Source organism: Mustela erminea, chromosome 4, assembly GCF_009829155.1.
Source record: "Mustela erminea isolate mMusErm1 chromosome 4, mMusErm1.Pri, whole genome shotgun sequence".
In the NCBI taxonomy this organism is placed as follows: Eukaryota; Metazoa; Chordata; class Mammalia; order Carnivora; family Mustelidae; genus Mustela; species Mustela erminea.
In genome coordinates this window covers 75,548,964-75,818,392 of record NC_045617.1, presented here as the reverse complement: position 1 = coordinate 75,818,392, position 269,429 = coordinate 75,548,964, and the positions used below count along the sequence as shown (strand labels likewise).

Sequence of the window (269,429 nt, the reverse complement as noted above, 5' to 3'; positions counted from 1 at the left end):
AAATCAGAATGAACCATGACCAGGAAGACCCTAAGACAGTATAAAATTATGAAATGTGTCCGAATTATTGTGTATTAAGTTCAATATAGTCTCAATGTGAAATATATTTAAATATGTTTTATTATCTTCTAATTCTTTAAAAAAACAATAACTCATACCCATATGTAAGCATAGTCAACCAATTATGTTTGTTTTCAGGGTTAGAATTTTTTCTGTTATTTCTTTTTTTTCCTAAGATTTTATTTATTCATTTGACAGACAGAGAGAGAGAGAGAGATCACAAGCAGGCAGAGAGGCAGGCAGAGAGAGAGGGAAAGCAGGCTCTCTGCTGAGCAGGGAGCCCGATGTGGGGCTCCATCCCAGGACCTTGGGATCATGACCTGAGCCGAAGGCAGAGGCTTAACCCACTGAGCCACCTAGGCGCCCCCTGTTATTTCTTTTATAATACATTTATGAATAGTTAATATTAGAGAGACTGAGATTACTTCAACCGTTCCATCATGAAAATACTTACTGTGATTGTCAAGATAATCTTCCTTCAGACTTTCTATCTGTCTTCGGTAAAATTTTAGCACTAAACGCTTGTACTCAGAAAGCTTTGATATCGAGATCCTCACATTGTAAAAATGAAGCCTCAGCTATCCTCATCACGTGTGACTCTTTGCTCAGGATGCATAGTCAATCCTCTTTTCATTCTACTGCATCTTCCCTCCTCCCACTCCCAAGACAGGAGAGAACAAAATCTGTGATTGATATATTATGTCCAATTTAAAACATGCTAGTATCTTGAAACAATAACTTCTGATAACTGTAAGAGCTAAATCTCTAAGACATTCATGTACTCTCTGCCGTTTAATTCAGCAAAAACTTGAGCTAGGTACATTCAAGGGCCTCATTTGGCACTGGAATCTGCACAGGTATCATGAGTTATGCCTGCCGCTGACAACAAAGAAAATGAAGGGGCTTCCTCTGAAAAAGGAATAGAGGCACCTCTTTTTACATTGTTTAGAATTATAATGAAGGTTATTTTTTAAAATCCTCAAACACGGATTTAGAAGCAAAGGAGCCTGAAATTTTAATAGGGATTGGAAGTTTTTTCTATAAGACAAGTCCAGATGAAAAAATCCTTTTACGAGCCACATGCTGATGTTCTGACACAGTCCAAACCTTTATTAAAATTAATGTAAGCCTTCTCCATAATGAGAGCACAGAATTGCGGTGCCTTAATAATAAAACAGTTATATTTTTTAACCTCTCATTCTACCCTCATATGAATTGAAGCTGTAACAGCAATGGAATAAAACAACTCCCAAAAAAAGATTGCAAATTGATGCTGTCACCCCAAGGATGATGGATTGATTCAATTAATCAGTAAGTCTTTTCTAAGAGTCCTTCAGGGAGTTATTTACCAGAGGCATACCCTGTTTATTCCCCTCCCCTGTGCCTGTCATTTTTCTTCATTATTCTTCTAGTTTTACTCATTATATCCTTTGGGGATATGTTGATCTCCGCGTGCAGAGGGGTTTTGCACACTGCTGTCTAGACATAAATCTTCCGAGCCTCAGACTAGAGGCTACCAGAGCACCTGAGCCTCTTGCTGTCCTTATCTCGGGCTGACCAAGACTCTCAAGATGAAGTCAAGCAAAGGGACCCTGAACTCTAAATGAGAAGTCACGCGAACCTATTAAATTCAGTGAAGACTCTGAGAACTTCTCCGTTGGCAATGATGTAACAACTCAGTGCTGCAGACACACCCATGGCACTAGTCTTCGCATCTGCAAAAGCAGATAGATAGGGCAGAGCTGGAGGGTTGAGAGGCTGAGGCTTATGCTAATTCATAGGAAAATGCACCGGATTCATGGTTTGTATTGTTTTGAGTGCTGAAAGGCAAATATGTCTAGACATGAAACATTGCCATTTCTAATGAGCCAGATATCTGTCTAAATCTTGCTGCTATCAGGGGTGGCTACACAGTTTGTGAGACCCAGTGAAAAAGGAAAATGTGAGGCCCTTGTTCAGAGAGTAGGAAAAAAAGTGTCACTAAAGCACTAAAAGAGGGACACCTGGGTAACTCAGTTGGTTAAGCGTCTGCCTTTGGCTCCACTGGGAGTCTGCTTCTCCATGTCCTCGTGCTCCTCCCTACTCCTTGTGCTCTCTCTCTCTCTCTCTCTCAAATAAATAAATAAAATATTTTAAAAATAAAAATAAAAATAAATAAAGATACTGAAATATAATAATTTTGCCTTGGGGCCTCTGGGTGGCTCAATCAGTTAAGTTGTCTGAATCTTTTTTATTTTTTCTTTTAAGATTTTATTTATTTACTTGAGACAGACAGAGAGAGAGAGCAGGAGAGGTGGGGAGGGACGGAGGAAAAGGGAGAAGCAGAGCTCAGTGTGGGGCTCAATGCTAGGACCCTGAGATTATGACCTGAGCCAAAGGATCGAGCTACCCAGGTGGCCCAAGTGACTGACTCTTGATCTCTGCTCAGGTCTTGATCTCAGGGTTGTGAGTTCAAGCCCCCCTAAAACAAAGAGTTTATTTATTTAGTTATTTATTTAGTTATTTAAAGATTTTATTTTTTTAAAGTAATCTCTACACATAGTACAGGGCTCAAACTCATAACCCCAAGACCAAGAGTCACATGCTCTGCCAACTAACTAAACCAGCCAGCCAGGCATCCCAAAGACTTTTCCTGTAAAAGTATTTTATTACTTATAAAATATAATAAAGGTAAATAATAACATTTAAATAACAATATAGACTATAAATAATAAAAAATACTTTGGTGTCATCACCAAATAATACAATGAATATACATTATTAACGGGACATCTTGGATCATAAAATCTTTCCCCCAGCTTTCTACAACTTATCATGAAGTCATCAAAATGTATTTTCAATCAATAAAACGAATGTGATGTCAGTCACTCTGGGCAAATGCATCACAACTTTTGATAACTTTTGATCTTGAGAAGAATGTTGCTACTGCTTCTCTATTACTAGAAGCAGGAAGAACATTTTTTTAACAGTGACAACATTGAGATAAATTTCTGATTGATTGATTTGATTTGATTTGATTGTTTTTAAAGATTTTATTTATTTGTTTGATAGACAGAGATCACAATTAGGTGGAGAGGCAGGCAGAGAGAGAAAGGAGGAAACAGGCTCCCTGCTGAGCAGAGAGCCCAATTCTGGGCTCCCAGGACCAGGACCCTGGGATCATGACCTGAGCTGAAGGCAGAGGCTTTAACCCACTGAGCCACCGAGGCGCCCCAATTACTTTTAAATATAACTTTTAAACATTTGAGTTAACGTTACACAGGACAACTTTTCTAAAAAGATTTAACTTCATAAAAATGACTTTCATGTAAGTCTGAGTCTAAATTTAAAGAAAAAATATACAGTAACCTCTTAATATTTTCTCTGACATTTCCTGTAACTTGCTGTTCAAGAAACTGAAAATAGCTCCATGGTTTCCGTGTACTTGAAAACACCCACTTAAATAATCTATTGCTACTTATTCAATTACAAGGAAAATAATTTTAAAATTGCCTTTCTCGTTAGTAATTTGTTCATCTGAAGCATCATGCGAAAAGAGAGTTATTTTATGTATACTACTACGGCAACAGTCTTTACTTTTTAAGGGTAAGCCTGCGGATTTGTTTTACAATATTACAGCAGTTCTCAAAACCAGAGCCTCCAATCTCTTTGAATAATTCTAATAAGTCTCTGATCTGCTTTATTACATGTCGATGTGTACACTTTCGTCTCACAGTAATTCACTGACAATGCTCGCTGTCTGAGCAAGCCGTCGCTGTCCCAGCACAGCCAGAGTAAACATGTGTGCACAAGCCACGGGGAGGGAGGGGCAAGCGCTTTTGGGGAATTAAAAGGTAAGTTGGCCTCACCCAGTTCCTAGGTCCGCCCAGGACCCCTGCTTTCCCCCAGGGGTAGAGCTGCCACTGTTGTTCCACGGCTGTTGCTGCCACTGTCACCAGTGCCAGTCTGGTCCCAGGTCACTCCCCAGCCCAGCCACTCTCTCCACTGCCCGGAGGCAGGCCAGGCCAATTGCTGTGCACACTGCACGCTGCACCCAGGGACCTGAGCCCGTACCCTCCAGTACTGCTGCCAGATCACAAACAGTCACGCAAGCTGTCACCCCAGGGTATCTTGTCTGCTCACCACATGCTCAAGAAAAATATATTACGAATTTCACGAAGAGGAGAGTAGGACATTAAGCTGAATGCCAGACTCCTCTGAGTGCAATGAGACATGTCACATGTCCACACATCCTTAAAGCTAGGTAGCCTTGCTAGCTACGGAAGCCAAGAGTAAAAAAATCTACATCTACCCCCAATGCAAACTTACCCCCATTTTGTTACTGGAATAAATGGAACTAGGATATTTCATTTATTATTAAAAATAGGCCTGGGATGTTTTCACCGAGAATGAAAGGATGATTATGCCTCCAAAAAAGAACAAAACACAAAAAGGATAGATTGGACGTCTTGGACACCAAGGCTGGTGAATAGTTTCACACTCTCCAGTGAATCAGATCAAACATCTAGTTATGGGCATAATTAGTCAGGTTTTTATTACAGCTCTATTCAAGGAAAGGTATCATCGTGATCATTGAAATCCATTATGGTGCACGGGCACTAACATTTCATGGCAATAATTCAATCTGGTTCTGCAAGTTAAAGAATAAATCTCAAGTGTAACTAAAAAGGTTTCTGAATCCTTCCCACTAAAATTCTGAACAAAGAATTATTGAGGTTAGTGATAGTATATATCTAATATATTAAAATAAGATGGAATTATTGTTGAAATGCATTTAGAAACTGAAAATAGGGGTGCCTGGGTGGCTCACTCCATGAAACCTCCTGTGTTTCAGTTCAGGTCATGATCTCACGGGTCCTGAGGCGGTACCCTGAGCCCTGCCTCAGGCTTCTCGCTCAGTGAGGAGTCTGCTTGAGATTCTCTCCCTCTGCTCCTCCCCCATTCATTGGAGCATGTGTGCACACGCTCTCTCTCTCTCTAAAATAAATAAATTTTTTAAAAAGAAACTAAAAATATACCTAATTATAATGCATTGTGAATCAGGACACCATGTGCCAAAAGAATAAATTGAAATAACTACGTTTTATGTAATTGGGAGTTTTTTCCTTCATACTTCTCTGTGTGGGCATATGTTAAAAGCACTGCAGTAGCACAGTCCCCTCCTTTACTCCTTTTTTCTATTTTTCAACATTCTTCAGTAAAAGATTATATTAAAGCTAGGAGCACCACACAGTACTCGACACGGTCATAACATCTAAGTGACAGATCCAAATCTCAAACACAATCTGTCAGCGGAGCCCATCGTTCTAACCTCTACTAAACAAAATTTCCAGAGAGCAGGATGCAGATGTGAGTAGCCAGGTTTCCCTTCGATATCAAAGAAGATCTGTCTCCGATCATAACCATTTTTATCCATTCATCCACAGAACATGTAGTTCTCCCCTAACTCAGACAACTTCCTTCTTTCCATCCACCACACCTCCCCAAACACTTTACACTGAGACATGCAATGAGATTTCTTGACAAGGAAGGCTGTTAGACAGAGGGTAGACTTCAGGGGAAAAGTCTGGAATTATCCCTCCCTCAGGGGCACCCTGGATTACATGGCATCCATTTAAGCCCTCGTGACCATACACCCCCCCCAACACTGTTTTCCTGTCTGTACAGGGAGAAATAAAAGCACAGTAAATCTTGGTAAACATGGTCAACTCTGAAGGAAAACAAGACACTTGTAATATATTGTGTTTATAAATTCCCTTCTCCATAAGTCCCACTTTGGTTGTGCTTGACATTTAGAATTGAAACTCAACAGAGAAGTGCTGAGCTAGAGTGAAAAGGGATATGGATGGGCAGTAAACCAGAACTTGTTGCCAGTGTCATTCATTCTTACAGACAGAATTTAATATCACTACAAAAAGTCACATCTTCCTAAAGGACTATTTATATTAAAAGGCTAGACAAAAACTGAAGCAAGTCCCTACAGTTTTCCACCAATCATGCCAAGCATAATGGTATTCCCTCATCCCTAGTCTCATCAAATGTCTATGGCAATTTCTCCTTCTTAAGTAGTGTACATTTGCAACTTAAAGCCAGGTATGTGAACAAAAAGAAAAAACCTATTTCCTAAAAAAAATTGACCTACTGACTCATCTTTTCTTGTATTTTATCCATAAATGTCAACAACATTTTATATGTATTATTGATTGTTAGTGGGTGGTCACAAATTCTCTTCAGTCTTACTCTGGTTGACAATTTCTATTTTTATTAAAGGAGAGGAAAACACATACAACTGCTATGACCCTCAAATTTTAATTCTAGGTATAAATCACTGAACTAGTTTCCCACTGCTGAAGAAGCCAGTTATCACAAGTTGGTCATTTAAAACAGCATAAACTTACCAAGATATTAAGATACACTTCCAGAGATCAGAAGTCCTGAATGAGTTTCAATTGAGCTAAAATCAAGGTGTCAACAGCACTTCGCTCCTCCCTGAGGCTCGAGAGAAGAATCCATTTCTTTCCCTTTTCCAAATTCTAAAAGCTGCCTGCATTCCTTGGCTGGAGTCCCTTTGGTCCATCTTCAAAATCAGAAGCGCAGCATCGTCTTCTCTCCCTCACTCTGTGACCTGTGACTTCACCGTCACATCTCTTTCTGACACTGACCCACCCACCCCCCTCTTCTAAAGGACCCTTTTGATTATATTGGATAATCCAGGAAAATCTTCCCATCTCAAAATTCTTAATCACATCTGTAGAAGGAACTACAAAAGTCCTTTTGTTGTATGAAGTAACAAAGTCATGGGTTTCAGGGATTAAGCCACAGACATCTTTGGAAAGCCGTGATTCCAACTACCATAATCGCCTGTGTCTCTGCTTAGCTGCGACACACAGGCCCTAACGTAAGGTGTTCTTGCTGAGGGTTAGCCTTTCTCATTGCTGCTTAAAACTCTTTAAAGAATTCACAGAACTACTTAAAGAAGCTCAAATCCTTCACTTTCTGGCAATAAGAGTTAGAATCCCAGAACTGTGAAGCAGGACAGAAGATGAACCAGTCAACCTCCTTTTGTAACACAGGCTGGCAACACCCGAGCGAACGAGCTCAGTGAGACTTTCAGAGCACTTGAGACCGCTATTCCTACTACAACGTGTTGTTGTTAATAATCTGTAAAATCCAACTCATTTTTAATAAGCCACTTCTAAAGGCTAAGTGTGACCTAAAGAAAAAGTCTCTAGAGTAAATTAGCTGCCATCTGTCCTCTTATGAAGTTTTTATAGGCATTTTCTAGAATATTATGTAACATATTCATTTGGGTTCACATTGACTTAAGAAAATTTTCCTAATGACATGGAACTTCTTTTCACAGAAGCATAATAAAACTGACTTTTAAGTACTCATTAAATAAAAATAATATTTTAAATGAGCATATTAAAAATACAAATACTAAAGAAATTTGTAAAATGACAAATAAAGTCATACTCCCCATACAGTCATCCTATCTCCTCTCTGTCAAAGTAATACTTATTCCTCTTTTCATGTGTGTCTGTCCAAAAGACACAATGGTTTACAGAATGGCGTATGTGCAGAATGTTCTGGCGTGCTTTCTAAAAATGTACAGATGTGAAACTTTGCACATACTGCACTTTATTTTGTTTGCTTATGAATTTATTGATGCCAACCTACCTCATGATTTCTAATAGATGCAGAGTATATTCTAGTATATGGAACATCGTAATTTACCTAACTGCTCCCTTAATGATTAACGGAAGAAGGATTCGAAGGTTCTGCTTTGTTTTGTCTCAGTAACAAAGAGCCTTTGCAAATGTATTATTTTTATTTATTTCAGGGAAGGAAACATATGTACTTGGTTCAAAACTAAAAAGGTCTAACCGAGATGTGAACTCCTCTTCTTTAAACCCGACTTCTCTTTTTGAAGGCAGCCATAGATATACGTTTTGTGGGGCATCTTACTTTTATTCACTAAAAAAAAAAAAAAAAAAAGCAGGCACTTCCTGTTTTTATTGCACTCCCTTATTGCGATTTGCAGGTACTGTATGTTTTACAGGTTTGTGACAACCCTGCATCAAGCAAGTCTATCAGCGCCATTTTTCCAACAGCTTTTTCCTCCCTTCAGGTCTCTGTCACATTTTGGTAATTCTTGAAATGTTTCAAACTTTTTCATCATTATTATATTTGCTATGGTCACCTATGATCTTCACTGTTACTATTATCATCCTTCCGGGGTGCCACAAACTGCTCCCATAGACGAGGGCGAATTTGATCAATGTTGTGTGTTATGACTGCTTCACCAACCATCTGTTCCCTGTCCCTCACTCATCTGCTCCTCAGGTCTCCCTGTTCCCTGAGACATAATATTAGGGTGAGGCCAATTAATAACCTCTCAATGGCCTCTGAGTGTCCAGGTGAAAGGAAGTGTTGCTAGCCTCTCAATTTAAATCAGAAGCTAGAGGGGCACCTGGATGGTTCAGTGGGTTAAGCCTCTGCCTTTGGCTCATGTCATGATCTCAAGCCCCACATCGGTCTCTCTGCTCAGCAGGGAGTCTGCGTCCCCCCTCTCTCTCTGCCTGCCTCTCTGCCTACTTGTGATCTCTCTCTAATAAATAAATAAAATCTTAAAAAAATAAATCAGAAGCTAGAAACAATGAAGCTTAGTGAGGAATCTATATGGAAAGACAAGATAAGCTGAAAGTCAGGCCTCTTGCATGAAGCCGTGTGCTGAGTTGTGAATGCAAAGGGAAAGTTCTTGAAGGAAATCACAAGTGCACCTCCAATGACTACACAAATGAAAAGAAACTGAAACAGCCTTAGTGCTGAGATGGAGAAAGTTTGAATGGTCTGGATAGAGCAAACCGGCCACAGCATTCCCTTACACCGAAGCCTAACCTAGTACTTGGCCCTAACTTTATTCAGTTCTATAAAGGTTGAGAGAGGTATGAAATCTGCATAAGGCAAGTTGGAAGCTAGCAGGGGTTGGTTCCTGAGATATAAGGAAGTCATCTCCACGACATGAAAGTGCAAAGTGAAGCAGCAGGTGCTGATAAAGAAATGGCAGTAAGTCATCCCGAAAATCTAGTGGAGGTAATGAATGAAGGTGGCTACACTCAACCACAGATTTCCAGTGTGGTTGAAACAGCCTTACATTTGAAGAAAATTCCAGTTATAACTCCCATAGCTAGAAAGGAGAAGACAGTGCCTGGCTTCAAAGCTTCCAAAAACATGCTGACCATTAGGGGTTCCTACAGCTGATAACTGTAAGTTGAAGCCAGTGCTCACTTACTTTGTGAGTACTTCCTAAGAGCTCTGAAATCCCAGAGCCCTTAGGAAGAAATCTACTCTGCCTATGCTTTGTAAATGGGACGAAAATCCTGGATGACAGCACACCTCTTTACCACATGGTTTACTGAATATTTTGATCCTTCTGCTGGAAGCGATAGCTCAGGGGGGAAAAGAATCCTTTCAAAATATTACTGTTCTCAATGCATTTGTTCACCCAAGAGCTCTAATGGAGATGTAATCAAAATTCATAATGTTTTCATGACTGATAACACAATATCCATTCCACAGCCCACAGATCAAGGAGTAGGTTCAGTTTTCAAGTCTTGCTAATTTAAGAAGCAAATTTCAGGGGTGCCTGGGTGGCTCAGTTTTTGGGCATCTGCGTTCAGCTCAGGTCATGACCGTGGGGTCCTGGGGTCAAGCCCCACATTGGGCTTCCTGATCAGCAGGAAGCCTGCTTCTCCCTTTCCCTCTCCCCCTGTTTGTGTTCCCTCTCTCGCTGTGTCTATCTCTGTCGAATAAATAAATAAAATCTAAAAAAAAAAAGTAAATTTCATAAGTGTCTAGTTGCAATAGATTGTGAATCCTCTGATGAATCTGGGCAGAGTACATTGAAAACCTTCTGAAAAGAATTCACAGTTCTAGAAAGAATTCAGCATGCCATTAATCTAGAAAGAATTCACCATGCCATTAAGGGCATTTGTAATTCATGGGAAGAGGTCACAACATCAACATGAACAGGAGTTTGTAGAGGCTGATTACACCCTCATGGATGACTCTGAGGGGTTCAGAACTTCAGTGGAAGAAGCAACCTCAGATGTGGTAGGAACAGCAACAAAACTAGAACTAGAAGTGGAGCCCAAAGGAGTTTTAAGACAGATGCCTGCCTCAGTGAACAAAGAATTAGTAGTGCACGGTTAAATATGCAGTGAGTGCTGTAGATAGTAAGAGTGCTGATGGGAACCACTTATGGCTAAAACAAATAGTTGAAATTTCAATGATTTCTGTCTTATGCATGTTTTTGAGATTTCACTAAACAAATGGGATTGAATGGTCTTAGTGAGGAAAAACAAAATACTTCTGATGATAAGTACTTATATTATGAAAAAAACTTACAAATTGTTGATCGTCTGGTATTGTCAAGTAGTAGAACAAAGCAACTACAGAAAATGTAAAACTCATTTTGCTCTCATTGTTTTCTTCTATCCCAACTTGTCTCTCTCTAAGCCAACCCACAGAGAGAGAGGCACAGACCAAAATAACTTGCAATTATGCAAAGATTTTCTCCCTGTTTGTATTGCATCATCTCACTTTCAAAATAATGGCATGTATTGCATGGAGCACTGGGTGTGGTGCATAAACAATTAATTTTGGAACACTGAAAAAAATAAAATTAAAAAAATGAATATAGATGCAAAAAATTCAAACCAAAAAGAAAAAAAAAAAAAACCTAAAAAATAAAAAATAAATAGTTGAAGAATGAGAAATCCCGGTCCTTGTTCTAGTTGTATCGTGCCCAAACACTTTGACCTAAACATGTGTTAACTAACTAGTCTTAAAGGATTTAGACCAAGGGGGCTCAAAATTAAAAGTAAAAAGAAATATTGCCTATTCCAAGTATTAAGAAAAATACATAGTTTTCATATTAGGCACACCTGAAAAATAAAACCCTGAGAACCTAAATCGCGTGTTTTCCTTCAGGTAGTAAAAGCAGTGACTTCAATTTGGTGTTACTGCGATTAGACCCCAGTGGACTTGAGTAGATCTACAATTATGACTGGATCTTGAATAAAGTGTGTTTTTCACAGCTGAGTGCCATGTTATTGTCCTTTGAATTCTTTCAGACACGTCGCCTCTAATCATGGTTACTAAGATTCTTCTCATGTACCTCAGCCCAAGTCTACCTCCCAGAGCCACCTCAGAATGCAGACGCTGCCCATCTGATGTCCTGCCCATCACTCAATCCAATCTCAAATCCTGCCTCTCCTCCACCTTCCTCATTGAGTCCCCTTTATGGCTTGGAGTCCACTGGTCTATTCACAAGCCAACTCTCCCACATCCTTTCAAGTCTGTCAATGTGCTCCTCACCCTCTTTCTTGACTCACAGTTTTCAAATGTTGTTGTCATCAACATCCCTTGGGGTGCTAGAGAAGCTGCAACAACCACTTTTCCTGCCACCCCTTTGTCTATGGAATTCTTGAGGGCCAGCAGCTACTCAATCAAGGGCACTGGGACCATGGGCTCAGCCACCTACCATGGGCTCTGTCCATCCAGCAGAGTGCAGGGGGCAGCACCAACGAAAGTGCTGGAGGACGTGGGCCTGGTGCTGAGGAGTCACAGTTGTAGACACTGCCAGCATCTGCAAGTGGTCATGTGGGCCTGGGGTTGTCTTCCTTGCCATGACCCTCAGGGCGAGGTTCGCACAAGACCCTTAAGTGGATGCCTTTATGCCCCTGAGTCAACTGTTCAGGGTGGGCTTCCAGAGTCTGAAGGAAGGGGTGGCCGTGGAGTTGGCCTTTAAGAAGTCCCTGTGGGCTCAGAAGCTCTTCAGGTCATGGCTCTGGTGGGGTATTCTGTGTTGAGAGCAAGAGAGCAAGAAGGGTTACCAAAGGAAGTCAGTGGTATGACTATGGAGGGCTAGACTATCAGGCCAAGGGGCACAGGATGCCATCCCACCCAGAAATGCCCCTTCTATCTGAGCGTTCCAGCCCCATGATGGTCCGGTGTCAACTGAAGGGTCCATAGGACCCTGGCAAAGCCAGCCTACTTTCAGGAGGAGAAGAGATCCACAGGCAGACTCTGCTCCCAGAAGGGCAGAACTGAGCCACAGCAGGTGGGGGCTGTCTTTTTGTCATCAGGAAATTTCTAGAAGCAGTCCCCAACCACCATACTGGAGAAGGTGGGGGTAAGGTAGGTAGCTGGCACTCCCAGCTTTTCAGGCCAAGTCCACATCAATCACGGCTTCTTCCTTTTGGGGGTCAGGAGGCTGAGGCAAAGGAACTCCAATTAAGCTCTGTGCAGATGCACAGGAGGGCTTTGGGGGAAATACCTCTAGAGCCTGAGTGTTTTAGTAGAGTCAACACCCCAGAATCTCCACATTTTTGAAGTTACTTGGATAAGAAAGTTGTTTTCTTTCTAAAGAAAAATATGTAACAATATTTCTCATGCCAAAATGGGATGATTAAGCATGAGACCAGATTAATGGGTCCACCCACATGCCCCTACATTCTGTTGGAGGGAAACGCTCAGGTATAAAGCAGGGTTTTTTCATTTCTTATCTTCTCTCTTTTTTTTTTTTAAGATTATTTATTTATTTATTTGACAGAGAGAGATCACAAGTAGGCAGAGAGGCAGACAGAGAGAGGAGGAAGCAGGGTCCCTGCAGAGCAGAGAGCCCGATGTAGGGCTCAATCCCAAGACCCTGGGATCATGAACTAAGCCAAAGGCGGAAGCTTAACCCACTGAGCCACCCAGGCACCCCCGTGTCTTATCTCCTCTTAACCTACTCCTGGGAAAGGGTGCCAGGACCTTTCCCAAGAAATAGGTTGTAATGATAGGCAAAAGGAGCTGTTGGGGGACCAGCTACAGACCTACTCCCCCCAGCTGCCTCTTACTCATATTGCCCATTCTGGGCCAACACGAATTTATTTATTTGCTCCCTTGGATAATGATACCTTGGGTCAATGCCAACTACACCAGCTGTGTCCAAATGGTATATAGCACTTTTTTTTTCTTAATATAAATATTCTGGGTTTGTATCTTTGTGCATGTTAATCTAATGCCCTCGTTCCTACACTGTGTTCCCAGGTAGCTGAGCAAGCCCAGGGGTAAGTGGGCAGCAGCTCTGGGCCTATAGAGCAGGAATACTTTCTGTTGTGTTACCATCACAGAGAAGAACTATTTGGAGTGTGTAGCTTATTGAGCCATCTCACTTTTGCCAATTACAGCTGGCTCTTCTGCCACTGTGTCTGCTTGAAATCACACCCTCCAACCTAAAATGATTCATAGGAGCCTAGGTTTTAACAGGTTTGTCCTATGGCTTGATTTCCTTCTACTGCAAGATTGGAAATTGGTCCAAACAGGAAAGGGTGGTACAGAGACTTTAGGAGAGGCTTGGCCAGCTGAAAGGCATCTGGAGGAATGTCCAAATCTATGATAAATGTTTCCTATCCCAGACCTCTAATCCCAGGGCATGGCCCTGGCATTACATACTGGATGTATCCTCCATGGGATTGGACCAGGCCTCCCTGCACAACAAGGTATAGATGTTTGTCATTATATAAAATGCGAATTGATAAAGATAGGTCTTAAGAAGAGGACTTCTCCACCCATCTTGGGCTGCCCAGGGATGCATATATGAAGGAAGGACTAGAATCCTTAACCTTCAAAATTTCTGGGCTCTTCTTCTATAGCTTCCAGAGAAACCATTAATAATGTCTCCTTTTGGGGCCCAGAGCCAGGGTCCTGTCCTGCAGCAGTGATTAATAGTGTTGTGGTAGCTAAAGGAGAAAAGGGGGTTTCATTTGCACACTGTGAGACCACTCCAAACCGAACTCACTGGGTCAAAGTGGGGCAAACGCAATAGAACGCATCAGGTGACCTATGTCTGATCCTGGGTCCTTGTTTTGTCCAGCCGCTGCCCCCGTCGTCATTGTATTTGTCGGGGCTTTGTAGGACTTCACAAGTTACTGATTTGTAATTGCGAGTTGGTCTGCTTTGTGTAAATACAGTGTGTTTGTCTTTCCTCATGTTTCTTTGGAGGTTTACTGTTGAACAACTTCTTTTTGTATTGAGAGCAAAATACCTCAAGCATCTTCGGCAAAAGTTTTGGCACCAGGCAAAAGGATCTAAAACATAAACTTAGGGTCTCCTCTTCTTGAAGTGGGGGTCCTGAGCCATATTTTCTTTGTGTTCCTCTTCCCCTATTTCCTCTTCTTAACCAGGACTTTGAACCTAAAAACTTGACTCCTACCCTACTCCTTTCTCTCCCTTCCCGAGAAAAGCCCACATACCCATTGCCATAATCATTTAATTTGTGGGATGTCTTCATGGCTCTTAAAGGATTTGTGTAAAAATGTTGAAGAAGCTAGAAACACTCTATCCCTTATTCCTACCCACCTGAGTCAAGACCATCCCTTGCTGTGGTTAATGACAAACACTTACACTGCTGTATTTGGATGGATAGATCCTCCTTTAATCTCTAATCCTTGAGTAGAGAGAAGCAATGAGAGGGTCTTCCAAGTACAAAGTAGAGTCAGAAGACCAAGGAACTTGTATATCCAAGTTGTTCAGAACTTTTATGCAAGTGCAAGAAATGTGTCAATGTGGCCAAAAGATTGTTTAATAGGAGACAAAGAAATATAACTTCATGTTACTGCTGGAAACCAAAGCTTTGTGTGAAACCTTGAATTTATGGGGAGGGAGGGAGAGAGAAAAGGTGGGAGAGAGTGTGCCTCTCTGTTCCTTTTTTTTTTTTTCTGTATTTTATTTTGTTATGTTATGTTAGTCAAATACCCATCACTGGGCTCACCCCTACCCCCACTCTTCCTCCCCTCTGAAACTCTCAGTTTGTTTCCCAGAGTCCATCATCTCTCATAGTTCATCTCCCCTTCTGATTTCCCCACCTTCATTTTCCCTTCCTTTTCCTAATGCCCTCTGTGTTATTCCTTATGTTCCACATACAAATGAAACCATATGATAATTATCTTTCTCTGCTGTGCCTCTCTGTTCTTTCCCCAATCTCTTTCTTTCATTACTGAACTGTAGGAGACAGAGCCCCCATGGGTTTTGGTGATCCCGTCACTGGGGAGTGTTTATTTGATGGTTGATTTTATCATTCCAAGTACTTCCTTTCCTGTTTGCTATTATTTTGTAACACAAATGATTCTTTTCCTTTTTCTTTCCCTGGCAAAAGACAATGAATAAATGAAGATTGTTGGTGGAAAAAAAAATCATCCAGATTGCCTGTAATTAAAATAGAGTCCTAGGCTCCAACCCCAGAGATTCTGATTCAGTAGGTGAAGATGGAACCCATGTGTTTTCATAGATGATGTCAAAACTATTTACCCAAAGACCACATTTTAAGAACTACTCTTTTATGAACATCTCGGAAGGCTCTCTCTCCCTTCACATTCTTTTTTTTTTTTTTTTTTAAGATTTTATTTATTTATTTGACAGAGAGAAATCACAAGTAGATGGAGAGGCAGGCAGAGAGAGAGAGGGAAGCAGGCTCCCTGCTGAGCAGAGAGCCTGATGCGGGACTCGATCCCAGGACCCTGAGATCATGACCCGAGCCGAAGGCAGCGGCTTAACCCACTGAGCCACCCAGGCGCCCTCCCTTCACATTCTTAATAGGAGGTGGTTACACAAGGATAAATGCAACCAGGGTAAAGGAACAATCAACATTAGGTGAATGTTGTCAGTCATGCCTTCTTGGAGAAGGCAAACCCAAATAAAGTGTTGTCCATGGGTTGGCAAAGATACAAGGAGAGCAAAGGCCTCCAAGTTAACCCATCCACTTCCCTAAATTTCATGACAAAATGAAGCTTACCCAAAAAATTCAGTTAAGCCAGTAGTCCCCTAGAGGTTAAATTCAACTCCAACAATTATATAAAAAAAAAAAAATGTGCAGAAATCATAAAAACATAAAATTGGAATCCCCAGAAAGCACTGGGTTCCTTGTGTCCCTATTCCATACCCTTCTTCAAGCTTATAGTTTTGGAAGATACCAGAGAAACAAGAAGATCAGCTCTGGGGATAAAAATAAAACTTTGTGCCATCCAGAAGTATATCTCCCAAAGGAGATAAAAATTATATTACAAGAAACAACTTTTAAGTGGCTCTGAAATTTCTATAATGAAATGTTAAATTGAAGTTATATTAAATTTTCAAGAGTTGTAAAGAACAGAGCAACCAATTCAATAGCCTTTTTAAAGACTTCATCTCTTAAAATATGAAGAGGGATTAGCTTCCAGATTAGTTCCTAGTTTTCTTGGGACAGAGACCTTTCACCCCCAAACTGCACACCTTCTTCTCTACAAGTCTCAGGGAAGTCCTGGCAGTGAGCAACCAATCATAACTGTGGATGCATCCATCACTGGAAGAGATGGCTCCACCCTGAGGAGAGCTGTCACTCCCATTTCACCCCCATTTCTATTCGAGCTCTTCTCAAGCAACCTTCTAGATTTCTTTATAACGATGGTCTGCTCCATCTCAGAAATACTGAATTTCAATTGTCCATTCTGACTACACTCTTGTCATTACTGTCCTCTCATACCCAAGACTATTAGACAGCCGTTGATCTCAGAGAGATGTCTAGCCCACTGACCCTTCTATTTTCTCTCAGTCTGTTAAGTACTTATTGAGCTCTCTTGATTCCCTTCTCATGGGCTCCCAGATCATCAGCTGTATCTGGAATTATTTAGTATGCTTAGCTTCCACTGCTGTAGAGAAAAACCTTATCTCTACTACTTTTTGTTAAATACTGCTGAAGACATAAAAAAAAAAAAGGAAAAAGAAGAAAAACTCAAGAGCTTGCCATTAAAAATTCACATTCTTTAATCTCAGATGGCTCCATATCACTGTCCATCAGTTGTTTTTTTTTTAAAGATGTTATTTATTTATTTGACAGAGAGAGATCACAAGTAGGCAGAGAGGCAGACAGAGCGAGAGGAGGAAGTAGGCTCCCTGCTGAGCAGAGAGACTGACGCGGGGCTCGATCCCAGGATCCTCAGATCATGACCTGAGCCAAAGGCAGAGGCTTTAACCCACTGAGCTACCCAGGCACCCCCATCAATTGTTTTGAATACTTATGTCACTCTTGCTTCTATATGGCCATGATCATTTGGGTAGCTAAGTAGAGTGGGAATTGGAAATGAGGTGATCAAAGAAGTACTAGGTTATTTGACAGGATGCTCACATGGAAGTTTAAGTTATTGAGGATGCCCAGAGGGCTGTGTGTTAAAGAAGATCATGGTCCAGAGGCCCAAGGTTGAGCTGAGGTCATCAGTGATGAGGAGTTGCTGTGAGCCCATCAGGTTAGCACAAAACTGGAGCTGGAGCTGGAGGAATCAAGGTCTGTGAAGCAACACTTCCTGGGAAATAGGGAGACATGTGACCATATCCCAGCCCTGAGGTAAATGTGATATGGAGGAATAATTATTATTCCCTCAAAGTCAGGAAACCAATGAGGAACACTGGCACCTAACTCCTAGTCTTCCTCCTGACATTTCCTTCTTCCTGACATCATCTTTAATGAAAATAAACATCAGTATGAATAACCAGTCCAATCTACTGGCCTCTTGGGTTTGTAGGAGTGGAAAACTTTTCCAATCTTCCCTTCTAGATTCTTCAGCTGGCTTAACAATTAAGTTGACAGGGCACCTAGCTCGCTTGGTCAGTGGAATGTGTGACTCTTGATCTCAGGGTTGTGGGTTCAAACCCTGTGTTAAGTGTAGAGATTACTTAAAAATAAAATCTTTAAAAAATAAGACAAATTAACAGGATAAAAATATAGTTTCATATATACTGGAGACCCACAAAAACAAAAGGACTCAAAGAAACAGCTAAAACAACAGCTTTTATACCTTTTAGGCAAGGAAATAACAAATATGTGAAGAATTGGCAAGATAAAGGGGTTTGGGCATGGGGTAGTAAATTAGTGAAGAAGTAACAAGGTTTGTTTATATAGCTTTCTTGGCCCTAAATTTCGTCTCCCTGGTGATAAACATGACTTCTACCTTCTTGGTACGGGGAGGGAATCTTCCACATAAAAGATTTATTCTCTGCTTTCAGAGGGACAGAGTAGGGCCAGAGTGTCCTTGCACTGGCTATTTCTTAAGTAACTTTAATTCAAAATAATCAATATGCCAAAATGGCATATCTGGGGATGGCATATTCTGCTGTCCTCCAGTTCCCAGATTGCTTCGTCTTTGGGGATGTTTCCCATAATTCTCTTTAGTTCTTTGGCCCATGGTCAATCCTAGAATATATATGAACTTACAAGGATGCAGTGGTACACTATCCAGAATCCCTATTTAGGACTGAAACCCTCATCCCTTGATTGCCTAAAAGCCCTAGTGGCTGACAGCTTTCTACCAAGACCTATCCTGGGAATATCTCCTTGGCTTGACCTACACAAATTGCACCATCTTCCCATCACAAAGTCCATAGTAAGTGACTACTCAGTGTGGAGATTCTTTCAGTATATATATATTTTAACCTGATGTCAGCTCTCTCTGCATTGCATTTCATGACACAGAATAAAGGAAACCTCTTTTAAAATGGAGTCACAGGCCAGCAAGGGGAGCTTCCAAACTGTACCACTAGTTGAAACCCTTGACCAACCCATGAGGAAGAGATGTACTATACTCTGCATTTCCATTAGGAAGAAGCCTTCTAGCCAGAGAAAGGAAGATTTTCTCTTTGCCCAGCAGTAACCCAGACAATGAGAGATTGCCACAACTAAGCCAATGAAAAGTCACTATACTTGGAATTCCCAATTAATGCCAGTGGACTTTTTGCTTATTAACAGCCGCTCTCAACAACCCCTTTCCCTTTCTTCTATAAAAGACATTTCTCCCCTTTGTTCTCCAGACCTGCCTATAGATTTTGCTGTAGCTTTCTTTTCCCGAATTGCAATCCCTCCACTATTCCTGAATAAACCCGTTTTGTTAGTAAAATAACCGGTTGTTTTACCCTTAAGTTTGACAATTTACAAATACACCTAAGTTTATAACACACTAGTTCATTAACATTGTAGAAAATTGTATATTTTATGTTAATTGTACTAATGGTTTGGTTATTTATACATCACCTACTTTAAAGGAGATGATGCAACTTTATTCCTTTGCAGTAGGCCTAACGAAAAACCACTGAATTATTTCAAATCAAGTTTGAGCAAAGAGAAACAAAAATGCTAACATACACTTCCTTCCTTCTTTCTTCTCTGTTGAATAATTTCTGCTATCCAATAAAGTTTATATGTACCAACTGAAAATGTTATATGTAAAACTGAAATTTTAGTAGTTCTCTGATTCCTACTCGTTTTCTAAAAGAGAAGTTTTCTCCTTTCCAGTCATCTGGCTACCTAGCTGCCAATAAGATTTAGACCAGGGTTCGGCAAAACTTTTTTTATTGAAAGGCCAAACAGTAAAAATTTTAGGTTTTCTCACTCTACAGCCTCTCTTGCAACAACTTAACTCTGCTACTGTGGCCTGAAAGCAATCATAGATGCGATAAAAAGTGAGGGGTTGTAGCTATGTTTCAATTAAACTATTTACCAAAACAGGCAGCTGGCTAGATGCGATATTGTGATTTGTAAGAATTATTTATATTTGGTGATTCAGATATATTTATAGTTGGCCATGCAGATATATATTTCTTACATGTATTTGGTCTTTATTCACAGTTCCTGATTTATCATTTCCAAAACCTTTGGAATTTCCTAAGTGATGAAGGCCATGGAAACACCTTTTATTATTATAATATGTGGGCTCTTGTCCTCAGCTCCTGAAAATGCTTTCAGAGCCACAAAAGTAGGTTGCCTTTTTATTCAGAACAAGCTCTTTAAACTACAACTGGGTTAATGTTAGTGAAGTGACTTCTGGAAAGCATCTGTGGATGTGGGGTAGATTGTCAGGGGAACCAACTAATAGTAGAGAGTTGGAGCTTTCAGTCCAGGCCCTGATTTCTGAGGAGGGGAGAGGGGCTGAAAGTCAAATCAGCCACCAAAGGCCAACAATTCAATCTATCCCACCTATATAATGAAGACTCTGTAAAAACCCGAAGAGAAGGGGTTGAACGTGCTTATGGGTTAAGGAATCAGAACTCTTCCAGATGACACTGTGTGGGGCCCCAAGCTCTATGAGGATAGGAATTCTTTTGTTCAATATCTCACTCTAAACACCTCTTCATCTGGCTGTTGACTCATATCTTCTAATACCTTTGTAATGAATTGATAATCTAGTGAGTAAATGGGTTTCCTGAGTTCTGTGAACCATTCTACCAAATTAACCAAACCCAAGGAAGGGGTCATGGGAACCTCTAATTTATAGCCAGTTGGTCAGAAGTACAGGTAACAAGCTGGGCTTCGGCTTGGCATGTAAAGTGGAGGGCAGTCTCGCAGGACCAAGCCTTTCACCTGTGGAATCTGATTTTCTCCTCAGATATGGATTCTCTTCAGAATGGATTTGCATTTTCGACACCCTATGGGTGTCCAAGAATTGCTGGTTGGTGTGGGGAAGCCTTCACATATTCTCTCTAGAATTGTGTCCAAGAACATAATTTATTGCATCTAGCCCAAGGGCTGTAGTTTGATGGCTCCTGTTATAGATTTAAAATATGCTGGAAGGGGAAACTATAGTCTTTTACTATTGTCTATTTCACGACAGAACCATGATTTCTTATAGACATAGAAGAAAACAACTTGTTTTATTTTCTCCAGTAATCCCTCGTTGTTTCATATTTTATTTTAAATATAAGGATACACATAAGGCCAAAATATTAAGAGTTAAAATAAACAGGCAGAGAAAAACATGTTCTGTGACCCTCAGATCAAACAACGTTCATATATTCATTAATTTATTTTACACATATTTGTAAGTTGCCTATGATATATATTACTGTGATAGGTACCATAAGGGATGCAAATATGGGTGAGATTTAGACTCTTTCATCAGGAAGTTAATAGCCCAATGGGGAAAATAACACATATTCATAAATATGCATAGTACAAAGTATGCAAGGAAGTGAATCACAAAAGAAATAAAGATACATTTTTCTAGAGGAAGGAAAAATTACTCTTGACTGGCTTAAGGATATGTGGAGGAGGCTTGAGAGAGAAATCAGAGCCTTTTTCATGAAGAAAATGAACTTGGTCTTATAGACCTAGGCAAGTAGAAATTCCAAAGGTAATACTAAGAGAAAGGGCATTAAAAAAAAAAAAAAATCAACAGGACAGCATAAACAAAGTCCAGTAGTGAGAGAAAGAAAGGAAGGAAGGAAGGAAGGAAGGAAGGAAGAAAGAACAAACAAACTCTCTGTAATAACAACCAACAATTACTTTTTATAGGAACACAAGGTAAAGGGCTGGCTTTATGGAAGGCCAGAAAGTTAAGTAAGAGCAAGACATTGGTGGGATTTAAAAGGGGTTGGAGCGGGCGCCTGGGTGGCTCAGTGGGTTAAGCCGCTGCCTTCGGCTCAGGTCATGATCTCAGGGTCCTGGGATCGAGTCCCGCATCGGGTTCTCTGCTCCGCGGGGAGCCTGCTTCCTCCTCTCTCTCTCTCTGCCTGCCTCTCTGCCTACTGGTGATCTCTCTGTGTCAAACGAATAAATAAAATCTTAAAAAAATAAAAAAATAAAAGGGGTTGGAGCAAAGACAGTTTTTTGAACCACATTTAAGAATAAGAATAGAAAATTATACATAAATTGAGTATATATTTGAAATGAGAAAAGAAGTCACAACAAATCAGAAAATTTTAAAGCAGGTAAATACTACAAATATTACAAGATCCAGAAACTATGGAACCCTTGAGCTACTTTACTCTCTAACATACCCACCTTCCCCGTTGACTGGCTACCCTCTCTCTTCCTATCTCCATCTTCCAAGGAAGGTAACTCAGATTTTCCTCCAGCACAACTGATCAAAATTGCTTATTTATCAATAGTATATATAAGTTTCTTTCGGCGTCACAAAATATTACTCACAATGAGTAAGTGTTGAGGACCTTTGTCAAATTCAAAAAACCCTTTAAATTGTGAGATTTCAAGTTACTTCAAAGTATTCTAAGCAGTGACAAATTGTAAATATTCCTTGGACTGATAGCAAGTCAGTCATGAATCACTGATGTCCTAATGTAGTGGCATATCATCAGGTATACATTATCTTTGTTGGAGGAAGAATTAGGTGTCAAGAATTTAAATCTTGGGGTACCTGGGTAGCTCAGGGGGTTAAAGCCTCTGCCTTCAGCTCAGGTCATGATCCCAGGGTCCTGGGATCGAGCCCCACATAGGACTCTCTGCTTCCCCCTCTCTTTCTATGCTTGCATCTGCCTACTTGTGATCTCTGTCAAATAAATAAATAAATAAAATCTTAAAAAAAAATTTGCTCTAAAAAGAATTTAAATCTTTCGTCAATGTGTTCACACGATTCATGTCTCATCGTTAATTGGTCTATCAAACTGTTCAAGAGCCTAGTCATTATTTCCATTTACAAAGTATTTCTTCCTCTTCATGAACTTAGCAGGAGAAAATTCATTTGATGAAAAAGTGTGCGGGAAAGCAAAATCTGTGGACCACTGAAATAGCATTTTTAAATAATTTTAACTACAAATTATGTATTTCTATTGTTTGGTAATTTTTTTACCCATTTCAATAATAAGTGCACTAGTAGCATTACTTGTTTTAAATGTTTTTAAAAAATACAAACAGGGGCGCCTGGGTGGCTTAGTAGGTTGGGCCTCTGCCTTCGGCTCAGGCCATGATCTCAGGGTCCTAGGATCGAGCACCGCACCCTGCAGAGCAGAGAGCCTGCTTCCCCCCTAAACCTGCTCTCTCTGTCTTCCTCTCTACTTGTGATCTCTCTCTCTCTCTGTCTGTCAAATAAATAAAATAAAATCTTTTAAAAAAATAAGAAAAAAAATACAAATAATGCACCACCTTATGAGATCATGAAATTGCTTATATTTCCTCCTGATGAAACAGAACCCATCATGCTATATTTTTAGTGCCATCTAGTGTTTGAAAGATTTCATCTGAGATATAAATAAGCAAATAATTTTTTAATTTTTTTGTCAACACATATTCTTTGGTTTTACATCCCAGAGATTCCATCCAAGATTTGATATTAGATATTGACAATAAAATAATTGATTATAAGGCCAATCAGAGTTTCTAGAAATTAAATCAATTATTATGTAAGGAGAGGAATTAAATCATTCCTTTACTATTCTAATAGAAGGTGTCAGGACCTCAACTACCATAAGACAGAGACTAGTTCTTATCGAAATGCCCCATCAGATACACTTTTGTCATGGACTCTTAGGTACAGAAGGAGATGTTTGATTCAAATCAAGCTGAATTTAAACTGCATATGATATCTTCTTAAATAAGAATTTTTTACCACTAACTTTATAGTTCTATCAAAAGCAAAAATTTTATTTAGCAAATCAGTACATTTCTTATTATCACCATCACCAAAAAGAGATGTTTAAGTTCTTTCATTTTATCAAAACAACATAGCTTACTTGATTTTACTATTTTTGTCCTGTAGCAAACAATACTAGGGTTAACAATACAAAGGTTTACTTAGACGGTTTTAATGTTATGTATGAAACATATAACCAAAGACTTAAAAATTTCTGCAAATCTCACGGGAGCGATAACAAGAGGTAGGCAGCAGATTTGTTCTTCCTCCTGTTTTCACTGTTAATTCGTTGTTCATATGAAACGGCTGAACTTATATGCCAGTAAATTCATACTGCTCTTACATTCCAAGAATTTAGATGGAAAAACAAAGTCAAAGGGAATTACAAATATTTAAAAGTGATACATACTACAAATGCCACAGTATCATAATGATCTTACCCTAAGCCGATTTTTTAAACTAAGAGTCACGACCTGCACTCCCTTCGACGCACAAAGGCATTTGTACAGACGCAGCGATGGGACACAGTGATGACTCGCTGCAGACGCGGGTCGATGTTCCCGCTTCAGTGCGTGGGAGGCTCAGTCACCGTCATACTCTCATTCACCTCTCAGTCGGCCTGACTCCGCAGGGGCAACAACCCCCAGATGTTCAGTCTAATCCAGGCTTGCACAAGCCAGGAGCCTCTACTGTGAAATACAGGATCAGATCTTTATGGTCTCCCAGGAAGTTACGAAAATAGTGGATAAGTTATTTCGGGACATTATCCATCAACAGTGCGGGTACCGAACACTCCCCAGTCAATCCCAGCGGGAGGCCAACAGGGGGCGCTAGGCAAATGAGTAGCGCCTGGCGGAAATACCCTTGATTGAAACGGAATCTTGGATAGTAACAGTAGCAATAGGGGAGTATGGGTGCACGTGAGAATCTGTATATTAAGTGACAAGCGACATACATAAGTCTCTCTGTCTAGAAGCCCAACTGAGTACATTTCGCTGTAAATTCTCTCTGATCCACAAACATTTATCGTTTCTGTCATGTGGGATGCTCTCTGCTACCTTGTTACAGAGTCTAGGTTTTCAATAAATATACTCTGAATGATTTTCCCCTTTCCTTTAAAAAGAGCTAGTGAAAATGAGGGAAAAAAAAATTGGATGTAGAGAGGAAGCAATTTTTACTTCATCAGTTTCTGCTTAATCCAGTTGCTTTTAAATTCCACTCGCTGATTAAAGTTGCAATGGTTTAAAAAAAAAAAAAGCCTACCCAAAATATTTCCTGAGTTATTCATCTTTAACCCTAAAATGTATTGTGGCTTTAGTGGATGGTTGAATCTGTGCTGGCAATTCTTATAATTAATTAGGAAACTAGTCCTCAAGCTGAACATAGAGATAATCAACAAGAAAAAATCATAAATTTGACTTGCTGTTATGTTGTGCTCATAATTCATAACATCCTTCTTTTAAGCATCCCATTAAAAACTGCTTTCAAGTGTTATATAGTGCTATTATATAACCAAAATTTTTATCATTGGATAAAAAACATTTTAAAACTTCATGTTATTCTTTTCCAAAAATGAGTTTATTGGAAAGTCACATATTAATTATACCTTCTGTTTATAAAAATTACTTTTATTTAAGCCATCTATTTTACTTTTCCATGTAAAATTGCAATGAAGTGGTCTCAGGCAGAAGAAAACAAATTATTCTAAAGAATGATCTATAGAAACCCAATCACAACTTTTACTAAACCTTTCCAAGAGTTCACATTTCTCTCTGTATAGAATTTTTCCTAATAAATACTTATTCTACTCTTAGATATCTAAGAAAAATGAGGTGCTAATTATCATTACCATGACAATCATATTACATATATAAATATATCAAACTAGCATATTATAAACCTAAAATTTACACTACGTTATATGTTAAATATAATTCAATTAAAAAATACCCAAGATCATTTTTTGAGGTACTGCAGTCAAAGGAAATCGATATTAGTATATGACTCCCTTTCATACACATAAAAACAAGTTTTATAATGCCTCCTGAAGCTTTCCTCTGCAAATAAATGTTTCTTTTTTTCCAGGTCTTTGCTACAAACCCTCTGAAGCAAAGTAGTTTATTTACTTAACCTAAGCTCACTTGTTTGTTCACTCATTTAATATTGAAATCCTTTCTTGCAATTCATTTAATATTGAAATCCTTTCTTGATTCCAAAAAAAGCTCCAGGCATTTTACTGATTTAAAGGACAATTTTTAGAATTAAAGCACAAAGGAAGTCAAAGGCAAGTAAAATATTTAAATGCTAAATTAATGAGTGTCTTTAGAAGAGGAGGAGCAGATGCCTTCAAATGTGAGACAGCAAATCTTTTATTTATCTTTTATCTTCATGATAAGCCAGTTTTAGTTTCTAAAGTTCGAAGATTCCTAAAATGGTGAAAATCATGAACTGACGTACTTGAACTTGAAGATAACCTTACTACACAAGATTCTCAACCTTCTCTTACCTGCAGTACAACCTCAGCCAGCTCTCGGGGAGCAGGCTGCCTTTTGGTAGGGCTGCAAGAGGACACATCCAGGGTGCCTGGAGAGCAGAAGCATGGTGTCAACAGAGCCTTTTTACCTAAGTGACCAAGGAGCATCCTGAGGGGAAAAAGTCACTCTGAAGAAATAGAGTGGGACCAAGCCCCATGGGTCATGCCAGAGGGACAGGGAGAGTGTTGTCCCCACTTCAGTAGAGCAACGTATGAAGTGACAGGAGGTGGCATTTTATGGACGAGGCAAGCAGCGGGTGATCAGCACAAGAGCGTGAGAAGCAAATCAAACCAGCTCATTTGGGGAGGTGACCGAGTACGCAGAGACAGAAACAACAATACCACACTAGAACCTAGAGGAGAACCTGATATATGGGCTTCACCTCCAAACTGTGTATCCTGGATCTGTTTCCAGGATCTCTGCCTCCACCACCTTGACCAAAGTCAGTCTTCTTCTGGATCACCACCGTAACATCCTTACTAGTTTCCCTGTTCCTTCTCTCCTCAGTCCCTTCCAAACTGTGCTCACACAGCAGCCAGATGGACCCACTGAAAATATAATTTGGATCAAGTCACTCTACTACTTAAATCTTTTTGAAATCTTCGTATTACAGTTAAAATAAAATCAACCCTTGGTTACCAGGACTTAAAACGTCTTCTATGAGCTAGCTCTCGAATACATCTGCAACCTCATTTCCCACCACTTTATCTATAGTCATACTGGCTCCCAGATCTTTCTCAGTAGATCAGGAACACACCTAACTTGGGCCTTGACAACTGTTTTTCCCTTTGCCTCGAACATTCTTCCCACTGACATTTGCATGTTGGCACTCACTTTCATCAAGTCCTCAGACATTTGGTATCTATGCTTGGCTAAGGAGCCAATGGGACAAAGATACTGTCCGTGGGATGTCAGAGTCCTGCCTAGGCAGACGGATGGGTGCTCGTTGGTCTTGGAGAGCTGGTCCCCCATCATCCCCACCAGTGGGCTGCATTCAAGATCATCTCATTAAAGATGTCTTTCCTTTAAAAATCTAAAATGACTGCCACCTGTCACTCTCCAGCACTTTTTCTCTACATAGCACTTCCAACTATAATCCATGTTTCCTTGTCTGTGGATTGACTGTCTCCGTCACCGGAATATAAGTTCCATGTGGACAAGGATTTTGATTTCTTCCCAACAGTGTCCTTTGTACTTAGAACAGTGACTAGTACTTACAGTATTCAGTGTATACTTATGGGTTAAACACATGATTGAAGAGGAATTCTTAATGTGACAGAGAAGAATCTGTAGAAGACTAGAATCTCCAGTTTCTAGGTGGGGGCTGAGCCAGAGGAAAATCTATTTAATATGTTTTGAGACATATTAAAGTCCCAGCACTGCAAACTGATGTTTCCATTTGAATGTCTGAAAGGCACCTCAAACCCAAAATGTACACTCAATCTTCCCCCACTAAAACTAGCATTCCTTGTTAAATGGTATCATTTCTTTCTCCAAGTATGCAAGTCAAAAACTGGAGCCATTCCTGAGGGCTCTTGCTACCCCTACCCCATAAAATAAGTTAATAATCTGACCATATTCAAGTTAGTCTATTTATCTCCGTTTCTCTTATTACTTCTCAGGTCCGCGTTACCAGTAGACCTGTCATACCTCCCTATTCACACGTCATCTGTCCTTACTGCCTCCAATCCACACTCCCCTATAACCAAAATGGCATCTTGAAAATGCAAATCAGATCAACCACATTACCCCCTTCTCCACCACAACATCCCACACATACATGTACTCACTTCCATTTAAAATGCTTCCAGTCTTCATAATTCTTTTATAATGAAGACAAAATCCTTAATAGGGGCTTCCAGACCCTACTTGGCCTGACCCTGCCTGCCTAGAAATCCCCGCCTTGTCTCCCATAGTGCTTCTCTGCTTTGAAGCTGAACGGCCCTTCCCTCACCTCACACAGAGCCTGTCATCTTGTCTCTTTCATTAGAATGTTCTGCCTCCTTATCCCATCTCATCCCCTCCTTCTCAGCTCAGTTCATTTCTACCTGTTCTTCGGATCTGTGATGAGCTGTCTGTTACAGAAATGGCCATAACAATTCCTCCTTTCCCATATGAGTTTCCCCAGAACTTGGCGTTTCTCCCATAAAGAGGTACAATCTACTTCCCCTCGCCCCGCACCTGGGCCGGCCTCTGTGACAGCCTTGAAAACACACTGTAATAGAAACAACACCACAATACAGCATCTGGCTCGCTCTTTCTTGGGATGCTGATGCCTAGAACCCAGCTGTTAGGCACCAAGGAAGCCCAGTCTTCTCGGCGAGCCTGCCTGTGGGTGCTCTAATCAAGTCCCAGCAGAAGTTCTAGCCTACAGCCATCTGGGTAGCCCTAAAGATTCCAGTTCTGGGCTTTAGAATCCACCCGTACTCCCGGCACCCTGAAAGTGCAAAGATACATATTACCTTCTCAGCTGCCTGCAGACGTTGAGTTTCAGCTCCTAAAGAACTGCTCGCCTCAGCAATGCGTAGACTCAGAGGTGGACCCAGGAAATGGGGTCACGGGCAACCAGGGCGTAGTGTCACACACCCCTCGCAGCCCTCAGATCTGCTCATGCCCACGTTGCATCCGCTCTATCCTAGATGTCTTGAGGGGCTGCTGATCATAATCAGGCTGTAATTTGTTTTCATCATCTCCTAACTCTGCGTGTTCTAGATGTGCCTCGCTTCTGCCTCATCTTCAGCCGGTCCACAGTGCTTACGTGGTGGGAGGCTTCAGGCCCTCAGCACTGACGAGTCTCTGCCTGGCCTCGGTTGCTACACTAGTCCATCAACATGATCATCATCCCCCGCAGTACCAAGAAGCCCTCCAGTGAATCTGTTACGTTCAAGACATAATTCTCCCTGTTCCCATAGGGAACAGCAATTCTAAAAATAAATAAAAAATAAATAAAACAGATCCTCCACCCTTGCCTTTCTGTGCCTGCTGATCCCTTGGCATGAGAACTACTAAGTGAATAGGTAGTGATGCACAGTTCCAGGTTCTCTGGGCCACTTACTGTATCCATTGTAGGGATCGGGACCTGCAACCGAGCAGAGCCTACAGGGGTGAGAAGCATGAAGTCTGCAAGCGAGTCACAGACAGTGATGAGGAAAACATCACCTGAGAAGCCAGGAATCCAGATAAAATGTTTCTTGGTTTATCTAGACCTACAAGAGCCCTGGAATTCTTATTTTTAATTAAAATGACCACAGAGTCACAAAAAGAAAAATGCTACATAATTCTACTTGCATGAGGTACCTCAAATTCATAGAAACAGGAAGCAGAGTGGTGGTTGCCAGGAGCCCGGGAAGAGGGCACAGGGGAGTTCATGTTTAATGGGTACAGAGTTGTAGTTTTGGAAGCTGAAGAGATTTCTGGAGATCGAGACTGGTGTTGACTGCACAGCAGTAAGAATGTACTTCATACCACTGAACGGTACAATTAAAAATGGTTAAGAGGTAAATTTGAGGTCATGTATATTTTACCACAGTTGTTTCAAAAACTAGGGGAGGGGAAGGAACTATATGCTCATCCTTCCCTAGTGCCCTTCTAGGGGCCACGGAGATCTTGAAAGAAAACAGATCCCATGGTCGTGCTGGGAAGCATGAACACTGAGCCTCATCCTTACCACTTCTAAAGGAGTGGCCATTGGCAAATGACGTAATTATGTGAGTCTTGGATCCTTTTCATTTGTAACATGGAAATAATGATATCTACCTCACAGTGCTCTTGTGAGAAGTAAGGTTTTGTAAGTGAGAATTTCTAAATGAATTCTAAAGCTCTCTACCTTCATGAAAGATTTTTAGTATCATAAATGATAATGACAAGAAATCCAGCTACAGGAAATGATTGACTTTCTTCTAAGCTGTCCATTCTCATATCACACATTGATATCTTTGAATCACATTTCACATGTCAAGTGTGAACTTTCATTACCCCAGAAGGATCATTTCCAGCATGGGAGTCTACTTTCCCACATGACCAGCTTAGCCTTCACAGTGTGATATTCCAACCGGCTGTTTTGCAAATATCTTCTACTCCCAAAATCGCTCCTCTGGCTTGTCTGGAAAAAACTCCTCTCCCTAAACCTGAGTTGCTGAATACGCTGAAGAGAACACACAACCAAGGAAGATTAGTTTCTAAAGAGTTCCTAAGGAAGAAGCCCCCACTAAGTTCTTAAAAGATGTGGCTCTCACCGTCTGGTCCATTTTATGTCCTGCTTAAACGCATCATGTCCTTCTATCATGAGCTGTCTTTATTAAGGGATACATTTGGTTTGGGAGGATGTCATCTATTATATGGTATTAAAGTTGAGCTGGGCACTTTACCTGTTGGATATCAACTCATGAAGAGGAGGAAACCAGTTAAGGATAGACGTTGGGCACTAATGACACTAACCTTGACCTCGACCTAGACTTCCATCCTTCTCACAGGTTCATTGTTACCTTCTCAATCACCTCCATGGTGTTTTGCAAAAGCAAGGAAGCACTATGTTAAAAAACAACCCTATTTCTAAGACAGGTTCTACTTTTTCTTTGTCTTTATTCACATTTGCTTTGGCCTAAGAGCAGAATATAAGGGTCTTTGGTGAAGAAACAAATTAAATGTTTCTTCCCCCATTCCCCAAATAATTTTGGTCACACTCCCAACCAACTCAGCCTATTTCATCCCTTGAAATGTCCTGGGGGAAGAAGGGATGACAATGAACAAGAAAAAAGAGAGTAAGAGAGGAATGAGCATCTGAGGCAGGCAAGGGGAGAAAATGACCCTAAAAATGGAAGAATGCTTCTCTTTCTCCCACTCCCTCTGATCGCAAGTGTGTAACAAAAAATAATCAATTAAGGATACCAATAAGGGAGCAAGAGAGCAATAAGGGATCCGTGAACAAGGCACAGGGAAAGAAAAAGAAAAAGAAAGACATCGTTGGTCATTCCTTAGTGCCTGCATGAATTTTCTGTTGTGGCCATAGCCAGTGACCAAAAATTTCGCTATTTGATACAATGCCAGTTTATTATCACAAAGTACCAAGGGTCAGGTAGTTTCTCTGGATCCACAATGCTGTAATCAAGGGGTTAACAGAGCTGAGTTCCCTGCTGGAGGCCCCAGAGTTGAACGTGCTTCAAAAGTTCATTTGGTTGTTGGCGGAATTAGGTTCCATGCAGTGGTAGGGCGGGAGGACCCGTTTCCACACCAGCTGTAGCACAGGGCTTTCCCTCCACTTCTAGAGGCTCCCCTTGTTCCTTGGCTCACAGTGACACTGGATTCAGTCTTTCTTGTGCTTCAAAAGTCTCTGACGTCTGCTCTGTCTCTGACTGAGGTTTCTGCCTTCCTCCTAGGCTTCTGAGGGCTTCTGTGATGACGGGGGGACATCCAGATGATCCGGGACAAGTTCTTCAGGGTCAGCTGGTTAGTACCCTTAATTGCACCTGTAGAGTCTCTTCCCAGCAATGTCTACATTAGCCTTTGGTTGAATAATCAGGGATGGGAATCTTCCAGGGCCAGCTTTAGCCATCTGCCTACTATCATTTTTTTAAAGAATTTATTTATTTATTTGACAGAGAAAGATCACAAGTAGGCAGAGAGGCAGGCAGAGAGATAGAGAGAGAGAGAGAGAGAGAGGAGGAGGAAGCAGGTTCCCCACTGAGCAGAGAGCCCGATGAGGGACTCGATCCCAGGACCCTGAGATCATGACCTGAGCCAAAGGCAGAGGCTTAACCCACTGTGCCACGCAGGTGCCCCTGCCTACTACATTTTAAAAACCATGCTGAATGATTTCCGTACATGATGGCATTTAACTATTTAAGGCAATCTAACCAGGAGATAATTACCATTATCCCTAACAAAAAGAGCAAAAACAAGAAATCTCTATATTCTTTGTTTCCAGGCTAGCCACCTATAGCTGTCAGACTACTTTCATGTATCTATAACTGGATTTCATTTTTAAAAGTTAAACACAAAAATGAAAGTCTTTAAAGGACACACCTGATATATAAACAAGGGTTGAGTATGGCTGAGGTTATTTTGGATACTGGGCTTTTTTGTTTTTTTTTTTCTTTCTTTCTTTCTTCCAAATCTCAACTTGCCTTTTCTCTGTGCTCATTCCCACAATGTGACCAAAAATCCTGATGCTGAATCAGTGATCATGGCATTTCCATGGCAACACACCAGGGACCCTCCAGCATAAGGCCGTTTTCACTTAACAGCATAAACAATTCACCTGATTATGGGCTATTAAGGAGCTAGACATGAGGACGTGTGAGTAGAAAAAGAAAGGGAGGGTATTCTTTAAATGTACATTGGAATAAATTTTGGCAATTCCTAATAAGTCAAGATAAGGACAACGATGCTGATAGAACGGTAAAGAATTCTTCCAATTGGATTTTGCAAAAACTGGACAGCTTCTCAGCTAGCTGACTTTGTAGTGTGCCCTTGCAAGATTCAGGATGGTTTTTCTCTGTACAAAGTGCAGAGTATGAAATATTTCTCTCTCCTTCTTTCTCATTATCCACCAAAATATTCTTTTCTCACCACATAAAACACAAAAGTGGTTCTCACACAAAAGTGAGAAAGTTTATGATATACTCGTATTATGTGCATGTTATTTTAAGCCAAGACCGGGGAGAAGAAAAAGAGTCTCTCATTTGGAATTTTATGTCAGGACCAAAGCCCAGAAAGAGAACAGCTTTTTAAAAATCCTCATTCACAGTGTTTCTCTACGTCCACGTAAATGCAGGTGCTGCCCTGAGAGGCACCCTACGGACTGTCAGAGCCAGGAGCCTCTGCCTCTGCCTCAGGATTTTCCAAGCAGACCCTTCACTGACATCCAGCTGGGCTACCCACCCCTGCTGAGGTTTCTGTCTGCCTTATCACCTCTTAAAATTCAAATACTCTTGGGGAAAGACGTGTGTCAAGTCACATTAGAGTTAATGAGTTTTATCAAATATAGTATCTTATTATCTGGTTCTTCGGGGCCTCCACTTCTACTATCTTAAAAAAAAAAAAAAAAAGGAGGGGTGGCGGGGGGATGAACCGGGTTCCCTTTAGGTAGACGCTTTCCATACGCCCCCAAGGCTGCCGTTTTGCAGGTTTTCCCCGCAGGGGGGCGCTTTGCTGAAGCTTTGGCTTCATCCTGCTCCCAACTTCCACCTCTGACCCTACATTCATACAGCATGGGTTTGTTTTTGTTTTTTTTTAATCTGTGGACAAATATCCTAAAGATGAATTTCAAGGACCTATGCATTTGATAACCCCAGTACTGAAGGTTTTAACACAGAGGAATGTCTTCTTTCTGGCAATGACACGCTTTTCCCAGGAACTAATTAATAAAATTATTATTCAACAAGGCGAACTCTTTGATCTGACAGAGAGCTACCGGAAAGACCAAATACTCAATAAAGATAACACTGCCTTTCAATATCCTGAGAAACTTTGGATTCAACCCGGTAAAGGACTGCTTGGCAATCACTCTGCAAAGCAACCAAATGCAGCCATCAGAAAGGCTGCTAGCGCTCGCTGGTGAGTGGTCACGTCAGCAAGACCCGGGTTTCATTTTGAAATGGAATTCTATTTTATGTGCAAAGTTTAATCACCGTTCCGACTTAGTCTATAAAGGCTACAAGATGAGCAATAAATTACATGCCTCAGTAGGCAGGGGAGGGTCCAAGAGGCCCTGGAGAAATCCTGAATATGTGACAGCCTGGGCACAGTGAAATCTTAGGGTCAGGCAGAAACTTCTCTCAGCGCTAACCTGGCAGTTTACAGTCTGGCCACCTTGGGCTAGTTGCTTCACTTCTCTGGGCCCTGGGTTTCCGTAAGAACAAAAGATAGATAATTAGAAGGACATATACACATTGTCCAAATATGAATGTTTGGAACAGTGAGAGGAGTCCTATTAAAAACTAGCCCAGGATAAGGTGAGAAAAGCAAGACTAATCAAGAAGTCAGGATGTATGGTTATCTCAGCAGGGTAATTGAAATTCATTGCCTTTCACCACAGAGTTGTTGTAACAATTAATAAAAACAAACAAAGAAACGTTCAGCATGTAGTTAACACTAGGCAAAAATCTCTGTTCTTTTTCCCCCTCTCCTTTGGGGAATAAGAAACAATACAATTTTGGGGTGTCTGGGTAGTTCAGTCAATTAAGCCTCTGACTCTCGGTTTCAGAGCAGGTCATGATCTCATGGGTGGTGAAATGGAGCACCCCATGGGGCTATGAGTTCAATCGGAGTCTGCTTAAAAATTCTCTCCCTCCCCTGACTCTGATGCAATCTCTCTCTCTCTCTCAAATTAATAAATAAATCTTTCAAAAAATCGGGGGTTGGGGCACCTAGGTGGCTCAGTCTATTGAGCATCTGACTCTTGGTTTTGGCTCAGATCATGATCTCAAGGTCATGAGATCAAGCTCCTTGTCGGACTCAGGGCTCAGAAGGGAGTCTGCTTAGGATTCTCTCTCTCTTCCTCTCCTTCTGCTTCTCTCCCAGCTCGCATGCACGTTCTTTCTCTCTAAAACAAATAAATGAAACTTTTAAAAAATACAATTTAAAAAATAAATAAGTAAAAAATTAAAAAATACAATTTTTGTGTTAAAAAAGGAAAAGAATTTGTCAGTACTTATTATTATGTAATGAAAAGATCACCTGACATCTAACAATATTTATAGTTAAATCTATTTGCCTATTAAAATATTTTAAGTTAAAATATATTTAACAGCTTTTAACCATATATAGTCTCCAATCCACAAATCTAATCATGCTTGTTAAATGAGTAATTGAATGAGTAAGTCACAAACTCTGTCCATACATGACTCTTCTGCTTCTCTCCCTACTTTCTATCACGTATTAACGGAGAGAGGACAAGATTTGCAGTCAAGAAGGCCCAGATGCCTGGCTCTATTAATTACATGATCTTAGGAAAGTCGTTCAAAAAAGTCACTTAGGAAAGAGCTCAAAAATGCCATCTATTTTCTTTGTCAAACTAGCAACCGTTGAACTCTTTAAGATGATGGCTGGGGAATATCTAGTGCTTCATCTGATATGCAGTAACTAATGAATTATATCAGCTTTCTTCCATCTTCCTTTTTTTCCTTTTTTTCCTTTGTGGCATTCCCATTTGTGCCCTAAGTATCTTGGCTCTCAGATATAAGCTTCTTAGGGATTTCTGGTGCATATAAATGATTCCTGTTCATCACACACTGTAGTTCAGGTAAACTTGTCTCTCACTAACAATCAACACTAATGATTTTCAGTCACATTTCAGAAATTTAATTACAAAAATATAGAAATACAGATTTTAGCACAAATTTTAGTGTCCATTGATAAAATTCAGAATTTCTCATGCTTACCAATAACCAGAAGAGGGCACCCTAAGATTGAATTACAGACTACACCTTCTTAAAGCTACTGCCATCAAATTTTCAATAGGAGCAAACTTTAAGCCAAAAATAACTAAGTAATATTTTTAAAAATGCAGAAAGACAACAAAAAATATATTTGAGTCTTTATTCAAAGATTTTTTAATTTTATTTTTTAATTTTAAGTACAATCTACCCCCCGAACGTGGAGCTTGAACTCACATTGCCAAGACCAAGAGTCCTATCCTCTACTGATTAAACATGGAATAATTTATTTTTTATTCCAAATGCAATATGAATTCTATTTTTATTACTATGAAACACTTTATTTCAATGTGTGTTTATAATACAACACTTCACTCATATATCTGACTATATATAAATATTTAAAAGGTTTCCCAAATGTACTGTCATATGTCATTTTTTTAAACCATTGAGGTTTTAATTCAGATTGCTGTGAATCTCTACATAAATTTGACTTTTACCGTATTGACTCTTTAAAACCTTGGTTATAGTTTGTTACCTCTCCTTCTCATTTACTACATTTTTAAAAATTCCTCTCAAGAATGTTTTGTTTCCAATTAGTTAACATACAATGTAATATTAGTTTCAGGTATATAATACACTGATTCAACATTCCATAATTCTGATGTTTTAAAATGTTGGAGAGTTATGGAAGGTGGGGTCATTGTCCCATGTTATATCCTTCTAGTTTCATTTTTCCTGGTTGCTAAATTTAGGTCCACATTCCTCTGACTTTAAAAATGCCCAAGTCCTGTGACACTTCACCAAAAAATTAGTCTTTTATTCATTATGGACAAGACTGACTGGTTCTTACTTTCTTGATAGCTAGCTCTCTCTCTCTCCCTCCATCTACCTACCTACCTACCTATCTACCTAACTATAATTTCATCCACCAGAATTTATAACTTACACATTGACAACTTATCAGAGACCAACCAGAAACTATGAAAATTATAATTATTTCATGACTTATTTCCAGCAAAGTTATATAAACAACAGCTGGTATACAAGATCAAGCTGTGAACTGCTTCAATTAGTTAAACTAGATGAAGCATCAAAAGGAAGAAAAGTCATCTCCATTCAATCAATTTTGGCTTGTTAAATTTGCTACAAGAAAGTAAAAATAGGGGCTCCAGGGTGGCTTAGTTGCTGAACTTTCTGCCTTCAGCTTAGGTCATGATCCCTGGGTCCTGGGATGGAACCCTGCCCACCAGGGAGTCTCCTTCTCCCGTTACCTTGGCCCCTCCCCCTGCTTGTGCGAGCTTGCTGGCACTCTCTCTCTCTCCCACTCTCTCTTAAATAAACAAAATCTTTTTTTTTTTTTTTTTTAAGAAAAAGAAAGTAAAAATAGGGACTTGGGGAATTTGAACATAGTTCTGCCACTAACTATCCAGAAACAGAATTTCTTATATCCCAATTCTGAATGAGAAGAATAATTGCTATTCTACATGGTTGTTGTGCAGACGAAATGAGATACTACGTGCTAAGTTTTCTCACAGCGCACCTATAACACAGAGGTCAATAGAAACAGCTTCCTGCTTTTCTCATTCTATAAGACCATTGCCATCAAAATCTGCATTCCTGTCCCAACCCCATACTCTATGAGTTAGATTTCCACACAAATCTTTCTCACTTATGGACTTGATAGTTGATTATCTAACGACACCACTGAGGCAATACAAAATTCTAATAAAGCTGAATATTTTTTGAGCAGTTTATTAGACATTGTATGTCACAAAGTGGAATTTATTCAGTGGCTGAGATCTTGTGAGATAGGTCCTTGCTGTCATCCTTTTACCTTAGAAGGCATGAAAGAGGCTCCTTCCTTGACTCCAAACCACAACCAGTGATCAACAGAGCAGAAGTGTTTGACCACAAAAGCCAGAATTCTTAACCATTACCCTTTACTGCTCAAGGATATTCTGAAACAGAAAGTTTGCTTCAAAGTCACTTGCAGTAGAGTTTCAACTAGCATATTTTAACAGATTGGTAAACAAATTGATTATATATGTGTGTGTAGCTAATTCTGCTATTTGGATGAGTTGGACTTGTTCAGTTTTTTCCAAACTACCAAATCTATGAGAATCATATCGTTTGTAATATTCTCTTATCATCCTTTTAATGGCTGTAGTAGGAGGGATGCCACCTAGTCCATTCTTGATATTGTTGATTTCATTTTTCACTTTTTATTTTAATCACTCTTGCTAGCTGTTTATTAATTCTGTTTTCTTTGTTTTGAAAAATAGCCTTGTTTCATTCATTCTCCTTACAGTTTTTCCTATTTTCAATTTCACTGATTTCTGTTTTTTACTCTTTTCTTTCTTCTGCAAATTTGGATTTATTTTGCTCTTCCTTTTCTAGTAAGATAAAATAGAAACTTAAATACTGATTTGAAAACTTGCTTCATTTTTCATGTAAGTATTTGATGCCATACATCTCTCTCTCTCTCAGAACTGCTTTAGCTACATCCCACATATTTTGATACGCTATGTTTTCATTTCCATTGTAGATATTTTTGTTGCTGTTGTTTCCTTTCAGACTTACTTTGGCCCATGGATTTCTTAGAGTGTGTTGTTTAATTTACATGTGTTTGATGATGTCCCTATTTTCTTTCTGTTATTGGTTTCTGGTGTGATTTCATTATGATCAGAGAATATACTTTATATGACTTCAGTTCTTTGTGTTAGTGCTCAGGGTATCTTGGTTACCCTTTCGTGGGGATCTATAAACTAGCGTAATCTGCTGCTCTTGAATGAAATGCCCTGGATCCACCAACTAGGTCGGTTGGTTGATCACATCGTTCAGATCTTTTACATCCTAGGTGACTATAATTTTGGATATGTCTACTTCCTTTCTCAGTTCTATCCATTTTTGTTCCACTTCTTCTTTTTTCCCCTTCACATATGTTTGGTGTGTACACCATTAAGTTTATTATGTCCTCAGTCTAAAATTTAACATCACAGGGGCACCTGGCTGGCTCAGTCACTCAAGCATGGGACTTCTGATATTGGGGTTGTGAGTTCAAGCCCCTTGTTGGAAGTAGAGCTTATTAAAAAAAAAAAAAAAGGAAAAGTATTTTTAAAACTTTGATCATTATGTAATGTCCTTCCTTATCTCTAGGAATTTTTATTGCTCCAAAGTCTACTTTATCATTTTTTAAAAATATTTTATTTATTTATTTGACACAGAGAGAGAGATCACAAGTAGGCAGAGAGACAGGCAGAGGGAGGGGGAGAGCAGGCTCCCCGCTGAGTAGGGAGCCTGACACAGGGGCCCGATCCCAGGACCCCGAGACCATGACCTGAACTGAAGCAGAGGCTTAACCCACTAAGCCGCCCAGGGGTCCCTTACTTCATCATTTTTAATTTTTTTTTAATTTTCAAAGATTTTATTTATTTATTTGACATGGAGAGCATGAGAGAGAGAGAGAGAAAGAAATGAGCACGCATGCATGGGATGATGGACAGAGGGAGAGGGAGAAGCAGATTCCTTGCTGAGCTGGGAGCCTGGGATTATGGCCCAAGATGAAGGCAGCAGCTCAACCAACTGAGCCCCTTCATCGTTCTTTTTAAATTAATATTGGCACGTATACCTTTTTCCATCTTTTTTTCTACTCACTCATGTCATTGAATTTGAACGGTGTTTCTTATACAGCACATACTTGGGTTGTTCGGGAAGAGTTTATATTCACTTCATTGGCTTAAAATCTCCATACATTATAAGTAATAGTCATTAGAACCCCAGAGCTGCTTTGCCTACCTATATTTATGCAGGTGACACTTTTTCCATTTACGGAAGTACAGAGAATAAAATGTTTCTGTCACATTCCATGGCCAATAGATAAAGATCTTTCTGGTCCCAACTTCATAGCTTATGCAGCTCTTGGATGCTTCTAGCTTTATATGGATAGCTTCTTTTCAGGGCTTCATATGCATGCACATATCTTTTATTATTATTATTATTATTATTATTAAGTAAGCTCTATACCCAACATGGGGATTGAACTCAGGACCCTGAGATCAAGAGTCACATGTTCTACCAACTGAGTCAGCCAGGCACCCCAAGATGAACATGTCTTCAAACATGGCTTCTCCAAGTCTTGCTAGTCCCAGACCCAGCAATAGGTCTTGGGTCTGGTGTGAATACTATTATGTATTTTTGTCTACTTGTTCTTATTCGCTGATGATTCAAGCTCACCTGTGTTTTAAGAAAACTTGCTATTTTATTCAGATTCTTCTATGTTTGGGACCTGAGAATTTTCCTTCTGCATTACCATAGTCCACTAAAATGACTGTAAGGCTTAGAACTGATTCTTACCTGGTCCCTAAGAAAACCACCATCTAGGTTTTGCCTCCACATTATCCACATTCTATTTTATATGATTATTTAAACCAACGCTTATTTTTCCTTATTATTAATTTACTATGATTATTTGATGAACATTTATTTATAACACTAATTAGGTGCCCAGTACTATTCTAATTATAGGTTAACTCATTTAGACCTCACAATAACTTTTCCCCATTTTACAGCTGGGAAAACCAAGGAGGCACAGGAAGTAGGAGTAACTTATCCTAATTTCATCAACTAGTGAAATAGCAGAGGGAAGATTTTAATCCAAGCAGTCTAGCTCTAGACTCCATCCTTTAACCACTCTGCTATCATTCATACTATCTTCCAAACTAGTTTCTTAAAACACAGACTGAATCACAGAAAATCAGATTCCTTGCCTTACCATGTGAGTTCCTCCACAATCTGCCTCCAGTGTACTTTCCCCCTGCTTCCCCACCTCTGCTTTGTCTAAACCCTCATTGAAAATTCTGGTCACTGTGGACTTCTATTTCATGAACATCCCACATATCGAATCTTTGCAAATACTTTTTTTTTTTTTTTAGATTTTATTTGTTTGAGAAAGGAAGAGAGCTTGAGCACAGAAGGAACAGAGGGAGAGGGAGAAGCGTACTCCTGGCTGAGGAGAAAGCCAAATATGGGGCTTGAGATCACCAGGACCCTGGGATCATGACCTGAGCCAAAGGCAGACGCTTACCAGACTAAGCCACCCAGATGCCTCTGCAAATTCCTTTCTACTGCTTACAGTGACCCTTTTTATTTTCTTTGCCTGACACATTTATACTAATTCTTCCAGTCTGGAGCCAAGTTCCCATTTTCCGGCAAGTTTTCCTGGAGGATCCTTGATAAAGTTAATCACTGTGTTCCTAATCTCTATTCATTTATTATTATTACACAGTTGTTTTATGACTCATTTATTCAAGTGCTGAAACTGCTGCTGCTTGAGAGTAAAGTCAGAGTACTTCTCATTTTAGTGTCTTCATAACCTATCTCACATATCGATCCCATACAATACTTTCAATGGGCAGCTTCGAGCCGAGGATTTACAATGTGCTAGAATTTTGGTGTACGGGCTCTCTTGAAAAGATAACTAAATCTTCAAAAAGTAAATATATATTTTATACACGAGAAAACTGACAGTCGGAAAAAATCACATGACACATAAGGGGGAAAGACAAATGTCCATGTAGAAGAAGTTCAGTCCTAAGGAACTTTTCACAGTGCTCTCAGCCTCCCTCTTTAGCAGAAAGTAATTGAAGAACTATTTACACTCAGTGAAAATATTATTGTAATTGTATCTGAAAATATGCTTTTGAAATTTATTAATTCAGTTCCACAGCTATACCAGCAGAACACCAAGTATGTGTTGGGAATTAGAGATGAGAAACAATGATGCAAACCACCAAGTCCAGGTTCCCTGAATCTTAGCATCCGACTAAGAGAACACTTTGCAGGGAAAAAAATGGTGTGATTCTGACGCTTGAAGTCCCCACGGTCTGAAGCCAGCCATCAGAATTGGAAGCTCTTACCAAAAATGACTGGAAGGCAGAGACCTTACTTAGCTCCTGGAATGCATGCAACATACACTTATGTTATTAAAGTTAAGGGGGGGGGAAAATGGCCAAGAGGGTGAAAACAGTTGCCTTCCTTTTTCTTCCCAAAATAACATGGAGAGTTCCTTCTGAAAACCTGCCACTTACTAATGTGCTTACGCACTCACTCATGCTTTCCGTCAATAAACATTAGTCGTCCCTCCTGCTTGCCCGGCACTGTGCTATGTGCCTGAGATACAGGTAGAACAAGTCAAACAACGTCCTTGTTTATGCAACATGCTCCTGGCCTTGTCCTTAGCACTAAAAATCTCCTGGAGCGGAAGTTCATCACATGATGACTTCCATTTCTCCTGCTTTTGCTCTGGCTTAATAAAAATCTCTACTAGCTGATTAAAGAATCCAGGTGAGTTTCAAAAGTGTCAAATGCCACTTCGGTTGAGGGCCAAGAGACTCCATCCATCGAACAAGGAAGAAGGATGGCCTTTAAATCTTAAACTCTGTGACATAAGCTTAAGGTGTCACGTTTACACTTTCGAAAGTGACAAAAACAGCCAATTTTGGGAAAGAGCTATAGGAAGAGAGAACCCAATCAGAGGAATGCAAAATCTGCCTTCCTTACAGAGAAAAGGAATAGGGGAGTGCGTCCCATCTGAATATCCAATAGCCACCATGGACAAATAGAGATAATATAGAAGGCATGAGTTTCTGTCTCTGAATTTCAGTAACAGTGCTTCCTTCCCAATAAAATTAACTGTTTCCAGAACAATTGAGTTAGCTTCCTAAGTTTTCATTCCCAGGTGGTGAACAAGGTCCCCATTCTTCTCAAAGATAGAATACATTATAGGTAGAACAAAAAAGGCTCCAAGTTATTGGAGAATACATGTGCCACCGGATTACCGTTTATAGTTCTGACTCACCATGTATTCTTAGACATTCTGGGGAGTATCCTTATTTAAAACCTAGGGTCCATAGAACTTGTCAGCAAGAATGTGTGAACCCCCAAGTAAAATTTAGTCCATGGGGCCTAGTGCTCAGAGTTATCATATCATTCCCCCCATTGGAACTGGCTGTGTGACAGATTTCAAATCCCAGAATCCTGCAAAGCAACTGCAGCAAGTCTGTACATTCCTAGCAAACCTGAAAGCACGTTCAAAATATTGGTGCATCTGGTTTCCCCTAAGGGCCAGCTGCAGCTGCTCCACGGGCTGTGGGCTCTGAAGTGACAGCCCCCTCCTGGCTGGCAGGGTCACTGTCATTCAGGAGAGAGATCACAGAGCCTATATCCTTTCTGTTCGGGACACAGGGCTCCCAGATGTCAGCGGGAGAGCTGATGGCATGTCCGGCCAGAGATGAGAAGTTCCAGAGCAGGAATGCCTTCGTCACATGGCGATTCACCTGTCCCTAGTGGGACTGGGTGGCCCCTGGAGGGAGAGAAAAATACATCAGAATCTCCACTGCTTTAGGTTCTCATCAGCAAAGACGAGCAAACTGAAATATGAGCCTCAGTGCTGACATCCGTAGTTTAAAAAAAAAAAAAAAAAAGTGATGCCTTATTTTAAATGGCTCTGGGGGTGGGGCAAGGGAAGTTTAAGAAAACATAAGCAGGCAACCTGTTTTTCCCTCCTTTTTCTGCAGTTTTTTTTTTCTACACAGGATTTCCTGGTCACATCATGAGGAACTATGTAAATATGCTCCCTTTGACTTAGCGGCAAAAATCATTTCCTCTCAGGTTCTTTCAAGAAGGAAAAAAGAAACCCCCACCAGCCCAAACCAAAAAGGTGTGAATTGCGATATAAAATTTGGTCAGAAAAAAATTTGCAGACAGACAAAACATTATTTTATAATCCATTCTTGGTCGCCTTTGTTTTGCTTTGTATTGTTATTTGGGTCTAGCATATCATTTGCCTTGTGAAAATACCTTGCCTGGTATTTTCATCTTGTGAACATTGTTCAAAATTAATTTCATTTCTTGAAAGGTTTCAGCCTTATTCCAAGTCCAGGGTGCTTCGCTGTTAAGAACACTTTCTCTTTCTCCCCACTCTCCTTCCCACCTTGTTTTATTTATTGTGGAAGTAGGAAATCTTCAGCGGACACAGATGTGGGTGTTTAATTTAAGAAAGGAAAATGTTCTAAAATGTTTTTCCACACTAGAGCAGGAAAAAAAAAAAAAATCCATGGAACTAAATGGACCATTTGCTGCCTTCTCCATATGATTCCCTTTCTGATTCTGTCCCTCTCTAACTTTAACATTTAATACTTCCACGTCAGTGCAATTCAAATCCTCTGAGGGTAGCCTGCATGTCTCAGCTATTTCTGCCTACTTGAAGTGTCCTTGGCATTACCCTAGCTCAAAGATTCCTTACAATTATTCAGTTGTTCACTGCTTCTTTGGGCAATGGTCTCTCTCTCCCTCTCTCTATCTCTCTCTCCCTTTTTCTCTTTCACTCTTTCATACCTAGGAGACACTACTGTTTAGAGAAATATTCTTTGGGAAATGTTGTTTTCAATTAAGAGTTTTATAAGAAGTGAGTTCTCTGGAACTATATCACACAGTATACCAGCTGTAACATTTTGTGTTGAACAAGCATGGGAATAAACATTAAGTATCCAGCCTCCTAGAAACTCCCTTTTGCCAGTCAGGCCAACACTGTCATTCAAAGGATGGCTCTTCAAAATCTCACAGCATCAGGTAACATCAGCTTGCTTATGTTTTTTTGTTTTTCTTTTTCCTTTTAAATTAGGAGAAGACAGAAGAGTAAATGCCTCTACCGTTTATATCCAGATGAACACTAGCATAGGAGACAGTTTTCTGGGGTGCTCAAAAGCTGTGGTCTTAATGCCTGTGTTTCCCTCAAAGTTGATATGTTGAAATCCTAATTCTCAAAGATGATGGTATTAGAAAGTGGGGACTTGGGAGGTGCTTAATTTGTGAGGGTGAAGCCCTCAGGAATGGGATTGGTGCCCTTATAAAAGAGGTTTCAGAGAGTCACCCAGCCCCTTCTGTCATGTGAGGACAAGCCATGAATAAGAAGGAGCAAACCATGAACCAGGAAGCTCTTCCCAGAGCACAACCATGTTAGCAACTAGATCTTAGACTTCTTAGCCTCCAAACTGTGAGAAATGAATTTCTGTTGTTATAAACTACCTAGTCTGTAATATTTTGTTATAGCAGCCAAATAGACTAGGACGGCAAGTCAAAGCTAAAGAAAGTGAGAGAGAGATGAACGGACAGGCAGACAGGGACAGATAACTGCTGTGAAGAAAATTTAAAACTACTCCATACCACATACATCTCTTGGAGATGTGTAATTCACCTTCAGTTATTAAAAACAATAGTAAAGGTGTAGAGCTCAGTAATCCATCAGTTTCATTAATACCCAGTGCTCATCACATCGCATGTGCTCCTTACTGCTAATGATATAATATATGTTGGCTAATTGAATTTAAATTTTAAAAAAATAGTAAAGAAAGCACTCTCATCCTTTTTACCATAATGTTTCCCAAAGTTTATTGTGAAACTTAAACATATATGTATATAATATTTATTAGTACTCTACAAAGCCTACTTTACAGAGTTCTTCATTATTTTTTTAAAGATTTTGTTTTTAAGTGACCTGTACACTCAATGTGGGGCTTAAATCTACAATCCCTGAGATCAAGAGTCACATGTTTTACCTATTGAACCAGCCAGATGCCCCGAGACTGTGTGCTTTAGAACACCCTTTAGAAGGTGCCTACCTGAGTGGCTCAGTTGTTAAGCGTCTGGTTTCAGCACAGGTCACGATCAACAGTGTCCTGGGATCGAGCCCCCACATCCGGCTCCATGCTCTGCAGGAAGCCTGCTTCTCCCTCTGCCACTTGTGTTCTCCCTCTGCTTGTGTTCCCTCTCTCGCTGTGTCTCTCTCTGTCAGATAAATAAATAAAATCTTTTTAAAAATACCCTTAGAAATCGCAGATTTAGAACATAGCTAAACTGCACTAAAAGAAAAATGTTTATCAGGTTAAAAACATTTGACTTTAATTTTCAAGATCAAAAATTATGTAGATTTTCCTTAATTAGCCCACCACATTGGGCTGCTATGTTACTGTTGCCATGGCACTTGCCACCACTTCAAATTATATTTTCAAGTCCAACCCTAAAGACATTATGGTTTTTCTGTACATGCTCTTCCACCAAAGTGACAGAATGATGCCAGATCACAAATAGATCCTTCAAGTCATCCAACACACAAGGCGCTTTTTTTCCTTCTCAGAGAATGAGACACCAATTGATATCCCACCCAAATTCAACTGTCCATTAAACCAACTGTATGTCTACACACGGAAATACTAGAACCAATTTTTCAGAGACATCAAAACATGCTAGTTCACTTTCTACTCCTTAACTGAATAACCTCCTACCCGTTCCTATTCACTCAACTCCTGTCATACGGTGGTATCTTGCATTGGTGAACATTTAGTTTATAAAATAAATGATGTTTGGTACTGAAATATTTGGGGGTTGTCACTTAACCACAAAGATTACTTAAGGCAGGATCCTTTGTGTCAATGAGCTCAAAAACTGGAGATGGGGAAAATGCAGGGACAAATAACCACTGAGCAGAGGGCTGAACATTGAAGGAAGGTTTATAGAAAGCTTTGTTAAGCTCTGGGGAGAGTGACTGAGGCTCAGGGAATTCTGGAAGGTTCACACAGGGGATGAAGGGTGAGGTGGATCTTGAAGACAAGTTTGAAACAGTATTTGAACTTGAGGGTTTCTGTGTGGTTGAGATTGGAGAATAGAGGTGAAGGTTGATAGGAGATGGACCCGGAAATAGAAGAGTGGGTCAGGATTAACAGATGAGAACATGTCTCCACTTCCTTGAAAGATCTAGATTCTTCCCAAGAAAACACAAGAGCCTCAGGAAGGTTTTAACCAGAAAAGTGACATAATGAGGTCTGTTCATCTTCTTTAAACCGTTTGCTAGAGATAATTAAAGGTTTGGCCATAGTCTTAAAAAGCTTAAATCAGACTTATTGTCTCTGACTCTTTCTTACATTATTTTACATGCACAGCAAAAATAGAAATAAAAACAAGTTCCTAATCCCTGTCTCCAATAAGAGTGAATTGCTTTTAATCAAAGCTCTCAAATAAAAATTCTGTCCCTATTTTGCTCTTACAGAAATACACTTTGGTCAGTAGTTTTGTTTTATAGCTCCATCTACATATAACCTTCCTCTATTACTCCAAGTCTGTTTCTAGCAATAGAAGCTCAAACTCTGTTTCTCCTCCCTGTGAGAAAATAGCCTCATGAACAGACTGGCTCAGTCTCTAGGTCATGTGACTCTTGATCTTGGGTTGTGAATTTCAAGCCCCATGTTGGGTGTAGAGATCACTTAAAAATAAAAAATTAAAAAAACTTTTAAAAAGAAAGACAAAAGCTACACTAGGCATATGGCATTTCCCATAGATTTGCGCCAAAACATAAGCCAATTCTGACACAGGAACATAATTATGAAAGCACCTTTGAAAACTCTTGTATTTATTTCCTGACCAAGGTGAACTTTTAAAGCATTACATAGTCCTAGAGCAATTAGATTCAATTCAACAAGATCTGATGGCTAGTTCAAAAAACAAACAGGTGGAATCTGTTTATTTTTGCAAGAGAAACATGTTACCAAACCCTTAAGTGCATCCTTAGGAATGTGGAATGAAGAACTAACACAGGCACACGAGACGGAATGGAGAGTCCCAGAGAAATAATCTTCTTCTTGTCTCAGTTACTTCATTATCCATGCATGAAATGAGAGAGTGTGTCTTCTTTACAGGATGCAAGTTGGCACTTAAATGTTCAAGAAAAGAACTCTGGAAACAATACAGTATTTCACAAGTTTTGGTTGTTCTCACTGAATGACTGTGAACATATGACTCAGATCTTTTAAACCTCCCCTCTGCTGTCACCCCATGAATCAGTATGCATATCCTCCTTGCAATAAAATTCCTGATTCCAGAATTTTCTACGTGGTCTGCCATGCCCTGGTGGTGTCAAGGCATTTCCTTACCCTCTTATATTCAAGTAGTATGAGAAAGATTTTTAGTGATGTAGTAATAGGTGTAGGTCTATTCATTTTCTAATCTCAAAGTTTTTCTCTGTGTCATTTTTTTCTCCCTAAGATCTCCCTACTGGATTTCAGAACCGTTCCTCTTCTGGACTCATCACCCTTACCAACCCTTTCTTATGCATTCCTTTTGGTGTTGCTCTTCCTTCCTCTTCAGGAGCAAGTGCCCTCAAACAAGGAATGCTGGTTATTTTCTTTCTTCCTCAAGAAAGCCCATCTGTTTCAGGCCCGAGCCATGGTTTTTTTTGGTGTGTGTGTGAATCATTTACCTACTGACCCTTGACCCCATCGCGTCCCACATCTCTTCCTGTTTTCTCAGGGTGGTGCCCTCTGACCATCCTCTTCAGTGACGGCTCCATTTCCTCACAAACAGGACACTTCCCAGTGGCCCCGACTCTGAAGGACCATCTCTCCATTCTCTTTGGTCTCCTGGCAGCTTCTGTTTCCCCCTCACACCTCATCAGCTGCCAGATTGAGCCGCTACTTCCTCTGCATGATCTCAGAGATCTATTTCTTCCTCTCAGGGTGGCAGGCAGATACCTGAATTAGATCCTCTTTTCTTTGGCTAAGCTGGCACTCGATTTCCTTATGTGCCACAAGTTCTCATTTCCAAAGTCTTGAAATTCTTGTTATCTGTTGATATCACTGGTTCCGCCTATTTATTTTTCACACTTTCCTCCAGCCTCTTGGCTCTGGGCTCCATCCTAGGTCATTTGTATTTGGTTTGGAAACTTGACTCCAAAGCATTCTGCAAACCTTATCTGTCATCTTCACACTCCTTTCTTTCACAATCCAGGGAGAGACCCTCTCCCAGTACTTCATAACTGACTTGATTTGTAGTCTGCACACAACATCAATGTCTATACTTTCAGGCTAATGTTGGTACAGATCAGCTTTGTCCAGTAAAAACTTCTATGATGATATAAAGATTCTATACCTGCATTTTTCTATAGGGTAGTCATTAAATGCACGTGGCTATTGGATACCTGAAATGTAGCAAGGGCCTCTGAGGAACTGAATTTTTAATTTTACTTAATTTTAATTCAAATAGCCACATGAGTCTAGTGGCTAGTAGTGTAAGCTAGGCCCTAGGCTATCAAATGAAACTGTGAGATTTGGACCCATTAAACACAATAAGCTTTTCAAGGTTGTAGGGAAATGTATGAGAACTGAAAAATATTATTACAAACAAGCAACAGATTTCAAAATCAAAGTTGATAAATGATTAAGTACTACAAAACATATTTTGTCAGTTTTAAAAAGTTATTTAAGAACTGAAGAAACTTGCATCATTTCCAAATAATTTGTTTGTATTTTTCCTCTTTTTTACAAGAATTCTAAGTATACTGATAATTGCCAAGAAATCAAATCATAGCCAATTGTAAATTAAGTGAGTTTCTTCTGGCCAAATTCTATCAAAAACAACACTATACATACTCCTAAAATTTTTACAGTAAAAATTAATATTCAACAAGTACATTTTTGATGTGTTTGATATGATACAATGTGTGGGCTTGGCAAGAGTGCCTTATCTATATTCAAGCATAACCTTCTAATCTACCAAACTAAAAGTAAGTTTCAAACTAAGTACCCAAACTTTCTACCCATTCACTCAGACCTATCTTTAAAATTTACAGGACAGAGCAGAGTATAAATGGAACCTCTTGCCTCACGCTCACTATTCTTCCCTTTTCACTTCATTTTGTGCTGAGAAAGAGGTCTTTCATGCCCTTGCTTATGGGCAGCCCAGTCCAGCCTCCTTGCTTTCAGAAGTCATCCTAGGAATGTACACACATGCAGCTCTTTTTTCCCTTTAGAATACAAACACCATTAGAAGGACCTAGAAGTGGAGGGGCACCTGGGTGGCTCAGTCACCTGGGTATTGGACTCTTAATTTCTACTCAAGCCATGGTCTCTCATGGCCATTGGATTGTGCCCCAGGTCGGATACTGTGCTCAGTGGGGAGTCTGCTTAAGAATCTCTCCCTCTCCCTCTGCCCCATCCCTGTTGTGCTCTCTTTCTCTCTCTTAAATAAATAAATCCTGGGGGGAGGGGGGAAGGAAGGACCTGGAAGTGGGGGGTTCTGAAATTGCTGACTCAGAGTGACCATGACTCTTTTATTTTTCTTTTCAGCGTAACAGAATTCATTGTTTATGCACCACACCCAGTGCTCCATGCAATACGTGCCCTCCATAGTACCCACCACCTGGCTCCCACAACTTCCCACCCCCACCCCTTCAAAACCCTCAGGTTGTTTTTCAGAGTCCATAGTCTCTCATGGCTCACCTCCCCTTCCAATTTCCCTCAACTCCCTTCTCCTCTCCATCTCCCCTTGTCCTCCATGCTATTTGTTATGCTCCACAAATAAGTGAAACCATATGATAATTGACTCTCTCTGCTTGACTTATTTCACTCAGCATAATCTCTTCCAGTCCCATCCATGTTGCTACAAAAGTTGGGTATTCGTCCTTTCTGATGGAGACATAATACTCCATAGTGTATATGGACCACATCTTCCTTATCCATTCGTCCGTTGAAGGGCATCTTGGTTCTTTCCACAGTTTGGTGACTGTGGCCATTGCTGTCATAAACATTGGGGTACAGATGGCCCTTCTCCAGAGATTCTTTGTTTTGTGAGTAGAAGTAAAACAGGAGGGTCATAGTGGAGTCCTTTAAAGTATGGAGCTTGGGTAGTACTACTTTTACCTTTCTATATTTCTATCAGAGATTGGATACTATCCAGAATACTATTTTGTTTGTTTTTTATCTACATTTAAGAAAATATTGCTACTGAGGTGCCCGGGTGGCTCAGTCAATTAAGCAACTGACTCTTGATTTCCCCTCAGGTCATGATCTTAGGGTTGTAAGATCAAGCCCCACATTAGGCTCCATGCTGTTGTGGAGCTTCCTTAAGATTTTCTTTCTCTCTCTCTTTCCCTGCCTCCCTCTGTAAAAATAAATAAATATACAAATAAGTTAATTAATTAATTAATTAAAATGAAAATATTGCTACCGCTGGACTAAAAGTAGACTTTGCCTGTTATGATAATGGAATAATAGGAATCTTGATGATAGAATAGCATGTGGTTTATAGCAGATACTAAGTAAATATTTGTTCAAATAGAATTGATCATTTTTTGCAGCATATTTTTATAAAAAGATGGCATTTATATTGGAAAGAATGTTTTTTAAAATATTTTATTTATTTACTTGACAGACAGAGATCACAAGTAGGCAGAGAGGCAAGCAGAGAGAGAGAAGAAAGCAGGCTCCCCGCGGAGCAGAGAGCCGAGCCGGATACAGGGCTTGGTCCCAGGACCCTGGGATCATGACCTGAGCTGAAGGCAGAGGCTTTAAACCATTGAGCCATCCAGGTGCCCCAAGAATATGGTATTCGAAATTGGATAAACTTAAATTGCTTTCTCTCCCATTCAGTTATGATCATGACCTCGGCTGGTGAGGATAAAATTAAAATCTAGACTTTTTTTCATTTCCTCCAGATCAATTTTCGTTTGTTTGTTTATTTGTTTCTTGACTTAATGTGTTCTCTATGTTAAACTGTGGCTGGCCACCTGTTCGTGACTTCCCAATCTAATTTAGCATCGTAGTTCCCAAAGTGCAGTCGATGGGAACCTGGGCAGGGAGAGGGGGGAGACAGGTCCATTAGGCCAAAACTATTTTCATAATGATACTAAGATGTTATTTGCTTTCCCCACTGTGTTAACATTTGCAACATAGTGTATGATATTCCACAATCATGGTGCAAAAGGAATAGTGGGTAAAACTGTGAGCCTTTAGCAAAAATCAAAGCAATAGCACCAAACTATACTAGTAGACACTTTATTCTTCATTGCATTGCACCCACAGTTAAAAAAAAAAATTATCAATTTCACTTAGGAATGTCCTTGATGAAACAGTGAGAGTATTAATTACATTAAATCTCAACTTAAGTATACACCTTTCCAATCTTCTCGGTGACAGTGGGGGAATAGTGAAGTCAAATGTTGTCTCAAGGAAAATTCTTGTACGATTAAGTTACCAGAGGAACTACATACTTTTTAAAATGACATACCATTTCAGTTTTAACTAAGAATCTATTATTATTTAGTCTCGGGTATTTGGCCACCACTTTGGTGAATATGAACAAAATGAGTGTATATCAATGTTGCCATTATAAAATTCAAAATTTCTAGCAAAAATGGGAATTTTTGAAATATTCCATATCCACCACTGTGAGTCATATTTAATGATTTTTCTGATGAGATGAATGGTGATATTAACAAATATAATTTTTTGATATTATATAATGCAGTTTACAAACATTTAGAAAATCTTCATAATTCTATGGACCAGTATTTTCCAAGTGACCAGTGTGTGATTTGCCCAACTCATGAGTGGGTAAAAGATCCATTCAAAGTGCAAGACAGGCCAACAAATTCTTTTAAAAAAATTCTAAAATTTCATTGACACAGTTTCAGATTTCATTATATGGTAGCCTTTAAGAAACTACTACTCGTTGGACGCCTGCATGACTCAGAGAGTTAAGCCTCTGCCTCCAGCTCAGGTCATCTTCCCAAGGTCCTGGGATCACACCCAGCATCAGCATCAGGCCAGCAGTGAGCCTGCTTCTTCCTCTCCCTTTGCTTGTGCGCTCGCTCTCGCTCTCTCTCTCTGTGTGTGTGTGTTAAGTAAATAAATAAAATCTTTAAAAAAAAAAAAAAAGAAGGAAGAAAGAAAGAAAGAAAAGGAAACTACTACTCATTGAATTTGGTGTAGTCAGATGCTTTTCTTTTTCCTAATTACACATCCATGTAAAGCCAGGCTTCTTTATCTACCTCGATTTAAATAGCATATCTCAACCAAGTGAATACAAAAGCAGATATAAGAATCTAGTTGCTTTACACCTTAAAGGGATTTACAAAAATGTAAAGCAAGGTCCTCTTATACTAATTTTTGTGTGGGTTACCTTAAGGACATTTTCAGTAAAATTAAGTTAACATATAATGGTTTCGTTGTTGCCATTTTTAGATATATATCTTTTAGTTATCCATTTTAATTTAAAATATGGTAAACCTCAATTTGTATAACCCACATAAATGAAAAGCCTTTTAGGATCCTTAATAATTAAGAGTATAAGAGCTCCTAAAGCCAAAATGTTTAAGAATCATTGATTTAATGGATTTTGACCAGCATTTTCTAAATGAAATAAAATATAAAACAACACTGTATTTTTATATTACTGAAATATTTTACAGTAATTTTTTATGTCTTATATTTTATGGATAAATATCATTTTTATGGATAAATAACTGTAACATATGTTACAGTTATACAAATATGTATAAGTGCATCCTGGGTTACAGACAAAATCTATTTTTTACTATGGAGTCAAAAAGTTTAGGGAAAAAAAATATACTAGGTCAACTGCTCCTTAAAAGCAGGGGCTGTGCTTTTTTATCTTTCTAGGCCAAGATACTTAGCACGATGCCTGACTCAGTAAATACAGAACGGATCCTCTCATTCTCTCAATCCTATGTATCAGCAAATCTTGTTGGCTCTGTCTTCAAAGCCCACTGAGTATCTGACTACTTGCCATGTAATCTGTGCCACTCTCATTTCTACCCTGGATCAGTGTAATGTTTGTACTGTAATGTTAACTCTTCATTCAACCTTTCTGCCTATATAGTCCGATCTTAACACAGATGCTAGGATGATAGCGATACCTATGTCTGACGTCAACTCCTATTACTCTCCCCTTTTGCTTGTTCCCTTCAACTCCTTTATCTTCTCCTTTGTCCCTTGAACATCCAGGGCTTCTCACCTGGACTTAGATTTCAGCATTATAAATATTCCATTTGTATTAAGGACAATGAATGAACACTTTCTTCCATTGTTGCCTTTTGTCACCTGCTTTCCTACATCACATTTTCTGTATCTTTGGATGAGCTTTTCTACGACTCCGTGAATTGTCAATTGCCCTTATCTTTGTCCTGAGTATCTTTGTCCTGAGTATCCTTTGTCACTGAATGACCTTAACCAATACTAATGAAAGTTTGGCAGAAAGCAGTTGAGAAATTAGCAGCCCCTACATCTGCATATTGCTTATAAATCAGGTATCAACATATATTAAAAGGGAAGATTAACTGAAGTAATGTAAAATGTAATAACATTTTCTGGAATAAAAAATAAAAGCCTTCAGATGGACCAGTTCTAAAGTAGTCACAGGAAATTTAGAAAACAGAAATATGAGGGCACCCAGGTGGCTCAGTTGGTTATTAAGCCTCTGACTCTTGATTTTGGCTCAGGTCATGATCTCAGGGTCCTGGGATCAAGCCCTGCAGCAGGCTATGTGTTCAATGGGAATTGAGGATTCTCTCCCCTCTCCTTTGAACTTACTCCCACTTATGCTCTCTCTTTCTATAAAATAAATAAATCAATTTTTAAAAAAGAAAAAATGTGAACTTATATTTTAAGGAAATAATTTCAATAAATTAGCCCATGTCTGAATTAAGAGAGGGCTATGAGCTTACTGATAAAGTGGTCGTAGAGAAGCACATATGACTAGGTTCACAGTGATGCTGGCTCTCTCCCTTTTCCTTTACAAGAACAGAATTCTTAAATTTCCTCTTATTTGAAAAGGAACTTAGAATTTAAATGTTAAAATGTTTGACCAACCAAGCTTTAGAAGGTTTTTTTTTAATTTAATTATGTTTCTATATTTTCTGAATATTTATACATCTACTTCTGTTCAATGGAGATGATACCTCTTCAATGGAGATAATACTTGTTCCTAGAAGAGATGTATGACCATAAATTTAACTTCTGTGGTCATTTTAATTCCTTTTTGGAGAAAAAGCAAGAGAATCATAGGGTAGAGTTGACTTAGCAGTTATTTCCCAGACAGCAGCAAACAGGAAAAAAAAAAAAAAAATTCTGTCCATGACTAAATACTGGTCCTGCTCCAGCAACAAAATGATTATAAATCATATGAGATTTCTGTAATATTTCTTCTCACAGTAATTATACTTTGTGGATATTCTTACAGGCTCTGAGGGACAGATAATAATACTAGAAAAAACTTTTGTTTATGATAAAGGAAATGACCAAAGCCAAAAATAATGTATAGAAGAAAAAAAATCAACAACTGGACAAATATAAATTAATGTAAAAAATGTGTCACCTAAGATGGTTAAATTTAAAAAGAAAGCAAGTTTATGATAGAAAGAAAACTTATTGGGGTGCCTGGGTGGCTCATCTGCCTTCAGCTCAAGTCATGATCTCAGGGTCCTGGGATTGAGCCCAGCATCGGGCTCTCTGCTCAGCAGGGAGCCTGCTTCCTCCTCTCTCTCTCTCTCTGCCTGTCTCTCTGCCTACTTGTGATCTCTGTCTGTCAAATAAATAAATAAAATCTTTTTTAAAGAAAGAAAGAAAGAAAGAAAGAAAGAAAGAAAGAAAGAAAGAAAGAAAGGGAACTCATTGGCATCTTTGTAAGACCAGTCCCCACTGGAGTCTAATGCTCACTGATGTCACCATAAGCCTGACACCTAGTCCTGCATACTTAGTAAATTCATTGTTTCAATCACTCTGGGATGTCCCCAAGCTGCTCCTTTCCAATTTCAATCCCTGACATGACCCAGAAAGTTCTTGATCAATGATAAATGACTGTGGCTAAGATTAATCTGTTCCCACAGAACAGAGATAATGAACTGGGGGCTAACAAATGCCCAGCATTGTGGCATTACTATCTTAAATAATTTTTTTAAAGGAAAGAACTCAATCAAAATGATAGTACAGGGGCACCTGGGTAGCTCAACTGGTTAAGAGACTGCCTTCAGTCCAGGTCATGATCCTGGAGTCCTGGGATCAAGCACTACATCAGGCTCCTAGCTCAGCAGGGAGCCTGCTTCTCCCTCTGACCCTGTCCCCTCTCACACTGTTTTTTTCTCTCTCTCAAACAAACAAATAAAATCTTTTTAAAAAATGATAGTACATAATAGATGAATTGGAAATACACAATGGAAAGAGTAATCAAAGCTATTACTGAGCAAGGCAGTTCATTATTTCTCTATTAATTCTTTTATTTATTTGACCATTCAACAATCATCTGTTCTATGACTACAACTACTGTTAGAAATGTGGGGAAGAGATAATGTTTCTCTTCAAGATCTTACAGTCTACTATCTGGGTGTACATACAAACCTCAAGTTACTGAATTACCTAACAAATAAGTTTCTAGTAGACATAAATAATTATAGATAAGTTTACTTTTTGATACTTTTTTCATTCTTTCAAAATCTGTAAAGAGTATCTTAGAATAATAACTCTAAGCACAATTTCCCGACATTTAAGGCAGCAATTTGGTCAACAAAGTCCATAAAGAAATTTAAAAAAAAACAGATTACAGCACAATAATTTTATAATTTTGGAGTTGTGATAGCTGTTCTATGCATTTGGGTTGCTCCAATTTTAGGATAAAAGAATCAGAAATAACAATAATAGATTATTCCAGAGGGCCATCTAAAAGTAGAAATTGACTCTGCAGATGGCAAATTAAAGCCCATTTGTAAAATGTTTAGCATATCCAAGGGCTTGACCACTGAGAGCCTTTTGACATTTCCTTTACTCCTCTTCAACATTTAGTTCGCTTTTCTGTGGTGAATACAATGAAATCCTTATGATGAGTAGGCCCTGTAGACTTGTAGTGACCATCTGAGAAATGATATCCTCTTGCATGGCTCTCCCTGGGTCTCTTTCTGGGGAGAAAGAAGCCACAGGATGCTTAGGACAGTGGTGAGGGAAAGAAGCCACAATGTCCTAAGGTTGGCCAGAGGAAAAGAAAGGTGTGGAGTCAGTTTAGAGGAGGTCCTTAGATCTTTACTCAAACTTGAAGTTCCTGTACTCCTGCCTATTTCCCTTTAACAGCATCTCTGCCTGGTCACACAGGGGAAATAATTTTTCCTCTTCAAGAATGTGTTTCAGGGCCATATCCACCCCAGAGTTCATAGCAGCAATGTCCACAATAACCAAACTGTGGAAGAAGCCGAGATGCCCTTCAACAGACTAATGGATAAAGAAGATGAGGTGCATATATACAACGGAATATTACTCAGCCATCAGAAAGGATGAACACTCAACATTTGCATCACCGTGGATGGAACTGGAGGAGATTATGCTGAATGAAATACGTCAAACAGAGAAAGAAAATTATCATATAGTTTCACTTATTTGTGGAATAACATGGAGGAATTAGGAGAAGAAAGGGAAAAATGAAGGGGGGAATCAGAGTGGGAGATGAACCAAGAGAGACTGCGGACTCTGAGAATCAAACTGAGGGTTTCAGACAGGAAGAGGGTGGCAGGATGGGTGAGCCCTGTGATGGGTATTAAGGAGGGCACATTTTGCTTGGAGCACTATGTGTTATATGCAAACAATGAATCATGGAACCCTACATCAAAAACTAATGATGTATTATATGGTGACTAACATAACATAATAAAAAATAATTTTAAAAAAGAATAGGTTTCGGGGCGCCTGGGTGGCTCAGTGGGTTAAATCCTCTGCTTCAGCTCAGGTCATGATCCCAGAGTCCTGAGATCAAGTCCCTCATCGGGCTCTCTGCTCGGCGGGGAGCCTGCTTCTCTCTCTCTCTGCCTGCCTCTCTGCTTACTTGTGATCTCTGTCTGTCAAATAAATAAATAAAATCTTTTAAAAAATAAAAAATTTAAAAATTAAAAAAATTAAAAAAGAATATGTTTCTATTAAACATTTCCCTTATGTTCTGATAAATTTATGAAAAGCAAGCAAATAATAAATAAAACAAACTCATTCTTTCTTAATGGAATAGATAACTTCAGATTATGTACAGCAAAGATTAATACTGAAAAAGACTGTGTGTTGCCTGCCAGACAAGTGATAGGTGCTCTCTCATTTAACTTCTTTTTTTAAAGATAGATTTATTTATTTATTTATTTGTTTGTTTATTTGTTTATTTTACAGAGGGAGAGAGAGAAAGAAAGAGAACACAAGCAGGGAGAGTGGGAGAGGGAGAAGCAGGCTTGCCGCCAAGCTCCCGCCAAGGGAGCCCAATGTGGGGCTTGATCCCAGGACCCCGAATCATGACCTGAGTTGAAGGGAGAACCACCTTTCATTTAATTTCACAGGAGCTCTAGAATGGATCCCCTGCAATCAAATTCAATTTGCATCAGAGAGAAGTGAGCAGTTGAGTGCCCTTGACTATGAATGTTGTGACTGGGGATCAAAAGCACGGAAATCTTCAAAGCCTTGAAGCTTCTTTGAGCCCCTTCCTAATCCTGTTTTTCTAATAGCTGTTTTGTTTACTGAATTTATCAGAACTTTTCTTTCCTAGCTAATATGATTTGCACCACAAGTAGCACACAGCCTGTAAACCTTCTGGCTTCTTAAAGCAGTAACGCCAGTGGACCTACCACATCAGAGAGCAGCTGTGTTATCTCCTCAAGTCACGAAATCCCCGTGGGTCTCCGCATCTCTGTCTGTAAAACTCAGGAGTCAGATTTGATTATCTTTGAGCTCAAGGATTTTGTGGTTGATTTTCCATTCTGGGAAAAATTATAGCTGTCACAGATGTTTCCAGAGTATAATTGATCAAATCTCACTAGATCATTTTTGTTCATGAGCAAGGTCCAGAAAAATATTAGTAAACAAAGAAAAGGAGAAAAAATGTCTCATTATTTCTCATCAGATCTATTTTTAGGAAATCTAGGAAAATAAGGAAATTAAGGAAAGGATTTAGGGTCTAGGAAAATAAGGAATAAAGACCGAACTGCAGAAGTCAACTCTTTGTGGTAAAATATACATAATAAAATACACATTTTTACCCTCTTTAAGTGCACAGTTCCGGGGCATTAGGTACATTCACACATTGCGCAATCATCCCCACCACCCACCTTCTTCCATCTTCTCCATGTGAAGCTCTTTGCCACTAAGCATGAGCTCCTCATTCCTCCCTCTCCCAGACCCTGGCAATCATCCTTCTTTCTGTCTCTATGAATCTGACTACTCTAGGATCCTCATATAAGTGAAATCATACACTGTACATGTTTTTGTGATAGAATTTATTACTTATATTTTCAAGGTTCACCCATACTGATGATATTTCAGAATTTCCTTCCATGTGAAGATTGAATGATATTTTACTGTATATATACACCACATTTTACCTTTGTCCTTCCATCTGTATATAAACACTTGTGTTGCTTCCAGATTCGGGGTATTGTGAATAATGCTGCTATGAATATCAGTGTACAAATACCACTTTGACTTCCTACCTTGACTTTTTGGGGGTATATACCCAGAGGTGAAAATGCCTAGATCCTAACTAATTTTATGATTAATTTGTTGAGGGACTACCATACTCTTTTCCATAGCAGCTGCTGGGTTCTAATTTCTCCACATCCTCCCCAACACTTGCTATTTTCATGATACCTATACCTATTCTAATAGGTGTGAAGTGGTACCTTACTGTGGTTTTGATTTGCATACTCCTAATGACTAGCGATGTTAAACATCTTCTGATGGGCTTGTTGGCTATTTGATACCTTCTTTGGAGAAATACCTATTCAAGTCCTTTGCCCATTTTTAATTGGGTTGTTTCTGTGTTTTTTTTTTTTAAGTTGTAGGAGTTCTTTATATATTCTGATATCAATTCCTTATCAAAGATGGGATTTGCAATTTTTCTCTACAATTCTGTGGGTTGTTTTTATTCTGCTGCCAGTGTCCTTTGAAAATTAAAATGTGTTAAATTTTGATGAGGTCTAACATTATATTTTTGCATCTATATATCCAGTTTTTTCACATCATTTGTTAAAAAGATTGTCCCTTTCTCATTGAAAATCTTGTCCAAAATATGTGACCATGTACATGAGGGTTTATTTCTGCACTGTGTATTTTATCCTGTTGGTCTGTATGTCCATCTTTATGCTAGTACCAGACTGCTTTGATTACCTGTGGCTTTGTAGTATAAAATTTGACATCAGGAAATGTGAGACTTCTAACCTTCTTCTTTTTAAAGATTGTCTTGGTTATTCAGGAAAAACTAATTATCTTTTTTTAGAAAGAGAGAAAGAGTATGTGTATACAATGGTGAGGGGGACAGGAGAGGGAGACGGAGTGGAGAATCTCAAGCAGGCTCCACACTCAGCACAGAGCCCCACACAGGGCTCTATCTCATACTCCTGAAATTGTGACCTGAGCTGAAATCAAGAGTCAGACTCTTAACTGACTGAACCACCCTGGTGCCCCAGGAAAAAGTAATTTTTCCTACAGAAGCAAATAGACTTAAAAGTATGTTTAAGACAAGAATCTTATCATCGGCATACAATAAAATATTCTATTCATGAATGAATAGGAACTTGTTCTCAAGGAGCTAGTTCTCTGGTCAGAGAGATGTGTTCTAAATGAGACACAAGGTAAAACCACAATGAAGGAAACTAAAACTAAGCAGATTTCAAGAAAATGAGAAACTTTTTCTGATGAAGGTTAACAAAGAAGACTTCCTTGAGGAAGTACAAGTTGAACTAGGGCTAAAAAAATAGAAGAACAAGTTGAGGAAAGGTATATTTATTGATCAATTAGTTCTCCTACCTTCTATTTCAACCTTGGTTCTATATGCAAAGTAGGATATTTCCAACCTGCTTTTACATTTTTTTAAATGCTCGGTTAAAGAGGAAAATATCAATAACTGCTTAGACAATATCCTATATGTTGTTTCATCATGTACTTTCCCAACTTTGAGGAAGAACTGCATAAATTTTTTTCAACATGCTTTCTGAATTAATGATGTTTTTAAAAATCTTATTAAAAAGATCTATTTTAACATTTCATCAAGAAAGTTATAGAGCTATCAAACAAGCATAGGAAAAGATGCTCAGTGTCACATGTCATCAAGTAAATGCAAATTTAAACAATGAAATATTACTATGTAGCTATTACAATGGCCAAAACACCAAACACTGATAGCACCAAGTGCCAAGAAGTATATAAGCCACAGAAAGTCTCATTTATTTCCAGTAGGAATGTAAATAAACCTCTGAAAATAAATTAAAAGAAATATATTTGAATAAAATAAATTTTTAAAAAATTTTAAGATTTTTATTTTTAAATAATTTCTACACCCAACATCTGCTCAGACTCACAACCCCAAGATCAAGGGCTGCATATTCTACCCACTGAGCCAGGTAGGTGTCCCAAACAAATTAAAAATTTTTAAAGAATTTACTCCTTCTGAGACCTTCCCACTGAAGTAAAGATTAGCTCTGTCTGGTCTTCACTAAATTAGGAACATGCCAAAATGTTCAGCAAGTATTTAAGACCCCACTTTGTGACCTGAAGGGAAGAAAATGAGTAGGACATAATGTCCTGTTTTAAGGAGTTTTCAGCGTGAAAGGAACTTTGTGAAGAAGATCATGTGTATTAGCCTTGGGGTGTATTCATTCACTCCACGATCACTGATCAAGAGCCTTCCCTGAGCTGTGACCATTTATAGGATTTGGGACAATATGGATGAGTGACATGTGTTTGTGTGGTCATGGAGCCCTGAACATGAAGGACCACCAGAGATGAGAGCACAAGTCAGACCTGCAGGGAACACCCAGCATTTTCTGCACCCTTCCTGTATTCCAGTCTCTCTGCTAAGCCCTGGGCTTTCGTTAACTCATCAAATTTTCATCAAACTTCTTTGAAATAAGAATTAATGACCCCAGATGGAACTAGAAGGTATTATGCTGGATGAAATAACTCAATCAGGGAAAGATAATTATCATATGATGTTACTCATCTGTGAAATTTAAGAAACGTAACAGAGGACCATAGGGGAACGGAGGGAAAAATAAAATAAGATGAAATCCAAGAGGGAGACATACCATAAGAGACTCTTTTTTTTTTTTTTTTTAAAGATTTTATTTATTTATTTGGGAGAAAGGCAGTGAGAGAGAGCTTGAGCGAGGAGAAAGTCAGTGGGAGAAGCAGACTCCCCATGGAGCTGGGAGCAAGATGCAGGACTCGATCCCGGGACTCCGGGATCATGACCTGAGCCAAAAGCAGTCGTCCAACAAACTGAGCCACCCAGTCGTCCCACCATAAGAGACTCTTAACTATAGGAAACACACTGAGGGTTGATGGAGAGGAGGCAAGTGAAGAGATGGGTAACTAGGTGATGGGCATTAAGGTGGGCACTTGAAGTAATGAGCACTGGGTGTTAGTTACAACTGATGAATCACTAAACTTTACCTCTGAAACTAATGGTACACTATATGTTAATTAATTGAATTTAAATAAAATTTAAAAGAAGGAATTAATGACCCCATTTTAAAGTTGAGAACACTATTCATCCATATAATTACATAATTCCAGTAGAAGTATCTCTGTCAAATAAAATAAAAGAAATCCCCCTTTTTTTGCTAATAAAAAACATCTACATGACAGAAAAAGGATATGTATAGAAAAATGTCCCTATGGGCATACTGTGAATATGATTTCCTCTGAGCAGTAAGAATGAAAGGGAAAAAGAGATCATTCATTTTTACTATATGTTTGTTAGATAGGATTTGACTATTTTTATTACAACTATCTTACACTGTTTTGTAGCAAAAATGTGTTTGCCAAAAAAAAAAAAAAAAAAAAGGAGGTCTCTAAGGTCACACAGCAAGAATAACTCAAACACTGAGTTCTCTACTACACATGTGATACCCTGAGGCATCATATTGTTTTGTATCCCAGCTTCAGGCTCAAACATGTAGAAGTCTTTACTCCCATACCCTTTTTGACTAATTCATCAGAAAGAGGTCTTGAGCCCCTGTTTGCCACCATGAAAGAAAAGTAAAACATCCTAGCTGTATTAAAATATATTTAAATTCTCCTGGTGAGCCTTCTGAGACCGATGCTAGCAGTTCCTCAGGAGGGCCAAGTTGCCTGGGAAGAGCTTGCCTCATGACAGACAAGGGGCAGAAATTATGCTCTGAGAGGGCACAAGCAAACATCTGCATCATTCTTTCCTTGTTGGTTTGGTCTGGGTTTTATTGTCTTGACAGTTAAAGCAGTTCATCTACATAATTCTCTGAGAAGTATTTGCTACCACCACAGTAATAAAAGAGGCCTACAAAAGAAGAAAACAAACATGGCAAATCTTTACATTTGCAGAATTATTTTCTCCACACAAAAACAGAAGGCTATTTCTTTGGTTTCCTCCTTGAAGCTAGGTTAGAGTTATCCTCCCATATAAATAAAAATACTGGAAAAAATAAAACAACTGCCATGTAATTGAAGAGAAAACAAAATACATGAATATTATATGTGGGAAGCGTTTCCACTGGTTCCAAACATAAAGTCATTCTTTTTCTATATTTTGCTGTCAGAAGAGGGATTTTCATTGGATACACATAAAAAAGGATTTTTAGCAGAAAAAAAAACAAACTATAATTTTCAGAAAATTGGGATGTGAGCCCCCCCAAAGAACAGTAATAATAGTTCTTAAAAGGTAAACTTTTTAATTTATTAATAAGTTGAGAATTAGAATACTGTAGACTCACTTCCCTTGAGTGTCCTTGCTCGGCTTAAGTAAAAGCCAGCATCACCGGATCCATTTTCCTTTTCCCTCGAGCTTGCCTTTCCTAATTAAGAGAGATAGTAAGGGCACTTAGATTTCATCTAATCTGGCTTTAGGTAATTATGGTTCATTGTAGCAATTACAAGTTACATTTATAATGAACAATAAAGGGAAAAAACTTTCAAATTCAGTTTATTAAGCTTTGAAAACCTGCTACGAAATGGGCAGTCAAGATATATTTACCGGGCAATCAAATTCTTTTGTGAGAATGTCGAATTAAGTCTAAGCAATTTATGCCAAAGGCTTTCTTTACACTGTAAATCTGAGCCCATTTCCTCCACAATCCTCCCATAATTTACCCCAAAATGGCACCACAGTTCTAATGCTTCCTTAGTTTTGTATAGAGATAGCCACAATATTAATTTGCACTGCCCATGAAATATGACCTTAAAAAATATTTCATGGTTTTTTTTTTTTTTCTGTGTATATAATCCTTCATTTATATGGTTGTTTTATGAAGACCGAAACCACCATCTCCATTTCTTTTATTTCTTTTTGCAGTTCCTATCCACAGGTCTCTCTTAAATCCTTCACTACGAGGCCCCCTCAATTACCTTGATATCCAACTGGAACCTCAGTTTCTTTCAGAAACTCTTCTAACTACTCTAAGACTAGATCCTTCCCTTACCAATCCCCCATAATTTTTCCCACATCTAACATAGTTGGTCCCTCTTATATATTGTCTCATTCTAGTCAGTATTGTTAGTTCCTTAAGAAGAAAATAAAATGGATCATTTATCTGTCATATATTATTAAATCTTGCCTATGCATTTAGAATATATATTAATTTTGTTAGAAAATCATAACAGAATAACTGTTACAACTGTATTTGCCTAAACATTGCCACTTTTTAGTTAATTTATACACTTTCTCAAATTTTCTATCTATACAAGATGGATTGCATGTGAGTGTTTTTTCACTAAGTTACCTCTAAGTCCTGGTATTTTAAATAAATTTTTGTCATGATTGTTAACTCCAAGCAAAATTCCTTTGAATGTTTCTCTATTATTTTTCAGATTTCTCTTAAAATTGATGTGGTAAACTTTCAAGTTTGTTCTATTAAACTTATTCTTCAATATATTTAAGTCATTGTGCTATCATAAGAAAGTATAATTTAGTAAATTCTGCCTCTGTTATATATTCTCTTGCCAGCATAATCTGTTTGCCTGTTTTTAACAGTATGTACCTTTTAAGGAACAGTGTATTAGGTCCCATCTGTTTTGGAAAACATATCTGGCTATGATCTTAAAATTTGAAAATAAGAAAATTATTATCTTTTTGTACTCTTACATGCCAAGAACTTACTAAAATCTTCTTTTGGTATTAAGATTCTCACCACTTTTCAAAAACATTAAATTAATACTGCAAATATAGTCTTATTATAGCAGCTGGTCATAGAGCTAAATTGTACATTCCCAAATAGAAAAATAAAATAGTACACTCCTAATCATGCTGACCTTTAAATCCTTACAATGTGTCAGCCTTCTAGGAGAAATCATTTAAAAACAAAATTTGCTACATCTACATAGTTCTTTCTTGGGTAAGACCCAATACTAATCAGAGTGAGACAAAAATCTATTCTGTAGGAGGCAGTGTAATCAAAATGTCCTAATGCTTCTTTTAGAAATACAGTGCTAAGTTCAGGGAAGTCTTCATGTTGGCCATACTCATGGTCCTGCTAAAGGAATCTGCCTGGCTAGCTGCCCCTACTGTTAAGCAGCCTATAGCCAGCCATATTCTTGCTAGGTACACTCCAGGTACACCTTCAAATGTATTACATCCACTTTCATCTACACACATTCATTTATATGTTTAGAATCCTGTGGACACAATTCCAGAGACTTAACAAAAAGAAAAGTACTGGGATGCCTAGGTGGCTCAGTCAGTTAAACATCTGTCTTCGGCTCAGGTCATGATCCTAGGATCCTGGGATGGAGTCCTGCATAGGGCTCCTTGCTCAGTGGGGAGCCTGCTTCTCCCTCTGCTGGCCTCTCCCCATATTTATGCAAGCTCTCTCTCTCTCTCTTTCTGACAAAGAAAGAAAGAACGAAAAAAGAAAGAAAGAAAGAAGAAAGAGAGAAAGAAAAAAGTACCTTCATATATATTTGATTTTTAAGTCATCTGGGCTCTAAAGCAAGTTAATGGTATGAAGGCTTTTATAAACTGATTGGGGAGAAAATTTTTCTTTCCAGTTCTAGGTAGAGACTTCTGCTCCTTTCCTGTCTGAAAGGAAATAGCAATAAACAATTAAAAAAAAAAAAAAGATAACGTGTTCTTTTTATTTAGGTCTTTTTTATTTTATGAAATTAGTGCTTCAAGCACCAAGTATTTAGGTTTAAAACACCAAGTATTAGGTTTAAAAATAGCTTCCAGGGGCACCTGTGAGGCTTGGTTGGGTTAAGTGTCTGACTCTCAGGATTGTGAGATCAAGCCCCGAGTCAAGTATTACCTGCTTAAGAGTGTCTCTCCCCCTCTCCTTCTGATCCCCCAAATTAAATAAAAATAAATGAATAAATTGGTAAATAAGTAAATTAAATAGCTTGATGGTTCTGGTTCAAGAGGGCAACATAGGAAGATTCTGAATTCACCTCCTGCTATGAACACAGCAAATCTACAGGTATATGTGGAACAATTTCTTCTTAAAACAAAAAACCTTAAAAGCTGGCCAAAGGACCTCTTCACATTGACCAAATGAGAGAGAAAGCACATTAGAGAAGCTGCAGCCACCAGACAACCACTTCCCCAGGCTCTGATGACCTTGAGGGTTCATGCTCCTCCGTCCTATATGACAGTAACCAATGAAGAAAGAGTTCTTAAACAGCTACTGCCCCCAGTGCACAGCAAGAAACAATACCTAGAAGCTCAGCCTTTCTGTGAAAGAAGGCTATGACTTTGTCATCATAACTGCAACCTGAGGGGCAGACTACAGACCTTTCTAGAGACCTCAGAGGGTGGGCATGGTCTTTGTGCTCTGCCTCTGTCATACTCCAAAGCATGAGCATCTCTCAGAGGGCAACTCTTATACATGTCTGGTTCTCCAGTTTTTATGTCTGGTACCCTGGTTTTTTGTAGCTGCCACCTTGGTCACTTGGCTCTGGTGGGCAATGGAGCTTACATTCCTGGGTCTGATGGACCATAACAACTGTAGATACAATTCTTAGTCACTGCACAGATAGCAGACTGAAAAACTCCCCCTCCCAACCTTTCTGTGGAAAAGGCTTACTTGCTTGTCCTGTAGCATTAACCTGAGCAGCAGGCTTCAAGTTTAGCACACATCTAAAGACTGCTGAGCTGCTCTCAGGGAACTTAGGTCAGAACATGCTGTCTTTGTGCTTTTCCTCTCCTTCATTACAGCTCACTACATTCTTCTAGAAAGGAGCTATTTGCTCATTTGGCATCCAGATTTTTGTTCCTGACACTTGGGGAACACCTCCAGGTTGCCTGGCTCCAGGGCCAGGAGGGATTATGTTTGTGGTCCCATAGGACTGTATATATTTGGATTCTTTAAAAGCTGCTGCCTGAGGGTCTGGCTTCCAATCAGTCTGAAGCAAAGTGATGACTGTGATCCTTCCCTCTGAGACACTGACTGGTCTTGGCACAGCCTCAACAACTGGGATCTATTAAAAGTAAAATAAGCTGTTTGGACAATCACAAAAGTTTGAAAAACAACCAAGAACTAGGGCATGGGTGAGTACTAAGGTTTATTCCCTACATGAGGCCAACCCTTCAAGACTAGGAGAGGTGGCTGTTTCATCTAACGCATAGAAACCAACACAAAAAATAAAGCAATATACAGACACAAAGAAATATGTTCCAAATGAAAGAACAAAATAAAACTCTAAGAAAAAAAAACTTCAGGAAATGGAGATAAGTAATTTATCTGATAAAGAGTTCAAAGTAATGGTCATAAATGTGCTCACTGAACTTCGGAGAAGAGCGGATGAACACAGAGCTTCAACAAAGAGATAGAAAATATAAGAAAGTTCCAGGCAGAAGTTACAGAACTGAAAAATATAACTGAACTGGAAAATACAACAGAAGACTAGACAGAGCAGAAGAGAGGATCACCGTATAGACAACAGGGTAGAAGAACTCACACAACCAGATCAGAAAAGAAGAGAAGGAAAAAATGGGGCAATAACTTAAGGGACTTACCAAACAACATCAAACAGACCAATCTTAGCATTATAGGGGTCCTAGAAGAGAGAGAGGAAGGGGCAGAAAATATATTTGAAGAAATAATCACTGAAAACTTCCCTAACCTAGAGAAGGAAATAGACATACAGACCCAGGAAGCCCATAAAGTTCTAATAAAATAAACTCAAAGAGACCCACACCAAGACACATTATAATTGAAGTGTCAAAGTTTAAAGACAAGGGGAAAATCTTCAAATCAGCAAGAGAAAAACACCTTGTTACATACAAAGGAACTTCCATAAGAAGATAAGCACATTTTTCAGCAAGAACATTGCAGGCCCAAAGGGAACGGCACAACATAATCAAAATGTTGAAAGAGGGGCACCTGGGTGGGTCAGTGGGTTAAAGCCTCTGCCTTCAGCTTAGGTCATGATCCCAGAGTCCTGGGATCAAGGCTTGCATCGGGCTCTCTGCTTGGTGGGGAGCCTGCTTCCTCCTCTCTCTCTGCCTGCCTCTCTGCCTACTTGTGATCTGTCTGTCAAATAAGTAAATAAATAATTCTTTAAAAAAAAAAAAAAAAAGTGTTGAAAGAAAAAAACTCCCAACCAAAAATATCTTACCCTGAAAAGTTGTTATTCAGAATTGAAAGAGAAATAAGTTTCCAGGCAAACTAAAACTAAAATTCATCACCATTAAGCCAAACTTAGAAGAAATGTTAAAGGCATTTCTTTAAACTGAAGAAGAGGCACTAATTAGTATCAAGAAAACATCCAAAAGTTTAAATCTCTTTGGTAAAGGTAAATATATTGTAAAGGCAGTGGATTGATCACTTACAAAGCTAGTGTGAAGGTTAAAAGACAAAAATATTAAGAATTACTAATTACAATTATTAGTTAAGGGATATAACAAGATGTTAAATGTGACATCAAATACAGAAAATGGGGGGAAGGATTTTAAAATGTAGAGCTTTATAATATGTTCAAATTAAGTTGTTACTAACTGAAAATAGACTGTTACAAATATATGGTGTTATGGTAACCACAAAGCAAAAACCTATAGTGGATTCACAAGAGATATCAATAAAGGAATTTAAGCATAATACTAAATAGTCATCAAACAAAAGAAGAGAGCAAAGAAGAAAGGAACAGAGGAACTACAAAACAGCTGGAAAACAATGAATAAAATTACACTATCAATAATTACTTTAAATGTAAATGGACTAAATTATCCAAACAAAAGATTAGGTGGCTGAATGAATAAAAAACAAGACCCATTCATATGCTTTCTCCAAGAGACTCACTTCATATGTAAGAACCCATACAGACTAAAAGCAAAAGGATAGAAAATGACAATATGTGCAAATGGAAATGAAAATAAAGATGTGGTAGCAATACTTACATCAGATGAAATTGACTTAAAAGTAAAGACTACAATTAAACAAAGAAGGGTATTACATAATTGTAAACAGGTCGATCTAACAAGATGATATAACATTTATTAATTTTTATCTACCTAACATAGGAGCATCTAAATATATAAAGCAAATATTAACAGACCTAAAGAAAGTAATAGCAATACAGAAATTGTAGGGGAATTTAATACCTTATTACTTCAATGGAGAGGTCATCCAGTCTCAAACAACATCAGTCTTAAAGAACACATTAGACCAGATTAAAAAGTAGCTTAATTAGTAGTAGTAAAGGAGTAGAAGCAAAATTAAACGTGAGGGTATTACTTAACACGGAGCTTCTGAAGAGCAACATGAACATGTCTTATCCCCATTAAGCTCCAACAATGCAATCATTGTGGTAATGGTTGGGAACTGCAGTGGTGATATGACTCTAAGAGGACTCACTTGACAAACAAATTACATTAAAGGACACAAATCCATGACTTCAATAAATGATGTATTCTTTAAACTTTTTTTTTTTAAGAGGAAAATGCACAGACAATTTTATTTGTAACTTTTGGACATATGTTTACATTGTTCTTTTATCCCTCATTTTTTGGCTATTTTTAAAAATTTTTATTTATTTATTTTTTTTTTAATAAATATATAATATATTTTTACCCCCAGGAGTACAGGTCTGTGAATTGCCAGGTTTATATACTTCACAGCACTCACCATAGCACATAACCTCCCCAATGTCAATAACTCCACCCTCCTTCTCCCAGCCTCCCTCCCCCCAGCAACCCTCCATTTGTTTTGTGAGATTAAGAGTCACTTATGGTTTGTCTCCCTCCCAATCCCGTCTTGATTCATTTATTCTTCTCCTACCCCCTTAACCCCCCATGTTGCATCTCCACTTCCTCATATCAGGGAGATCATATGATAGTTGTCTTTCTCCGCTTGATTTATTTTGCTAAGCATGATACCCTCTAGTTCCATCCATGTCGTCGCAAATCACAAGATTTCATTTCTTTTGATGGCTGCACAGTATTCCATTGTGTATATATACCACATCTTCTTGATCCATTCATCTGTTGATGGACATCTAGGTTCTTTTCATAGTTTGGCTATTGTAGACATTGCTGCTATAAACATTCGGGTGCACGTACCCCTTAGGATCACTACGTTTGTATCTTTAGGGTAAATACTCAGTAGTGCAATTGCTGGGTCGTAGGGTAGTTCTATTTTCAACATTTTGAGGAACCTCCATGCTGTTTTCCAGAGTGGTTGCACCAGCTTGCATTCCCACCAACAGTGGAGGAGGATTCCCCTTTCTCCACATCGCTTGCCAGCATCTGTCATTTCCTGACTTGTTAATTTTAGCCATTCTGACTGGTGTGAGGTGATATCTCATTGTGGTTTTGATTTTGATCACCCTGATGCCAAGTGATGTGGAGCACATTTTCATGTGTCTGTTGGCCATCCGGATGTCTTCTTTGCAGAAATGTCTGTTCATGTCTTCTGCCCATTTCTTGATTGGATTATTTGTTCTTTGGATATTGAGTTTGCTAAGTTCTTTATAGATTTTGGACACTAGCCCTTTATTTGATATATTGTTTGCAAATATGTTCTCCCATTCTGTCAGTTGTCTTTTGGTTTTGTTCACTGTTTCCTTTGCTGTGCGAAAGCTTCTGATCTTGATAAAACCCCAATAGTTCATTTTTGCCCTTGCTTCCCCTGCCTTTGGCGATGTTCCTAGGAAGAAGTTGCTGCAGCTGAGGTCAAAGAGGTTGCTGCCTGTGTTCTCGTCAAGGACTTTGATGGATTCCTTTCTCACATTGAGGTGCTTCATACATTTTGAGTCTATTTTGTGTGTGGTTTAAGAAAATGGTCCAATTTCATTTTTCTGCATGTGGCTGTCCAATTTTCCCAACACCATTTATTGAAGAGGCTGTCTTTTTTCCATTGGACATTTTTTCCTTCTTTGTCAAAGATTAGTTGACCATAGAGTTGAGGGTCTATTTTTGGGCTCTCTATTCTGTTCCATTGATCTATGTGTGTGTTTTTGTGCCAGTACCATGCTGTCTTGATGATGACAGCTTTGTACTAGAGCTTGAAGTCCGGAATTGTGATGCCACCAACTTTGGCTTTCTTTTTCAATATTCCTTTGGCTATTCGAGGTCTTTCTCATTCCATATAAATTTTAGGATTATTTGTTCCATTTCTTTGAAAAAAAAAAGGATGGTATTTTGATAGGAATTGCATTAAATGTGTAGATTACTTTACGTAGCATAGACATTTTCACAATATTTATTCTTCCAATCTAGGAGCATGGAACATTTTTCCATTGCTTTGTGTCTTCCTCAATTTCTTTCATGAGTACTTTATAGTTTTCTGAGTATAGATTCTTGGCCTCTTTGGTTAGGTTTATTCCTAGGTATCTTATAGTTTTGGGTGCAATTGTAAATGGGATTGACTCCTTAATTTCTCTTTCTCTGTCTTGTTGTTGGTGTAGAGAAATGCAACTGATTTCTGCGCATTGATTTTATATCCTGACACTTTACTGAATTCCTGTACAAGTTCTAGCAGTTTTGGAGTGGAGTCTTTTGGGTTTTCCACATATAGTATCATGTCATCTGCGAAGAGTGATAGTTTGACTTCTTCTTTGCCTATTTGGATGCCTTTAATTTCCTTTTGTTGTCTGATTGCTGAGGCTAGGACTTCTAGTATTATATTGATCAGCAGTGGTGATAATGGACATCCCTGTCGTGTTCCTGACCTTAGCGGAAAAGCTTTCAGTTCTTCTCCATTGAGAATGATATTTGTGGTGGGTTTTTCATAGATGGCTTTGATAATATTGAGGTATGTGCCCTCTATCACTACACTTTGAAGAGTTTTGATCAGGAAGGGATGCTGTACTTTGTCAAATGCTTTTTCAGCATCTATTGAGAGTATCATATGGTTCTTGTTCTTTCTTTTATTAATATGTTGTATCACACTGATTGATTTGCGGATGTTGAACCAACCTTGCAGCTCTGGAATAAATCCCACTCGGTCGTGGTGAATAATTCTTTTAATGTACTGTTGAATCCTATTGGCTAGTATTTTGGTAAGAATTTTTGCATTTGTGTTCATCAAGGATATTGGTCTGTAGTTCTCTTTTTTAATGGGATCTTTGTCTGGTTTTGGGATCAAAGTGATGCTGGCCTCATAAAATGAGTTTGGAAGTTTTCCTTACATTTCTAATTTTTGAAACAGTTTCAGGAGAATAGGAATTAGTTCTTCTTTAAATGTTTGGTAGAATTCCCCCGGAAAGCCGTCTGGCCCTGGGCTTTTGTTTGTTTGGAGACTTTTAATGACTATTTCAATCTCCTTACTGGTTATGGGTCTGTTCAAGTTTTCTATTTCTTCCTGGTTCAGTTGTGGTGATTTATATGTCTCTAGGAATGAATCCATTTCTTCCAGATTGTCAAATTTATTGGCATAGAGTTGCTCATAGTATGTTCTTATAATTATCTGTATTTCTTTGGTATTAGTTGTGATCTCTCCTCTTCCATTCATGATTTTATTTATTTGGGTCATTTCTCTTTTCTTTTTGATAAATCTGGCCAGGGGTTTATCAATCTTATTTATTCTCTCAAAGAACCAGCTCCTAGTTTCATTGATTTGTTCTATTTTTTTTTGGTTTCTATTTCATTGTTTTCTGCTCTGATCTTTATGATTTCTCTTCTCCTGCTGGGTTTAGGGTTTCTTTCTTGTTCTTTTTCCAGCTCCTTTAGGTGTAGGGTTAGGTTGTGTACCTGAGACCTTTCTTGTTTCTTGTGAAAGGCTTGTACCGCTATATATTTTCCTCTCAGGACTGCCTTTGCTGTGTCCCACAGATTTTGAACTGCTGTGTTTTCATTACCATTTGTTTCCATGAATTTTTTCAATTCTTCTTTAATTTCCCGGTTGACCCATTCCTTCTTTAGTAGGATGCTGTTTAGTCTCCATGTATTTGGGTTCTTTCCAAATTTCCTCTTGTGATTGAGTTCTAGCTTCAGAGCATTGTGGTCTGAAAATATGCAGGGAATGATCCCAATATTTTGATACTGGTTGAGACCTGATTTAGGACCGAGGATGTGATCTATTCTGGAGAATGTTCCATGTGCACTAGAGAAGAATGTGTATTCTGTTGCTTTGGGATGAAATATTCTAAATATATCTGTGATGTCCATCTGGTCCAGTGTATCATTTAAGGCCTTTATTTCCTTGTTGATCTTTTGCTTGGATGATCTGTCCATTTCAATGAGGGGAGTGTTAAAGTCCCCTACTATTATCATATTAGTGCTGGTGTGTTTCTTTGATTTTGTTATTAATTGGTTTATATAGTTGGCTACTCCCATGTTAGGGGCATAGATATTTAAAATTGTTAGATCTTCTTGTTGGACAGTTCCTTTGAGTATGATATAGTGTCCTTCTTCATCTCTTATTATAGTCTTTGGCTTAAAATCTAATTGATCTGATATAAGGATTGCCACTCCTGCTTTCTTCTGATGTCCATTAGCATGGTAATTTGCTTTCCACCCCCTCACTTTAAATCTGGAGGTGTCTTCGGGTTTAAAATGAATTTCTTGTAGGCAACATATAGATGGTTTTTGGTTTTTTATCCGTTCCTATACCCTGTGTCTTTTGATTGGGGCGTTTAGCCCATTAACATTCAGGTTAACTATTGAAAGATAGGAATTTAGTGCTATTGTATTGCCTGTAAGGTGACTGTTACTGTATATTGTCTCTGTTCCTTTCTGATCTACTACTTTTAGGCTCTCTCTTTGCTTTCAATATTTCCTCTTAGAGCTGGTTTGGTGTTTGCAAATTCTTTCAGTTTTTGTTTGTCCTGGAAGCTTTTAATCTCTCCTTCTATTTTCAATGATAGCCTAACTGGATATAGTATTCTTGGCTGTATGTTTTTCTCGTTTAGTGCTCTGAATATATCATGCCAGCTCTTTCTGGCCTGCCAGGTCTCTGTGGATAAGTCTGCTGCCAATCTAATATTTTTACCATGTATGTTACAGACTTCTTTTCCTGGGCTGCTTTCAGGATTTTCTCTTTGTCACTAAGATGTGTAAACTTTACTATTAGGTGACGGGGTGTGGACCTATTCTTATTGATTTTGAGGGGGGTTCTCTGTGCCTCCTGGATTTTGATACTTGTTCCCTTTGCCATATTAGGGAAATTCTCCCCAATAATTCTCTCCAGTATACCTTCTGCTCCCCTCTCTCTTTCTTCTTCTTCTGGAATCCCAATTATTCTAATGTTGTTTCGTCTTATGGTGTCACTTATCTCTCAAATTCTCCCCTCGTGGTCCAGTAGCTGTTTGTCCCTCTTTTGCTCAGCTTCTTTATTCTCTGACATTTGGTCTTCTATATCGCTAATTCTTTCTTCTGCCTTATTTATCCTAGGAGTGAGAGCCTCCATTTTTGATTGTACCTTATTAATAGTTTTTTTTTTATTTCAACTTGGTTAGATTTTAGTTCTTTTATTTCTCCAGAAAGGGCTTTTATATCTCCTGAGAGGGTTTCTCTAATATCTTCCATGCCTTTTTTGATCCTGGCTAGAACCTTGAGAATTGTCATTCTGAACTCTAGATCTGACATATTACCAATGTCTGTATTGATTAGGTCCCTAGCCTTCAGTACTGCCTCTTGTTCTTTTTTTTTGTGGTGAATTTTTCCACCTTGTCACTTTGTCCAGATAAGAGTATATGAAGGAGCAAGTAAAATACTAAAAGGATGGCAACAACCCCAGGAAAATATGCTTTAACCAAATCAGAAGAAAGACCAAATTGTTGGGGGGAGAAAGGAGATAAAAAGAGGTTCAGAAAAAAAAAGAAAGAAAGAAACAATTTAAAAAAGAAAATGAATAAAGAAAAAATATAAAAAGGAAAGAAAATATATATATATTATATAAACTAGTTAAAAAAGGGTAAAAGTTTAAAAAAATTTAGCAGAAGAAGAAAAAAAAATTAAATTAATTGCGAGACTAAAGAATCATGGGGAGAAAGCCATGAGTTCCGTGCTTTGCTTTCTCCTCCTCTGGAATTCTGCTGCTCTCCTTGGTATTGAAACTGTACTCCTTGGTAGGTGAATTTGGTCCTGGCTGGATTTCTTGTTGATCTTCTGGGTGAGGGGCCTGTTGTAGTGATTCGCAAGTGTCTTTGCCCCAGGCGGAATTGTACTGCCCCTACCAGAGGCCAGGCTGAGTAATCTGCTCAGGTTTGCTTTCGGGAGCTTTTGTTCCCTGAGTGCTTTCCGTAGAGTTCCAGAGGATGGGAATGAAAATGGCGGCCTCCCTGTCTCCAGCCCAGAGGAGCCGAGAACCCCACTCCTCAGTGCGCCCTCAGAGAATAGCGCCAAATTACTCCCATCTCCCTGGCCTCTGGCAGCGCTCCGAGCTCACCCAGCCTGCGACTGGTTCAAAGTAACCCCAAGCTGAGAGCTCACTCCTCGGCTCTGTCTCTGTAGCCGGTTTCCCCGTTCTAATACCTGCAAGCTCTGCGACACTCAGACATCCCTGATCCTTCTGTGATCCGGGCAGGACCTGATGCCACGCTGACCCCACGTAGGCTTCACCCCAGTTTAGCCTCTGGAGCGATGTCCCTCAGCAGAACAGACTTTTAAAAGTCCTGATTTTGTGCTCCGTTGCTCCGCTGCTTGCCGGGAGCCGGCCCCTCCCCCCAGGGTCTATCTTCCTGTCGCTTTGGATTCACTTCTCCGCCAGTCCTACCTTTCAGAAAGTGGTTGACTTTCTGTTTCTAGAATTGCTGTTCTTTTTCTCTTTGATCTCCCATTGGATTTGTAGGTGTTTGCAATCTTTAGATAAGCTATCTAGTTGATCTCCTGCTACCTGAAGTAGTCTCAGCCTGCTACTTCTCCCCCATCTTGACTCTGTTCCTTCTTTAAACTTTTTAACTATAAAATTTAAATCTTGAAATGGTAAAATAATAACAAAAAATACATGGTAATTTTACTCACCCTTCTGCTTTCAAAAAATAAAATAGTTGAAACATACTTACTTCACAGAACACTGGTTTCCATTCATCATCTTTCAACCTAAAATCCTTCAGTTTTAGGGTTACAATTATTCCAAAAGAACTGAAGATCTCTGCCAGTCACCCCCGTGTTACTTAGAACAGAGGTAGTAGTATTGAGAATCATTTCCTATAGGCCTGGTTCTGTTCTTCCATTTAGGGTCACTAAATTGAAGGGTGTGGCTCAATCCTGTTCATACCCATTACTCCCTATGAATGAAGGTCTCCAGGTAGTCATCAGTCACCCTGACCTCTCACACACACCTTGCTGGACATTGGCACACACTCTACTCTGGAAGATACTCCAGTTTCTATAAAACCCTACCTTATCTAACCTAGGTTACATGTATATAATACACCTACATATGTATGTCAATCCTCTAGTTTTATATAATTCCACTGAAAAGAAACAGTGGAGACCCATTAAACAAAGTGTGCCTGCAGTAAAAGCTGTAGAAGTAAAATAAATGGGTCACACACTTAATTGCCTGCATTCTACAATGTAGAACAGTGGAAGAGAGCATTCCTGGCTGTGCTGAGGTATAGCAAAGCTCACAATAGGGTTTCTTTTGAAAGTGTGTGGGTTGCCTTTTGCTCTGCACTCTAAGTACCCTGCAGAAGGTCAGGATTTAATTTGCCAGCCTTCCATTTCAGGGTAATTTGAGGCATGCTTCTTATAGTTCGCTCCTCCCCCAATATGATGAAATTTAGCCCATGGAGCATATTTCCATGAGAATGAGACATCTGTAGTGCCATTACACAGGCGTCACCTCAGCATTCCTTTCTACCTACCAAAAACTTTTTGAAAAAGGGATTCATTTAATCTCCTTTTTAATGTGACCCAATATGTTTTCACAAATGGGAAATTTTTCTCAAATGTGGCATTCATAACAGTCTGAGTGGGTTTATGTGGCATGAGTAAATCAAACAGGGAACCTCACCATTTTGACAGTCTGATTTAACTGGACCATTTTAAAGCACTATGAGCAGCAAGAGCAAATACAGACAAGCCAACCCAGGAATTTTTAAGCCAGTCCAATTGAACCACATATTTATTCACACAGACAACCTCAATCACCTGAAAAACTCTGATTTTAATTATATTCCATGCTTTTAGGGATTTCGCTAGAGATTTTAAAGACAGGAATCATCCTGTGCCCTACAAAAAGAAATATTTGTGGTTAGTAGAGATGTGCCTACATGGTCTAGCTCCATTGCTCCCATTCTTAATCATTACATCATCTACTCAAAAATCCCTGAAAGCATGTTTGGGCCAGTACTAGATATAATTGGTTAATTCCATAGGAAGCCTGATTCACTGAGGTGAATTTGAGCCAGTCTACACTATTGGTTTTCTATTTAAGCATCAAAAGGCAAATGAGACAGTTGTGTTTCATGTAGAATAATTAGCTTATAAACTGTGCTTTTAAACAGAAGGCTGAATTGGAGGGACTAGCTTTGACTAGACTTATTCAACTAAAACCTATTCAGTCTTCCATTCCAGTCCTATAATTTGCTGGCTTTGGTAGTTGAAACTGCAGTCTTGTGTTTCCAGGACTCAGTCTTCTGAAAAAGATGTACTTCAGGATACTTGGAGATCCCAAGGGGAAAACCAAGAAAACATGCTTACTCCAGAAACCAGTTAGCTATTTCCAAGCTGCTTCAGAGATGAGAGAAATTCTCTCACATCTTGCATACAGCTCTTAAGCTCCATGGTTCAGGTAAAGGGAGAAAGTGATTGCAGAGCAATCAAGGTTGTCTTTACAGTCAGTAGAACTAGATAGAAGTTCTACTGGTTAGGAGGACATCTATAACCAAGATGAGTTCCAATGATAAAACACAGATCTATTATTCTCCCAAGTACACAAAAAACTTGCCAAAAGAAAGAAAATTTTTCAGAAAAATTACATACAGGTAAAAAGAGAAAAGACTATATTTGAAGAAAAAAGAATAAAAGAAAAATCCACTCCAGGAATATTTATATATGAAGAGACAGTCTCTCCATTATTTTAGGTACTAGCTTCAATGAAGCCAGGGCATGAGATCTTAAAACAATGTCCACTTCAAAGTATCTGTAATTCTATATTCAAACATGATGGTATAATTGACTTGATAATAGTATGACTAATTTTTTGCATCAAGTAAGCAAATATTTTTTAAGCATTTACTGTTTACTATTTACTAATTTACTATTTACTAATATTTTATATATATATATGTATATATATATATATATATATTTAGTGGTCTGTGTAAAGTTCTCTGTGATTCTATTCTCTGACATCACTAGGCCTATATTCTGCTTTGGCTGTATCACTTTGTATATATAAGAATAATAATGCCTCCTACCTCCTTTGAAACTCCATTTCTCTTACTATTTCTAGCTCAATATAAAGCCAAAAAGTCCTAAGCCTGAATTCTGTCCCAAATATTGAATTCAAGGCAAATATTTTAATGTCTGCAAACTTCAGTCTCCCCACCTGCAAATGATGATGATAATAAAGTTTTTCTAATAAGATTATTATAAAATAAAACGAAGAAATAAATGTAAAGGACTTATAATGCAGTCACTATGATAAATGCAAAAGAAATCTTACAATTCTTATAAAAGCAAAAGCATGTATGTTCTTATGAAGGATTCATTTTGCCCTTACGGAGGTTATAATCGCACGGCAAAGAAAGGCAATAGTTGTGGGAGAAGGATGTTCTAGATCAGGAAGTCCATTCTGCCCCAGCTAGACCTTAGAGACCTAAATGGAGTGCAAGGGTCAGCCATACTGAATCTGGGAACAAAGCATAAAAGGCAACCCAGGAGAAGTGCATAGGTCCTAAGGAGGAAATGCCTTTGGGGAAACATAGCCACCGTGTTCCCAGTGGAGTAGAAGGAGAGAAGGGTCATCTTAGAGAAAGTCAGCTGACCTTATAGCCAGGGTAAGGACTTTTTGTTTGACTTAACTTTAAAAACCAATGAACAACTTTAAGCAAGAGCAAGATGCAACGTGATTTGTTTTTAAAAATCACTCTAATGGCTTCCTTCCTACTTAGCTATAAAGGATAGCTATATGTCTGTTGCTGGTTTTTTGTTTTGTTTTCTTTCTCTTTCCTATGTCTTTACCCAAACACCTATTTTCTTCCCCAAACACTCCTGTTTCTGTCTTGAAACACTTTCAAGCAAAAATAAACTCATTATTTTTGACAGGTAAATAGTCTTGGCTTCTGTATGTCTTGGAGTGAAATGGCATTTTTTGCTAGTGAATGTGCTACATTAACATTTTTAAATGAAACTGATTATTTTAATTATGCCAATAAAGTTTTTTGTGTTTTCTTCATGTTAGTATCAATAACTACAAGTCCACCCAAATACTCATATGACTGTGTAGATGAAGATGTTATTGGAAGTTAATCACTCTACAATCATATATGTAAAAAGTATGTTCTTTGATTAGAATGCTCCAAATTTATAACAACTTTTAATGTTATTGGTAAAAGATGTTTAATATATAATTTTGTATTATTTGGTCTACTTATCAGTAGATCAGGAGCCAAGAAATCAGTTTAACTGCTCCAGCCAGCCGTGTGGCAGCAAGTGACTCTCTTACCCTTTTACGACCTGGGTTCCTCATCTACAGTATGAGGATACTGGACAGAAAATGATAGGTTTCTTCCTATGAATGTTATATCTAGATAAGTTGCAAACATTCAGCTTTACAGTTGTACAGCATATCACTTAGTCTTTTCATTTAGTCTGACTTTCCAAAGTGTGTCTGTTCCTTAACTTATTATTCTTTAACCTGTTTATACAGGGTCTTCTTTCACAGGTAACAACTTACTAGATCCATGTATAGTACAAATGAATTTTGAAAATTAATATTATTTGCTTATTAATCTTTATTTATTTCCACTACAATGAACTTTTCTTGGTTTTTCTATGTACAATATATTGATTTTAAATTCTCAATAAAAAATTACTTCTTGAACAAGTCCCTGGGAAATGATGTAATGGTATTATATCATCATTGAATAAACAAATTGTGCCTGAACTTAAAAATTTCTTTCTATGCTAACTTATATACCCCTACCAAAGTATTTCTTATTTCAAACTGCAAAAGGGGTTGTATTTTTAAAAGTTAAAACTTATTTCAACTCGTTATACTATAAGCACATATTGAACAGCTAAATAGTGTGTCTTGAAATCTTGTGCCTGGAAAATGCTTACTGCTGAATTGCTTCTCCTGGAAATCTGGCCTTAATTTGCATTGAATTTCAATGACTTCCTTAAGCAAACACCTGGAGTTCCTCCAGTCTAATGGAAATGAGGGTCCACAGACACAATTGTGCAAAAACAGTGAGCCCTTTGGCAGTTTTAGAAAGGTTGAATTTTGGCTATCGTCCCGACCACAAGCTGTTCACGCTGTTATTTCCAGACAGCCAGTGCAAGCAAGGTACAATATTGCTTTTGCTTGAGCAAAAGGATTAGGGCCCCGATACTGCTACAAACTGGTATTTGTATGGTGAAGCAGTTTCATTGTCATGATGAGTCATGCTAATGACTCGGAGGTTTCTAAATAACTGTGGTTTTGGACTTCCACCAAGTCTCTCAGTCCCAAAATGGCACTCTCTCTAGAACAACTTTGGATGGTCTAGATTTTAGACCATGTCAAGAATGGTAGAAAAGAGCATAGTCCGAACACTGCTGTATTTCTCTCCTGCTACCCCAGGAGCCTAAATTCAAGGATTTCTTAATTTCCCTTCTACCTCCATTATGAACTAACTACAAAAATTGGAGTTAGTCCAAAGAAAAGCAGTCCTAGTGGATTTAGAAAAGGAGAATTAAAAAGGCCAACTTCTCAACAGCAACAAAAAAAAGGAAATGAAGCAAAGTTCATTACATGTCTGGAAAATATTAAATGATGCAGAACAATAGGAAATTTAGATAGAGTATAAAAGCATAAGTCAGAAGAAAAGGAAATGGACATATAAGTAGACCAGATTTCAGAAGAACATTTCTCAGTTATACATGCTGTGCTCCACAGTGTTATTGGAAACTTCAGTGTTTTGTATGGTACAGTGAAATTTTTTCTAGTGTGGAAAAATTTCTGTTAGGAATGAAGCTAAATAATATTGCAGCAGGTACAGTTAGATGACTATGTTGACAAAATGAGACAGAGACTAAGGAGAAGGTAAGAGACATATTGTAATGTCCAACTGGTGTCAAAAGAAAAGTCATGTATTGAGTCACAGCACCAAAGGGTCTGGCTGTCAAGGAGTTTTCCACCCATGTAACCATGGGGTTATTTAAATGCTTCTGAACTATGGGTACCCAGTGATAATTATGGAGTCTCCAGTATGGGTTACCCTACTCACATTCCATCTGAAGGCTGGCTAGGAAGGGGACATTTAAATTTCGTACAATTCCCCTAATTCTGTCTAATCAGCTTCTGGTGCTGACTTTTGAACTAATCTTGCCAATGGAGGGTAAAATTTTCAAACATTTATTGTTTATTCATCCAAAATTGAAAGTCAGTATGTAACATGTAAGTGCTGTGAAGTGAATTAAATAAACATAGGCTTGACACCCTGGAGTTTAGCCTCATACAGAAGACATAATCATCCCTACGGGAAAAAATGATGCAGGTACCAGTAGAAAAATAGGCAAGAGAAATAAATAGATAATTCACAAACAAAAGACAATTGGTCATAAAACAAACAAACAAAAAATCATGGATTTACAAGAAAGAATAATCATGAAATTTGCTCTATGAGTATATGACAGAGCTTAGAGCAGTAACAATTTTTTCTCAAAAGCATATTTCTAAAAGCCATCAAATAAATACTGTGGTTTCCATAGATGTTTTTCTGAACTCTGTGTGATGTTATTTTATGGAGGATGTTTCTATTGTAAATTTCACTAATTGTTTTGAGCTTTTTCATTGTTCAAATTTCCAAAACAAAAAGTTTGTGAAGCAGTGACTTACTTACTAAAATGATTTTAATTTGAGGTGGGAAAGATAACCCCAGCTTCAGTTTCTGATACATACCCCAGTGGATCAGACCACCAAGACCTTGCCCAGAATTGTTTATGTGTGCTAAAGAAAAAAAATTTGAGAAAAACCTATTCTAAAATTTATTTTTAACATTGTGATTAATCTTAAAGTCATTACCTGACCACAAAATGATGCTTTTAAAGACATTGACTTATCTAAAATGAAATGTAAAAGATATCATACACTATACATTCTGGGGATTAAGCTATTCATAAGAAATAGGAGTGAGTTCATCGAGTACAAGTTTTTTCCTTATTATTCATGAATTTCAGTTTTGGATTTAATTCATATGAAGAGCCAACTTTCAAAATGTAGTTGCTAATCCATTATTTGAAGATTCATACTATATTTAACAGAGAAGTTTTGCTGAATAAAGTGAATTTCCTTAGGAAACAAACAGAGTACATGAACTCAGGTGAGCAAAGGAGTTTTTTTTCACCTATTCGTATGAGCTGGGTTTGTGTTTTTTTTTTTTTTTAATCTAATTTTGAAATTTTTGCCTGGAGAAAAAAATATATATAATTAAATGGTAAATTTGACCCAACCCTTGTATCCATACCCATTGATCACATTTAATTGCTTAATTTGATCTTCTAGAATATTTTAAAAGTATTAATAATATAAACTCATATCCTGAATGATTAAATGGGATTTTGTAATATTACTTCTCTAAATGAAATTTTTATAAATGTTCAGTGCTTAATAAGACTTCAAGTAAGAAAAAAAGAAAAGAGAGATGATAAGCTTTCCTGTTAAGATCTAATTTGGATAATACAGTGACTTAATCTTAATTTATTTCAACATTCACTTGTATATTAGAATGAACAGCTGGTTAGTTAATTTAATAATGTGTTATAGTTCATTTGTTTCTTGAGTATAGTTTTAGTCTGCCTGTTTTTATGTAATACTATGGAAATATTAAATTGCTAATTTCAATCTAGCATAAAAAATATTACCCAGTGTTTTCTTCTTTATGAAACAAAGAATTATTTTTTAAATTTTTATTTATTTATTTGACAGAGAGAGACACAGCACAACACAGAGAGAGAGGAAACACAAGCAGGGAGAGTGGGAGAAGCAGGCTTCCCACTGAGCAGGGAGCCAGATATGGGGCTTGATCCCAGGGTCCTGAGATCAAGACTGAACAAAGGCAGTCACTTAATGACTGAGTCACCCAGGCGTCCCACAAAAAATTATTCCTATTATGTGGATTATACTATAAACTGGGTTCTCAGAAGCTCTCAGTAAATTAGGTTATCATTTCATATATCTCTAAAAGCTTTTGCAAAGAACATAAAATTGGGCAAAGCCTGTTCATTCTTTTTTTTTTTTTTTAAGATTTTATTTAGTTATTTGACAGAAAGAGATCACAAGTAGGCAGAGAGGCAGGCAGAGAGACAGAGGGAAGCAGGCTCCCTTCTGAGCAGAGAGCCTGATGTGGGGCTCAATCCCAGGACCCTGAGATCATGACCTGAGCTGAAGGCAGAGACTTAACCCACTGAGCCACCCAGGCACCCCAGTCTGTTCATTCTGATTCTACAATTCTGGTTCTAATACTATGCTTTCATTTTATTGGAAACTATTTTAATCATGACATAAAGTCAAGGTAACCCACCTATAATAGTCTCTTTCATTGCTTTGCCCTCATTGCCAACAACCGTTCCTCTATATCCTTTATTGTTTTCATTCCCTGCTGAAATTCTGTCACTTTTAAGCCTTTTAAATTCAAAGGTAAAGTTCTGCATGCTGGAAAACATTCACAGAGTAAGTATAACACATCAAACATGATTATTTGGGAAGGGGTCATGAAGTATACAGAAGCAGTAGAGGCCAACCTAATTGGATTTGTGGTGGAAACACTAATGGGAGACTGAAAACTATAGTTTGTTAGAAAGCACCTGTGAGACCGTAGAGATATTTCTTATGACTATTGACCTATAGATTGACATCTGATTTGTTTCACCAGTAAAATCATGGGTGTCTATAAGAAATCATTGTTGAATAAAAGAAAATGTGAGGGCCTGACTGGTTCAGTCCATAGAAGCATGTAACTCTTGATCTTGGGCCATAGTTCAAGCCCCACCTTGGACATAGAGCCTACTGTAAAAAGAATTTTTAAGGGGGGGGTGGGGCAAAAAGAGAGGGAGAGAGAGAATCTTAAGCAGGCTCCACACTCAGTATAGAGCCTGATGTGGGGCTTGATTTCACAAACCTAGATCATGACCTGAGCTGAAATCAAGTTAAGACACTTAGCTGACAGAGCCACCCAGGTGCCCCTGGTGTAAAGGCTACTTAAAAAAACCAAACAGAGGCGCCTGGGTGGCTCAGTGGGTTAAGCCGCTGCCTTCAGCTCAGGTCATGATCTCAGGGTCCTGGGATCGAGTCCCACATCAGGCTCTCTGCTCAGCAGGGGGCCTGCTTCCCTTCCTCTCTCTCTGTGATCTCTTCCCTTCCTCTCTCTTACTGTGATCTCTTTAAAAAAAAAAAAAAAAAACGAACAAACACAACAACATACAATTAAAATAAATGCATTTGGCTGTCATTAAATAACTGACCTAAAAATCAAATTCATATATCTATAGTATAAAACAAGTTCATATCCTTAATATACACAAATCAATAAATAGAAAAATGGCCAAATATTATGACAGGAGAACTACAAATAGTGAATAACAATATGTTAAAAACAATCAATGTTACTAGTAGTTGAAGAACTACCAGCTACTTGGGAAAGTGGAGGGGGATCTTAGTAAATTGAAAAGGCATTCTAATCTCTCATGGTTTGTGGGCGTACATAGAAGGAACATGTGTCTCTCTACACTATTTCACATCATTCATGGAAATTGTTTTTCCTCTTATCCTTACAGGAACCAAAATTATTACTTCAACTTTCCTTTTTGTTTTGACTATAAAGCTTTGGTCTTTAACAACAAGTGTAACAGGAAAGAACACAGTTGGAAACATTTTATTTGGCATTTGTATTCTTTTTTAGTTTGAGGGGATTTTTCTTAGTGTATTATGTGTTTTATTTATCCAACAATAAAGAGAAGAAATATAACATTTCTCAATGAAAATAACTGAGAAATTGAGAGATAGTTAAGGATCTAGAACTGTGGAAAAAAAAAAACACTTAAAAAAAAGTGTTCACTGTATCTACATGCAAAAACTAACAGCTGAGGGCACCTGGGTGGCTCTGTGGGTTAAAGCCTCTGCCTTCAGCTCAGGTCATGATCCCAGGGTCCTGGGATAGAGCCCCACATCGGGCTCTCTGCTCAGCGGATGTTGGGCCCCAAGAGGCTAAGATGGCGCCGGGTGGCCTTCTCTTTCAGGATCGGGAACCCACATGGCCGACCACAAAGGCGCCAAAGTGGCGGTTTCGGTTTCCCATCAGTTTCGTTTCCCGCGAGTCTCCACCCCCTGCAGGGCGTGTCTCTCCCAACTCCCGCCGACAGGGCACATCCCCATTGGCCCCCACTTTGCTGACCTGACTTCCCTTCCCTCACCCCATATAAGCCGCTGCCCTGCTCAATAAAGCGAGATCCTGCTTCGACAGACCTCCCGAGCCCGGTGTCTTCTGTGGGTGCGTTCCGGGTTCGTGACACTCGCCATCCCGCTCAGCCCCAAGGAGAGGCCTCCGGCTGGCCCGGGCGCCTCCTCCCCTCGGCGGGGAGCCCAACAGGCGGAGAGCCTGCTTCCCCTCCTTCTCTCTCAGCCTGCCTCTCTGTGTGCTTGTGATCTCTGTCTGTCAAACAAATAAATAAAAATCTTAAAAAAAAAAAAAACAACTAACAGCTCATTTTTCCATTTATTTTATTATTTATTTTGCCATATTTACGCTTTCTTCTTAGAAATCACATAAAACTGGATCTCAGTGAGACCTTAGACGTTACTGTATCCCACCCCTCTTCATTCAACATGGGAACAGAAGACATGAAAGCTAAATGTCTTGTCTATATCATATAACTAATTTGACACTAGAATACCATGGTCTTTCCACTAAACCCTATATTATTTGGATTGACAAATTAGTTGCTTCTGTGTATTTTTTCACACTCATATCAAGGTCTAATGTTCCTGAAAAATGATCCACTCCTCCCCCTCACTTTCTCAAGGACAGCTCAACATTCATTAGGGTAACTCTTCAGCAGACACATTCTTCTTCTCTTCTCTCTCTCTCTCTTTCTTTCTTTCTTTTTTTAAGAATTTCATTCATTTATTTCATAGAGAGAAAGGGTGAATGCATGATCTGGGTGGGGGCGACAGAGCAAGAGGGAGCAATGAAGGGGGAAAGAAAGCACAGAATATCCAGCATACTCCATGTAGGACTCCATCCCAGGACCTTGAGATCATGACCCAGGCTTGGGTCATTGAATGATGTGAAACCATGAATAATGTGAAACCAAGAGTTTAACTGACTGAGCCACCCAGCCCTCCCCCTTCTTCTCTTCTTAAGGTGAGAGTGAAGCTATGTTATCTACTGTATCTGACCTCTTTTTCTATGGTTATTACATGTCCTCTCTCCCATCTGTCCTATATTTCTCAGGAAACTATCAGCCTTACTGGCAATTTTAAAATTATTTTAGGAGTAATGTGAGTTAGGGATATAGCAAAAGGAAAGAATTTTAAAAAGTATAAAGTTATCAAGAAAAGAAATGAATGAAGTGCAGATTAATGGAGAACATCCAGATATAATTATATTTGAAATCAGTAAATTTAAGGCAATGGAAACACATTTGTGTGGATGCCCCTTTTGAAAAAATAGGTCAGACAACTTAGTCCATTCAATCATAATAATTTATTCCATACCTTGCTTGCTAAGGAAGTAAAGAAGAATTTTTAAATGTCAAATAATATGGCTAAATATCCTCTTCCAGAACACTTTGTAATTTTTTGATACCACAGCTTTAGTGAAACTATTTCTTCTAGCCAAATCCACTGCTATTAGTTACTCCTTAAAATTCTATCTTCTGTTATATTCTACTTCCCCACTCCCACCCTCTCTGCTCCACTGCATAGGTAGAGTATACTTTTATTTTTCTTCTTACTATTCTTACTTTATTTCCACCGAGTTCCTGGCTAGGATTCTCTGAACTTAACTGTTCATGGTAATTTTGCCCCAGAACTCCATTCCTTGGTGGAAAACTCCAAACTGAATGCTGTGTTCCTTATTGCAGACCAGCTCCATATATCTCACTATCTAGAGGGCCCCTCCCCTTGCTCAACACACATTCACTATTGAGAAGACAAAGGTGTCAAGTTACAAAGAAGAATAAAGAAAATAACTCTTACCTCAAAGTATTTACAATTACCCAGAGATCACAATGATTAGACTAGCAGAGGAGCTAAGAATTCATTGACGAGATCAGTGGGTGTTAAAACTTGAAAGGTAAGGAGGTGGTAGGCTGTGACTGTTCCTAGGACTCCAAAAATCAGTCTAAGTATCTAAGTATCAACAACTGATGGAAGGAAGCAGACTCTGTTTTATCTTTAGTCATCTTGTTACACTTTTTTTTTTTTTTTTTTTTTGGTCTACTATATGTCAGATACTCTTCTAAGCATTGGAGATGGTTTTATAGCAATGAAGAAAATATACAAAGTCCTAATTCTTCTGGAGTTTGTATTCAAATAGAAAAGTCAATGAATAAATTAGTGAAACAAATGAAAAAGATAATTTCATCTGGCAGTAAATGCTATGAAGAAAATGACTCTGGTGGATGTGACAGAGAATAACTGAGGATACATCTGGACTGACACTCAAACATGGAAAAGAGACAGGCATGCACAGGAGGGGTTTCAGGAAGTATATTCCAAGCAGAGGAATAGCAAGTGTAAAAACCTTGAGGTTGGAACTAGCTTGGCATATTTGTTGGGGCAATAGGCTTACAGGTGTGGAGTATGGTGTGGAAAGGAGAGAACATTGTGAAATGAAGTTGAGAAAGTGGACAAGAACCAGTCTTAGGGTCTTAGTCTGTCAAATTAAGAGATGTGACTATTTATTCTAACAGTTCACAACAATAAATTGACACTTCATTACACAACATCAACACTTTGACAGAACATGTCATTAGAAATTTAATAACTAGCAAAATCACAATATCTGTCAATGTTTAACTAGTATATTTAAAAAGACTCAGAGACAATGAATACAGGGACATGAATGTGGTCTCTAGAGAAATGTGTTCTTTGCAGATTAAGGATGTTTTCATAGAGGCTAAGTTAAGGATCTTTGCCTATGCTCAAGTCACAAAAACATTCTCCTATGATTTCCTTCAAAGCCTAGTGATTAAGGTTTTTAGAGTTAGGCTTAACAGCAATCTCCAGTAAATTATTACTGAAAGTAAGGGTCAAGGTTTATTTTTTTTCCAAACAAATATTTCAGTTATTCCAGCACCATTAATGAAAATACGTTCTATTCTTTTGGGCCTTTTATTAAAAAAACAAATGACTATAAACATTGGTTTATTTCTGAGGTATTTGTTCTGCTCCATTATTCTATTGGTTGATCCTTGTGTGAATGTCATACATTCTTGATTTATTAAAAATCATGTAGTTATTTGAGTCATTAAATCAGGTAATATGTGTTCTTCAGCTTTGTTTTTCTTTTCCAAGATTGCTTTGCATATTCAGGTGTTTCACATTGTTATGTGAAATTTTTAATCAATTTGTTAATTTTTACAAAAAACAAAGAATTCATTGGGCTATTTTTAAAATTGTATTAAATCTGTAGATGTATTAAGGAGAATTAAATTCTCAAAAGTACAGCATCTTAGAATCCATGAACATGGTATATCTCTCCATTTACTTAGTTTTTTCTTGTCTCAACAATATTTTGTCATTTTCAGTGTATCGATTTCTGAATATTTTGTTAAATTTACTGCCAAGCATTTTATTTTTTGACACTATTTAAAATTATTTTTGAATTTCATTTTCTATTTGCTGCTAATATATAAGAACATAATAGATTTTTACTAGTAATTTTGTACCCTGATATTGTTATATATGCTCATTACTTTAAAAGGTTCTTTGTAGGTTTTGTATGATTTTCTTTGTAAACTATTTTGTTACTTGTGAATAAAGACTAACTTCTTTTCCCCTGGGATTTCTTTATTTTGTTATTGAACTAGCTAAGATTTCCTATATAATAATGAATAGCAATGTTGAAGGTGGACACTCTTGTCTTAGAAGATAGGACACTTTAAAAATGAAAAAGAGAGTAAACTCAGAATAAAAGATATTTTCCAGAAAGTAATATTGTAATTTTGCTTTAGCACTCCTATGAGTTTAAAGAAATAAAAAGAAAAAAATATTTAAATAATTTAACACTTCACATTCCTGAAGTTCTTAATGTATTCATCAGTATAGGAATGATTTCTAGGATATTTCTCTCCAGCCTGAAGAACTTTCCTTATAGTATAATAGGTTTTAAAATATAGTGTAGTAGGTTTTCTGGCAGTAATTTATCTTTTTTTTTTTAATCTGAAATGTTCTGATTTAACCTTTATTTTTTTTTCTACAATTTTTTAAAATTTTGAGAAATCTTTCCACCCAAGATGGGGCTCAAACTCACAACCCCACAATCAAGAGTCACATGCTCCACTGACAAATCCAACCAGGTGCTCCTAAGCTTTATTCTTGAAGGATATTATCACTGGCTATACAATTCTGGATTGACAGTTTTGTATTAGCGTTTTAACATTTCAAAGATGTTCCAATATTTTTTGGCCTCCACTGTTTCAGATAAGTCAGTGATTATTTGAAAGAGTGTTTCCTTGTGTTTTTCTCTGATTACAATTTTTTCTCTTATATTTTATTTTCAGCAATTTTACTATAATGAGCATTGTTTCTTATTTATTCTTGCTGAAGTTTTGCTGAAACATTGGATTGCTAAGTTGGGGGAATTTTTAGACATATTTCCTTAAATATTTTTCATCTCCAAGACTTTCTCCTATCCTGAGACTTCAGTTACTTGCAAATTAGATATTTTGCTATTGTCTCACAGTACCTGAGGATTTTGTTATTCAAATTTTTTCCTCTTTTACAGATTAAATAAATTTTATTTATCTCTCTTCTAGTTTTACTGAATCTTTTCTCTGTCATCTCCATTCTGTTGTTATGCCAATATAGTGAACTTTAAAATTTCAGATATTGTATTTTTTTCAGCTACAATTTTCATTTGGCTCTGTTTTGTAGCTTCTGTACTCTTACTTAGTTTTCTAATTTCATTATGAGAAGATTTTCCTTTATCCCATCTTGTGCTTGATCTCTATTGATTGTTTCATCTTCTGAAATGGGTTATATTTTCCTTGTTGTTCATGTCAAGTAATTTTGTATTGTATCCTGAATATTGGGAATAATGCAGAAATTCTTAAATCTTTATATTATTTCAAATTGTTGGTAGTTAAAGATATTTGGATTTGTATGCTTATTAATTGCTTGTTGGTTTTGTTTTAACAAGTAATTAACTTGGATGGATTAAAACTATAAATGTAGCCCTTCGTAGTAGCTGCCATCTCAGTTTAATTATTTTATCCTTAGCATGGCTGCTTAGTGTCTGTCCCATGCACTGTGTTTCAGGGTCTTCTAGAAATTTTGGCAAAATGATTACACAGAATTTGTGGCTTCCCCTCCTGGCTCTCTCCTTATGGGATTTCCCCTTCACTTTCTGGCAACTGATGTTGCACTAACCAGTCCTCTGGTCATTCAAACCTCTGAGTTTTCTAACAGATTTTCTCTGCCTTGTACTGCATAAACAATGGTCCATCCTTAGGCTTAAGGCATAGAAACAGGAGATTCATCCTGAGCCAGTTCCTTCTTTCAATGTCAACTATCTTCCAGAATCTGACTGCTTTGGCTCATAATTCAGAGATTTTAGGTAGGTTTTTTTGTTTGGTTGGTTTTGGTTTTCTTTTTCTTTCTTTCTTTTTTTTTTTTTTTTTTTTTTTGTATCTGTGTTGTTGTTTGTTTTGGTTTTGTTTTTAATTTAGAGTTTATAGCTGTTATATAAAAGAGGGTCAGTCCACTAGGAATTCACATCACTGTAGAAGCAACTTTGTTGTAAGTTTTTGAAAACTTAAAAACATATAGAACTTCTTTATCTTTTGAAGATTTTATTTATTTATTTGAGAGAGAGAGAGAGATCATGAGAGGGGGGAAGGTCAAAGGGAGAAGCAGACTTCCCACTGAGCAGGGAGCCCAATGCTGGACTCTGTCCTGGGACTCCAGGATCATGACCTGAGCCAAAGGCGGTTACTTAACCAACTGAGCCACACAGGCATCCCTAAAAACACTCAGAACTCTTAAGTCTCAATTACAGTGCTTACCATGTCAAGGAAAGTAGATAAGAATTTCAAACAGTTGTATGTTCTATTGAACTTAATCTCAGTTCACTTTCATTGCCTTCAGGAGGGTCAACGTTCTAATATAACCCCCTTGCCGCATTTTATTGCCTTAACTGTTGGTATGTTTTGGGCCTGGAAGGATGTAATTATCTACAGTTTAGCCAGTGGTAGTATTTTAAATTTATAGCCCTTAGAGATGGAATAAATTCAAGTGATCTAGGTAAACCCTCTAATTATGCAAATGAGAATTAAAGACCAAATGATTATGTGATTTAAATATTAACACTTATGGGAATTAGACAAAGTTTCCTGATGTTGCATGATCAGTAAGAGCATTTTGGATCAGGGGCCCCTGGCTGGCTCATTTGGAAGAGCATGTGACTCTTGATCTCTGGGTCATGAGTTCAAGCTCCACATGGGGTGTAGAGATTACTTACATAAATAAAACTTTAAAAAGAGTTATTTGGACCATATTTTAGGGATTTTACTTCTGTAGTATATCACTATGTATTACTAACTCTATCTACTCTTTCTGTTGGAGAGCTTTAGGGCCATATTATTTCATAAGCGTTAAGAATCATAGAGGGGTTCTGAATAGTTAATATGCATAGAAAAATACTGGCATCAATTGAAAATTGAATTACATAGTTATGAAAGCACATCATAGAGTTCTTGGTATGAAGTTAGTGTCCAACAACTACTCATTCTTCATCTTCTTCCTACTTCTCATCTTTTTTATTATAAACTGCTTATGCTTTCAAGATACATTTGAATTCAGGGAAAGCAAGGGGAAGTATTACTCCTATTCTTTTTTGGAAATGCTGATTTCCAAAAATTAGAGCAACTCTTCTATAGTCTCATCCTTTCTTATCCCCTTGTTTTATCTATTTCACTGTTTTCTGGCTACTACAGCTTCAAAAAGACAGGTGAGTAAGCAGGGTGAGGTCAACAGACTCATGTGAGAAGGGAGTAACTGTTCTCACTCCTGTCTAAGCAAAAGAAATTGAGAGGGAAATAACACAAGCAAGAGTACTAGTTAAAAATAGATTAAAAGTCAAAGGGCTTCTAGCTCTTCACCTGTATGTAGCTTTGCCTCTGTTTAATCATCTTTTGTTGTTGTTGCTGTTGTTGTTGAAGATTTTATTCATTTGTTTGACAGAGAGAGATCACAAGTAGGCAGAGAGGCAGGGAGAGAGAGAGGAGGAAACAGGATCCCTGCCAGGCAGAGAGCCTGATGTGGGACTCTATCCCAGGACCCTGAGATCATGTAACCCACTGAGCCACCCAGGCGCCCTTTAATCATCTTTTAACAAAGATTATAAAACTAATCCAGGGATAGAAAAATCTATCTATAAAGTGGCAGATAGTAAACATTTTAGATTCGGTGTGCTGCATTCTGCTTCACATTTTCCTTTTTCAAAATAGCTTCTTAAAAAATGTAAACACTATTCTTAGCTTGGGAGCTGTAAAAAAAGCAAGTGGGGACTGTAGAATGTTGACGTCTATATATTAGACATTTTATTGTATAATGTTGAAGAATTGTATGGCATGATGCACGTGAAAACACACTGTAATTCATGCTACAGATATGTGTGGTATTATTATTAATGACAATAATTGTCCATTGTCATCTGGAGGGCAGCACAAAGGTCTGAGGGAATTGGACATAGGTAAGGTAAGCTTTGATAGAATAATGGACGAAAGTTCTGAGCCAGATTAATATAGGGGTGACACTGTTTTCCAAGTACCGGGATAAGATCCCAGCAATGATACCATGGAGCAAGACAAGACAGAGGAAACATCAACATAGAGACTGCCTACTTCATAATATTTTTCCAAAGCTAACCTTAGCAAAACTAATCTGGCTGCTTTGGAGTTAGAGAAAAACGATATGAAACCAACAGCCATACTCCTCCCTAGCAAGGAATGTGCCATAATGTGACTTTTTAAAAATAATTTAGTTTTAAGATAATTTTTAAATAAACAATCAAATTTCTAAGTTCCTATTTTTAACATTCATTGAATAGTCTTTCAATTGAGTCTTGTAAATAAAACGAATGATCATACACTCTCAGTCTTCTCTGCTGCGTTTTAATGAACATAAAGAGTTACAATTTTATCTAGACTTCACATACTTTACTAATCATATTTTCTTTTTTTTTTTTTTAAGATTTTAATTTATTTATTTGGCAGACAGAGATCGCAAGTAAGCGGAGAGGCACTCAGAGAGTGTGGGGGAAGCAGGCTCCCTGCCGATCAGAGAGCCCCATGCGGGGCTCCATCCCAGGACCCTGGGATCATGACCTGGGATAATGGCAGGGATTAACCCACTGAGCCACCCAGGCCCCCCTAATCAGATTTTCTGGGGGAAGCAAATAAGGTAGTTTCCCAAGAGTCAAGTCTTATTTGATTCAAGTTCATTGACTGTTACTTATCACTGGTAACATTAAACATAATCCTCATTTTATTATTTCATTTTCCCTAAAAATGTAAAAGGGTTATTATATTTTTAAAATAATAACATAAATCATCTCTGAAACACAGGGTCTGAGAGGTTTTGCAAATCCATGACTCACTCTGACAACTTGAGGTCAGCAGATTGTATCCCCATATGCCTGTAGAATTTCATCCACAGACGTCATTTTGAGAAGTGTTGGTATGACGCTGGACAGTTTCTTAGGTATTGGAGAGCCTGTGCCATCGACCATTGTTGAGTCGTAATTTCACCTTATCTCTTAGTCATGTCTAAAATTGGAAGCAAGTAATTAAATAACAAATATCATGCATCAGAGAACAAGCTGGATAATCATGTTAAACACATTGACTAATCCTCTAACTTAACTATTTGATGTACAAAAGGAAGCACTGAGTCAACGGATGAGGCATAGGCATCATAAGTTATATGAAGTTAAGGGAAAGGGGGGGTGGAAAGCACTAGAATTCCCAGCCACAACTCCAGACAGAATAGTATCAGTAGACTGAGTTGATAAGAGTAACAGAATACAAGTCAGAGAAGCACTATTTTAAAAAATGTATTTATGAGTCACAACCTATTCAGGTTTCTCACAGGAATTGCTGATTTCTATGACTAACATCAGGACTTTTAAAATGACATTGAAAATGAAAAATTAACTTTTTCTTTGAAATGTAAAACACAAAAATAACTAAATCAGACTAGCCCATCTTCCTGTTTTAGAAAGGCCTAAAATTACCTGTAGGAAATCAGGAAAAACAAAACAAAAACAAAATAAAAAACCCCCGGAGTCATCTTTAATGCTTTTTTGTCCCCTTTCACCACATTATATTTATTGCCGTATTCCAGATCCAATTTCTAATGGTGACCACCATTTAATAAATGATGAGCACCTAAAGAGCTAGAGATGACTGGGGATGAAGTAGATGAGGGTGGTCATTTTTTCTTTTTTTTTTTTTTTTTGAGGTTGGTTAAGGAAGGCCTCAATGACAAAGGAACACTTTGAGCACAGAGGAGAAGAAAGTGAAAGGGGGGCATGCATATGATAAGGATCAAGAATATCCCCAGCAGAGGGAACATGGATCAAGGCCATGGGCTAAGAGTATGATTGGGACGTTTGAAGAAGAACAAAGAGCCAGTGAGAGTCTGTGTAGTGAGTGGGGGAGAGATGGGGGGCAGGAGTAGTGTGAGTAAAGGGGGAGCCGTCTGAATGGCCTTAAGGAAGACTTTGGGTTCTACCCGGGAATATACCACTGGTGTTCCTTCCCACTTTAGACCTCATCATGTCTCAACATGACAGTGTAACAATAAGCTTCTACTTCATGTCTTACCTCCTGAGTCTCTTTCCTCTAAGGCATGTTTTACTTTGCCACATTACCTAGTTTCTCTAAACCTAGAACTGATCATTCCTCTCCTACTAAATACATTTCACTACCTAAAACAAAACACAATACCTAATCAAATCATTGTCAAGACAATCTCATCTACATAATAAGAATCTCTAAAGAAAACAGATGGCACAAACTGGGTAACATGAGGAGGGCTTAGTAATGGAACCAGTTATAAAAGTGTGGACAGAGTTTAGGACTTGCAAAAGAGATAGCACAATACCCTGGGATTAGCAGTTGTGGAGAGCTTTACATCTCAGTATTAGCTGAATTATGTCCCCCAAGCAGATATATGAAGTCACAACCCCCAGTACTTCAGAATGTTGTATTTGAAAATAGGATCATTGCAGATGTAATTATTTAATATAAGGTCATACTGGAGTGGGATGGACCTATAATCCATTAGGACTAATGTTCCTCTAGGAAGAGGAGAAGAGACATAGAGAGAGACACACAGGGAAAAGATGGCGATGTGACAACAAAGATTGAAGTGATGCTTCTACAAGCCAAGGAATGTCAGTAATTGCTTGTAAATACTCAAAGCTAGAAGAGGCAAGGAAGGGGTCTCCCCTACAGATTTCAGGAGGGACCATGGCCCTGTTGACACCTTAATTTCAAACTTCTAGCCTCTAGAAATTAAGGCAATAAATATTTGTTATTTTAAGCCGTCCGGTTTCCAATATTTTGTTACAGCAGCCCTATGAAACTAATACACCTCCCTTTCGCCTGAAGGGAGAAACTCTCAGAACCCAGAGATGATAGTGCCTATGACATTCAATAGAGGGGTACAAACCTACGGGACCTCGCAGATAAGGATCCAGAAAAACAAACACTCCAACCTTCTGATCACCTGCCAGTGCCTTCCCTTGGTTGAACTTTATTGGAAGGCAATCGAGGTCACTGCTGTGTGTGTCCCTATGCATCAGACACCAGGGCAGAGAGTACACAAAAGCAGAAGGGGTTTTAAAGGGATAGATAGAACTATCCAATGTAAAGTCGCTAAATAATTTTGGGATGGCTTATCTCTCGTGCCTCATCTCCTGTCCTGTTCGTACATAGGATCAGACACTAGGACCACCAGCCACCACTCAAGTTACCCTCATGTGCTCTGCCATCATGTGTTTGCTCATATAGTTATTCTACTGAAACATTTACTAGCCTTACCACCTTCTCCACCTATAAAAATATAACTCATCTTCCAGGCCCTCCACAAAATGTTTTGTGATCCACCAGGCAGAAACTCTCTGCAGTGCAACTCCAGTACCCCTGAATTTATAGTTCTATGATCACACCTACCAAAATCTGCCTGATAGTGTAGTTAGACATCTGTCTTCTCTCTTTAATTGAGAGATTCCTCGGGGCATGGATTGAGGTATAATCATCATTTATGAGTGTTCACCTAGATATTTCACAACAACGTGCACAAAGTGGGGATTAATATATATTGGTTAAATTGAAAATGGCAATTTTAGTGTTGAAATGAAATTTAGAGTCACCCAGTTTAATCTGCCTATTTCATAGAAGCAAAAACTGAGGACTAGAAATAGAGAATTAATGGCAAAGTAGGACCAGGATACAAATGCAAAGGGCTCAGTCTGGAGCTTTCCCATTATATGATTATGGAATAAAGCCATCATTCTCATAAAGCTCCTAATCACAACTCCAAAGTCTTATAAGAAAAAATAAAAATGTAAATGAGCTAGCGACATGTGAATAAAAAGCTTTTTAAGCTACTTGCATATTGAAATTTTTTTTTTAAGTATTTGAGAAAATATTTTGAGCTTTATTGATTCCACAATGTTTGAGAAACAGCTTGTGGTATTTCACAGCCCCCAAAGGCAGCTGGGTTCTCCCATTCCATTCTGGTAGCAAGTGTGTTAAGAAATAAATAGATAATTATTTTTCCATACTTTAAAAAAGTAAATATAACTGAATGGCTTAAGCTGTCAGCTTGAAAAGTTTTAGAATAATTTAATCTTTTGCTAGATTTTGCAAGCAAAATGTTAAAGCCAATTTCAACCAGCCTGCAAATCAAAAGGGCTCATTACTTACCTCTTTTATCTAAGGAAGTCAACTTTCTTGTGTGACAAGAACAAGGTAATACATTCTCTTTTTTTTATAAACTTTTTTTTATTAAAGATTTTTATTTACTTATTTGAGAGAGAGAGAGAGAGGAGAGACAGCATAAGTGAGGAGAGGTGAGAAGGGAGAGGGACAGAATGAGATGGAGAAGCAGACTCTCTATGGAGCACAGAGCCGGATGTAAGGCTGGATCCCAGGATCCTGATATCATGACCTGAATCAAAGCCAGATGCTTAACTGACTGAGCCACCCAGGCGCCCACATTTCTCTTTTTTAAAATTAAACTTGTCTTATTCTTGCATTAATCAATACTATACCTGTTCAATGACATCTTTCTGCTTGAGAAAATAGGGAAAATGAAAACCTATAAAAATTAATGTATTTCCATTTTTGTAGTTGTGTAGTTCAGGAAGTTCCCAAGATCACCTTCAGTTTTACTGACTCTCTGGAAGGACTTTCAATACACAGCAAACATGTCTATTCACAGTAAAGGTTTATTAGAGCGAGAGGACACAGACTACAATTAGCAACAGGAAAACCTATACAAGGCACACTTCAGGAGAGACCAGGCATGAAGCCACCAGCCGTCCTCTCCCAGGAGAACTGTGTGAACAGTGCTTATTTCTCCCAGCAACCACGTGTGACAACATAAATGGAATACTGCCAACCACGAAAGCCCACCAAGTCTTGGTGTCCAGGGTTTTTGCTGGAAGTCAGCAATGTACACATGGCTAACCACCCATGTGATTAACCTTAGTTCCCAGCCCCTCCAGAGGTCCAATTGATATCACACGACCCAAGACCTCCACCATCAGTAACACGGTTCACATAGACTATGTGGCATGGCCTCAGGACTCCAGGTAAACAAAGAGACTCATTTCCTGCAGCCAGCACGGAAAGGTTACTCCTAGGAACTGGGGGCAAGGACCTTTCTTTAGGCCAGGTTAATCCTTTACTACCTAAGTGTCTCTTGTAAATTTAAAGTTTAAGTTTCTAAGAGCTTAAGGTGCTTATGCTGTTGTTTTCTGCTCCATGCCTATCTGAGCTTGCAAGCTTTTTAAGTTTTTGGCACCAGTGTGTCTCAGTTATTTTTCATGGTGCTCTTTAGGCAAAAAGAAATCCCTAATAGCAATTAGGTCCAAACAACTTAACAGTAGTAATTTGCATGGTGTTCAAGAGGCGATGCTGTGATACCCTGAAGAATTTTATTTTCCTTTATTTTTTTAAAGTAATCTCTACCCCCAATGTGGCGCTCAAACTCATGACCCTGGGATCAATAATCTCATGCTCCACCAACTGAGCCAGCTAGGTGCCCCAAGAACTTTAAAAATTCCACGGTGTCCCTAGGAGGTTGCTGCTGTGCCTCCGGGCAACTTGGCACATAATTTCAGAACCATAGTTCCATATACTGCTTAAGTCACTATAGAAGACTATTTTGTCATTGTCTTTGTCCTTTAAAAATGGTTTGTTGAAAAGTAAATATGTGTCGAATGCCAGGAACTGGGCTTCCATATACAGGCAAGATATGCTCTGGACAGTTTAAAGTGTTTCAGAGATGATTTAAAGTTAATAATAAAGGACAACTTGGGGAAAGGATTTTTTGTCTATTGAACAAATTATTAAACTGTATTTCCCAGAGCTTGACATAGGATCTAATAGACGTTCAGAAAGTGTCTCTTAAATTGAATCGTGACACAAATAGGAAAACTTGCCTCCCTTCCCTGTCACAAGTGTACATGCAAATAACATCTATTAACACCAAGCCAATTTCTCTGTTCATTAGGATGAAGCTATTTCACTCTTTAAAAAAATTTTTTAAAGTCTTCTTTTTCTCTCTTGCCCAATCTAAAAGCAACAGTATTTGGAAATTTTAGGAAGAAGAGAATTATAACAACAAAAACCTTATACAATAAGTACTATTATTTTTGTCCTTATTTTATGATATACATGCCTCCATAGTTGTAGTCATATCACACATTACATTTTTTTGACTTTATTCACTTAACATAGTTTTGTAAGCACTTCCCATTGTCTAAACAAATCTCAGTATTACCCTTTACTTCTTCCAGGGAAGAGATTTCCTCCTGCTAAGAAAATCTCTGCTCTTCAGAACTACAAGTGTTGCTTTGTACAAGTGCATCTTCAGCTCTGTTACTTTGATGCTTGATTATCCTTTCGTTTGAACAAAATTATTTCCTTCACTGTGAATTACCTAGCAACGATGGTACTGGGAGAGAGAGATTTATCTTGCTCTTGCTTACTGAACCAATGAAGAATTCCAGTCTCAGGGCCAGGGAGGAGCCAGGCTGTAAATTTTTCTGACTTCTGCTATAAACAAAGCCTGTCAGGAGAATGCTGTGACTTGATACCCTTTTTAGAAAGAGAAGCTGGCGGACAGAGAGAACCTGCCTCTCTATTCATGTCACTGTGTGCCTTGGGAAGAGGAGATTGGGGATTTCTAAATGCAGAGCCTGGGCTGACATCTTTCTGGTAAACCAGAGCCATAATAGTGGAAAGTTTGAGTTGCCTTAAAACCACAGGGTCTTGGTGTTTCCTCAGTGTGGCGGGAACTGGTTCTCTGTCCAGGAAGGGTCAAGTTTATACTGTTAGTGGACCTCTTTTTGTCTTAATTTAAAGAGTTTCCACAGTGTGAGTTGAGAGATGGGATTTTCTTGGCACAGTACTCATTTGGGAATGAGTTTGTGCACTCAAATAAATGAATCTGTGTTTTGGAAATGAGAGATTGGTATTATGGATTTAGAAGTATTAATTATTACTGAGTCTATCTCTGAACATTTTTAGACCACTGTTGTCCCTGGAAGAGGCAAAGAGGAAATTCAAAAATAAGACGAGGAAAGGAAGCTGTCAGAACCATAACTTCAGGAATAGAGAATCATATCAATGTAGTGCTGAATTGTAAATATCCAAAGGGGAATCCACAGTTAATATTTGATCTCACCTCTTTTTATTTAAAAGAATGTACTCATTAATTAAAAAGCAAGATGTTATTTACAGCATTTTGAATTTTAAAAAATCTCCTTAGAATGGTTAGGAGAATAGACCCTCATAGCCTCACTATTGATGGAACTATAAATTGGTGCTAAGTTTCTGTGGTAATATGCGCCAAGAGCACCCTCTGAAAAAATCTACTCTTTTCTGCAGCAATTTAATTTTTAGGACTTTATGTTATGGTGTATTAGGAATGTTATAAAGGTTATATGTTAGTATAAATAAGAAATACTAACATATATTAAATGTTATATATCTTTTAAAGATTTTTGAAAGATTTATTTACTTATTTGAGAGAGAGAGAGAGAGAGAGAGTTTGTGACCAGGGGGAGGGACCACGGAAGAGGGTTAATTACATGGACAATATTCAGGGACACCTGGATGGCTCAGTGGGTTAAGCATCTGCCTTCAGCTCAGGTCAATGATCCCACGGTCCTGGGATCAAGCTCCACATAGGGATCCTTGCTCAGCAGGGAGCCTACTTCTCCCACTGCCTGCCATTCTCTCTGCTTGTGCTCTCTCTCTCTCTCTCTGACAAATAAATAAATAAAGTCCTAAAAAAAAAAAAAGAAAGAAAATATTCAGAATATATTACTAAGTTTAAAAAGGCAGAAAAAAAAAGAATTTATCATTTAATATATTTTTACACACACAGATGCTAACACTAGAACAAAATATCTCAATATGGTAAAGTAGTGTAAGTAGTTATTTTGGGTAATAATAACTAAAGTTCTTCCCCTCATTTCTTCCTGCCTGCCTTCCCTCCCTCCTCCCTTCCTTTCTTCCTTTTTTCTTTCCTCCCTTTCCTCCTTTCCTCACCTCCTTGTCGTCCTTTTCATTCTTGGTTTCCTCTATATTCCAAGCATTTAGGCTTTTATTTTGTAAGTTGAAGGAATACACTGTTTTATTTTATTTTTAACTTTATCTTATAAAAGCCTACTATTTGGATTTAGGGAATTAAGGTGGAAAAAGAAAGGGGAAAAAATTGAGTCCCTTTCTTTTCTTCTTGATGCCTTTTCCTTTAATGTTGCAGTTTCTCGGGGTGCCTGGGTGGCTCAGTGGATTAAGCCGCTGCCTTCGGCTCAGGTCATGATCTCAGTGTCCTGGGATCGAGCCCCGCATCGGGCTCTTTGCTCAGCGAGAGCCTGCTTCTCTCTCTCTCTGCCTGACTCTCCTCCCACTTGTGATTTCTCTCTCTGTCAAATAAATAAATAAATAAAATCTTTATTAAAAAAAAAATGTTGCAGTTTCTCTTCCTCCATGGATGAAGAAGGGAGAACAGGAAAGGGAGGACAAAATTCCCACTGTGTCTTTCAGAAGCAGACCTAGAAGAGCATTCCATTCTGTTCCTTTGCCTTCAGGAAATGAATTTTTTCTTAAGATTTATTTATTTATTCAAGAGAGATTGTGCATGGTGTTGGGCGTAGAGGGAGAGGGAGAGTCTTAAGCAGACTCCACGCTGAGTGTGGGCTCAATCACAGGACCCTGAGATCACCATCTGAGCCAAAATCAAGAGTTGGATGCTTAAATGACTGTGTCACCCAAGTGCCCCAGGAAATGAATTCGCTTTTAAAATTAAATGATTTGTGTTTCTTTTTGCCTGTTCGGATAGTTGAAAGACTGGTAGAAAAACAAGTCTGGCATTTGCTGTATAATTCCTTTACGGTATTTAAATGTTATGCATTTCTTCTCCACAATAGGCATGAAGAAATTAGTTTTACCTTGAATGTGTAAAATTAAAATGATTCACCTTTTCTTATATCTCATAACATTTTTCTAATAAGTTAATAAACCTAGGCTTTTTAATGTTCAAATTAATGTCTGAATAAAAATCCTTAAGGGCACTAAAAATAAGTCATGTTTAAAGGCCAGAGTAAGAAAAGTAATAACTATCTAAGCCAGCTAACTATGTTAATTCTCAAACTTGACATTGTCTCCCAATGCTGGTCTTGATTTTAAGGAAGGTGCCTAGCTCACTGACGATTAGAAAATACTGAGTGTTCAAACTGGTAGTGGCAAATCGTGCTTATGTTGTACTAACAGCTATAAACAGCCTGATGTGGAGCAGATGGTCTGGGTTTTGAGAATATGAAGCTTGTGGTAGATAAGTGAAATTTATGCTGTGGCAAGTATATTTTCAACCAATCCTTTTTAAAAAGTGAATCCTGTCATCACAATCATTATAGGTGCTTCAAGCATTTCATTTCAGGGGAAAATGATGGTCTGACCGAAATTTTAACTGCATTTTAACTCATTTTCATGTTGCCAGGGTCCCAGACTGAACACCAGCGAGGCTGAGCCCAGGATTTAGGCAAGTCTGAGTCTGTCTGGAGGGTGACTGAAGTCATGGCAAGGAGAAGGGCTGAGAGTTTTGGGGAGTCTTCAGGATTTCTAACAGCGACTTCTAGTTGGTTCAGTGGCAAGGAAAGCTACCATCAGTGAACGGAAGCTTGGGGGGATAAGGACCAAGGTGGTGGGCACTGCAAGAACAAGTGCTTTGAACACCTATGACAAACATGCATCAGGATGGGGGTCCCAAAACTATGTGAGGACCTTAAGGCATTTGATCCTATAGACGTTGTGGATTTATACATTTTTGTATTCATTATTGTTACTGTAGTCTTACTTTTAGCCTGCTGTCACCTGGAAAGCACAGATTACTTTTATATCTCTTTTGAAAGAATAGAGGAATAGTTATGAGATGGCAAACACCAAAAGCACAATACATGTAGGCTTCTTGTCCCTGTCTTTAGAACATTAAACAGTAGAGGTATCATTTGGAGAAAATAGCAGTTAATAGGAAACTAATTAGCTAAAATGAGAGAAGAAAAAAAAAAAAGCCCTTGAATAGCATTTATTCTTCCAAATAACAATTCTTCATTCTTGGGTCAGACTGTTAAACGAGGTGGCATTTCGACTGATTGATTGGATTCATCCCTCTAGGGTGCAACTGAGTGTCAGACACAAAGGATAGAAATGTGCTTGGATGTTGGGCTGCTTTCTTAAAGTATTGCATAGTTAGCTGCCTTTCTAGCATTTGTAACTGATTTGGAAAATATTTTAGAACAAACCAATAACAACTTCAAGATAAAATAATGCTACACACTTCACAACTCCTTCCTATTATATGAATGTGTAAATTGAATTCGCTTTCAAGATGCAAAAACAAGGGTTGGCTTCCCCAAAATGTTTTCATTGGCTTTAGGGAACTAAAACAGACCAGTCTGGGTGACTAATACTTCCTGTAAAATAAAGATAGATTAACACATAATTAAATTCTGGCTCAAATGCAATTGTTGTCTTGGAAACAGTTTGGAGGATAAATACGGTTATGCTAATGTGACTAACTCCTCATGATTCCCACCAATGATCTAGTTTATTAATTAGGCCAGGCCATCTTACTACCTCCTGTTATCTTTTTTGTATTATTTAAAGGGTTAAAAAAAAAAAGTTCCTAAGAGAACACTTAAGAGGAGGGAACAAGATAAATCTTAAATTAGCTATTTGTCAGACTTCAAAAGCGCTCCAGTTGAAGGAGTAGGTTAAAAGTACGTTTGGCTTATTTTTGAGTTCCAAAGATCCTTCCTACCCGCAAAGGCAGAAAACAGAGTTAGTACATGCAACACTTTTAACGAACAATTCCTGGCGTTATTTCTTTGAACTCCCTCTCTGGTGAATTTAAAATTCGATGGATCCAAGAGAAACCACAATCTTAAGTGGCCCGTGTTTTCTAGTATCTGCTCTGAGTATACGGTGATTTTGTACGAAGTTCTACTTGGTGCGTAGCCTGAAGGATTTTGTTGAGGTCGAGTGTGAACTCCGGGCGCGAGAGCGCATCTCGGCTCTTAGATCACACCCACTCGGGTGTGCGTGTGAGTGCGCGGGTGTCTGCGCGCGTGTGTACGTGTGGGGAGGTGTGCGCCAAGGGGGTGGGGTGAGGGGCAGCGAGGAGGGCTCTAGGTGAAGCAGGAGCAGAGGGAGGTCGCCTGCTCCGGCCTCTCCCCCAGGGGCCGCCGTGGCTCGCTCGCGCTCCGGCTGCACCTCCCGGTGCGCGCCGCGGCGGCGCCACAGGCCCCTGGACCCTTCGACCAGCGCCCTCCGGCCGCCCGTCCCGCGCGGCCCGCAGCTGGAACCCGCGATGGCGCGGGACTGACGGCCGCCTCCCTTCCCCGGACCCTCTGCCCCGCCCGGAGGCACGCGGGGGCCACGGCACCGCCCCGACCTGCATGAGGGGCGGGCGCGCCGGCGCCCGGAGCGAGCGGCCCTCGGCGCCCCAGAGGCGGTCCCCGCCCGCGCCGGAGGACGAGGAGGAGGAGCAGCGGAGCGGGCCGGGCTCTCCGCCTGCCGCGGCCCGGGAGCACGGGCTCCCCGGAGGGAGCTCGGGGAGTCCCAGCCCCGGAGGAGGGACCCGGAAGCAGAAGCGGAGCCGCGAGTCGAGCCGAGCCGCTGCCCCCGCTGCCCGCCGGCGCCGGGTGGGGGTCCCGGCGTCTGGATGGGCAGCGGCGGCGCGGGCCGCCGGCGGCGATGGGCGAGGAGCAGAGCACGGTGAGCGGCGGCGGGCCCCAAGAGGCGCGGGCCCCCGCTGGCGGCGCTACGGGCCACCCCGAGCCCCCGAGGCCGCGGGGGGACAGCGCCGGGGAGTCCGGGCCGCACGCCGCCTCGAGCGGCGGTGGCTGCGGAAGCGACTCGGGCTGCGCGGACACGAGCGCCCCGGAGCCCGAGAAGAGCCGGTGGGGCCCGGACGGGAGGAGGAGCCGAGCGCCCGGGCAGCCCGCGGGACTGACACTTACCGGGCCCCTCAACCCCCAGACTTTGCAACAGCGGCTGGAAGAGGAAGAAGCTGGGGACCGAAACGAGGGAGGGGATGAACTGCGGGACGCGCCCCCAGGCGAGGAGCGGGAGCCCAGGACCCGCGTCGGGGCCGCGGACGGACTGGTCCTGGACGTGCTGGGTCAGCGGCGCCCAGTCCCCGGCAAGAGACAAGTTTTTTGCTCGGTGTTCTGCGTGGAGAATGACCTGCCCGAGGCCCCCACCGCGGAGCAGCTCTCGCCGCCCGCGTCTTCACCTCGGGCTCCGCCGGTGACGAACGCTCCCAGCACCCCCTCCTCTTTCCCCAGCCCCCGGCTGTCCCTCCCCACAGACCCTCTGACCCCCGACGGCGGCAGCATCGAGCTGGAGTTCTACCTGGCGCCAGAGCCGTTCTCCGTGCCCAGCCTGTTGGGAGCTCCACCCTACTCTGACCTGGGTGGGGTAGGGGATCCCTACGTGCCCCTCATGGTGCTGATGTGCCGGGTGTGCCTGGAAGACAAACCCATCAAGCCCTTGCCCTGCTGCAAGAAGGCCGTGTGTGAGGAGTGCCTCAAAGTCTACCTGAGCTCCCAGGTAACTTTCCCCCTTCTGTCCCTTCTTCTGTCCCCCTGGTTCAGCGTTTCAAATGCCTGCTCCCAGCTCACAGGAAGAGGTGATGGGACAGCCTTATCAAGGACCACTGTCAGACAGCTTCTCACATCTCATAGTTGTTTGTCGTTGTAATATTATTTGTGTTGACCTCACTGTTTCACTTAACTGGAATCTAACTCTGCATGAGCTTCGGGCTTCAGTGGAGGGAACCGGCTACAATGTATTGTCCTCTGCTGCTTTCTTTGACTAAACTGCAAGCAAGAGCTCAAGCAAGAGGGCAATGAGAGTGCCTCGTGGGCCTGGTCTTCCAGAAACTAACAACTGGTGGGCACCAAATACTGTAAATACCTATCGAGTGGGTGAAGAGAAGGGTTGGAATTAATATTTCAGGTCCCCGAGGACTGAATTTTTAGTTTTGCTCTATTTATATATTCCAGAAAAGTTTTATTTATGTTTTCGTTCATTCACTTATTCATTCATTCATTTATTCACTCCTTGGCCCTTGCCCACTTAGCAGTTTACTTATTCTGCTGTAAAGCTGAAGTGCTTTTCCTCACCGAAGTTTTATGCCAGCACAGTACTTTATTTCTTTAGGAGGGGACAAAACAGAGCAAAACAAAGCAAAGCAAGGCTAAGAGGTTTAACAAAAAAAGCCCTGGTGGAACTTTCTTCTTCAGCTCCCTATTGGAAAGCTTGTTTTTTTTTCTTGGAAAGCTTAAGAGTGCAACAGAGCAGCTTTCCTTCACTGATGGTGAATGAGTTCTTCCAGCAGTGTGCAGTCTGTTTTGTTTCTGTGAGTGTTGTGCACAATCTGGAATGCCCTTTGATCCCCTGTTTGACTGTCGTAGGCCTAGTCGTCTTTCAAAACCCTGGCTGTTCAGATGCCAGCTTTTTTCCGTGAAGTCTTACCTCACCCTTCAGGCCACTGCTTCTATACTTTAAAAATACTCCTGTGTGTCTTGGATTCACAGAAGTTGCTCCTTATGTATGTGTTTGTTTTGCCAGACAGTGTGGTTGGGGTTTGATAGTTTTCTGTCGAGTCCCTTTCCCGTTAAGAGTGTTTAATAACATTGGCTCAAGTGAACGGAACAGGATGCCACACGGTGCAGTTCTTCTGTGTTTGGTGGGTAATCCGTGCTGGTGTCTAGACTGAAAGTGTGTGCTCTGCCCAACCAGAAATGCAAAGGGAAACTTGGACAGAATGGAATGTTACACAAACACTAACTTGGCCAAGATGGTTGAGATTATCCAAACGCCTGTAAGAGACTGATGTCTCTTTTATGGTTTATCCACAAACAGATACTTAAAACTGGAGGAATGTCTGCTCTCATTGTGGTAGTTTCTATGACATCACCGGCAAACAGATGTTGGTGCCATCCGGGTGCAGATCCCTGTGGTGGGATTCATACATTCCCAAAATATGGGCCCTGCTCCCAGGAAGTGACTGGGAGAACAGATGTGTACACAGGAACGATACAAGGTAGTGTATAATGAGATGTGATGTAAACAAGTCACAATCCTTAAAGGCTAGATACACATTCAGTGGGTTTAGAAGTTCAAGGGAGGTAGTCCTATGGGTTGGGGTATTCTGCATTGCAGTTTGATTTCCTGAATTAAGGTAAGCCCTTTCCCCAAAGCAGATTAAGTTAGTTTTAGGAAGTCAATTATTTGGATCTCTAAGGGAGAAGAGAAGGAATGGGGAGCGGAAGGGTGGCAGGGTGCATGCAGTGTCGTATCGTACAGAACCACTAAAAACCTCCTCAGAACTGGATCTGAAGCTTGTCTGTAGTAATTATGATGGCATGAATGTACCACAGTATTGGACAGAACTTTCAGTGAAGAAAAAACATACTTTATTTAAAATAATAAATAAGAAAATTATGAGTCAGGCAGGCCAGGCATACTTCTACCTCAGGGCTCTTGTATTTGTTGTTCCTGGTGCCTGGAATATCCCCCTAGAGACCTTTCCCTTTGCTTGCTCACTCCTCCCCCTTCTCTCTTTCAGATCTCTATGCAAATGTCATCCAAATGGCCTTCACTGGCCACTCCTTTTAAAGTGTAGCCTCACTCCACACTCTGATCTCCTGTTCTGCTTTTTATTTTCTTCATAGCGTTAACCCACTTGGTTATACTTGGTTATACATTAAAAAAATTTATCTCCCCGGAGAGGAATTTTCACAGGATTTGTTCACTGCTGTATCTTTAGCACCTAGAATGCTGTTGGACATAGAACATAGAACATAGAGCATAGATGCTCAATTAATAGTTATTGAATTTAGGAAGACCTGAGGGACAGAGAGGATGCGATTATCCCAAGTAAGGTAACCATGGCCAGAAAGTGGTATTCTGCTTGGGCACTAAATTCTACTCTGAGCTTCTTAGGTTTAAGACAAAAGACAAAGTCTTACAGTGGACAGAAAGAATAGGTCAGCTAAGTTTGCTATTAAACTTAGAATTAAAGATTTTTTTTTAGACACACTTTTAGTTTAAATGAAAATGGCTTTTTTTTTTTTTTCAGTTAGTTGAATAATGTAGGCCTGTGGTTGTAATATTTCTGGTCTACGTTAATTCAAAAGGTGTGTGTTTCCATGTCACTTAACCTCTCTTCTGCCTTAATTTCCTCATCAGTGAAATAGAGTCGCAGGCCATGATCTCCAATGACATACCAGCTCTAAAGCAAAACAAAATCAAACTACAGAGTTGTTTTGTTGCCTTCCTGAGTCAGTTCAAAAGGGCACAGTGAGTGCTTTCTTTCTCATTTTATAAGCTTTCTTAGGTTTGACAGACTAAAATCTATGAAGCCTGAACTTGCACTGCTCTTAAGACCTTTTAAGATAAAATGACGTATTTGAAAGAAAAAGTTATTAGTGACATTTTCCACCATTCTTTGAATTCGTGTCAAATATCACATTGTTTAACATCATTAAAGAAAATAAAGGAGAGCCTCTATTAGGCATTTTATATAAACATTAAAAATTCATACTTAATATGAGTTGGGATATGGCCTGGTTAAATTAACGTTCTTCTAAAAGGAGATGCTGGGTTCTTTGCAGGAAGGTACAAGCTTGGAAGGTAAGAACACGGATTTTCAGATGATGTCTTATTTCCTTGAGCCACCATGGGCTCAAGATGTAACAAGGGCCGATGAGTATATGTGGGCACTATTTCAGTACTGAAAAAGTAGATTAAGCCGTGACTTAAATACTTACATACTGTGATTTAGAAATAATAGCCTTATTTTTCAAAACATAATTCTTCTCCCACCACCACCATGATGGGCTGCAGGAAACTCCCTTAGTGGAATGACTTTACCGTGCAGTAATACACCATCCACTTTTCACTTGCCATGGTGAAGGGCTAAATGGCTAAATTATCATCTTTGGCACTACATAGGTGTTGACTCAGAAGCTTGAGAGCACCATGACCTAGTGGAAGCTACATTAGTTTATATTGCCTGGGTACATAAATTGTCAGTATATACCTTTTAGAAGTATTTCCCTGTGACCTCTGGCGAGAGCACAGAGTCCCAGGGACGTCTGCAGTCTCCTGCAGATCACTGAGCTCTTGTGAATGTTGACCTTCTCAGCTGGTTTGGCCTCTGCCTCATCTTCTTAAGAGGAAAGATTGTTGCCTTTGTCTCAGAGAATGATATTGTGCTTTTTCAAAAATCCTCCATTGATATCTTTGCCTTGTGATTTGGGTTATAGACAGGAAAATCTGCTATAATATGAAGTATTAATATTTAGCTCTTTAGATAAAGGAGAGAATTGGGCATCCTAAGGACTGTCTCAAGGTACCAGCTGTCGTGGCTTTCATCACTCAGCTTCAAAGGGCTCCCAATTGGCAGATGTATTTGAGTTGGAATGTATACACCTGTCAAATGAGTATTAATAGAGACAAGCAACACATTTCTTCTACAGATTGTGAACAAAACAGCTGCTAGATGGTGATGTCTTAAAATGGCAGTCTACTATAGTCACCCTAGAATCAGTGACCTAAGGGTGACATCTTATGTATCCTATTATTAAACTCTGAGTCATGCAGACCTTTATGGGTACAAGTGTAACCTACTTTTTTCCCTTTAAATCTTAAATCAGCCTGTATATTTTTAGAAAGTAACGTGCTCAAGATGGCGTTAGAATGCAGCCACCTTCACAAAGGTGAATTTACAGATCCTGTAAATTGTGATTTTGATAGTCCTGAACATGGGAAGAATAATGAGACTGAAATCTGTTAAATGTTACACATAGGGCCCGTGTCAGCCTAGGCTTTTGTGCACAGAATTTGCTTGTGTGTGCTCACAGGTAGATTTGAAGGGTGCGGTAACATTCGCTTTCACACGTCTCTGACTCAAGCCCTCATTTCTCTCTTCTGTCTCTTTAATAATGTCTCTCATAACTTCTTCATTTCTCTTTAATAGTCTCTTTTTTTCTCTTACCTCTCAAAATCTGACTTTAACTGGCATCTGCTTTCTGCAGAGGAATCTCCTATTAAGGGCTGTGCTGCACGCCAGTGGGACCTGGTCCGTGGGCCGCCTGGCTTTTTCCCTTCCTGCTTCTTCCAGCTGTTTGCAGCCGGGGCTGTGAGGATCGCGCCATTGTACTCCACGGCCCGAGATCTCAAATGACATGACACATAGTACTACTTACCCAAAGCGTCAGCTGAAACCTTTAGAGTAGGGCTATTTTCTTTTCCTTTCTAGAGAAGAGCTCAGCATTTATAGGAAGGCTCTTCTTTACTCTTGATGTGAGAGAGAGAAAAAGAAGAACATTAGGACTTAAGCTCCCAGCTTCTTTTTTTTTTTTTTTTTTTTTTTTTAAGTTTTAATTTATTTATTTGACAGAGAGAGATCACAAGCAGGCAGAGAGGCAGGCAGAGAGAGAGGAGGAAGCCGACTCCCTGCTGAGCAGAGAGCCCGATGCGGGCCTCGATCCCAGGACCCTGAGATCATGACCTGAGCCGAAGGCAGCGGCTTAACCCACTGAGCCACCCAGGCGCCCTCTCCCAGCTTCTTATTATAAGTCTGTCGTGGGCACTGCCGACAGACACCTGAGTGGTAATTTCTTATAATTAATGTATTCATGTATTAGTGTACCCTTTATGCATATAACAAACATCTCCTGGGTACCAGTAGGCCAAGAACCATGAGATACTCTATAAATGCATTAAATTCCCTTAAGGAGCCATCTTAAAGCCTTCTAAATAATGCTCAGTGTTTTTTCTCAGCTTTATTTGGTGGTAAGCTTTGAAGTTGCCAGACAACTGTGGGTCCCTTTTTCTCTTCTTACTTTTTGGGGAGGATTTTATTAAACCAGTTTGGGAATACCAGCTTACCATATAGTAAACACATTATAATTCCTCCTATTATGTTTAATCCAGAGTATTAAATTCACCCATTATTTATTTCTTAATATACATATTTCTTAATATACATATTTCACCCATTATTTATTTCTAAGTGTTGGAAATAGAATATTGTTAAATAGCTTTCTCCTTCCAAAATATGTTACCTTTACTTTAAAGAAAACATAATTTTCCTAAGTTTGTTTCGGAACATTCATGACATTATGGCAAATCTTCAAGTTTATAATATTTTTAAAGTTCATTTAATTTTTTCAAATTCACTTTGTCAGATTATTTTCATATGAGAAACTAAATGAACCTTCCTAAATCAAATTATTAAATTTTATTTATTTATTATAATTATTGATTTTAATTTAATAAAATTATTTAATTTAATAAAATTATTTATTAAATTATTAAATCAATTTTTAAAATAAAAATTCAGTGTCTACAGGAAAATAATTCTCTTTCCACTTTATTTGCCTCATCAATTTTGGGATAATCACCCTTGGCGTTTTTAAGTTTCCACAAATAACAAGAACAACCATTTATTGAACATCTATATTTTAAACACTTTATACATATTTTATTATTTAATTTTAATTCACTTATATATTAAATACTATATACCAAGCACTGTTGTAGGTTTTGGGGATTCACAGAACTAAAACAGAAAGTCCCTGGCTTCATGGACTTTATATACTAGGGGGAGATAGAGAATAAAAGAAATAAATGACTTAGTATATTAAGAGTTAAGGGCTATGGAGAAAGAGACAATAGGAGGGTGAAAATAAATAGTGGGGAGAATGTTGTTCTTCATATATTTACAATGGGGGGGGTAGTTGTCAGGGAGGGTTTTACAAGGTGACCTTTGAGTAGAGATCTTTATGATGGCAGAAAGGGAACAAATCATGAGGATATTTGAGGAACCAGTATAAAGTTCCAGAGACCAGCACATGCTTGGGGGTGGTCCAAGAATGGGAAAGGGATCCATGTGGCTGAAGCATAGGGAATGAGATGGGGAGTGATAAGAAGAAAACAGCAGAAGTGGGAAAGCTGGTCAGAGAAGGCTTTAGGACCATAGAGAATTTGCATTTCCTTTGAGTGAGATAAGGCACTTAAGAAGATTTTTGAGCTAACGAGATATAATTCAACCTTTAAAAGAGATTTACTATGACTCTTGTAGGGAATATACTATAGGAGTCAAGAATGGAAGTTAAAAAGGCAGAATACTATGGCAGTAATACCACATTCAGAGTAGGGTGATAGAGGTGAATATGACTTGAGCTGGTTGAAGTTTGAATATACTGTGAAAATAGAGCTGACAGAATTTGCTGATGATTGAGTGTGGGATAAGAGAAAAGGAGCCAAAGATGACTCAGGTTTTGAGCGAAAGCAATTAGAAGAATGGGGTTGCCATTTAATATGATGAGGACTACGGTAGGAGGACTAGATTTACGGAGAATCAGGAGTCGTGCGAAGTTTGAAAAGCTGTTTAGACATTCATGTGGGGTGTTGAGTAGGTATTTGGCGTCTGGTATTCAGAAGAGAGATCTGAACAAAAGATACACGTTCAGATACACAGTTGAACACTTGGGGCATGTAGATGGTATTTAAAGCCATGAGACTAGATGAGTTCACCTGGGGAATGATAGTAGCTAGAGAAGGAGGGCTGAGTCTGGGTACAAGACTAATATGGAACCCCGGACATGTGAAGGAACCAGGAAGGAGTCTAAAAGGAAGTGGGCCAGTTAGGCAAGAAGAGAACCAAGGTAGAATGGTTACCCAGAAGCAAACCAATATGGTGTTTTAAAAAGGAAGGAGTAATCATCTTTGTCTAATGCTTCTGGTAATTTCAGCAGGATGAGGGTTGAAATTGACCATCGATTTCCCCAACAAGGAGGTTATTTGCCACCATGAACAGTACTGTTTTCGTTAGTGCTAGTGGGGTTGGCTTTCTGATTAGAGTGGGTTTGAGAAAATAGGAATAGCTCCATTTCTATGGTGCAGATAGTGGAATGCTATACAGTCAAACTCAAGGTTGGAGAGATTGAATAACTTAAATCACATATCTGAGAAGTGGTGGAAGTGGGATTTAAATTCAGGTCCATTTGGCTCTGACACCCACGACTTTTTTACATTGTTTACATTTATTTTATTTGTAACCTAAATAAATTTATTTTATTTTTCCTTTATATTTATATCTGTATTGTGTAAAATCAAAAGACTTCTAGTCCAAAAAGGAGAAGAAACTTAATTACATGTTTTGAGGAAGTAGAGGACTCTTGCCCAGGTCCAGAGGTGGATTGCTACCAAATCCAGCCTCATATTCGTGTAAGAAAATCAAGAGAAATTGAGTTAAGAAAAGCTATAATTTGACTTAATGTCAAGTTTTTTGTTTGTTTGTTTGTTTGTTTTTTAAAGAATTTATTGATTTGACAGAGAGGGAGAGAGAGCACAAGCAGGGGAAGCAGCAGAGGGAGAGAGGGAAGCAGGCTCCCTCCTCAGCAGGGAACCCCATGTGGGACTCCATCCCAGGACCCGGAGATCATGACCTGAGCCGAAGGCAGAGACTTAACCCACTGAGCCACCCAGGTGCCCCTTACTGTCAAGTTTTAATGGCAACATACTCACCTGTTTTCTTCCTAACACCCTGGTCATTCCTTTTGTTTCCATTTGCGCTTTCTCTTGTATTACCATCTTCTAACACTGGTGTCTGCCTTGTCCTATCCTACCCTTTCTCATCCACTCTTCAGTAACACCTCTGTGCTCTTGACTTTCAAATCTTTCTCGCTAGCCTGGATCACTCGTCTCAGCATTAGTATCATATCGCCACTTCTCTCCTGCATGGTTCCACTTGCATGTCCCACCCACAGCCACCTTAAACTTCTCAAAACTACATCTCCCTTTTCTCATCTTCCTTCCTGCACCCCCGAAGCCCTGCTCCTCCTTTGGGATTCCTCTTTGCCATCAGTTGTACCCGGGTCAGAAACTTGGGAGTCATCCTTGAGTTCTTCCTCTCTGGTACCTCTCACACTTAATTAATCATCAAGTCCTCACAATTTTACATTCTAACAATAATTTTATCCTTTTTCCTACTTTTTCCCATTTCTCCTGACATTTTCCTGATGAGGCCTCCACCTCTTCTGATCTGGATTCCAGAAGCAGCTTCTCGCTTGGTTCCAGTGCTTCAATCTTGACTGTTTCCGATCCGTTCCCCACTGTATAGGCAAAGAGTTTATTAGATGCTCTATTGGTCTTGACATTCCTCTTGTTAGACTTTCACTGTCTGCCTCTTGCTTTTGGAATAGAATCTAGACAGAGTTTCCAGGTGCCTGAGTGAGCAAACTCTTGCTTTCCCCTGCCCCCTAAGCCTACACCCATGTAAAACTTCTTTTTGTTCCTTAAACTCTCTGTGATTCTCTTAATCATGAACTTTACCTTTACTGACATGAGATTCTGTCTTAGGGGGATCTGCTTTTTTTCCTTATTCCCCCAATTCATTCACACTTACTGATTCTTCTAGTCTCAGCTTAGACATCTCTTCCTTTGGGAATTCTTCCAGACTCCTTATATCTGGATTAAGCACTCTTTCAGTATTTCACAACCTTCTGTACTTATGGTAAGATTCTTATTTCACTGTATTTAAATTGCCCATTTCCTGCTCTGTGTTCCATTAGGCTGTAAAGCTTGGTGTATGCAGAGACAGTCTTTTTGCTGATTAGTTTCTTAGCTCTTGGCATGATGGAGGCATGAAATGAATATCTGTGGTGCAGACTTACTTATTTACTCCATAAATAATTAATACACTGGAGGCTGGTGTTGTCAATATATGAAATATTGCAATGGATAGCTAAAATGATATTTTAAAATGAGAGTCTCGATGTTTCCTTCTCTTGGATAAAACCCGGAAGCCCTTCCTGCCCACTGGATCTTTACATCTTCTCTGTAAAGATCCCAGTTCATAACACTGCTGCTCAGGTTTGGGCTCCGCTCTGCTCCCTAGTGCCTTCTCCCTTCCGGCCCTCTTCTCCCTTTCCCTCGGTGAGTGAGTTAGTTTCTCCTTGTCCTTCAGAGCTCAGCCTTCCTTAAGTCTTCAGACTGAATCAGTTTGCCCTTAACGTTTTTAGAGTCCTTTTCCCTCTGCTGCCATTGTATTTTTATAAAAAAAACCCTTTTGTAATTGTATGTGTAGTAAGTGATGATTTGATGTTTGGTTAATTTTCGGCCCCCAACACCCCTATTCTTTAAGCTGTGTTTACAACTAGCACTTAGCACATAGCCCAGGAGAGAGTAGGTGCTCAATAAATATTTGCTAAACAGCTGAGTGAATGATTGGAAGTAAATTATAGTATGTGTAGGTTGGTGGAAAAATAGGGTACATACTTGAACCCTTGATACCCAAGATACCCTTGGTATCTTGTTCCATGGTGTATTTAAACTTGGAGTGTAATGGAATGCTGTGGCCTGAGTCTATCCTGGCATCCCATCCAGCAGAGAGGCACTTCTGAATTATAAAACCTATTCCGGTTCCTGGGTCCCCTGTGTAACAGATTTCTCCAGAACCTAGGGACTGAAGACAACCATTTTATTTTGACCATGACATATCATGAGAAATTTGGGAAGCGCTCAGCTGGTCAGTTCACACTTGGGGTTTCTCATGTGGTCAGATGTCAGCTCACTCACGTGGCTAGTTCTGAACCTGGCCGTAGTCAGAGAGCTCAGCTGGGGCTGTCAACAAGAGCGGCTACACACCACCTTGCCAGCGTGCTCGACTCGGGCAGCAGGCTGCTGACACGGAGGCTGGCATCCCCTGGAGCCAGCGTCTCAAGGCAGCCAGTTGTAAGCTGCATGATCTTTCCTGTGCTAACTCTGGACGTCACTCAGTGTCACTTGGCAAAGCAGTCACAGGCCTGCCTTGATTCAAGGGGAAAGAATTTAGACCCAAGCTTTTTTTGTGCAAGTGTCAAAGAATTTGGGGCCACATTTTTAAACCATCACACTACTTCAGACAAAAATCAAACATGTTGTTAATTTAGGTAGTAAATCTTTTAAACCTGAATTTTATTTTTTTAAAAATATAATGTCTTATCATTCATTTCATTAAATATTTCCAACTCATGTCATTAATTTGATTAATATGTCTTGGTGTTGTGTCTTCACGCTTTATTCTTGAATAATTTAATAATAAAGCTTTATGTGGGGCGCCTGGGTGGCTCAGTGGGTTAAAGCCTCTGCCTTGGGCTCAGGTCATGATCCCAGGGTCCTGGGATCGAGTCCCGCATCGGGCTCTCTGCTCCGCAGGGAGCCTGCTTCCTCCCCTCTCTCTCTGCCTGCTTGTGATCTCTGTCTGTCAAATAAATAAATAAAATCTTAAAAAAAAAAAAAGCGTTATGTAGTTTTAAGCAAAACTTGTGTAGAAGCCAGTCTCCTTTAAAATTAAATATTTTAGGGATGCCTGGGTGGCTCAGGGGGTTAAAGCCTCTGCCTTTGGCTCAGGTCATGATCCCCGGGTCCTCAGATCAAGCTGTCTGCTCAGCGGGGAGCCTGCTCCCTCCCTCCTTCCACCGCCTGCCTCTCTGCCTTTTTGTGATCTCTGTCTGTCAAATAAATAAATAAAATATTTTTTAAAAAAATAATAAAATTAAATATTTTAGATAATTCCATTGTAATGGAACTATCTCATGGTAGGATCAGCTTCTAGTTATTCTTTTTTTTTTTTTTAGCTTCTAGTTATTCTGATTATTAACCCCAGTTAAAATTATTCTGTATAATATAACTTCCCGTCCATTATATACAAATTTTAGCTTCAGCACTGGTTAAATTAGTATTTGAAAAGTTTAAGTGTAAAAACAATTGATGTAACATATTTTTTTGTAATCAGGCTCTTCCTATACAAATAAATATTATTTCTAATGACACTTTAGAATTGACCACCCTAGTTCATCTTTTTTTTTTTTTTTTTTAAGAATTTATTTATGTATTTGACACAGAGAGAGAGCACAAGGAGGGGGAGAGGCAGAGGAAGAGGGAGAAGCAGCCTCCCCGCTGAGCTGACGGTGGGGCTCTGTTTCAGGACCCCAGTATCATGACCTGAGCTGAAGGCAGACGCTTAACCAGCTGAGCCACCTGGATGGCCCCCTAATTAATCTTTGTTAAATTGTCCCGCTGTTGGATATTTATTGTTTGTGATATTCTAGTTTGATTACGTAGTTTTATTATTTGGTTAATGATTTCTAAATTTCCAGTAACGTATATTTTTTCTCAAAAATCTCTTCTGGATTGAGGATCTGCATACCCTGAAACAGAGGGGTTAGATAGCTTTTGTGATGGGTCTCCCTCCTCCCCTCCCGTAGCTCAGGTAACTAAATTCTGGGTTTATTCATTCATGTGAATGACTAATCCCTTTTTAAATCTTCCTAAGCTATTTGCCTCAATAATATTCTCTACTGTAAGATTCAGAGGCTAATTATAGGCTACCTAGCAAATTACTTCCCTTTTTGTGGTGTTGATTCTTGCCTTATTTCCTCACATGATTATGGACCATACTCAGTGTTCCTGAAGCTCATTAGCTCTGAGTTGTATGTGGCAAGTTAAATCACTGCAGCCTTTTCCTCTGGTTGCTTAACAATTTAAAACAGCGGGTAAAATAAAACACTTGCTCATAATATTTAACCAGCATTTTGTTTCCTTTGACAATAGCATTTTTTTCTTCAGATGTTCCCTGTTTGGTTAATTAGTTCATGTCTAAGTTGAACTGTACGATTAAATCAGAAGTGATTTTGATATGGCCTGATCTTAGTGCACCTCTTTTATGTAAACATCTGACCTTGGCAAGGAAAGTGAATTTCTTCATATAGTTTTTTACAGGGTAGGTTTGGTTTTGTTTTTTAAGATTTTTCCAGCCAGAGATGCCCATGGTGGGAAATGACAGATGCAATCCCAAGAGTTCTCATTTAATCCTGCTTTTAACTAGTTTTACCCTTAACTTCAGTGTTTATTTTCTTATGTTATCATTTTTCCTCCTTGTGGTTGTTAAAGATGCACTTTGAAAAGAATAGGCTTCTAAAAATAAAAATACTCTATGTCCAGTGTGTGGGTCCTTTATGGTAAAATTGCATGTGTGTGTGTGAAGGTCTCAAGGTTGTTTCTTGATGTATCATTAGAGGATTATTTGCTGATCTTGATTTGTAAAAATCTAAGTATAGTCATTTACAGGTAAATTCATGTGTTTCAGATATAGTTTGAATCAACCAAAATAGATATCCCTTGGATTTACCTTTTTAGTTGTTAGTTTTTAATGCCACCTGATGAGTCATTGAGGCTTCACCCTTAAGATGAAGGGAGAGCTTTGGGGCACCTGGGTGGCTCAATCAGTTAAGTGTCTGCCTTCAGCTCAGGTCAGGATCCCAGGGTGCTGGGATTGATCTGCATTGGGCTCCCTGCTTAGTGGGGTGACGGCTCCTCCTCCTCCTCCTCCTCCTCCTCCCTGTTCCTGTTCTCTCTCTCGCTACCTCTGTGTCTCTCTCTCTCGAATAAGTAAATAAAATGTTAAAAAAAAAAAAAAAAGATGAAGAGAGAGCTTAGAAGGAATGCTGGGAAAGAAAACACTTGAAAGAATAATAGTTTATCTACTTTTTTTCAGATTTCAGGATTTTTGAAAAATATTATTTGTTCAGATATGTTTTTCTTTCTTTAAAAAGTATATCTACAAACTTTAAAAACTTGGAAACAATATTTTATACTGGTTAAAAATCATCCAAATGAATTGTTTCAGAGATTTTAACCCATTTGTTTAGAAATCTATCATTTTCTGATTAGTTGTAAGAACAGTTAATTGTTATTACAGAAACTATAAATCTATTAGCTGAATTTCAACACCATTTTTTGTGTAATTGGTAGATGAGACACAAAAGTTAGTATAATGCTTTATTAAGTATGGGCAGCTGCACTTTTTTGCATCTCTATACTGGTGTGGAGATGTTTTCTCAGTTCTGACAGTCTTTAAGATAATGTATCAAAACAAATTGAACACAGACCTTAGAGCAACAATATCACCAAATGCTGAATGAAGATTTTTTAAAAGAAGGGAATCTAGTCCTAACATATTCCTTTCACAATTATTAATATTTTATATTGTTGATAGTAAGATGTTTTATATCATTAACTTAAAAGAAATAAACAGAATGAAGATACTAAAAAAATTCATTTGGAACTTTTGGATTATGTTGTTCAAATACCCTTTTGGCTTGTTATAATCTAAATGGATTGGACAGAGCCCTGTTGGTTTGCTCAGGGTGCTAATGAGGCCAAGACCAAGCAGACAGCCTACTCACAGGCTGCCTAATGCTGTGCTGATCTGTGCCATAAACTACCTTAGCTTTGCACAGTCGTGTCATGAATTGACTGCTTCTGAACATAAGACTGGTGGAAACAAGGTGGAAGAATTACTATTTATGTCATTACCACCTCTGGAAAAACAAATTAAAGCACATGTTCCAGTAGATAATCAGTGAGTTACAGAGATGTTTACATTGAGAAGTCTCTTCCACTGGCCAAGACTTTCACTGTGCTCAAGCTATAAAGATCTGTTCTCTAGTATTCAGTTGGGTTTAAGGGAATCAAAGGGGAGGAGGAAGCTGGAGTACTCTTACTCTACGAAAAGTATTTATAGAATATTTGCTTAGTGCTATGCTAATCACTATGCAAAGTGACAGTGTATCCCCGTAAGTAGTCTGTGATCTGTTCTTTGTGGCAAGTTTAGAAATTTAATAGGTGAAAAATAAGCTCTCTAGGCAAAGATCAAGGAATGTTTATGACTAAATCGTGTGATGCTGATTGTTGACTTAAGTGGTTATAGGAGGAGAAAGCTGTGCTTATGGAAGTACAAAAAGCTTGAACTTGGCCATTGTTTAAAAAATAGTTTCTGAGGCATAGGGAGAGGAGAAGGAGGTTAGGGGTAGGGCATCTCTCCGAGTAAGGTGGAGTGAGCAACGTCGCCTATACACTCAGAAGAAGCCTACAGAAATAAAGAGGGCGTGCAAGGCACCACAGCTAGAGAGAGAAGCTCCGATGGATAGTATGGCAAAGAAGGTGGAGAAATGAGAGCTGAATGATGAGCAGCGTCGGCAGCACAAAGACCTCAGCCTAGAGCTGAGCGCCATGGACAGGTGGTCCCAGCATCCTCCTCTTTCAAGAACAGGGAGCCAAGGGGAGCCTGGTTAGAAATGGCTCACAGAGGTGGATGCCGACTAGATCACGTAGAGTTCTATTGCCCTGCTCTGGAATTAGTGTGTTATTCCAAGTATGTTGGAAAGTCACTGGACCATTTGGTAGAAGTGCAAAATGACAATTAACGTTTTAAAACATTCTGGCTTCTATGTGGAGAACGAGTTGTGTTTGAGGGGTAGGACGGCAAGAAGAGCAGTAGGGAGGTGGATGGGAGGCAAATGCAGTAGTCCAGAGCAGGGACGACAGTGGTTTGAACAAGTGCACCAACATTGGAGGAGATGGTTCTGTCTCCTGTCCTACCACTTTTCAGGGTTGCTCTCACAAGGTTTGGGAGAGCATTGCCTTTGGCACAATGAAACGTCATGCCTGTCCTTGCAGCCTTTTATTCAGAAGCCCCAATATGTACAGCCCCATGCATCAGCTACAGTCTTTATGTTTCAAGCAGCATTAACCTCTGTGCAACTTGATTCCTTCTCACATTTTACCTGTCTTGGATGGATTTGTGTGTGTGTTTGGTTGGTTGGTCTTAATTGTTTGGTTCTGAAGACACCATGTAAAAAGTCACCCATCAAAGAATATGAAAATGTCTCTTGAACAGGTGTCCATAGTTGTTATTTTACTGATTGTTAGAATCAATTTATCAAGGAAATTGAGTTGTCCTCTGCTAATTTTTTGCACTTTGCCCTTCTTAGTCTTTCCTCAATTTGTTTGTTTTCTTCATTATTTAAAACAAACAGGAACGCATTACCCTACTTTACTACAGATCATAGAGACCTTACTGGTCAACCTTCAATTCTAAGAAGAAGTTATTAGAATTCTGTGGTCGTTCTACTTAGGTCTTGTCCTTACTTTTTATAAATTGTTTTTGAATGACTGTCATGTGCTTCCTCAGTCTATTCCTATCTTACTATGCAGGCTCATTTCTTCTAATTCTTGTTTTCGTAACAGTGTTCTCTTTCGGTGTCAGTTCCACTTCCTCTACCTTTAATGGGAAAGGGCCAGGGTCAGGGCTTACCCATGCAATGGCTGTTTTATTTTGATTGTGGCTGGCCTTTTCCTTGTTTTTAGTAAGAGTACACTGAGAAAGCAATGACTTAAACAAAGATTTGCTTTGTTGATTTTATGCCGAATAACTGAGTTCCCCTCTGCCTATACTTTCATTTGTTTATTTCAGAGCATCCTGAAGTGTTTACTATAATGACCCTCTACTATTGATTGTAAAACCAGAAATATTTCAGTTGAAGTAAAAAGATGTCGATGTGATTTTATTTAAGAATATGAGAAAACCTCAACTATTTATCTTTAAAATAGATTCGATTTCTTTTGTGTACAGGTTACCAGGATTTTAGAAGAATATAAACCCTATACATTTGTATCATGATGACAGGTTTTTCAGTTGTCTTTCCATTAACTCTATCCACTGGATAAAAGTAATTTATGAGGTAGTAGTCTTCACTAAATTTAAAATATTTTCAAATTAGATAGGGTAAATAGTCATAGTGGGTGGTGTGTAGGAGTTCTTTAATGTTTATAAAACAACTTGAGGAAAAAGTAAAGTAATTTAAAGATTAGACTTTATATTTTATGTTTAGAGTATTCAGTAAGTTTATAATGCTTTATTTCAATTCTTTGAAAAGAATTTAACTATTTCCCCCCTGTATTAATGTTCAAGAATCAAATCACTTCAAAGTAAATTCAGTATTTTTCTTCCATAACTAGGAAAGGGATTTGGTTTTTGGATCTCAACACTTTTTTTCTCAGAAGTACGCATTTTATTGAAAAATAGAAACTAGTTCATAAGGTAATACAAAATATTTTTCAATGTTTGTTTTACTTTATTTACATTTTAATATTTTCTATTGCAAAAATGTAGTCAATCCCCATTTTATGGAAAAAAACCCCATAGTCTACACCCCATCCTCAACCATCCAAAAAAGTATTCCTGCATTGCATTTTGTATAAATAACACATTTATGTAATAATTTATAGCCATTATCATCTTGTAGACTATTTATCGCTAATAATGTATTTATATATGATGCTATGGTAGGTCCTACCTGAAAACAAACAATTGTCTTATGTATCTACACTCTAAAACCTTTAAAAATTTTCTATATGATACACAAACACTTGTTTCCCAAGTTACCTTGGATACATCATTGATATATTTATATAGGAAAAAATTAAGTTGATACCATTATAGCATGTGAAAGTAATCTACTCAGTTTACTCAGTTTCTGATAAGAATGGAAATGGGTTTGCATTACTCAGTTGTTATCTTTGAATAAGACTGAAGAACTGTGAAGGGAAGTCATTCATCTTTCCTTGGCTAGCAGGTTGCTGTCTGTGAGAAAAGGGAAGAAGTAGATGTAACTGTCACATAGGTCTACTTTTTTAGAGTACTTTGTTTTAAAGGAAAAAAGAAAAAAGTGCTTTCTGTATATTTCCTGTTCACCGGTTCAGCCTGCCTGTTCCTCCCAAATAGGAGTTCTTTACTTGGTAATCTTACCAATTTATAGATTGTCTTCAGAATGGCTATATGCCCTAAATCTTATGCAGAATCCTTTCTGTTGTGAGTAGCTCCATAAGAGTTGTTGAGTTTTTATGCCATTACCCAAGAAAAGGTTTAGAGTCACTAACTTTGAAAGGTTTTTATGTCTTGGGAGTTACCGTCAGTCCAATTCTGGTGGTTATTTGCTTTTCACAATAATCAAAGTATTGGGCTAGAGCTCTGAATAGACACATCCATTTATTACAGAGAGGAAGGTGCAAAAATTAGAAGACAGAGTTAGCAAATGAAATATGGCTGGGACAACTGTAAATTTAGAGCGTGGGCAATGGTTCAGTGGATTTACATCCTACACTCTCAGTACTGGAAATGACCTCGGAGGTCATCTAATTCGAGGTAGACATCAATGTATCCCAGCTACCTTCTTTCCAATCACACATTTACCTGAACAGAGACGACCAGTAAGAAATATTAATACTAATAATAGTTGTTCTTGTTCATCTTCCATGACAACCTTTCCTTTTGTAAGGAGGGAGGTGCATAATAGTGATCTTTTGGGCCTAGTAAAATTAATTAATTATTTTCTTCCAGTGCCTTGTGGACATTTTTCAAATGCAGTGCTTACTTCCTGGACCAGTAAAAAGAGGCTTGGAGTTAGGAGATTTGAGTTTCAGTTTTTGCCATATAGTAACCATATAACTCTTGGAAAAGAGATTTAATGGGTTGGTGTATGGGAAAGCTTGCACATTGCACAAGGCATTTATATTGTGAAGCTAGCATGAGTTTCATAAAGGCAGACTTGCAGAATACAAAAACAAGAAAAACGATATTGGAGTTCCATTTCCCTCATTAATACTAATTTTTAAAATCCTAAATAAAATGCTAGCAAATAAAATTCAGCAGATGCATTTTTGAAAAACCACTCTTTCATCATAATCAAGGAGAATTTATCTTAGGAGCACTGACATGCTTTATTTAATATCAACAAATATATTTCATATTATTTATCATATTACTAGTTTGAAGGAGAGAAATCATATAATAATTTTAATAGAAAAAAATAACATTTATTCAAATAAAAAATAACATGTTTATTAGGCTTTTATGGATACATGAAAAACTCATACTAAATATCAGACTTATTGGTGAAATCTTAGAAGCAGAAAAAGATAAAAATTCTATCACTGTTACTGTTTAGCTTTATTTTGGATACCATAGCCAATGCAAGAAGAAAGACAGACATATAATTTGAAAAGGATGAGAATAAGTAGTCTTTATTTATTTTGTTAATAGTCTTTAGTTTTAGAGGATAAGATTACCTAAGTAGAATATCCTAGAGAATTCAGAGATGAACTATTAGAACCAGTAAGACAGTTTTGTAGATTCACTACAGAGCAGTCCACAGAAATTTTGGTATACTACTCACCAACCAGAACCAAGGAGAAACAGAAATTACATTCAAATGGATTCCTAGAAGTAAATCTAAAGACATGTGTGATCTTTACACAGAAAATACTATTCATTGGGGGAAATAAAAGATCTGAATTAATGGAGAGATATGTCTCAGTGAGTGGGAAGATGCAATGTCTAAAGATGTCAGTTTTCCTGATTAACCTATACATTTAATGTATATCAACAGATTTTTGTATTGAAAATAAAGGTTTGGGGATGCCACGGTTGTTCAGTCTTTTAAGCATCTGCGGTCGGCTTAGGTCATGATCTCCATGTTCTGGGATCCAGCCCTGTGTTGTGCTCCCTGCTCGGTGGGGAGTCTGCTTCTCCCTCTCCCTCTGCCCCTCAGCTAAGGCTCTCCCTCTCTCAAATGAAAGAAAGAAGGAAAGAAAGGAGAGGAGAGAAGTGGAGAGGAGAGAAAATAAAGTTTCGAGATTAACAAAGAATTTTGAACAAATAGGGAGAGAAAATTTGCCCTCCTAAATATCAAGGTGTTTTAAAAATAAGTTAATTATGGTATGCCTGGGTGGCTCAGTTGGTTAAGCATCTGCCTTTGGCTCAGGTCATGATCCCAGGATCCTTGGATCGAGTCCTGCATCAGTCTCCTTGCTCAGCAGGTAGCCTGCTTCTCCCTCTGCCCGTCTGCCATTCCTCCTGCTTGTGCTCTCTCTCTCTCTCTCTCTGATAAATAAATAAACAAACAAACAAAGAAATAAATAAAATCTTTAAAAAATTTAATTAATACTGTAGCATTTTCATAGATGTACACAAATAAGTCAATCAAATAGAAAAGACCTAAGAGTGAGACCTAGTTGTGTACTGGGTCTTAGGACATAGTGGAGATTGCCACATAAATCAATGAGGATAGAGAAGACATTTCAGTAAATGTGCAAGGATGATTGGCTTCCCATGTAAAAATTAAATATGATGATCTCATCATATAAAAAATGAAGCCCAGGTATATTAAAGGTGTCTATGTATAAGTCAAATTAAATCTATTAGGATAGATTTCCAGATGTCTTTGTAACCTTAGTATAAGAAAAAATTTCTTAGGTATCACCAAGAAATACAACTCTAAAAGAAAATGACTTGTGAAAAATCTCTGAAAAACTTTAAAGTAAGGTAAAGGACAATTCACATCTTCGGAAAATAGTTTTAGAAAAAAAATATATATAATGAGATATATAATAATATATATTATGACATATATTTGTCATAAACAATTATTATCCTTGTATATAGAAGCTTTTTCAAATCAATGAGAAAAAAACAGATCAGGGGGAAAATGCGAAGTTTACTAAATGTCCAAAAACATATACAAAAAAAGTTCATACTCATTATTAGGACTTAATATGATTCATACTAGTGAGGGAAACAAATTAACAACAAAATGAGATAGTGTTTTGCACTTCAGAATGGCAAGATCAAAGAGTTTGATAAAAACCAATTGCTGGTTAGGATATGGGGAAAATGGGCTAGTCAGGTTATGCTGGTTTCTTGAAAAACTGCACACGTGTGAGAGGTATATACAAGGTTATGTACTGCAACATTATTTATAATGGTGAAAATTGGAAAAGAACTGCCATTTTTAGGAAATGGATGAGTGAATTCTCATATATTTGCAAAGTAAAATATTCAACTGTGCTTAAGCTTAATTAACTAAATCTGTGTATATTAACATATATATTGAAAATAGAATGTTAAGTAAAAAAAAAAAACCGTGTTTCAGAATTTAAACCGTTTCAAGGCAGTGAAATTTTAAAGCACACAGAAAGTCATGATACGTTGTTCAGAGATATGTTTTTAGTGTGGTATTAAAAAATGAAAACATAAAGCAGATTTATTAGAGTGTCTAAAGCTAAGGAAGAAGAGAGGGATGGCAATAGTTTGTATTTTTTATCTATACTGTTCTATTTTTTAATAGAAAAATAGGAAGCAGCATGATAAAATGTTAACAATTGCTAATGGTTTTTGTGAACATGTGTATGTTACATTAATCTACTTTTTAGTATGTATTTGATTTTTAGAAAATGAATATTTTAAATTTTTAAAGTTCATTTTAAACACTCTGAGGGGCGCCTGGGTGGATTAGTCATTAAGCGTCTGCCTTCGGCTCAGGTCCTGATCCCAGCGTCCTGGGCTCGAGCCCTGCTCTGCAAGGAGCCTGCTTCTCTCTCTCTCACTCCCCCTGCTTGTGTTCCCTCTCTTGCTGTCTCTCTCTGTTAAATAAATAAATAAAATCTTAAGGGAAAAAAAAAACAAAAAACCCACTCTGAGTTGCCCTTATAGAATCAGGGATAATGAACACTACATTCTTTAAGATTGTCCTTTTTTTTTTTTTTAAGAGATGGAGGGAGGGGTGGGGGAGGGGCAGGAGAGGGGCAGTGGGAGAGGGAGAGAGAGAATCTTAAGAAGGCTCCTACCGCACCCAGAGCCTAACTCGCAGCTCTATTTCACAACACAGAGATCATGACCCCAGCCAAAACCAAGAGTCAGACACTTAACTGACTGAGCCACCCAGGTGTCCCAAAGGCCTTCCCTTCCTTCGTGACATTGTTTTTGGTTATTGCCATGTTGACATTTTTTTCACTTTGGGAAAGATACCTTTTTGTGGTCAGAGGAAGGGGAGGATAACCATCAGGTAAGACTTCCTTTGATGTATTTTCAAAAACTGATCTCAAGTATCTTCTGGATTTTTACAAAGATAGTATGTGCATGGCTTCCATCACTGATCCCTTTTCCTCAGTTGTCCTCAACATTTACTTTAATCTATTTTGATTATTGTGTGTCCCGGTTGTAATTGGGCCTAATCGTTTCAAATAGTTTTTTTTTGAAGTCTGAATTAAACCAATCTCTCCATTTGTGCAAGAGCTTCTTTGTCTTGCTTACTGGAAACATTTTTTCAACATCAATTCCTTCTCTATATCATGTGCTTGCAAACCTTTTCAGTAAAGAGCCAGATAGGATATGTTTTAGGTTTTACAGGCCAAGAAACAAAATTAAGCATGTTATGTAAGAAGTTATAAGAGAAAAGAACAAATTTCCACATCTATTTTTATTGACAAAATTGAAAACAGACTAATAATACATTTTTATATTTGTAATGCAGATCTACTATGGAGAGGAATAAAATTCTTTCTTTTGGGATAAGATTTTGCTTAATTGGGGCTCACAGTATTCCATGTCATCAATATTAATTGCACATATTTGCTACAGCTGCTCTCTATTGAAATTTTACATATTTCATCTTTAAAATATCTTTTTACATAGATAAGTATTGCCAAACAGTGATATCATCCCTCTTGCCTGTGTATATATATTCATTATTTGGTAGTTCTTTATAGCATTCTATTAGATTTTTCTCTTGATATTTACCTTTTAGAATGTCATGTACAAATTAATTATTTCCAACTTAAGTTAGGAAGAAGCTCCTCGAATTGCAGAGTTTAATGCATTTTTAAAAACCTCTTTATGGAAATGTATTTCATATGCCATGTAGTACACCTGTCTTAAAGTGTATAATTAAATGTTATTTAGCATCACAGGGTTGTGAGACCATTACCACTATCTATTTTTCAAACACTTTAGTTTCTTCTTAGAGAAACCCTCTACCCATTAACAGTCACTCTCTGCCCTCCCTTCTCCATGCACCTGTCCTAAGAAACCACCAATTTACTTCCTATTTGTATAGATTGCTTATTTCATATAAACAGAATCATACAATTTGTGGGTTTTTTTATGATTGACTTAAATGGATTTTGAAATATGGAAATTTCCATTGCAAGATCCAAAAAATGGTGTTAGAATTATAGTTTGAGTTTAGAAAATACATCCGCTGTAAATTTGTGTGAGAAAGGTGATCTTGTTTTAATTTTTGGTAGTATTAGAGATTTATAAAGCTATTTGACATTTCTAGTGATTCAAATGTTAGTTGTCAAAATGATTTTGCTGCAGTATAACTTCTGCATATAAGAGCTATAGTTCTTGTGATTTTAGGTTGAATTCACTAATAATTATTGCAAAGTTGTCAGCAAAAGAAGATTTCCAAAGATGATTAAAGATGAGTCTCTTCATTCAGAAAAATCTCAACCTGACTATTCATAAAGTCTAATTTTGATGTCGCTTCAAACTCAGCATTGACTCCTCAAGTGACAGTAAGCAGTCTCTGTCCATCTATTGGACATAAAGAGCCAAGGAAAAAGATTTGAAATCATTTGCTTTATTTTTAAATTGACTATTGATTTTGCTTCCAATTTCTTCAACTGTTGTGAGCAGTGTTCTCACCGAAAGGCTAAGTGTCTAGAAACCTGTCTTTGGCAGCTGCAATATAACCTAATCTAGTAACTTGTAACTGGTAAACAGCTTTCTTGGGTTGTCTAACAAATATGCCATTCGAAAGCTTCGCTTTGGCTACAGCAATTTTAGTTTTTACATTTTGTGAAGACATTCTGCTGTGCTGTGATAATTCTCCTTTAAATTTTCTAAGTTTTCTAACCATTGTTTTCCTCTGAGTTGGGAATATTTTGGTGAGTCCTTGGGCTGGTAATGTTGACAATACTGTATTCTTTTAGAATAGCTGTGGTGTTAGTGCCTGACAAACAAAATGCTTTGTCACCTAATTCAGTAAAAAAATAATCCACACTCTATGGTGCTTTCTAAGCATGACATTTGAAGTCCATTTTATCTTCCTTTTGACATGTACATTGGTAATAAATAATAAAATGTCACATTACAACAACACCCAGGGTACTTGAAATGCTGTCAAGTTGTAGCTATCATTGTGATTCATAGTGCACTGAGTAGCAGTGGGAATCAATTAAAATGTCACATGTGATCTCTTATCACAACGTAGCTCTGCCATTGTTGAACAAACGTGGCCATAGACAATGCATAAATGATGAGCATGGCTGTGTTCCAATAAAGCTTTATTTGTGAACACTGAAATATGAATTTGATATAATTTTCCTAAGTTGTGATATATTATTCTTGTTTTGATATTAATTTTCAGTCATTTAGATCATTCAGTCATTTCAGTCATTTAAAAATCATTTCAATCATTTAGATCAATCAGTCATTTCAGTCATTTCGAAATGGAGCTCACTTACAGCTCAGGGGCTGTATAAAACAGTTACCAGGCCAGATTTGGCCCAGGGGCTAAAAAGTTTGCTGAACTCTGTCCTATATCATTGATTTTTCCCTTTATTCGATCTTTCTCATCAGCCTACAAACCAGCTGTCATTGCTGTTTTCCTGTTTCTTTTTTATTTTTTCAAGATTTTATTGGGAAGTAATCTCTACATACAGTGTGGGCCTGGAACTTACAATCCCTAGATCTAGAGTCACATGCTCTACTGACAGCCAACTGGGCACCCCATTGCTGTTTTCCTTAAAAAAATAAAAAAGAAAGAAAAGAAAAAAGAAAAGCAAAAAAAATGAAGAGAAATAAAAACCCTCATATGGCCACATTTTCCCTTGTAGCTAGTGTTTCCTTTCTCTGCTCTCCTTATAGTCCAATTCTTTGCAAAAGCTTATACTTTTATTCCTTCTTTCCCTTCTTTCTGTTGTCTCTTGGACACACTTTAATCAAGCTTTGCTTCTACCTCTTCCCTGTAACTGCTCTTGTAAAGGTCACCATTGACCTTTATATTGCTTAATCTAATGACTATTTTTTTCACTCTTACATTATGTACTTGATTTCTCAACGGTATTTGACATAATAGTTTACTCCCTCCCTTTGAAACCCTTTCTTCATGTTGCTTCAAGGATACCATAGTCTCTTGATTTTCCTCCTTCCACACCCGATATTTCTTTAATGATTCTTTGTTAATTCCTCCTTGTCTGAATTAATTCCTAACTTTGAACTCTCAACAGTCAGGGGTCTTGTTCTCTCCTCTGTCTCTGCTCACTGCTCTTGTCACCTTATCCAGTTTCTGGCAGATATGCCATTGATTCTCTAATCTGTATTTCCAGCTCAGGTTGTTCCACTGAATTCCAAACTATATAGTCCATATGTGTGATATATCCCCCACTTGGATGTGCAACAGGTACCTCAAAGTTAGAATGTTAGTTTCCCTCTAAACCATCAATTTCAACTCTTCTCTTTTTCTCACATTACATTCTTCTATTTCATGCAGTACCATTAGCTCTACCTTTAAAATTTATCCGAGAATCCAGACACTTCTGACTATTTTCAAATGCTACCACTGTGAACCAAACCACTATAATTTCCAGCCGGCTATCCAGCAGTAATATTTTAACTATTCCCCATGCTTCTGCCCTTGTACCTTTGTACAATGATCTCAAGAATGAAGCCACAGGGATCTTTTAAAAATATAAGATCTGACAAGTTACTCCTTCACTCTGGTTCCTCAGAGGAAAGGTCCTAGAGGCCCTCCATGATCTGTAACCCTCTGATCCCTGCCATTTCCCTTTTGACTTGTCTGACTCCTTCTCCCATTCCTCTTGCCGTGGCTCACTCAAGATCCAGCCTCCTTGAACTCTTTGGTCTTCCTCATTCACATTAAAATCTTGCTCACAGTCTGACCTTTCAGTGGCTGCTTACTCTCGCTCGATGGTTCTTCCCCTGATACTTAAGTTGCTGACTTCTCTCTGCTTCCTGTCCTTGCTCAAATGTCAGCTTCTTCTGGTGGCCACCTTGCAGCTCCCCATGTATAAATTCTTACCCTCATGTCCTCACGAGCCTTCTAAATCTTTTCTTAATCTGCTCTACTTTCTATAGCTTTATTACTTCCTAATGTATATTTTACTTACTTATCGTATTTATTTTTACTGTCCTTCTCTTCCTGCAAGATTATATAAGCCACGAGGATAAAGATTTTGTTTTGTTGTGTTCATTTTGTTTGTTTGAGGAGGCTTGAGTACTTGACATAAAGTAGGTACTCAGCGGATGTTTGTTTTAAATATAGTCCTGAATATGATTTTCTAAATTATTTTTCTGGCTCTAGAATTATAAGATTTTAGGAGAGAGTGTAAACTGGAAGGGATTTTATTTATGAATATTCTCTAGATCTCTGCTCTCTGATAATGGCATGGTGCTATTTAACTATAAATTTAAATTAATTAAAATTAAATAAATATTCAATTCCTCCAGTCTCCATAGCAACATTTCACATGCTCCTGTGACCAGTAGCTACTATGTTTGACAGCATAGGTATGGAAATTTTCCATTATCACAAAAAGGTCTATTGGGCAGTGTGGCTCTGGGCCCTTGGAGCCAGGTAGATTTCCCAAGGTCATATAGGTCATTAGTCCAGAATTGGGACTGAATCCAGGGGACCCAAATGATTTAGGAAAATTACAAAGCAGGGCTTCTCATATGATGGCCCTGGGGATCTTGTTCACATGGCAGATTCTCATTCAGTAGGTCTGGGATGGGACCCAAGTTCTGCATTTCTTCCAAGCTCCAAGGTGTTGCCGGTACTGCTGGTCTAGGATATCACACTTGGAGTAGTGAGGCTGGAGAGCACGATACTAATGTTAAGAAATAATTCCTTCTAGGGGCGCCTGGGTGTCTCAGTGGATTAAGCCTCTGCCTTCGGCTCAGGTCATGCTCAGGGTCCTGGGTTTGAGTCCCGCATCAGACTCTCTGCTCAGCAGGGAGTCTGCTTTCTCCCCTCTCTCTCTCTCTGCCTGCCTCTCTGCCTACTTGTGATCTTTCTGTCAAATAAATAAAATCTTTTTTTTTTTTAAAAGAAAGAATTCCTTCTAATATTATTGTAGTAGAAAATGTATTCATTTTTATCACAAAGATATACTTTTGTTGTTAGGATAATGTTTCCTAAATAAAACTAGCTGGTATCTTTCATACTGGCCTCACACACAGCTACATGGAGTAAAACATGTTCCCTCTTCTTCAATGAAAGCTTCATAAATAATACATAGTCAAGCAGGAGAAAGCAAGAAACTGAGACGCTGTAGAACATTCATTTTAAGAATGTACCTGACATAGGATGCTTTGTGATGCTTTATATTTCCAATGGTGTATAGATGTACTGTTAGGTAACAGCTACTCTGCTGATTTTCCTAGAGCAAAATAAGAGATTATGTTAGCTCATTTGGGTTTATATAATGAAAGTTTAAAATAATGTCATAGTGGGGGAGGTTTTTCTAGATGAGACTGGGTCTTTATTGTTGTTCAGAAGTTGGATTTGGTTTTGGAAAGTATGAAATTAACTTTTGAATGATAAAATTTCATTGGGGATTTCTATTCCAAATCTTTATAAAGAATAATTATTTAGCAGGTTATTAAGCTTTGTTGTAATATAATTTGTGGTCAAATGCTGACTTTAAAGTAAGCCAGAATTGGAAGTTTAATAAATTTACTCTTACTTGCTAATAAAGCTGATCGGCTTTTACCTTAAACAGTTTCTTTGATGATGTCATAGTTAGGTATTAATAGGAGACATTGTTGTGAAGCCTTCTAAATTCTTCAATTTAACAGAGTATTTGTGCATTTTATAGACTGAGAAACCAATATCCTCAGCACTGCCTTGCACTAGGATCATTTGCAAATTTATAGAACATCATGGAATAATAAATATGATATAACAGTGAACTGCAGAATGGAAAATGTATGTAGTATCATATGAACTTTCTTTTGCTTTGTCCTGTTAGGCCAGTTATTCCTAAAACTGACTTAACATAAGAAATGTGTGAGGCACCTATTAAAAATAGATTCCTGGGCCCTGCCAAAGAAATTCTGATTCAGTAATTCTGGGATGGAGCCCAGGAATCTGTATTTTAGTATGTGTCTTGGGTTTTCTGGTGAATTAATTAATGTGGAGTGTTTATACTAAAGTCATTTTATAAAGCACTAATAGGGACACCTGGGTGGCTCAGTTGGTTAAGCGTCTAATTCTTGATTTTGGCTCAGATCATGATCTCAGGGTCGAGAGACTGTGCCCTGCATCAGGCTCTGTGCTGAGCAGTGAGTCTGCTTGGGATTCGCTTTTTCCCTCTTTCTCTGCCTCTCCTTCCTCCACTCTGTCTCTCTCAGCAAATAAATAAATAAGTAAAATCTTTTTTTTTTTTTTAACACTTTATTTATTTGAGAGAAAGAGAGACAGAGATAGTGAGAGAGCGTGTGAGTGGGGAGGAGAGGGAGAAGAAGGAAAGGGAGAAGCAGGCTCCCTGGGGCTCAATCCCAGGAGACCCTGGAATCACGATCTGAGCCGAAGGCAGTTGCTTAGCTGACTGAGCCACGCAGGTGCGCCAATAAAATCTTTAAAAAAAAAAAAAAATCAGTAATAAATATTAGCTCTTTTCCTCTTTTTTCTCTACTTCCTTTTATTGTTAGTAGTAGTATTAAAACTATTATTGGCCCTTCTATTCACCACCATGTGTTTAGTTCTTGGGTTTTGTGTATTGTTTTGTTTTTAATGAAAAGGCTGAGGAAATATGAGAGAATAAGATTATTCTCTAGTTACACAAATATTCACTCATTGCTTCCTAGATGCTCCACGTACTTACTATTCCAGGTCTTGGAGATGCAAATGTCGATATGTCAACATATATATGTCGATATGTCGAAATGTTGATATGTCGAGATATATATATTTTATACACCACACCCAGTGCTCCATGCGATATGAACCCTCCTTAATACCCACCACCAGGCTCACCCATCCCCCCATGCCCTCCCTTCCAAAACCCTTATTTGTTTCTCAGAGTCCACAGTCTTTCATGGTTTGTCTCCCCCTCTGATTTCCCCCAATTCACTTTTCCTTTCCTTTTCCTAATTTTTTAAAGATTTTTTAAGATTTTATTCATTTATTTGAGAGAGAGAGACAGAGAGACAGAGAGGGCACAAGCAGGGGAAGAGGCAAAGGGTGAGGAAGAAGCAGACTCCCACTGAGCAGGGAGCCCAATGAGGGGCTCGATCCCAGGATCTGCCGATCAGGACCTGAGGTGCAGGCAGATGCTTAGCCAGCTGAGCCACCCAGGTGCCCTGAACATGCCATATTTTTAAGTCAAAGAATTATGAGCCACACTGGTAGACATATAGTAAGTAAAAGCATTTACCCTGCAGTGTGAGATAGTGAGAACATACACAGGGTGGGTATGTAAGTGTCGGTGCATTTTAGAAAACACATCATTGTCCCTGTACTGTGGAGAAGGGATTGGAGAAAGTGAGGAAGTCATGGTGGGAGGAGGAGAAAAAAGCAAGGCTGAAAGAAAAGGTAATTGTAAAATGGAAGCCTAGAGAAAAAAATATAGGTGTATGTGTGTGTGTGTGTCTGTCTGTGCGTTATGAATGAGTATATGCATCTTTTTATTATGGAAAATTTCAAATATATAAAAAATGGACAGATTAGTATAATGCCCATGTACCTGTCACTCAACTACAATAACTAGTGACTCATGACCAATTTTGTTCCATCTCTATTCCCACTGACTCACCCTCCTTGTATGATTTTGAAGCAAATTCCAAACACAATGTCATGCAAATATTTCAGTATATATCTCTATAAAAGTAAAGGACTCTTCCTTTTTAACATAACCGTAATATATTATTACACTTAAACAATTAGCAGTAATTTCTTCACATCCTATAGCTAGTCAAATTTCAATTGTTTGAATTGTGTTCAAATTTCGAATTGCCTCATAGATGCTACATACAGACTTGTAGGGGAAACAACCAGGATTGTCCAAACTTCTGACGCCAAATCTGTGAGTCTTCTCTCTCACTTAATTGCATCTTTTGCTTTTAATTTGAAGAAAAAAGTTGGTTACTAGCATGACTTAAGTAGGAATCAAAAGTTTCTACAATCTTCTTTTAAATGTATCCTGAAATGAATGTATTCCAAACTGCTCACTGTTTTTCTTCAGTGCTACTAAGCTACAATAGGCACTGGTATGACATTATATTTCCAATTTATGGTTTCATCTTTGTAAAGAGTAAGAATTACACTTCAAAGACTGTGCATCTGTTACTTGAATTTTATAGCTCTGAATTTTATAGTTCTATGGCTGTTGGTGACTTCAGGGATGTGGAGCTCACTCTCTGGAAAATAGCATTGAGATTGTCAAGGATGTTAAGAAATTTTTGACGAGCCAGGAATATGCAATATCATTTATTAATCTGGGCTGCTAGTTCTGTGCAATAAAGGAAACGTTAAGTACTCAACTATTACCTAAGGAAAACCTAAATTTCTATTAAAAAAGAAATGCAACAAGATTATTGCTATTTCTTGGTTGTATTTGTAATCCTGAATAGGGAGATGTTTGCGGCTTGTTGTGTGTAATTTTACTTCTTGAGTCACAATTTTTTTAAAAGGTGGTATTCTTATATTGCCTTTCTCTAATCTCTTACAAATTTTGTACAATATCTTACATTTAATGGAGTGTACATAATACATGGTTAGAGTTTAATAAACAATGCTAAAATGAATGCTTATATACTCAACCCTATGCATAAGGAATAGAACAAGAATATCTCTGTCCTGTTCAGTTCATCACGGTGCCCATCCAGAACACATTCTGCACTCATTGCTTCAGAGGTGATCAATGTCCTGGATTGTATTGAATCATTTATTAATATAGTTTCATCACAAATATGTGCATCCTTAAGCAGTATTGTTTATTTTTGCCTAATTTCATCTTTATGTAAATAAAAACATATATATATTCTTTTTTTCTAAAGATTTTATTTATTTAGGTGACAGAAAGAGACAGCGAGAGAGGGAGCACAGCAGGGGGAGTGCAAGAGGGAGAAGCAGGCATCCTGCTGGGCAGGGAGCCCAGTGCGGGGCTCCATCCCAGGACTGTGGGATCATGACCTGAGCTGAAGGCAGATGCTTAACGACTGAGTCACCTAGGTGCCCCTAAAACATGTATATTCTTTTATGACAAGCACTTTTAATTCAAAGTTAAATTTCTGAGGTGCATTCACACAGAATTCGAGGAAAGCAATTGGATTGTTCTTATTGTGATTTTAGAGTTCGTTGCATGAATATGTCCCAATTTACTTAGACGATATACTACTGACGAACAGTTGATTGCTTCCATTGTTGTTTGCTATTTCTATTACAGACAATGCCCATGTACAGGAATTTCTCTAGGGTTTATATCTGGGAAAGATATTGGTGCTTCACAAACATTTGCATCTTTAGCTTAGCGTCATAATGCCAAATTGTTTTTCAGAAGTGGTTGTGCCAGTTTATGCTTGCTCTTGCGGCTGATGCAAGTTCCTGTTGCTCCATACCCTCAACAGTACTTCGTGGTATCATACTTTAAGTGTTTTGCAAACCTGGTGGGTATATTAAAAAAAAAAAAAATTCATGTTCAGTGTATGCCTTTTGCCCATTTATGTTGAGATTGAGCTTTTTTTTTTTGGACGATGGTGGTTCATTCATGTTTTTCTTTTTCATGTCTTTAGCACATTTTTCTGTTTGTCCCTTGGGTTGTCTCTTTCTTATTGATTTATAGGGATTCTAATTTTACACTCTGAATAGCAATCCTGTGTTAGTACCCTGTGCTGTAAATATCTTCTCCCAGTTTGTGGTTTTCTTTTTCTGTACTTTTCATGATGCTCTTTTTAGGAAGAATTTTAATTTTCTTTAATCGATTGCAATCTCAGTTCTGCCCCCAACTTCCTACTGATACTGCTCTCTTGAAGGTAAGATCTATAATCAGAGGTAGACTCAGGTTTTACAGAAGCTACAGCTTATAAAGTGTGGGTGTGCTTTTTGAGACAAAGAATCCTAAATTGTGAATATAAAATTAGATGCAAATAAAACGGCTTGAGTGAAAAAATAAATCAAATTACAATTAAAGCTGACAAATTATGCAAAGTCATATAATTTTAAAACATAGTATTCATATTAACTGTCATACATCTTCATATGCCTTTCTCTTTTTTTACTGCATTCATTTTGATTACCTTTGTATGCCAAAAATTTTGTAATTTTGGAAGACAGAATATAAAGATGATCAGTATTTTTCTCAAGTAGTTAGTTGTAATATGTTTATACTATTGATAGCTGGGATGTATAAAATATGTAGTACCATAAATTTGTGTCCTACAAACACAGACACACTGATAAGTTCTATTTCATATAATTTCTATCAAAAAAGAGGAAAAAGTAGGGTGTGGTTTTTTAAAGATTATATTTGTTTATTTGACAGAAAGACAGTGAGAGAGGGAACACAAGCAGGGGGAGATGCAGAGGGAGAGAGAGAGGCAGGCTCCCTGCTGAGCAATGAGCCTAGGAACCTGAGCCCAAGGCAAATGCTTAAGGACTGAGCCACCCGGGTGCCCTGTAGAGTGTGTTTCTAACTGTTAAACTGATTGCAGTACCCTTGTGACCTAGCGATGGAGAACAAAATCTCTGAAATGTTTTGTCTATGATGATTAGGAGTTTTGTACAGATAAATTTATGGCTGTCTATATTATAAACCTTGTTTCCCCTTCACTAGGCACGTATTTCCCACCTTGCAGGGACATCCATGTTGTGATACAATCCTTGTACCTTGAAGTCATGACCCGAGATGAGTCAGAATAGAAAGAAGTGAGGTAGGGGTGCCTGGGTGGCTCAGTGGGTTAAGCCTCTGCCTTCGACTCAGGTTATGATCTCAGCATCCTGGGATTGAGCCCCGCATCGGGCTCTCTGCTCAGTGGGGAGCCTGCTTCCCTCTCTCCCTGCCTGCCTCTCTGCCTGCTTGTGATCTCTCTGTCAAATAAATAAATAAAATCTTAAAAAAAAAAAAAAAAGAAGGAAGTGAAGTATTTCTGGAAGTCCCTTCTATCCTGCAGCTATACCCATTAGTGACGTATGTTCAGGAGTGATTGCAAATCATATAGACTTAGCCCCAAAACTCAGACTTACTGTATTCCCAACTCAAATTCTCCTTAGGCAAACCTGAAAATTGCTCACTTGTAGCTGAGGTAATCGCCACAGGCACAGTGATGGAGGCAGAGTCAAAGTGGAAAGTGGCAGTCCTCTAAACTAACTGCAGTTAAAATATCTTATTTCTGCAAAAGCGTGTGAGCATATGAATATACTCCTAGGACCTTAAAGGGAGCCTGGCCTAGTGCGGGTCCCTGACATTGATTTCACGATCATACTCCATCTTCCATCTGCTCACCCTCTCCATATCCTCAAGACTCCTGTCTTGGCTTGCTTCCTTTAGTTCCTGTCACCTTTAGTTTTGTGACTTTCTTGCCCTTGATGACTTCTCCTGGCCCCATCTCCTCAAGGAACATAGTTCTCATGAATGCTTTTAGACTTTTAGTTTCCCACCCTGTAAGTATTCCTTAACTTCGACGATCCCACCACTACAGCTTCCCTTATGCAGGGATGACTCTAGAATTTCTGTGTTTAGCCCTGATCTGTCTTGCAAGCTCCAGAGTCCCTTTTCTGATAAGGAGCTGGGAGCAGCTCTTAAAAGACATTCCTCCTCACATGCCTCAAATGAAATATGGCCAGAAGGAAATTTCCTGTATTTTCTCCAGAACATTGACCACTTTATCCTCCTGTGTTCCGTTGTCACTGTCATCTCCATCCTCCTAGTTGCTTAGCCTTAAATCTGAGTTACCTCTGACTATAACCTCATTTCCCATACACCCCCCCTTGCCGTCTATTGTTGTCCCAGCCTTATGGATGATACCTGATGCCTCGCTCCCCTTTGCCTTTTCCCCTCAGTTCCCTTGTCCTGTGCCGACTCTTTAATAGGCACAAATAACTGTTGGGTAAGGACAAGGGAGAGTGAAGACGAATTCCACTGAAGTTTTCTTAAATGCTAATGTAAATTCCTAAGCTTTCTTTGTCTAACATCCCCAAACTCAGGATTCCCTATATACCATTTCCCACACACATTATTTTTATATTAGTCATGGCATTTCTCACACTTACGGTAATTATTTGTCAACATAGAATTATAAGTGCCTTAAGATTGTAAACTTGTAGTTGGCAATGAATCTATATCGTCATTCTGGTCAAGAGCGGTACCTTACATAGAACGGGCACTGAAGAGATAACGTCTTGAATGGAGTTCTTCAAGGGTGCTTTTTGCTGCCACGTTTTGTTTTCAAGGATAGACGTATCTGTTTATAGCTTTACATATAGTCTAGATCTGGCGGTTGATTGATAGCGATATTTGACATCAAACACACCTTCGTGACTCAAGGTGACTTTGAGCCTCTGGTGGATGTGCGAGGAGGAACTGTGTATTTTGACGAAGACAGACGGGGCCTGCCGGCTCTTGTTAGCTCTGGTTCCAGCTCTCCTCCTACTCGAGTCCCCAGACTGGTAGGTCTGGGATATTTCATCCCACATTCCCTCTTGTAGGAATGCCATTCCATTTTCAGCTCTCTCGCGACGTCGGTGTCTAACCGCAGGTGCGTGGGGAAGCTGGTGCGGGCGCTGGCGGGGATTCGTCCCTTCCCCAGCGGATGTGCCCGGCGGATCCCGTGCCCAGCCTCGCTGGATGCTTTCTGTCTTGTGAATACCTACAAGAGTAGCTCTTCTCCCAACGTCCCCACTTCTTTTAGAAAAGTAGCCCATCCACTGGTCTTTCTTTGTCTTCTCCTAAGGTTTAAAATTGCAGGCCAGGTTCATCGAGAAGCGTTAGAGCAAAAGCAGGGACTTTGCTAGAGTCTGAAGTACAACTACAGGCAGGGCAGACAGCCTAACCGGCCTGGGGTGCCTAGTCTTGAAAATGGAGGTGAGTCCCGGGTAGGGCTATTCTGAGCATCTGGCTTTGGAAAGTAAGAGCAGTATTTCTTAAAATTGAGCAATATTCAAACCACCTTTAAAGGAAAAAAACTGTCATGGACTCCCTGCTGTTGACTTGACCCTATCACACGCACAAACACCCTTCATACTTCTCACACTGCTCTATAGCTCTAAACTGAAACAAATTATACAGAGATCCCAACACAGTTATATAACCAGTAACTTAACTACAAGATCAGTGTAGTGTACTGATTTTTTTTCCCCCTGAAACTAAATTAGTGCATATGAATTGGTTATGCGATGACTCAGTTCTCTCAAGCCTTTCTCCATCTGGACTGCTGTCAAACCCTGCCTTAAATAACGGGTCTCATCAGATAATATTTACTTTCTGCATTTCCACCTCTGTTCCTCTCCCTTTAGCCCTTGGCAGTCAATAGTACGAAACCTTGCCACGTTGTGTCATTATTTTGGTCTTAAATCACTGTTTTAATTTATTTAAAAATTTAGAAACTTAAATGGAGTAAGACACAAATAATTACTTGTAAAGGAGTTTTGTCTTTAAAACTGGTTTTAGGGGCACCTGGGTGGCTCAGTGGGTTGAATGTCTGCCTTCAGCTCAGGTCATGATCCCAGGGTCCAAGGTCTCAGGTCTCAGGTCTCAGGGCAAGCCCCACATCAGGCTTCCTGCCCAGCAGGAGGCCTGCTTCTCCCTCTCCCACTCCCCCTGCTTATGTTTTCTTTCTCGCTATCTCTCCTTCTCCATCAAATAAATAAATACCATCTTTAAAAGAATAATAATAAAAATAAAACTGGTTTAAAAAAAGACTCTTGAATACAGTGGTGGTCACTGTATACTGGATTCCAGTTTGAGAAATACTAATATGTAATGTGTTAACATATGATGTGTTATATAGGACATATAATATAGAAATGCAAGGGAGGTTTAGAGATGTCAGCAGTAATTAGAATTTGTTCACTGTCGTTTCATACGAACATAAATGCTGTAAAGAGAACTTTTTTTATCATTTTTTAAAAAATAAACTGTTGATTCTTTCATTTTTAAATATTATTCTTTCATGATTTCATGAGGAAATTTTGATCCTTACATTAATCAAATATTCAAGGAAAACATGGGACCATTTTTATTTGTATGCAAATAAAAGAAATTGGTCCTCTAGAACACATTTTATCCAAATACATTAACTGAAACATGAGAGTAGCTGCATGTTTTAAAAGGAATGGAAATAATTTTGTGACCCAATACTTTTTGAGGAAGTTTTCCGTGTTTCTGTTTGAATCATGTTTTAGAGGCCAGTAGCATGTGTCATTCATGGAAAGAGATAGTCCTGATGTAGTGTTAAAAAAAAAAGGTTTTTATAAAATACAGTGAGCTTAAATCTTAAGTTTGAAGAGTAACATACTTATTTTAAGCATTTTTTTTTTTTTGTTCTTCCTTCTTTTTTTTTTTTTGAAAGATAGAGAGGGTGGTAGGCTAGGGTAGGTGAGGGAAGGGCAGAGGGAGAGAGAGAATCCCAAGCAGGCTCCATACACAGCACAGAGGCCCACATGGGGGCTTGATTCCATGACCCTGAGACCATGACTTGAGCTGAAACCAAGTGTCAGATGACCAACCAAATGAACCACCCAGGAACCCCCCTGTTCTGTTCTTTTTTTTTTTTTTTTTTTATGCTATAAGGTGTTTCTAAGATACAGAGGTATAATGAATCTTTAAGTGAGCACATAATTAAAAAATTCCAAAATGACCTTGAAATATAGAGTGTCAGATTTTCAGTCAGCCGTTCAAAGATGACCTATTATTGATTTGGCATTTTGTAGAATATTCATTTTTAAATTGTCCTTTGGCATTTTGGTATCTTGCAGAATATTGGTTTTTAAATTGTCTTTTGATTTCCTTATTGATTTTCACCTACTACTGTTTTATGAGATTTTTCTCATGAAGGAAAAAGAAGAGGGGGAAAATATTCTGAAGATTAGACTTCTGTTAGAGAATGCTGAATTCAGTATTTATGTGAAGTCTTATTAACTTCTCTTGTATCCTTAATGTGTTTTTTTTTTTTTTACTTGTTATCAGGCTTTCTGTGTATTTATTCTCCCTGATACTCCACTCCTGGTACCATTTATTTTGAGAGGCTATGCCTTTGGGGTCAGTTGTGCTTTTAGGTTGATTGGACTTAATTTGAGAACTAGAGGTTGAAGCATCTAGTGAAGGCTAAAACACATAGAATCCCATATGACCGTTACCACCCATTGTATCTTATACCATGGTAGATAAAGAGGTAATAATGTTTTTTGTTAACTAGTAATTTTTAAAATGGCAATAGAAATAAGTTAATTTCTTCATTTTAATCGCAGTCATTAAAATCAGGGACTCTTGCTTACTGGTCCAAAACTCACACACTTGTCTTGATTTTCTTTTTTAATTTTACAATTTTGAACGAAGTGTAGGATTTCTCCCTTGTGTGATGGGAATATATTGTAATGGAATCCTCCACGCCTCACTGCATGGATTTTGTATATTTGTGCTGAGAGAGGGAAACAAAATGATTATCTTTTAATGCTGAGTGGTTGATTCAAAGCAATGATAAGTGAAAAAATGCACAGCAGCTGGAGAACAAATGTTGCTCCCATCAATTATCCCTGACAGATGAGGGAGTACTCCGAGGCAGACCTCTAGAATTACTGTGTTTCCATCTAGGCAGCGTGTACTCAAATCATTTTTGCAGGTGTGTCTTAAGTGTTTTTGTATTCTGAATATGAAGTAAGATCTTTCATTACAGAAATGTTTACAAATTCCAAACTCCTCATGGACAGCACACATTGAATTACTTAGATGTCGTTAGAGAGTGTATTGAAGTACTAGAAAGAACAATAATCCCCGAAGTGGCCCACTTTGATTATCCCAGTCGGGACTTCTTTGTCTAGTTGTTAGCATCTAAGTGAAGTGTCTTTCTGTCTGGTGTGTTGCTATCAGTGTGAGGAAGCTGGTTTGGCTGCTGAGGAATTTAGTTGCCACTTTCCAGGCACTGGAACAATGTGCTCATTTGTGGATGAAGTAAACCATGACCTCAAGTTCTCCTAATTCTGTTCATCACAAGCTTCGTGGGCCCTGGGCGCTTTGAATTACTGTCCCACTTTTGCTTCCATCTCAATACCTAAAAGCCCTCTTGGCCACACCTCATCTCCCTAGGGGACTCAGACGAATTGCTTGCTTCTCGGTGCTCTGCTTTGGTTTCATTTCCTCATTTACTTCCAGCCTGGATAACTTCCCTGACTTTCATCCCAAAAGTTATTATTTCTTTTGACTCCATTATGTACTCCTCCCACTGCCACCCTATTTTCCTCCGTTGCTTTCCAATGTCAGCTTAGCTCTGGCCCTGGGCTTTCCTGTGGGAAGCCTCCCTGCCCCCACTCTCTCTCTGCTCTGCTTTCTGCCAGTGTCCACATGGCTTTTGTGCTAGCTTATGAAACTTTATAGCCCGGGTCAGAGTGAAATCTTCCCTATTGTGTTATTTTTGTTACTAAGACTTAATGTAGATTGTGGAATCTGTGTGATTCTATTACATGTAGATGAAAGAGAAAATCTTGCCAACTCTAATAGTCAGAGGAGGCTACTTGTTATATTGTAATGATTCTGGGTCCACAGTGGAAGGCAGGAATAGCAGATAAATAAGAGCAAACAGGATGCTATGGAGTCTGGAAACTCTGTTGGAGGATAAGGAGAAAGTAAAAAAATTGGTTGTATGTTGGAAAGATTGATTTACTAATAGTGGTAGCCAAGATTAAGTGGCCTACCTTAGGAAGCAGTGAGCTTCCTGTCCTCTCTCTCCCTGTCTTTGTCTCTCTCTCTCTCCATATGTATGTGTATATATATACGCACATACATATATATGTATACATATTCATGTTCAGACATGTAAAGGCAGCTAAAAATTAGATACATGGGTATAGTAGATGAGGTTTGATGTAACAAGTCTTGACTTCCAGTGCTGAAATCATATTATTTAATGATTAGCATTGTTATTAAGTCCAGAATGCCTTGATTGGAAGGAAACAGAATTCTCCTTTTTCATCTTTTCCTCTCACTTGAATATGTTTCTGTATTTGTTACCAAAGTGTATAGCTGTGGTTGACAATCTAGGATCACTTTTTTTAAATCACTCTAAAACACATTGTTACATATGAAGGGTTTATTCCAGTTCTGGTCAGTAAGAAGCAGAATGGAGAGACTACATGTTTCTACAATAACCGATAAGGGAAGGGAGTAGACCTATCATAGTGGAAAACAGCACTGGCTCGGGAGTCCAACAGATATGGACTGAACTCCCAACCCTGCTGCTCATTGGCTTGTGACCTTGGCAAAGTTATTTAACTTCCCCAAGCCTCAGAATCCTCATGTTTTAATGAAGATACAGTAGCTAGTACATAAAAAACGGGCAGTTGGTGGAGAGCCACATTCTCATCACCATCATTATCATCACCAAAGGTTTATTGTAGCAAAGGAAAAGTTAAATATTACTGAGTATTTCTGAGTAGCTATAGTCAGATCTCATACTGTGTCCTTTCATTGATGCTATATGCTTTAGTCCTTAAAATCCCCTTGGTAAATGGTTTTTGGAGAAGAAATTGAGGTTCAGAGAAGTTAAGAAAGGTCTGTGATGGGAATTAAAACTAATCGATCCCAACATCTGTGTTTTAGTCTCTCATTATTTAGCAGCCAAATAATGTCAAGTCCTGTAAAACTCTGCACTTGAAATGCATGCTTTTAAATTAGAGTTTGGCTTCAGATCTTTCTTAATGGATGAGTTAAAGTTTTTTTTTTCTTTAAAATTCAGCAAATAAGGTTACCTTTCTCAGAGGTAATGCTGGAAAAAATTAAATCCAAAATCACTTATTAAAAGAAACAACGCATGGGATACCTGGGTGGCTCAGTCAGTTAAGCTCCTGCCTTCAGCTTAGGTCCTGTTCCCAGTGTCCTGGGACCAAATCCAGCCTCTGGCTCCTTGCTCAGCGGGGAGCCTGCTTCTCCCTCTGTGTGCTGCTCCCACTGCTTGTGCTCTTTTTCTCTCTCTCTCTGACAAATAAATACAAACTTTAAAATAAATAAATAAATAAATAAAAGGAACAAGGCATACTGATGACATAATATCTCTTTCAACTCAGGGCCCACATCCAATTGTAACCCTGTTACTGAGGCCCAGTCCAGGTGTGGACCCAAGAGTAGGCAGGGGCTGGTGCGGGAAAGGCTGCCCTCACATGAAGGTCCCTCCCTCCTACATCCTAGCTTTCCAGCTCTGGCTAAGTGCTTTTTCCTCTGCCCTCACCCTCAAACCGCACCCACCAGCTTCCAGCCAGGATAGTTTTCCTGTGGCTGATGAATCATATGGTAAGGGGGATGGGGGTGAAAGTTAAAGGGAGATAAGCAGAGCAGAGAAGGCCCTGGCCCTAGGGAGAATAAATGTCTGGCACAATCAAGATAATGAGAATGATTTTCTTGCCTGGCTAGGAAATTGTCCCCAAAGGCAAGAACAGAAATGTTCTCATCCATGATAGTGTTGTTCATTGGAAGATGAACAAAAAGCTTCAGTGAGGTCCTTTGAGGTTCTGAATTTTCTTAATGGTCCTCTATTGTGTTCATTCAAACTCTTTGTGGGAAGAGAGAGGTAAAAATATCAACACATAAATATATACATAAAGGACTAGGGCTACAACTCATGTTGAAATGTTCATTTGGATTTGTTTCTTAGAAAGTTAGTCTCATGACTTTATAGTTACACAAGTGTTTGTGGCTTTTTTCAATAGCTGACAAAAGGGGAAACCAAAGGGTATATTCTAAAAGCCTGAAGGTAGGATTTACAGCTGCAATGGAAAGGACTGATTTTGTAAACTCAGCCTCTTACTTAGTGTCTCAGGTCACTCAGGGAAGTGTCTGAAGCTTCTTGACATTGAAATATCAGCATATTGAGACATCAAAAGGGTAAAAAATTCCACGCAAAAATGTTGACTCTGCAATTTAAAGACAGATACATCTTGCATAACATAAGGGTACAAGGTGAAACTCCCTAATGATGATGAGAAAGCAGAAAGACTCTTTTTGCAGGCAACAGAATGAGAAACTCAATCTCTGCAGGAAAATCTTTTATGATAAAAGCAGATATCTGAATTGGGTTTTTAGTCATCAGGTGACGACTGTGTCACCTTACCTATCTTAGAGGTAAGGTGGTCCTTACCTATGGCAGACCTTCAAAGCTTCCTTTAAAAATCTTTTGAAATTATTCTTTTCTTAAATCCAGATTTTTGAAATCTTGAAGAAACACTTAATCTTTAAGAATTTTTAAGTTATAATTCTAAAAAGTCATATACGTGTTACATTCTAAATATGACTAAGTCGTTATCCTCTTTGAATCATATGCAGTAGAAGGCTTTTAAGTGTAGCTTGCTTATTAATTAAATATGGTTTTCTATAAAACATAAAGCATTCAAGCATAATCAGGAATTATGGGGAATTATTATTCATGCAACAAATTTACATTTCAGTGCACTATTTCTAAGAATAGTGTTTAAAAGGCAAGTAAAGATGATTTATACCATGTGTTCTAGAGCCTTGAGGAAGAGGTGAGAGAAGGTGTTCATTATAAGGACCCTGTAATGGACTATTAATTCAATAATATCTTTTTTAGGCATACTGCCAAGCCTGGGAAAGTGCTGTCAAAATCTATCACCTCTGATAGCTCCTGCAAAAGACCAGAGGCCTGAGAACTCTTCCCCAGGAACTCCTGCTTATATGAGAGTGCTTTTGCCCACAATGGTGTCATTTAAAGTGTGAATGAAAAATGGAGCATAGAAGTGGATAGAGTATCCCTTTGTGGTGGAGCTGCTTAAATTGTATTCAATGAAAAGAAGAGATGCCTGACCTTTTTTTTTGAGATTCCAAAATTTACATTATAACTGTGATGTGGGAGTTGAGAAGTTTCAGGGAGAGAAGTTATTCAGTGCAGCTGATCAGTAATACTCAACTTCTAACTACAGGGTCACAAAAAAGATAGAGGACTGTAACTTGACTCCATAGTACAGTCACTAGTATGATGTTGTTTTACTGTATTTGTTATTCTTCTGTGTATGTTATATAGTACAATTATTGCATAGAAATTTCTATCCTTTTTTTCACTTTGATTTATTTTATATGCGTTTCCCAGTTTGCTCCACAGACTTTATAATTAATTTTAAAAGAAACATGCCATTCTACTAAGTAAATATATAACTACTTTATAATAGTCTGTTAGTACATGTTGAAATTATTTCTGAGCTTTGATTTTTATTATTAAAATTGAATTTGATGATGAACATCTTTGTATATACACTTTCTCCATATTTTGAATTTGTTCAGTTTGAATAAATACAATTATTTGAGTGTGTATATGTATTCAATATATATATCCAACAATTATTAAAAAAATTCTAGATAATTTTCTGAGATCTATCATCTGTTTCTCTAATTTTGTCTTCAACACTGCTGAGCCCATAAATCACCTTGTTGGTTAAATTACTTCAATGATTGTTTTTCTTCTAGATTTTATATCTTTGTTTTTAGCTCTTCTTTCATGCAGCACCCCCATTCTTTCCTAATAGATCCTGTTCTTCCCATTATCGGTTTGAACATTTTAAACCTACTTATTATAAAGTCCTTTTTCATTTGCTCAGCTGTCTTCAGTGCCTGGGTACAGAAATCTAGTTTGTGGTGACTAATGCTTCTTGCATTAGCCTTACCCTTTCTTACAGTTATAGGCATCTTTACTGGGATCATTTTCCACAGACATCCCTTGTGTTCCAGGTTAGAGAACAATACTTACAGAGAAGTTAAGCATTCATCAGTTTCAGACCAGTCATCGTACTCAGTTTCTGCCTGGGGTCCATGAATCAGTAGGGGTCTGGACATCCTAGGCCTGAGCAGAGTCTAGGCCTTGGTTTCCAATTTCTTGGAATGACTCTGTACCTTCAGTGAAGGTTGATGGGACATTTCTTGCCGTTGGTCACAATGGTTTCTACTACAAATGGAGTCGCCCGCTGTGGCTCTATACAATTAGCTTAGCTCACGATCTTGTCACTGGATTCTTAACCTTCCTTTAACTGCCCTCAGCTTTCGGCTGTATCTGGCCCCTGCCTTGGAGATCCTCTTTCTTCTGGATCCTAGACTTTCTTCTATTGGTTTCAAGTTTAATTGGTAGTAAAAATACTTTATTTTATTCATTGCTTTTATGTGTTTGTGTTTGGTGGAGAGATTTTTTATTTAGCTCAGTTCATCATATTGAACTAAAGTCTCCAAATTACTTTCCAAAAAAGGTTTTTAATTGACTCCGCCACTAGCAATACGTGAAAGAACAGTTGACCCTTGAACAATAAGGGTTTGGACTGTGCAGGTGCAACTACATGCAGATTTTTTTGATACATATAGTACAGTACTGTAAATGTATTTTCTCTTCCTTATGATTTTCCTAATAATATTTTCTTTTCTTCAGCTTACTTTACTGTTAGACTACAGCATGTAATACATATACAAAATATGTGTAAATCAGCTCTTTATATTACCAGTAAGGCTCCCAAGCAACAGAAGGCTGTTAGTAGTCAAATTCTTGGGGGAGTCAGAGTTATATGCAGATTTTCTACTGCCCAGGGAGTTGGTACCCCAACCCCCACACTACCCAAAGATCAACTATTGTGGTTCTTTCATACTGTCATTAACAGTCAGTGTTATCATTTAAAGTGTTTTTTCCTGACTTTATGGTTGAAAATGATACCTTATTACATGTATTTTTGTTCTATATTACATGTAACATTACATGTAATTTTATATAACCAGTTTACAAGAACAAGAAAGTTAAATAGAGTGTGCTTCCCTAAGCAGAGGCATTAGAAATATATTTGGTTTTGACCTTGCACCATCTTTTTCTCTACTCATATTTGTGGGTCTGCTGCTGGAATTTGGGCAAAGGCAAAGGGTAGGAAAATCAAAGCTGCTGTAAAACTGGTTTTCTTCTCATCTCATCCACACTCACAAACTCCTTCAAGAAAGAAATGAAGGGAAGTTACGTGGATAAAGAGAGCATATTTATTTGTGCTGCGGGTGTCCTTGTAATTTCTTCAAAACACCTGTGTCAGGCCCTCTCACAGACATGGCACCTGGACAAATTTTTTCACTTTCTTAGAAGCAGAAGTAATCTCTCTCAGATGATGCCATCTCTTTCTAGGAAGAATAATAAGAAGATGAGAGCCAGAGAGAGAAAGGGAAGGGGGTAAGGAAGGAAGGGATGGAGGGAGGGAAGGAAGGAAGGAAGGAAGGATTGAGGAGGGAGGAAATATATGCCCTGGAGAACTATATCTATGTGTAATAATACATCATGATGCCTGCCACAGGACTTTGGTTCATGGCAGCTAACTATTCTACTGGCATTATAATTAAGATATAGACTTCCTGTCTTTTATTTTTTCTTTCTCTTTTCTTCCTCTTTCCCCCATTTCTTTTTTCCTTCCTTCCTTCTTTCCTTCTCTATTTTCCATTATTATTTCCATTATCTTCCATTATTGTGTTATTCTTCTGAAAGGCATAGACAAATATCAAAGGCTTTACTGTCCTAACCAGTATCGCAGGTAATCTGCCGACAAGCTTCCTTCTCTTTCCATGCACATTCATTAGGAGGAATTTCTACAATAATTTCTATCCTTGCAATTTTCTTTCCAGATGATCTTACCTATGCTGGATTATAGAATTTTTTTTAAATACTCAGATTCTCCTATTGCTTAAGTTAATTTAGCTTGTTTCAGGAATCAGTGTTTTTGGCTCATGTCCCCCTGCCTCCACCTTCTTTTGCTGATGGCAGAGATAACTCAGCATTCTTTTTAACAAAATCAAAGGGTCAGACAGGTTTCCAGACTGGCAGATATAGCTTTCACAGAGAAAAGAAGAAAGGATAGCAGTTGGCCAGCCATGCTCAGGGTGTACTGTTTATCTTCTCTGCATCTCACCCCTTCCACATAATTGAAAAGAACAGTGTTTCCTTAAATTATTCTCTTTGAGTATTATTAAGTAGCAGATGAAAAGCTGTCAGTGTGACTGGAAATTATTTCCTCCTAAGATGGAAATTTCCAGAACATAATGATTTATCATGTTCTTGTTTTATTCTTGGCTTATGAGGGATCAAATATGTTCACCTTTAGTTTCAATTGAGAGTTCTTGTTGTAATGTGCTAATTAAGTATAGTGTTTGAACTGATTTGATGTAAAAATTATAATACAACATTAAATATCTACATTGTCGTAATTGTCTTCTAAATAAGCAGTTCATGAAGTAGCACAAAGGAACTCCACGTCCTGCACATTTGAATGCCACTACCAATTTCCCTGTTCTTCTGATGAAAACTATTTCATATTGATTCTCTAGGAAATTTTGTTCAAAAATGCTTCGTTAGGGGTTTTTTGTTTTTGTTTTTTTGATCCAGTAAAAAAGCTTATTGTGTAAACAGTTCGTTGGACCTTTTAGAATTTAAGGAAAAAAATAACTACTTTTGTTTAAATATATATTGACTCTTAGACCCAGCTACTTAGTGCCTTAAGCAAAGAGTGCTTTTTGTTCCTAGCTGTCATGTCCCATGACATCACAGTTTAAACCAGGGACTCCAGGGCTCAAAGGCCTTTAGTCATTTCCGTGATGCTGCTACGCTTGGGTGCAGTAGACTGGAGATATGAGACATGATTTAGGATCTGCCAACTACAATATTCAGCCCTCCCTGGTCTGCCATGTTACATAAAATTCTGTTAGATTTGTGATTTCAACTAAGACATGTCTCCAAAAGACAGGGTGAAATTGAAAGAGAACCTAGGAAACTAACACACTAAGCTATTGGCCTGCAGACACATTAGCCCAGACCCTTTAGATTTAAATCACTTTGGAAAGCAGTAGTTTTGAAATTGGTACGGTGGCGACAAAGGGAACAAGAATTCAAGAAATGAGGCGGGTGCATTACCAAGAAAGGAAGCAGAACACCAAAAACAAATTTTTCTTATTTTAAAGTTTTGTTTAAGGCTTACTCCACAAAAAATTTAATCTTCAGGGACAGTAGAAAGCTAAAGACCCAAAGGAAGTAGAGTGTAAATGGGCTGTCCCCTTCAATGATATGGGTTATAATAACAGTTGCGGTTTATCGAGTATCTGCTGTGTATCAGGGGCCATTGTCCATGATTTTCAGTTTCTTGATTGCATTATTTTAAGTTTGTGAACAATTTCCTTTATGAAATTACCTGAAAATCACCTGATTGGGTAATATCTTAAAGCATCTACTGCCACTCACTAGTGTGGATACATCTTTCATTGAATCAGATCCAAAAGTTCCGCGTGAGTGAACAAGGAAATGTAAGATTCTGAAACATCCCTTTTAGTTTAAAATGATTGCTTAATAGGAACAAAGCATTATTTCTTTCATGGTATTTTTCCATATAGTTCTCTACTTGCCATTGTGTTTTGTTTCTTTCCGTTTTACTCTTCCTTTTCTGTACCCACTTTCATCAGCTGTGGGATTTGAAGAAATTCTTCCTGGTAGGATATTAACTGCCAGCTTTAGTTTTTCGTTCTGAGTTCTTATCTTTTTCTTCTGTCTTCATATTTATTTTAGTGGGGATTGCTGCATCTGGAGATGCTGGCCAGGTGTCATTTTTAAATCAAAAGCCCTTTCTTCTTTTAAAAGGACACTCATGGGAGTGGGGGGGTGGTGTTGGCTGACTGGCTGAGATGGTAGAGCATGCAACTCTTAATCTTGGGGTTGTAAGTTTGAGCCCTACCCATGTTGGATATAGGGATTACTTAAATATAAAGTCATTTAAAAAATAAAAACAAAAAAATTAAAGGACACTCATTGAACAAATATATATTGAATTTTATTAAAGGTCTAGATTAAGTAAGAGATAATCAAAGATCATTTGATAGCTAGTTCTTTAAAAGAGAAAATATATTTAAAAGGAAGCAACAAGGAACTAACAAGGAATTTAAAGGAAGTGAGGCATTCTAAATGTTTCCAAATATTTAAAATATATTTAAATATATGTAAATACTAACACAGAAAATATTAGGAGCACTTACCCTGCTAAGCATAACAGAATGAAGATTATTAAGTTTGAGTAGTTTACCTGACAGAATTTGGGAAGTGCTTGCAAGTTAACATTCACTGATGAATATACTATGTACAATGAATATGACATTTTAAATCTATTCTTTCATATCTACAGTGTGTTTTTATAGATTAATTTTATTAACACTGCATATACCTATTATGGGTGGTGGTTCACAACTGTATATACTGCTTTTGGGCTTCAATTTAAAATATAGTTTGGGGCCTCTGGATGGTGCAGTTGGTTGGGCATCCAACTCCTGCTTTTGGCTCTGGTCATGATCTTGGGGTCCTGGAATTGAGCCCTGTGGTGGGCTTGGCGTGCTTACCACGGGGTGTGCTTAGGATTCTCTCCCTTGCCCTCTGCCCCACCCGCTCCTGCTCTCTCTCTTTCTTTCAGGTAAATAAATAAATCCTTCAAAAAATTTTAAAAAATTTTTGATAATGACTATAATTTAGCCTGAGCTTCATTAATCATGAAGCTGGGTTTATAACCAGGGTATTTTACATATTCCTAGAAAGCATGAATTTTGTGTTTTACAGAAATATATTCTACTCAGAAATTTCCAAGAATTTATTCCCATGTTTTTCTTGGTGCTTCCTTAGCATAATATGGCAGCAGAGAGCCTGGAGGAGTTCAAGTTATATATAATTGGTGTATGGTTATGTCATTATTATAGTTTTTCAATAAATTAGAAGTAATGATTTGGTTTAATTTGATTTTTGGCTTCATAGGCAAATCTGTAATCATCTTTAAATTTCTCATAATGTATATTATGTTTTGATGACTACATTCAGTTTCCTTTGTAAATGCCTATTTCATAACACCTTAAATTGAAGGTATCTTTTCAGAGCTTTGAGCAAGGTACCTTTGAACAATGCATGCATTTGCCATCGGGGTTTTTCAGATATAACATATTAAATGTTTGTTTCCTAAAAGTTAGCATTTTGAAAAGATTTTTCTTGAAGGCCCACAGAAAAAGAAGAGAAAAATATTTGGAATAATTGATATTTAACTTTGAGCTTATAATTGATATTTAACTTTGAGCTTTTCACTGATTTAGCATATATTTAGTGAGCATCTTCTGTATATAACAGAAATTGTTCATGGGTCTGGGGATGTACCAGTTAGCCAAAATGAGTCGCTACCCAAATTTTCATTACATTCTACTGGGAAATAAAATAGGTAATAAGCAAATATACATAAGAGGACAGTGGTGATGATGGTTACTGCCAGAAGAACAAAATCAAGGTAAGAAGGAAGGGAAGCAATAGGTCAGGTAGATGCATGTGTGTATGTGTCCGAGTGGAGTTTCTGAGAGTCTGATCATGGAAGGCTTCCTGGATGATGGGATGGTTCAGAAGAGACCAGAGCCAAGCAAGGGAAAGAGCATGGGGAACCCTGGGAGGGGGAGCTTCCATGGAGAAGGATCAGCACATAAGTGCTGAGGCCAGAGTGTGCTCGGGTTTAAGCAGTCCGAAAGCTTTGGCTCTTTGTTAACGCAGGTATATTCATTGCCCAGTTCTTATTCACCTGACATACCTAACTCATTCTATAGACTACAGTAAAGAAAAGAATACAAATGCTGAGAGAAGGGATATAACAAGAATGCTCCATGTATATTCACTGCATTTAAATCACTCAATGGGTCGTCTCACTGAGTGGCAGCTGGAAAGAGCACAAGATATTTTGTCTCAGAGATCAAGGTCCAAATCCCTACTTGGCCATTATTTACCCACTGGATAATGTTTATAAGGTAAATGACATAAAAACACCAATAGGTAAAAGCAGTTATTGTTTATTGCTCTAAGATAGAAAATTAATTTGCGAAGTGAGTTAATATAAATGCTAGAAATATAATGCCCTCTAGGCTACATATGTAAGTTACATTAAGTCAGCAAATTTCTATTTACAAGGAGAATTATATTTAAGATTTTTACTCATTGGCCTGTCGTTCTGTAAATGGAGACTGCGTCTATATCAGATTTGGGACTACTATGTGACATGACAGCAGTTTGCTGCTTTTGGCAGAGTGGGTGGCCCTCTTTAAACTAGGCGATCCTGGAATTCACTGGAATCTCTTCTGTGCTTTTACCAAAACACCCCTATAGAGTAGATAGGAAGAGATTTTGAATAATAATGATAGTAATAACTAACACTTAATTGAGTTTTACTGCATTCCAGGCTCTGTATGCCTTACATGAATTAACTCACTAAAGGCCTTGCATGAATTAGCTCACCAAATCCTTGGAAAAACTCTGAGGTATGTATAAATGACGAAACCAAGGTAGAGATAGAAAAATCAAATTACAATTGGTATAAAGCCAAAAAAAAATTTTTTTTTAAGATTTTATTTATACATTTGAGAGAGAGAGAGAGAGAGCATGAGAAAGAGCCTGAGAGTGAGAGCACAAGCGGGGGGTGTGAGGAGAGCAAGAAGCAGACTCCACGCTGAGCAGGGAGCCCAGTGCAGGACTCAATCTCAGGATTCCGGGATCATGACCTTAGCCGAAGGCAGACACAACTCACTGAGCCACCCACGCATCCTATTTTTTTTTTTCCAAGATTTATTTATTTGAGAGAGAGAAAGCATGCACATGGGGAGGGGCAGAGGGAGAGAGAGAATTTCAAGCAGACACAAAACTGAGCGTAGAGCCCAACCTGACATGACAATGTGGGGCTTGATCTCATAACCCTGAAATCATGACCTGAGCTTAAATCAAGAGTCAGATGCTTCACAGACTGAGGCAGCCCCAAAGCTGTTTTCTTCTATTTAATATTGTAATTAAATTTTGTGATAAAGCTGTTAATTGTAATAGCTGTAATTAATTATCATCAGAAAGGACGATGGAAATAGGATATGAATTCCTCTCTATACTGATTACATTATCCAACTGTAGATAGAATAATCAGCCTACACAGATAACTGAATTTTTTGGTCAATTATTGTGAGAACAGGTTCAAAAATCAAACATACCAAAACCAAACTTCTTTCATTTTGGTTAGATGCTTAGCATTCTGATGGACAGTAATGAAGAATCCTCCAGTGACTCATTCATTTATCTGAGGTACAATTTTGTGAAGATCCATTTTTGTAATGAAGGGAAGTTACTTTTTTTAATTAAAAGTTAATACCATTCAGGGGCTCCTGTGTGGCTCAGTGGGTTAAAGCCTCTGCCTTCGGCTCAGGTCATGATCCCAGGGTCATGGGATCGAGCCCCACATTGGGTTCTCTGCTTCACAGGGAGCCTGATTTCTCCCCTCTCTCTCTGCCTGTCTCTCTGCCTACTTGTGATCTCTGTCAAATAAATAAATGAAATCTTAAAAAAAAATAAATAAAATAAAATAAAATAAAATAAAAATTAATATCATTCCAGAGCAAGGTCATCTCTTTCACATTTTATAGAATGGTGTTGATGGAGACTTAGTCATTTGCTTGGTTGAACTTTTGAGCAAACATAGCTCCTTGCGGATGAACGATGTTGACCCTGCTCATGATATTGTTTAGGCCAGCTGTGCCCTGAGATGACCATACTCATTTATTAGTCATGTATTTTTATTTTCACAGAAAGCCACCAACATTGCCATTTAAATACCTAGTGTCTGAAACATACAGACTTTCACCTAAACTTAACATCCACATAGCAGTTTTCTTGATATAAACATAGATGCTATTTGATTTTTATTAGGTCAACAAAAATTGTTGATATTCCAAAAAAGGAAGCAAAGGGGCATATGAAGCATCCTGTATGAGGTCATGTGTTTAGAAAGCCACAAACCTGCACTTTGTTACTTTACATCCTTGTTAAAAAAAAAAAAAACTTCATAGAATTACAGTGTCAATTTTTTAAATAATCATATTTTAGATGCATCATGTTCATACTTTGAAAGTCAGCAAGTTCACGAGTTTCCTAAAAAAATAATCAGATATGCACACCCATAAATATTCCTCACTAGGGTGTTCATCACTATATTAAATAATAGAGGAAACATGGAAAACATGTGAATGGTAGATGTTGGTTATATAAATGGTGAATGGTAGATGTTGGTTATATAAATGGGACATCCATATATGCAGAATCTTTATAGTGTTATATTTTCTGTATTTTTGATATTTTCACATCATCTTAAAGAAAACAGCAATGTAAGGTTTAGGTTTCCCTAAGACTCAAGACTTTCACTTCTGGAGATGCTCATTCACACATAAAATAACATGTATGAGGATATTCATTACTGTACCATTTCTAAGAACTAAGATTTAGAAACAACCTCAAAGTCCACCAAAACCAGATTGGATTAATAAAAATATGATATATTTGTATGATGGAATATTATATAGTATTTCAACCAAAAAAATTGGAATCTTTTTTATCTACCAACATATATAGGTCTTTAAAAAGGCTCAATGAGAAAAAGGTACAATACAGAAAAATATGCTAGCTATATATTTGAGCAGCTAGACTTGTACATAAGTGTAAAAAGTACTAGAAGGAGGCCTGCCCACTTAATGACATTGAATGTCACTGGAAGAAGAAATAAGAAAGTGAAAGTAGTGGGGCTGGTTAAAGGGGACTTCAGACTCCAGTGGGTACCTGGGTTGTTCAGTCAGTTAAGCATCTGCCTTCTGCCTCCCACTCAGGTCATGATACCAGGATCCTGGGATCCAGCCCCATGGCGGGCTCCTTGCTCAGTGGGAAGCCTGCTTTTTTCTCTCCCTCTGTCTGCTGCTCTCCCTGTTCACGCTCTCTCTCTGGCTATCTCTCTTTCTCTGTCAAATCTTTTAAGATAAATTATTTTTTTGAAAAGGGGACTTCAATATTTGTGCTATTTTGTTTCTTAAAATAAATAAATGAAAACATAAATTCATACACAAATGAAAGTCTAAGCAAATATAAGAACTTAATAGTTGCTATTACTAGATGGCAGGACTATGTTTCTTTGATAGTAATTTGTATTTTCCTAGATTTAAAAAATTTCTCAAAAAAATTAAACACTGAATTGGAAATGTGAAAGTAAAGGTAAAATATAGAGCACCCTGACATATTTTACAGTGAAAGAGAGCAGAGAAAACAATCAGAAATTTTAGAGGGAAGTTTGGTGTCAGTACAGGGGTTTTTGTTTGTTTAAGATGGGATACATTATAGCTGTGTTTTCAGACTGGGTCACAACCCACGGGTTGTGAAGTCAACTTAGTGGGTTGTTAGGACATTATTTTCATGGAATCTGTGCAGGAAAAAAGTTAAATTGACATATAACAGGCTAGAGGCTGCCCTACTTAGAAAACCTTACTTGTGAGTAGGACCCTTGGCTAACAGAGGAGAATGTGAGTGGCGAGAAACTTCCCTTACATGGTAAGGATGGGTCCCTGAGCCTAAACTGTGTACACAATGATTTATTCTGAAAACCTTTTTTTCTTGGAGTCTGAAATTTTGGTACATGCTAGGCAGAAAGAGCTTACACGATCATTTCTCAGTAAAAATCTTGGGACCCAAGTGTCTAATGAACTACAGTACTTCACACGCACTGTCTGTTGCTGGAGGGATTATTTACATTCTGGGTGACTCTACCAGAAGAGGACCCTTGGAAACTACCACCTGGTTTGCTCTGGACTGTGCTCCATATACCTTTCCATTTACATGTTTTCCCTTGAGCCATAGTAAATCTTAGCTCTGAGTAAAATTAAAAAATAATAATAATAACCATATGAAAACTACTTTTGGCAACACTGCCTTTCATGGTATTCAATATGTTTGATATGAAGAATTATACAAATTTTCTTAGAACTTCAGCTTAGAAAAAATTATTCGTTCTCTCTCAATGAGTCAGTATGCATGCCTTTATTGGATAAGAGCAGCTGTTTACCACATTGTTTTATCAACTTGTGTGTACATTGGTAAACACAGAGTTAAATTTGGGGAGTAAATAGGAGTTGTCATTATCAAGAGCTTTAAATAAAAAATATTAGCTCTTTGATGAACTGGCAAATGTTCTATTGCCCTTATTTTGCAGTTTTATTGTATTTGTCTGTCTTATCATAAGCTAGAGTTCTGTGGAATTAGAAGTTAGGTATAGAAAAAGGATCATATATTTTAGTGGCCTTTAAGCTCAAGTGTGTATAATTCTATGAATAAAATAGGGATTAAATTCCTTCCTTAATTTTGTACATTTAAATGCCATCAGCTTTTTTTGGATGTTACTATTCGATTTAAGCTCAGTGTCTATTTTTTTACAGTTTGGGCACCAATCACTTTAATCTTCTATTCGAATTGTGTTCAGTAGTTATTTTGGCACAAACATACATCATAATAAATTAACACATTTAGTGGTGAAAGGTTAAAATACAACATAGAATTTCAAACCAGTGACACAGAGAAACATTTATTTATTTTACAAAAGAAGTTGCCACATATTTCCCTTAATTAGATTTTCTGAAGCATTAAACTATTTTTGGTTATAACCAAACTTCTAGTGGTACACACTCAATAGAATTAGAGTTTCTATAAGTATAATCACTAGCCATTTCTACTGGTTGTTAAAGAGTTGTAATAGACTAACATGTAAGTATTTGAAAAAGTTTTGTTTTCTTCGTACAGGCATGATAAGAGGGCTCCTTTACTTTGTCATTCACATCAATCAATAAAGTAAAGAATCAAGAGGTGCAGCTGCTTTATATCCGTATTTTGTACAGTATTTTCATTAATTTCTTAGTGAGGCCTTCCACCTCACATTTGAGGACAGTTATGATTATCTTTCTTTTCATAAGATAAAGTAACTTGTTGATAATGCAGGGGGCACCTGGTATTGAGTTTAAAATTAGAATTATTTGCAATTTTTTTTTAGAACTCAGTTCATACTTCATTTTGATACAACAGAATGGGCTCCTTATATTGTATGCCAAGGATAAATCTTTTTGAGTACAAAAATTTTCTTTGAAAGATAGTATCTTTGTTTTAGTTGAAGGTTTGTCGAACACTTTCACAGTCACAAAACTCGGATTTTGAGTCACGAAGACGATGAGGACAAGGGAAAAGCCAACAGTGGATCAAAAATCCAGACCCATTTTTAGAATGAAAGTATACAGGGAAGGATAACTGACTTAACAGAGCTATTTGGAACTTAGGTGATTACTAAAAGTTACAAGGTTAGTCTGAAACAGTGAATCTCAATCTTTAGAATAGGAGGCACCAGAATATTTAGAAGATGGTGGTGAGTTGTGGGCTTGGAAGTACGGGGAGAAGTTGAAAATCTGACGAAGGCAAAGGAACCCCACCCTCACCTTTGCCAGTTATGCTCAGCAAGGTGATTACTCATTCTCCCAGAGTAATGAAGACTAGAGATCTAGCAGGGATGTTGCAGGCTTTGTGCGATGAGGTCAAGGCCTGCATGGGGATCTGTCCTTGAGGATCTGTGGGCAGGTCCACACATGGGGTGATGAATGCCCCAAACTCCACTTGGCCACGTGCCCCACTGCTAGCAGCAGGGCATATACCCCCCTACCCCCCCCACCTCCCCACCCCAGGCATAACACTGCAGGATTCTTCTCTGGAGAAAGTGTGTAACACCAGGGAAAAAGACCTAAGGTTACTGATCTTGGTGATTTCCCAAGAAAAAGGCTAGCTTGTCATGTGACTGCGACGACGCAGCTCTCCAGCGGGGCTGGCTCACAGGCCTCCCAGTCAGCTTCTTACTGCTTCACTCTGAAATGGTGATGGCACCACACCTCCACAAGGATGGTCTCCATCTAAACATGGGAAATCAGTGTAGTGAGTAACATGGAATCCAGGAAGCTGTGGACTCCAACGAAGGAGAGAAGCAGCAGCCCTAGCTCTGGTTTACTTTGGAACAGAAGGCTCCAGAAAGTGTGCTCTAAGAAAGAAGAAATGGAACTTGATAAACTGGCTTATCTGATTATGTCTACAGGGAAGTTTGTAATTCAGTTGGAAAGTTGTAACAAATATTAGTAACAGGGATTTTAATTCTCAAATTTTAACTAAAAAGGGGTGGAGGGATGGGTAAAATAGGTGAAAGGGATTAAGAGGTACATACTTCCAGTTATAAAGTAAATAATGTCATGGTGCTAAAAAGTACAGAATGTGGAATATAGTCAACAATATTATAATAACTTTGAAGGGTGGACGGTGATAAGCATACTTATTTTGGTGCACACTGGGTAATGTGTAGTTTCCAATCATTGCAGTGTACGCCTGAAACTACTATAACGTTGTATGTCAACTATACTTCAATTTTTTTAAAAAGAGGAAAAATTAAAGCCCTAGGAGTGCAATAGTTAATAAGAAATATCTTCATAATGTATTATTGGGCTCTGCAGCAAATAGTAAATATTACTTACATCACAATATTCTAAATATGAATTATCAACAAACAAAAACTTGTGCTACAACTCTATTGGGAGGATGGAAAGAAGTAAAATGGAGGGAAGATATGAGTGTTCTCCATTTTAATCTTCTATTGAAGAAATCAACAGATAATCTCCAATGTCGGAGCATAAGCATATTCTTTAGAATCATAAAGGTAGTAACAAAAGAAACAGCTAAGAACTGAAAACTGTTAGTCTTTCAGGAATAGGGGTTAGTGTTGGATGTCTGTTTTAATTATCCCGTTGTAAGAATCATTTGACTTTTAAAAATAACGTACGTGGGGGTGCCTGGGTGGTGCAGTTGGTTAAGCAACCAACTCTTGATTTTGACTTGGGTCATGATCTCATGGTCATAGGATTAAGCCCCGAATGGGGCTCCTTGATCAGTGTGGAGTCTGCTTAAGTTTCTCTCTCTCTCTATCTCCCCTTAGCTTTTCCCCATGCATGCACATATGCATGCTTTCTCTCAGATAAATAAATCTTTAAAAAATAAATAAAAAATAACATACATGTATAATAAGGATAAAAATAGAGTGGACAATCACATAGTGACTGACCTAATTTTTAATTTGTCTAGAAAGATGATGTCATTCTATGACCCTGGGAAAGTTACTTTACTTTTGAAAAGCCTTAGTTTCACCACTTTCAAAGTAAGGATAATGACAATAATTAAACAATAAAAATAACCTCATAGGAATGTTATGAAGAGAAAATGATGCATTCAAACACTTGATGTAGTGCTTGGTACATATTTTCAGTGTTGGGTATTATTAATACTATTTTTATATGTTATTACAAATGTATTTGGCTTTCTAACTTATTAAGGTTTTGATAGGCTATGGGAAATCAGGTAACATTTGAATAGCACTTTGTCTTTATTACATTTAAAGCCAGAAGTGATCATGTCTGGATATTTAATCAATTTCCATCTAAAGCTCATATCACTAATAATGTTTTTACTTCTAAGGGCAGGAGCGTTATTTATTAGAACTTTTTGTTTTAAGTTTTCTATTTCATTGATTTTTTGAAAAGATTTTATTTATTCACTTGAGAGAGAGCATGCACAAGAGTTGGGTGGGGCGGGGAAGGGCAGAGGGAGAGGGAGAAGCAGACACCCGGCTGAGTAGGGAGCTGTCCCTGGGCTGGTCCCAGGACCCTGAGATCATGACCTGAGCCAAAGGCAAACACTTAACCAGCTGAGGCACCTAGGCATCTAAAGTTTTCAATTCTAAAGTAAAGTATTAGCTTGAATACTCTATTATAAAGTGAGCTTTTCACTTATTATTACTTCTATTGTTAAACATTTAAAAAATTTAATTCTAAGGTGAATTTTCATGATTTCCAATGTCTCTTATGTATAATGATGACCTTTCCTTCTTGTCAAGTGCACAGCACGTTTTTAGTGCTTATTTGATGGTTAAGAATAAATGCTTATAATAACTACATCTTACTTTACCTAATTTTGAAAACTCTGTTCTAATTGTGTTATGTATTTGGTAATGCAAAACATTGGGTATTTATGGCTTTTTAAATTCTGTGCCTAGTTAATCTGATTGTCAATATCTGTCTCTAAATACCTCTTACAGATGTCCTGAAGACCACCAGAAGATTTAGTACATCCATTTTCTGGACTACTTTTGTCACAAAAATTCTGTCTTGCATTTTTTTTTTAGATATAATTGTTATGCAGCATCATATTAGTTTCAGCTGTGCAACATAATGATTTGATATTTGTATATATTGTGAAATGAGGACCACAATTAGTCTAGTTAACATGTGTCACTACCCATAATTAAAAAGTTTTTCTTGTGATGAGAACTTTTAAGATTTAGTCTCTTAGCAACTTTCAAATATGTAATACAATATGGTTAACTCTAGTCACCATGCTGTACATTATATCCCAGGTCTTATTTGTTTTATAATTAGAAGCTTGTACCTTTTGGCAACCTTCATCCATTTTACCTACCATTCATACCCTGCCTCTGACAACCACCAATCTGTTCTCTGTATGAGTTTTTTTTATTTGTTTGTTTTAGGATTCCAGTAGAAGTGAAATCATACAGTATTTGTCTTTCTCTGTCTGGTTTATTTCACTTAGCATATTCCCTCAAGACCCATCCTTGCTGTCCCAAATGGCAAGATTTCTTCCCTTTTTATGGCTGAGTAATATTCCTCTGTGTGTGTGTGTGTGTGTGTGTGTGTGTGTGTGTGTGTACTCGTGCATGCGCATGCACGCACATATACACCATGTTTTCTTTGTCTATTCAACCATCAGTGGACATTTAGGCTGCTTCTATCTCTTGGTTGTTGTAAATAATACTGAAATGAACATGAAAACATATATCTTTTCTAGTTGTGTTTTTGTTTCCTTTGGATTAATACCCAGAAGTAGAATTGCTGAACCATATTATTATTAGATATTACTATTAATTAAATATTACGTATTTAGTATTTTGAGGCACGTCTGTACCGTTTCCCTCTGCGACAGTTTACATTCCCTCCAAAAGTGCAGACATTTCCCTTTTCTCCATATGCTTGCACTCTCCTGCTGCCCTATTAAAGCTGGTGGGTGTGCCCTGCCCCTGCCCTAAGCAGCGACCTCACTAAAGCTGATGGAAAGGTGCAGACCACACAGGGGACTTTCCTTGATCATTGCTCTGGTAGTCTGAGTCCCAAGGGACTGTCACCATTGGAGAGACAGTTCTTGGCAGGCGCCCACCCACAGGACAGCTCACAGATAGTAGACTGAAACACACTTCATGTCTTCCTCTGAAAAAGGCCCGATTACTTATCCTGGAGCTTCAGCCTGAAAAGCAGGCTTCAGGTTTGTTCCACATCTAGAGGTTATTGAGATCTCTCTGGGAACAGAGGCCAGGGCATCACATCTTTGTGTATAACAATATGTTACTGAACAACTCCTGGGTTATAGAAGAAATCAAAGGAGAAAGCCAAAAATATCTAGAGACAAATGAAAGCAGAAATATGACAGACCAAAATCAATGGGATGCAGCAAGAATTGTTTTAAGAGGAATGTTCATAACACTACAAGCCTACCTCAAGAAACAAGCAAAATCTCAAATAATTTTTTACACTTAAAGGAACTGGGCAAAGAGCAAGCAAAGCCTCAAGTTATTTGAAGGAAGGAAATAGTAAAAATCAGAGCAAAAATAAATGAAATAGAGACTAAAAAGACAAAAGAAAAGGTAAATGAAACTAAGAGCCGGTTCTTTGAAAAGATAAACAAAATTGACAAACCTTTAGCTAGACTGAAAAAGGAAAAAAAAAAAAAAAAGGAGGACTAAAAAAAAATTGGAAATGAAAGAGTAGTTACAACTGAAGATACCACAGAAATGCAAGGAAGCTACTATGCCCAGTTAGACATCAGCGAGAAGCAATTGGGTGAATTCCTAGAAAATGAGGTATTCCAAACCTGAATCATGAAGAAATAGTAAAACTGGTTAGACTGATTACCAGTAAGGAAATTGAACCAATAATGAGAGCCTTCCAACAGCCAAAAGCCCAGGACCAGGTGGTTTCACTGGCGAATTCTACCAGCCATTCAAAGAAAATTTAATACCTGTCTTCTGAAACTCAACTTATAAAATGGGAGAAAATATCTCCAAATCATGTATCTGATAAAGGACTTATCAAAATATATTAAGAACTCATAGGACTCAATAGCAAAAAACCAAAAATTCAATTAAAATGTGGATAAAGGCTTTATTATATAGCTGAGCAGAACATGTGCTTAATCTTTGGGATGCTGAAGGAGATAAATGGGCCTCGGAGTGAATGTGGAAATTTAAAAAGTACCTTCATTTTTTGGACCGGCATATCGAGCTGTTTGGGAAACCCATTGTTTCCTTCCTGAGTTTCAAATATGAGATTGCTGTAGTTCTATCACAGTATCCCGTGGTAAAACCTCGTTTGTCACTGTCACTCCTATTTCTTTTCATTTAGAATCAGAATAAAGTTGTATTTCTTTTTTTATCCTTTTTAAAAAAGATTTATTTATTTGACAGAGAGAAAGAGAGAGAAAGCAGGAGAGAGTGGCAGGCAGAAGGAGAGGGAGACCCCTATGTGGGGCTTGATTTCAGGACCCTGAGATCATGACCTGAGCTGAAAGCTGATGGTCAACGAAGTGAACCACCCAGGTGCCCCTAAAGATTTTATTTTTAAGTAGTCTCTTTACCCATTGTGGTTCTCAAACTTGACCCTGAGATCAGGAGTCACTGCTCCACCAACTGAGCTAGCCAGGCACCCCAACTTATATTTCAGATTTTAGAAAAGTGGGCAAGGGATCCAAATAGACATTTTTCCAAAGAAGTCATGCAGATGGCCAATAGGTACTTGAAAAGATGCTCAATGTCATTAATCATCAAGGAAATGCAAATCAATACCACAATGAGATATCACCTCACATCTGTTAGAATGTCTGTTATCAAAAAGTCAAGAAAAAATACATGTTGGTGAGGATGTGGAAAAAGGGAACCCTTGTGCAATGTTGGTGGGAATGTAAATTTCTGTAGCCACTATGAAAAACATGATGGATGTTCCTCACGAAGTTAAAAATAGAACTACCGTAGGATCCATATTTATCTGAATAACCTGAAAACACTAACTGAAAGATATATGCACCCCTGTGTTCACCACAGCATTATTTTTAATAGCCAAGATACGGAAGCAACCTAAGTGTCCAGTGATGGATGAATGGACATAGAATATGTGACACACACACACACACACACACACACACACACACACACACACACAGTGGGGATATTATTCAGCCATAAAAAAGAATGAAATCTTCCCATTTAAGACAAGAAGGATAGACATTGAAGGAAATATTCTAAGCCAGACAGAAAAAGATAAATACTATGTGATTTCACTTATATGTGGAATCTATAAAACAAGTAAAACAAAACTCATAGAGAACAGAACAATGGTTCTGTTAAAACAGAATGGTTCTGTTAGGCTAGAGGTCTGGGAGGTTGGAGATGGGCAGAATAGGTGAAGGAGGTCAAGAGGTACAAGCTTCCACTTACAAAATAAATAAATTTGGGGGATGTAATACGTAACATAATCAGTAACACTGCAATGCATATTTGAAAATTGCCTAAGAGAGTAAAGCCTCAAAGTTCTCATCACAAGACAAAAACAGGATCACTTTGTAGAATGATAACTAGACTTACTGTCGTGGTCATTTCACAGTATATACAAACATTGAATCATTATGCTGTACACCTGAAACTAATATAATGTTATATGTCAGTTATACCTCAACTTTAAAGACTCAATAAATAGAAAATTCCTTCTTTCCCTTATAAAAAGAAGAATGCCTGCTAATAAATGTAGGAGGAATAATAGAACTAGAAATAATCAGCATTTTGCAACCCCAGTGCAATGTCTGATTGATGGAAGGATCACCAGTGGATGGCACAACTTTTTGGCAAAGTGTTGTTGAGGAACAAATATAGTCATACGGGCAAGTATAATTACAGATTACATATTTTTTAAAGATTTTATTTATTCATTTGACAGAGATCACAAGTAGGCAGAGAGGCAGGCAGAGAGAGAGGAAGGGAAGCAGGCTCCCTACTGAGCAGAGAGCCCTACACGCGGCTCGATCCCAGGACCCGGAGATCATGACCTGAGCCGAAGGCAGAGACCTTAACCCAGTGAGACACCCAGGTGCCCCCAATTACAGATTACATATTAATCACAACAGGAAAATGTACTTTTACCATAGAGAGATCTGGAAGACGTCACCATAACCGAATGATGAAACTTGTCATCATTAATACTGTAAACTGGAAGTATGTGCTTCTTAATTTGACACTGTGGGAAGTAAACGTCAAAAATGTTTAACTCAGATTTGATTTGAGGGAAATAATGAACAATCCTAGATTGTAAAACATTCTACAAAACAACTGGACTGAATTTCTCAAAATGTTAGTGACAAATTGTTTTTCTAAAAGTTGAAGGATTAAAAGAGATTAAAGAGAAATGACAGCCCAAAGAACTGTATGATCATTGGTTGGATCTTCAGTAATTTTTAAAAAGCAACTAGGAATAATAATTTTGGGGACATTTGGGGAAATATGAATATAGGATGTATATTAGGTAGAAATAGTTTATGTATGCTAAGTTTCCTGATATACTGATTAGATTGTGATTAAGTGAAAGAATTTTTCTGTTCTCCTAAATGGTTCAGGAAAAAAAAAAATAGGTGTGTGTGTGTATGTGTGCGTGTGCATGCGTGCACATGCGTGTGTGTGGGGGGGGAGAGAGAGAGAAAGGAAGGGGTGTAGAAAAACTCGAGATATTTCAAAATTGAAAGCTGGAAAGAAACAATTTGAGAGAAGATTATGGCATGCATTCTTTAAAAAAAGTGCTTTAGAAAATTCTTTGCCAATACAGGAACCTAGTGAAGATTTTTATTCTGCAGAAGGAGTGGTGTAGAATTGAAGGCAATCAGCATGTTTCCTACAATGTGGCATAGGTCTCAATTAAATCTTGTGAATATATGCAATCCAATAGTACTGAGACATCAAAATGAAAATCTCTCTAGATTGCTAATTCCAGTGGATGCGCCTTTCTTTTCTTTTGAGAATTACCTGTTACCATCTGTTTATTGGGAAAAGAAAAAAATTCCTCTGCTGAAATAATATACGTCAAAAATAATAATACACTTCCATTTTGCATATCAAACTAAAGTCTCTGTTTGCTTCTTGGCTTAGTCAGCTTTATGAGAACTGCAAAGAACCATACGTGTAATGAAGGCGCTCCTTGTGCCTCAGAAGCCAAGTACTCTCCTCTCTCTGTTGCTTCTCCCATGCAGTGCCGCTGGTGAGTTTCCTGTGCCAGACTTCTCACCAGTAGCAGCACTGTTTATCTTTATGATAAACAGCTACCAGAGCAATTAAGAGACACCCTCTGGTTTGGGGCCAAAGTCTGCCAAGGCTTTGATTATTCTATTTCAAATTATTTCAACAAACAAATACTGAGTGCTTACTGTATGCAGGGCAGGGTCCTGGTATTGTGCAGGATACCAAAATCAATAAAATGAGGTATGTGCCTGTAAGTACATACTTCAGGGAGAGAGTGCTTGAGACAGCTAGCTACATCAATATCTATTATTAAAAGGTAGAGAATGAGAAGTGATTTAAGAGACAGACAAACAATATCACATGAGCTTTTGGTATTCAGAGGTCCCTTGGCTTTTTAGTGCTATCATGTAGGTCTTTCTGAATAGGGAAGATTGAAGCCCAGTCATCCAGATGGTTTGGGACATTTACAGAACCATGATTCATAGATGTGAGATCTGGTTGTATTTTTTTTAATTGCCCTGCTTTCTGATGTTAATTATTGCAACTAGGCTGCCAAGCAAACATCTGTTCAAGGTTGGATTCTGGACCCAGGCTTGTTGCTTTGGCTGAGCTTGCTGGAAACTGTTCTTACTTCACATGGAATATTGTATAATCTCTATAAATATTGCACAGTATGTATGGAGCATCAAACTATTACAGGTCCATACATGACTAGAACACTAAATGAAAGGAGAAAACAAAAAGTGAATGAATTGATATGTATTAAAGCTTACAATTAGTAAAAATAAATTTTAAACCACACCCATTTACAAAATATATTGCCATTTTTGCTTATCACATTAAAGGCAAAAATTTCAGAGGTTTTTTTGTGTTGTCTTAGGTTTTTGTTTTTGTTTTTGTTTCTTAATCATGGCACTCATCAAAGCAAGGTGTGGTAGAATGGCAATTATCTGCTATCACAGATAAAAGACTGAAACACACTCCATGTCTTCCTTTGAACAAGCCCTGTTTACTTGACTGTAAATAAATATAGCTATAAATAAATATAGCTATTGGAAAGCAGTTTGGTAGTATGTGTTAAGAATCTTATAATAATGACACACTTTGATCCAATAATGCCAATTCTGGGACTCTATCCTAAGGAAATAATCTGAACCACAGAAAAAGCTTTTTGCATAAACTCATTCATCAACACATTATTTATAAGAACATAAAATTAGAAACAGCTTCCACGGGTTAACTGTGACTCCTGCACTTTCTGAAATATTACACAATGCCAAGAAACAATGATTTGATGGTAATTACATGGAAAATGCTCATGTTATATTACGTTGGAGAGACAAGGTACCAAATTGAATTTAGAGTGATGGAGAATAGATATAGTATATTCTAGAAGGAAATACAGGAGTATGTTAATCTTAGTCATATTTGGAAAGCCTAATTTTTTCCCTTTTTCTGTTTTCCAAATTTCTTTTACAAAGTCATGTATAACTGCACAAACTCATTTGCCCTCTGAGACTGCCATGAAACACCTCTTGACGCTCCAGGACCCCAGTATGACTGATACCGGTTCTTCTAGTTTTAGCAAGTGAGGCCCAAACCAGATCTACTTGGTTTGAAGGGGAAAAATGTATTTCTACTCTCCTTCAAAAAATGATAAGATTATCCAACAAATAAAATTTATATAGTTCCACTCTGTATACTAGGGATCCATGAAATTTTGGTCAACCAGTAACATTTTTGACAACTGGTACATTTAAAAAATAAATAAGTAATTAAAAATGTAAAAATCAGTGCTCTTGAATGGGAGCAGCTGAGGAACACTTTGAAGGACTTGGACTAAGAAGAATGGACTGACCAATCAAAAGGACCAGAAGCACTTCTTTTCCTATGCCCAAGACTTTTTCAATTAGCTCATTGGATACAACAGCTGAGTTGTGGCCAGCAAAGGATGTGACTGTTCCCCTGAAGGGAGTTTGGGCTTCTGACCTGTGTGAGATGTCTACCCTAGTAGTTACAATTGATCATTTCTATCTTCCTAGAACTACTGATAAAGACCAGTTAGACTGTCACTCCTCTCCCACTTCCAGAACAGGTCATCAATTATTCTACCTACAAGGCCACTTTATACACTAGACAAAACAAAATCACATTTCCTCCTCTAAAATAGATGCTATATTTGGACTAATGCCCCTAGTTTCCCCATATTCATCTATATTTCTGCTTCCTGCCTAACCCTTAGCCTGACTGGAGACTCATCACAGGATCATCACTGAGAAATCCAACACTAGCTATATTCACCTCTTTTTGAATTTCAACAAATACTTATTAAGCACCTACTCTGTGCCAGGGGGTGGGGGAAGTATTTGAGATGTAAGAATAAATTAGGTGTGGGGTGCCTGGGTGGCTCAGTGGGTTAAAGCCTCTGCCTTCGGCTCAGGTCATGATCCCAGGGTCCTGGGTTTGAGCCCCACATAGGACTCTGCTCGGCAGGAAGCCTGCTTCTCTTCCTCTTTCTCTGCCTGCCTCTCTGCGTACTTGTGATCTCTGTCTGTCAAATAAATAAAGTCTTTTAAAAAAATTTTTAAAAAAGAATAAGGTTCAATTCCTGCCTTCAAAGAATTTATAGAATAATGGGAAAAGCAAACAATTAATCTGGAGTAGGATAAATAAAATGACTGTTAGCATAGGCTAGCTAGCCACAGGTGATTAAGAATTACATGATACAGTTTTGAAGGGTTAGGAAAGTTTTCCAAAAGGGTGTGACACCAAAGCTAAGACCTGCGTGTTTCACCAAGAAAAGTGTGTGTGGAGAATGTCCCAGATAAAAGGAACATGTTTCAGAGGCAAATAGAGTGTTACTGGGGTGTAGTCTGCAATGGCAGGGAATGGCAATCAGGAATCCAGAGAGATTGTCAAACATGAATTGGGCTTTATTTCACATGCTAGGGAGTTTTCATTTTATCCTGAGAACAAGGGTATTATGGAAATATTTTAACTAGTGGATTATCATGATCAGCTCTGTGTTTTAGAATGAGTACTCCCAAGCCTGGACTTAGTGGCAGTGGAAATCAAGAGAGGTAAATGGTTCTCCAAAGTGTGAATAAAGTAGAACTTTGTTGATTGATTGGGTGAGGTAAAGATGATGCAGAAGAAAAGTTGGGAAGGAATATTTTGTTTTCTAGTTATTGTGCCATTCACTGTGATGAGGAACACAACATAAAGTGGTCTGTTGGGGAAGGATGGGGAGATGATGATTCCTTTTAGACTGAGTTTGAGATATTTGACTGGAGACATGGGAATTGCATGTAGGTATCAGAAGCTCAATAGAGACATCTGGGCTGGAGGTTTACATGGGGAAGCCTGAGCATATGTGTAGAGTTAAAACAATGGCAGTGGAGGAACACTCTGACCAATGAGAACAATCTGTTATAAACAAAACCTTGGAGACTCGAGAAACTTTAATGAATAGATCATGGGAAGAATCCACAAAGGGGAAAGAAGAAAGTATCAGGAGACAAGAGAATGTGATACACTAGGAGTCAGGAAGGAAGCAGAGGTCAACAGTGCCAATAATGCAGAAGAGAGTAAGTTAAGGATTCACAAAGGCATTTAGTAACGAGAAGGTCATTGGTAAACTTAGAGAGAGAAACTTCAAGTAGAGCTATGAGACAGATAGTTTTGGGTTTCTTAAATGTGGACACAGAGAAAAGAACATTAAACGTTTTTTCAGTTAGCTTGGTTAAAAATGGAAGGAGAATAAGACATAGAGACTAAGGGACATGGGATCCTAATGCGTTTTTTTTTTTTTTTATTTTGCTTTTATGATGAGAGAGACTTGAGCAAGTTGATATGCTTGATTGTCTGAAGTTACCAGAGAAAGTTGAGGTCTCTGACAAAGCAGATAGAAATATTCCTTTTGAAAAGCTTGAGAGGTTCTGCTTTCTACCAAAGAGGAAGGAAGAATGGAAGAGAATGAACCCCCAGTGTGTGGGGAACAAAATTTGAAGGGTTCTCATCTGACCACATCAATTTTTACTCTGTCAAGTGGGAGGTGAGGTTATTGCTTGCATGTGTATCAACCAGCTGAAAGGGAAGGTTGAGGGTGAGGCCTTGAGGAATGAAAATTAGAAATGGCTCATTGGTGAGGAAGGGGTGAGCCAGAGCCACCCAGAGAAGGCCTTCTCAATGATGACAGCACAGATAGGCTTGGAGACCATCTGCTTGTTGACAGCATTGCACATGGAAGAGGCATGGAAGTATCATGTTTAGAAAGGCATTTCCTGCTTTTGATGAAGCATTGAAGAATTCTCAGTGGCCACTAACAACATGGCGTTATTATTCAAGTAGCTAATTTTGCTCAGTCTAGGTAGGCATCTGCAGAGGCATAGGGACAATGTGTCCAGACTCCGGTAGTGATGAGGTTTGAATTAAAGCTTCAGTATTTTCTTTCTGTGTGATCTGGAGCAAATGACTTACTCTTCTATCCTTTGGGATCCTGATATTATCTTTATCAGAAAAAAATGAGGTGATCGATAGAAAGTACGTAGTACGTTACTTGCCTGTTGCACATTCAATAAATGTTAGCTGCTGCTATCATCATCACCACCACCACCACCACCACTATCATCATCATCATCAGGTTCACTGTGACAATGCCAGAAGTTTCTAGAAAGCTTCAATTTAAACCTTTACTATAAAGTGGGAAGTGGTCTGGATAGATCAAATCAGCCACAGCATTCCTTTAAGCCAAAACCTAGTCCAGAGCGAGGCTCAAACTCTCTTCAGTTCCCTGAAGCCTGAGAGAAGTGAAGCTACAGAAGAAAAGTTTGAAGCTAGCAGAGGTTGGTTCATGAGGTTTAAGAAAAAAAGCCATCGCCATAACATAAAAGTGTAAGACAAGGTAGCAAATGCTGATGTGGAAGCTACACCAAGTCATCCAGAAGATCTAGCTAAGATAATGAATGAAGGTGGCTACACAAAGCAACAGACTTCCAATGTGAATGAAACAGCTTTACACTTGAAGAAAATGCCATCTAAGACTCCCATAGCTGTAGGAGAGAAGTCAGTGCTTAGCTTCAGTGCTTCAAAGGACAGATGGACTCCTGTGTTAGGGGCTAATGCAGCTGGTGACTTGGTTGAAACCAGTTCTCATTTACCATTCCAGAAATCCTGTGGCCCTTAAGAATGATGCTACATCTATTTGCCTGTATACTGTAAATGGAACAACAAAGCCTGGATGACAGCACATCTGTTTACAACATGGTTTATTGAGTAATTTGATCTTTCTTCTGAGAGCTATTGCTCAGGAAAAAAAAAAAAAGATTCCTTTTAAACATTACTGCTCATTGACAGTGCACCTGGTCACTTAAGAGCTCTGATGGAGATGGACAGAAAGATTCATGTTGTTTTCATGCCTGCTAACACAACATCCATTCTGCAGCACAGGGATCAAGGAGTCAGTCATTTTCACTATCAAGTCTTATTTAATAAATACATTTCATAAGCCTAGAGCTTCCAGAGATAGTGATTCCTCTGATGGATCTAAGAAAAGTACATTGAAAACCTTCTAAAAAGGAGTCACCACTCTAAATGCCATTAAGAACATTTGTGATTCATGACAAGAGGTCAAAATGTCAACATCTGTAGGAGTTTGGAAGAAGTTGATTCCAACCCTTGTGGATGACTTTGAGGGATTCAAGACTTCAGTGGAGGAAGTAACCCCAGAAATGGTGGAAACATCAAGAGAACTAGAACTAGAAGTGGAGCCTGAAGATGTGACCAAATTTCTGTAGGCTCATGAGCAAACTGGAAGAGTTAAAGAGCTGCTTCTTAGTGAATTGTGAAGAATGGGGTTTCTTGAGATGGAATCTGATGCTGTGTACACTGTTGGAGTGACAATAAAGGATTTAGAATATTAGATCAACTTGGTTGATAAGGCAGTGGCAGGGTTTGAGAGGATTAACTCCAGTTTTAAAAGATCTCTACTGAGATCAATCAGCACTGCTTACTTTAGAGAAATCATTTGTGAAAGAAAGAGCCCATCAATGTGGCAAACTTCATAGTTGTCCTATTTTAAGAAAGTGTCACAGCCACCATGGCCACAACTGTCGTTCTCGACCCGCAAGAACGACCCGCAGACGAGGTTGAGTGGCAAACTTCTTTATTGTCAGTCTTCTACATATCTTGATCCGGGAACCCCGCTCCTCAAATTAAGCCCCTTATTATAGTATCAGTAGTTACAAATGCCCAATCACCATATCACGCGATTCACCTAAACACCAATCAGAAAGACTACTAGTGACCTTATCCATGAGCATGTGAGATGCTCGTGAGCACCTACGTGACTCCATAGGTTTCTATTGTTCTACAGATCTTGTGCCCTTCCCAAAACTACAAGTTAATCCTATACCCTCCTTGTGACTCCAGGCATTGAACGTGCGTCGTCCATGAGCGCACCCATTATCTTTGGGTTAAACATTCACAGCCCCTCCTCCTCAGGCATATCCATCTATGTGACTCCCAGCTCCTGCTGCATGGCTCCCCACATCTCCCCCTTTTTTATTATTTATATGGCAGGGATCGTGCCTGTCTTAGGTTGCCAATCCTCAGCACACATGCTTACCCGTCATCGGGTACTCCCCCTGGCCGAGGAGCCCCTGTCTTAGGTTGCTATGGTGAGGGATCAGTCTTACCCGTCTTTGGCTACCGATCCAGCATACTAAGCCATATTTGGGGGGAGGTACCAGCTCCAGAGCCCACATACATACGTGAGTTAAAATTGTCACGCGTGTGGTAGACATATAGCCTGAGGAGGGAACAGGAGTCAGAGGGCAATAGAGCAATATTAATATACTAATGATCAAAGAAGGTAAGGCACAGATCGCAGCATGGTTATTCCAATACTTCTAATAATTTTTACTTCATGCTGCACCTTTTATATTATTTTTCTTCTTATGCTTTGATTGTATCATATGTAACTGAGCACAAGTTTTCTTTTTGAAGTTGGACCAGACCTTTAGAAATCCTCCTCCTATAAGCAATAGACATAAGATGATTCCCAAAATTCCTACTAGAATCCAGAAGGTATAATGTAAAATATTTCCTGGGTTAAATCCCTGTAAAGCATCTTTTAAAGTAGTCAAAATACGACCAGCCATTTTTGCTGGATCAGATATATCTAATCGCGCATGCCCAATGGTAGTGATTTCTCGTTGTAACTGTAAAAGATCTAGACTAACATTAGTATCATGCCAAATTCCCCGCAAATGGTTGTGTACTTTTTCCCAAGAAATATTATTGGCTGACAAGGGCGTCACACAAATATGTTGATAGGCACCATGGCACATGAAAGACATTTGTGCTTTTAGAGCAGAGAGTTGTGTGCCTAGATATTCTACAGCCTCTTCTATTCCATCAAGGCGTGCTAACAATTTCTGATCAACATCTTGTTGTATATGTAATGCTAATGAAATATTTTGAGATAACGCGTTAACATGATCAGCAGTATGTATGGTCTGTGCCAATGCGAAAGAGGATACCGTAGCACTAGCTATTAAAGTAATAAGAGCGCCTATTCCAGTTATTAGCATTCCAATAAATCGCCTTTTTCTAGACAGCACATTTTCTAGTTCTAAGGCAAATTGATAACCATAATTAGCATACCACGGTCCCTCCACCTCAACAGGTAACAAGAAAAAAGGTGGTTGCATAACTAAAAACACATGAATAGGTACATTGGGATTATACGTATCAACGGGCACACAATTAGAAAGCTTACAATTAATACAACTTATGTGATAGAGACTATAATCCTTAACCACTTGCCCCCTCCCTATTACAAGCAAAAATGGTTTAGGTACACAAGTACGAAAAGTAAGACTCCCCGATTCCGATATAGCTCTAGAATTATTAATAGGTCCCATAGCGGCTACCACTTTCCACAGGTCAGGATGAAACATTTCTTGTTGTGTAGTAAGTATACTTCCTGGAATATATTGATAATGGTAAGAACTTCGTGTATCATTCTTAGACCAGTCCGTGATAGGAAAATCAATACCCGTCGGGGAGATGACCAATGGTCTTGGCAAATAACATTCAGTCCACAAAGGACCCTCCGCTTTTCTGACGATTATCTAAAGTTTTAAGCGTCAGTAACAAACATGAGTTAGGGTGAGAAGATTGCACTCTATGCTGAGCCATTTAAAGAAGGGCTTGAAGCTGGGCAGTCTCTTGTCTCGACCACAGTTGAACTGGCTCTGCCTTCATGGGAACAGGCTGTAGGACAGTCATCATCACTATCACCACCATCACCAGCACCCTCCACAGGTTCCACTCCGGCACCCAGAGTGGAGCAGGCGCATCCTGTGGGAAAACACAAAGGGAACCTCGGTGCCATCTAAGCACCGGGTCGGGTTTGGATAATTGGCCTTGCAAGTCTCCTGCCCCTCTCAGTGTCTTCCAAGCCCTGAGGGCCGCCGTGGCTATCTGTTGATACACCGCAGGGGGGTATGTACTCTGCACTTGGGCCCCGAGGTATGGCCCCGTGCCTGTCAGCATTTCCAAATTCCATTGCGGGTTACCCGCGGCTGCATTTCTCCGTGCTGTGTCCAGACAATTGTCCTGATTTTGGATTTTCCATTCTAGATACTGCCCCCCACTCAAAACCGCCCTGGCTAAGTTAGCCCAATCTTCGGGAGCGAGATAGAGTGTTCCCAGCGACTCCACAAGGGAGACCGTAAAGGCTGCCTGGGGCCCATAGCTGCTAACTGCCTCCTTCAGCTGCTTCACCAACTTAAAATCTAGTGGCTGGTGGTACCTCTGCTGATTCTGATCTTCTAACACTGGAAAAAAACCTTTTCCCGGGCCAAGGACCTCTCTCCAATTCTCCGCGGCGCAGCCCGAACAATAGCACATCTTGGTGCAGCTGGGCTTATAAGGCGGGGGCCACTCATGGGGTGGCGCTGTGGAGCTAAAATGCGGAAGCGGCGTAACTTTCGTTTTTAATTTTGATTGTGCCATAACTGCGGCTTCCGCCCCTGTTCTCAGCTGCGCCATTACTTCTCCCTGCACTCTTAACTCTCCTAATAGTTTTTGCAATTCCGCCTCCCTATCCTCAAGTCGTTGCCTCATGGCTTCCAAGTCTGTCTGGAGACCGGGAGATTCCTCCTTCTTGTTGTTTGCCTCTATCTTTTCTAGCTCCTGCAACTCGCTTTCTGACATCCCTTCTGAGCTTTCGCTTTCAGGGTCAGAGTCTCGGGAGGAGCCCTTACGGGATTCTTCTTTCACTTGCAAAAAAACTTCCCCTCCCTGTAGTACTGCTCGCTGCAGGGGCTCTCGGGGGGAATGCAAACATACTTTCACCAGGGACCACACGGCGAGAGTCCCCGGGGATGTAGAGAGGCAGAGTTTTAAATCCTCGCCCAGGTGTTTCCATTGTGGCACATTTAAAAGCCCTTCCTCTATGAACCAAGGGGCAATTTCGCCGGCCTCTTTTAAGAAGGCGCGAGCAGTTTTAGTCGTTAATGGAGTGCCATGGGCTTTCAAAAGGTCTCTCAATGGACCTTCCATTTTATATCGGGCTAGCTCGTTTCCCATACCGGAAAGCTTTCTCCCCTATGAGGAACTTTATTTTAGCCCTTTTAAACTCGTCCCCGGAGACTTTTCTCCCTTCTGGGGAACTTTAACTTTTACGCTCGTCCCCGGAGACTTTTCTCCCTTCTGGGGAACTTTAAACTCGTCCTCAGAGAATCCACCCCCGTCTAAAGACAGGAAATAGGCGCGCACTTTCGCTCATTGCCCTTGGGCCCTTAGGGCAAACTTTCTCGTTGCTCTTACCCCAATCCTCGGTCCACGTCCAGAGTCGGGTTCCCGGGTTTCGGCACCAGATGTCGTTCTCGACCCGCAAGAACGACCCGCAGACGAGGTTGAGTGGCAAACTTCTTTATTGTCAGTCTTCTACATATCTTGATCCGGGAACCCCGCTCCTCAAATTAAGCCCCTTATTATAGTATCAGTAGTTACAAATGCCCAATCACCATATCACGCGATTCACCTAAACACCAATCAGAAGGACTACTAGTGACCTTATCCATGAGCATGTGAGATGCTCGTGAGCACCTACGTGACTCCATAGGTTTCTATTGTTCTACAGATCTTGTGCCCTTCCCAAAACTACAAGTTAATCCTATACCCTCCTTGTGACTCCAGGCATTGAACGTGCGTCGTCCATGAGCGCACCCATTATCTTTGGGTTAAACATTCACAGCCCCTCCTCCTCAGGCATATCCATCTACGTGACTCCCAGCTCCTGCTGCATGGCTCCCCACACACAACCACCACCACACTGCTCAGTCAGCTGCCATCAACAGCAAAGCAAGACCTCCACCAGCAAAAAGATTATTACTAGTTGAAAGCTTGGATGATAGCTAGCACTCTTTCTTTATTTTAAAGATTTAGAAAGAGGGAGCATACGCATGCAGGGGGAGGAGCAGAGGGAGAGAATCTTCAAGCTGACTCCCTACTGAGCATGGAGCCTAGCTTAGGGCTCAGTCCCACCACCATGAGATCATGACCTGAGCCAAAATCAAAACTAGACACTTAACTGACTGAGCCACCCAGGCACCCTGATAGTTAGCATTTTTTAACAATAATGTTTGAAAATTAAGGTATGTCCATTGGATTTTTTAGACATAATGCTATTGTATACTTAGTAGATGTATAATACATTTATTATTGTATTAATACAATCTTATTGTATACTTACATACAGTAGAGTGTGAACATAACTTTTATATGCACTCAGAAACCCAAAAATTCATTCGGCCCACTTTTTTGCAAAATTCACTTTATTGTGATGGTCTAGAACTGAACCCACAACAGGCTTCAGGTAAAATAATACTATAAAAATACTATGCAGGCAAAAAAAAAAAAAAAAAAACAAAAAAAAAACTATCAGGGGGTGGGAAGTTGGGTGAGTCTGGTGGTGGATATTATGGAGGGCACATATTGCATGGAGCATTGGGTGTGGTACATAAACAATGAATTCTGGTACACTGAAAAGAAATTTAAAAAATAAAAAATTAATAAAAAATACTATACAGGCAAAAACAGTGTATAAAAACCTTTCAATTATGTTGTTATTCTTCCTTTACACTCATACTTATATTTGGCTTAGAAAGGTTTAAGAATTTTGAAATGCAGCTTGTTTTCCAGTTTTACTTATCATTTACTCTGTTAAAATACTATAATGTGTTCTATGTTTTCCATATCGCTCAGTTTTCTAACTGGTCTCTATCATGCTGTCTTCCTATATACTTTATCTTAGCTATTTTTCTGAAATGAATTGTTATTTCAATCAAAAACCTCACATTTGAACTATCTCAATTCTAACACATGAGCTATATTTACTATATTTAGCTATATTTAGAATATATATATATTACATATAAATATATATATATCTAGTATATATAGTATATTTAGTATATATAGTATATTTACTATATACTCTATTTAGCTATTATTGACCAATAACAAATTCAAGAGATTTTTATTATTGTATTGCAGTCACCTGAAGAAATGAAAAAAAAACTGGGGTGTTTAACACCAGTCAGTTAAGGCAGTCAGTTAGATGTCTGCCTTCTGCTTGAGTCATGATCCCAGGATCCTGGGATCAACCCTATATCTGGCTCCCTGCTGAGCAGGGAGCCTGCTTCTCCCTCTCCCTATGCCTACCGCTCCCTCTGCTTGTGCTCTCTCTCTCTCTCTCCCCCACTGTCAAACAAATAAATAAAATCTTTCAAAAAAAAAAAAAAGAAGAAGAAGAAGAAGAAATGAAGAAACTCAGTTGAAGCAGGGTAGAATTTTCTAAAATGTATTTGTAGTAAATCAAGACACTAAGTATTCTAGTCCTTTTTCATTCTAATCACAAAACTTTTAACTAAGAGTTGATAGTATATCCGTTCACTATGCAAGTCTTTTTTAGACACCTCTTTATCCTACTCATATTTTTTAAAAGATTTTATTTTTTTGAAGATTTTGTTTATTTATTTTAGAGAAAAAGAGAGAGCAAATACGAGGGAAGGGGAATAGGGGGAGGGAGAGAATATCAAGCAGACACACTTCTGAGCATGGAGCCCATTGAGGGGCTTAATCTTATGACCCTGAGATCATGAACTGAGCTGAAACCAAGCACTGGATGCTTAACTGACTGAGCCACCAGGTGTCCCTCAAATATTTTATTTTTAAGTAATCTCTCCACCCAACATGGGGCTCAAATTTACAATCCCAAGATTAAGAGTCACATGTTCAACCAAATGAGCCAGCCAGGCACCCATATCCACTCATATTTGTAAAAGAGATTGCTTTACTCCTAGCATAAGATCTCTCCCTACTTGGAAGTATTAAAATTCAAATACCAAAAGAAAGGAGAGTTTTTTGAAAACATATATATCATTTTCTCTTTTCATATTCAAATATACTTTAAATTTGTTTCTGGCAAATATAAAGGAAAATTTGGTCAGTCTGCACTAAATAGTATTTTATATTTGGAAATAATGAATAGAAGCCAGGAAGAAGGAATTATAATTTTCTTTATTGAATCTAAAAACTCCAGGTAATCAACATGCTATTCTTAGAACTGAGTGGATGGTGCACAATGATACTTTGTTTTGGCCTGAAAAGGCTCTGTTGAAATTGTTCTTTTTAAGTTAAAGAACTATGTGAACTTGGTTTAACGTCTAGGAAAGCATTGATGCTTGCCAATACTGAAAGACCAAAACCTCTAGGAAAAAAAAATAGATGGTTGTGAGTTAAAATCAGAAAATGTATTTTTTAAGTGTCAAACTTGGACTATCTTCAAGTTTACAAGTAGTATTGTAAGGAGTGATTTTGTTGTGCTATTTGTTAAAGTTTTCAAGAAGAAAGGGTTTTGGATTTAAAAAACAAAAAACAAACAAAAAAAAAACCAAACCCACATAACTATTTTGACATCAGCTCCAGGAAAGGAACGTTGCTTTCTGTGAATTAGTTTTGGTGAGAGCAGCACTGTGTAAGCAGGATACCCAAAGGGTATAGTTTACTTAGGAAATGGCTATGTTCTCCACTGCACCCTACAGAGGGTTAGGGATGAAGCCCAGAATTCATTAGTGCAGTGGTGTAGGGTTTAAACTAAGACTACAAAACAGACTTAAATAATGTTCATTAATTCAGTTGTGAATTTACCCATAATTCTCAAGATCCTGTCTTGTTTTCAAGACCAACCCAAAGTTTTGGTTACTGGTTTTGCTATCAATTCTGGATCTACCATTTACTACGGTTCAGGAAATATTTATGCATAAAAAATTCTGTTATAATCAGAATTTTTTAAAAAAACACTAGAGCATTAAATTAAAAAAATAATTCCACAGCATGAAAAATCAATTTGGAATGATTCTTCTCTCTCTTCATGTTTTTTCATATATACTTTTTTTAAAAAATTAACATATAATGTATTACTTGCCCCAGGGTTTATATATACTTTTACATAGTTATGTAAGTACAATTTTAATGGTTCCTTATCTAATATTATCAAATATCTTTTAAAATAGTCTTCGTATTTTTTTCTTTAAGAAATATTACAGCCAAATCTACTCATTGAGATCCTTTTTATTCTTCATAGTTTAACTGAGATACCTCTTTTTCCGTGAACGGTCAAAACCAGTTCTCCTTTTGGCTTCTCTGACTGAACAGTGGTCATTCATGCCTATGTTTATCTCCCCTGATAAGCTGAAAGCTACTTGAGGGCAGCAGTTTATTCATCTATAAATTCTCTCCTGTAGGTAGTAGAGTGCCTTGCCCATGGTGGGCACTGAATAAATAATTGGGTATTGAGTTGAAACTAATCCATAGAGTCATTTAGAGCAAAGTGCTTTACAAAGAATTTGAAGTGGGAAGAAATGAGCAAAGCCATAGAAGTTTTATGCCTTTGAAAAGAAGGAAGAAGTGGCACAGTACTAATTTCTGGGGAGGTAGAGGTAGAATTTAAATATAAAAACACCAAATAGGGAGAAGACTGTTTATAAAGATAATGTCCTAAGCTGGTATGTACCAAGAAACGCTGCAATTAAATGTGTAAACCAAAAATACATCAATGAGAATACATAGAGAACTGGAAAAAAATATATTGTAAGCAACTTTATGACTCCTCTTTCAGAATCAGATTGAGTACATAGATAAGTAAATGAGCCCATAGAGGAATTAATGTTAGCCATTCAAACTGGTACTTAATAGAGAGCTATACAGAATCTTACAGCTCTTGATTAGAGTAAAAGATGTTAATGTCCCAGAAACATTTTTTTAAGTCATGTAATTGGCTAAAAATAAAACCTTAATATTTTTAAAATGAAGATTTTACAGACCACTTACTTAATGCACAATTAGGCAAAGGTGAAAATAAATGGCAGAAAAAAGTTACCGAAAAAGTATTAACTACATAGAAATTAAGTAACACTTAAAGAGGAAGTGAAAACAGTTTATACACTGCCTAGAAAAAAATGAAAAGAGAACATTCCATTCCAAAATATTTAGAACATGGTAAAAATTATTCATTACTAAGGAATAAAAGTAGGAAACAAGGGACTAAGGAACATCTTAAGAAACTCGGTAAAGAATAACAAATGAACCAAATGAAAGCATAAAGAAGATAGTGCTGAACATAAAATCCCCCAAGGGAGGAAAAGAAAAAGAAAAAGAAAAAAAAAAGAACAATATAAAGGTTAAGCCCAAGAGCTGATTATTTTATGAAATACAAGATTATTTCTTTTAGGAGCCCGAGTTAAGGATCAAAGAAGTAAAAGTAGACAGTGAGAAAGAGACAAGGTGAGAAGAACAGCTGAGATGAGAAAAGAGAGAAAACCAGAAAGAACGAGGGAGAACAGAGGAAATTCTACTGCAGTAGAGGGGAACCTAGGGAATAGACACTTTCCTAGAAGACATACCCTAAATTAGGTCCTCTATTGTAATTGGCCTGTTCAAATTTTTAACTTCTTCTTGGCTAAATTTTGGTAACTTATAACTAATTCCTGGGAGGTTTTTTCCCCCGCTTCCTTTCTTTCAATTTTTACTGTGGTTGAGGATAATCCTGTTTCCCCAGTGGCCAGACCACACCTGAATGATGGCTTTGTTTTCTGGGTGGTACACTTTCACCAAGAAAGCTAGAGAGAAGAAAAGATTTCAAAGGATATATGAGAAAGAGTTAGAGAAGTGGGGTATCTCCCTGGGAGAAACAACTGAAGGGACATGACACCTTCTCTTCAAGTGTTTGAAGACCCTTTACCAAGAAGAATGGGTAAATACCTCCAATAAGACCTAGGAGAAAATTAAAAATACCTTGTGTTCAGGGAACAAAATTGGGAAACTCCTACATCGCTCTTCTAGGTCAACATGTCTATTTTGCAATAATTTTCCCTGAACCTATTACCCTAAATATGCCCAAGATTTGAGTCAGTGACACTACTCTGACTACTGATAAATCCTCCAAATCACTCGTATTTGCATTTTGCTTTCTTATTCACTTTTCAGGTTTGTTCAGAGAATTTACTCTAATTTGTGGAAGGCAAAAAAAAAAAAAAATAGTTTTCCATAACTAGACCACCAATGGCTTTTTCTTTTCCTTGCTTTGGCATTTTTAAGATATTTAAGCATATTTTGAGGGCCAAGAGAAAGAAACTAAAGAGGAGGGAGAGGGAGATGTTATAAAAGGTGTCCTGTGGGTTCTGTAAATGTTTTAAAGCTTACAGTTGTTTCTAGTTTCTGAAATTTTCACTTGTTTCTTTTTACTGAAATTAAACCTCTGGGTAAAAAAAATAAAATTGTCTTCCCTACCTCACCAGAGGATTGCTAATTATTACTTTGGTACTAGGTCAATGAAAAATGCCATTTCCTGTTTATTACTGTGAACTGTATATCTATATTTCCATATCTATGTATCTGTATTTCCACCCTTGGTTGGATTTTTAAGAAAATGGGGGTACTTTTGGTGTAAATCATAATGTTTGTCTTATGTACCTCAGCATCCAATCCTCCTTTTTGGAATACAATATATTCATGTAATTTGTACTTTATATTCCTTTAAATATATGCTTTTGAAGAAAGAACACTGAATTATGAATGAGAATACTGAGTTCTGAATTATGAATGAGTGCAGGATTTAAAATGTTCTCAAATAAGCATCATAGGAGTTTTTAATTTCTAAAATTAATTTTTGTGAGTTACTATTTTCTAAATATCAAGGAAGATAGTATTACCCAATTTTTATTGCATTTTCCCTGTCAGGAACTGTTCCAGGTATTTTACACAAATTAACTCATACAGTCCTCTCAACAACCCAGTTTGGTTTGTACATTGCCATTCCGGTTACATGGATACAAATGCTCTGAGTCTGGAATCTGCTCTTTTAACTACTGCACTCTACCGACTTTTTTTAGCTAGAGCTAAAGCTTTAGAAAGCTTAAGTGTACTTAAATTAAGTGCTTAATTTTGTAAATTAGCACACCCCTTAGACTTACACAATTTTAGAGACAGCAGGGAATCCTAAAGGTGAATTAGGCCATTTCCAAGAGTGTTGGTTGTGTGAGCCCCTGACTCAAGGACATTCAGCCACATACATAGCAGCAGAATCTTGCCTCTGATTTCCATTTCAGGGTCCTTTTTGAAAATTACCTGTGAGGTGTCTTTATATTCTGATGGTAAAAAATTGGAATATCTTGGGGCACCTGATTGACTCAATGGGTTAGGCCTCTGCCTCTGGCTCAGGTCATGATCTCAGGGTCCTGGGATCGAGCCCCGCATCGGGCTCTCTGCTCAGTAAGGCGCCTGCTTCCCCCTTTCTCTCTGCCTGCCTCTCTGCCTACCTGTGATCTCTCTCTCTGTCAAATAAATAAAATCTTTTAAATAAAAAAATTGGAATATCTTATTTAGATTAACGTAATGGTGGGGAAATCACAGTGGATAACATTAAACCAAAAAACTCAAAATTATTATTTTAGAAATATCTCCCTCTCTGATGGGTGACCAAATATCTTGTCTGTTCTAAAACTTTGTCTTCCAAAAAGTGAATTTTATCATAGTTAAATGAGTGTTTACTCATTCTGTTTATCTGAGCACACATTACATATACATATTTTCTTTAGATTTTATTTATTTGACAGAGAGAGAGATCACAAGTAGGCAGGCAGAGAGAGAGGGGGAAGCAGGCTCCCTGCTGACCAGAGTTCAGTCTAAATAGTTCATCGGTACTTTGTTTTGAAAAATCCCTTCATATTTAAAATTTGAAAATTATCCTCTTAAAGAATCTAGGGAATTTATCTTACTGATATACTTGCCCACATGTGAATAATTTACATATAAGAGTATTCACTGTGGCATTATTTGCCGTAGTAAAATATGTCCCAAAAAACAGTCTAAATGTACAAAAATATGAGAAATAAGGCTGGTTATAGTGCAGCGGAAATCTACGCAGTTATTAAAAACAAAAAACAAGGAAGTCCTTCCTATGTGATATGAAAATATCTTCACAGTATATTGTAAAGTGAAGAAAACAAGGTGATTATTATTTGCTAACATTTGGATTAAAAAAGGGACAAAATACATATATTTGCATTTCTTATATATGCTAAAACATTTCTTGAAGGAAACAGCAACCATTTGGTGGGATGGATAGAATGCGAGTATGGTTATAAGAGAGAAATGCTAATTTTTATCTACTTTATACTTTTTGGCTTTTGAATTATGAGAATTTCTGACCTTATGCAAAAAAGCTGAATTAAAATTTTGAAATTTTTATTAAATGAATAAGGGAGCATGAAAATTTGGGTGAGAAGAAAGAGAAAGAAGTTTAACACAAACAGGTGAATGTGTATAGAAAAACACAGTTGCATGATTGAACAGAAAATTAACACTGCATGAATTATATCGTTAATATTTTAACTATTTAAACATTGTTTTACTGACTCTTAGCTATGAGAACTCAATTAGCCTTTAAAATTACATGTCACTTTGGTGTTAAGTTTCATTTTCCTGATAACTCATGAAGTTGAACACACTTTCATGTTTGCTGGTCATTGAACATCCTCTTTTGTGAAGTGCCTTGACTATTTTTTCATTCAGTTGGTTGTCTTCCTTTTTCTTATTGACATGGAGGGGTTCTCTATATATCCTGGATGAACAAAACCTTGTCCTTGCATATTGCAAATATCTTCTCCCGTTCTAACTTACAGTCTCACTCTCTTCATAGTACCTGTTGGTGAGCAGAGGTTTAAATTTTATTTAACCCAATTTGTCTATTTTTTTAGTGAGTATTTTTTTCGCGTCACATGTAAGAAATGTTTCCCTTCCCTGAAGTCATGAAGATATTTTCCTTAATCATCTTTAGAGGTTTTATTGTTTAATATTTTAGAATTATACCACTTGGCTTGAGGTGGAAGTCAAGACATTTTTTTTTAAAGGACATTTCAGTAAACCAGAACAATTTATTGAAAGAAATTGTCCTCCATACTGCCCCGTAGTGTCAATGCCTCTGCTGTCCATATGCAAGTTGTTCTGTTCGATACCCTTTTGTGTTCTGTTATCTATCATTATCCATCCTTATCTATCTTTTTTTTTAAAGATTTTATTTATTTATTTGACAGAGAGAGAGAGACCCCACAAGTAGGCAGAGGGACATGGGGATGGGGGGAAGCAGTCTCCCTGCTGAGCAGAGATCCCAGTGCAGGGCTCTATCACAGGACCCTGAGACCATGACCTGAGCCAAAGACAGAGGCTTAACCCAATGAGCCACCCAGGACCCCCATCCTTATCTATCTTGATGCTAGTGTCATACTGTTGCAATTACTGTGGCTTGATGATTCATCTTATATATGGTAAAACAAGTTCTACTTCTTTGTTTTTCTTGATCAGGAGTATCATGACCAGGGCTCCTGGGTGGCTCAGTCAGTTAAGCGCCTGCCTTTGGCTCAGGACATGATTCCAGGATGCAAATATATGTATTTTGTCCCTTTTTTAATCCAAATGTTAGCAAATAATAATCACCTTGTTTTCTTCACTTGACAATATACTGTGAAGATATTTTCATATCACATAGGATGGAGCCCTGCATCCCATCGTCTGGCTCCCTGCTCAGCGGAGAGTCTGCTTCTCCTTCTGCCCCTCCTCATGCTCACACTCTCTCACCCTCTCAAATGAATAAATAAAATTATCATACCATTCATAAGTATTTTACAGTCAGCTTGTGATTTTGAATTCACTTTCTCTTCAAAAAAAGAGAAAGAAACTGCAGGAAATTTTATAGATAAAAATGACTGAATTTACATTTCTATCATATTGAAACTTCCAATTCAAGACCCAGATATATTCCCTCCATTCACTTGCTTCTTTTTATTTTCTCAAAGATGTTTCAAATGTATCTGTGGGATAATGTTATTTATCTTTTGGATTTATTAATACTTCATGTTTTTATATTGCTATAAATGATATTTCTTAAATATTATTTTCACATCACTTGTTACCAGTAATAGAAGTACATTTGTTTTTTGTGTAGTTGACCTATTCAGCAACCTTGTTAAATTCACTTGTTAATCCTAACAGCTTATCTGTAGATTATTTTGGGTTTTCTGCATATATAATGACATAATCTACAAGAAATGGAGGAATTTATTCTTCATTTCTGATTGTTTTATTATCATTTCTCTTCTTGCATTGGTTATGAGCTCTAGTTAATGCTGAATAATGGTGGCAGGGCATACTTGACTCATTTCTGATCTCAAGAAGAAAATTTTCAGTATTTCATCATTGAGTGTGATGTTTATTGTTTGTTTTTTTAAATAAACATTCTTTATCATTTTAATGAAGAGTTTTCATCTCTTCCTAGTTTGCTAAGATTTTAACATGAATGAATGTTGAATTTGTCAAATACCTTTCCTCTTTTTATGGAGATAATCATGTGATTTTTCTCCCTTATTTTTTTTTCTTAATTTTTTTTATTATTTTTTTTTAATTTTTTATTTTTTAAAAACATATATTTTTATCCCCAGGGGTACAGGTCTGTGAATCACCAGGTTTACACACTTCACAGCACTCACCAAAGCACATACCCTCCCCAATGTCCATAATTCCACCCCCTTCTCCCAACCTCCCTCCCCCCAGCAACCCTCAGTTTGTTTTGTGAGATTAAGAGTAACTTATGGTTAGTCTCCCTCCCAATTCCATCTTGTTTCATTTATTCTTCTTCTACCCACTTAAGCCCCCATGTTGCATCACCACTTCCTCATATCAGGGAGATCATATGATAGTTGTCTTTCTCTGCTTGACTTATTTCGCTAAGCATGATACGCTCTAGTTCCATCCATGTTGTCGCAAATGGCAAGATTTCATTTCTTTTGATGGCTGCATAGTATTCCATTGTGTATATATACCACATCTTCTTGATCCATTCATCTGTTGATGGACATCTAGGTTCTTTCCATAGTTTGGCTATTGTGGACATTGCTGCTATAAACATTCGGGTGCACGTGCCCCTTTGGATCACTACGTTTGTATCTTTAGGGTAAATACCCAGTAGAGCAATTGCTGGGTCATAGGGATTTTTCTCCCTTATTAATGTGAGTTATACCAATCGGTTTTGAATGTTAATCCGAACTTGTTTTCTTACAATAAAACTTTTTGATCAGGATATATTATCTTTTTCTTCTATTGTTCAGTTTGTTGTACTAATATTTTATTTAGGATTTTTACATCTATGTTTATGAAGAGATTGTCAATAATTTTCCTTTCTTGCAATGTCTTTATCAGGTTTTGGTATTAGGATTTTGCTGACCTAATGAAACAACTTGATAAGTGACCCCTTCCCCGACACCCATTTCCTTATTCTGTAAGAGTAGTTGTGTAGTATAGGTATCATTTCATCCTGAAATTCTTAGTAGTTTAACAGCAACCCACTTGGGCCTGAAGTTTTCTGTTTGAGAAGATCTTTCTCTGTTGCTTTTTTTTTTTTTAATATTTCATTTATTTGAGAGAGAGCACGAATGGGGAGGGGGCAGGAGGATAGAGAGAAGCAGACTCCCCACTGGCAAGGAACCTGCTGTGGGGCTCTATTCCAGAACCCTGGGATCATGGCCTGAGCTGAAGGCAGATGCTTAACTGACTGAACCACCCAGCCATCCATCTCCTCTGTTGCTTTTAAGATATTTTTTTATGTTTGGTACTTGGAAATTTTACTTGCTGTGCTTAGGTGTTTTTTCTTAATATTTTTCTTGCTTGGGGTTGAGAGAACTTCTGGGATATTTGGTTTGATGTTTTTCATTAGTTTAAAGAAAAAAGTTTACAGACATCTAGCACAATGCTCTGTACTCACTGTTGAGTAAACAGAAAAGCATATTTATCAGTAAAGCAGCGACTTTCCTGTATTCACTGATGATAAAGTCATGGGGAAATCCATGAACCTGAAAATGAATCTGCTTCTATGGTGCTCCACAAAGTAATTAATGCACAGAAAATGTTCAGAACAGTGCTTGGCTGGGCACCTGGTTGGCTCAGTAGGTTGAGCATGGTCTCTTGATCTCAGGGTTGTAAGTTCAAGTTCCATGTTGAGTGTCTCTACACTCAATTTACTTTAAACTATAAACTTTTTCAACTTACTTTACTTTAAAAAGTAAAATCTCAAAAAAAAAAAAAAAGAACACTGTTTGGCATGGAGGAGGGGCTGTGTCCATTTCATGATTGTTGTTGCTTTTGTTGTGATAGTCAATTCTCCTCTGTCATATCAACATGTTCCTTTTTAAGGAAAGAGGAAATTGGTATTAAGTGAACAGAAGTTGGAGGCACCCTGTAAACTATTGTGACCAACACTTAAAACCAAGATCAAAGTCATTAGGCATACTTTTGATAAATCAAGCTTCAGAGTCCCAAGTTTTAAACGTTCTCTGTCTTTTCTTTGGATGATTTAATTAAACTGACACTTTTCCAGAGGCTCCCCCCCTTACCTGTGTCACTAAATTACTTTTGAGTTGCCCCAAGTGGCAAATTCTCCTTTTAGCTTGAATGTTAAGTGAGTAGTAGTGTCTCTTGGAGACACTTAGAGACTGTTTTAACATTAAGTAATTTTGTCTTACAAGAATAGACATATTTTTGTTCAGAAGAATTGGAGAACATTTTTTCAGTGATATAAATACTGGTATTAGAATTAAACATAACACAAATTCAAAATATCTTTGGGGGCAACTGGGTGGTACAATTGATTAAACATCTGACTCTTGATTTCAGCTCAGGTCATGATCTCAGGGTCTGGAGATCAAGCCCCACACTGAACTCTGTGCTCAACAAAGATCTCACTGAGATTCTTTCCCCTTTCCTCTCCCTCCCACTCTGCTCTTCCCTTACTTTCTCTCTCACTCTCATTCTCAAATAAATAAAGTTTTTTTTTTTAATAAAGTGTCTTTGTTTTAAGTATAGTAAGTACATAAAATCCTTGAGACAGAAGTTAGATGGCATGTTATTTGAACTATATTAAAGAATCATTGTCATTTGAGCAGATGTTTGGTATCATGGTTATGTATTTTTTTTAAAGATTATATTTATTTATTTGACAGACAGAGATCACAAGTAGGCAGAGAGGCAGGCAGAGAGAGAGAGGAGGAAGACTTCCTGCTGAGCAGAGAGCCTGATGCGGGGCTCTATCCCAGGACCCTGGGATCATGACCTGAGTCGAAGGCAGAGGCTTTAACCCACTGAGCCACCCAGGCGCCCCTTTGGTTATGTATTTTAAAGAAACAGATTTTTTTTTTAGATCGATACTGAAATAGTCATGAATGAAATGACATGATATTTCCTATTTGCTTCAAAATAATATGGGTCAATGCACAGAATAAAGAAGATTGGCCAAGAGTTTATAAGTGTTGAAACTGGAGAATGGATACTTAAGGATTCATAATATCAGTCTGTTTATTTTTGCATATGCTTATGATTACCCTAATAAAAAATGTTTTAAACAGTGGGTAAAATATTAAATGAATTAGTATCATCAAATCATCAGTTACTAGAAGAGACTATCAACACAAATTTGATTGCTGTAGTCTCAAGTTCCACAAGGGCAAGATTCATAGCTTAAGCTACTTTATATCCTGGACCTATGTCTTTTACATGTAATATTGTAGGAGCTAAATATATGGTTTTTTGGATGAATTAATGAACTTTATTCTTGTTGCTATAATAAATTTGCAGTGAATCCTTTCCAGCAAGTATCACATATCCATGTAAACTGTGTTTTATTAGACATTTCTCATTGAGTAGCATTGGCTCAGCATCAGATTATTCAAGCCAAAATCCTAGAATTATCTTTGCTTCCGTCTTTAACTTCATCTTCCATATCTGGTCCCTCACCAAATCCCATTGGCTCCACTTCCAAAATGTGCCCCATTTCTGGCTACTCCTGTCACCTAGTCGCATCATCCATCATCGACTGTCTAGAGGGCTGAAACAGTCAGAGACCACTGGTAAGGAGAAAAGTACAGTCCAGAGTCCTATTATTCCAGTCTCCACTTCTCTCCTTCTACATTCCATTCACCAGGAAGAGCCTAAGTGATGTTTTTAATGTCAATCAAGGTATGTCACTCCACCTCATAAAACCAGTCAATGATTCTTGTTGAATTTAGAATACAATCCATAACTTCCTATCACAGCCAACAAGGCCTGTGTGCTCTGGCTCATTTGGACTGTGTCTTAGTCACTCAGTTCTGTTCTGTGAACAGAAGCCCATCAGACACCTTGTACCCTGGGGCCATGTCCTTGCTTCTGTTGCCTGGACTGTCTTCCCCAGTTTCTCTGCATGATGGGCACTTTAGTTCCCCGTCCATGTTCTCCTAAGGGATCCCATCCCTGATGTGTAGTTTCCTCTGGTACTGACTATGAACTGCCTGGCTTGTTTACTTATCACACATTTCCTGAAAAGAAGCTCTGTGTCTCTCTCCCATCATTTCTCCAGAGTCCACCATGATGCCTAACTTGTAAAAACCACATTTCATTGAAATCTAAGACATGATCAATTGTAGGTGAAAGTATTATATTATGTGCCACCAAGAAAATAAAAACTGCAAATTAAACTATGGCACAATGCTGAAGACTATTGATGACAAACAATCCTGACTTTTGAGATATTAAAATGCTGAAAAAAATGTTTCCTTGAACTGACGAAACACGTATCTTGTTGAATACACAAATGAATACACTTTGCTTAATCATGATTACTAATCTGGTAGTGATGTTTTTTGAGGAAATTATTCTGAGAAAGATACGTAGAGGCCAAGAGATTGCATAGGTCATCAGTAGCATTTTATTATGAAAAAGGAGATAGTATTAGTATGAAGAACTATGAGTAATTCAAAGAACTGTATGAGTAATTTTTCCAAACTACCAATTACTAGCTTACCAGCAATGATCCTGGGTGGGCCATAAAACTTTAATTCTCAGAAAAGCCTTTAAGAGACTCAAGCAATTGTCCTGGAGGTTGATTCAGACCCTAAACTTTGAAAAAGAAGGAAGGGAGAAAAGATGGGAACAGACATAGATTCAGAGAGAGCTCGTAGTGGGAAGATGAGGAACCATGATCATGTTGCATCTTTCTGCATAATAAAATAGAGATCATTTGGTTCAGTGCAGTGGGGTAGGGATTTTGGAGCTTTCAGAAAGAAGAGAAGGTATGGAATAAGCCAAATGCAGAGAGTTTGAGAGCATGAAGAAATTGTGTGTTCTATGGAAATGGATAGGTGTGCAGACAGATTGGAAAAGCACTGAAGAAAACAAGGTCTTCTGATTGGATGTCAGATGGTAAGCCATACCCAAAGTGGTATGGTGTGAGCTCTCACTGCTGGAGAAGTGACAAGAGAACCTGCTCCCTTGAACTGCCTTGGATTGTTCTGGTCCCTAAACTATATTCCATTTCTATAAGAGCTGACAATCCCTGGGTGGCTCTGAACTCACTGCTTCTATTATTATCCTTTCTATAGCTAAAATAAATCTATAGGGGAGTGAGGTCAGGTTCAAACATTGACCTGGGAGGAAAAAAATTGACTCCCATCCCCTAAACTATGCTGTTCCTCAATAAACACGAGTCACGGGAAATGGCCCAGGGGAGCTCCTTCTATGCGGAGTGAAAAGAAACTGTTTTTCACTTGCTGAAAACTGGAGGGGTTTTTGTTTTGTTTTTTTTTTTTTAATTTTCGTATGAGAACATCCAGACTTTGGGGACAGCTTCATGCTCTTGCCCTTGTGCTCTGATCCCAGTTCATCTGTATGCCCTTAGCTTTCTACACCTGACTTTGTGGTCCAGGCTTAGTAATCATCTTTCAGGCACTCTAAGGCTGTCATCTTGGGTTAGGATGCTTGTACCTTAGGGCAGCATACATTTGATCCATTTATTAGGTGGGGAAAATCAGGAGTATCCCTGATGCAGTGCCATACTCTCTTACCCAGCCTTTGTCCATGTTGTACCTTCTGTTTGCTTGAAACCCCTTCACCCAGCTTGGCAAGGTCCTACTAATCTTAAGATCTCGCTTGAAACCTCACTTCTTCCTAGAAGACTCCTCTGAGTCTCTGAAGTGTCAGTTCCTGAGCCTCTCACATCTCCTCTCCTGACACCCTGTTTCTACCTGTTAGGCAGACTCAGGGCTCTGGGTCATGATCACCTCTTTACTGATGGGCACTGCAAACTTCTGTGCCTGACCCCAGTACCTGGCTCCGAAGCAGGCTTGATAAACATCGACAGAATATTAAAAAAGGAAACATGTATTCATTTCTTAAAGGTTTTATATGCTTTGTTAACTTAGTTTCTAATAATGTCACAGGTGGGGTTTTTTTGCCTGTTTAAAAATCTTCCAAGGATTTATGTCTTAAGCTATAACTGAAAACAATGTATTAGAAAACTTAATTGGGTTTATAATAACATTTCATAACTCTAACAAGTATAATAATAAATCTGGTTGCATCTATAAGTAGACATCATAAAAAGTAAAAATATTATTTGGGGCTGATATTTGAAAAACCTTTCTAGACTGAATTTTGTACAATAGTTGTATAAAATTATGTAGCAATTGACACTTTCAGCAGGTTGGTCCTAAGAAGGTTTATCTAAAGCCAGACTCCTTCATTTCATTATCGGTCTGGCTCATGTCCTTTATTCATATTAAATGTATCATCATCCCATACATCCTTCAGCCTGTGGCTTTGTAACTACCCATCGTCAGTCTGTGCCAGATAAACAGCAAAGTTAAAAGCAAAGTTACTATGATGTCAGTAGTGTGTTTTTTCAATTGTTCTTTGTAGTGGTGTTTTTCTTCTCCCAAATAGCATAGCTTTTCCCCATTCCTTCCTCAGTTTTCATGGAGGACCTTTTCTCATTAAGGTCAATAGACTTCTTAGAATGTCAGGTTCACCCAGGTAAAAAAAGAAACAATTTAGCATTTTTTTTGCCTTTTGGAACTTTCGCTGCCTCCCTTTGCTATATTAGGATATGCAAAAAGAGATTATGATGCCATGATATATAAATACAGTAAACACTTCTTGTTCAATACTTAAATGGAAAACATGTATGGAACTCCTTAATTCTAAGTAGTTTATTTTCTTCATCTTTTGAAATTTGGTTGTGTCCAGACTTTATGCTTTTATCTTTTGCTGTAATCTTTAATGCTAACCTTATCTAGAATCCCATGCCAAATGCTAAATGTAGCATTCTAGTACATCCTTCTCTCTCCTAACCTAACTGTGGTCCTGGGAAGAAATTCATTTTATAAATTACCTCAGGTTTATCCAGATCTTGTATGGATTTTTTTTAAAAGCCAGTGTGATTGGTGTGATTTTCTTACTTGTTCCTCTGATTCTGGTGACATAAAAACTACTGTATGTTCATTACAGGGAATAGTCAGGGAAAATGAGGTTATTACTGCAATATTGTTAAACTACTAGGTGATATAAATATATATATGTAAATATATATATATATATATATATATATATATATATATATATATAACACTTTCAAAATCCTTTTTTTTTTCCCTTTATAGTAAAGCCACCCTAAGTTTAATGTTGAGACTCTGCAGTAAGCTTGGAAAATCTGAACCACCTTTTTATCCTTTAGCTGCCTTACCGTAAAGGCAGCTAAAGCCACAGGCTCACCAAAGAAGCAAATTATCATCCCATCCTTCTGGAAAAACCCAGAAGGATGGGATGATAATTTGCTTCTTTGGTGAGCCTGCGGCTTAGGTCCATTTAAGTTCACAAATATGATAAAAAAAAAAATGCTTTGGAAACTTTATATAGTGATTATTTTGGTATTGCCTAATGTAGATACCAAAGTGATTACCATTTATTATGTTAGAAATCCTGAGAAATGATGGATAATCCTTTACTGTAATCATGAAATAATCAATAATATATGAGGAGAAAAAAGAATAGAAAGTTAACCAGTGCCCCTTTTTTGTCTCCCATGTGCTCTTTCACACAGGTACAACTTGGCCAAGTAGAAATCAAATGCCCTATCACAGAATGTTTTGAATTCCTGGAAGAAAGAACAATTGTCTTTAACTTAACACATGAAGATTCCATCAAATATAAGTATTTCCTGGAACTTGGCCGTATTGATTCCAGCACCAAGCCATGTCCTCAGTGCAAGCACTTTACAACCTTCAAGAAAAAAGGACATATCCCTACCCCTTCCAGATCAGAAAGCAAATACAAAGTAAGCATGTTCACCAGAGTTGTGGGTTAGATGTCACATGATGCCAAATTAGGCCAACTTGTGGTGGGCATTAAGTGGGCTTCCTTCCCTTACCCAAGTCTAAGGTGAGTATGTATTGGCTGTGATTCTGAAAATAAGTGGTTTGGGGAGGCTGATGATAAGAAAGCACTCTTGGGGGTTTCCTTAAAGTTTTTCTTTGACTTCAACCATGTTCAAAATTCATTTAGTAGCCAAATGGAATGACTAATCTTTTAAAGTAACTGTCACTGCTATTACTAAATATTAAGGACATATTAATCCTTTTTTTTAGTGTAAGTTTGACTTTTTCAGTAGACCTAACATGATTCTCCTCTGGCTCCATCTAATAAGTGAATATAGTAAAAAATATATATAGTAAAAAATAATAAGTGAATATAGTAAAAAAATATAGTAAAAAATAATAAGTGAATATAATAAAAAATGCTATTCATTCAGGTACAAAATGCCAGTATGAGCTAGACTGTAAGCTAAGTTTGGAGGATGCAGTGGCAAATATGACATAGTCCCTGCTCCAAAAATGTCTAATGAAGGTGAGAGAGGTGTATGCTCTAAAATGATGGTTCAGTATGATTAGTCAAAAGAAGAAAACAAAAACAAGAACCCCAGTACTCTTGAGCTTTGAGAACACTGATGGAGAAGAGGCTAAGACGCGAGGAGAGACTTCTTGAAGAAGACGCAGTTCTCCAGGCAGATAACCAGATAAACATTGGAGAACACGTTGAAGCAAGGAATGAAGGAATGAGTAAGAGCACAGGCCCTGAGGCTGAGGCGGCCACACTGGAAACAAATGCTTGATGGGGCTGGTGGGGCTGGTGGGGAGGCAGCCAGCAAGAGGCAGGTGGGCAGGTACTTAAAAGCAGATCGTGTTGAGTCTTACACTGAGCCCAGAAGTTTGGATTTAATTCTGTAGGCATTACAGAGAGATCATTCTGGCAGCATTAATAGAGGATGTCACGGGAGGGCAAGACTGAAGGCTGGGCGGCAAAGGCAGCCGTTGTGGGAACTAATCTCTGATTCACAGCGCCCGCTGTCCCTCACCATTACCTGGGGGTCTTTTAGACAACCACTGCCCCGGGCCCACCCCCCAACAACACTCTGGCACATTTTTGAGCCTCACTGGGTGTTGCTAGAGTGTAGCAGAACTGGGAACCTTTGCAGTAAATGAAGCAGGAAAATGAGGTCTGTGGCCCTAGATTTTCATCCTTGTCATTACAGTAGAATGGCAAGGTGAGGTGATTTCAAAGGCTGTGTGAAGTCCTCTCCGCTTAAGGTAAGTCTTAGCCCGCGTTCTGGTCTTGGAAGCAGTGGTGGTATGGTATGCATTCTGTAGCTTTGAGGGACAGTGGTTCAGCAAGTACTTCCCTCTGTGGGTTGCAAGGATGAGCTCCAGCAGGTTAGTCAAAACCTCTTAATGAGTAACTGGGCTTTGAAATGGCTTGGCTCTCATAGTCAGTTCTTTTATTTACTATCTTTGTGAAGCCTAGGCTCATAACTAGCAGGAAACACTCCCCTTTTTTTTCTTCTCTAAAAAGTACCTTTTTGAGGTTGCAAAACTGTGTAACTCAAATAATACACTCACAGTGATTTTGAATACTGACTTAATAACAAAAGCATACTTTTATTTGACTCTGTATGTTCTTAAAAGTTATTTTTTAAAAAGATTTTAGTTATTTAGTTATTTGACAGAGAGAGAGAGACAGTGAGAGAGGGAACACAAGCATGGGGAGTGGGCGAGGGAGAAACTCGCTTCGCGTGCAGAACAGGGAGCCCAATGCGGGGCTCAGTCCCAGGATCCTGGGGTCATGACCTGAGCCGAAGGCAGATGCTTAACAACTGAGGCACCCAGGTACCCCGGTTAAGTTTTTTTTATTCCAATTTTATGTTGTTGATGTGATCAGAAATTGCTAGTTTTAGAAGGACTTCTTATCTCATAACAGTGTATTTTATTTTTTTCTAAGTATACATATACATATATATACACATATACATATATATACACACACATATAATATATATTATATATACATATATACACATATAATATGTATTAAGTGTATATATACACACATATATATAATATTATATACGTATAATATATATGTAATATGTATATACATATATATTATATGTGTATGTAATATACATTTTATAAACAAATAAATTACACTAATATATATGTATATAATATATGTAATATACATCATATTATACATTATATATGTAACATATACATTATATGTATGTAATATATACATTATATATGTAATATATGTATATTGCATATATCATATACACATATAATATATATTTTAGTGTACTTTATTTGTTTATAAAATATATGTTGATACAATTAATATATATTTATAAAATATATGTATATAAACTCAGATTATACTATTTTGGAATTTTGGTAATTAAAACATGTATGTATAGAGTCAAAGTGAAAATCATTCAAAAATATACTGTTCTTATGAAATGGGTGAAAGGTGTAGTGTAAGGTGCAATTATAGCTGTAGTAAAATTTTATAAATCCCATTTCACCCCCAGATCACTAAGTCCTTTGGTGATGAGCATTATTTATCAGAATGCACATGTATTGAGAAGGAAATATATGAAAATTGAAAAATATAAGAGCCAATATTTTTATAATTTTGAATGAACCAAGGGAAATGATAGCATTTTCCATCATTAAACTGTAAACTCTTATGTTAACATTAACTACCTGATTTGCATGTCCATACCTGTCTGGATATTATGAGTAAGGAGAGCTTGGACAAGGATGCTTCGGCAAACCCAACTGTGACTTTCATGGTTATAGCATAACACCCTACATTCACACTATTATCCTTCTTCTTTGTGGTAAATGAATGGCTATTTTTTAGGTTTGCTCTCTTTTAAAAAATTCTATTTTCCCAATAACAGACCCCACTTCCAAATGGTATAGTCCATTGTAACTTCAAGAGTTTTGAATTCAAATACCTGAATGTAATGAACTGAGTCATAACACAACAGAAACAAAAAGAAAGATTACTATGAATGTCTTACATGTCTGAGCAATTTAAAATCTCTTTATAATATTGTTTACAGCCTAAATGGGTTTTGTACCTATTGATGAACCCCTTATAATAATTATTTCAATATTACTCTTTTTGTGTCATTGAATTATAATGTTGTGATCCAAGATGTCACTTCTTCAACATTTATTATGATTTCTGTCAATTGAGAAGCACTTAAATAGAAGGTTAAAATTGCTTGGAAATATCACAGCTATTTTATAACAGGAAATACCTTTTGATACATCTCACATGAAATTTGAAATCTAAAATATCATATGAGGGATTTCATTTAAATAAGTTTGTAAATACCATTTTTTTTTGTACTTTGCAATTGAAAAGGGGGTAAACAGAATATATCAACAAGCAGAAAGAAGAACTTCTAAGTGCCAATAGTGCTTCCAAGCCCTCACTCAACATCTCCCTTCTAACAAAATTTTACGTACACAGAGCTTTTCATTATGTTCTGAACTCCATTAAACTACTACTGTATCAAATAGGACAAGTATATTCTTGAATGGAGAGATTATATTGAGACAACCTTGCCTTTGTGCAAATTCAGTCTTTCTCATTAATAATATTTGTCTTCTTATTCCTACAACTCTTGTCATGAGGCAAAATATTTTACCATTCCATTTCTTCAACATTCATTTCAAGTCCAATAAAAAAATCTAATGCCTCACCGAAACAGTTCCTAGAATGTATTAGTGCAACTGCATATCAATACAGTGAACACATTAGCGATGGGAAAATGAAAATGCTGAAGTTGTGGCTTTAATGGTGCTCATGTGATGCCTGGTGACAGACACATCCCCAGCACCAGAAGTTTTTCTCCATAGCTACTATCATCTGGGATTTTATGGTGTTATTGTGTGGTTATTTGCTTTAAGTCTCTCCCACTCATTTCTTGGAGGCCAGGTCCAGGCTTGCTGACTGCTGAAAAGCTGTGTCAAGCCCTGTGTCTGATAGATTGCACTCTGAAATTATATTTGTTGGAGGAAATAATAAATGGGCCAATGCATATGTAATATGTGTACCGTAGTAAATGTGGGTAGAAAATGCTGAGATCACTGGGAGAAGAAAGGACAGGAGAGATTAGAAAGACTTCAATAAGAGTAAACTGAGCTTTGAAATGTTTAATTTGCCAAGCTGGAAAAGGTGGGTCAGAGCACTGGCTTCCAACTGTGTTTAAACTCAGTCTGCCACATACGAGCTCTGCCCCTGTGAGTAGAGTTTTCACATGTTTTACTGGGGTTAGTAATAGTACCTGTCAGAAGGGCAGATGAAGGATTAAACAGGGTCACACATGTAAAGTGCTTAGCACCATGTCTGCATGCATCCTAAGTGCTCAACATTTGCTAGAAATTATCATGTTTGCTCTCATTATTAGGCAGCAGCCACAGAATAAGCAACCCTGAGTTATTGGGATGGAGATAGAGGAGCCAAGAACAAGATAGGTGGAATGAAAGTTCGGGTCACTGATGGATGGTGGGAACAAAGGAGGGATGATATTGACCATGTCTTGAAGAAGAAGAACAGGCTTGGGGAGTGAAAAACAAATTTGGTTTGAAATGTATTGATGATGTTAAGTTTGAAGACCCTTGGGGCTTCAAAGAGATCTCTAAGAAGTGTGGATCTTATGAGAAGGGATCTGATGACAAGCATTAATATTTGAGGAGCTTGAGGCAGAGGGAGGTGACTTTGACAGAAATGGATAAAGCATATTCTGAGAGGTAGAGAAAGTGATCGTTTTTCATGATAAAGAGTTGAGAATTACAAATGATTAAATATAGTCATTTTATGCCTTAAGGGTTGTACTGAGATAAGGGCAGTTCTCAGTTTCTTTCCTATTTCCCAGTGTAGACTAAGAAAATGTCCCCCCTCTTTATACTGATTTGGACTAGGTTGAAGGGAATGCATAAACCAACACAGGGAATGTGTTAGAGGTCATTTTCTTTATGGTTTCCTTGAGGCAAAACTAATATAAACCCCACTCTTCTTCCCACAAATAATAAACAGAACCCTGAAGATTCACAGAATGGTGCTTTAATTCATTGTAAAGTGAAAGAAAAGGAAGACAGTAAAATGTCCTGGGGAAACTCCCTCTATATTCTTACCTTATATAGTTAGCTGTCTTTTTCCCCTCTCTTTTAATTATTAAAACCTCTGGGAAGAAAACACATTTTATAAAACTGCAAATACATTATTTCCTTGTGTGGTAAAAGAACTTTTCTAAGGTCTTTATCATCAAATCAATGGGTTTGCTGTTCCTAACTAATGTACTTTAAAATGTGCCTAAGTGGAAGGCTGGAATTGTGATAATACTCAATTTACCCTCTTCCTGTGTCTGTTATTCAGCCCTCACTGACCTGTCCTGTACTCCAGAAAGTTGCCCCTTTGAATGGCTTTTCCAGATTCCCTTACATCTCGATCCCTATTTGGGTTCAGCCAACTATTGCCATTGGCAGGAGACAAAAGGGTGGAAGGAGAGAACAGTAGATAACGTTGCTTCCTCACGCCCTTCCTAATTCAGTACAAAGCTCTGGCCGTAGCTGTGTCCTTCTAGGACTGTACCTCCTGCTAGGTGGTCCCTCCCCCATATTTCTAATTATCACTGAGCCGCAGAAACCTCTCTCCTCCTTTGTCTCTTTGGCTCTAAGAGTGACAGTGGCTTCCCACTATGTCTACTTCTGGCCCCTGCCAGTCCTTTGTTCAGATCCCAGTTGCACGTCTTCAGTTGTGCCTCCAGTAAATAATTTTTATTTATATCAATACATCAATCAATATACTTGAGCTTTCTTTTAGTAAAGATAATTTGAGAATTTTTTCCCATGTGTAAAAACGTTTAAGAGTTTCCTGTAAAAAGCATGCTGCTTTGCTCTTTGGTTTTTCCCCAACACCATTGCTTTAAGTTGACAATGTTTATAAATTGAGAATCAGACTGTGCATGAGCCCTGCAAGTTCGGTTTATCCTGTGACACATACCAACTTCTCTTGGCATTAATGCATCATTGATGTTAGGGGCTATAGAAAACAAGTGTAGTTTCTTCAATGATTGTTGCTAGAATGGATTTGGGAGGAAGGTAAAGATGGAGTTGTCTAGCCTGGTTTAAAGAAGCCAGCTTAGGGGCGCCTGGGTGGCTCAGTGAGTTAAAGCCTCTGCCTTCAGCTCAGATCATGATTCCAAGGTCCTGGGATTGAGCCCCACATTGGGCTCTCTACTCAGTGGGGAGCCTTTTTCCCCTCTCTCTCTCTGCCTGCCTCTCTGCCTACTTGTGATCTCTCTCTGTGTGTGTGTGTCAAATAAATAAATAAAATCTTAAAAAAAAAAAAAGCCAGCTTAAACAAAGGGTGTGTTATATATGCTAACTTTGAAAAAAAAAGTGCAATATCCAGCTATGATGCAGATCCACTAAATTTTATTAGGATGCATTTTTCTCTCTAATTTTTACTAATGAGGTGCTTTGCTTAAGTTGTTCTTTGTTTCCTTTATTGATGTATAAATTAGCCATAATATTTTATGGAGTCTTTACTTGAACTTCTAACAACAAAAACCAAAGACTAGAATTCATTTATTATTCTAACCTACATTTGATGTTCAAAAAACCCTACAATAATTATAATAATCAAGGCCCATAGCTACCATAAATTGACCTACAATGGGACTTAAAACTGTTTTTTTTTTTTTTTTTTCTTCACTACATCATCCTTTGGGTCTTCAGCACAAGAGACAAGTTGAAGAATCATTTCTCACTGAGGACATGCTAAAGAGTGGGTAAAAGTAAGCCACATCTGGTGCTCATTATGAAATGGTCTGGAAGATGTTAGGGCTATGCATTTCTCACCTACCACACTCTGTACTCCTACTTTGCCATACTTACCTTTTCAGATCTTTATGGGAACCTAATGCAACCATTTACGTGTGAATAAATCCTCTCTACAAAATACCTACAAGTGGCCATTCAGACACTGATTAAACACTTCCATTTTTTAATTAATTTTTAAATTTTTTTTATAAACATATAATGTATTTTTATCCCCAGGGGCACAGATCTGTGAATCACCAGGTTTACATATTTCACAGCACTCACCATAGCATATAAACTCCCCAATGTCCATATCCCCACCACCCTCTCCCGATCCCCCTCCCACCAGCAACCTTCAGTCTGTTTTTTGAGATTGGGTCTTTTATGGTTTGTCTCCCTCCTGATCCCATCTTCTTTCATTTTTTCATTTTTTTTTCCTACCCCCCAAACCCCCTTGTTGCATCTCCACTTCCTCATATCAGGGAGATCATATGATAGTTGTCTTTCTCCGATTGACTTATTTCACTAAGCATAAAACCATCTAGTTCCATCCACGTTGTCGCAAATGGCAAGATTTCATTTCTTTTGATGGCTGCATAGTATTCCGTTGTATATATATACCACCTCTTCTTTATCCATTCATCTGTTGATGGACATCTAGGTTCTTTCCATAGTTTGGCTATTGTTGACATTACTGCTATAAACATTCGGGTGCATGTGCCCCTTTGGAACACCACGTTTGTATCTTCAGGGTATATACCCAGTAGTGCAATCACTGGGTCATAAGGTAGCTCTATTTTCAGTTTTTTGAGGAACCTCCACACTGTTTTCCAGAGTGGTTGCACCAGCTTGCATTCCCACCAACAGTGTAGGAGGGTTCCCCTTTCTCTGCATCCTTGCCAGCATCTGTCATTTCCTGACTTGTTAATTTTAGCCATTCTGACTGGTATGAGGTGGTATCTCACTGTGGTTTTGATTTGTATTTCCCTGATGCCGAGTGATGTGGAGCCTTTTTTCATGTGTCTGTTGGCCATCTGGATGTCTTCTTTGCAGAAATGTCTGTTCATGTCCTCTGCCCATTTCTTGATTGGGTTATTTGTTCTTTGGGTGTTGAGTTTGTTAAGCTCTTTATAGATTTTGGATACTAGCCCTTTATCTGATATGTCATTTGCAAATATATTCTCCCATTCTGTCAGTTGTCTTTTGGTTTTGTTAACTGTTTCCTTTGCTGTGCAAAAGCTTTTGATCTTATGAAATTCCAATAGTTCATTTTTGCCCTTGCTTCCCTTGCCTTTGGAGATGTTCCTAGGAAGAAGTTGCTGTGGCTGAGGTCGAAGAGGTTGCTGCCTGTGTTCTCCTCAAGGATTTTGATGGATTCCTTTGTCACATTGAGGTCCTTCATCCATTTTGAGTCTATTTTCATGTGTGGTGTAAGGAAATGGTCCAATTTCATTTTTTCTGCATGTGGCTGTCCAATTTTCCCAGCACCATTTGTTGAAGAGGCTGTCTTTTTTCCATTGGACATTCCTTCCTGCTTTGTCGAAGATTAGTTGACCATAGATTTGAGGGTCTGTTTCTGGTAAACACTTCCATTTTTAAGAAACTTCCTACTTAGAGAATCATTCCTTTCTATTCAAGAATTCATTGTTACCTTCAAGCTGAGATCTGTCTCTTGCTTTCACCTGTTGGTCACAGACCATCCTCCCATTTCCTCAGATACACTATATAATTAGATGGCCCTTCAGTACTCTAGGTAGGTTATCTCTGTGAGATGTTAGCCTTACCGTGTTGTTTTCAGAATAGATGTCTTGTTGAGAATGGGGTGATGCCATCTGCTCTGGCTAGTGAATTTGTACTACACAATCAGGCAGAATCTTCCAGTATTATTTATATTCATCTATGAAGAGGTAGGTCCTCAGACAAGAAATAAATTCGGGCAGATACTTCTCTGGGCCTTGCTTTCTAGGTTTACACGAAGAGTCTATAAATGTTTAAAGGTGTTTCCAGGCAGCAGAAGCAAAATAGATTGGTATGAAATAACGATTCTCAAATTAGGGAGAGAGACTTTTTTCAAAGAATAAAACCCTTGGAAGAGTATGCCTCTCAGTTGAAAATGAAAGCCAGTACTAAAGTGAAAGTATTGTGCAATAGTGTGTCACATATGTAAAAGGATCCTGGAAATCAATATGAGGGATGTCAGTAAAGCTGTTTGTATGAATAACCACTACAACTCTGTATAGTTTATCTTGTCATGTGTTAACAGTTTTTTGAGTTTTTTTGTTTGTTTGTTTGTTTGTTGTCCTCATTTGATCTCTCACCTTTAGGAAAGTTTCCCTTTCATTTTTCGGCTTCATTTCAGCTATGCTCCGAAAAATTAAGGCAAGGGTCACTGGACCACTTTTGGACTGTGTTCAGGGAACAGTGCCTTATGCAGCTTGCACGTTACTAGCACTATACGGTATTCAGGGAGATATCCCCAAGTAAGATGGGACTAAGGGAATAATATTAGAGACTAAGAATGGAGGCAAGAAGCCAAGCCCATGTTTTGCCTTGTGGAGAACCTCCCTCCACTGCCACTCTTGCTTTAGGATTTGATCTGATAAGAGAGCGGATAGTGCTTCCTTGAAGGTATACGAGGCCATGCATCAAACACTACTTTTCTCCTCTCTGATACCCTGTACTTCTTCCCAATCTTCTCGTCTTCAAGAAAGACATCTTAAGTTATTATAAAACTTTTCATAACCATGAGATTTCCCTCTTACGTCTATATTGATCAGTTTCCTTAGGACACAGCCTAGTCTGACAGCCATAAGTTTTATGTTTCATTTAAGAAGTTCCTGGACCACAGTGTATTTTGAGAGACACATCAAGGGTGTAGGAACATAAATGTAAGACTAATTGAACCCTGTTTATTGGACACTTCAGCAAGGCTCAGGATGGACACAGCCAAAGTGGCATCTCTTTTTGGGCCCCATGAGAACGCTTGCTCTCTCCCTAGTGCTCTAGGTGCTTTCAGGCCTCTGTGGAAGCTTATGCTGGGTCTCAGCCGGAAATATTACTCTAGCATTGGCCCCAGTGACATTCCATTCAGCCTTCAAGGCCACCTTCTCTCTGAACATTAGCTTCCCAATCTTCCCTGAAGCACTTTTCCCATGATTCCCACTTGTCCAAGCTTCTCTTTTAGCAGTAATTACATGGTTTGATAGCTCTCTGTGTTTGTACCTGTCCATCTTCAATAAATTCCTTGAGGATAAGTGTTTTCATTCTTTTCTATGTACCTAAAACAGTACACTCAGTACCTGCTACTTGAAGGTGCTCAATAAATATTAGTTGAATGGGCAAATGAATCGATGGGTAGGTTTCATTATTGTGTATCTCTCTTACCTTGTAGTTCTAATAAAGCAAATTTTTCTTGGAAGACTGAGTCAGTGCATATTTGCAATGACTATTTCAAACATAGATTTTGTCTAATATTTTAAGTTTGATAAGTAATGATTTCATGATTTGTTTAAAATAATTATGCATATATAATTAGGTTTAAAAGACATTTCTGGGGTCCTTTTTGGTTTGGAACTCCATATTTTGTGGGTTATTTTTTTATTTGGCATGAAGTTTTCAAGAGAAAATACCATTTGCTTAAGACAAGTCAGTGCATTTAAATTATCTTGTGAGTGTCATAGTAGCTCAGATTTTTAGAAAAACTAAAGAAATTCAGAAGTTTAAAATTTAATATAAAGGGTTTTTTTTTTTTTAATCTTTCATGGATTCTGGAACAAGTTAATCAAGATTCTTAACTCTGATAACTTTATTCTTGAAACTCTTGAAGTCCTGTTGTAGAAGTAGGTAATAATGATCCCTAATTGAAGGTGAGGCCATGGACATAGAGCGGCTAAAGGGCTTGCCGAGCGACAGGCAACTAGCAAGCATAGTCGCTGAAATCCAAACCTGAGCAGTCTGGTTTGTCTGAAACGCCAGCCACAATGCCACCCTTATGACACCCTGTGCTCGCTGCCGTCTCTGACCATGGCTCTGCCGGCGGATAGGACGCAACGCCGCGTGACAGCTGAGGAATTAACCACTGACAGGGACAAACCACACCTAAATAATGGAGAACAGATCAAGACCTACAAAACCTGAGAACATACGTGCTTCTGAATCATCATCAGTTGTCAGAGTCACAGACTGAGGTGGTGAAGATGAAGGGTCATCCGTGACTCCCCAAATTCACTGTTCTTGACTGAGCTTCTCAGACTATCTTGATCACAATCTTGATGTTCAGTAAAATGTCACGTGGATAAAACACTTAGTAAACATGATCTGGTAATCTAAGAAAAGATGATACCATCTTAGTCACTGATCATAAATTAGATATGTTGGTTTTCTTTTAATTCATTTAACATTAGCTAATACATAGTATTTGCTGTGTGCCAAACAATTCATTTTACAAATAACTTTGAGGACCTACCATGAGCCAGAAGTTCTGTTACTTATCTCAGGAAGTAGGGGATACTTGAGACAGCTTTTGTAACCTCAGTGAGCTAGTAGCTTGTTAGAGAGATTAGACATCTACATGTTGAATGTGAGCTCTCTAAGAAAGATACTGAATCTGTTTGGGAGGATAGGGAAGACAACTCCAAGCAAGTAGCATTTGATCTGGATAAGATTTCAATAGACAGATTGTGTTAATTGGACTTTCTCCAATTACAAAAGGCAGAGATATGCTTTGTCTCAAGCTATCTCAGTTCATGAGATTTGCTGTAAGTCTCCACAGGAAGAAGGAAGGGCAAGAGAGCAGCCTCAGCAGCCACCAAGGCAGACCTTGCAGAGAATTGGACACTGTCTCTAGCAGCACGAGAGCCCCTCTGTTGTGTCACTAGATGTGAATGTCTATTGTTCCCGTCTCTTGTGATCTGCACTGTGGTCACTAAGCTTTTCTTAACTTTGTCTCCACAACAAAGGTAAAGTGTATGTGTATTCCCATTTTACTCCTCAAGAGAAAAAGAAATCTGTCTTCCCAGCCACCTCACAGGCTGCTTGCCAGCCCGAGAATTCATGCTTCCGCTTAGGGACTCATTGCTGGTGGAATCAGTTGTGACCAGGGAGACAGGGTCAGAGCAGACCTTCTCAAACTTGAGCGTGCATCTGAATCACCAAGAGACCTAGTGAAAATTCAGACTCTGACTCAGTAGGTATGGGCTGTGACATGATTTTTTGTTCCCAGTGAACTCCCAGGTGATGCCAATGTTGCTGGTCCCCGGACCACACTTTGAGTAACAAGGCTGGAACTATAGTGACCTCTTTGTGAATGTAATTACTCAGAAGGCAGGCAATCTGTGTGGGAGGTCTGTGGTTGAGAGATGGTGTTTCGTGTGGAGAAATAAGTATTAAAAAAGGAGTGAAAGGAGATGCAGCATTGATGTCAATATGTGTTTTTTAAATAAGGCCAATTTTGAATATGGTTAAGGCCACAATAGAATAAGGCATCTTCAGACCAGAAAGTTAGAATTTAGACCATTCAGAACAACAGAGTTGTTGGGGCTGCCTATTAGTCTTTTTATTATCTTATTCCAGAACAAAGCAATAGTTTAATGTTTTCAGTGAGAGACAATAAGCAGTTGGGTCTGAGTAATTTAAGTTACTCCTCTTCACTTGAGAGCTTGCTGCAAAACTTTTTTCAGTTTGCCACAGAGTCCATGTTGTTGGTGAAGATTGGCAGTAGGATCTACTGTGGGATTTAGCTGTTTATTGCACAAAGTTGGAAACAAGAGTCACTGGTGAAGACACCCACGTATCAGATTCCTTATCATTCTGGTACATTAGGACAATCACACATTTCTAACTCTCTTCATTAAGGATCCATAGGGGTGACCGTCCAGCACTTGGTCACAAAAATCCTTGAACCATTGTGATGTGCAATACCCACAGAGTTAATCCCAGTGTCAAATTGTTGTTTCATCCACTTTTCTATTTATTTCAGAAATACTGACTAAGAACCAAAGAGATTTTTTTTTTAATTTGACAGTGCTAGAGGTCAGTGACAGAATTACTAATAATGTTGAATAGAAGAGAACGTAGTTGAATATTCAAGCCCTTATGAGAATAGCAGATGCGTGAGGAAAAGCAAGTCTTTCTGACTTCTTCCCCATTTCATTCATTACAACCGAAGATGACATTCACGGAGGACCCATGTGGCATTTACATCTATTCATCATTGTTCAAGGACATGGAGGAATAATCATTTTATATCATTTTAGTAACTAGAGTTTACCCACTTCAATTCATTATTCTTTAAAATTACTTATTTTAACTTTGATGATCAGAGAAGACAAAAATGTTGATTTTTAAAGCACTAAATAGCAACATGCCTTTTTTTTTTAACCAAAGAGTCTCCTCTAATTTATGTAAGTAAAATTTTGAAAAGGATTTTCAAAATTCACTGTATGTTGGTAGTCATATAGAATTCTGACTTACTGAATAGCTTAACCACATGACCTTTGACTGCTAACATTTTGGTTTTCAATTACCAGAGAAAGAATACTGTTTAGTATGAGGGAGTGTTTGCCAAAGTGAAAAGAATGCTGGCTTTGGAGCCAGACAAACTTGTGTTTAAATTTCTTCTTAACACAAGCATGCTATATTACTTTGGGTGAGTTATTTAATCTCTGTGAGTGTTAGTTTTCTTATCTGTAAACTTGTGATTTTACCTACTTTGTAACATTATTTTGTGGGTAAAAATAAATACTGCATGTTATGCAGCAGTATAAACATTACACATGACAGAATTTCAACAAATAAATAGACATGATGTTTAAAATTTTATGACAAAATACTATTTTGTTTTGATATACATTAAAAGCAAAAGTACTTCTGTTACTTCATATTTAAATAGGAAGAACATTACCTATTCTAGACATTAGTGAAAACTACACTGCTTTGAGTTATAAACATAAGAGCTGTGATTATAATTGCTCTGTGGTTAATCTGCATATTGGAAACTCTGTGTCAAAAAAGTGGTTTTCTGAAAAAGTAAGTAGTGATATTGTCAACAGTTTAACAAAAGAAATTCTAACTAATCTTCAGAATGTACTTGTAAATTCATTCACACTGCATGAAATAATATGTGGGAGCGCAGAGAAGAGTAGTTACCAGTGTTGTTCCTAGTGAAACATTTCATTCCTTCACTTTAATCAAACAAGGCTGAGAAAATCAAATTATGCCCATATGTTCTTAGATAGTGAAGACCAGAAATACTGTATGATAACGGGATACTTCCCTGCCATTCAAAATAAAGGAAGTCCGATAAAATGTCTTCCATGTCAAGTGGAAGACAAATATTTTCAATGAACATAAAAACACACTCTCATATAATGAAAATACAAAGACATCTTTTTGATGGTTTCCTAGGCACAGGCCACAGGATTCCCATACAGATATATGTCTAATAGGAATCCTTTGTATTGATTTTATAATTAACTATAAATTAACTTTATAATTAACTTCTATTAACTTAGATTAATAGCAAATGAGGCATATCCTTTATTTGAAAGGGTACATGCTAGCAAATGCTGGTTTAGTAGTTTATTAAGTTTATTTGCCAGTGTGTTTTTCATTTGATGGAGCATCTATGAGGTTTTGATTTATTTATTTATTTAATTTTTGAGGCTCTGGTTTTTAAAAGTGAATAAAGCCATTGGTAAAAAGAGCAATGGAAATGCCTGGGAAGTTGGTTCAAGGGAAAGGTGGATTTAAAGGCAACAGCCTGAGTGTGTAGATTAGAAGTATTGTGAGCCTTCAGGTTTTACTCTGTGCTTCAACTCAGACGATTTTCATAAGGCCAAAATGATTTCTAGAAGGACCCAGTGCTTAATTCCAGTAGAGTGTACAGACAGCCTTATCATCCATACCAAAGCCATTCTTTCCTCCTTTAATAATGTTAAGAGTTACATCTTCTTGTAGTTTAATCTTGTAGAGGGAGCAATATTTTAAATCTGGACAAATTATAATCTTTTTTAGCTAATTTCCTCAAGCATCACTGTTTGCTTTTTAAACACTCTCAACATGTCTGCTAGTGCTTAATATTACTTTTCCTTATACAGATCCAGTGCCCCACTTGCCAATTCATCTGGTGTTTTAAGTGCCATTCTCCTTGGCATGAAGGTGTTAACTGCAAGGAGTACAAAAAAGGGGACAAACTGTTGCGTCACTGGGCCAGCGAAATTGAGCATGGACAGAGAAATGCCCAGAAGTGTCCAAAGTGCAAGGTGAGATAACTAACCTTTACAAAAGCAAAGAAACATGTGCATCTGGATATCACTGAAGAGTAATATTTACAATATTGAAGTGAATTACATGTATAACTTTTAAAAAATTAATTTATTTGAGAGAAAGAGCATGTATGCAAGTAGGGGGAGGGAGAAAGGGAGGGGGAAGAATCTCAAGCAGACTCCCCGCTGAGCCTGGAGTCCAGCCTGGGGCTCTATCTCATGACCCAGAGATCATGACCTGAGCTGAAATCAGCTTGGGGCTGATTTGGTTGCTTGGGGCACCTGGGTGGCTCAGTGGGTTAAGCCGCTGCCTTCGGCTCAGGTCATGATCTCAGGGTCCTGGGATCGAGTCCCGCATCAGGCTCTCTGCTCAGCGGGGAACTTGTGATCTCTTTCTGTCAAATAAATAAATAAAATCTTTAAAAAAAAAAAAAAAAAAAGAGTTGGTTGCTTAACCAACTGAGCCACCCAGGTGCCCCAACATGCATGACTTGCTTAACGCAGGTGTGGAGAAAAAGGGTATTTGCTATTTCATTTTAGAAGAGTAATTATATTACCTAACTAAATGGAACATATTATATATAAAAAATGTATATTCTTCTTACTTGCATAATTCTTCACAATTTAAGGAGGCCTCATATAATTACTGATTTTAAACTTCAAAGATTTTATTTTCCATTTAAAAATGGGGATGTGTATATAGGGAAAAGTTAGCATGGAAATGGTATAAAAGTATTATTTCTAGTTTGTCATGTGCACTGTAATTACTTCTCATTTAGGTAAGCTCTGAAACTTTGCAGTCCTTTGCTTTTCTTTCCCCTTCCATTGCTTATCACTTTAGGATTATAGTAAGCTGATCATATGCTTTCTGTAAATTGTAGAAGCTAATAGTTGAAGTCAGGACTTGGGGATTTTATGAATCCCATTTTTCATTTTTCTTTTATCAGGCAGGAAATCATGAGTTAACAGGTATTTGAGCTGAGAGTTAGATGTTGAAAGTCAACTGTGCCAGCAGGCAGGGAAGACTCACCTACAGAGAAATCAGCAAGTAAATCCAGCCCCAAAACAGTGGATTTGATACTTACATGGTAGAGATCTGTTGAAATTTGGAGGTTTTTTTTTTTTTTTCTCTCAAAGCTCACTTCAGAAAACTATATGTATATATATGTATATAGAGGGCATCTGTATACTCTACCATGTATGTTTTCCACTTTTTGCCAAATTAATCTTTAGAAATCCTTCTGCAATTCCTTTCTGGAGATTTAGCACCAGATAAATAAAGTTTGAGTTCTCAGAAAATGGTTTAAAATTAATCATTGTAAATCCAACTTGAAGCAGTAAATTCTGAAGCATATTAATGAGCATAAATATAATGCACAGATTCACTATATTCGGTTCATGTACAAGTTTATACATATAGTAAGTAAAGTATCATCTGAAAGAACATGTTGCATTCTTAATAGTTGAAAAAAATTTTGAAATAGTTTTGATGACCCGGCTTTCTTAAAAGGATATCTAAAGAACTTTGAGCTAAAGCTTTCTTCATTTTCCCTTTGGGAGGCAAATTCATCCACAGTTATTCTTTTGATTTTAAGGTTATTCCAGATCACAGCACCAACTGCTCAGTACACTTTTATTTTTCATCCACAGAAGAACAATGAGAACATGAGGTCTTTCCCCCCTTGCTCTGGCCTTTCCGGTGTATCTCAGCTGCTACTCAGTTTCAACTAAATAAAGACCAGGAATTCAGGAGTGCTGTTAAGTCATTCTATGGAGCACTTTCTTTGAAAGTATACTTTATATTTCTCTGGAAAGCTGTGAAAACAATTACCAGTTAGCCTGGCTCCAAGACTGTATGCTGAATGAGCAATGCAGCATTGTATGTTGGGGACATTCTGAATGAACGGAGGTAATACATTAAAACATACACGGGTTACCCTAATCCTTCAATCTAACACTAAATGGACTCTGATAGAGAGGAAAAAACAACCAACTGGAAGGAGTTCCCGAATGCACTGACGACTTCTCACAGTTTTAACAAAGACAGGTCACAGTTAAGAGAAAGCATACAGGCTGGTTGCTTTTTGAAGTAATTGCTAAAATGTTGGGGCTTGGAAAGGAATTCACTTTTAAACAGCTGAAAAGAAAGGAGCCAAGGAAACACGGAATCCATTTACATGACTGGTGTGTAGCAGAGAATCTAGTTTCTGGTGAGATTCAGCTCCCTACAATTCATGTCAATTTAAGTCATATTTTAGGGCTTCTTTTGAGTAGAAATGGTTCAGTTTTCCTTTTCTTTGACGCATACAATTTTATATCTTTGCATTTTCTTAACTGTGATTTTGTTGTTGGACCTTAAAATTATTTTCCCCTCATGAAACCTGTCTGTTCTTAGAACAGAAATCCATGAGGGGATATTCCTCAGTGACTTAATGTTTGTCTTATACTCCAGGGCTTTACTTTCATAAATAATCCTTTAAAATTTATAAATATAGCCTGTTGGAAAGTAAATAAATATGAAGCAAGTTAAACTAAATGGCTGTGCATGTATAGTGGAAATCAGTGTTGAACTAACAAGTGAAAATATATACATTAAATGACTTCAATTTAAAAAACAAATAACATAAAATGTATAAATATAAAATATATATATCCTAATATATATATTTTCTATATAACCAGTTGATGGTGTTCATCTTGAATATATCTTTTTCTCCCTATTTTGGATCTTTAAAAGCTTATATATCTAAAGATAGACTCACTGAATTAAACGATATCAGTGTTTTTAGCATTTGGTATGTATTACCAATTTGCTTTTATAAAAGATTGAAATTTATAATTCCACAAGAAAAATCTGAGGACCTGTTTCTATATAAACATTTCTGATTACCATTTCAAGTATTTTTAAAATGCTATTTTAGTGGGTTAAAAGTATTTTGTTCCTGTATTTTGAATCTCCTTGTTTGCTTTTACATCAAATATAAATTCATGTACTTTTTAATTTGTAATATCCTTCTTTACTTTCTGTGGATATTCTTTGCCCATTTGTATGCATCAGGTCAGGGCATATTTTTTGTATCAGATTATATGAACTCTTTGTTTGGAAGTATTAACTCCTTTTCCGGCATTTTCTTCTCCTATCTTTTGTTACTTTATTTTTATGTCAATGATAGTTTGGGGTTTGTTTTGTATTTTACTTTATTTTTTTTTTACTTTTTTTAAAATTATGTGTTTATTTTTTAAAATTTTAGTTGGACCAAATATATCATTCCTTTTTTTTGGGTGGATACACAAACACACATCATATTTATACACATATTTTATATATTTACCTACTTTTTGTAAATATTTTTTTCCTAAGCTCTGAAAGTTATCTATCAACCAGAAGTTTGATAAAATAGTTCATTTTTTCCTTTTCTTTTAACTAGCTAATTTCTAAATAGTTTAATATTTTAACTCCTTAATCTCACCATAACTTATTTTGATGTTTCCTATGCATCAAATACCTATACTATTTTTTCCAAATTATGACTAACTGACCTAATTGTTTAATAAATATTTCTCCTCCTACCCAGTGATTTGTAATTTTTCTCTAACCATATGTTAAATTAATATATATAAAATACTCTTTTCTAAGACAAATACCATATGATTTCACTCTGTATAGGAATTTAAGAAACAAAACAGATGAACACAGGGGAAAGAAAAAAGAAGAGAAGAGGCAAACTATAAAACAGACCCTAACTGTAGAAGACAAACTGAGGGGCAATGGAGGAGAGATAGGTGGGGGATGGGCTGTAATAAGGAAAGCCTTGTTGGAATGAGCACTGGGTGCTGTATGTAAGTGATGAATCACTGATTTCTACTCTTGAAACTCATATTACACTATATGTTAACTAACTAGAATTTAAATAAAAACAGGAAACATAAAAAAAAAGTCTCTCCTCTTAACTCCCTAATCTTGCTGCTGCTGATTTTTCAAAAAAAGTCTGTGCTTATAAAGGGGTGTTAAAAGATTATGCTTTTATAAAAGGTACCCATTCAAACACAGTTTGATAATCTATAAATTCATTATTTTAGTTAGCATTTAGTTAGCATTCCAAATAAAATAACTTCACTTATAAATGTTATGTCTCCCATAGTGAGGTTTTACCATTTGCTCAAGTGGAAAGACCAGTTTAATATATGGTATAATATTATGAAGAGATTTGACTTATGCCGAGAAGTCAAAATTATTGTTTATAATTGAATTTTGGCAGATGACCAGAATTACTATGAAATATTTTTCTCCCGTGTGTAAGAGGCTTATTCATGGTGGGATTTTTTTTTCATAGTAAGGTAAAAATATATAAACATTTCTGCAAGTTATTTATTTATAAGACATTTTTATAAAATATTAATAGCAGCATAGTAAGATTAACTTTATCTAGCCATTTTTATTTAAATCTCATTGCTTCTTAATTCATACTGTTCTCCACTTATGAGACAATATTTTCATCTTTTTTTAAAGATTTGTTTATTTATTTATTTATTTGAGAAAGTGTGTGTGTGTGAGTATGCATGTGCATATGCACCAGAGTGGGAGGAGGGGCAGAGGGACCTCCACAGAGTGGGGAGACCCACTAGCAATGGATCTTGTGACCCTAAGACCATCACCTGAGCCAAAAAATCAAGAATCAGACACTCAGACGACTGAGCCATCCAGCCAGCCCAACGTTATTTTTTTATCTTAAATTTTAATGTATGTGCTGCTGAAGCAAACACTATTTATTATGTTAAAAATGTGTTTTCTGTCTCATATAAATTCTTAGCCTACAGAAAATATATGTTAATTTTAAAATGTCTTTCTTGAACATAGTCACAACAAAACTAAGTCTGGTTTGTGATCATTTTTAGTTTAAATCAAGTAAGGGATTCCAGTTTTGTTGAAAGTATTAAAATATCTATTCAGTTTCATGTAAAATTTAATTTTGAGACTGTCTTACAGCAGATTACATATTAAACTTGAGTTAATGACAAAAAGAACTGCTAATCCAAAGAAGATGAAAAGTGAGATGCACACCTAAAAATTAAGAAGCATAGATTGTACAATACAAAACAAATGAGTAAACACATTTTGTAGGCAATTTCACATATATACTTTAGATTTAAATTGTAATGAAGTCTTAAATGCCTTTGGATAAAACTTTAAGGTAATACGCAATAATAATAAAATGATAGGCTCAGTAGTACATAAGCTACATTTGTGGTCTCATTTAAGTCTCCAAAGAAAGTAGTGAGGAAGGGGTAATTACCACCATTTCAAGATGTAAAGACTGTTTCAGTGAGGGTAAGTAACCGGACCAAAAAGCAGACAGGGGAAAGTGAATTATGTTCATTCATAATTTATTGTGAATTTGGAATTAAGGGAATTAACTTGTCATGATATTTCCTTTCAAATATTTTACTCTCTGAAATCTTATAATAGGATGCTGTAGGCAAGAATGCATTGATTCAGAAAAAATGATTAATTTACTCCTGTTCACATAAAATTAGCTCAAAAGCTATGTCTGCAGGCTCTAATATCTGAGCTGTAGCTATGTGGTCCTGTGGTTGCTGAAGAAAGAATTTGGAGTATTAATGGTTCTCAGAGATAATCCTACAGTTTCTTAGCATTTCACACACCCCTACAAATACACATGCAGGGGCTTTCAAACTGTGCTCCATTCAAAAAATAAAATATCTTTGTCATGGCTCCCATCTCACACAGCACAAGAGGTTGTAATGACCATATGACTTGCTGTGTTCTGGGCACACTTCACCCTATCGTTCCTCAGACCTCATCTTCTCCTTCATTCATGCTCCTCTAGCCACATTGCCTTCCTTGCTTTCCTTTGGAAGCATCGAGCATGTTCCCTCTCAGGGTCTCCACACTTGTTCTTCCCTTTGTCTGGAATATTCTTTCCCCAGCTATCTGCATGGCCTGTTCTCTCCCTTCATGCCTTCTAGCAACATTCAGCCTCTCATAATTACATTCCCCTACCTCAATAGGTAATATGCCCCTAAAGTGCTTTATTTTTTCTGCATTGCACTATATGACTTGTCACTATGTAAAATAGTGGCTACAGATCCTTTAACTCTTTGGTTAAGATTATTCCTAGTATCTTATGGGTTTTGGTGCACTTGTAAATGGGATAGATGCCTTGATTTCTTTTTCTTGGGCCTTATTGTTAGTGTCTAGAAATGCAGCTAATTTCTGTACACTGATTTTATATCCTGCAACTTTGCTGAATTCCTCTATCAATTCTAGCAATTTCTTGGGGGAGTCTTTTAGGTTTTCTACACAGAGTATCATGTTGTCTGTGAAGAGTGAAAGTTTGACTTCTTCTTTGAGGATTTGGATGCCTTTTATTTATTTATTTTTTTCTTCTGGAATTTAAGGACAAAACAGATGAACTTAAGGGAAGGGAAGGAAAAATAAGAAAAGATGAAAACAGAGAGGGAAGCAAGCCATAAGAGACTCCTTGTAACTATAGGAAACAAACAGGATTGCTGGCAGGGAGGTGGATGGGTATGGGGCAATTGGGTGTGGGGATTGAGGAGGGTACTTGTTATGATGAGCACTGATGAATCACTAAATTCTACCTCTAAAACAAAGAACACACTATATGTTAATTAAATTGAATTTAAATTAAAAATGTTTTAAAAATAAAATAAATTAGTGGCTATATTTTGCATCCAAAATAGAAAATTGTTGAATGGATAAATGCCAATTTTCTTTCCTACACATAAGGACTTTTAGTGAGAGTCCGTTATATGCTCTGCAAAACGTGTTTTTTAATTTCTGGTGACACTCACAGAAGGGGAGACACAGCCATTACATTGACAATGATCAAACACTGTTGCACTCCAGTAGAGCTTTGCGTAGAGTATTATTAGGAGGTTCATGGTTAATGGATAGCTCATTCATCTTGAGGAATCCAGGGAGAGCTAGGTTGTTGAGGATTATTGGATGGATTGGGGCATGATAAAAGGTATCCAGGAGTGAGATTATTACAATTAAAAATACAAGGGCACAGAGCCAGGAAATGTGTACTCTGTGCAGCAGCCACAAGCACTTTGTGGTTCCCTGAGAGTAAAGTTCATAGAAGGAAGTGGTGAAAGGTGGGGCTGTAGAAGGAAACAGAAGTCTGGGTTTCACATGCAAAGTCAAGAAACTTGGATTTTAGCCTCCACACTGAAAAGCGGTAGGCAGGGGCATGGTGTCCAATTTATATTTTGGGTTAGTTGCTGTTGATCCTGCGAGGGTAGTTGTAGACATCTAGAAGGAAGTGATGACAGCATGAGCTAAGCCAGTGGTCAAGAGACTAGAGAAGAGAAGGATTACATAAAATATCTTGTGGCTAAACCTGCCTGACCTTGATGATTATATGTGGATGTTCGATGTAAGAAGAGAATAACCATCAAATATTTACTTTTGTTCTAAATGGATGGTGATACCATAAACTAAGAATAATGAAGTTCAACCTAGCTTTATTTTGTCATTGTTGGGATGAGGTCATGAAATGATGATGAGTTTGGTTTTGCTTATTTGACTTTGAAACGGCTGTCAGGCGTATAGGTATATATGACCCACAAATAGTTGTTACATGAGTCTGCTGCTCAAAAGCAGGTCCAAGGTGTAAGTGAAGAAATGAGGGAAGCTGGAACTCTTTGAATATGAAAGAGTATCCCCCAAAGAGTATGTGAGTCATGGGTAGAACTGAGGGATAAGTGAAGAAATGGGAACCTGTGAGAGAAAAGAGAACCTGGAAAAAAGGTGGCATTGAAGGAAGAGTATACCAACGGTCAGAAGGAAGTAGTGATCAACCAGTTAAATGCTACTAAGATATACCACAAGATAAGAATTTAAAAGATGTTTATTGGAGCACCTGGATGCTCAGTTGGGTGCCAGACTCTTGGTTTAAGCTCAGGGCATGATCTTAGGATCGTGGGATCAAGACCCACAGAGTTAGGCTCCACGCTCAGTCAGGAATCTGCTTAAACATTCTCTCTCTCTCTCCCTGCCCCTCTCCCCACCCACACACATTCTCTCACACACACATAAATATATAAGTCTTTTAAAAAGACGTATTTATTGGGTTTGGCAATTAGAGGGCCATGGATAATATTCATTTGTTCTTTTAGTAAATATTTATTGAGAACATGCCTATGTGACAGGACCTGTGCAAGTTTCTTTAATAAAAGAACAGACAAGATGTACATGATCTAGGGCCCTTTTGATCTTATCAAGTGGGAGAGTAGAGCATTTGAGCAGAAGAATACACATAAGAGTTTTAAAATGTAGAATGAGGAATGCTGTGACAGGGCTGATGCAGTGTGCTTCTCATTTCATGGATATGGTGTCATGAAGATGCTGGGCTAGAAATGCACTCCCTATGTCTGAGGCCTCTTAGTTGGTGAACTGCTACTTGTCCTTCATTTCTCAGATCAATGTCACTTTCTTGGAGAAGCTTCTTCTGACCCTCAGACCAGACCAAACTCCTCCTATTCAGTATTCTCTTCATACCTTCTCCTTTTCCTTCATGGCATTTGCCTTAGGTTGCAGATGACCATTTATCTGTACTATTGACTAATGTCTGTCTACACTTCAGATGACAAACTCCTTAAGCGCAGGAGCCATGTCATAATTTATTAATGAACAAAAAATACTTATTGAGTAAATGAATGAATGAGTGAATGAATGAATGAATCTTTTCTGGAGAAAGACAACCGATCTGGATATTTCAGTAACGTGGGGATGCCGTCAACCGAAGGATTAAGAGGTGAATAAGAAAAGCAGTGAGTATATCCTTTTAAGAACCTTGGAAAGATGGAAGTAAGAAGGTAATCAATGGTCAGAAGATCGAGTAGAATTACAGGAAGGATTTATCAGGATGGGAAGACACCTGAGCCTTTGGCAGAATTAGCATCAGAAGATTTTTGAGAACATTGACATGGGGTCGCAGGAAGTATGGGGAAGAAGCAGGAAGAAAATTAGGGGCTAAATTATAGTACATTTCTCACCTGGGAAATAAGCTTTGGACAGTACTCTACGCTCTTCTTCCAAGTCTTTGTTGGGGCACCTGGGTGGTTCAGTTGATTCACTGTCTGCCTCGGCTCAGGTCATGATCCTAGAACGCTGGGATTGAGCACTGTCGGGGTTCCCTGCTCAGCGGGAGTCTGCTTCTCTGTCTCCCTCTGTCCCTCCCCATCCCCCATCCCCCGCTCATGCTCTCTCTCTCAAGTATATAAATAAAATCTTTAAAAAATCTTTGTCATCATGAATCAGTCATTAAGATTTAACTTGAAGTATATATGAAATTCTCTATAACAAAGAAAACCAGTGCATTGGAAGACAACTAAAGTTATCAGACAGAATATTGGCTTCAAAAAGCTAACAGAGGGGCACCTGGGTGGCTCGGTCATTAAGCATCTGCCTTCGGCTCCTGTCACACTTTCAGGGTCCTGGGATCGAGTTCGGCATCCTGCTTCTCCCTCTCCTGCTCCCCACCCCCCGCCCCCTGCTGCTTCTGTTCCCTCTCTCTGTGTGTCTTTCTCTGTCAAATAAATATTTAAAAAAAAAAAAAAAAAAGAGCTAACAGAGCAGGAGACATCAAATAATTTTGCAGTCAACATCTTACTTGTTTTTGCAATGTAGTCTACTCTCATTGAGGTGACCACTCATTTCACTTATGTAATCCCTTCCTTTCTTCTCCTTCCAATTTTTTTTCTCCTTCTAATTTTTGATAGTTATTACTTTAGTTCTTTTTTTGATTATCTTTTACCTTTAAATAATGTACTCAAATGTCTATTCAATAACCTGACAACTTAAGATGATTTATGAGGATGTTGCCCTCCTGTAGTTCTTTTTGCTTCTTCCATATTTCCCATTCTCTGTAAGATGTAACTTTGTTTTTATATTGTTAAATTTAATAACATTCATATTCTATTCTAATATAGTATTTAATACCTCTGTTTTTTTCCCTAAAGGATGATTCTAACATTTAAAAACCAATTGGGTATTTCCACAATCAAAAACATATAATTATGGAATTAGGATTACATTGTTTTTTCTGTGAGTTCGCAACTTCTAGGAAAAATGCCTCTAGCATGCTTGCTCACTATCAGTTACTTAATTGTGCCGTATTTTGTTACACTCCATATTTGAAATTACATTCCTTCTGTTTTGTTTTTCCTGAAAGTTCTCATTGTTTCTTTTTTTCCTCTATTGAGAGTGGAAATGCCCACTTTAATTATCATGTTACTGAATATTTACTCCTCAGGAATTTAAGGGCTTGGTGTGTATTCCATTGTGGGTTTTTTGGAGATGTTCTTTAAACCAGCTGACTTTCTAGTCTAAATTGGACCAATTGCTTGCCAGCTTTTTCTCTGAGATTTCTTGCAACATTTTTTGTATGTCCTTAAATGGTCTTTTTTTGAATTTCACATTCATTTGCTTACTAAAGTGCTTCCTTAATTGGTGGCCGGAGAGAAGGTACAGAGGAGTCTTAGCATCTCTGGAAATGTTTTATTTCTGCCCTCACATATTATTTATTTTATAGTTGGGCAAGAATTCTAGGTTCACAATACTTTTACCAGATCTTTGAAGGCTTTGTATATATGTTCACTTTAAAAAAAAAAAAAAAAAAAGATGTTTTTATTTATTCATTTGTCAGAGAGAGAGAGAGAGCATACAAGCAGGGGCAGTGGCAGGAAGAGGGGGAGGGAGAAGCAGGCTCCCCACTGAGCAAGGAACCTGATATGGGACTTGATCTCAGGACCCATGAGATCACAACCTGAACCAAAACTAAGAGCCAGACTCTCAACAGACTAAACCACGCAGGCACCCTGGGGAGGTGTACTGGTATAATTATAAACTAAGTTAAATACTTAACAGTTCATTTATTGTTATTCTTCCACCTTTTGGTTAAATAGAATCTATATGAAAGTTAATGGCTGGATTCTAGTTGTATTTTTTCGATACTTTGTAGGCATTTTACTAAACAAAATATAAACAACTTGAGGATGGCAGATACTAATGTACATATGTGTATGGCTTTCATAATTAATATCTTATTATAGGTGTGAATGTATTAGCCCTATGAGGAATGTCATAGACTCAAAAAAGGTCCATGTTGTCATTTCTGCCCAACTATAAAGTGGATTTAATATCAAGCTCTTTCTATTTTTTTAAAGATTTTGTATTTATTTGAGAGAGAGAGAGAGAGCACGAGTGGGGAGGGTGTGGGAAGGAGCAGAGGGAGAAGGAGAAGCAGATTTTCTACTGAGTGGGGAGCCCAACTATGCTGGGCTCAAGATTCCAGGATCTTGAGATCATGACCTGAGCCAAAGGCAGATGCTTAACTGACTGAGCCACCCAGGCACCCCTCAAGGTCTTTTTAAAGAAATATGTGTCATATTCATATCTCATGAATTTTAAGTGTAGAGAGGTCTAAGTAACATTTAATGTTTAAATATTTAACTTTTTAAGTATCAGCCATTCACTTATTATAAAGGGAGAGAAGAAACCCTGTGAGTCATCACAAATCAAATGAGAGTTGTGCTTTATGAGTGAGTAGTCAGTTTGATTTAAAAGATTAAGAGTTTCTTGTCTGTCATACCTTGTCTCCATCTCTAAGCAAAACCAGAATTTTGATGCTAAATTAATTCGTTTTGTAGCAGAGATAAAATGACGAATGTTCTGAAACTATAATACCAAGTAAAAATAGCTTCTTTGAGAAATAAAATGTACTTTATGTAAATATTTTTTAAAGCATATTTTCAGGCTTTATATTCTAAAAACAAAGATGACGTTGTCAAAGGCTAACCTTTAATGATATACTTAGGGCACTCATTTAGCACATGAAATTTATCATCCCCTGAGTGTTAGGAATTCAAAATTGCAACTTGCTTAGCACATGTGAAAAGTAATGTCTCCTGTTGCACATTAATTTGCGCTGTGTCAGTTCATTTCTCTGTAATTATCAAATTGTAAAATATGTATAATCAAGAGATAGTTACAATAGTATTAAAGGAAGCACTGTGTACTAAAGGTTGAAACCACTTTTTCATAATTAAATCATTGCTTGTCTTGTGTAAGATATTCAAATTAATCTTTAAAACCATATAATCCTGCAATGTACAAGTTTACTATAGAGTTTGGAATTTTAGGGGTACCTGGGTGACTCAGTGGGTTAAAGCCTCTGCCTTCGGCTTAGGTCATGATCTCAGGGTCCTAGGATTGAGCCCCACATCAGGCTCTGCTCAGCAGAGCCTGCTTCCCTTCCTCTCTCTCTCTGCCTGCCTCTCTGCCTACTTGTGATCTCTGTCTGTCAAATAAATAAATAAAATCTTTAAAAAAAAAAGAATTTCATCAGTCCCTGTGCAGAAAGATTATTGGACTAATAATATTTTAGTTGCCTGTTCTATACAGATATCATTTTAGCAATAAGGAAAGAGGAGGCTGGCTAGCTCAGTCAGTAGAATATGAGACTCTTGATCTTGGGGTTGTGAGTTCAAGCCCAATATTGGATGTAGATATTCCTTACAATATAATCTTTAAAAAGAGAGAGAGAGAAGGAAAGACTGTTCAAAGAGACTAGAAATTATAGTCTTCACTCTTTAAAGGAAATAAGATATGCCACGTAAAGATTTTAGAACCCAATGAAGCAAAAAGCAGAGATAAAATGGCAGTGACAATTTCATGTGAAATTTCGAGCCAAGTGAACGTCAGTGACAAGCTTGTCTTGTTATTAGTACATGTCTCCTGTCAAAAAGTTTTGATATTGTGTTACAGGAAGAATGTAAATCGGTCCAGAGAGCAGCTAAAACAAGCTGAAAGACTCAAGATATGCCTTGTGTGTGAGAACACACACGTTTGTTTGACTAGCACAAAGATTGTGCTGTCAGTTAGCAAAGGACACTATTGACCCTTTTTTAACTTTAAGTTTATAAAAGTCTGCTTAGCATAATAAAGAAAGAGACACGAATCAAAATCCTTTCTCCATTCACTCAAGTAGATTACTTTTCCTATCTCAGGTTAGGAATAAGAACGCCAGTCTCAGGTGCGGTTATGAGACTTAACAGTGCTAATCTATGTACAATTCTTGGCACATTAATGGGCTCTAAACAAATATTAGTCCTTTTCCCTTTATAGATCACATACAACACTATGCTGTGTGACCAGGAAATGCATTAAGTGTCCTTATTTCCATTAAAGATCATATACAGGGCGCCTGGGTGGCTCAGTGGGTTAAGCCGCTGCCTTCGGCTCAGGTCATGATCTCAGGGTCCTGGGATCGAGTCCCGCATCGGGCTCTCTGCTCAGCGGGGAGCCTGCTTCCTCCTCTCTCTCTCTGCCTGCCTCTCTGCCTACTTGTCATCTCTCTCTGTCAAATAAATAAATAAAATCTTTAAAAAAAAAAAGATCATATACAACATACAATCAAAAAGCTGAGTTGACTTGAAGTAACCTTTATTTTGGGTGGTCATCAATTGTCTTTGAACAGGATTTCTCCTAGTGCTCAGGGATCTGAAGAAGGATCAGAAATAGTTCAAGGGTCCACTAGAACTTTTGGCCTCTATTATTTCTGAATGGCATGACTATGAAATGGTTGTGGTAACAGAAATGGTTCTTCAGAATTGTTCACAGAAACAGGCAGAAGAGAGGGGAAGTGCTGGATTAGATGAGAAATTATCAGGAAGCTAAGGACCTTAAGTCCCAGAGACCCTCACCTGTACAAGCCCCTTCTTAGGCCTTGTATTTAACTTGTACAGTTGGCTCTTGAACAACATAGGTTTGAACTGTGCAGATTCACTGTAAATGTATTTTTTCTTTCTTGTGATTTTCTTAGTAACATTTTCTCTTCTATAGCTTACTTTATTGTAAGAATACAGCATATAATATATAAAATACGTGTTAATCAACTGTTTATGTTATCAGTAAGATTTTTGGTCAGCGGTAGGCTATTAGCAAATTTTGGGGGGAGTCAAAAGTTACAGGCAGATTTTTTTACTCATTGCCCCTAACCTTCCTGTTGTTCAAGGGTCAACTGTACTTGTAATTTACATTCTTCTCCTTTAAGAGGGCCCCTCAAATTGGATAATCTTCAGGTCCCACAAAATCTGGATTTACTCTTACTGGACTGTCAGGTAAAAGAAAAAAAATTAATATAATTTAAAAAGATGAAGTGGCCAATAGCAGGAAAAACAAGTTTTGCTTCTATTGGCCCATAAGGATTTGTTAGTAACCCTGGACCAGAGATGTTCATATGCACCTGACCACAAACTAGTCCTTGCCTAGGAAGGCACTCTCTAGTTTAGCATCAACCAAGAATTAACCATATGAAAACATAGGAATGGGGACCACCCAGTGGTCAGAGGGTGTGCAGTTACATTTATCAGGCATTGCATTTCTCACATTTTTAGGTGGGGAAAGGGAAAGGGATAGATGGAATCAATATTATATTGATCTGACTCAGTAAGTGCCCAACAATGGGTTAGGCACCATATCTATGTTATCACATTTTTATTCTCATGTAAGTAACATCTAAATCGAAGCAAGAAGTAACCTCTTTCTATGTAGCTTGTAGAGCCGGAATTAAAACACAGGGCTTCGTGAAGTCAAAGCCCAGATTTTTTCTACCTCCCTATGAGCTAAGGCTTACCTGCCAAGAGTCAGCTACTGGGAGGGAAAGGACATTAAACCTATAATCAGCCTAATGATCTTCAGTACCGAATGTCCTGCCAACCACTTGGGACACTTTTCTTTCTCAGTTCATTCAGTTATCATTTATTAAGTGCCTGCTATGGTGGCAGTCATTGTAGTGCCCCTTGTTTAGTTATTACTTCTTCAAAATAGTCATCGTCGCCTAGAAACTCTCCAGTAGGTAGATTGGTAGGTTGGTAGGTAGGTAGGTAGGTAGGTGAATGGATGGATGGTAGTAGGTAAACAGGTAGATAGATGGTTTGTAGGTAGGTAGGTAGGTAGATGGATGGATGGTAGGTGGATGGATGGATGGATGGACAGATGGATAGAGGATCGTTGTGGCTGGCATGACAAATCGACCAGGAACGTGAGGGTAAGAGGATGAAGAAAAGAACTCGAGAAGTGGAGAGGTGGGGGCAGGAGGAGCACTGAGGAGGATGTCCAACAGTGCTAACTTTACTCAAAGCATTAAGGGCATATATATAGTGATATTACAATAGGAGAAGCAATACATCTATGTCTAGTTAAACAACCACAAGTTCCCATAATAAGTTTCACACTTGACTATAAGCAGACCTCGTGATGCCAAATGGCTAATGTCAGTACAATTTTCTGTATTGATACAGCAAACCTGAAAGTAATTTATGGGCTGTACTAGGGCAGCAAGGACCAGACATGAACTTATGACCCCAACCGAATTGTTCTCATTTGTTTAGCAAGCGTGTGGGAAGTCACATAGGCGAGCGCACAACACATAGCACAGACCCTTTCTCAGTGCTACTCAACTTTTCCTGTCCTAAACCTTTGTTAGGTTATTCGGACTTTAAAGGAGGCACAAGTCAGGGCCTAGTTTGGTTCTTGTCTCAAGCCTTATTGCGGCCTCCCACAGAGGATGGATTCACAAATATGTGTATTATCAAATGAAACTTTCACCATTACTATGATTACTGTGTACTGTTATTTTAAAAGCACCCTCAGAAGTCCTTCTAAAAATTCATATTGTTCTTTTAAATTGATGTTCAAAATTTTGGTTATTGAATCAATAAAACTGAAATACTGCATATGATTTGTAGTTAGCAATTTCAAAATTTTTCTTTTCAAAAACTATGAAAGAAGGTCATATTTTGTAATGGATAACTTTCATTATCTCCCAACTTTGAAATTTCTCTTTTCACTTTAAACATCTTCTCTTTTTCCTGGATGATTTGATCTCATTTCCATAATTGTTGAGTAGCTTTTGAAAAATATAAATATATAACTGTACTATTGAAGTACAGGGAACTATCTTGTGTATCAGGGGAAGGAGAGTAGGATTTTACACTTGATCTTAGCCAAAAGGCCGAGAAGCGATGAGAGTAGGATTTTAAATGAAATGTGTAGAGTTGGGGGAACCTGGCTGGCTCAGGTGGTAGAGCATATAACTCCCAAGGTCGTGAGTTCAAGCCCCATGCTGGATGTAGAATTTACTCTTTTAAAATTGTGGCAAGTTGTGGGCTGCAACCAGGGCTTCACTAAAAAGAGGCAACCAGTGGTGGGTTTGTCTCACATGTTGTGAAATTCCCAATTACATTAAATACTCGCTGACACACTCATCCCCAAGCAAAGTCATGGGTAGAAATTACAATAGTCAGAAAGGTACTGGGGACATTTTGAATACATTTTCTAAGCAAAGAACTAATATATAAATAATAAATATATAAATAAACAAGAATGAGTGGGATGTGACTTGAAGGTAGCAAATGCCTATTCTGTAGTGAAATGGGAAGACCATTTCTGTTGATCCTGTTTCAACCTAACATAAGGTTAGACAGTGTAACCAAATCTTTTTCTTTTTTTATGAAGCAGTGTTAAGTTCTCTTTCATGGTAATTCACCTAACAAAGAGTGCATATACTTGAATGAAAGATGGCCCCAGTTTATGTACAGTGTCCATAAAGGTTCTGAGCCAAGTATCCAATTATTTCTCAAGGAACAATATCTTTTTTAAAAGATTTTATTTATTTGAACAATATCTTTTTTAAAAGATTTTATATATTTGACAGAGAAACACAGAGAGATTGAGAGAGAGAGAGAGAGAGAGCCCACGCACAAGCAGGGGAGTGGGAGAGGAAGAAGCAGACTCCCCACTGAGCAGGGAGCCCAACATGGGGCTTGATCCCAGGACTCTGGGATCATGACCCGAGCCAAAGGCAGACGCTTAATGACTGAGCCACCCAGGTACCCCAAGGAATACATCTTTATTGTAACATGGTCCCAGGGCTTGAGACAGTAACCCCCCATGCTGGGTACCTGGTAGACTGTGGGAGTACAGTTCTTATTACATTATGGGTGAAGTTCTGTTTACATGTAACTTGACTGCAACAATAGAGGAAAATGCTGAGTTTAACAGAATGCGTTGTATAAACAGTCTCGAAAACATACTTGCGAATGACATTAGAATTGGAAACTGAAATGTTATTGTGAATACACTTACAGCTGCTATCATTTTCTTCCCCAAAGAAAGACTCCTACTTAGGGTGTCTGACTGGTTCAGTCCATAGAGCATGTGACTCTCGATCTCAGGGGTTTGTGAGTTTGAGCCCCATGTTGGGTGTACAGCTTACTTAGAAATAAAATTTTTTGAAAAAAGAAAGATTTCTGTGCCTTCCTAATTATGCACACAGAGTTTTACATGATCTTTTCTTCTAAGGAATATTCTTCATCTCTTCTAATTCCTCATATCACCTCATTCTTGCTGATCATAGCATAAACATAATATACTTCCACAGCATTTTAAATTGCCTCCTAACCACTGAGTTCGGTGTATGTCTAGAGAGATAAGTGAGTTTTCTTTGCAATGTGCCTGTTTATATGTTGGGCAAAATAAGCCAACAGCTTGAATACCTGAAATGTTACTGAGATTTATACATTAGAGTATCTGATACAAACACAATCTTGCACAGTGTGATTGTAAGTAAACTGCTGTGGAAGGCTTTTGCTTTGGTGGAAATTGTTTGTTCGATAACACTTGCCAGATTTCACTTGTAAAAACATATAATAATAAAAAAAATAAATAAAATAAAAACATATAATAACTTTTTCCAGTCTTTTTCTCTGTCGTCAATACAGATCCACATCCAGAGAACTGAAGGATGTGACCATATGACCTGCTCACAATGTAACACTAATTTTTGTTATCGATGTGGGGAAAGATACCGCCAACTCCGTTTCTTTGGAGACCACACATCAAACCTCAGTATATTTGGCTGCAAATATCGCTACCTCCCAGAGAGACCTCATCTAAGGAGATTAGTGCGAGGGTCAGTCTGTGGTAAGTATCTGACATGCTTTATAGGAATGTTTTCTGGGAAGTAAGCCATGATAAGAGAATTCAGATGTATTAGCTATGATAATTCTGAGCACCTGTCAGGTATTCTAGTGGGGACTTGACCCAAAAACAGGAGGAAGAAATTTTCTCTACTTTTGAATTTGGAATGGAAATTTAAATTCGGTGGCTAGACAACTTATATGAGCAAGCAGATTTTGTTTGAAAAACAAATTATTTACTATACTGCAGAAATGTAAATTCATATTTTAAATTTCTGAAGCCTTATTGTAAGCCACTTGATGAGAGGGACCATGTCACATTTATTTTTCTGTTGACAATACATAGCAACTTGTTGTGCACATATACTCCATTCATGGAGGACATGCAATACAGTTTTTGAAAATCCCTATTTGGCACCAGGGTGTCTCCTCTGGTTAAGCCTTAGACTCTTGATTTTGGCTCAGGTCATGATCTCAGGGTAGTGAGATCAAGCCTGCTTAGGTTTCTCTGTTCTCCCTCTCCTTCTGCCCCTCCCCCTCCCTGCTCTCTAGTGCATGTGGGTCTCTCCTGCCCCACCTTTCAATCAATCAAAAAAATTTATAACTAAAATAAATAAAAATCCCCATGTTTCAGAGCCTTGTGCTGGATTCTTATTGTATCTATATAGTCGATGCCATTGTATATATGTTCCTATTGTAATAATAGTTAATATAATAGCTAACAGTTAATGAAGTGAGTATCAAATGCCCTCATTACATACAAACCCAAGTTTAAATATCCAAATGCGATACCTTTATGCTTTAAGATTTTACCCCCTTCTTTGTCCTCAACAACACATGGTCTCATACACAAATACGCAAACATAAACCCAGATTTCCTGCTCTGGGCTGATGCCACCACCTTTGTGTGATAAGAGTTCTTCTGACCTGATCCGTCTTCGTCCATTAGCTCCCTACTTCTCTGGAATGTATCCACTGTGAGGTTTCTTCTCTCTATTCCATTACACAAAACTTCAATACTTTCACCTCTGAGAGTCTTTCTCATGTGTGTGCCAACACCTTCCACATTTCCCATTTTCTGCCTACTTTTGTCTAGTTACTTCATGAAAATCTTTTTATCTCTCTTTAAGCCTCCATCACTTTATTATTATTGTAGCTCTCTCACCTTACTAGAATCATATGATGGCGAATCAGAACAAAGCTGGTGCTAATGGTGCATTTCTTTTAGGTAAAAGAACATATATTTTAAAATTCATCTTAACTTATGGAAACCAGTGCCATCATTTTCTAAAATCTTGTATGATCTCTATGTAAATATCCTTGTTGACCTTTAATTAAATGTAATTGCTCACAACCAATAGCATTTAATATGGTCAAGATTGGTTTTAATGATTTTCAATGTTTTCCTGTTTAGTTGTTTGTAGTATATATATTTGCTGTTTATTTGCTTGTATGTATTATAATTGTATGCCCAATATTTACTTATTAAATAGAGTTTGGAGGGATAGCTAGGGAATCCAATGCCTATTTATAACATTACTACCATGAGAATACTAAATTTCAAATTAAGTTTTGAGCTATAACCTATTTGTAAGACTATATACAGAGAACAACCAAAAAAATACAAAATTCTTATATTTTCTGTATTACTAGTTTTTTTTCTTACTTCAATGACATTTTGTGATAAGATGTTTCCTTCCATTTTTATTTTAATAATCTCTTATTTGATCATCATTTGTCCCTTTTTTTTAAGATTTTGTTTGTTTATTTGACAGACAGAGATCATAAGTAGGCAGAGACACAGGCAGAGAGAGAGAGGGAAGCAGGCTCCCTCTGAGCTGAGAGCCCGATGCGGGGCTCAATCTCAGGACCCTGAGATCATGACCTGAGCTGAAGGCAGAGGCTTAACCCACTGAGCCACCCAGGCAACCCTGTCCCTTTTTGTTATTTGGTTTAATCACTCTTAAATAAGGGAAGTTATTTCTTGCCTTATTTGTCCAGTATTATTTTGGATACATTCTCTTTGGGTCATCTTATTTGCCTGAAGGCCACTAGAATCCTCTTCTTGGGTCATAAAATAGGAGTTGAGTTATTTAACGGCCTATAAAATGCACAGCCAGTGAACATTGTCGGCAGGGAATATCTTCTCTGCACAGTTTCTTCTGTTTTTATTAAAAATTTTATGGTCAGCTTTCTGTAAATGGTTTCCTTTGGGGCCTCTTTTCTACTATGTGTGTGCATGCACCTGTGTGTCGGGACAAACCTGACAAGTAGGGAGCAGCTGGCTTTCTGAGAAGCTCTACCTCCCACACCTGCTTTCCCACCTCCCATATGGCTGTCTCTAACTGCTGTTGGACCATAACTCCAAATAAGGTGGTCCACACCTCTCCCAGCCACACAAAAGGCTGGAAAAGGAATGACTCTGTAAGTCACAAACTTAGCTTCTCCCTGCCCTGCCGTATAAGAGAGAAGGTGGATGATAGCAAAGCCCTCCTACTCTTTGTTTTCATGGGACATAACCCAGTTTGCTCCCTCCATTTAGGACTGCAACCTCCACATGTCCTTGGACAGAGGCAGAGAAAGTGGCTGCTCTGCTCTCACAGCTGGAAGATGGGAAACATGGTTTGCATTCCATGTGACCATGTGCCCACCTATGCATCAGAGGTTCTACTCCTAAAGAACAAGGGAGAACAGAGATTTGAGGATGGGTTTAGCAGCTTCTGACATGGGGGTATCCCCCTGGTGGGAGTAGGCAGATTATTCAATGAATGGTGTTGGGAATAAAAGTGATGGAGAAGAAGTACTGAATTCTCATACCATTACATACAGACGCTCAAAGTATTATGTTAAAGGGTATAATAGGAAAGAAAATATAGGTCTTTAACTGATTTCTAAGTGGCAGATAGTTTATATGAACAAAAGCAATAGAGTCTACTCCAAAAATAATTATCCAATTTTTTTAAAATAATGAACTCTGGAACCAAAATTGAAAAAATGCAAGTAGCCAATAAACATTTTTTAAAATATTCAATGCTATTACTAGGCAGAGAAATGTAAATTAAAAAGAGCTTTTTGAACTATTGATTAGCAAACTTTTTTGTTAATACTCAGTGCTGGTCTTTCATACGCTATTGAATGAATTAGAAATTCTGTGCAATTCTTTGGCAAAGAAATTGGATAGTAAGGTGAAGGATATTTTAAAATATGATAAATCTAGGGGTACCTGGGTGGCTCAGTGGGTTAAAGCCTCTGCCTTCGGCTCAGGTCATGATCCCAGGGTCCTGGGATCAAGCCCCACATTGGGTGGGCTCTCTGCTCCGCGGGGAGCCTGCTTTCTCCTCTCTCTCTGCCTGCCTTTCTGCCTATTTGTGATCTCTGTCTGTCAAGTAAATAAATAAAATCTTTTTAAAAAAATGATAAATCTAGACTGACAGTGATTTGTTTGTAGGTATATTTTTAAAATAGCAAAGAAAAGGAACAGAAAATTAAACACATGAATATTTAAGTAAGATATATATGGATATAATAGAATATTATTTCAGCTATTGAGAATAGTATTTTAAATGAATTGTTAATAATCTAGGAATAAAAGAAGATGTGCTTAATTCCTCAAAACAGTTTCAAAAGTAAAATTAAACATGTATTAAACATTGATTATATGATTGGAATAAGTTTATTACTTCCCAAAGAAAAAGCTCACTGGTTCTTTGAGTTTTCTGATACTTAGAGAAAAAAAACAATTAGTGCTGTTACTCTGCAATCATGTTTCATTATTATTATTAAAATATATTAATTATTTTAAAAGGAAACATGAATGATTATACTGAGCAATGGGTATAGGAAAAAACAGATTTTTTTAAAAATATGCAGACCAGGGGCTCCTGGGTGTCTCAGTTGGTTCAGCATCCAACTCTTGATTTCAACTCAAGTCATGATCTCAGGGTCCTGGGATCGAGCCCTGAGGTAGGCTCCCCGCTCAATAGGGAGTCTACTTGTCTCCATCTCTCTCTGCCCCTCCCTCTTCTCTCTGTCTCTCTCTAGAATAAATAAATAAACCTCTTGAAAAATAAAAATAAAAAATAAAAATAAAATATCCAGGCCAATATATTCTAAAACTCTCTTAAGCACAGCTTTAAGAATGTAAAAAATGTCATTGTTCAATAAGATTTCATATTACTGAGGTGCCTGGGTGGCTCAGTCAATTAAGTGTATGTCTCCAGCTCGGGTCATGTTCTCAGAGTCCTGGCATTAAGCCCTGCATAAGGTTCCCTGCTCCATGGGGACCAGGGAGCCTGCTTCGCCCTCTCCCTCTGCCTGCTGCTCCCTATTCTTGTGGTCTCTCTCTCTCCCTGTTAAATGAATAAATAAAATCTTTTGAAAAAAAAAAAAAAGATTTCATATTACTTAACTGGATTCTGTCATTGGCAAAAAATATAAGTAAATCCCATGGTTAGACATTTAAATAGTCCTCTTTTTAAATTAGATATTAAAGACTGTATTTTCTAGCTGTCTGGTCATGATTCCAAAGACCATTCCTTAAACATAAAAAAATGAATACTTTTCTGACAAACTTCTAACAAATGACAGCATTATGTTTCTTTTTTTTTTTTAATGTAATTGCTTATTCCAAATTACTGTCGTTAATTGTAGAGTGCTGTTGCCGGTGTATCCTTAAATGGCAAAGCCCTTCCATTCCTTCTCCTCTCTTGTTGTGTTTGAGTGGTGCAGCTGTTCACATGCCTTAAGGTCAAGGTTACTATATAATGACAAGATATTAACTACTGTCCTCTTTCCGTGTGTGCTGTGCCTTTCAAAGTGAGTGGAATTCTGACTGTGAACTCTGTGCCCTGTTTACATGAAACCAGCATTTAGTATAATCGCTCCTCAGCTATTTATTCAGAAAAAAAGTGCTGGCTGATGCCATCATTTGGCCACCTGACCAGCACGTAGCTTTCTTATAAGTGCTTTCTTTTATTTTTCTCACATTTTATTTTTCCATGAGACCAATGCAGACCTTCCAATTTATGTTTTAATTTTTATTTTTACTCTAGTTGACATACAATGTTACATTAGTTTTGGGTATACAGTAGCGTGATTCAGTTTCTCTGTACATTATGCTGTGCTCCCCACATGGATAGCTACCATCTGCCACCATACACCATTACAGTATCACCGCCTATATTCCCTATGCTATGCCTTTTATCCCAGTAACTTAATTCATTCCATAATTGGAAGCCTATATCGCCCTCTCCCCTTCACCCATTTTGTCCATCTCCCTTACCCCCTCCCCTCTGACAATATCAGTTGTTTCTTTGAATTTATTAAAATGATTCATTTGAATAACCTTAAATATACTGTATATTGGTAATTTTCTCTAATAATATTTATCTATTTCTATTTTTAAAGACATTTATTTATTTATTTATTTGTTAAGAGAGTGAGAGCAGGGGCACCTGGGTGGCTCAGTGGTTAAAGCCTCTGCCTTCGGCTCAGGTCATGATCCCAGGGTCCTGGGATCGAGCCCCACATTGGGCTCTCTGCTCAGCAGGGAGACTGCTTCCTCTTCTCTCTCTGCCTGCCTCTCCGCCTACTTGTGATCTCTGTCCATCAAATAAATAAATAAAATCTTTAAAAAAAAGAGGGGAGGGTAGAGCACTGACAGGGGAGAGAGTGGTGGAGAGAGAGAGAATCCTCAAGCAGATTCCTGGCTGTGCACAGAGCTGGATGTGGGGCTGGATTCCAGGACCCTGAGATGATGACCTGGGCTGAAATCAAGAGTCAGAGCCTTAACCGACTGAGCCACCCAGGCGCTCCATAACAATATATAAGCATCCCAGGTGTAGTTCAGCCTGCTAGGTCTTCATATTATTACTCTTCTTTGAACCCAGGAAGTAAGTAAATCACTTTTTCAGATGTGGGCTTTGATGTAAGCCATCTGTAGCACCTATTAGCTTTCCGTTTTGTGAGCTAATTAGATTTTCTTCTACCAACTCAGAATCTGTCACTCCCTTATTAATCTTTCAGAATCTTGAAAAATGACAGAGATCTAAAGGAAAAGCACCAAGATGAATGGTCCTGGTAGAATAAAGTGAACCACTAACACTGGAATTTTTTTGGTTAAAAACTTTAAATGATTTATGAAATGTTTGACTAATGTGCCCAGGACTTCTGTGGGGTTGCTGAATTTACATAAGTATATTTGTTCTACACCTGATCCATTTCCTAAGAGAAATATTGCCTTAATTATAATCACACTTCTTAAAAAACAATGTACACTGTGGTATTAAAAAGCATGGATGAAATTGTTTGATAAATTAGTTTTAAGACTCTAAATGGTCTTGCCTTTTGTTTTCCAGCTGGAAAATTATTCGTTGCACCTCTAATCCTGGTCTTGGGATTAGCACTAGGGGCCATAGCAGTTGTAATCGGTAAGAAGCACTTAACATATCTGAGATTAGAATCTTTTGAGTGCCGTAGAGAAAATATGAGTGTAAATGTAGTAACATGAGTCAGTTACTAAGTGGACATATCTGTTCCATACTTGCTTTAGATGAGTCATCAGCACGTGACTTATGGATTCAGAGGGTGTATTTCATATAGGATGTATTTGTGTGACACTTTTGCAGTCTGTAAAGACTTTGATTCATGCATCTTATAAAGCATTATTAATTCCCTTTTAATATGCAAGTTAATACAATGAGTAGTTTAATGATAGAGTTTAATGGACTGGAACCCAGATTTTCCGATTCTGAGTTTAGGTTGGACCAACAAGAAAAAAGGCTCCGGTATACCCTTGTATAATTGGTTTGTTCTAGTGTAAGCATACCCTGGGTAAAAAAGATACCTTCAGCATGAACAGGAACTTATTCCCAACATGTACCTCAGCACTGGCAAACAGAAAATGTAGTTTCATTCATACAAGTCTACTGAAATAGGTGTTTTAAAACAGTGGTTCTCATACTCCAGCATGTTGTAGAATAACCTTGAGGACTGGTTAAAATACAGGTTTCTGGTTTCTACTCTCAGTTTCTGACTCCATATAGGGGCAGGGCCCATAGATTTCCAGTTCTAAGAAGTTCCCAGGTTACTCCTGCCACTGGTCCAGGGACCCCAGACTTTGAGAACCATTGCTTTAGAGAATTTTGAATTAAACACTATGGATAAAGATTGCTTTGATGACTGTTCCACATAATAGGTGGTATTTCTTTTTCTTTTCTAAATAAAATAAACTTTTGTATGTAAATTTCTATTGAGCAAGTAATTTACATGTACAGGACAGATAAGATTATAAAGTAACTGACATTTAAGTTCTTACAATTTAGGAAGCAATTTAGGAAGTAGATACTGTTATTATTTACATTCTACTATGGAGGAAATAAGGCTTACTAGGACCTCATATGTGTCAGAACAGGGACTCGAACCTGGCATTTGGCTCTACAGCCCATGTTCCTAAGTAATGTGCTGTACTGCCCAAGACTGAAGTATCCCATCAGGGTGCAAATGGTACAACTAGGGATAATAAAGAAGATCAACCTAAGACTGTGTATTTTGATAGAAGACATGATTCCATATTCACACTGGTGTCAGAGAGGTTGTTCAAAGGGGGAGAGAACTCCAGAAAACTAACAATGAATGACATCTTATAGGAGTAAATCCATTTCATAGTATAGGTGTCTTACCCCCCTTCATCCACACGTATCGCTAAGTTGCAATCATTTGTAAATGACTGCAAAATGAAAAATGGAAAATGGAAACTTTTCAAATATATAGACCTAAAATGCCTCTCCTCCTAATTACCTTTCATCTCTTTTTATCCTCAGGTTTATTTGTATTTCCTATCTATTGCCTTTGTAAAAAACAGAGAAAGCGATCACGGACAGGAATGCACTGGTAAAATGCGGATGATTTCGTGGAACGAAGCCGGTCCGGGTAGGAGCCACACAGAATGGCATACTCATCTGAGACTCCTGTCTTGAAAAACACTTGAGCCCTGTCCCGCCCCCTGCCCCGCCCCGCCCCGTGGTTGTCTGCCGGCCACAGTGCCTCTCGCGCCAGTGCACTCCCTCCGTGGTATCCTGACTCCTTTCCTTATACAGTTTGCTGCTTTTCAAAAATGGTCACTTTCATAGACTATAAATATCTGTATCATAACTCTGACCTTCTTACTGGTTCTTGGAAGAAAATATTTTCATTAAGAACCAGGGATCCTCAGAATTGTCTGAGCATGCCTCTCCTAAGCGTTGTTTGAACGGTCTTTGTACCTAAACGTCCTTCCAGGCCCTCTTCTGAGACTTGGTGTGAATAGCGGAAATCACCCCACCTGTGCAAACAAGCAAGGCCACTTTTCAGAAGACAGAGGCTCACCATACGCACCTGTTTTTATCTGTGGCCCGAGCAGTAGAATTCCTTCATCCTTCAGATGCTATAATTGTTAAAAATCTCACTGCTCAAAAGGGAACTAGTGAAACAAAATTAATGAGAAGAATCATGAGTTACTGACGTGTATCTGTGCAGGGGTGTGAGTGTGTGTGTATAAGTATCTGTATTAAAACTAGGTCCAATAATCTTGTACTTGTCGAGTTCTATGCCTCTACGCTATTTTTCCACATTTTCATAGACATATTTAAAGATGATCGTTCCTTTCTGGGCATATTTTGGTAATGTACTGAATTAAAGCCAATGTAGACAACAGGCTATTTTGATGTTGGCCCTTTCGATTCCTTGCTGTCTCTCTGTCTCACACACAGGCACACACACCAGAAATTTGTGCAAGGTCACCTCGAGGATCATCAAACTTTATTAACTGACGAAACTGGTAGGCTGCTCAAGACCAGATGTTTAGTCTTTTCAGATATTTTAAGTTTTGGCATCCATGTTTTACTAAATGAACAAATCCTTCAGACGGGATTAGTTAATTTAAAAAACAAATTTGCTGTAGCAAGAACTGCTTAAGCCTTTAAACAATCACTGTTCTGCTAATTTTTTAATCAACTTGTAATTACCAATAATTCTGCTTTAGGTCAATTTGTGATAGTTTTGGAAACCCTACCCTCTTACCTCTTCTCTCTTTCTCTCTCTCTCTTCTTTCTTTTTATTTGTCCCCAAGATTTTCATTAAAAAAAAAAATACAGTTTTGAAGGGGTTTTTTTTTATGTTTACTGCTCAAAGACTATCAAATATGCTGATATCTTCTTATGGATGGGGTAATTTAAAAACACAGCTTTTTGTGTTCATGGGTTTATCTAAAATAGAAACAACTTTTGGAAAAATGAAGGAAATATCTTCAGGAAGTTTTACCAAACTGAGACATCTTTAAAAATAAGAAAAAAAAAAAAAGCAACTAAACTAAACAAACTATTCCTTTGTTTTCATCATGGAAGTTCATCAGCAGAATGGACGTAAAGAGCACTAAGAAGCCTGAAGTTTCCACTTGTCTCCAAATCCTTAAGATGAGCTATCTGCATAGATGTAGCATTTATTTTTCAGCAGCCTTATCTGAATGGTAATAACTTCTGTGATAAAACATGCATTAACATGGATAGTTTGTCTTGTTGGGCTCCGAAGAAAAACATTTACCATCTTTATCAGACCACAAAAGTCCGCGCTAGTGAAGGTTACTTGCAAGGATAGTGAGCGTCTGTTCTTTCTGGATCACACTCAGAATGGCTGTACTGCAGTTTCGGGACTCGTCTACATTCAGTTAGAGGAGGGCGTGCCCTTTATGGTTCTCCGATGGCATGTTTCTAAACATAACACAATGCAAGGAGAAGAGATGCTCTAATTTCACAGATTCATCTTACCACTCATCCATCCATCCAACAAACATTTTTCAGTGCCTGTTCTTTGTGCTCTAGTATTAAAACAAGAAAATGAAAATTTCTATCCTAAATCCATGTAAGTCTGCCGTGAGAGTGCTTAATTTTCATATATTCATGTTTTTCGGGACTAGGTGTTATTTTGACAATATGTGAGTGCGATGAACTCTAAATCTAGTGGATATGTTTATGTATGATATGTGTATAGATATGTATTTGTCAATCTACATACACGTGTATCTGCTATTTCCATAGCTGCATATAAACACGAACTCCACATACATATAAACCAAGTAAATAAATAATATACTCTCTGGTCTTAGATAATCTATTTTCTTAGGTTATTGTGTATCTTGTCTTTGACTTACTCAGGGATTTTTATTCCTTCCTTTGAATAACTTATCTTTTGGAGATACCTTCATATTATTTGGAAACGTTCCAATTTTCCAATTACAAAATGGCGTCTGTCATCGTCGAAGGTTCTCTCATCAATGCTTGAGATACTGTCACAGTGTTGCACAGGATTTTCATTTTTCTATTGCATAGATTTTTTAAATTAATATATACATTTTTATCTTTAAAAGTTGGTATATATTCGGCCTTTCCCTGATAATGACTTAAAGTAATAATTTGTGAATGTTTTTACTAAGTGTCATCAAGATCTTAAAAAGAAAGAAGAAAAGAAGAAGGATTATTTATATGTTAGTGCCAACACGGAAAGTAAAACACTAGTAACTTTTGGGATAAATTCTAAAAGCTACTTTAGAAAAAGAAACGCACACATAAAATAAATATTGTTCTATCCAAAGCTTGTCATTTTTATTGTAAATGTAATATATACTCCTTTTAAAAAATCAAACCATATAGAATTATAAAATGCAAATTCAACTGGTCTAGCCCACCCCTTATTTTCTAGGGGTAACCACTGTTAATGTTTTGATAAATGTCCTTCTAGAAACTTTGTGTATATATACAAGTGTGTTTGTATAAGTCCATGTGTATTAGTTTTATACAAATAGGACAGTAGTCTTAATGTCCTGTGACTATTTTTTCGTTTTATTATACATTAGTAGACACCTTCCCATAAGTGTTTAAATAGATTTACCTCATTCTTTTGTAAATTACTACATATTCCATTGTGGGACTATACTTTACTTCATTAGTCCCTCTTGAATGGGCATCGAGATTGTTTTTACTTCTCTATTTCAATGCATCAGTGAAGATCTTTTACATATATTTTTATCACTTTATGTACACATTTCCATAACTTTTAAAATTTGTTTTTATAAGATATTTGTAATAAAATTTTAACGTATTTTCAGTGAATGAGATCATAGAGATACTATATTTCAGACCCTTTTCTTGGGAAAAAGAAAGATTATGTAGGAGTTTTTAAAAGAAAAGCATCTTTTGCAGGATATAACCCCTGCTTGGTTAGCCAAATAAATATGTGGCCAAAACATATAAAGGAAAGTCCATCTTATTCCAATAAAAATAAAATGCAACGAGATATTTCTAAGATAATGTGAGATGTCTACAAGATGTCTGTGAGATACACTGATATTTGGGTTGCCTTGTTTTTAAACTTGAGGAATTTAAAGCAAATAGCTAAACTGGTAATGTTTGTCACTTTTTTTCAACACTATCCATGTTCATGCATGTTGCACCACAAAGGAACTTAATTATGCCATTGTGAAAAATAGGAAACAATTATGTTGGCAATTAAGAATGACCACAATTATCTGCAAAAAATAAATTTTACTATTTGTAAGGTTTGGTAGTTTTTTGGGATGCTTAGAAATTTGGAATCACGTGAAACATTCATTTTATGAGTCCCAGAAGTTCCCTAAGACCTTCTGCATGTGGCACTAAGAGGAGAGGGGTCCAACCTTTTGGTACAAGCAACAACCTGTTGCCACCACCTTGAGTTTCTGCTAGGTGCTATTTATCCTACAGGCAGAACAGACAGGAAAACCATCAAAGATTACCAAACACAATCCGATCACAACCTGTTCTCTTTCGTTGTGCTTGCTTGGCTGTGCCTGTCTGGAAATTCCCTGTCCTCTGCCACCCAAGCCCCCAGCTCTTGAGGCCCAATCCCCCAGCTGAGCCTTTATTATTCAACCCTACCATCCAGATGACCCCTGGCTCCCCTAAAATACCATCCAACCCCTGTCACCTCCTCCAGTCCTTGGTGACTCTCCCCAGTGTGGTTTTTCTCCACTCCCCTGATAACTCTAATTAGCTCCTCTTCACTGCAAAAAAGGAGGAGGAACAGGACAGGTGAAAAGCTCGCTCTGGCAGGTGCAAAACATCGGTGTTCCTTCCTGAGCTTCTGTCAAATTGAAGTACGTCTGCCAAGACATCAGTCCAGCTCCTCCCTTGTTAAACTTTGCAGTTGTTTGTAACATTAGACCTCAGGCTTCCTGATAAATTTATAATTATAGAAAAAGTTAGTGGCCTAAAGGAGATTGATTGGTAGGCTTCCTTTAGTACGATTTTTTTTTTTAAATCATGCCAAAAACCATTTTATTTTTTAATTTCAGGAGAAAACTGCACATATGCCTTAATGTGAGTCATCACATTGGATTACGTGCTTATCTTTTCATATCTGTAGCTGAAATCTATCCCAGTCACTGAAAGTAATTTTTCTTGCGGTTGGCTTTATTGTTTGGTGTTAGTGTCTATTACAAAGAGAGCCTTAAAATTCAATAATGCACTTTAAAATACTTGTGCCATTTAAGTAATCAACAGAATTAAAGAAGGTGTTACATATATTATGGTGGAGACAGTAGAAAGCAGTATTAATAAATATGTCACCTCTAAATTTGGTATGGGAGTATGTGGAAATCAGAGCCTAAAATTTAGAACAAGTAAAACATACCCCCCAGAAATTATAGTAATTCTAAAAACTGATATCAGGAGCTTAAACATAACAAGTAATTAGTAAATGTTACCAAATAACCTAACTAGAATGTTTAAAATATTAAGTTAACTTCTACTTCATTTTAACTGCATTTTCATTTTTCATAACTATAAAAGGAATGCCACTGGCTAGAAACATAGTAAATCAAAACTATCACCAACAGCCAGTCTGAACAATATTTTTTTAAAATTCTTATAGTTTAAATATGATCTTTTCTTCTTCCTCTGGAAAATAAGTTGCAAAATCCCATTTTTAAATTACAAATCTACAATTATGTAATGAAACTGAAATAACTTTAGAGAAGCATTAATACATGGTCTGAACAAAGTCAGAGTTCCAAAAACTGGGGAGTCTGAAACTGGGGATTGTGAAATGTTACCTTTTCGGTGCAAACCAATGATGCAAACCTTTAAAAGAGAAATGCGATAGAACTCCTTTATAACTCTGGTTTTGAGGATAGGGCTAATACTCATTTGATAGGCAACTGTTATGTGGGACTACAGTACTGCACATCCCTGTTCTGAGAGTCCTATTTTAGCTGACTCTATCCAAATCCAAGAAGCAGAAAGTCATGTAATGTGAGACTTATAATTAATTGTCTGTTTGGAGCCTTACCTGAAGCCATCATATAGCACATTCTTTAGATCCCTGTACATAAGTGCCAGTTGTAGAAGCATGTAATTATGTGTATCATCAACTATATTCTTTTTTTTTTTTAGCTAAAAAAGTGACTGTTTTGAGAGTAACTGTATGACCTGCAAGGCAAAAATTATTTTTTTAAATACATGAAATATTGCCACTGCCTTTTTTTTTGCCATCTTCTTTTAGCTTATAAAAGAAATTTAATTAAGTATGTTTAACTCCATATCACTTAGATTATACGGATTTATTGGCATAGAAAACATTGTGTTTTTCAAGTTTATCCCATATTTTTGTCACTCTGTTTTATCATTAATATTAAATGACTTTCTTCCCTGCTTTCTTCCCATGTACTTCAACACCCAGTTCCTGCTTTCTTGAGATTTTCCTAGTTATCTTGCCTTTTCCCTCTTCTGTCCTCATTCCTGTCTTGGCCAACTGTGGATTAAATTCTGTTTCGCCATTAACTTGTTGACTAACTAGGTGAAATTCAAATACTGAAAGGACTCCATAATTTGGCTCTGGTAGTGAACATAATTTACCTTGGCTTACTCTGTAAATTGAAATGTGTGAGGAGTACCTAGAATGCTACTCCTTTTCTTGATAGGTGTTGGAGAACCCTTGCCCTCTGACAAGAAATAAAATGAACAAGAAGATGTCAGTTGGATCAGAGAATCTAATAGTACTCTAAGACCAAGCTTCAGAAATGGCTTCATGAGGATTGTAAAGTCAGTGTTGTGTTTGCATTTTAGTTGGACAAAAAGCACGTGCGGATATTCTCCAGTCTGATCCCAAGTCATTCTTGATTCATCCAAAATGGCCACATGTCTGGTTTGGGGTCTTTGTGTCACCAAAAAGTCCTACAGCTTGGACTTGGGGTGGATTTATGTAGTGTAGCATTTGTATATAAGATTTGACTATGGATTCATACTCTGTGAACATTATTAGACAGTTTGATAATATAAAGTAGTAACATTGAATGTAACTGACATTAGCCTTATTCTAGAGAAACCATCTGTCATCAGCAAATGTTCAACATGTTCAGATACGATTAGGTATAAGTAACACTCAAGATATATTTAGCATAAGTTTGGTATATGTTATGGAAAAATCCAAGGGTAAGTCCAACTTGGGTGTTAAAGGACTCCAGAATTTGCTGAAATCATGTCATTTCAGATTTATTCTTATAGCTGACTAACTGCTGTTGGTCATCAGTTTCCTGGAAAGCTGTTAGGTGTTCACTTTATGCCCCAGGTAGGGGAATAGTCTCAATAATCCAGTCAAATTCTTAAAAATAATATTTCTTCAACATATTACTTCCTCTATGCCCAAATATAATTTTACTGATTCTTTCAAGTAAACACTATCTAAATATTTTATATAATATATTTGAACATTTTTAGTTTGTAGAAAATTAGCATGCTTTACTAAGAAAATTTTAGATAAATTATCATGAGTTTTTATCAGCTGACTACAAGCCTTTTCCCTAAGGCCTTTTTTTTTAAGTTCCATATGGCAATACCTTAATTTTGTTATTTGAGCATTTTCACCATAATTAAAATTCTGTATATGGCATTGAAAAGAGTAAACCAACATTGTATTTCTTACAACATCTAGAACAGTAATTGGTATATATATATACACATTACCATTTACCTTAACAAGAACAACTTACAGATTTTTAATGTAAAAATTGACAATCTCATTGCATATTTGAAATCAATTATTAATAAGTAGTAAATTCTGAGAGATCACAAAGTTAACTGTGTGTAGAAGGAACACAAAAATAGTGTGATTAAAGTATTGTTAACACATCATAAAGAAACCACAATGGTTAGCTGTTTCATTTTTAGTTTAAACAAAATTGGGCATAAGATATATTCATGAAACAAATATGTTTATATACATGTATACATATTGCAAAACTATGGGACAATTAAATGATTCACATTCTTTTTTTCAAAGTGTAAAATGCTAAAAATAAATACATTTGAGTCTTTAATCTGTTATCAGATCAGAATCTGTTATCAGATTCAGAAATTACAATTCTAAGGTAAAATTGTTTCCTATATGAATTATCAGAATATGTCCCATTTTAATTATATTCTCATGAGCAATAGCAAAAGAGAAGAAAATTCTTAATTTTAAAATGAATGCCTCTCCCTAGTGGTTCCTACCCGATCTTGTCCATCATTTCATTGTATTGTATATTTTTTGTTTTCTGTAAAATTTGTAACCAATTTTCAGATAATATAAATTACAATATTTCTCATGTTTAAAATGAGCTGGCTGAGAAGAGATTTTCTTTTTTAATGATATCGGAAAATATGTATGTGATTTTATTTTTTAACTTTTTTTACATTTCATTGGTCATACTATTAACTTTAGTATTTATAAAACTGGAGAAAATTATTTTCAATATATTTTTTTAAAAGAGGCAGTAGAAATAAATTGAGAAAATAGATGATAATATTATGCAGAAATCCCCAAAAGAAAACTTGGAAAGAAACAAATTTCGTTAAGGTGAAAATGTTGGAAAATAGGGAGTATTCGAAGACTGTAATTTCTTACATTAGAGTAATCAACTTATTTCCAAATGATTGTTTCATGCTGTTGGTTCCACAAATTGTGATTTTTAGTATACTATATAATTTCTCCTACCATTTTAGTGCTTATACATTAATTACTGAAAAGAAAGGAAGGAATTGGGGAATAAAAGGGAAACTGGGTTTATTCCCATTTTCCAATAGCACTAATGTATACTTCTTTAACCTTCTATATGGTGCTTTGTGTGATGAGAGTATGTAACACTTACATATGTTATTAGTGCCTTATTTTTTTTCACTTGACTTTAATTCTTACCTAAAGAGCCATATATTTTTTCTGAGTGTTCCTTGGCCCTTATATTTAAAGTGCTGATGAGACAGTACAACTTTAGAGGTACATATAGGCTGCCTTTGTTACCTTAACCCACTGTATTATCTCTGGAATAGCAGGTTAGCCAATATTTTTTTCTGAAGTTCAGTGTTTATTTTTAAGCTAAAGAATTTTTTTAAAAGGATATTAAACACCATAATTTGAAGCCACTATCATTGAAATGTACTTTTAAACTGCAAAAAAAGAATGCTGATTATTAAAATTTAAAACGGAAGTTGGAATGGTTGTCAGTCTTCAAGGCTTCAATGAGGACAAAATTACTGTACAAAAGGCATTAAAAATAAAAGTAAATATATGGAACTGCAGGAATTAGATCTGTTTCCTACAATTTGTCTTTGGCAATGTGTTATTTGTAATCCACTTCCATACAGATGCTGAAGAATCATGGTGTTTGCTATTTACATGTAATTATGCATTCACAGTGGGCTTTATCAATACCAAGATACTTTGTATAATGTTATTGTACTCTTCTTGGTCTTTGCCTTTTGTGTTAGCTTTATATAAAAAGCTGGGTCTATTGTATTCTATATGTACTATAGTATATCACTCAACTTTTCCTGATGAATGTATGATGAAAATTAAAATAAATCGTGTGCTTAGAAAAGACAAAGACACAGGTTGTATATGAAAATATGTGTACATATTTGACAAAAAAAAAAAAAAGAGGAAAAGAATCTTCCTGCCAACAGATTATGTCCTGCTGGACAGGACCTGAAAATTAACAGATTTTTTTTTTTTTAAGCAGTAAAATTTAAAAATCTATTACCTCAAGAATTGTCAGTGGATACGTGTCATTGTACTGCTCCTCTTAGCAAATACAATCTCACTTGTGGCTGACAGTAAAAACAACCCAAGTGTCAGATCACACAAATTTTAGGGGCAAATCTTTCCAAAGATGGATACCTTGTGATATTCTGGAGTCTAATTCTGGACTTTTGGTATGTCCCTACAGCCTTTTGTTGTGGTTGGGCTTTTTCTTTTTTTTTTTTTTTTAATGTTTTTGGTTGGTTGGTTTAGAATGGAAGGGTAATCTTAATTATGAGATCAGATCTCATGGAAGGATATAATGACACTCTACTTGGATGGAAACTGTAACGGGAATCAGCTAGTTTTATTGTCACTGTGTGAGCGCTTGTATGGATTCCTGTGAAGTGCTGATTACTCACAGGGGGCGTGTGATCCATCAGGCAACGTCATCTAGCAATGCCTAATAAAAGTTTTTAAAAGAAAAGACTCTTGTCTTTTTTGCAGTACATTTGGAATTTAAAGAAATGAAAAGGTAAAATTTGACAATGGCACAATTACCTGAATGTAAGTAAATTTGGAAAGATTCATGAAGTCATTTCTGCACTAGATTCTGACTAGACAAACAAGAATGAACAGAAATTCGGGGTATGCTTTTTTTGGAAAGTGGATTGTGTTGTGTCACTGTGGTGTGTTTTAGGGAAACCTCACAGAATACAGAAAATCATTCTGATGAACATTCTGATGAAAATAGTGTATCTGCAAGCACACAGTATAATGCCAATTACATTCTCTTAGATTTAGTCATTCATTGAAAATCCATTTGATATTATTTATTCCCTTAATTATTTTCTTCAGTAAACATGTATTGAGCCCCTGCTATATATAAAAATATACTGCACGTGCTTTTAGGAAAAGACCAGGCTCCAACACTGGTCCAGTAGAGACAGGGCCCGGCAAGAGTTTCAACAATGGTTTCCTACCTTGAGTTCTTTGACTAATTTAGTTGGTGATATTAAGTTAGCCACATACCTACCCAGACATCAGTCTACAATGACGACTGAGGTGGCAACCTCTAAGGTTTCTTTCAGCAATTAAATTTGGATCTGTGCAATCTATTTTTAAAGTTAGTTTGAATTATTCAGTCGTAGCATTTCTCCAACCTGGACAGGCCATGTCAGGGCGCTGTGCCTTTGCACAGGCTGGTTCCTACCTTCTCCTCTTCCACCCAGACTCCTCCTCCATGGCCCCCAGGCCCAGCATCTTCTGCAGAATACCCTCTTGGCCATATCACATAGGACACGTCACCACTGCCTCCTCTGTTGAGCATTCTTTGCAAAGCACTCCTGAACGAGGCACTTTGTATTTGTTTCCAGGGTTAACGTAACAACTACCACAAGCTGGATGCCATAAGACAACAAAAATGTATTCTTTCATGTTTGTGGAGACTGAAGTTCAACGTTAAAACATCGGCAGTGTTGGTTCTTTCTGGAGGCCCTGAGGAAGACTGTTTTGTGCCTTTCTCTAGTGTCTGGGGGTTGCCAGCAATCCTTGGCATTCCTTTACCTGTGATGTCCTCACTTCACTTCAGCCATTGGATTTAGGGCACACTCTTGTCGTATGACCCTTCTATGGGCTTAACTATTTCCCCCAGAATTCATATGCCAAAATCCTAACTCCCAGCACCTCAAAATGAGACCATCTTTGGAGCTAAGTCCTTTAATGAGGTAATTCAGGTAAATTAAATCATATGGTGGGTCCTAATCCAACATGAAATAAAATTAGAGTAGATTTAGGGCATTTTAATCCTGATACATCTTGTTGCCTCCTTGCTGGCCATGAGGAGCCTACCACCCAACAGTTATCAGACTGAATGCAAGACACTCAATTAAATTTCAGTTTTCAATAAACTACCATTACTTTTAGTATAAATATGTCTCAATTATTTACTTACAGGATATTTATGTGTGCATATAGATATATATATGATATACATAAGAGATATATATATATATATGATATCTACATGCATGCCAGGCATAATAGAAAGAACATAGACAAACACTGGACCCAGACAGACAAGTTACAAATTTAGGCTCTGCTTTTTAGTTCAGGGAACTAAGAGAAGTTACTTAATCTCTTTGTACCTCAAATTCCTCATCTGTAAAATTAGAATATGCTTACCTAGAAGGGTAGTTGCAGGATTAAAATGCCCAGTAGACAGTGCCTTAGTAACTAGAACACTGTCTGAAATATTGAGATCAATCGGTCAGCAAATACTTTTGAAGGAGTGAAAAAACACTTTTCCCTTTCCTATTTGGAATTGTCTGGAAACCTGAGATACTTTCTGGTCAGCCCTAAGACAGGACCTAAGCTAAGCCATAGTGCAATCTATGGAGTACCCCAGGCTTCCATTTGGAAAACCCACTCCACCTCCTCTGTGCCCCAGAAAGACCTCGTTCCTGGATGCAGGGAATTCTTCTCTAAGTGAACAACCCATTTGATACAAGTTCTGTTTTCCTTCTAAAATGTGTAATTGCTTGTTACAGTACGATGGCAGCAACATTTTACATTAAACCTGGAAAGTTGCCTGACCTTCCAGAACCTGAGGTCACCTGTGCTGCACCCTTCTGTTTGCGGAGATGGGGATCCTAATTAATTTAAATAAGTCTAAGCAGTTAAATAGCAATACAGGTAGATCCCATCTCTTTAAAAAGATCATTGGGGTGGCACATTTATTACCCAGTGCTGGGATCAAATTTTTCTGTCTCCTTTTACATTTTTGGGATCAAATTTTTCTGTCTCCTTTTGCATTTTTGGGATCAAATTTTTCTGTCTCCTTTTGCATTTTTGTATAATCAATTGATAATAGTAAAAAATATCTAAAAGATATACTATTTACCGACCTAAGACTATTTCTTTGCATAAATAAAAATCATTGTGAAGGAGGAGATATTTTTTTCTTTTAAATATTCTATTTATTTATTTGAGAGAGGGAAAGTGAGAGAGAGCAGGGGAAGGGGCAGGCAGAGGGAGAAGTAGGCTCCCCACTGAGCAGGGAGCCTAACTGGAAGGCAGACACTTAACCGACTGAGCCATCCAGACTCCGGAGAAGGTATTTTTCCTTAACGCTTCTTTTGCTACCCAGTGGTTTTGTTCTTGACTTGCATTTCTAACCAAGAAACTCACATCACATAAAGATGATGATCTGGGTCGTGTAAAGAGGCCTGGACTCTACTACCTGTTTGTGGGTGCTGTGGCCTTGGACGAGGGGCTCAACCTTACTGGAGCCGAGTTCCCTTCCTTGAATATGGGGGAACCAGATCTCTAGCACTGTAGCATATTATATGAACAGTAATAGATAATAAAACTACAGTCATTAAAAACCTCCTTCGCAGTTTTATAAAGTTACACTTTGCCTTAACAACTGCACAATGGAAATAAATATACTGTGGATACTGTTCTTTCAGGATACCCAAAGTAGTATCCAATGAATGGAAACTCCCTTTTCCCTTCCATCAAGCAAATCACTCTTGACCCAGAGAATGTTATGAACAATCACTGAGGGGTAATTGTGACCCTAAATTAAAATGTTTCTTAGCCTGGCCAGTAATTCAGCATCGAATTTACACATACTGGCTTGCCAAATTAGAATTTTGGTTTGCTGAGTTAGACGTGATTGCATACCTTCGGACATTTTAAAGCTGGTTTCTCTTAGCCGATCTGCTATTTCGACTGGGTACAGGAAGTGCCAGTATGCAGAGGACAGCCCCAAGAAATCTTCCAGGCCTTCCACGGAGGCGGTCGGATGATTTCCCCCCTACCCAGCAACACAGAGGCCCTTTCAAGGGCCAGAAATAGATCCCCTATTGAGCCTCTGTTTATCTCCTCTGACCATAAAAAGCAGCTGGCCTTGCAGGAAAGGTTGGCGGCTGCAATGAACTCCAGGAGGCCGTAAGCCCGAAGCCTGAGCAACAGAATAAAGGCGCTCGAAGAACTTCGGGAGTCATGCTGCTAGCTCTTTGCTAGAACCATTCAGTCCTACTCCAAGGAAATCTGTGAACTAAAAACCCCACACAAGCCCTGTAACATTTCCTGTGACCACCAGAGGCACTCAGAATCATTCCATTATTCTTGGAGTTGCTTCACAATGACTATTTATTAAGTATCCACTATCCTGCTAAATACGGATGCCGTTTTGTTGAATGAAAAACGTTTTAAAAAGAATTGATTGAGGGGCGCCTGGCTGGCTCAGTCAGAAGAGCAAACAACTCTTGATCTCAGGGTTGTGAGTTCAAGCCCTATGTTGAGTATAGAGACTACTAAAAAATAAATAAAGTAAAAAAAAAAAAAAAAAAAAAAGATGGGGCCAATTCTTCCTTTCATTACTTGGTATTTGATCTTTGCTCCGTGTTAGGCTAATTAATAATTATGAAAACAGAAAGCAAAATCAGGTGGTTTATTTTATTATATTTATTTGAGAGAGTGCACAAGCAGGGGTGGGGGGTGCAGAGGGAGAGAGGGAAGCAGACTCCCTGCTGAGCGTGAACCAGGACTCAAGGCTCCATCCCAGGATCCTGAGATCGTGACCTGAAGTCAGATGGTTACACTTATGACTGAGCCATGCAGGTGCCCCAGAATCAGATTTTCTTAAGGCCACTGGAGTCAATAAGAAACACTATTAAAACACTTCACACATCATTGCTAAAATATTATCAGGTCTTTAGGACAGAGCTTTAAACATCTCTCATATCCTTGTTAAGAGCCCTTAAGAACACTATTCTCTTTGCTTAGATGCCATACAGATGAATTGATGTAGGCGTGGGAAATTGCAATAACGCAATTCATTAGACATATGTCCAGGAGCAGAACTGAGAAGTATCAGGTGCAACCAAATGACCACCTGAAACCCATTGCTAGATGGCCATTTCAACCTAACTTGGTGCCATTACTGTTAAATAAGCCTTCAAAGGCCTCAGATCTTTCACCAAAAACTGCTTTGAGGCTGAACAAATATGCTTAAAGCTTCAGATAGCCATGTTTTATCAAATTCTAGCTCTTTGCATCATACTTCTATTTCATCCGCCAAAAAGGTGTTTTAGAAAACAAAAATAGGGGTGCCTGAGTGGCTCAACAGTTAAGTGTCTGACTTTGGCTCGGTTCATGATCCCAGGGTTCTGGGATTGAGCCCTGTATATGGGCCCTGCTCAGTAGGGAGTCTGCATCTCTCTCTCTCTCTCTCTCTCTCTCTCTACCCCCCTGCCATTCCTGCTGCTTGTACTTTCTCTCTCTCTCCCTCTCAAATAAATAAATAAAATCTTCAAAAAATAAAAATAAGTGTTCTGAGGAGTACTGGTTCTGCTCTGATGGTGTTAACCCCCTACAACTGATCCTTCCCTGAGGAGCATAACAACAACAACAACAAAAACCCCAACTACCTGAAAAGGCTGAGAATAAACAAGACCAAGCAGAATGTGGTAAGGAATCAAAATGTGGACGTGCAATCCTCACGGCGGAAAGGGTCTCAGTTCTCGTCCTCTAATGACTTTGGCCCCAAGGCAAGCTTGTGGAGGGCAGCCGCTGGCCTTCCAGTGGCACCATCGCCATCTTTACCTGCCTTCAGAACCACAGAAAGAAAAGAGGGCAAGAGGGGAGCTGTGGAGGAGAGAAAACTGGAAAAGAAGAAATGAATGAAGAGAGAAAAATCTCAGCAGAGAAATAGAAATTGTTAAAAGCAGAACCGAATGAAAATTTCAGCACTAAAAGATGTAATACCTGGAAAAATTCACTGGAGGAGTTCAAGCGTATAGTGGAAATAGCAAAAGGTCAGTAAACTTGAGGATAGGTTAATAAAAATCCCTTTATCTGAAGAACAGAAAGAAAAAAGATTGAAGAAAATTGAACTGAATCTTCAGGCTCTGTAGGACAATATAAAAGTTCAAACGTACATGTACTTGGAACTCCAGACAGAGAGAAGAGATTGCAAAGGAACTTGACAAAACTTTTTGGAAAACATTAATTAACTTAGTGGTAATGATTGATACATATGTGGAAACTCATTCACTCATATACTTCATATTTAAATATAAGAGTTTACTGTCAGTTGTATGTCAGTGAAACTGATAAAAAGCTTTTCAATTTATATACACCTCTAAAAAAAGAAATGTCTTTCCTTTGCTTCAAATTCTATGTTTTAAAATTGGGAAAAATTAAAATTACTTTGTTCTACATAAGTAACTTAAATATGATATTACTCAGCTGGTTATGTATTTTAAGTATTTTCCATTTAAAGTTTCAAGATTCAAAATTTTATATTTGTCCTCTTTATTTTGCATGGTTAAAGTATTTCTTTTTTATTTTATTTGAATTGCAATTCCCCAGTATTAAGTTTTTGATTCTTGACCATCTGAAAGAAAAAAAAAAAAATCAATCAGTAATAATTGTCTTACTATACTTAAATATTTCAAACCTAAGTCAAGATTTATATAATTCAGGTCTGCCTTGACTATGAAGGGAGGGATAGAACTTCAGGGCCACAGAACAGACCTTAAGCCATAGGCAGCCCTGGAGGGAAGGCTTGAGATAGTCTGTTACCGCCTGGCTGGATAACTCATAAAATTACCATACCCTTAAGGTTTGGGCCACACAGTACAACTAGCCCGCCAATCCTTTCAAAGATCCTCACTATAAAACAAGTGAACTGGGTGCCTGGATGGCTCAGTCAGTTTAGCGTCTGACTCTTGATTTCAGCTCAGGTCACAATCTCAAGATCTTGAAATCAAGTCCTACATTGGGCTCCATGCACAGCATGGATCCTGCTTGGGATTCTCTCTCTCCCGCTGCCCTCCCTCAGTGCACACATCTATTCTCTCTCTCCCTCTCTCAAATAAATAAATAAATAAATAAAATCTTAAAATAAAAAAACAAGTGTATCATTAAAGAAATTCAAATCAAAACCACAATGAGATGCCACACCATGCTTGTTAGAATGGCTGTTACCAAAAAGATAAGAAATAGCAAGTATTGATGAAGACGTGTTGAAAAGGGAACACTTGCGAGCTGCTGGTAAGCTTATACATTGGGGCGACCCCTATGGGAAACAGTATAGAGATTCCTTAAAGAATTAAAAATAGAACTACTATATGATCCAGCAATTCCACTTCTGGGAATATGTCCAAAGGAAAGAAAAACAGTACCTCAAGAAGGTATTTGCACCCTCGTGCGTATACCAGAATTATTGACAGTAGCCAAGACATGGAGACAACCTACGTGTCTATTTGACAGATGGATGGAAAACTGGGCTGTGGTACATATGTACAATGGAATTTTATTCAACCATAAAAAAGAAAGAAATCCTGCCATTTGTGACAACATGGACAGCCCCTGAGAACATTATGTTAAATGAAATGTCAGTCAGAGAAAGACAAACCCTGTATAACCTCATTTTAATGCAGAATCTTAAACAACAAACAGGTCACAGAAAAAGAGATCCGATTTGTAGTTAGATGAAAGCGATCCAACAGTACAAGATTCTTCTGGTTATAAAATAAATAGGTCCTAGGGAGATAACGCACAGCTTTATAACTACAGGTTACACCACTGTAGGATGTATTTGAAAGCAATTAAGAGAGTAAATCCTGAGTTCTTGTCACAAGGGAAAAAACATTTTTTGGTGTTTTTTTGAGGGGGGAAATGATCTATATGAGATGATTGATGTTGACCAAACTTATGGAAATCATTTCACAATACATGTAACTCAAATCCTTATGCCATACACCTTACACTTGCACAATGCTGTATGTCAATAATATCTCAACAAAACTGGAAAAACAACACAAGTGTGATTTTACAATTCAAACATTAACCATTTCTGGTCGAAACTCAAACTATTGAATTCATTGCTTATAACTTCTTGTAATTTGCAGGGTCTTATTGTAACTGAAGACCTGAACATTTGGAACAATTTGGAGGACAATCTGGTTACCAAGGTATAAAGGCTTGCCACAGGGAAATACTTGTTCAGAGCACCGGAGCACACAAATAGGGGAAACCTCCACAAACGCCAACACTTCGGTTCTAGAATTATCTTTGCTATCAGGAACTAAGACGACACTACTCATGTTTTTCTCAGGCTATTTATTAGTAAAGTAAATATTCTAAGGTAGGACTACTAACACCTTTAAAATTTAAAATTTAAATTTCTTGCATGATATTTCTACTGTAATTCTACTGTAATGTAAAAGGAAATGGAAGTTTTTTGAAATGGCGAACACTCTAGGTTCTGGTGACATGCTCTTAGCAGCATAAATATTAGCTGAATCAAGACATAGTTATTAAGCCATAATAATTATAGTTATTACCCTGGAATCTCTCTTTAATTCTTTCTCCTCCCTCTCTTTTTTTAATAGAGCACTCACTTTCTTGGTCTTGATACAAAGGTATTTAATTGTCACTTCTCTAGAATGACCCTGGGTCATGTAGCCAACAATGGTTTTAGGTTTGAACTTATTCTTACCTTGTTACAAGTCACTTTTTATAACATGAAATAAGCATCGAATGGACAATGATGAATTTGCTTAGGTCTAGTGGCTCATTCTCTTGCTTCTTTATTTTTTTTCTGACAAATATACAGAAGTATGGAAATTTTTCTCACCAGCTATAAGCACATAACTATAAAAGGAAGAAATTGCGATGTAGTTGTGAAGAAACTGTGATGTAAATTACACTGAGACCTTGAATGGGGAAAAAAAAAAAGAAGAAGAAATTGTGAAAAGCTTCCAATACTTGTATCAACATTGTTGATTTATATGATGACTGCTTTTACTACACCACTATACAACATACATAATGAATGTTATAGGGTACATATTCAGTGAACATGAAAAGAAGCATGAAGAGATGAAGGGAAAGAATTTATCTGAAATCTTTGAGAAGTTGCTTGACTTAGTGAAGTTGAAGGCTTTAGCTTCAGACCGACTTATCTCCACCAATAACCGCCTTACCATGTAATCTTGACCAACATTAATCTCTCTAAACCCATTTCTTCATCCACAAACAAGGAATGCAATATAATTCACAGGGATACTGAAAATTATAACTCTGATAATCTGTATCAAAGCCTTAGCACAGTGCATGAATCAATGTTGAATTCTAAAGATCAGATCAGAACACAAAAATTAAATGCTGTCATTATCTGAATTTTACCCAAAAAGTAGAGATAATACAATAGCTCATTTTAAGGGATATTGTGAGGAATACATGAGTTTATGTATGTAAATTCCCTAGCAAAATGCTTAAAGCAAACTAGATAACCAAGAAAGGATAGCTATTACCACCAGTGGATTTATTACCATTGAGATAAAACCGTTTTTCACAAGTTTATGTTTTAAAGTGCTTATGATTTGGAGCCCTCTGGTGTTCATATTGAGAACTACAATTTTGATTAGGGAGGTGTTATGCCAATTTCCATCAGTATTTCCTCAAGGTATTATCATTTACATGCTATATTACCATAACTAAATGAGCTGTAACTTAATTACTATTTTTATTTCAACTGATTTATTCCTTAAGAAAAAAAATCAATACATTTCCAAAACCAACTTAATTTATTATCATAAATGAAAAGCCAGTATGTTTTAAACATGTATAACTGTTAAATATAGAACCATTAATATAGAAAATTTCAGTTTCAGTACCAACCAGCATCATATCTCACACAACATCTCTGGGAACCTTACTTTATATCAATAAATTTTATTTATTGACTAAAGAAATCCTCACATGCTTCACGAAAAGGAACAAGATTAAAGAAAAAGAATCCCAAAGAATTATGAGATGTTAGTTTGATGGACAAGAGGACAAGGACTTTTCCAACACAGATTAAAGTATAACTAAAGATAAAAAGTTGTAGAAACACTGAGTCATTGTGGAAGCTCCAAGATGCCACAAATATACCCAGAGTGCAAGTGAGTAATTGGCTGGAGGCAGAAGGGCAGTGCATGAAGAGAAGTGGGCCTGGCCATAGCAGGAGAGGTCCCCTATGTCATGCAGAAGACTGCAGACTCGTTTCATGTAAAGTAATCATTCTCCCAAGGTTAGAATTCCATGAGATTTTAGTAAATGTTTTCCTTCACTACGCCCCAAATATATATGTGGCAGGGTGCATGTGTGGTGTCAAGTTTGAGAAATTCTGAATTCAACCAAATAAAGCAGGATTTTTAATTGCAAGAATTGTCAGAGCACTGTAAAACTTTAAGAGGGAATTATAATCTGCAGATTTCCCAGTATGTTTGATCTTGGAATAGTTTTTTTTTTTTATTTCTTCTTTGTTTTATTTATTTGTTGTTTGTTTGTTTGTTTGTTTAAGTAGGCTCCATGCCCAGTATGGGGGCTTGAACTTACAACCCTCATATCAAGATTCGATGCTTTACCAACTGAGCCAGCCAAGCCCCCTTTACTTGTTTTTATTTATTTTAGGAACAACATATGTAATATCTGGCAGAATATATTTTGAGAAATCCACCTAGGTTATGGAGAACTATATATATATGTATATATATATATAGACAATAGTACCATGATTACATCTGTGTTTTAGAAAGATCTATGGTGGTGCGCCTGGGTGGCTCAATGGGTTAAAGCCTTTGCCTTCGGCTTGGGTCATGATCCCAGGGTCCTGGGATCAAGCCCCCTGGGATCGAGCCCCACTTCGGGCTTTCTGCTCAGCAGGGAGCCTGCTTCTGCCTGCCTCTCTGCCTACTTGTGATCTCTCTCTCTCTACCAAATAAATAAATAAAATCTTAAAAAAAAAAAAAAGATCTATGGTGATGGTATGTTGGTTGACTCAAAGGAAAAAAGAAAAAAGTAGAGGCTGCCAAATGAGTTAGAATGTGGCTGAATCACCAATGATCCACATGCAGAAAACATAACAAATCACTGCATGTAATGAATTTTAAACTATGAGAGCTAAACACAGTTTCAGGGCATTACAAATTTGAAGGCAGTAATTTATGCCATTAGAAAAAAAGAATACTCATTAAATAAAGCAAAGAATAAATGCTCAACACCAATACACAAATAATAGACAAATTTATTTCCTTTATAATTGATTAACTATATTGTGTACTTCAAAATTCTCTGGCTGTTTTTGCTGACAATGACAGTTCTAGGTGGAAGAGCTTAGCTTGTGAAATAGAAGAATGCAGTTGTGAATCTTATCATTGGGAGTTATCAGAACCAGAACGAGTGTGTGTGTGTGTGTGTGTAGTAGTGTTTTGGCAAAAGTCGGTTAGAGATCCAGGAGGTGGAATGAAAAAAAAAAAAAAAAAGGCAGAAAGCAAAACTCCTTGAATATAGGAGTAAAAAGGGGAGGAGATCTTTTTTCTCCAAGACATTGAATTATTCAAGCAGTTTGACAAATCCTGCTTGCTCTCAAATTAATTGTATTCCCCAGCATTCAGAGCAGTTGCTATACTGATTTGACAATTATGGGAAATAATTTCACGTTTTCTTTACTGAGCCCTTTGAAATGTTATATTGCTTGAGAATTCCTACAGCTTGTTAGATTGTGTTAATTTTCCTAATGAATACTTGCAACTGTTGACCCAGCTCCTGAACACAGCAGCCCTTCTCTTTCTTCTCTGAAGAGGGTGATGGGTTAACAGATAGCCATCTTTTAGATGCACAGGAAGCATAGAATCTTCATACAGTTGTAAAGTCAGCATATTTTTTTTCTTCAAATTCTTCAGCTGATATTATACAACACTAATTTCAAGTGAAGTTAGTCCATCAAATTTGGTTTTTAATGTATATTTTCCCTGAATATTCCCTACTGTTATTACAGAATACACTTTGATAGTAATGCTTTAAGTGCCCAGGAATGGAAGAAAATTAGGAATTAGAGGCTGTCTGGTATGTGTGTTTAGAATATAGGCTAAGGAATTTTTTTTTTTAAAGATTTTATTTATTTATTTGTCAGAGAGAGAGAGGAGCGAGAGCGAGCACAGGCAGACAGAGAGGCAGGCAGAGGCAGAGGGAGAAGCAGGCTCCTGGCTGAGCAAGGAGCCCGATGCGGGACTCGATCCCAGGACACTGGCATCATGACCTGAGCCGGAGGCAGCCGCTTAATCAGCTGAGCCACCCAGGCGTCCCTAGGCTAAGGAATTTAATCTGGGTTCATATCCCCATTCCGCTGCCATTAGTTGTCTGACCTCAGCCAGTCAAATAATCCAAGACTGTCTGTATGTTTTTAAAAGAGAATAATAATACCAAGAGAATAGAGGAGAATTAATATTCACAATGACTACTGACTAAGTATTCTCTTCGTCCTGATTGAAGACTAGCACAACAAATCCAAGCATGAACATATAAAGAATTCCAAACGTAGACAAATAGTGAGAAGCCTCAGAACAAAACGCCAAAGAAACAGAGATCATTTTGAAAGAGGACAGAATAAAAATGGGGGTGGCTTACCAGAAAAAAAATTAATGTAGTAGTTAACCTTTCAGCTGCTACAGTAAAAGGCATAAGACAGTGGGATAATAATTTAATACACTCTTTTCAACTTTTCAATTTTCAATAACTCTCTTTTCAACCTGGGATTGGAAAACAAACTTTCAGAAGCCACCAGGAAGGGACTTCTAAATAATGTACATGATCACAGAGGTAAGATCTGAGATACAAAAAGATGAATTTAAAAAATGAATGATGATAAAAAAAAGAATGATGATAGAAAACAATAATAATGTTTAACCTAAGAGTAAAAAGTAACATGACAAAGCTAAAATAATGGAGTGCAATTGATACAAAATGGAAAGAAGTGATTGGTTAAAGCTTTCTAGATTCTCTGTTAGACAGAAGGAGGATAAAGATATTACCTAACATTAGACTTTCTTAAAATGCATGTTAGGATATGAAGGATAGGGACACCTGGGAGGCTCAGGCAGTTAAGCGACTGCCTTCAGCTCAGGTCATGATCCCAGGGTTCTAGGGTTGAGCCCCACATCCGGCTCCTTGTTCAGCAGGGAGCCTGCTTCTCCCTCTGCCTGCCATTCCTTCTGCTTGTTCTCTCTCTTTCTCTGATAAATAAATAAAATTTTTAAAAATTACATGAAAGATTATCTCTAAAAAAATAGAAGTATTGTGCATATACTGAAAATGATAAGGAAGTAAATGGAATAAATGAAACACAAGATTCAGAACAAAAATTAGAAAGGATAAAATGTGTATAATGAGATAACAGAAATAAACTAAAATATATGAGAATTATAATCAATGTTAAGGGAATAGATTCTCAGGTATAAAAAAGAAAACATCCAGCAATGTGTTTTTCACAATAGACAACAGAGAAAGGATAAAGCTGAAAGTTGGAAAAAATTATATCAAGTACAAAGAAATGTATAATAATTAAACATGTATAGCATGTTAAGCTAAGTAAAGTATATTAAATATTTGTTAAAACAGATTTCTGAGGCAAAATAAAGAACATCATTGTATCAAGATAAAAGATTAAATTCACTAGAAGGATGTAACAACTCTAAATAGGAGATATTAGTAACTACATCATGTCCGTAAAACCTTGGATACACAACTCAATAACTGATTGAATGTACAGAAAAGAATCAATAAAAATATAAAAGATTTTCACAACATAATCAAAAAGTTTGATCTAAAGAACATGCAGGTATTTATGAATGAGGTTATACATACTCCTTTAAACATACATGGAAAATTAACAGATATTGACTATACATTTATTAGGTGATAAGGTATGATGTAACAAATTTCAAAGGAGTAATGTCATGAAGACTACATTTGTTAAACACTATAATTAAATTGGAAATAGAAAAAAAGATAATTTAATAAGCCCCATATATTTAAAATTTAAAAACATAATTCTGAAATTCTTATATCAAAAGAGAAATAAAAATTAAAACTTAAAATTATTTAGAGCTGAATCATAATAAAAACACTGGATAGCAATTTTGAGGTATCAGTATAGTGCTGTTTAGAAGGAAACACAAAATGAGATTTGTATATGCTAGAAAAAAGAAAAGCAAACATGAAAGAGCTAATTGTCCAAGTTAAGAAGTCAGAAATATAACAGAAAATAGCCCAGTGACATAGAAAAAAGGCATTCGTAGCAATAGTAGGAATTAATGAAAGAGAACACCGAAGAAACATTCTATTTAAATAAAAATATTCATGAAACGAAGCCTACTGAAGTTTGTGCAGATAATTTTAAAGATCAGGTATTGATCATATTAGTTCATTCTATTAGCTAGCCTTCACAGTTTTTTAGAAGATTTTATTTATTTATTTGAGAGTGAGAGAGTGAAAAAGAGAGAGATCGTGAGTAGAGGGGAGGGGTAATGGGAGAAGCAGACTCCCCGCTGAGCAGGGAGCCGGAGGAGGGGCTCAATCCCAGCACCCTGGGATCGTGACCTGAGAGGAAACCAAGAGGTCCCCACTTAACTGACTGAGCCATCCCGGCGCCCCAAATAATTCAGAGTTTTATCATCAAATTGAATATTGGATGTCCTTCTATCCTGAATGTACACTTTAAAACATTATATAATTACACCAAAATAAATTTACAAAAAATGTGCATAGTAGCCCTGATTTATGATAATAAAAAATGGGAAACAACTCAAATGACATTTGAGGGGGAAATGGATACATAAATTATATGATATATTTAACCCTAACCTATATGACACCTGCTCCTTTCCTTAATGTAGTTTTTTAAATTACATGTTTTTCTATTCATTGAAAAACTAATATGTGTTCATTAAAGCACAACTGGAAAAACACAGAACCCAGAGCACTCATAGTCTCATAACACAATCATGATTAACACAGATTTCCTTCAGTTACTTAAAAACATAGTTTTCCCGGCTTTAAACATGGTTGGATCACACTTTTGTTCATAATTTTTACCTTAGCTTTTTGTTTTGAGAACCTCATATCACATTCTTTTCCATGCACTTTACAGTTTTTATTTTATTACCTATTCTTTGGAATTATAGTTTTAAATTATATTTCATGTTTCCTAAGTATATATCAACTTATTTAATAATTATCCAACAGTTGGGACTGTTGGGTTTTTGCAAATTTTTATAACTTTCCATAGGTACATGTTTATGTATAAACTGGTTTCTGCGCTTAGAAAGGATTTTATTTATTTATTTATTTTAAAGATTTTATTTATTTATTTGACAGACAGAGATCACACGTAGGCAGAGAGGCAAGCAGAGAGAGAGGAAGGGAAGCAGGCTCCCTGCTGAGCAGAGAGCCCAATGCGGGACTTGATCCCAGGACCCTGGGATCATGACCCGAGCTGAAGGCAGTGGCTTTAACCCACTGAGCCACCCAGGTGCCCCTAGAAAGGATTTTAGGGTAGATTTTCTTAAGTAGGCACCAGGTCAATGTTAACTATCGAAAGGATTACATCAATTTATCACCCGTCTCACGGGACGTTGGCTTTGGGTTAGCAAGAGGACCATACAGTTAGAAAACATAAAATTGTGGCTTGAGGTTAGTTCTAGTCTGCATGAATGATACCGCCCTGCATCCAGTCTTGGAAGTCTGAGATCTGGGAGAAGCCAAGAAGCTTGCACTTCCCTCTTCCCCACACATAACCCCATACCACATCTCACTCTTTCACATTCTACCTATTTCTCATTGTCTCCACTGCTTTCCATTTTCACAATACCTCCTCTCATCTGATCTGCCATCCTCTTTTGAAAACTTTTATTTAATTATGTAACATAAAAATAACAGCGAAAAACGCAAAGTATAATATAAATCCCATGTGTCTACCATCCAGTTCTATCAAATTCATACATTTTTACCGATGCTGTGTCACATGTTTTTAATAACACATTACAGAAATTACTGAAGCCCTGTGTACCTCTAACTGACCCCTTTCCCTTCCCTTCTTCCATGTTACCCTGAATTTTCTACATTGTATTCCTAGACTTCCTTTACACCTTTCAATATGCCTTTATCCATCAATCCTACAGAGCACTGTTTCACACATTTTCAAACTTCAAAGAAAAGAGATTAATGGATGTGAGAGCGATCTGGCTGTGACATCTGTCACTCCACCGATGGCCAGGTTTGATTCCGCTGACCTGGCTGGTTAGGCGCCTTTCCCCTTCCTCCTCAGCCGTCCATACCCATTCCTCTTGAATACACCCACTGGGTGGAAGACAACCACCTTCCCACATAGAGGATGGATCAGTGGTCAAGGTTATAGGAGCAGCTGTGATCCCCGCCCTACTAGAACCTCCAAACAAACTCTAACGGTCCATTTGTAGAACAGTGTAGAGAGGTCAAACTTCCAAGATTCTAGACACATCCAAATGAGGAGTTGCATGTGATATTCTGTCTTTCTTTTCTTCTTTTTTTTTTTTCAGTCTGCCTGTCTTTAAAAGAAAAAAAAAAAAGAAAGAGAGAGAGAAAGAGATTACAGTATCTATTTGGCAAGTTGCTTTTTTGCTCAGCATTATATTTTTGAGATTTGACCATATTTTGTAGCTCCAAATACTTACACATATACATATGTATGCGTGTATGTGTATATATATATGTAATTTCATACAAATATACATTTATTTACTCAGTGTCTCGTCGGTGGATTTTAAGGCTGTTTACAAAATTTTGCTGTTACAATGAATACAGCAATGAGCATCTATGCTTATCTACTTATGCATATGGACAAGGTTTTTTCCAGGTTCAAGGTGTAGATCTAGGTATGGATTTGATGGATTAAGGCTTATGTTTTACTTTATGAGGTTCTATTTGAAGGGTTGAAGCAACTTTACTAGATATGACCAAATTGTTCACGAATGCTGCCATGCAAATTTAAACTCACCCCGCATTGGGTGCGGGTTCACAGTGCTCTTCCTCTTGCCAACACAATTGGTAGGTGTTGGTGCAGGTGCCACAGTTTCTTGTGGTGATGGTAATTTGAAGCTCTTTGATTTCCAGTGAATTTGAATATTTTTTATTGATTTCTTGGGCATTTTTATTTGCTCTTCTTGAATTACCTTTCCATTCTCTTGGGCTAATATCTACTTGTCTTGATTTGTAGGTGACTAAATTATTCATCCTTAACTTATAAAATTCTTATGTCCGTGCTGATTTCCTCTCTTCTCAGACAATGTTAAGAAACTTAGAACATTGAAACTCCTGACATACATATAATTGTGCAGTATTTTTAAATTCCAGATGTATGCTAAACCCTGAAGAACATTACTTTTTATTGTAGTATACAGTCAATATTTATTGTGCTTTACCACTCTTACTTACTATTTTTCATTCTATTCTACATTTCTGACCTATCATCTTGATTCATTTTCCTTTTCCTTGAATAACATCCTTTCCTATTTCCTGAAAAATTGAGTCAGCTCTCACAAACCAGTATAAGCTAGCTACAATACTGGCTTCCTTATTATATTTTCTGAAGTTCAATTATCCATGGATTTCTTTGTTCAATCTTGATTGACAATGTATTACACACTCCCACACACACACACACACACACTTAATACACCATTGAATTTTATTTGCCTCCCTTTTATTTAGAACTTTTGCATTGATAGTAATAATTTTGCATAATATTCTTTCCTAGGACTGTCCTGTTGGGTTTTGGTACAAAGGTTATAGCTATATAGGTCTCTTCAAGTCTCGACATTTCATCCCTTTTCCTGTTGTCCTTCTTATTAATTTCCAGTTTGGTAATCTGGGTTATTTTTGATGGGTAGAAGTTTTCATTTTGGAAGCCGAATATGTTCATCTTTTTCCTTATGATTAATCTCTTTCACATCCGAACTTTGAAAGTAGTCCTCAAACCTCGCAAGTTAATGAATAGCCAGTGATAACTTTCTTCTAGTTTTTCTTGGCTTAAAAATATTTGGTATTTTAATTTCCATTGAATTAATTTTGATACATGAGGTGGAAAAACTGTATAAGTTGAAATTTTTCAAAGTTCCTAATCAGAAACTTATAATATTATTTAAAAAAAAAAAGCTTGGGTTTTTTAAATTTTAAAGATGAACTTTTAAAAATGTACTATAAAAACCAGGCCCTGGGTGGCTCAGTCGGTTAAGCATTGGCCTTCAGCTCAGGTCATGATCCTAGGCTCCTGGGATCGTGTCCCATATTAAGCTCCTTGCTCAGAAGGGGTCTGCTTCTCTGCCTACCCCTCCCCTCTGCTCCTGATCTCTCTTTTTCTCTCTCTGTCTCTCATGCTCTCTCTCAAATATATAAAATCTTTTAAAAAAGTAAAAATATACAAAAACCATTTCACAGATTTTCATAATAAAACATGATTATTTCATACTTAAACAACTTTTTTCAGCTTTGAAATTAACTTATAACAACCCTGTATACATGAGCAATAAAATAAAATTTACTGGGGCACTTGGCTCAGTTGGTTGAGCGCCAGTTGCTTAGTTTCTGCTCAGGTCATGATCTCGGGGTGGTAAAATCCAGCTCCAAGCCCTGCAAGGGGCTAGGTGCTCAGTCTGGGGTCTGCTCAAGATTCTCTCCCTCCACCTCCCCCTCTGCTCCTCCCCTCATGTGTGCACTCTCTCTTCCCCTCTCTAAAACAAATAAATAAATAAAATCTTTTAAAATAAAGTAAAATGTACAGATTTTTTCTTAACATAGAATATGCGTTTGGAATTAGCGAACGTAAAATGTAGATAATTCCCAAGTTAGTTATGACTTAATACTTCACGGGATGGACTTGGCTTACTAATTTTTCCCATACAATTTGCTTCAACTTATTGCAGGAAAGTTCTCTAGAGAAACAGGTTTCCCCTCACAGATAAGGAGGATTGACTACCAAAAACAAGAACTTCTAAGAGGAAGTCTCAGGTAAATGTTTTTCTCTGCACAATTCTATGAGTACATGTTCCCTACTAGTCTTCACTGAGAAGTTTCAATAGTGGAATATTAAATATTAAAACATTTGGGGGGCACCTGGGTGGCTCAGTGGGTTAAGCCTCTGCCTTAGGCTCAGGTCATGATCTCAGGGTCCTGGGATTGAGCCCCACATCGTGTTCTCTGCTCAGCAGGGAGCCTGCTCCCCCCACTCCGCCCCCGCCTGCCTCTCTGCCTGCTTCTCTGCCTGCTTGTGATCTCTCTCTCTCTCTGTCAAATAAATAAAATCTTTAAAAACAAATATTAAAACATTTGAATAGTTCCAAAATGGCCCTTTTGACTAGTTATTAATTATGGGCTTATTTTTCCCTTCTTCCACAAATCTGTAGGAATGTTGGGCAATATGCCTTTTTTCAAATTCAAATTTAAATCGTTCCATTCCATGTTATAGATTGAAAAACCAAATGTTAACATTATTCACTTACTCACATCCCTCGCAGAGCTTTCTGATTGGAGCGTAATTGAGACATGAACACCTACCAAGCCAGGTCCTTGAATTGGACATAAGCTGGTGTACCACGGCTTCCTTCGGGAAATCATACTGACCTCTGGCACGGTTGTTGTGATGGGTCTGTATTGTCCGTTGCATTTATTTAAGACCCAGTTTAGATTCGTTCAGAGTGTAAAAGTCACTGAAATCTTGGAAAGTAACTATTGTGGTCAACTAAAGAGTCCTTTGTCTTTTGCAGTGTTGCTTGTAATCTGTCCTGTAACCATGCACAATGGATATGTGCTGTCAAGGTATCACCTAGACTTCTGCTTACCAGAGTAAACGAGCCAGGAGGCACTATCCCTAAGGACCTTATCAATAATGTTTGAGGGGCGCCTGGGTTAAAGCCTCTGCCTTCAGCTCGGGTCATGATCTCAGGGTCCTGGGATTGAGCCCCACATCTGGCTCTCTGCTTAGCAGAAAGCCTACTTCCTCCTCTCTCTCTCTCTCTCTCTCTCTCGGCCTGCCTCTCCACCTACTGTGATCTCTGTCAAATAAATAAATAAAATCTTTTAAAAAAAATCTTTAAGATGTTCTACTTAACCTTTCTCTCATTTTTCAATGTCACTCATAAACAATGGAGCCAGAAGTGTACATTGTGTCTGAGAAAGAACTGGATGACACCTGACTTTCTGTTTTTGCTTTATAAGAACAGTGTGGTAATATCCATTTATCTAGAGGTCAAGCTCTGACAAGGGCAGCCCTGGAAACACAGCTGCTAACCACAAGAGCCCACTAATTAGCCACAAGCTGTAAGGAAATTGCACCTTTGAATAAATAAGTCAAAAATCCTCTAAAGAATGAGCAAACCGAGGGGTGAGGGAGTAGAGCGCGTGGTAGAGGCTGTCATCTTTTCTTTCTGTCCCTTTGTGCGTCTCTCTTGGAGTTCTCTTGTTTCCATCACTCCTGCCATGTCCTGTGCTGGTCTAGCCCTGTTGACAACACATGCCTTTTCTTCCTTCCCTTAGTGCTACTGAAAGAGTTGAACATTTTTGAAAGGAAACATAATAAACACTAAGCAGGAAAAAAAATTCCAAAAGATAAACCAAAGAAATGCAAGTAGCCTGAAAAGAGCCAATTTTGCAAATTCTAGGTTCTGGATCCTAAGAAAGCCAAATGCTAATCACAAAAAGACTGGTGCAGGCCTCACCTTCTTTCCTCCATCTCAGATTCCTTTTGTCCTCTGGTCTCGTCCCAACCTGAAGGCCCATCTAAGTGATGGCTTCCCAATCCCCTTTGATGCCTTTCTCTTGAGATATCAGTTTGGGCTCAGAACACTGTCACTCTAAGGTCAAGTGCGTGCTTGGGCAGAACCTATAATGGATTGATTTAACCTCAAAAACAGAAAAAACTTCCAGTACTTTCCTTATCCAGAGTTACAGAGCAATAGGCGCATCATTCATTCTGCCTTCTCTTGTTCTCCTTTCTCTTAAGGAATAGGTAAAGCCCCTCTTAGTCCTTTCTTAGACAATGTCTCTGCTTAGCCGGGAAATTAGGAATGATTGATGACAACAGAAAGAGACAAGACTTTCTATGTAGAAAGGAGAGGCAAAAAGCCCCTTCCTGATGAAGCTCAGGGGTATCCTTACACTGTAGGTCTCACCATAGTACACAGGGTAGTGATTTTCATTCATCATAATTCTGCGTCTTCAAAAGAGAGTGAAAGCCGTGGTTCTCACCTGGTTCTCACCGTGGTTCTCATCATCTCTCCCTTTGCCCTCCAGGAGACTCGGCATTGTCTGGAGACAGTTTTTAGAGTCACCACTGAGGAGTTGCTATTGGCAGCTAGCGAGGGAACCGGAGGACTCTCTCCTACACCCTCCAACACATCAGGGAATTACCAAGTAAAAAACGCCGGCAGTACCGAGGGGGACAAGCTCTGCGTTAAGGTCACAGAAAACGAATACATCTTCAATGTGTCTTAGAGATTGAGATTTAAACATGATTATATATGTAGCAGTTTGAAAGTCTGAAGGAGTGAGCTTTAGTATTTGCCTGTGTAGGAACTTGAGAGTACAACAAGTGATGTGTCCCTTCTTTGTCCTCCGAACATCCATGAGTATTTTATGGATCCAGAAACTATCTCTAGAAATTTTGAAGGGGAGCTTAGAAAAAAGCAAAATGTGTCCAATAGGTTTTTTTGTGAAGAATTTTATATAATGTAACCAATTTATTGAGGGTAACAAGGTTTTGGGGGATAAACACGACTTCTTTATACTTTTCTAATTACTTTTCCCTCAGCTGGTTGGCATGGCTTCTTCACAGGCAGCTGGCTCTGATTCATTCATTTCTGTTAGTTTTGGTTATTAGATCACTGTCCTGTTGGCATATGATCTAGTCTTCTCAGTCTCAAAGTAAACCTCTTCTCCCCTCAGCACTGCTTGGAAAACCTCTCTCTCTCTCTCTCTCTCTCTCTATCTGTGTGTGTGTGTGTGTGTGTGTGTGTGTGTGTGTGTTTATGTGTGTGTGTGAGAGAGAATTAGAAAAAGTTAGTCTGATTTGTCCGACCTCTTCCGTTCCAGGTACCAGCTCCTCTTTGGGGAGTGTGAGGTGGGGATTGAGAAGATGAGGTAAGACTAAATGACTCATACTTAACTGATGAGACATTCAGGCTCTGGTGGACCCTGGTGAACCCCAGCTGAGGGCCCTGTTGGACCCCAGCTGAGGGCCTCGCACTGCACTCCTCTGATGTTCACTTCTTGGGCTTCTACTTCAATGGCCCTGGCAAGACCATAGCCCACTAATTTCCCATGGCTGCCACAGCCAGCTCCCTGGCAAGTGGACTGGTATAGGAACCACATTCCAGTCCTCCTGAAGCCTGAGGAGTTTGCAGAGATGGGGAGAAGGCAGTCCCAGCCCTCTCTGTGAGCAATGCCTCACCAGACTCTTCGCACTTCCTTTTGCCCTGCCCGTACATAGCACGATGTGGGTGACACTAGCAGTCCTGTGGCAGGCTGTGCTCCCACACAGACCCTGCCTCTCCCTAAGGCAGCCCTCTTACCTGCCAAAGGGATTTTGCTGTACTACTTCCTTCCCTTCTGGAGCCTCGCTTTCTTCAGTCTCCTGGAAATGGTGGCTGACTAGCTGGTTCCCTCTCCCCTGACATCCACCCTCCCCCCATGGTACACAAGGGAACTCCCAGATGTTTTCCTACTCCGCTTGAAAGGGTGGGAAATTCAAAGTGATATCCAGTCTGTCTCTAACATTTCTCAAAACAATCTGGCCATCAGATTTCTCACTGGGACTGTCAAGGCCGTCTTCTTTGCTCTGATGAGGGTAGGGAAGGGAAGGGTAAGAGACACCCATATAGACAGACCCATGTCTAAACTCTCCATCAAACTTCTCTCCCCTCCCCTGTTCTCCTGGAGGCAGGGAGCAGTGGGGGGGGTTGGGGGGGAGAAAGAAAGAAAAAAAAGTCCTTGCTCTGCCTGTTCCCATTTCATTTTCATTATTTTCTGTTAATCTGGGTGGCAACTTTTTTAATTTAAAAGCTAAGAATTTAGTGCCTTTCATCTTTGCAGGGGACATTTTCTAAAACAGTCCTTCTCAATCTTGGAAGCGTATTCATATTATCTAGAGAGCTTTCCAAAAACTAAATCAAATCAGAGTATCTGGGGAGTGAGGCCCGGCTTTTGGGAATGCTCAGAAGCCTCTGGCTGCGGGATGATACATAAGAAGGCTGGGAACCACTGCTCCAGAAAACACAGGCCTCCAGGGGGCTTGGAGGAGAAGAAGACATCAATTAAGAGCTCATATTGCATCCTGTCACAAAATGCAGAAGCCCAGGCATGGAGAGGCTGGGAAACTATCTTCAGGTTACACAGCTAGTAATTTTCAGATCTAATGATGGAGACCCAAAGCCCATGTTCTCCTTCAGTGTAGTAATAAGGCTCCTACGCCAGAGTGGCACACTTGATCTGACCTTTCTTCCCCACTTCCCCTTCCTCTTCCTCTGCCCACAGGCCCCCTCAGCAGCTTCTGTAAGGAGTGATCCGGAACTGGTTCAAGCAAAGACTGTTGAATACAGCTTCCCTTTGGACATTTAAGATTCTCACTCTATCAGCAGAAAGATCAGTTCTGGAGGGGCAAACCAGGATTTCACTGACTTAATCAAATGCCCATCCATTGGGTTTGTTCCCCGGGGAAAAGCTGCTGGAGATGAACACACAAGAGGGTCAGGATGGCTGTTTTACCAAGCTTTAAGAAGTTAAGGAAAATCACCACCGTAAGTGACAAGGAAATGGAAAGAAACACCACAGTCTCCCTTGGCTAACCCATTATTTGAGGGCCAGCACAGCCTACCCTGTTTATTCTTTCCTCCTTCAAGACTCTGCTGAGGCAAACATCCCTCGCAGAAACCTTCCTTTATCTCCTCATGCGTCTGAGTTAGGGAAACTTCCTCATTGCTTATAAGCACGCTGGCTTCCCTCCCACTGCACTACTTTATAAAGTATCAGCTTATCTCTCCTTTTCACCAGACCATGAACTCCCTGGGGAGGAAGGATCATGTCCTTGACCTATATCCTTTGCCTCTAGCACAGTCCCTGGCACAGAGAATAAATTCAATTACTATTTCTGAATGACTATCAATATTTTATTATCATAAAAATGATAAAATACATTAAGGGGGTAGTAGCTTAAAATTTTGTACATCAGAAAAATGAGTCATAATGTAGATAAAGGTTAGATGACCCAAGCTGGAAAGTCATTAACTATTTTCAGCTCCTTTTTACAATCAACCCTATCCTGGTGCTTAATTTCCAGGGTAGAGAGGACCAGAACAACTGAACAGAATCTGAAAGTGATTTAATCAGTGATGCTGATTCATTACTTGGTACACCCATGGTCACTATCACCAGAAGTCACATAAACCCCTGTGCTTGGTGTTCTGCAGAGCAGTTTTTATGTCGACAATTACAAAGCAGGGGCATTTTAACAT

The 269,429-nt window shown here is 38.0% G+C and overlaps 1 protein-coding gene across 1 annotated transcript; it reads left to right on the top strand.

The window, feature by feature from the left end:
- Window positions 1-104,435: 104,435 nt before the first annotated feature.
- On the top strand, window positions 104,436-245,044 carry RNF217 (ring finger protein 217). Its single transcript, XM_032339648.1, has 6 exons — window positions 104,436-105,399; window positions 194,560-194,793; window positions 209,788-209,952; window positions 227,791-227,992; window positions 234,345-234,416; window positions 235,809-245,044. Exons 1-6 carry the CDS (start codon window positions 104,542-104,544, stop codon window positions 235,880-235,882), a joined length of 1,605 nt encoding a protein of 534 aa, XP_032195539.1. The 5' UTR covers window positions 104,436-104,541; the 3' UTR covers window positions 235,883-245,044.
- The last annotated feature ends 24,385 nt before the right edge of the window (window positions 245,045-269,429 follow it).

Coding starts and splice junctions, on each gene's coding strand:
- RNF217 (XM_032339648.1), top strand. CDS start 104,542: ATGGGCGAGGAGCAGAGCACGGTGAGCGGCGGCGGGCCCCAAGAGGCG. Junction 209,953..227,790: donor AGAAGTGTCCAAAGTGCAAG/GTGAGATAACTA, acceptor TCGTCAATACAG/ATCCACATCCAGAGAACTGA. Junction 227,993..234,344: donor AGTGCGAGGGTCAGTCTGTG/GTAAGTATCTGA, acceptor TTTGTTTTCCAG/CTGGAAAATTATTCGTTGCA.